The sequence below is a fragment of the Salvelinus alpinus genome, chromosome 12, assembly GCF_045679555.1.
Source record: "Salvelinus alpinus chromosome 12, SLU_Salpinus.1, whole genome shotgun sequence".
Taxonomy (NCBI): domain Eukaryota; kingdom Metazoa; phylum Chordata; class Actinopteri; order Salmoniformes; family Salmonidae; genus Salvelinus; species Salvelinus alpinus.
In genome coordinates, this window is record NC_092097.1 from 27,942,242 (window position 1) to 28,230,599 (window position 288,358).

At 43.7% G+C, this 288,358-nt stretch overlaps 11 protein-coding genes and 3 long non-coding RNA genes across 26 annotated transcripts in view; 9 read left to right on the forward strand and 5 right to left on the reverse strand.

Moving 5' to 3' along the window:
- Positions 1–1,046: 1,046 nt before the first annotated feature.
- Positions 1,047–4,880, forward strand: LOC139536585 (photoreceptor ankyrin repeat protein-like). The gene is made up of 4 exons (XM_071337229.1): positions 1,047–1,325; positions 1,556–1,685; positions 2,434–2,574; positions 3,956–4,880. The coding sequence occupies exons 1-4, from the start codon at positions 1,047–1,049 to the stop codon at positions 4,777–4,779; spliced, it is 1,374 nt and encodes a 457-aa protein (XP_071193330.1). The 3' UTR covers positions 4,780–4,880.
- Positions 4,881–11,629: 6,749 nt separating this feature from the next.
- LOC139536583 (activin receptor type-1B-like) lies at positions 11,630–52,476 on the forward strand. Its single transcript, XM_071337228.1, has 9 exons — positions 11,630–11,806; positions 42,683–42,928; positions 44,324–44,590; positions 44,814–45,044; positions 45,201–45,368; positions 45,817–45,973; positions 46,127–46,251; positions 47,241–47,371; positions 47,877–52,476. Exons 1-9 carry the CDS (start codon positions 11,719–11,721, stop codon positions 48,000–48,002), a joined length of 1,539 nt encoding a protein of 512 aa, XP_071193329.1. The 5' UTR covers positions 11,630–11,718; the 3' UTR covers positions 48,003–52,476.
- A 652-nt stretch (positions 52,477–53,128) lies between these two features.
- LOC139536587 (5'-AMP-activated protein kinase subunit gamma-1-like) lies at positions 53,129–59,310 on the reverse strand. Of its 2 annotated transcripts, none has more exons than XM_071337235.1 (13): positions 58,989–59,310; positions 57,773–57,824; positions 57,365–57,465; positions 57,181–57,262; positions 57,001–57,059; positions 56,721–56,766; positions 56,569–56,623; positions 56,301–56,427; positions 55,867–56,032; positions 55,717–55,754; positions 55,138–55,284; positions 54,835–54,940; positions 53,129–54,651 (listed from the first exon to the last, which is right to left on the reverse strand). In XM_071337235.1, exons 1-12 carry the CDS (start codon positions 58,995–58,997, stop codon positions 54,836–54,838), a joined length of 987 nt encoding a protein of 328 aa, XP_071193336.1. In that variant the 5' UTR covers positions 58,998–59,310; the 3' UTR covers positions 53,129–54,651; position 54,835. The 2 variants fall into 2 exon arrangements, with proteins under 2 accessions (XP_071193336.1, XP_071193337.1); XM_071337236.1 differs by lacking the exon at positions 58,989–59,310 and adding an exon at positions 58,579–58,960.
- Positions 59,311–60,871: 1,561 nt separating this feature from the next.
- Positions 60,872–69,559, reverse strand: LOC139536588 (GTP-binding protein Rheb-like). The gene is made up of 8 exons (XM_071337237.1): positions 69,137–69,559; positions 68,571–68,642; positions 68,288–68,355; positions 67,978–68,060; positions 67,777–67,833; positions 67,615–67,662; positions 67,290–67,371; positions 60,872–67,177 (listed from the first exon to the last, which is right to left on the reverse strand). Exons 1-8 carry the CDS (start codon positions 69,186–69,188, stop codon positions 67,085–67,087), a joined length of 555 nt encoding a protein of 184 aa, XP_071193338.1. The 5' UTR covers positions 69,189–69,559; the 3' UTR covers positions 60,872–67,084.
- Positions 69,560–72,039: 2,480 nt separating this feature from the next.
- LOC139536589 (uncharacterized) lies at positions 72,040–82,703 on the reverse strand. Of its 2 annotated transcripts, none has more exons than XR_011667333.1 (4): positions 81,771–82,703; positions 79,843–79,960; positions 79,403–79,463; positions 72,040–76,037 (listed from the first exon to the last, which is right to left on the reverse strand). It is a non-coding gene; the product is annotated as an uncharacterized lncRNA (long non-coding RNA). The 2 variants fall into 2 exon arrangements; XR_011667332.1 differs by lacking the exon at positions 72,040–76,037 and adding an exon at positions 77,874–79,306.
- Positions 82,704–123,823: 41,120 nt separating this feature from the next.
- Positions 123,824–134,596, forward strand: LOC139536591 (zinc finger protein Eos-like). 6 transcript variants are annotated; one of them, XM_071337238.1, is made up of 8 exons: positions 123,824–123,993; positions 128,313–128,364; positions 128,511–128,609; positions 128,787–129,050; positions 129,243–129,410; positions 129,561–129,710; positions 129,851–129,982; positions 130,176–134,596. In XM_071337238.1, exons 1-8 carry the CDS (start codon positions 123,961–123,963, stop codon positions 130,988–130,990), a joined length of 1,713 nt encoding a protein of 570 aa, XP_071193339.1. In that variant the 5' UTR covers positions 123,824–123,960; the 3' UTR covers positions 130,991–134,596. The 6 variants fall into 6 exon arrangements, with proteins under 6 accessions (XP_071193339.1, XP_071193340.1, XP_071193344.1 ...); XM_071337239.1 differs by having other exon boundaries at positions 129,854–129,982; XM_071337242.1 differs by lacking the exon at positions 123,824–123,993 and adding an exon at positions 126,895–127,128 and having other exon boundaries at positions 128,461–128,609.
- Positions 134,597–140,094: 5,498 nt separating this feature from the next.
- On the forward strand, positions 140,095–147,570 carry ccdc65 (coiled-coil domain containing 65). Of its 2 annotated transcripts, none has more exons than XM_071337245.1 (9): positions 140,095–141,490; positions 141,774–142,006; positions 142,139–142,306; positions 142,564–142,733; positions 143,475–143,613; positions 144,428–144,625; positions 146,440–146,658; positions 146,822–146,974; positions 147,058–147,570. In XM_071337245.1, exons 2-9 carry the CDS (start codon positions 141,860–141,862, stop codon positions 147,349–147,351), a joined length of 1,488 nt encoding a protein of 495 aa, XP_071193346.1. In that variant the 5' UTR covers positions 140,095–141,490; positions 141,774–141,859; the 3' UTR covers positions 147,352–147,570. The 2 variants fall into 2 exon arrangements, with proteins under 2 accessions (XP_071193346.1, XP_071193347.1); XM_071337246.1 differs by having other exon boundaries at positions 141,799–142,006.
- Positions 147,556–150,767, reverse strand: LOC139536594 (peptidyl-prolyl cis-trans isomerase FKBP11-like). The gene is made up of 6 exons (XM_071337247.1): positions 150,069–150,767; positions 149,790–149,852; positions 148,709–148,799; positions 148,294–148,327; positions 147,982–148,052; positions 147,556–147,817 (listed from the first exon to the last, which is right to left on the reverse strand). The coding sequence occupies exons 1-6, from the start codon at positions 150,180–150,182 to the stop codon at positions 147,615–147,617; spliced, it is 576 nt and encodes a 191-aa protein (XP_071193348.1). The 5' UTR covers positions 150,183–150,767; the 3' UTR covers positions 147,556–147,614.
- Positions 150,768–154,182: 3,415 nt separating this feature from the next.
- LOC139536595 (uncharacterized) lies at positions 154,183–165,003 on the forward strand. Its single transcript, XR_011667335.1, has 4 exons — positions 154,183–155,076; positions 159,961–160,123; positions 160,400–160,510; positions 164,017–165,003. It is a non-coding gene; the product is annotated as an uncharacterized lncRNA (long non-coding RNA).
- A 6,786-nt stretch (positions 165,004–171,789) lies between these two features.
- LOC139536597 (receptor tyrosine-protein kinase erbB-3-like) lies at positions 171,790–211,590 on the forward strand. Of its 5 annotated transcripts, none has more exons than XR_011667336.1 (28): positions 171,791–172,365; positions 179,884–180,038; positions 183,125–183,311; positions 183,757–183,882; positions 184,742–184,804; positions 184,946–185,064; positions 185,207–185,348; positions 185,572–185,685; positions 185,878–185,995; positions 190,823–190,896; positions 191,054–191,144; positions 193,527–193,744; positions 193,872–194,004; positions 194,126–194,219; positions 194,506–194,660; positions 194,832–194,885; positions 195,029–195,170; positions 195,322–195,441; positions 195,611–195,709; positions 196,448–196,633; positions 198,458–198,613; positions 198,885–198,960; positions 199,100–199,246; positions 206,871–206,968; positions 207,206–207,373; positions 207,569–207,628; positions 209,404–209,558; positions 209,842–209,976. XR_011667336.1 is itself a non-coding variant. In XM_071337248.1 (28 exons), exons 1-28 carry the CDS (start codon positions 172,287–172,289, stop codon positions 210,729–210,731), a joined length of 4,341 nt encoding a protein of 1,446 aa, XP_071193349.1. In that variant the 5' UTR covers positions 171,794–172,286; the 3' UTR covers positions 210,732–211,590. The 5 variants fall into 5 exon arrangements, 4 of the variants coding, with proteins under 4 accessions (XP_071193352.1, XP_071193351.1, XP_071193349.1 ...); XM_071337248.1 differs by having other exon boundaries at positions 171,794–172,365; positions 209,282–209,558; positions 209,842–211,590; XM_071337249.1 differs by having other exon boundaries at positions 171,795–172,365; positions 198,458–198,607; positions 209,282–209,558; positions 209,842–211,590.
- A 25-nt stretch (positions 211,591–211,615) lies between these two features.
- Positions 211,616–221,864, forward strand: LOC139536598 (proliferation-associated protein 2G4-like). Its single transcript, XM_071337253.1, has 12 exons — positions 211,616–212,866; positions 215,083–215,211; positions 215,630–215,735; positions 216,803–216,872; positions 216,960–217,116; positions 217,284–217,362; positions 217,751–217,829; positions 217,966–218,099; positions 219,887–219,981; positions 220,070–220,197; positions 220,430–220,483; positions 220,566–221,864. The coding sequence occupies exons 1-12, from the start codon at positions 212,782–212,784 to the stop codon at positions 220,629–220,631; spliced, it is 1,182 nt and encodes a 393-aa protein (XP_071193354.1). The 5' UTR covers positions 211,616–212,781; the 3' UTR covers positions 220,632–221,864.
- A 1,037-nt stretch (positions 221,865–222,901) lies between these two features.
- LOC139536599 (uncharacterized) lies at positions 222,902–224,457 on the forward strand. The gene is made up of 4 exons (XR_011667337.1): positions 222,902–222,985; positions 223,088–223,114; positions 223,776–223,798; positions 224,122–224,457. It is a non-coding gene; the product is annotated as an uncharacterized lncRNA (long non-coding RNA).
- A 14,486-nt stretch (positions 224,458–238,943) lies between these two features.
- On the reverse strand, positions 238,944–241,293 carry LOC139535823 (vasopressin V2 receptor-like). Its single transcript, XM_071335652.1, has 2 exons — positions 240,400–241,293; positions 238,944–240,244 (listed from the first exon to the last, which is right to left on the reverse strand). Exons 1-2 carry the CDS (start codon positions 241,262–241,264, stop codon positions 240,036–240,038), a joined length of 1,074 nt encoding a protein of 357 aa, XP_071191753.1. The 5' UTR covers positions 241,265–241,293; the 3' UTR covers positions 238,944–240,035.
- Positions 241,294–286,671: 45,378 nt separating this feature from the next.
- ccdc174 (coiled-coil domain containing 174) overlaps positions 286,672–288,358 on the forward strand; it is a 3,852-nt gene continuing 2,165 nt past the window's right edge. Inside the window, exons 1-6 of the mRNA XM_071335654.1 lie at positions 286,672–286,865; positions 287,239–287,340; positions 287,458–287,558; positions 287,691–287,749; positions 287,888–288,035; positions 288,172–288,267. Of these exons, the coding sequence (XP_071191755.1) occupies positions 286,824–286,865; positions 287,239–287,340; positions 287,458–287,558; positions 287,691–287,749; positions 287,888–288,035; positions 288,172–288,267 (548 nt within the window). The 5' untranslated portion in view covers positions 286,672–286,823. The remainder of the gene's footprint in view (positions 286,866–287,238; positions 287,341–287,457; positions 287,559–287,690; positions 287,750–287,887; positions 288,036–288,171; positions 288,268–288,358) is intronic.

The following is a 288,358-nucleotide window of genomic DNA, read 5'->3' on the forward strand; positions in this document are numbered from 1 at the left end:
ACGCTCAACTGCATTTCAGTCTGTGCTCCGGACATCAAAGACGATGTAGAACAAATCCTCAAGCTGATATTATTGATGTTTCCATGTTTTGCAAATAGAGTGCCTTTAATCTTGCATAAGAGGCTTTGTAACCCCAGGGACTCTGTTGATGTGTTTTACATCAGCATCTCTGAAACACCTGTCTCCCTGGGTGACACTCTATCCTCAGTGGTCCTCTGTCTATCTATTGGTTTCTCAACCCTCCATTTGTTCTTTAACAGTGTGGCACCCTGATGTGGTTGAAACACTTGTGAGAAATTGGCACAACTGTACAATTAGTGTGAGGATACATGTATCTGTGATGCATCAGTAATACGTATATCCAACAACTCAACATCTCTGAGGCTTATCCTCGTAAGCGAAAAACAACAAGAGACGTTTCAATGGTCAAGATGCGAGGATGGCCTCGTACTGGTGTGGCTGGATTTAAAGCCCAAACACGAGCCGCTGAAGTCCCACATGTGACTCTATTTCTTCTTAGTGTGAATTTAGCGTTGTGTTCAGAAGGGCTTTCAGATGCTAATCCAGTTATTCAACACTGAAGGCACGTTGAGTTCGCTCAGCCACAACCGTTCTGTTGCCATACACAGAGATTAAACAGGCAATCTAGGACAACAACAAACCGGTCATCCCCCCACTAATTTGGTAGACAGCTGAGGGATAGGGCTGGAGAAGTGTAACCACTCTCAAAGAGATAAACCATCATTATCCCTGATGGAGAATTATGTTGCGTTACCTCCAGTCAAACTGTCAATCATATCAGAGAAATGTGTTGTTGATCTATAGATCATTCTAATGACCCATTGAATGGCTCTGTGGTTTTGCCTCAACTTCAATGCTAACACAATCAACAGACTGGTCTGACCACTGGTTTATTTCCCTAGAGATCTCTAGGTGTGTGCCCATGCCAGACTGCGTTTTAGTCTCTGATGTTTGACCCCTCTTGTTCTGTTTCTCAAAGCTCCAGTTGTGATGTAGGCTGAGGGTCCAGTTCCATCTCTTCCAAGATGGCTGCTGTGAAGCACTCTGTGTCTGAGGACCCCCTTCTGGGCAAAGGCCCTGACAAGGACGCCTCAGAGGTGTCTTTGTCAGGGAGTGTGTTAGACTCCGGGAGTGTTCTCTCAGATGACTCAGTGCTTCCAGACTACGAGCAGGAAGGTGATTCACAGGGTACTGCCAACACGCTGTATGATGCGTGCACTCGGAATGACCCCCTGGCGCTCCAAAAGGTTCTGGAGAGAGGGGTTACAAAAGAGGAGGTCATGGCGGTAGACCACAACGGCTGGGTATGGGTCTCTCTTGCTATTTCAGATTTGGGATAGCTTTTGGGGGTGTATGATCCAGCGAGTCCTGAGGGTTACTAGTTCAAATACCAGGAGCATCATGCCCCCTGTATGAAGACACAGAATGCTTCAATCAAGTCATGTAAAATTGTTGTTGGACTTAATTGCAGCCTTGACTCTGACGCAGTCAGATTTTTTCTTCATCAGTCTAATCCACATTTTGTACCCAACAGACTGGACTGATGGTGGCGTGCTATAAGGGGTTTTTGGACATTGTGCAATCTCTTTACCACTGTCCCTACCTGGACATAAATCACCAGGACAACGATGGCAACACAGCACTGATGATCGCTGCACAAGCAGGTGAGCCACTCTCACCAGACCTATTACTAAATACTACACAGTGAAACCTCATTAACACATCTCTAGGTTGCATCCCAAATGGCACCTATTACCTTTATAGAGTACAACCAAAGATTTTTATAACTAATCCATGATATACCAGAGCCTGTCGTTTCCAACGGGAGAAAATTAATCATAGTGGGCAGAACAAGCAAGGTGGTGGGCCGAGCCAAGCACAAGCTAGTGAGATCCTATTGGCACGTTGTAGTATTTATTTGAATATTTCCGTTGGGGAACGTATACCCTGTGAAGTATGCGTGTGCAATAACACATTTTGCCCTTGCACTCCTTTTAAACAACTACATTTAAAAAAAACTTTGACAAAGGCTAAAGTCTACAAAACACAGTCCACTCTGTTTGTTACAGATTATAGTTTTGGAAAGAGAAAATTGTATAGAGATCAAATGTTTAATCGATGAGAAAATTAGCAGAATGTCGGCCAAAACCCATATCACTCCATCTTCTCCCACTGCCGGCCACTGGGCTTCCTCTCCTCACCATATTTGGTAGTGAGTGGGAACGCCAACCAGATTTTTCACATTCAAACATCCAGTGAAATATCTGGCTCATTGTTCTATCTGTGCTACTTACTACTTCAAAAGTAGTGCACTATATAGGAAATAATGGTGACATTTGTGACAGGCCTTTAGTATTTTTGATGGCACCTCATGATACCCTGAACCCATTCTCACCCTGTATCCTTCTCCAGGTCACACCATTACAGTGACCTACATCCTAAACTACTACCCCGGGGCAGACACAGAGATCCGGGATTGCCGTGGCTTCACCGCACTCATTAAAGCTGCCATGCAGGGCCGAGATGATGTGGTGTGTTCCCTCGTCATGGCCGGTGAGTGAGAGGCCACCTCCACTTCAACGCTACTATACACCCTACTGTAGTTGTCAGAGCTGCTAGGAGAACTGGGTGGATGAAGTCAAGCGCAGAGAGCAGGTTTCAAGAACGTGGATTTATTTTTCCAATACACAGGGAAAATGATCATGCCCTAAAACACACGGGCGCATGAAAAGATGAGTCCAAAAACACCGGACTAAACTGTTCCGAGAAAATAACAAAATCCACATACAAATCCAACACCAACATAACAGAATACAAGCCCGCACAACAGCCAGCGGGCTACCTGCCCTTAAATAGCCTACCCACCAAACTAAACTCAAAACAGGTGCACCCAATCAGTCCAAACTAACAGAAACAAAAATAAAAGAATCGATGGCAGCTAGTAGGCCGGTGACGACGACCGCCGAGCGCCGCAGGAACAGGAAGAGGCACCATCCTCGGCGGGATTCGTGACAGTAGTCATAAGAAAATATCTTAGAAATGTTTAGATAACCTGAGAAATTGATGTTACAAGTATAAAAACATAATTCTGACCCCAATTTACCTGCGTATACTTCATTGTAATTTTGTGCAGTTCACAGTGGCACATAGCTCACATGTATTATCAGACACACAACAGTGTGACCGCTGACATTAAATGAATTAAATTACTTTAGAGATTCCAAAGGTTATACTTCTAAACAGAAGTAAGGCCCAGAGAGGGGGAGAGGAGGAAGAGATAGTTATACACACAGAATTCTGGGATTAGCCTATGCTTTTCTCCCAGGCAGCAATGTTGCTGACTCAGTCAATTGGCAATTATAAAATCTCTGTTCTATTTGGGGTTGAGCATGAACCCACTAATTGAAGAGCTAAGGGTATAGGAAGTGTGTAGTAATGTGGTTGGGATGGATGTACCTGTGGTGTGTCTGCCAATGTTTGCAGTCAACTTTCTCTGGTTGAGAGCATGTGTTAGTGACGGCTGCCAGGTTTAAGGGATCAATTTGGGGGCACACTCTGGTGTAATCTTTGTCTTGGCTGCCAGGAGATTAGCCAAGTTTATTTACTCCAGATATTTTGTCCTCTTTTCACAAGATCAGTAGTATCCACTGGTGTCACAGTCACTCATTTGTCAATATACTAAAAGAGTTGAGGAAAACATGCTCAGCTAACTGAAGCCTTTCCCCCATCACATTAAAGATAATTAATTCTCCCCTCTATCCATCATAAACCAAGAAGCATCTATGTTTTCTTATTCATGTACACATGATTATCATTATGGTGCTATAATATAGATCAATATGCAATGGAATGTGAATGAAAGTGTTTCAATGGAGAAATATTATGACCTGAAAGCTATTTAATTTTTTTCCCTTCACTGCTATTTCTCTTCCAGGTGCAGACCTAAATGCAATAGACACCAGGAAGCAGAAGTGTGTGCGGGACTGGGCACTAAAGACGGGCCGCTACGAGACCTTGAGCCGCCTCCGCCGCCTCAACCTGCGGCCTAGAGCCGAGCAGTTTACTGAGAGTTACGTCCCCGAGTGGCCAGAACTGAAAGTGCTGGTGGCCAAAGCCACAGCCAACAAGAGCGCCGGCCAGATGATCACCCAGCGCATCAGGTCCACCTTCAGCTTCAACTTTCCCCAAGACCCCCAGAACAACGGGGTCTTGGACAATATGGTGCGTATCACCACCAGCATCCACAGCCCTTTGGTGGCCACCGCCTGCCGGCCGCTATGCCCCACCAGCCCCCCTGAGGTGGGGAAGAGGCGCTTGGCCGTGCCTGAGCTGATGAAGAAGCACTCAGAGAAGAAGCTGGAGGAGAGCTCTGTGTGCCACAGCAACGGCTCCGTCTCCTCCATCATTCCACACATCCACTCGGCCGAGACCATCGCCACGTCCTGCTGTGTGGACACAGTGCGCAGGGGCAGCATTGTCTCTATAGCCTCCACCGGGGTGCGCGCCTTCATGCCCAGGAACATGGCCCACAGGAACAGTGTGTTCCCTTCCGGCTGCATCCCCAAGATCCAGATAGTGAAATCTGGAGAGCCCACGCCTAAGAAGGAAAAAAAGAAGAAGGGGCACAAGGGTCACCTGGAGCTGCCCATATGGAAGTACAAAGCAGAGAAGCAAGAGAAGAAGGAGAAGAAGAAGGCAGAGAAAGAAAAAGAGAAGGCCAAGAAGGAAAAGGAAAGGAAAAAGAAGAGAGAGAAGTAGTGAGATGTCTAAAGCTGCCAATTTATTTCGATGCCACACATTTCCAATAACTTCCAATATATTTTTCCTGGAGTTATATTCCAAACATCTGAATTATGAAGTACTGCTCAAATTACTCAAAGGTCTGGACTCGGTTTTATGGCCAATGCAGTAAAATGGATTCTTTAAAGGCCATCATATTCATAATGCTTTGTAAATATTTTTATTTTTTTACATTTTACAGGACTAGTAAAGGCCCAGTGCACTACGTTTGTGAAATTTTTATAACTAAATGTATTCAAGTGTTTACCAGCATTTGCAACTTGAGTCTGATAATTATCTGTATAAAACAGTTAATCTGATAATACTTCTGGAATATACAGGAAAGTATTCAGAATAATACTTCTGGAATATACAGGAAAGCATTCAGACCTCTTGACTTTTTGACATTTTTGTTATGTTACAGCCTTATTCTAAAATGTTTATTTTATTTTATTATCCTCAGCAATCTACACACAATACCCCATAATGACAAAGCGAAAACAGGCTTTTAGAAATGTTTGCACATTCATTAAATATAAAAAACAGAAATACCTTATTTACATAAGTATTCAGACCCTTTGCTATGAGACTCCAAATTGAGCTCAGGTGCATCCTGTTTCCATTGATCATCCTTGATATGTTTCTTCAACTTGATTTGAGTCCACTTGTGGTAAATTCAATTGATTGGAAAGGCACACAACTGTCTTTATAAGGTCCCACCAATTGCTTTGGCATTATGGGGTACTGTATGTAGATCGATGAGGATTTATAAAAATACGTAACAAAATGTGGAAAAAGTCAAGGGGTCTGAATACTTTCCGAATGCACTCTATATATATACTGTATATATGTGTGTGTTGGTGACTTTATTGTGTAAATAAACCATTGTGAAAGATGCCTGTTTATGATGTCATTTGATTCTGTGTGTCACGCCCTGGCCTTAGTATTCTTTGTTTTCTTTATTATTTTAGTTAGGTCAGGGTGTGACATGGGGTTAGGTTTGTGTTTTTGTATTGTCTTGGGTGGTTTGGAGTGTCTAGGGGGATTTGTTAGAGTGTATGGGTTTGTGTTGAGTGGATGTGTCTAGAATAGTCTATGGTTTAGTGTATGTGTCTAGTATAGTCTATGGTTGAGTGTAGGTGTTTAGAAAAGTCTATGGCTGCCTGATTTGGTTCTCAATCAGAGACAGCTGGTCATAGTTGTCTCTGATTGGGAGCCATATTTAAGGGAGCCATAGGCTTTAGGTATTTGTGGGAAATTGTCTATGTAGAACGTTTGTAGCCTGTATGTATGTGCACAACGTTATTTAGCTTCACGGTCGTTTTGTTAGTTTGTATAGTGTTTTGTGTCGTGTTCATCTTCGTGGTGTTAATAAAAGGAAGATGGCTTATTTTCCAAATGCTGCGTTTTGGTCCGTCTCTCAACCATACGATCGTGACAGAATTTCCCACCAAAGGACCAAGCAGCGTGTGAAACGGCAACAGGACCCACCTACACAGGATTTCTGGAGATGGGAGGACGAATTGGATGGAAAGGGACCTTGGGCTCAACCTGGAGAATATCGCCGTCCCAAAGCTGAGCTGGAGGCAGCGAAAGCAGAGAGGCGGCGATATGAGGAGGCAGCACGGAGGCAAGGCTGGAAGCCCGTGAGTACTACCCCAAAATTTCTTGGGGGGGGAGGCTAGGAGGTAGTGGGCCGAGGGCAGGTAGGAGACCTGCGCCCACTTCCCAGGCTAACCGTGGAGAGCGGGAGTACGGGCAGACACCGTGTTACGCAGTAGAGCGCACGGTGTCTCCTGTACGTGTGCATAGCCCAGTGCGGGTTATTCCACCTCCCCGCACTGGTAGGGCTAGATTGAGCATTGAGCCAAGTGCCATGAAGCCGGCTCTACCTATCTGGCCACCAGTACATCTCCTCGTGCCGGCTTACATGGCACCAGCCTTACGCATGGTGTCCCCGGTTCGCCTACATAGCCCGGTGCGGGTTATTCCACCTCCCCGCACTGGTCGGGCGACGGGGAGCATTCAACCAGGTAAGGTTGGGCAGGCTCAATGCTCAAGGGAGCCAGTACGCCTGCACGGTCCGGTATTTCCGGCGCCACCTCCCCGCCCCAGTCCTGTTCCACCAGTGCCTACACCACGCACCAGGCTTCCAGTGTGTCTCCAGAGCCCTGTTCCTCCTCCACGCACTCGTCCAATGGTGCGTGTCTCCAGCCCATTACCACCAGTGCCTACACCACGCACCAAGCCTCCTGTGTGTTCCCAGAGTCCTGTGCGTCCTGTTGCTGCTCCCCGCACTAGCCCTGAGATGCATGTCCCCAGCCCGGTACCACCAGTTCCGGCACCACGCACTAGGCCTAATGTGCGTTTCCAGGGTCCAGTATGCCCTGTTCCTGCTCCCCGCACTAGCCCTGAGATGCGTGTCCCCAGCCCGGTACCACCAGTTCCAGCACCACGCACCAGGCCTACAGTGCGCCTCAGCCGGCCAGAGCCATCCGTCTCTCCAGCGCCATCTGAGCCATCCGTCTCCCCAGCGCCATCTGAGCCATCCGTCTCCCCAGCGCCATCTGAGCCATCCGTCTCCCCAGCGCCATCTGAGCCATCCGTCTCCCCAGCGCCATCTGAGCCATCCGTCTCCCCAGCGCCATCTGAGCCATCCGTCTCCCCAGCGCCAATAGAGCCGCCCGTCTGTCCCGAGCCGTCAGAGCCGCCCGTCAGTCAGGAGCCGCCAGAGCCGCCAACCAGACAGGATCTGCCGGATCTGCCGGAGCCGCCAACCAGACAGGATCTGCCGGAGCCGCCAACCAGACAGGATCTGCCGGAGCCGCCAACCAGACAGGATCTGCCAGAGCCGCCAACCAGACAGGATCTGCCAGAGCCGCCAACCAGACAGGATCTGCCAGAGCCGCCAACCAGACAGGATCTGCCAGGGCCGCCAACCAGACAGGATCTGCCAGGGCCGCCAACCAGATATGAGCAGCCAGATCCGTCAGCCAGCCATGAGCAGCCAGATCCGTCAGCCAGCCATGAGCAGCCAGATCCGTCAGCCAGCCATGAGCAGCCAGATCCGTCAGCCAGCCATGAGCAGCCAGATCCGTCAGCCAGCCATGAGCAGCCAGATCCGTCAGCCAGCCATGAGCAGCCAGATCCGTCAGCCAGCCATGAGCAGCCAGATCCGTCAGCCAGCCATGAGCAGCCAGATCCGTCAGCCAGCCATGAGCAGCCAGATCCGTCAGCCAGCCAGGAGCCGTCCAGCCAGGATCCGCCAGAGCCGTCCAGCCAGGATCCGCCAGAGCCGGCCAGCCAGGATCAGCCCTTCAGTCCGGAGCTGCCGTACCTCAGTCCGGAGCTGCCCCTTATCCTGGGGCTGCCCCTTATCCTGGTGCTGTCCCTTAGTCCGGTACTGTCCCTTAGTCCGGTACTGTCCCTTATCCCGGTGCTGCCCCTTAGTCCGGTGCTGCCCCTTAGTCCGGTGCTGCCTCTTAGTCTGGTACTGCCCCTTATTCCAGTGGGGCTAAGAAAGCGGGTAGTGACTATGGTGGGGTGGGGACCACGACCAGTGCCGGAGCCGCCGCCGTGGACGGAAGCCCACCCAGACCCTCCCCTAGACTGTGTGCTGGTGCGCCCGGAGTTCGCACCTTAAGGGGGGGGTTATGTCACGCCCTGGCCTTAGTATTCTTTGTTTTCTTTATTATTTTAGTTAGGTCAGGGTGTGACATGGGGTTAGGTTTGTGTTTTTGTATTGTCTTGGGTGGTTTGGAGTGTCTAGGGGGATTTGTTAGAGTGTATGGGTTTGTGTTGAGTGGATGTGTCTAGTATAGTCTATGGTTGAGTGTAGGTGTTTAGAAAAGTCTATGGCTGCCTGATTTGGTTCTCAATCAGAGACAGCTGGTCATAGTTGTCTCTGATTGGGAGCCATATTTAAGGGAGCCATAGGCTTTAGGTATTTGTGGGAAATTGTCTATGTAGAACGTTTGTAGCCTGTATGTATGTGCACAACGTCATTTAGCTTCACGGTCGTTTTGTTGTTTTGTTAGTTTGTATAGTGTTTTGTGTCGTGTTCATCTTCGTGGTGTTAATAAAAGGAAGATGGCTTATTTTCCAAATGCTGCGTTTTGGTCCGTCTCTCAACCATACGATCGTGACACTGTGCTGTTTACCGTGGTCCTAAAATGGAGGGCTGAGGCTATTTTAAGATTTAGGAGTCAGGACTGAGTTGTGTAAATCAAGTCTGCAAACGGATTACCATTTTAAAGGTAGACTCAGCGAAATTATGTTGAGATGAGAGAGATGCAAGACTTCGCTCTCACACAGTCACATACAGTAGTATCATTGCATGTGCATGGGTTCGCTTCACGCTGTTCACAGCGTGGTAGCCAGGGGACCAAAACAGATGAGAACTTGAGCCTCACACTTCAACGCTCTTAGTTGATGCGGAAATTGACCCACTATGCTGTTTACTTTCTCAATCTATGTCATATCGCTGAGTCTACCTTTAAAATAGTAATCCTCTGACATGAAGTCAAGGGTATAATGGGAAGTTAGTTATGGCCATGCCATCACTAGGTAGATTTTTTTTTAACCATTTGAATGATGTATGAGCCAGATACAAGCATGCAATGGTGCAAAGTTGGCACCTGCTATTTTCAGAAGTAAAAAGAACTTGACAGACTTCACTTGGGCTACACTTTACCCCCAAATCTGCCACCAGAGGGCGACCTTGTTTCTCTTTTTTCATTCCTCACGGCTTTACTAAAGACTGTCGACGCAGTCTTGACTGGAAATATTACAATCAAGGTAAAATGATCAAAGTACAGTAAGTGAATGCAACTACAAGACAGCATCGATTTAAAAATGCTACTTTTAAGATCATAGTGTAATACGCAAAACGAATGAGCTCTAGCTAAGCTAATCAAAATGGAAATGTATTTGACATGACTTATTGGTCACACTTACAAAAATTATACAACAAAAGAATACTAATGCAAAAAAAAGACATTGGTTCTTAGGATTGTACTTCACCTTAATCCACATTTTGACCCCCCAAAAATAATGTATTTGTGTCCCACACTCCTATCCATCAGATAATGTGTCTTACAGTTTGTCAGTATATGGTTGAAGGCAGTGTTTCCTCTCCTCACTTCTCTCTATGTAAGCTATGTGTAGGCCTGTCGGGGTATGGTTGTAAATATCTGTATGTGTGGGAGTCAGTGAACTTCAGAGAGATAATACCCCTTCAAAGCCTCTGCCTGTCTGGTCAGTCTGGCAACCTAGGGCGTGGTGGGGGTTGACGGGGGGCCAGAGTATTTGTTAGATTTAGGGGGATTAGGCGTTGCCATAATGTGCAGACCAATCCCCCTATAAAGGTAGAGGACACTAGATTATGGTCTGGAGCTAATTCAAAGGAGTTCAACCTTTATGCAAATACTTACAAATGGAAATAGGCATAGTTCGTATAATATTCATGACTTTAATTTATGTAACCAAAGATATTACAAAGTTTATTTCGGGTAAATGTCTGCTCTTTTAGTTCTTTGAATGCTGGACAAATGGAGAGTTACAGAGGAAAAGAGAGCTTCTATTTATTTATTTTTACGAAAGAGAGATCATGAGTGCTTCACTGGATTCGGTATCTAGATGGTAATCATGAGTAATTAAATCAACTCGTGTTGTATGCACACATCTCGTATTATCGGTTCCAGGAGGAATGTTGGGAGTATACATGTACTGTAGCAAGACAGAGTTGCATTGCTTTGAACACTACACTCCCACTGGTACACACTGTGTGAATCAATGTTGTTTTAACGTAATTTCAATTACATTACGTTGAACCAACATGGAATAGATGTTGAATTGACGTCTGTGCCCAGTGGGCTGTTCCTTATGACTGCACTAAATAATACTGGATGCTTACTATGATGTGCAAAACTATTCTTGAATGTGTTCAGCACAATATGTGCAATTGTGCGTGCGTGCGTGTGTGTGTGTGTGTGTGTGTGTGTGTGTGTCTGTCTGTGAAAGAGAGCAACAGAGAGAGAGATACAATAAACTGGATCAAACTAGCTCCCTCCATATGTGACATACATGAGCAGGACCACACCCTCTTCTACTGTGAACACATAAATCAATCCAAGGTGGAGCTGAGTGGAAAGACAGTATTAGGTAACTCTGATGCCTCTACAATGTAACACAACACAATGACAATGGAGGGATTACTGTACTGTGTCCAGCCTAAAGGCACATTTCGGTGTCTAGGAGGGAGGGACACGGCTCTCTCAAAAAGATGGAGTTGATTTCTGTGTCCTCCTTTTTAGATGTATGGTGTCAATTTCAATGCATACACACTGTTCATTTTTCAGAAGTTCAGTAGCATAGTCTGATAAAGTGGGGCGGTGGTATGGGTATTCTTATTGGGGCAGCTTTACTGGGGTGGCAGGTAGCCTAGTGGTTAGAGCATTGGGCCAGTAACTGAAAGGTTGCTGGATTGAATCCCTGAGCTGACAAGGTAAAAATTCATTTTTGTAAATAAGAATTTGTTCTTAGCTGACTTGCCTAGTTAAATTTAAAAAATATTATAGAGATCATGTTCTATGTGGGTGGTACATACGATGTTAAAGGCCTGTTCAATATTTAAACCACCTGGGTATATAATCACATTATCATATTACATTATTTGAAATTAAAGTTTATATTTTAAGCCTTGACCAGACGTTACATTGTGCTTTCTAATCTTATCTAGTTTATTTTATCGCCCTACTTAAAAATAACACCTAGTTAGCCATTCCTCTCCTTTAAATTCTCCACACCCCTTTAAGGCGTCTGTCTGCTGGCTGGCTGGAGCTGTGTGTCCAATGATGTATATTTAAATCGTTGGTTGTGTCTCGCACTGCTGTCAATACCACACCACCCAACATATTAATGCAATGCAATGGGAATATAACGATCATGGCTAAGAAACAAATGTTGTTAACGCTTCTCGTCCTGGGCTTATTCAGAAGTTATGATGGTGAGTATAATGTTTTATTCCGCCTGTGTGTATTTATTTACTTGGTTTGTGCGACTGGGGCTGACATCGCTTGGCACAACAACATGGCGCACGTAATGTTATTTGGTATCAAGCAAGCCGAGTTAGCAAATTGGACCTGATTCTTTTAAAATATTTTTTTTACAGGTAGTTAATTGTTTAAATAGAGCAGAAATAAATTAAGAGAAGCAGCTACCTACCCTTCTTGACTGCGTTGTTTAAAGATGCTTCATAACTAGCTATCTACTTGAGAATATCACAACGCCAGCTAGGTCTCTGGCCAGCTAGTAGCTAATTGTCTGCTACGATCACGTTAGTAAGTTAACATCTCAGAGAGCACATTTTTAGGATTTGGTAAGAACAGTCAAGGTTAGCTATCTACCAAGGATCTTCCACCATTCCTTGACACCCATCACAATAATCAAATAGCAGCAGTTTGAGTCATCTGATCAAAGTTAAATTAATGCATTTGCTGTATTCTCAAAAGCTAATATGGAAATATTTGTTTTCTTTATAGTAAACGACCACATAATATTACATATCATATTATCAGCTTCATGCTCAGATTCATACAGGTATGATAGCCTTATTCCTAAATGTGAGTTTGTTTTTGTCATAATTTTCAGTGAGAAAATATTTGCTTATCTGCTTTTTAACAGTTTCTGATAGTGTGTAGACTATGCTCTGCACACATTGTAACGAGTGCTTTTTAAAGTGAAGCTCTCAATAAGCTTTTGCTGAAACTACAACACAATGAAGGACTGAGACTGACCTATTTAGCTTTCAAGAGCTGCTGTACATTGCAAAATGAGTCATTGTGTGGTGTTCTACCCATCAGCCTGAATAGGCTTACACTGTAGCTATCATTATTGGATACAATATTTAATTTATAAAGGAGGAAATTGGATGTTAAACAGAGAGGTTGAGGGACGTACCTTACAGTAGTCAGGGCAGTGTGTGTGTGGCAGAGATAGAGAGCGATGTTATGTAAATCTGACGGTCAAACCTTAGAGGTTGTCAGGGCCAGTGGCAGAACGTGAGAGAATGGGTTCATGCACCTCGTTCAGTTGAAGTCTGGGTCGCTTTGGTGTCAGAAATGAGGGCAGTGATGGAGTTAGGCAGAAAGAGGCGACCTCCATCTTGTAGGCTACCCAGGGGCAGGTCCACTGCTGCTACACCCCCACCCTCTGCATGAACATGAACCTCATCTGATGGAGCAGATCAATGGAGGACTGGACTGATATAACTGTAATGCAGCAAGAAGCTGCTTTTTTCACTCACTCAACGAACTGTTCAACAATGAGCAAACAGAACAACCCCCCTCAGCCTCAGTTCCTCCTCTCCCTGGCCTTTAGTGCTTTTCAAGGTCTATAAACAGTCTGTCCCTCCTGATAAAGCCCCTAATTGTGCACTCATGTTTGAATAACATGGATGATATGGTTTGGCTCTACTGTCGTTGGGTGCTTTTCTTCAGCATTGTCTTATCAAAACAGTGTAAACACAGATTGCATGTATACAGGCCTTTTACATTTAATCTGGGCACGGCAGGGGGCTCTGTTGTATCCATGTTTTGAGATTTTTTTTTTAAAGCCCAAAAAGTTGGATAATGGTGATTTTTCCAGCTTGTTATCTAATCTGCCAGACTGAAGGGTGTTAAAAGCCTGAACAAAAAAATCACAGCTTTTCTTTGCAACTGACTCATTGTGAAAGTTTGAGCCTGTTTCAACCTTTAAGTCCTGTTTCTGTAGGCCTATTTGATTGCTGTTCTCCAGTTTTGTGACTTTAGGCAACTTTGAAGGGGGTGGGGGCCACAAAAAACTGAACTCATCATGAGGGGCCGCAGCTGCTCGCGGGTCTGCACTACCCACATCCGCCTTCTATCTGTTGAGTTTAGGAAGATTTGCGTTGACGAAAAAGGTGTGTTGAATTTGAACTTAACTCATTATGACATTATACTGAAAAAACTTGAACAATAAATAGTTTGCGTAACTGTGACATGAGAATCTGGTAATTAACATGATTATGACATATTGAGTCATAAAGTGACCTGAATGGCACAACACTACATTTGGTAGTTTTAATTATGACAGACAATTGGAATACCACAACATCATAACCCAGTGATATCATAAACATCACAGCGTGCCTGTCAGGCTACATCAATGTACAAAACAATGTTCAGTTTGCCTCTTTTCTCCTTCTCTCTACCCTTCCTCTTTCCCCTCCCCCACTCCCTTCACACAGCCCTGTCACCAAACAATACCTGTACTGTGCTTGACTTCAGTAACACACCAAACACCTGCTTTAAACACCACTATGGCCCAAGGGTTGTTCCACTTCAAAGCACAAAAAATAGGATTTCGAAACCCACCATCTCAGATTGTTCTGACATATTTTCTGTAGTTAGAAGCAGATGAGATTAGTATTCCTGCAGCATTATTTTGTTGAAATTTTATTTGATCTCTGAGAAATTAACTTCACTAGGGTAGGGGGCAGCATTGGGAATTTTGGATGAAAAGCGTGACCAAATTAAACTGCCTGCTACTCAGCCATAAAAGCTAGAATATGCATATAATTAGTATATTTGGATAGAAAACACTCAAGTTTCTAAAACTGTTTGAATGATGTCTGTGAGTAAAATATTGCAGGCAAAAACCTGAGAAAAAATCCAACCAGGAAGTGGGAAATCTGAGGTTTGTAGATTTTCAACTCTTTGCCTATCGAATACACAGTGTCTATGGGGTCATATTGCACTTCCTAAGGCTTCCACTAGATGTCAACAGTCTTTATAACCTTGTTTGAGGCTTCTACTGTGAAGTGGGGGTGAATGAGAGGGGATTGAGTCAGAGGTCTGCCAGAGAGCCACGAGCTGGCCAAGCGCGTTCACGTGATAGTTAGCTTGCGTTCCATTGCATTTCTACAGACAAAGGATTTCTCCGGATGGAACATTATTGAAGATTTATGTTAAAAGCATCCTAAAGATTGATTCTATACATCGTTTGACATGTTTCTACGGACTGTAACGGAACTTTTTGACTTTTCGTCTGCACCTAGTGATCGCGCCTCATGAATTTTGATTACTGGGCTAAACGTGCGAACAAAAAGGAGGTATTTGGACATAAATGATGGACATTATCAAACAAAACAAACATTTATTGTGGAACTGGGATTCCTGGGAGTGCATTCTGATGAACATCATCAAAGGTAAGTGAATATTTATAATGCTATTTCTGACTTCTGTTGACTACACAACATGGCGGATATCTGTTTGGGTTGTGTTGGTCTCTGAGCGCTGTACTCAGATTATTGCAGGTGTGCTTTTTCCGTAAAGTTTTTTTGGAATCTGACACAGCGGTTGCATTAAGGAGAAGTGGATCTAAAATTCCATGCATAACAGTTGTATCTTTTAGCAATGTTTATGAGTATTTCTGTAAATTGATGTGGCTCTCTGCAAAATCACCGGATGTTTTGGAACTACTGAACATAACGCGCCAATGTAAACTCAGATTTTTGGATATAAATATGAACTTTACCGAACAAAACATACATGTATTGTGTAACATGAAGTCCTATGAGTGTCATCTGATGAAGATCATCAAAGGTTAGTGATTTAATTTGATCTCTATTTCTGCTTTTTGTGACTCCTCTCTTTGGCTGGAAAAATGGCTGTGTTTTTCTGTGACTTGGCTCTGACCTAACATAATCATTTGGTGTGCTTTCGTCGTAAAGCCTTTTTGAAATCGGACACTGTGGCTGGATTTACAACAAGTGTATCTTTAAAATGGTGTAAAATACTTGTATGTTTGAGGAATTTTAATTATGGGATTTCTGTTTTGAATTTGGCGCCCTGCAGTTTCACTGGCTGTTGACGAGGTGGGACGCTACCGTCCCACATACCCTAGTGAGGTTAAGCTAATTGATTGCTCCCTCATTGGCCATCTTTTTATTATGATTCATATAATATTCAATAAATACAGTACAAAACCTCTGATTTGGACCCCCCCCCCCAAAAAAAATATAAAAATATATTAGTGACAGATTTTCATGCAAATATAAAAATCGGAAAGATATGTTTCCATCAACTTGACTTGTTGTGGATTAAATGCTGTGTGTGATGACGTAGTGCACATAAATTCCCGCAACAATTAAAATAAAAAATTCAAGTTAAATGGGTTTCCATCGCATTTTCAACTCTACAGATGGTTTTGTTACAAACTGGTTAGTAAGTAAGACATAAGGATTCCCCGCACACACCATTTCAATCCCAAACCAGCAACGAGTATACAGTATCAAATAAAGTTTAAAAATCTAATCAATCACAAGGTAACACAAGAAATGTACATAACAATAACGAGGCTATATACAGGGGGTACCGGTGCCTAGTCAATGTGCGGGGATACAGGTTAATCGAGGGAATTTGTAAAATGACTATGCATAGATAATAAACAGCGAGTAGCAGCAGTGTAAAAAAAAAGTAAAAAACAATGTAAATAATCCGGTGGCCATTTGATTAGTTGTAGAAGCTGTTAAGAGTAGATTAGGAGTAGAAGCTGTTAAGGAGGCTTTTGGTCCTAGACTTGGTGCTCTGGTACCGCTTGCCGTGCAGTCTATGACTTTGGTGACTGGAGTCGTTGATAATTCTTTTGAGTCCTTCCTCTGACACCGCCTAGTATATGGTCATGGATGTCAGGAAGCTTGGCCCCAGTGATGTACTGGCTGTACGCACTACCCTCTTTTTGAGGATCTGAGGACCCGTGCCAAATCCTTTCAGTCTCCTGAGGGGGAAAATGTTTTGTCGTGCCCTCTTCGCGATTTTATTGGTGTGTTTGGACCATGATATTTTGTTGATATGGACCACCAAGGAACTTAACTCTCGACCCGCTCCACTACAGCCCTGTCGATGTTAATGGGGGCCTGTTCGGCTCTCCTTTTCCTATAGTCCACAATCAGGTCCTTTGTCTTGTCACGTTGAGATAGTTTGTTGTCCTGGCACCACACTGCCAGGTCTCTAACGACCTCCCTATAGGCTGTTTCATCGTTGTCGGTGATCAGGCCTACCACTGTTCTGTTGTCAGCAAACTTAATGATGGTGTTGGAGTCATGCTTGGCCACTAATCATGCACCCCTGAGGGGCCTCAGTGTTGAGGATCAGCGTGGCAGATGTGTTGTTGCCTACTCTTACCACCATGCCAAATCTTTTCAGTCTCCTGAGGGGGAAAAGGTTTTGTCGTGCCCTCTTCACGACTGTCTTGGTATGTTTGGACCATGATAGTTTGGTGATGTGGACTAGAGGTCGACCGATTTAATCGGAATGGCCGATTTAATCAGGGCCGATTTCAAGTTTTTATAACAATCGGAAATCTTTTTTTAAATTTTTTTACACCTTTTATTTAACTAGGCAAGTCAGTTAAGAACACACTTATTTTCAATGACGGCCTAGGAACGGTGGGTTAACTGCCTCGTTCAGGGCAGAACGACAGATTTTTACCTTGTCAGCTCGGGGATTCAATCTTGCAACCTTACGGTTAACTAGTCCAACGCTCTAACCACCTGCCTTACATTGCACTCCACGAGGAGCCTGCCGGTTACGAGAATGCAGTAAGAAGCCAAGGTAAGTTGCTAGCTAGCATTAAACTTATCTTATAAAAAACAATCAATCAATCATAATCACTAGTTAACTACACATGGTTGATGATATTACTAGTTTATCTAGCGTGTCCTGCGTTGCATATAATCGATGCGGTGCGCATTTGCGAAAAATGACTTTCGTTGTTCCAACGTGTACATCAATGCCTTTCTTAAAATCAATACACAAGTATATATTTTTAAACCTGCATATTTAGTTAATATTGCCTGCAAACATGAATTTCTTTTAACTAGGGATATTGTGTTACTTCTCTTGCGTTCATTGCACGCAGAGTCAGGGTATATGCAACAGTTTGGTCCGCCTGGCTCGTTGCGAACTAATTTGCCAGAATTTTACGTAATTATGACATAACATTGAAGGTTGTGCAATGTAACAGGAATATTCAGACTTTAGATAAAATACGGAACTGTTCCGTATTTCACTGAAAGAATAAACATTTTGTTTTCAAAATTATAGTTTCCGGATTCGACCATAGTAATGACCAAAGGCTCATTTCTGTGTGTTATTATGTTATAATTAGGTCTATGATTTGATATTTGATAGAGCAGTCTGAGCGATGGTAGGCAGCAGCAGGCTCATACGCATTCATTCAAACAGCACTTTCGTGTGTTTTGCCAGCAGCTCTTCGCAATGCTTCAAGCATTGCGCTGTTTATGACTTCAAGCCTATCAACTCCCGAGATTAGGCTGGTGTAACCGATATGAAATGGTTAGCGGGGTGCGCGCTAATAGCGTTTCAATCGGTGACGTCACTCGCTCTGAGACTTGGAGTAGTTGTTCCCCTTGCTCTGCAAGGGCCGCGGCTTTTGTGGAACGATGGGTAACGATTTGTCGAGGGCGGCTGTTGTCGATGTGTTCCTGGTTCGAGCCCAGATAGGGGCGAGGAGAGGAATGGAAGCTATACTGTTACACTGGCAATACTAAAGTGCCTATAAGAACATCCAATAGTCAAAGGTATATGAAATACAAATGGTATAGAGAAAGAGAGTCCTATTTATGACATAACATTGAAGGTTGTGCAACAACCTAAAACTTCTTACCTGGGAATATTGAAGACCCATGTTAAAAGGAACCACCAGCTTTCATATGTTCTCATGTTCTGAGCAAGGAACTCAAACGTTAGCTTTTTTACATGGCACATATTTCACTTTTACTTCTCCAACACTTTGTTTTTGCATTATTTAAACCAAATTGAACATGTTTCATTATTTATTTGAGGCTAAATTGATTTTATTGATGAATTATATTAAGTTAAAATAAGTGTTCATTCAGTATTGTTGTAATTGTCATTATTACAAATAACTAAAAATAATTGGCCGATTTTTATTTTTTAAATATTTTTTTATTTTTTATTTTTTTAAATCGGAATCGGCTTTTTGGTCCTCCAATAATCGGTATCGGCTTTTTTTGGTCCTCCAATAATCGGTATCGGCGTTGAAAAATCATAATCGGTCGACCTCTAATGTGGACACCAAAGAACTTGAAACTCGACCCACTCCACTACAGCCATGTCAATGTTAATGGGGGCCTGTTCCGCCTGCGTTTTCCTGTAGTCCACGGTCGTCTCCTTTCTGTGACTCACATTGAGGGAGAGGTTGTTGTCCTGGCACCACACTGCCAGTTCTCTGACCTCCTCCCTATAGGCCGTCTCATCGTTGTCGGTGATCAGGCCTACCACTGTTGTGTCGTCAGAACTTAATGATGGTGTTGGAATCGTGTTTGGCAACGCAGTCCCCTCCTGTATTCCCTGTTCACCCACGACTAAGTACACACCCCTGTGTTAAGGATCAGTGTGGCAGACCTGTTGTTGCCTACTCTTACCACCTTCGGGCGGCCCATCAGGAAGTCCAGGATCCAGTTGCAGAGGGAGGTGTTTAGTCCCAGAGTCCTTAGCTTAGTGATGAGCTTCGTGGGCACTATGGTGTTGAACGCTGAGCTGTAGTCAATGAACAGCATTCTCTCACAGGTGTTCCTTTTGTCCAGGTGAGAAAGGGCAGTGTGGAGTGCGATTGAGATTGCGTCATTTGTGGATCTGTTGGGGCGGTATGCGAATTGGAGTGGGTCTAGGGTGTCCAGGAGGATGCTGTTGATGTGAGCCATGACCAGCCTTTCAAAGCACTTCATGGCTACCGATGTGAGTGCCACAGGGCGGTAATCATTTAGGCAGGTTACCTTCACTTCCTTGGGCACAGGGACTATTGTGGTCTGTTTGAAACATGTAGGTGTTACAGACTCGGTCAGGGAGAGGTTGAAAATGTCAAGTGAAGACACTTGCCAGTTGGTCCGCGCATGCTTTGGGTACACATCCTGCTAATCCGTCTGGTCCAGCGGCTTTGTGAATGTTGACCTGTTTAAAGCTTTTGTTCACATCGACTACCGAGAGCGTTATCACACAGTCATCCAGAACAGCTGGTGCTCTCGTGCATGCTTCAGTGTTGCTTGCCTCGACGCGAGCACAAAAGGCATTTAGCTTGTCTGGTAGGCTCCCATCAATGGCATCTTGCATTTGGATTTCCCTTTGTAATCCGTAGTAGTTTTCAGGCCCTGCCACATCCGGCTCTGACGCTCGTCTGTGTAGTAGGATTCAGTCTTAATCCTGTATTGACGCTTTGCTTGTTTGATGGTTCGTCTGAGGGCATAGCGGGATTTCCTATAAGCATCTGGATGAGTGTCCTGCTCCTTGAAAGCGGCAGCTCTAGCCTAGCTCGATGTGGATGTTGCCTGTAATCCATGGCTTCTGGTTGGGATATGTACGTACAGTCACTGTGGGGACGACGTCGTCGACGCATTTACTGATGAAGCCGATGACTGAGGTGGTGTACTCCTCAATGCCATTGGATGAAACCTGGAACATATTCCAGTCTGTGCTAGCAAAACAGTCCTGTAGTGTAGCATCTGACCACTTCCGTATTGAGTGAGTCACTGGTACTTCCTGCTTTAGTTTTTGCGTGTAAGCAGGATAGAAGAAGGATAGAATTATGGTCAGATTTGCCAAATGGAGGGCGGGGGAGAGCTCTGTGTGGAGTAAATCCACCGTGTGGATATTTTTTTTCTCTGGTTGCACATGTGACATGCTGGTAAAACTGATTTTTAAGTTTGTCTGCATTAAAGTCCCCGGCCACTAGGAGCACTGCTTCTGGGCGAGCATTTTCTTGTTTGCTTATGACCTTAAAGAGTTCGTTGAGAGCGGTCTTAGTGCCAGCTTAGTTCTGTGGTAGTAAATAGACGGCTACGAATAATAGAGATGAGAACTCTCTTGTTAGATGGTCTACAGCTTATCATAAGGTACTCTACCTCAGGTGATCAATACCTTGAGACTTCTTTAATATTAAACATCGCGCACCAGCTGTTATTGACAAATAGACACACACCCCACCCCTCTTCTTACCAGAGGTAGCGTCTCGGTTTCTGCCGGAGCATGGAAAATCCCGCCAGTTCTATATTGTCGTTCAGCCACGTCTCAGTGAAACATAATATGTTACAGTTTTTGATGTCCCGTTGGTAGGATAAGCTTAATCGTAGGTCATGAATTTTATTTTCCAATGATTGCACGTTAGCAAGAAGAACTAATGGCAATGGGAGTTTACTCGCTCGCCTATGGATTCTCAGAAGGCTGCCCGATCTGCGGCCCCTTTTCCTGCGTCTTTTCTTCACGCAAAAGGCGTGGATCTGGGCCTGTTAGAGTGAAAGCAGGATATCCTTCTCGTCGGACTCGTTAAAGGAAAACGTTTCTTCCAGTCCGCGGTGAGTAATCGCTGTTCTCATGTCCAGAAGTTATTTTCGGTCATAAGAGTCGATAGCAGCAACATTATGTACATAATAAGTTGCACAAAAAAACTAACAAAATAGCACAATTGGTTGGGAGAAAGTAAAACGTAAGCCATGTTCTTCGGCGCCATCAACCGTTCTCTGTTGTGGATGATGTTGGCTTTCGCCGACTGTTTGAGCACCGGTACACACTACGAGTCGGTGCTGTTTTTCAGATGTTGCCCTACTGGAGTTACACAGTATTGTTGAATCACATCCATGAGCTACTTGCTATGGGTGTCGCTGCTATTAGCTTCACGACTGACATTTGGGCCAGCGACGTCAGCCCCATGAGCATGCTGAGTGTGACAGCACAGTGGGTCGACAAGGATTTTGTACTGAGGAAAGCTGTATTGCATGCTCAAGAATGTGCTGGTTCTCATACCACTGCTGCCATTTTCAATTGCATTTGAGAACATGTTTGAAACTTGGAAATACGAACACACTCCTAGCGCCATTCGAACAACTGACTCGAGAAATAAGATAATCAACTGCGTCTGCAGCAGACGTGATACCCTCTGCCATTGTGTTGAAACGTGTGCTCAACAAAACTGCTGACACAAACCGTGGGGTTAACTTACAAAAGTACTTGAGGCTGTGAACAAGCAATTTGGTGGCATTCTCTCTGACCCTCTACTGTGTCGCTACCATGCTCAATGCTAGGTACAAGGGCCGCTACTTCGATGCAGACAAGAAACTTGGTTTACGTGAAATGTTACATACGCAGCTGGACAAGATAGAAACGGACACGGTGACAGTGCCCACCGAGGAAGAGGGGCCACGGACAGACGGAGCTGAAACTTCACTGCTTGACATGTATGATGAAATCCTTGTTGAGAATGAAACGACTGAACAAATTAATAATGAAACAGCAAGTAAGTGAAATAAATGGATTTTGGTTTTACTGGTAATGGGGACATGCATAAATGCCAACATAATAACTTTTTTGTGTGTGTAACCTTTATTTAATTAGGAAAGTCAGGTAAGAACAAATTCTTATTTATAATGACGGCCTACTCCGGCCAAACCCGGACGATGCTGGGCCAATTGTGCACCGCCCTATGGGACTCTCAATCACGGCCGGAAGTGATACAACCTGGATTCAAGCCAGGGACTGTAGTGACGCTTCTTGCACTGAGATGCAGTGCCTTAGACCGCTGCGTGCGTGTGTGTGTGTGTGTGTGATAACTATTGTATCGACCAAAAATGTCATATCGGTGCATCCATAGTTTAAAGGTCTTGCTTACATTGGCTACGGAGAGCATGATCACATAGTCGTCTGGAACAGCTGGTGCTCTCATGCAGTGTTTCTTGCCTCAAAGCGAGCATAAAAGGCATTTAGCTTTTCTGGTAGGCTCCCGTCACTGGGTAGCTCATGGCTGGGTTTCCCTTTGTAGTCCATAATAGTTTTCAAGCCTGCCACATCCGATGAGTGTCAGTCCGCCGGTGTAGTAGGATTCAATCTTAGTCGTGTTTTGACGCTCTGTCTGTTTGAAAGTTCGTCTGAGGGCAACGCGGGATTTCTTATAAGCGTCCGGATTAGTGTCCCGCTCCTTGAAAGCGGAAGCTCTAGCCTTTAGATTCGGTGCGGATGTTCACTGTAATCCATGGCTTCTGGTTGGGAAATGGGAGGACGTCGTTGATGCACTTATTGATGAAGCCGGTGACTGAGGTGGTATACTCCTCAATGCCATTGGATGAATCCAGGAACATATTCCGGTCTGTGCTAGCAAAACAGTCCTGTAGTATAGAATCCGCATCATCTGACCACTTCTGTATTGAGCGAGTCAATGGTACTTCATGCTTTAGTTTTTGCTTGTAAGCAGGAATCAGGAAAATAGAATTATGGTCAGATTTACCAAATGGAGGGAGAGCTTTGTATGTGTCTCTGTGTGTGGCGTAAAGGTGGTCTAGAGTGTCGTGTCTTTGGCATCATTAGAACTGAAGACTTATTTATTTACATTTATTTATCAAATAACTATGTAATTATTACCACGCGATTAAACTGATTAATCATGTAACTGTAATTAACTAGGAAGTCGGGCACCAAGGAAAATATTCAGATTATAAAGTTATAATTTTCCTAATAACTTTCAGATATTTTGATATCTGATCACTTAGTCTTCTGATTTAATGAATTATTATTTACCTCACGTTAGTCTCATTCCAAACGTCGTAAATTGTTGGTTATCTGCACGAACCCAGTCTTCACTATGAGTCATCCATACATCAATTGTCTTAAAATCATTTATTTACTAAGTAATTCACAGAAATGCATCACACAAACAAACAAAATAGATATGTTTACAAAGAAATGATAGGGGGATGGCATCGCGGGGGGATGGCAAATGATAGGGGGATGGCAAATGATAGGGGGATGGCAAACCGGCATCGCGGCTTGGTGTACAAAAGGGAAGTGGGGGTCGACTGAGAAGACAACACACAGTTGATAATTATAACAATTGAAATGCGAATCCTTTGCACATGAACCTTCACTCATTCGGGAATAATTGCAATCAATATATATATTTACGCTCAGTGTGTCGTCGGGATCTCTGTTGAAAAGTTTGTTTCTGTTGGAGTGTTTGTCCGCTCTCTTTCTGTCGTGGTTAGAATGGATAGTTCAGAGTGACATTCATTCATTCATGTCGTTATAGAATGGATGTTTCGGCGGTTGTCGGTCTTCGCGTTCAATAATATCGAATTCCTAGCTGCAGACTAGTAATTAATATCAAAGACTTGTTCTTATTCTGTCGGTATCGATAGTCTAAGAGTTTAACCACGTGGTATGGTTAAAAGATTCAGCCATCTACTCAAACCTTAGGTTTATGGTCTCTACTCAAACCTTGGCCCTCTCGTGGTAAGCTGGTCTGTAACCTTTAGCCATCTCGTAATTGAGGTAAGCTCGGTCTCCTCTCAAACCTTGGCCCTCTCGTTATCGAGGTAAGCTGGTCTGCTGATAGAAAACCCGGGTGGGGGTTTTAATCAGAAGAGCAGAAAAGGGCCTGTCCCATGATGCCCGACCATAACTGTGCTCATGGGCGGTCCTCTGATTTAGTTAAACTCCAAAGGGAATTGGAGTTTCCTTCATTAAACAGTCCAAAGTCACATTACACATTTTCACAAACAGTATCATCCTCACTCATTCATCTTATACAACAATTAGATGTAAGCCTCATAACTGAGGCTATTCTATAAACAGCGTTATGGTAATGTGGCCGTATTGTCTCATGAGTTTCACAAAATTGTACCAAACGGACCAGTTCGTCGCTGGATTCTTCTCCGATCTTTTATACCTCCTCCAGAACATAAATGTTGTTCGGACCTCAAGTGAGGTGGAAGAAATTCCTTTGTTCTCTCTATGAAAACTCACTATCTCCTCATGGCCACAGTATAGAGAGAGAATCTCCTCCAGGAATGTACGACCTCTCTCTGACCACAGCAGCCTGGTTGTAGGAGACAGAGAGAGGGGGATTGTGCTCGCTGTACCCAAAGAGGGTAACGTCATGACGAGGTTTTTTCCTCTGGTTGCACATGCGACATGCTGGTAGAAATGAGGTGAAACGGATTTAAGTTTGCCTGCATTAAAATCCCCGCCCAAATGCTTCTGGATGAGCATTTTCTTGTTTGCTTATGGCCTTATGCAACTCATTGAGTGCGGCCTTAGTGCCAGCATCGGTTTGTGGTGGTAAATAGATAGTGTGGTCTACAGCTCTGAGCAATACTCTGAGACGAGCAATACTTCGAGATTTCTTTAATAGTAGACATCGCACACCAGCAGGTATTGACAAATAGAGACACCCCCGCCCCACGTCTTACCAGACGTAGCTGCTCTGTCCTGCCGAAAACCAGCCAGCTCTATATAATCCGTGTCGTCGTTCAGCCAAGTCTTGGTGGAACATAAGATATTACAGTTTTTAATGTCCCGTTGGTAGGATATTCTTAATTGTAGATCGTCCAGTTTGTTTTCCAATGATTGCACGTTGGCCAATAATACAGAGTGTAGTGGTGGTTTACTCACTCCCAACAAATTCTCGCAAGGCACCCAGACCTCCGCCCTCTGTATTTATTTTCTTCATTCGAATGACTGGGATGAGGGCCTGGTCTCCGGGAAGCAGTATATCCTTCGCGTTGGACTCATTAAAGAAAAAATCTTAATCCAGTTCGAGGTGAGTAATCTCTGTTCTGATGTCCAGAAGCGCTTTTCGGTCATAAGAGACGGTAGCAGCAACATTGTGTACAAAATGAGCTACAGCTTCTTCTTTTTTTTAACTAACAAAACAGCAAAGTTGGTTAGGAGCCAGTAAAATGGCAGCCATCCCCTCCGGTGCTAGTTCTCTATGTTTAACAATTAGTATGGAGTGGAGTCTCAGAATATCGTTTCTTCATCCTATGTAATGCATTCCCAGTGAATCGTGTGTGTTTTTTGGGGGGAAATTAGTGATTGAAGTTGTTAGGTTTATGTCCCATTCTACATCTTGATATTACCAGGTTCTGACCGAAAATTGGTTCACCCAAATTACAAAATTATATATTGGTTTCCTTACCCTGTAAGAAGTCTATGGACAAGGTATGACAGCAACCCATGCTTTGGTTTTGTTTACCTGACCAGTGTTTCAAACGCTAACTTATTTTTGGCACAAGTACAATGCACCTAAACAGTTGAAGTTGAAAGTTTACATACACTTAGGTTGGAGTCATTAAAGGCTAATTGACATAATTTGAGTCAATTGGAGGTGTACCTGTGGATGTATTTCAAGGCCTACCTTCACTCAGTGCCTCTTTGCTTGACATCATGGGAAAATCAAAAGAAATCAGCCATGACCCCAGATTTCTTTTGTTGACCTCAACAAGTCTGGTTCTTCCTTGGGAGCAATTTCCAAATGCCTGAAGGTACCACGTTCATCTGTACAAACAATAGTATGCAAGTATAAACACCATGGGACCACACAGGCGTCATACCGCTCAGGAAGGAAACGCGTTCTGTCTCCTAGAGATGAATGTACTTTGGTGCGAAAAGTGCAAATCAATCCCAGAACAACAGCTAAGGACCTTGTGAAGATGCTGGAGGAAACGGGTACAAAGGTATCTATATCCACAGTAAAACAAGTCCTATATCGACATAACCTGGAAGGCCGCTCAGCAAGGAAGAAGCCACTGCTCCAAAACCACCATAAAAAAGCCAGACTACGGTTTGCATCTGCACCTGGGGACAAAGATCGTACTTTTTGGAGAAATGTCCTCTGGTCTGATGAAACAAAAATAGAACTGTTTGTCCATAATGACCATCGTTATGTTTGGGGAGGCCTGCAAGCCGAAGAACACCATCCCAACCGTGAAGCACGGGGGTGGCAGCATCATGTTGTGGGGGTGCTTTGCTGCAGGAGGGATTGGTGCACTTCACAAAATAGATGGCATCATGAGGCAGGAAAATAATGTGGATATATTGAAACAACATGTCAGGAAGTTAAAGCTTGGTTGCAAATGGGTCTTCCAAATGGACAATGACCCCAAGCATACTTCCAAAGTTGTGGCAAAATGGCTTAAGGACAACAAAGTCAAGGTATTGGAGTGGCCATCACAAAGCCCTGACCTCAATCCTATAGAACATTTGTGGGCAGAACTGAAATAGCGTGTGCGAGCAAGGAGGCCTACAAACCTGAATCAGTTACGCCAGCTCTGTCAGGAGGGACGGGCCAAAATTCACCCAACTTATTGTGGGAAGCTTGTGGAAGGCTACCCAAAACATTTGAACCAAGTTAAACAATTTAAAGGCAATGCTACCAAATACTAATTGAGTGTATGTAAACTTCTGACCCATTGGGGATGTGATGAAAGAAAGAAATAAAAGCTGAAATAAATCATTCTCTCTACTATTATTCTGACATTTCACTTTCTTAAAATAAAGTGGTGATCTTAAGACAGTGAATTTTTACTAGGATTAAATGTCAGGAATTGTGAAACTGAGTTGAAATGTATTTGCCTAAGGTGTATGTAAACTTCCGACTTCAACTGTATATTAGCATTTTCACGCTTCATGTTCAAATCATCTGGAAGTATTATAAACATTTTGTGGAACTCAAGATGATTTGGATCACCCCCCCGAAGTAGATGAGAATAGTCCCTATACTCTCACAGCCTAGTAGCTGTAACTGACAGACCCAAACAGGCATATTTGTGTGTTAATATCTATACCACACCAAATAAAAGCCTCCAAATTACTTTGCTTAACCACTCAAGCCCAGGAGAAACTCTAAACCACAGCTGTACCTTGTTTCAAGGTTGGGGGGTGAGAAGGTTCCTTCACTTCAGGGCTCTTTTGAAAATATGAAAAATCCCTGGCCTTTACAACTCGGCATGTACATCCTTGTTGATAAAGAGCATCAGAGTAAACAAGCTTAAAGACAAACAGGGAATTGTTTGTGAAACGGTATGATTGAGATGTTTAAAGAAGAGGTTACACTGAGAGTGACCAACTCTCGTTCCCTGGGTTTGTGATACGTGGAAAGGGAAGTATTTTAGACTGAGGATGAGCTGGACTGTGTAGTAAGATTAAGCACAGTTCATGGGATCTACAAAACAGGCACGTAATTATATTGAGAGAGAGGCTAATGCTATAAGCATTTTACAAATGCATATCTTTTACCAAATGAGTCATTCAGTAAGTTGAGGGGAAAACAGACCTCTTTATCTAATTTCTATCAACTGCATTATCTACTCTTCTTCTGTAGTCGCTCATTGATTTTTCAATGTTTTTTTTCAATGTTTTTTTTCTCTGTCTCAAATTGACACGCTGCATCCTGTCTCCAAGGACTCCCGTGTCAAGGCTCTGAGTATCTGAGGCCAGTCTCCCATGGGCACTATAACCAGGGGGGGAAATCAAATCAAGTACTCACAAGTTTGGGCTGCCTGCCTGTTATGTATCTGGTTTTACTGTCTGTATTAAAAAAATGGGAACTATTTTGAACAGACCTCGCTCTGGCCTTGATTGATCAAAGTATGTTGACATGGAAACATATATTTTGTTCCAGCATAACCTACATGTTCTTCTCACCGATCAAATTAGCATGTTTTCTGATGCTGCAGTTTCTCAGGCTTGCAGTTTTCTCTCTTGCTTCCCAATCATTCTTCAACCAAACACTGACCCAACATGGCAAATGGCCATTCCATCACATGAATGTTAACATGCCTCCCCACATTCTCACGGACTAAGTACCATGCGAGGAACACACTGCGTGCTTATCTGAGATCACTGCACCTATGTTTAGAAAGCCAACTAGAATCAGAAGACTGAGCACAGATACAATAACAGGAGCATGTGCACACACACACATCCTCTGTATCGATCCGAGTGGGATAGTCGGGGAGGGGGAGGATAGGGTGAGTAGAGTGTGTTTTCTGTGTGGTGGCGTCTGGGTGTCTTAATCAGTTGTTCCCTGTCTGGGTGCTGCCTGCCTCGCCTGGTGCTCTTTCCTCCCTCCTCGTCTAGAGTATCAGCACTTAACTACACTACCTACAGCAAGTAATAATCCCCTTTCATTTCTCACTACTTTAGCCATTCATGTTTTTGAAGCCTTATATTTTCAGGGTTCTAGTTACACTTTCAATTAGGCTTCTATCAACATTAAGCTTATTCAGTTTTTTGGGGTCTCAACTTATTGTTGCAAGTTAGAATAGTAGAATACACAAGGTGCAATTTTTTAAATGGGGTCGTGCATCAGCAGATTTTCTCAATTAGCCCATGTCAAAAATGTTGGGAGTTAGTTTAGCAGCCAGCTATCTAAACTTGTTATCATTTGTCGAATTACTGGCCGGGGGGGGGGGGGGGGACTTTTCTCTCCACCCTATGGCAAAATGTGTAGAATTGCAATAAACTTTCTTTTAAACTGTGACATTTTCTCTACAGCCATTGCAAAAAATTTACTCTAAAACAAGGGGGGGGGGGGGTGTGGGGCACAAATGTTTTGCTCACTGTGTGGATGTGGGTCTGCAGACCCGGGAGCAACTGCGGCCCCTCTATGCACAAGGACTACCTTTTTAACTATTTTGTTGTGACAAAACGGCACCGAGTGGCCTTTTATTGTCCCCAGCACAAGGTGCACCTGTGTAATGATCATACTGTTTAATCAGCTTCTTGATATGCCACGTCAGGTGGATGGATTATATTCCCCCGGTAGATATATTTTAAAACTTTTCCATTTGTTTGACCAGAAATTAAAGCCTTTGCTTATGCCCCAAAAAATATATACAGTGCCTTCGGAAAGTATTCAGACCCCTTGACTTTTTCCACATTTTGTTACGTTACTGCCTTATTCTGAAATTGATTAAATAAAACAATTTCCTCAGCAATCTACACACAATACCCCATAACGACAAAGCAAAAACAGGTTTTTAGAATTTTTTGCAAATGTATAAAAATAAAAAAAAACATGCCTTATTTACATGAGTATTCATACCCTTTGCTATGTGAAATTGAGCTCAGGTGCATCCTGTTTCCATTGATCATCCTTGATGTTTCTAAAACTTGATTGGAGTCCACCTGTGGTGATTGGACATGATTTCAAAAGGCACACACTTGCCTATATAAGGTCCCTTAGTTGACAGTGCATGTCAGAGCAAAAACCAAGCAATGAGGTCGAAGGAATTGTCCATAGAGCTCCAAGACAGATTGTATTGTGGCACAGATCTGGGGAAGGGTACCAAAACATTTCTGCAGCATTGAAGGTCCCCAAGAATACAGTGGCCTCCATCAGTCTTAAATGGAAGAAGTTTGGAACCACCAATACTCTTCCTAGAGCTGGCGGCCCAGCCAAACTGAGCAATTGTGGGGAAAAGGGTCTTGGTCAGGGAGGTGACCAAGAACCCCATGGTCCCCATGACGGAGTTCTCAAGTTCCTCTGTGGAGATGAGAGAACCTTCCAGAAAGACAACCATCTCTACAGCGCTCCACCAATCAGGCCTTTTATGGTGTAGTGGCCAGACAGAAGCCACTCTTCAGTAAAAGGCACATGACCGCCCGCTTGGAGTTTGCCAAAAGGCACCTAAAGGACTCTCAGACCATGAGAAACAAGATTGAACTCTTTGGCCTGAATGCCAAGTGAACGGTGAAGCATGGGGGTGGCGGCATCATGTTGTGGGGATGTTTTTCAGTGGCAGGGACTGAACGGAGCAAAGCACAGGGAGATCCTTGATGAAAACCTGCTCAGGACCTCAGACTGGGGCGAAGGTTCACCTTCCAACAGGACTGCGACCCTAAGCACACAGCCAAGACAACGCAGGAGTAGCTTCGGGACAAGTCCCGGACTTGAACCCGATCTAACATCTCTGGAGAGACTTAAAAATAGCTGTGCAGCAACACTCCCCATCCAACCTGACAGATAAGAATGGGAGAAACTCTCCAAATACAGGTGTGCCAAGCTTGTAGCGTCATACCCAAAAAGACTCAAAGGCTGTAATCGCCACCAAGGGTGCTTCAACAAAGTACTGAGTAAAGGGTCTGAATACTTGAGATTTAGGGGGGGAAACAATTTAATATATTTTCGAATAGGGCTGTAACATAAAGTCAAGGTATCTGAAGACTTTCCGAAATATGCCTTTTTATTTTGAGAAATTATAGGATCTTAGCTTTCGTTTGACATCCAATTTGACATGTTCCTATGAACTTCACTTGGTCATGCAAATGGATCCTTTCACACCGTGTTAGCCTCGGTGCCCCAATAAATTTCAATTATTCCAAATTTTACTTTGGCAGTCACCGTCTAGACTGAGTAATGACGGCCACAGCTGCTCACGAGTCAACCCCGTCCTCTGTACAAACCACTACTACAACCCCATCCCCTTCCCAAAAACCCACCAAAGCCTACCTCCCATAAAAACGTAATTGCTGCTGGGGATTAAAAAACCTTGAATGCTACTGTGGCACCCCTCAAACCCCTCCCCCCTTCTCTGCCCTTAATTCCCCCCTACCATCTCCTCTAGGTTGGGGCTAATCCCAAACCTCCACAACCGACAGCAATCTCCCCGAAATGTAGGAGTTCCCCCTTTTAGTACTGCCCCACCCCCACCACTACATCCTGGGTTCACTCCCCTACCCCCAATGATCTCAGTCTGGGTTGGTCAAATTCCCTGTAATTGCCAGACAAAGGACCAGTATGATGTCACAAGATGAAGGATTATGAAATTGTATGGGCAAAGTCCATTTTTGACTACAGTAACACTGTCAGTAGAGCACCACTATTTAAAAGCAAGCTGTCAGCATTAAACACATCGACCTTTTGTCTTTTGAACTTCACTTCCCCCATGTGTTTACATTTTTATAGAGCCTGTATGTTCAGAGTATCAAATGACCAAGGTGTCTTTGAGCTTTCTGTTGATGTCTGCATGTGCAAGAATTTGTAAAATTGCTTGTCATTCAAAATAGAGCCCGACAATAACTAATGAAATTACAGTTAATGAAAATGTATGCTTAATCCAGTATAAACTCATATAATTTATTACTCGAGACTAATTCTACAGCACAACGGCAGAGTCATGTCTTAAGTGTAAAATTAACAATGACCCTGTAATCCTTGCCTTCTGGGAATGCTATAAAGTCCAAAAGTCATGGGCGGAGTTAGAAAGTTGTCTGGTGCTTTATCTAAAAGTTGCTTTATTGTCTAAATGTTGAACATGCGTGGGCAACGGAGAGAAACAAAATGGTGCAGTTTGAGGCCATGTGGCTGAGAGTGATGCGGAGACTGGAGATGTGAGCAGGTGGGTCTGGGCAAGGGTGATGTTGTGGATGTATGTTTGTATGCATCTGTTTGTTGTTTTGTATGTTTTTTTATTGTACAAAATATAATCTTATCAAATAAAATAGAGCCCAACCGATTTATTATCTGCTGATATTATCCTTTTAGGATATACTTTATCCGCGTTTAGGTTAATCCACCGAAAAGGACCGATGTAAAATGTGAAGAAAACGCTCAAAAAAGCTGTTCTTTATAGAATTTGACTTTTTTATTGTTCAATTTCATTATTATGTCTTGAAGAGGGCGCTGGCACTCTTTACATGGCTATTCGCCTATCTTGCCTTGGCGCGCTACAGCAAGACTGGACACCCAACGTAACTACACCAGTCGGAGAGGAGAGTGACGAACTATGGTGAGTGTTCAGTAAATATAAGCTTGCCAGCTCAAAGTGCCAAAAATGTGCACTGACCATATACTGTTCCGTGAAGTGTCATAGTAGGGTGTAAAGCAATTGCCGTGCTAAGAAACCTCAACCTGCCAAATCTGGTTTGTTATATGTGCTCATTGCGAGAAAAAAAATTCAGAGACACTGAAAAAACACAGAAGTTTACAAAGTAGCACTTCATTGCTACATTTTGATGTATGGGTTGTCATTTCTCAGGCCAGGGACTGGCCCAAATTCATGTTTTGGCACCCCATTTCCATGACGAGCACTAGCCAGCTAGCTAGTTGTGTGGAGGTACTTGACGCCGTTCACTCAGGCAATGCTTGAAGGCGAGAGGCAGCGTTGTGCCAGCAGCAAATTTTGTGATTTTGATTATTATTATTATTTTCAAGTGACAACTACCAGAAATCAGTGGCTACAACCCTACAATTGATGAAAACATAGCTAAGTACATGTATGTTGATGTCCAGCTGGCTAGCATGAGGCAGCTTATTCTTCAGAGCCTAGGTAAATGTTTTGCTGGAATCTCCTAACCTTTTTAGGGCACAAATGCAAATCTTGCCTAATCAATTAGAAGTATTATATCTAGCAATCTATCTGTATTTTGCCTACTGTATTTAATTATCCATTTCCATAAATCATGTTTCATTAATAATGTGTACACATGTAGTATTTATCAAATTTTGGAATACACTGAATGACAATAAGCAAACAGCAATGCTCTCATTTTGTAAAAACTACAAGTTAATAATAATGCAAAATAGTTGTACTTTACTTTTTCGCCCCAATTTCATGATATCCAATTGGTAGTTACGGTCTTGTCCCATCGCTGCAGCTCCCGTACGGACTCGTGAGATGCGAAGGTCTAGAGCCATGCATCCTCCGAAACACGACCCCCCCCCCAAGAACACAAGCAATTTGTAGGCTCACCTGAAACTGAGACGCAACAATGCCTACGGAGAGACACAGGGACAAATGCACAGAGAATAAGTTCTTCCCCAGCAACACTGCAGCTCACCCTGCTACAAATATTTGACAAAACACAGAAATGGAGGGGCCTTCAGATCCTAAGGCAAAAAAACATGAACAAAAGGTGAAGGAGATGATAGCCATAGACGTCCAACCATTCAACGTGGTTGAAGGTGTTTGATTTCGGGGGCTGCTGACTGAAGCAGAACCCAGATGCACTCTAAAGTCAAATATATTTTATCACACAGAAAAGCTGATTCAAGTACATAGCAAGGTAGTGGAGAAGATTAAAACTAGTTCTGTCCATTTGAAAATGATGGCGACAGTATAGCATTCACAACAGATTTCTGGTTGGAGTCCACAGAAGCTCTGAGTTTAACTGTTCACTTCAAGGACTGAAACACAGTCCAGGTAGTCTTTAATGTCAAAGCCATGACCAGATCCCACACAGGAGAATACATCGGCAACCTCTTCCTTTAGATGTTACAGGTGTGGGCTATTGACGTTGAGACTGATACTGGTGCTACACGACAGTGGCGCAAACATGGTAAAGGGATGCGGCTAGTGGAGATGCCAGACCTCAGTTGAAGTGCACACACACTGCAACTTGTTGTACATGATGGCCTGGAGTCAGAGGGTTGTAGGTTGTCACCCACTTCGGACACTCCATCCCAGCCATGCAGAGACTCGAAGGCATTCAGGAGGAGTATGGTCTACCAGACCACACAATTCTGCAGGTGTGACCTACTAGAAGGAACTCCCCTTTGCACATGCTCCAATGCATGCAGGAGCAAAAGAACCATAGCAGTCTACTCTGAGGACTACAGTAATTTTGCATTCTGCAGCGATACGCCATCCCATCTTGTTTGCGCTTAGTGGGACTATAATTTGTTTTTCAACAGGACACTGACCCAACACACCTCCAGGCTGTGTAAGGGCTATTTGACCAAGAAGGCGAGTGACAGTGCTGCATCAGATGACCTGGCCTCCACAATCACCTGACCTCAACCCTATTGAGATGGTTTGGGATGAGTTGGACTGCAGAGTGAAGGAAAAGCAGCCAACAAGTGCTCAGCATATGTGGGAACTCCTTCAAGACTGTTGGAAAAGCATTCCAGATGAAGCTGGTTGACAGAATGCTAAGTGTGCAAAGCTGTCATCATATCCAAGATGGTGTAGCAGTGGGGATGTCTGTTTTGATTGTCTTGTCCCGTCCCTTGTATATATCGTTTTTCTTCATACATATATATATATATTTATATATATATATATATACATACATACATACATACAGTGGGGAGAACAAGTATTTGAAACACTGACGATTTTGCAGGTTTTCCTACTTACAAAGCATGTAGAGGTCTGTAATTTTTATCATAGGTACACTTCAAAAATCCAGATAATCACATTGTATGATTTTTAAGTAATTAATTTGCATTTTATTGCATGACATAAGTATTTGATACATCAGAAAAGCAGAACTTAATATTTGGTACAGAAACCTTTGTTTGCAATTACAGAGATCATACGTTTCCTGTAGTTCTTGACCAGGTTTGCACACACTGCAGCAGGGATTTTGGCCCACTCCTCCATACAGACCTTCTCCAGATCCTTCAGGTTTCGGGGCTGTCACTGGGCAATACGGACTTTCAGCTCCCTCCAAAGATTTTCTATTGGGTTCAGGTCTGGAGACTGGCTAGGCCACTCCAGGACCTTGAGATGCTTCCTACGGAGCCACTCCTTAGTTGCCCTGGCTGTGTGTTTCGGGTCGTTGTCATTTTGGAAGACCCAGCCACGACCCATCTTCAATGCTCTTACTGAGGGAAGGAGGTTGTTGGCCAAGATCTCGCGATACATGGCCCCATCCATCCTCCCCTCAATACGGTGCAGTCGTCCTGTCCCCTTTGCAGAAAAGCATCCCCAAAGAATGATGTTTCCACCTCCATGCTTCACGGTTGGGATGGTGTTTTTGGGGTTGTACTCATCCTTCTTCTTCCTCCAAACACGGCGAGTGGAGTTTAGACCAAAAAGCTCTATTTTTGTCTCATCAGACCACATGACCTTCTCCCATTCCTCCTCTGGATCATCCAGATGGTCATTGGCAAACTTCAGACGGGCCTGGACATGTGCTGGCTTGAGCAGGGGGACCTTGCGTGCGCTGCAGGATTTTAATCCATGACGGCGTAGTGTGTTACTAATGGTTTACTTTGAGACTGGTCTGTGAGAGCCGGAATTCTTACTGGTTGGTAGGTGATCAAATATTTATGTCATGCAATAAAATGCAAATTAATTACTTAAAAATCGTACAATGTGATTTTCTGGATTTTTGTTTTAGATTCCGTCTCTCACAGTTGAATTGTACCTATGATAAAAATTACAGACCTCTACATGCTTGTAAGTAGGAAACACTGCCGATTTTGCAGGTTATCAAATACTTGTTCTCCCCGTGTGTGTGTGTGTGTGTGTGTGTGTGTGTGTGTGTGTGTGTGTGTGTGTGTGTGTGTGTGTGTGTGTGTGTGTGTGTGTGTGTGTGTGTGTGTGTGTGTGTGTGTGTGTGTGTGTGTGTGTGTGTGTGTGTGTGTGTGTGTGTGTGTGTGTGTGTGTGTGTGTGTGTATATACTGCTCAAATAAATAAAGGGAACACTTAAACAACACAATGTAACTCCAAGTCAATCACACTTCTGTGAAATCAAACTGTCCACTTAGGAAGCAACACTGATTGACAATAAATTTCACATGCTGTTGTGCAAATGGAATAGACAACAGGTGGAAATTATAGGCAATTAGCAAGACACCCCCAATAAAGGAGTGGTTCTGCAGGTGGTGACCACAGACCACTTCTCAGTTCCTATGCTTCCTGGCTGATGTTTTGGTCACTTTTGAATGCTGGCGGTGCTTTCACTCTAGTGGTAGCATGAGACGGAGTCTACAACCCACACAAGTGGCTCAGGTAGTGCAGCTCATCCAGGATGGCACATCAATGCGAGCTGTGGCAAGAAGGTTTGCTGTGTCTGTCAGCGTAGTGTCCAGAGCATGGAGGCGCTACCAGGAGACAGGCCAGTACATCAGGAGACGTGGAGGAGGCCGTAGGAGGGCAACAACCCAGCAGCAGGACCGCTACCTCCGCCTTTGTGCAAGGAGGAGCAGGAGGAGCACTGCCAGAGCCCTGCAAAATGACCTCCAGCAGGTCACAAATGTGCATGTGTCTGTTCAAACGGTCAGAAACAGACTCCATGAGGGTGGTATGAGGGCCCGACGTCCACAGGTGTGGGTTGTGCTTACAGCCCAACACCGTGCAGGACGTTTGGCATTTGCCAGAGAACACCAAGATTGGCAAATTCGCCACTGGTGCCCTGTGCTCTTCACAGATGAAAGCTGGTTCACACTGAGCACATGTGACAGACGTGACAGTCTGGAGACGCCGTGGAGAACGTTCTGCTGCCTGCAACATCCTCCAGCATGACCGGTTTGGCGGTGGGTCAGTCATGGTATGGGGTGGCATTTCTTTGGGGGGCCGCACAGCCCTCCATGTGCTCGCCAGAGGTAGCCTGACTGCCATTAGGTACCGAGATGAGATCCTCAGACCCCTTGTGAGACCATATGCTGGTGCGGTTGGCCCTGGGTTCCTCCTAATGCAAGACAATGCTAGACCTCATGTGGCTGGAGTGTGTCAGCAGTTCCTGCAAGAGAAAGGCATTGATGCTATGGACTGGCCCGCCCGTTCCCCAGACCTGAATCCAATTGAGCACATCTGGGACATCATGTCTCGCTCCATCCACCAACGCCACGTTGCACCACAGACTGTCCAGGAGTTGGTGGATGCTTTAGTCCAGGTCTGGGAGGAGATCCCTCAGGAGACCATCCGCCACCTCATCAGGAGCATGCCCAGGCATTGTAGGGAGGTCATACAGGCACGTGGAGGCCACACACACTACTGATCCTCATTTTGACTTGTTCTAAGGACATTACATCAAAGTTGGATCAGCCTGTAGTGTGGTTTTCCACTTTAATTTTGAGTGTGACTCCAAATCCAGACCTCCATGGGTTGATAAACTTGATTTACATTGATAATTTGTGTGATTTTGTTGTCAGCACATTCAACTATGTAAAGAAAAAAGTATTTAATAATATTTCATTCATTCAGATCTAGGATGTGTTATTTTAGTGTTCCCTTTATTTTTTTGAGCAGTGTATGTGTGTGTATATATGTATATATATATATATCTCATTTTCCAGCTACGGACGGAACATACTCTCCTGCAACCCGCCTCACCCAATGTGGTATGGATCTGCTATTTACACACATTTGAACCAGAACCCCCTTCTTCAGAAGCTAGCCAGCTAACTAGCTACTAACTAGTAGTCCGTTAGCCACTGCTAGCGGTCATCACCGTTAACGCGGACTGGCAGCCTCTGCCCGGGCAAGTTCTGCCAGCCTGCACAGCGCGATATCTATCCAGACCATATCGGACTGCTTTTCTCTACCATTTCTCTGGATTCCTACCGCAAGCTCTGCACCTTTACTCCGGATCATCGCAGCTAGCTAGCTGCTATCCGAGTGGCTACTCCTGTCTAACGTCTCTGTCCCGAAGCAAGCAGCAGTTAGCCTGGAGCTAGCCCCGAACTAGGCCCATCTCCCGGCTAGCAGAAGAGATTCCATCAAGCATTCCCTGGGCTTCAATTACCTCTTTTGCCAATTGGCCTGAACCCTTTGCTACCAACACGGAGCCCCGACGATCCATCACGACTGGTATGCAGACCTAACCGTCCAAGGGGGTTTCAGACTCTGCGACGTCCCCCTGAGGCCCATCTGCTAGCCCCGGCATGCTAGCTGTCTGAATTGCCGTGCCTCCAGCTCGCCTAGCTATTCACTGGACCCTATGATCACTCGGCTACATATGCCTCTCCCTAATGTCAATATGCCTCGTCTATTGCTGTTTTGGTGAGTCATTTTGGTCTTATTTCACTGTAGAGCCTACAGCACTGCTCAATATGCCTTAGCTAGCCCTTCTGTTCCACCCCCCACACATGCGGTGACCGCACCTGGCTTGAATGATGCCTCTAGAGACAAAACCTCTCATCGTCACTCATTGCCTAGGCCTACCTCCACTGTACTCACATCCTACCATACCCTTGTCTGTACATTATGCCTTGAATCTATTCTTCCGCACCCAGAAACCTGCTCCTTTTACTCTCCGTTCCAAACGCACTAGACGACCAGTTCTTTTAGCCTTTAGCCGTACTCTTATCCTACTCCTCCTTTGTTTTTCTGGTGTTAGAGGTTAACCTGGATGTCCTAGCCGTGTCTGAATCCTGGCTTAGGAAGGCCACCAAAAATCCAGAAATTTCCATCCCAAACTATAAAATTTTCCGACAAGATAGAACTGTCAAACGGGGAGGAGTTAGCCTGCAGAGTTCTGTCATACTATCCAGGTCTGTGCCCAAACAATTCGAGCTTCTAATTTAAAAATCCACCTTTCTAGAACAAGTTGCTCACTTTTGCCACTTATTATAGACCCCCCTCGGCCCCCAGTTGTGCCCTGGACACCATATGTGAATTGATTGCCCCCCATCTATCTTCAGAGTTCGTACTGTTAGGTGACCTAAACTGGGACATGCTTAACACCCAGGCCGTCCTACAATCTAAGCTAGATGCCCTCAATCTAACACAATCATTAAGGATCTCCTTCATCCAAATCCAGACAGCTGATGTTCTGAAAGAACTGCAAAATCTGGATCCCTACAAATCAGCTAGGCTAGACAATCTGGACCCTCTCTCTTCCTAAAATGATCTGCCGCAATTGTTGCAACCCCTATTACTAGCCTATTCAACCTCTCTTTTGTATCGTCTGAGATCCCCAAAGATTGTAAAGCTGCCGTGGTCATCCCCCTCTTCAAAGGGGGAGACACTCTAGACCCAAACTGTTATAGACCTATATCCACCTTCTAAAATCTTCGAAAGCCAAGTTAATAAACAGATCACCGACCATTTCGAATCCCACCGTACCTTCTCCACTATGCAATCTGGTTTCCGAGCTGGTCATGGGTGCACCTCAGCCACGCTCAAGGTCCTAAACGATATTATAACCTCCATCGATAAGAGACATTACTGTGCAGCCGTATTCATCGACCTGGCTAAGGCTTTCGACTGTCAATCACAACATTCTTATTGGCAGACTCAACAGCCTTGGTTTCTCAAATGACTGCCTCGCCTGGTTCACCAACTACTTCTCTGACAGAGTTCAGTGTGTCAAATCGGATGGCCTGCTGTCCGGACCTCTGGCAGTCTCTATGTGGGTGCCACAAGGTTCAATTCTCGGGCTGATTCTTTTCTCTGTATATATCAATGATGTCACTCATGCTGCAGGTGATTCTCAGATCCACCTCTACACAGACGACACCATTCTGTATACATCTGGCCCTTCTTTGGACACTGCTAACAAACCTCCAAACGAGCTTCAACGCCATACAGCACACCTTCCGTGGCCTCCAACTGCTTTTAAATGCTAGTAAAACTTAAGTGCATGCTCTTCAACATATTGCTGCCTGCCCGACTAGCATCACTACTCTGGATGGTTCTGACTTAGAATATGTGGACAACTACAAATTCCTAGGTTTCTGGTTAGACTGTAAACTCTCCCTCGACTCACTTTAAGCAATCCAAAATTAAATCTAGAATTGGCTTCCTATTTTGCAACAAAGCCTCCTTCACTCATGCCGCCAAACATACCCTCATAAAACTGACTATCCTACCGATCCTTGACTTCGGCGATGTCATTTACAAAATAGCATCCAGTTTGCTGAGTAAAGTATCACAGTGCCATCCATTTTAGCGGATATATATATTTTGATTTGGTTAACACTTTGGTTACAACATGGTTTCATATGTGTTGTTTCATAGTTTTGATGTCTTCTCTATTATTCTACCATATAGTAAGACATTAAGAAAAACCCTTGAATGAGTGTCAACTTGACTGGTACTGTACATACATACATACATACATACATACATACATACATACATACATACATACATACATACATACATACATACAGTACCAGTCAAGTTGACACACCTGGACTTTTTCCACATTTTGTTGTTACACCCTGAATTTAAATTGGATTGAGATGTTGTGATCTACACACTATCCCATAATGTCAAAGGGGAATTTTGTTTTTAGAATTTTTTACAAAACTGAAATGTCTTGAGTCAAGTATTCAACACCTTTGTAATGGCAAGCCTAAATAAGTATGGGAGTAAAAAATGTAGTCTGTGGCCAATAATGGTTGTTCAACAACAAAGACCAGGGAGTTTGCCCAATACCTCACAAAGAAGGGCACCTATTGATAGACGAGTAAAAAAAATATACTGGCACTGAATATCCCTTTGAGCATGGTGAAATTATTCCAAAACATGCATCCTGTTTGCAATAAGACACTAAAGTAATACTGCAAAAAAAAATGTGGCAAAGGAATAAACTTTTTGTCCTAAACACAACACGTCACTTAGTACCACTCTTCATACAGTATTTTCAAGCGTGGTGGCTGCATCATGTTATGGGTATGCTCGTCATCGACAAGGACTGGGGAGGTATTTAGGATTAAAAGAAATGTAGCCTGATAGAGCTAAGCACAGACAAAGTCCTAGAGGAAAACCTGGTTCTGTCTACTGTCCAACAGACAATGGGAGACAAATTCACCTTTCAGCAGAACAAAAGCCTAAAACACAAGACCAAATATACACTGGAGTTGCTTACCAAGACTACATTGAATGTTCCTAAGGGTCCTAGTTACAGTTTTGACTTAAATCGGCATGAAAATCTACGGCAAGACTTGAAAATGGCTGTCTAGCAATGATCAACAACCAACTTGACAGAGCTTGAAGAATTAATAAAAATAATAATGTGCAAATCATGTACTATCCAGGTATGCAAACCTCTTAGACTTATCCAAAAACACATATTGACTCAGTGGGTTGAATACTTATCTAATCAAGATGCACTGAGTGTACAAAACATTACGAACACCTGCCCTATCCATAACCTAAACTGACCAAGTGAAAGCTATGACCCCTTATTGATGTCACTTGTTAAATCCACTTTAAATCAGTATAGATGAAGGGGAGGAGACGGGTTAAAGAACGATTTTTAAAGCCTTGAGACAATTAGGACATGGATTGTGTATGTGTGTCATTGAGGGTTAAAAGGGCAAGACAAAGGATTTGAGTGCCTTTGAACGGGGTATGGTAGTAGCTTTGAGTGTGTCAAGAACTGCACTGCTGTTGGGTTTTTCACACTCGAGTTCCCTGTGTGTATCAAGAATGGTCCACCACCCAAATGACATCCAGCCAACTTGACAACTGTGGGAAGCATTGGAGTCAACATGGGTCAGCATCCCTGTGGAACGCTTTTAACACCTTGTAGAGTCCATGGCTCGACGAATTGAGGCTGTTCTGAGGGCAAAAGGGGGTGCAGCTCAATATTATTTTTACGCTATTAGAGGACCCCAAAAAAAGAACTCTTACACGGCCTGCCCAAATGGGCTCGGGAGAGGCACAGTTTGAGTCATGCGTCCTCCGAAACATGACCCGCCAAGCCATGCTCCTTAACACCCGCACTTGGTGTCGGAGGAAACACTGTTCAACTGATGACCGAAGTCAGTCTGCAGGCACCCGGTCTGCCGCAATAGCGCTATGAGCCAGGTAAAGCCCCCTCCCGTAACCCGAACGACGCTGGGCCAACTGTGCACTGCCCTATGGGACACCCGGTCACAGCCTGTTGTGACAGAACCTGGGATCGAACACGGGTCTGTAGTGACGCCTCAAGCACTGAAATGCAGTGCCTTAGACCGCTACACCACTCGGGAGGCCCCTCCATCCAAGAATATAAATGGCAGAGACATATAAAATGGCCACAATTGTTTCGTGGCCCGCCACCGAACGTGTCTTGAAGATGTCGTGCATTTTGATTTACAGTTGATACACTGTTTCTGGGATGAACCACCTCTGTAGGGTAGGGGTGTTACGCTGTCGTGGTGTTTTTTCATTTGGAGGAAAAATGTAATGAACACACCGTTAATCTGTTTGTCTGTAGTCCTATGCTTGGTGGCACTGCTACTGTCTTTGAGAGCCCTCTGCTGGATATGAACTTGCATCTCATACAGTGGAGGAGTGAAAAAATGTCACTTATGTGTCAATGCCGGACACAACTTCATAAGCAATTACAAAATATTGAAATACTCTCTGTCTCTCTCTGTTTGCAGCTTTGTGGTGTAACTGTACCACGGCCCAGTGTCAGAAGACTGGCTCCCAGTGTGAGACGGATGGGGCCTGCATGGCCTCCACGTCCTTCATCGACGGCCAAGAGCAGCACATTCGTATCTGCATCACCCGGGATAAGCTGGTACCCCCGGGCCAGCCCTTCTACTGCCTGAGTGCTGAGGGCCTCCTCAACACACACTGCTGCTACACTAACTACTGCAACAGCCTCAACCTCAAAGTTCCCTCTGGTGAGCTCCACACATTCCACAGGGATAGGCTATCTGCTGCCATAGAAGACATGGGTCTGAAACATAGTTCACAGAGTTGCGTTTGGGTTATGTTTACTCATTAAATATATACAAAAATATAAATGCAACATGTAAAGTGTTGGTCCCATATTTCATGAGCTGAAATAAAAGACCCCAAAAATGTTCCACATGCACAAACAGCTTATTTCTCTAAAATGTTGTGCACAAATTTGTTTACATCCCCGTTAGTGAGCATTTCTCCTTTGCCAATATAATCCATCCACCTGACAAGTGTGGTATATCAAGAAGCTGACTAAACAGCATGATCATTACACAGGTGCAACTTGTGCTGGGGACAATAACATTTCCCTAGTACAATGTGCAGTTTTGTTGCAGAACACAATGCCACAGATGTCCCAAGTTTTGAGGGAGCATGCAATTGGCATGCTGACTGCAGGAATGTCCACCAGAGCTGTTGCCAGAGAATAAGCCGCCTACAATGTAGTTTTAGAGAATTTGGCAGTACATCCAACCAGCCTCACAACCGCAGACCACGTGTAACCACGCCTGCCCAGGACCTCCACATCTGGCTTCTTCACCTGCGGGATGGTCTGAGAACAGCCACCCGGATAATTTGGGAAACTGAGTTTGCACAACCAAATAATTTCTACACAGACTGTCAGAAACCGTCTCAGGGAAGCTCATCTGCGTGCTCGTTGTCCTCAACACGGTCTTGTATGGCGACAACTAACACAATTGCATTTTATTGATGACAATTTGAATGCACAGATGCCGTGACGAGATCATGAGGGCCATTGTCCTGCCATTCATCTGCCGCCATCACCTCATGTTTCAGCATGATAATGCACAGCCATCACCCATGTCACAAGGATCTGCACACAATTCCTGGAAGCTGAAAATGTCCCAGTTCTTCCATGGCCTGCATAATCACCAGACATGTCATCCATTGTTTGGGATGCTCTGTATCGATGTGTACGACGTCGTGTTCCAGCAACTTCGCACTGCCATTGAAGCGGAGTGTGACAACATTTCACAGGCCACAATCAACAGCCTGATAAACTCCATACGAAGGAGATGTATCGTGCTGCATGAGGTAAATGGTGGTCACAACAAATACTGACTGGTTTTCTGATCCACACTGCTAGCTTTTTTTATGCATCTGTTGGTCACAGATACTTATCTGTATTCCCAGTCATATGAAATCCATAGATTAGGGCCTAATGAATTTATTTAAATTGACTGATTTCCTTATATGAACTGTAACTCAGTAAAATCTTTGAAATTGTAATGTGTTGCGTTTTTATATTTTTGTTCAGTGTAAATTAAATGTGAAATATGTATTTATTCTCATTGTCTCTCTTCCCTCTTTCTCAGTGACGTTGCGGCCGGGCCTGGTGGGCGGCTTTGGCCCTGATGGTACATGGGGTCCAGTGGAGCTGGTGGCAGTGGTCGCAGGGCCCGTCTGCCTGCTGTGTGTGCTGCTAATCATGGCTGTGTTCCTGTTCCAGTACCACCAGAGGGCCTACAGCCACAGGCAGAGGTTGGAGGTGGAGGACCCCTCCTGTGACCACCTCTACATGGCCAAGGACAAGACCCTGCAGGACCTCATCTATGACATGTCCACCTCTGGATCAGGATCCGGTCAGTACAGCACAGCTGAGGCTCTCTAGGGGTCAGATCTATCTCAATAAATGTGTGACTGTAGCTGTAATGATGTCTTCCATAGATAAAGAAGACCCATAGGGGGAAATGTGGTTGATATTAGGCAATGTGATTCGTTGTCTGACCGTATATTCCTCTCTCTTTTTGCCTTGTCTCTGTGTCCCGTATGTCTCGGTCCTCTCCCTCCTCTGTCTCTGTGCAGGCCTCCCTCTGTTTGTCCAGCGGACGGTAGCCAGGACCATCGTGCTGCAGGAGATCATAGGGAAGGGGCGTTTCGGAGAGGTATGGCGGGGCCGCTGGCGAGGAGGAGACGTGGCAGTGAAGATCTTCTCGTCCAGAGAGGAGCGCTCCTGGTTCCGGGAGGCTGAGATCTACCAGACTGTCATGCTGCGCCACGAGAACATCCTGGGATTCATCGCCGCGGACAACAAAGGTAAACACTGGCTGTCGTCGTGTGACATCACATAAAAAATATTCCCCTTCGAAGAGCACTTCTTGTAGCTTTCTGGTGTTCGGGTCAGTTTTTTCGTATTAGCTGGTGTAGGGTCTAACAATTGGTCTCTAAACTTAGTCTCTCTGTTTCTCATAGATAATGGCACATGGACCCAGCTATGGCTGGTGTCAGACTACCACGAGTACGGCTCTCTGTTTGACTACCTGAACCGCTACTCTGTGACCATCGAGGGCATGATCAAACTGGCACTGTCGGCTGCCAGCGGCCTGGCACACCTGCACATGGAGATCCTGGGCACGCAGGGTGAGTGTGTGAGTGTGTTGTACTTGTGCCCATGTGCAAACTGGATTGCATGTTGCTGTATGTGTCAATTCTTCTGGGCTCTTCAATTTGTTCCCTACTCAACCTTTTCCTGGCCTGTGCAAACAGTGAATGTAGGCCATGCTTCCTAGCTGATAGGAAACTCCCGTTCAGGGTTATTGATCTGCCTAGTTTTTGATTTGCATAGCAGCCCCTCTAAAGTAAAGCATCTATTGATAGTTCAGTTATTAACATCATTCAACATTTTTGAAATGTTGTTGACTGTCATTGGAAGCCAGTGGTATACTGCAGATAACCATGATCAATGTTTGATTTAAATGAATTGGAAATCATAAAACACCTGTTTCACACGAACATGTTACATAAGTTCCATTGATTGCCAGGAATGCAGTAATTGTCAGGTAGTCTAACTCTCTCTGCCTTCCTCTAGGTAAGCCTGGTATTGCCCACCGGGACCTCAAGTCTAAGAACATCCTGGTGAAGAAGAACAGTACATGTGCCATCGCTGACCTTGGGCTGGCAGTGCGCCACGAGTCCACCACCGACACCATAGACATCGCTCCCAACCAGAGAGTGGGCACCAAGAGGTACAAACACACACACACAATCAACCTTAAGAAGTACTTGATTTCTCAACTTCACCTACTGACCCCCCCCCCCCTCTCCCACATCCCACAACACATACCACCACCTATCCGGGATATAGACCAGCTTACAAAGACCTATTTTCTCTGTGTCAGGTACATGGCCCCTGAGGTTCTGGATGAGAGCATCAACATGAGGCACTTTGATTCGTTTAAGTGTGCAGACATCTACGCTCTGGGCCTGGTGTACTGGGAGATCACACGCCGCTGCAACGCTGGAGGTCAGACAGGCTCCTCCTCAGCACACTCTGGCTGGGTTCCAACTGGCACCCTATTGGCTATATCAGGGATCATCAACTAGATTCAGCCTCGGGACAATTTCTTTTCTTGAGCGGATGGTCAGAGGGCCGGAACATAATTACAAATAATTTGTAGACTGCAAATTGACCCAAGAAGCCCAAAGAGATAATATTTGATTAAAACATCATATTTGCAAACCTTCCTTATATTTGTATACAATCACATACACTGAATGTACAAAACATGACATAGACTGACCAGGTGAATCCACGTGAAAGCTATGATCCCTTATTGATTTAACTTGTTAAATCCACATCAATCAGTGTAGATGACGGGGAGGAGACCGGTTAAATATATATATATTTTTTAACTTAAGACAATTGAGACATGGGTTGTGTATGTGTGCCATTCAGAGGGTGAATGTGCAAGACAAAAGATTTGAGTGCCTTTGAACAGGGTATGGTAGTAGGTGACAGACGCACCGGTTTGTGTAAAGAACTGCAACACTGATGGGTTTTTCACACTCAACAGTTTCCTGTGTGTATCAAGAATGGTCCACCACCCGAAGGACATCCAGACAACTTGACACAGGTGTGGGGTCAACATGGGGGGCTGTTCTTAATGTTTTGTACACTCTGTGTTTATCTCTATGCGTGGGAATACTTTGGAACCAATTTCCAAAATTAAAATAACTTGAAGCTGATTTGCTGGTGTTTTCAGTCTTTTATGTCCAACAATAAAAAATACAAAAACTTGGGACCAGATAAAATCACCTGTGCGCCGAATTCGGCACGCCAGTTGGGAACCCTGCCCTATTTATTGCCCATCGGACTCCCTATAGTAGTGCACGATATAGGGAAAAGGGTGTCATTTGCGATGCATACAGTATCTCTATCTCAATGTAGTTAAACGTTTAATTCATCATCAATTAGAAACTGGGCCTTACCTGACCTTTGACCTCTGTCCCTAGGTATCCATGAGGAGTACCAGCTGCCCTACTATGATCTGGTGCCCTCTGACCCCTCCATAGAGGAGATGAGGAAGGTGGTGTGTGACCAGAAACTACGGCCCAACGTGCCCAACTGGTGGCAGAGCTACGAGGTAGGGGCGGACACATGTAGATAGATATGCATGCTCTTTTAAGGTCAATCAAACAATCCTATTATGATAGCACAGCAGTCGCTCACTAATATGAAAGTGTCACTGGTTTCTTATAAGTATTACATTGTATACTTGTGTATTTTAAATGAAGTATGTTCATTAGCCGGGCTTGTTCTCTGGGGATGCATTGGTGGTTTTGATAAGCTTGTTTAGCCCTGTGCATATCTGCACCATATTTGCATGTATGACTTTATCTAATCTAATTTTCTTCACGTTCGCTCAATCCTACTTTATCCCAGAGCTCTAGATAACACACTACATTACCCCAGAACTTTAGATAACACTTTACATTATCCCTGAGCTTTAAGATAACACTATACGTTATCTCCGAGTCTTAGTTGACACTCTACATTATCACAGAGCTTTAGATAACAGTCTACATTATCCCAGAGCTTTAAGATAACTCTACTTTATCTCTCCTTTTCCTCCCTCCCCCTCCCCCCAGGCCCTGCGTGTAATGGGGAAGATCATGAGGGAGTGTTGGTACGCCAATGGAGCCGCCCGCCTCACCGCCCTGCGCATCAAGAAGACCCTGTCCCAGCTGAGTGTCCAGGAGGACATCAAAGTCTGAGATGGTTCTGTCCCAAAAACCTGAGGAGAGCGCTAGGGACCCTGTCCCGCACTAAAGTATACTGAGAGAGAAAGAGCGGGGGACAGTGTCTTTTCCAATGAACGCACAAGCTAACAAAAGAAAAGAATGCAATGACAAAAGCAAAATGTAAAAAGAACACTATATAAAAACTTTCCTGCCAGTCTTTTTAAAGCCACCACTGTTTGAGTTGTGACAAGCCCTACCTCGCCTATTCAGCCAAAACTACTGACAACCCCTGTCCTTCCCTGTCCCCAACCTACCCCACCCTTCTGTCCCTGCAGCCCCCTTCCCCGTTCTGTTCCTACTAAAATGGCTGCCAACGCAATTACTGCTACTACTACTACTACTACTACTGACAATGCCCATGTTAATCTCAATGGCAGGATATATACAACTGTGTATTTATTAACAGAATGTGTAATTTAATTCTAAACTTTTTTTTTTTTTACTTTCCCCAAAGACTTATCAAAGGACACTAATGGTTTTACCCTATACATTAATTTATTTTTGTTCTGTTTGTCTTTATACTGTATTCATGCCATGTTGACTCGATATTGGGAGAGGTCTAGCTGTTTTCTTTGTCAGGGAGTATATAAGGGGAAGGTAAAGTCTTTCTATGAATGCTGTGTAGGGGTCATTCCACCAATTCAGTGCCTTTTGAGATATCTAACTTGGTGGGGGAAAAAACGTTTGATTTCACCTCATTTTTACATTCTGTCATAAAGAGCACATGTTCAACTTAATAAAAAAACATGTTTTCCCATCTCGAGGTTAAATCAAATTAAAAAAAAAAAAAAGACTAGTATGTGCCTAATTAAGTAAAGTATATAGGTTGACTAACAGTGTAGACGATTTCTTCTTAAATCAGCCATGAATCCACTTGTGACAGGGGAAATGGAAGCTTATTGTGTGCAACAGGGAGGGGCAATTGAATGCAAGCTTCACAACAACTAAAATATTTTTAAAGATTTTAGCCTGTCTATCTATGAGTAACATGGTTGATGGGTTATACTTGACCCACTCAGTTTTCCACCACAAAACACCAGAAAATGGCCAGAAAGAGTAGAACCTGCTCACTTGCTTTTACACTAGGATTTGACTATTAGATGTTCGGAGTTCCACCATATTAAAACGAGAGTTCAGTTCACGTAACAGGGTTTTTTCTCCTTAAAATGAATCATCACATTTTAAAATATATAATAATCTTCAGAAATGACTTTGTCAAAGCAAAAAATTAAATAGGGCTTTGCAATTATGGTGAAAACTTGGAACAATATTGAGGTTAAAAACCTCTACGGGATCGGTGTCCCTATACCGGGACGGTTGAGCTAACATGCGCTAATGTGATTAGCATAACGTTGTAAGTAACAGTAAACTTTCCAGGACATAGACATGTCTTATATAGGCAGAACGTTTAAATTCTTGTTAATCTAACTGCACTGTCCAATTTACAGTAGCTATTAGAGTAAAAAAATACCATGCTATTGTTTGAGGAGAGTGCACAACAAAAAACTTATCACAGCAACTGTTTTGATACATTCACCTCCGAAGATAAATAAGGTACTTACATTCAGTAATCTTGCTCTGATTTGTCATCCTGAGGGTCCCAGAGATAAAATGTAGGAGCTGGGTTCTACAGTTTGAACCCCTACTGTCTCTGCTCCACACCCACCCCGCCCGGCCATCTAGATCTAAAATTATCTAAAATTAGTGTATAACCTAATGATCCATCATGTATTACATTCCTGGGAGTGTGTAAACTTAAATGTTGTATTACCATATAATTTTTGTATGTTCTCTATAGTTATCTACTTGAAAATGTATCAATTGACCAGTTTGGCACATTTGGGCAAACTTGATACAAAATATTGTCCAGTATTGCTATGCTTCACTGGATCAATCTGAAACGTTGCACACACACTGCTAAATTGCACCTAAACTGCCATATTATATTATGGCCTTTCTCTTGCATTTCAAAGATGGAGAAAAACATTTTTGAAATCGCATGTTCTTTTGTTTGTATTATCTTATACCATATCTAATGTTTTATTCTCCTACACTAATTTCACATTTCCACAAACTTCAAAGTTTTTCCTTTCAAAAGGTATCAAGTATATGCATATCATTGCTTCAGGTCCTGAGCTATAGGCAGTTAGATTTGGGTATGTCATTTTAGGTGAAAATTGGAAGGGGAAAAGGGTACGATCCTTAAGTGGGTAAAAATTTTCCTGGAAGTCAGAGGGTGCATGGAGGGACAATTCAAAATGCTGGCACTTTAAGAGAAAATCTGATTGATTGAATTCTCCCTGTGGTCTATATTAAAGGGTACTTCATTGAATATAACAGTCTTTTAAAATTCAATATTGGTGCACAATTTCTATTTAAAATATCAAAGGGAAGCAAAAGGCACTCATTTGTGGAAATGATCAAGTTGTAGACGGATCTCTCTGTTGTACATATAAACTAAGAAATTGTTTTTAAAATCGATCAGGACCAAGTCTTCCTCATTTATCGGGTCATGTTATCTATCATTTATGGTAGCAGTGGACTGTGAGTCACTGAGAGATCAGCTTACATAGGTTCTTTAAGTCTATGTTTCCCATTACTACATCCATTGTTGTAATGGAACTCCTATTGCCCACTTAGAGGCAGGAATGGTCCATACAAACACCTGGCTCTATGGTATTTCATGACGATGGACTGTATTGTAGCCATTTTGTAAACACTCACATCAATTGCTGTTATGATTATTTAATTTTTTTATCACAATACCTCCATGTATGTTTCCCCTCATGTTATATTCTCCCTGACTGAGTATTATCACTGTACATACAATAACTTTTTTAGGTGTGACTATATATGACCCTTTTTTTATTTGAGTTTCCATTGATATTTTAATAATGTTTTGGAATGTTTGCCAACAGTTACACTGGTTACTGGTCTTGGATGGGAGACAATTGGAGAGGCTTATATGTGCTGTCAATCATCCACTGATAAACCAATGGAATATCTACAAAGCAACACTACTGTACACTGAGTCATTGAAAGCACATACTGAGTCCCTCCTATTTGATGCCTCCCATTACTATAGAACAGTATTTGATTTTTAGTCTATTCCACTCCATATTCATAAATTATACCCCACCTACATTACCTCTTTGATATGCAAATTGTAAATAGTTTGTATGATGGATGATGATTGATCTGTCAATTCTTGTTTTCACCATGTATTCTGTTTTCAGGAAAATAATATGTACTGTTAAATTTGTCGCTTTATTTTTTGTTGAGTACAAACTCAAAAGGTACTGCTGACGTGAAGTCTCCTTCCTTGTGTTCTTAATCCTGCCAGTTTATTGTTAGTTCCTAGAAAAGGCTCTGCAGGGCCAATGTGTGCACTACTCACTCTACGGTACCTCAACCAAACTGTTCTCAACACCCCTCACTGTTTTACTGCAGATCACACCAGTGACAACAGAGGGTGTTTATAATATATTAAGCATTTTAATCACAGTTCTTCAGATTTGGTGATTGGTAAATACCTCTCACAGATTTCTTCAATAAGCTAAGTAACAGTGAGGAGTCCCAAGACCCTCTGTAAAGAGTGCTTATTCAGTGTGGCTGTAGCACAAGAAGATTGTCGTTAAACTTTTTGGTGGTAAAATTAATACTACTGATACTTCACAGGAAAAATGTATGGCCTGGATGCATTTATTTGATTTAATTTGTGTTAGTTTATGACCATGTCACGCTCGCCTGTACTGTATATTATTTGTTTATAGTTCTTGGGTGATGTCCAAGAGGACTTGGCGTGTGTACATGTGCATATTTTTCCTGAAGATGTGGTTGCTTATGTTTTTGGCTGTGAGTGGTAGATGGAACCTGGGTGTTGTCTGCGTACTGTTAGGTGAGTTGAGATTTTCTGTCCTTGGTTGGGGATTGATCCTATGTAAACGTCATATGGATGGGATGTGTCTCTATGGCCTTGTTTTGAGCACATACTGTTAAGGGGAATTATGACAAGATGAAATGTTGTATTGCACTATGGAGTGTTTAAGCAATAAGGCACGAGGTGTGGTATATGGCCAATAAGCTAAGGGCTGTTCTTATGCACGACGCAACGCATAGTGCCTGGATACAGCCCTTAGCCCTGGTATATTGGCAATATACCACAAACCTCCGAGGTGCCTTATTGCTATTATAAACTGGTTACCAACATAATTAGAGCAGTAAAAATAAATGTTTTGTCATACGGTCTGATATTCCACGGCTGTCAGCCAATCGGCATTCAGTGCTCGAACCACCCAGTTAATGAAGTGAGGAATGATGAGAATGCCCAGGTAAGAAATCAAAATAAGCTTTTAAAACCAAGTGAAAACCTTTTCAGGACTAGTATCCAATCATGTATATAGGTAATATTATATAGCCTATAGTAATAAATACAACTCTTTTCCTACATTGTTTGTCTTTATTTTCTCACACCAGTATGTACACCTAATGCAAAAACGGTTTATAATACTGCATTTGTGTATGCATCTTCCAATGTTTTTCAGATGCAACCTTAATGTCTTCCTACCCCTCATTCAAATCAAAAGGAAAGTTCTAGTTTAATGTCTCTATTTCCTGTAATGCTTCATCCACCGTTGCTGATTCGTGTGGTCAGCAGTCTCATTACCCTGACTTAGGGCTAGATTGTACCAGATCTGCACTAGCCTACACCCGCATAGCAGTAGTTTGAGGTCGGCGGTGCAACTGCTTTAGAGCCGTCAAATCCACAAGCGACTCCCGGCATTATACCTAAAGCAGACATTTCTATATAGCCTACACTTTCTCATTTGGAAATTAACATGAGTGAGACGGGTGTGGCTTTTTGACAAGCAACTGCTCACCGATTCGAAAATTTGAACGCGCCAACGCAGTTACACCTCCAACACATCTAACGCCGGTTAATTCTTGATCTGATTAAATCTAGGCCATAGTGTTACATCACATCCTGCTCTACCCACAACCTCAGACTGACCTACACCCACTCAGTTACACATCAACCCTACTGCTTCACCAAGACAAAACACATTCAAAAGTGCATACATGTCAAAAACAACCCCATGTAAGAGAAATCATATTTATTGCTCATGCATTAAATTAGAACTTCACATGAGTAGTAGAAAAAAGACGGCATTTACATACTTGTACGCGTCTTATTCATACCAAAAGTCAATTTTGAAAAGTAAAATGTTAAATGTACTGACTCAATGGCCCAAGGAAGTCATTTTCATACATCGAGATTGGTTTGCCCTCGGAATGTAAAAAGGAGAAAGAAAATGGTGGCAGTAATGAAAGGCTAAAATTGAATCGTATAACAAGGATGAAAGAAAATGGAATAGACACAGCAAAAAGATAATGTCTAATGCTTCACTGATATACCCCCAATACAATCATGATGGATAGCTCAGAAGCACTTAACATCCAATCAGGAGGACTAGAAAAGGCTCACAAGCAAAAGTGAACGAATCCATCATGATCAATCCACACTCACGCTACATGTTGTTGAAAACTGTCTAAAGAAATGTTGGGATTGGGAAATGAGTAAAACTTAAGGCAAAATAATTTCTCATGTAGCTCTAGAATGACTTTCAGGAACAAGGACAAGCAAGCCCTAACAGCGGCCTTATGTTATGGTTCACGGTGTAGCACTTTCTCCAGTCTTCGGAGTCAAACTGAATGCATGTCAAGACAAACAAGGACACACTTGACTAAAACCCCCCAAAAAATAATTAAGAGCACTTTAGCAACAGAAATAACCAAAATAAAAACATTGTTATATTTACATAAATAGTAATTGGTTGTGCATCAATATATAAAGGAGTAAAACTCAAAAATGACATCTTCTACAGCAGTTCCATTTCCGACAATCCAGACTTCACCTACTGTAACCAAGGCAGCGGAGTTTCCGTTGTAGATTTGTATATCTTCAAGTTCCACTGTGACATTCTTTAACCTGCGATCCATGATTGGCTGGCTAGTTGTGCTTTAGAGATACCAGACCTATAAGGATGATGGGTAAAGGAATGCTGCTCAGTTTAGGGCCAGGGTGGGAAGTTACTGACTCCTCTCTCCAGTGTATCTACAGACCAAATGGGAGAGAATAGGTGGGGAATGGATTTGTCTGAGAAGTGGCAAATTGATCCCCTTCATATAACTACACATCATTCCTGTACTGTATAGGTCCACGACCTGCATTTACAGAGGAGAGACACTAGGTTGTGTTGGGCTGCCCAGAATGGACATACAGCTCCACTCCATTGGCTACTTCTGGTCCTGCTTCTTGTTTGGGTCTTTTTGGTTGCTTGGGTTTTGGCTTGGTTTACAGTGTTCCTGTATGTCCCTTGTTACTGTACGTGTCTATATTGCTGGATTGAGAAAGTCAATGGAACTTCACATTTGTATGCAGAGAGAAAGAGATGTCCTCCTGTGTTGTAGACGTACATTTGTACATGAGGGGATGTAGAAGATTCTTATCTTTCCCTCTCTTGTGTCACTCCTCTTTCTCCTTCTTCCAGGATCCTCATTTTCTCTATCCTTCCTCATCTTTTTGGAGGAATATTTCCTTTATCACTCCCTCAAGCAGTTCCTGAAATATAAAACACCAGATTAATCTTTAGTTCAACTTGACAATTATTTAAATCCTTTAAAAATCACAAAACAATTTACAGGTAAGACATTGCCTCTCAGGAACTGAGTTGAAGCTGAATTACATTCACATTCTTTTCATTTAAATTATCAAGGTCAGTGAATAGAGAAGGTTTGTGTTTACCTTAGTCTGCTTCTTCATTAGTGAGAACCAGTGCCTGGAGGATGTCTGAGAGAGAGACTATGCCCTTCACCACCTCCTGCTCATCAACCACCACCAGCCTGTGCACCTGAGAGAGAAGATAGAGACAGAAAAACAAAACCATAAGTTACAAACTAAAAGCCAAGGCTAGATCTCAGCACCTGTGTGTATTACATTATGATTGTATGTACTACTTCTATTGACCTTGACAAACACCCAGGAAACGGTTTAAATTGTTAACCCAAACAATAATAGTGTATACACAGGTGTCTCCAGCTCTCTCACCTCTGCCTCCACCAGTCTGTTGATGATGGACTCCAGTGTGTCATGTGTGCTGCAGGTGAGCACTCCCTCAAAATACTGTGAGCGGTGCTGTAAAGCTTTGGTCACAGTCACATCCAGGTTGTTGTACATCTTCTCTGCTGCTAGGTTCTGTGTGGGGGACATTATTACTTCTCAATGCTGCTTGTGTTCGGTACTGTACTTGGATAGTAGAGATGAAAACACAGACAGACACATACTGTCATCTAGGGGTTAGTGGAGTCCAGTGCAGAATGAGCCCACCTGCTCTTGTTTCCCCAGGCTAAAGGCTAATAAACCCCAGCCAGTCTGCTGGTTGATAACAGCCCACAGGTTCTATATACTGCCTGCCCACTGGGTATGAGACCCATTGATCTAGTACAGGAGAGACTTACTTTGGTCTGCACTGAATTCTTTGCCTTACAGCACAAGGATACAGACAATTTTGGTTACGGTCTTTCTGTTTCGTCTCATTGTCGGTCTCTCATAAACAATATTTTCTACTAACCAGTGACTATTCTGTTTAAAAACCGCCCATTGGTAGCACAGCTGTCCAGTACTTACAATGACATCAAATTTGGAGTAAATGTCCACCACTCGTCCTGTGTGTGAGAGAGAGAAACATGGGTACATGAGAACTACCTACCATTTACAACAGGAGAGTGTCTGGGTCAGACATGTTTAACCAACTGTCCCCTCGTCTCCCTCACTTACCGTTGTCATCGACGACAGGCAAGGCAGACACTCTCTGGTCCACAAAGATTCCCAGTGCTGTGTAGAGGGGTGTGTCAGAACGCACCACTGCAATCTTATGGAATGTTCCGATGCCAAGCTCCTCTAGAGTCTGGCCTAAGAAGGCAGGTTTTGCCATCTCCGATATCTGGGAAGAAAATAACACACAATGTTCCACTAATGCAAGTGGCTTGAAAAACATAGAAATGAAACACGGTATATTACCTCAAAAGAATGAATAAACACTTTGGTGTGGACTTCATTAACAGGCCTACAGTTGTAACAGTGCTCTTGTCCTACCTTATCTACTGCCGAGAATGAGACATTGAGATGTCAAGGAACAGCAGATGATAAAATGTGGTAAAAGAGATGAACGGGGAGAGTGTAAGAAAGAGAGGATCACAAGAAAGACTCACAAAGAGCTTGAGGAACTTCAGGATCCTCTTGTGAGTGAGGATGTATAGGGTGTTCCCTGTCAGAGGGTCGACCACAGGCAGTCTGTGGATCTTATTCTTCAGCAGAGACGATACAGCATCATACAGACTGAAACAGGGAGGAAGCGGAAATTGATACACATTTGTGTCAGTATCAAACAGTGCCAGTAAATAACCGAATTGATCTCAAGCTGCTTGAACCAACTGTCCAGTGACAACCCTCAACATCTCGCCATGGCAGTAGACCTACCTTGCGTTAGGGGATATGCTAACGAGGGGCTTGAAGGAGTCTTGAAGGTAGACTTCTATGGTGACGGAGAACAGAATAGGCACTAGTTAATTCACTGGCGCTCCAGAAGGCTATCAGTCACTTATTATTACACAGTTAATGAATGCCCTTACCTCTCCATGTCTCTATCTTGTGCTCCTCCAGCTCATATATCTGCACCTGAAACATTAGAACAGGAGAAAGTGCTGACTAACATAACAAGGGGGGTGAGAGGCATGAAGGTCAACTGTTCAATGGACAGAAGGATGTGTGCTGCAAATCACGTGTCGTGCCTTTTCACCCTCTACCACCACTATGATTCAAAATGTGAAATTGAGATAGGGTATGCTATAAACAAGCAAACACAGAAACAGTGGACGTCGAGGGCAGGCTGAAAGCTAGGACAGGCCTTACCAAAGGAGACTTGTAGTAGCGATGGAGGATGTTGATGAAGTCTGTGATGGTCAGCATACCTGCAGTGAGAGATCAGCAGGAGAACAGGGTCACCAGAGTCCAACGGGACTCTACTCATTGTGCATCTCGAAATCTACCAAAAGCCCAGCCAGCAAAAGGTGATTCTTACTCTATTCTTACCTACAAAACACTGCTTCTTACTGTCCCAGAGTGGCGCTGCTCTCACCCCATTGGACACCAGAGCGAAAAACGCCTTCTTTACCTATGGAGATATGAACACAGTTATACACACACAAACACAAAGCAGCATCTTTGGTCCAGATTTAATTGACAGGAAGGAGTTAAAAGCAGGACATGGTCTTGCCTGCAGTGAAGTATCGAACACCACCAACTTGGAGCTGGTAGGGACCAAGTCATAGCACCGATGAGACTTCATAAACCGGGTGTAGACATTATAATCTGGGTCTGAGGAGAATGAGGAGGAATGGGAAAGGGTTCAATTTACTGCCCATTCCTTATATGCATTTACAATTGTAATATTTTTGTATGTAAAAAGAGCTGCCTCAATAGATTCCAGAATTTATCACAATGTCACACTTTCAGGATTCCTTCCAACACAAACAAAAGAATGCTTTTTAAAAACTCATGTAAAAAAGCACATTAACAATTTCTCACCATGCATAGGATTAAGATTACCTCATCATGCATAGCTATTTATCCTTTCATTGCTGTTTATTACACTATGCATTAACAGTAAAAGGTGGCTCTTTACCTCCTAGAAGTGGCTCCTTTTTACAATCCACATCATCAACAGCAAGTGGAATCTGAAAGAGAGTATAGGTTCATTGACTCATTTCCCCCAGGCAAGGCAGAATTCCAATGAAATTAAATAGCTTATGTTCTCTACAAGAACCCAAGGCTTTTTATATTCATTACCACCAATGTGTTAGTTATGGCTAATCATCGCATAGTTATATCAGGAATATAAAGTAGCCAACATACTACTGTTTGAAAATGGTTCAATGTTTGATCACTCCTCCTAAGCAGCAACAAACACTCTGCAGGGCACAGGTGCACTGCACCAACACAAATGGCATTATTTAGCCACTACTGAGGAATGGGAGTCATTGTCTGACTGTCCTTGTCACATTTAGATATAAGAACCTTTGGACAGAAAAGGTAGCCAACAAGCTTAGCTGGATCATAGCTCAGACATTAGACAGTTCATGCAGTCAATGTAACGTTAAAGGAAAAATCTGCACAAAAAAACAACTAGTATTTAGGTCATTTTCAATTAGTCCACTGTTAATACAGTCCGACAATATTTTGTTTGACAGCAGTCAACTTTTCAAGATATTGGACATTCAAGAAGCAATGTGCCACTTGCCACATCATCATATGATGCATTTTCGATCATCATGATGTAGCAAGTGTCACTTTGCTTCCTGAAAGTCTAATATCTTGAAAACTTGACTGCTGCCATGCAAAACATTGTGGGACTGTATCAACAGTGGACTAATTAAAAATATATAGTTCGAGTGGATTTTCCCTTTAACACGACAGGTAATGTTATCTCACCTAGTTTGCCACGTAGAAGACAAAGCATCTTAACCTCTCTGAAATGATAACTAGGGCTTGACAATGTCAACAACTAATGATGGCCTCCAATTTGGTATTGTAAGAGGTCATGATGTTAACTAGTACTGTGACGTTAACTAGCTAAGGTTACTGGCTGGAATGTGAACACAACAGATGCAGCAAACTAACGAGGTTAGCGAACTAGTTACGCAGGCTACCAGTAGTTATGACGCACAACCACAGATAACCAAGTTGATCTTGCTAGCTATCTGGCTTAGCCTGGGTAGCTACTTATGTATCATCTTGAATGTAGCTAGCAAACATCAAGTACTGTGATTGGCTAGCTAGGGTAGGCGAACGTTACTAGATAGCTAGTTTAGCCTTGCTGGCGGTGTAGCTAAGCTACTTACACACTCCATATTCCATGCACTGGCTCGCCCTTGCTTGATCCTGTAAGGTAGCGACGTAACCACTGTTTCTCACGACGGACTTCTTTCCGAGGTATCTACGTTAGTTGTTAAACTGGGGCTAAACGACGAGAGACAAGCATTGAAACTCCCCGGAAGCGCGAGAGATTGCCCTCTCAATTTGACTTCCGATTACGCATGACCGCGAAAAAAGTGTGAGTCCGGGTGCTTGAGAGATCCCGGCCTCAGAGTCAAAATGGGCTATTATCGTAAAAAATCATGAAAACAAAAATGAGCTTTTTGGTCTTCTTTTAAGGTTAGGGGTAGACATATGGTTAGCAGTGTGGTTAAGGTTAGGTTTCAAATCTGACTTTAAGAAGATACATTGTAGAAATGGGCGATGTTTATGAATTTGTAGGTGTGACGACCGGGTGCTGTGGTATCAAACCTGGTCTAAAAACATTATAATATCTGAACCTATGGTCTAATTTGGAGTAGGCAATTTGTTGAGAGTTAGTAGAAATACACAATTGGTGCAATTTCTTAATTTGTTTGTGCATCAGCAGTATTTCTCTTTTTATGTCAGTCACTGACAATAACCACATTTCCATCCACAGTTTTTATGGTAGTAAAGTCATACAGTATATATATAAAAAAAAAAAATTAAAGCACGACAGCTGTGATGGAAACAGTACTTTCGGGACAATTTTTTAAATGCCAAGAGATCATTTGTTCGCTGGACATGGTGGGATCTTTTTGTGTAAATGTGGAGTGGCAATGACATGGTGTGTAGTCCTCCCACTATGCCTAGGGAAATCATGCAGTTAATAGAGCCCCACAGTGAAGGTGTCATAATAGCCATAGAAACTAGCGGTCAAACATGGAAATGGTTCCAATCATTTTTTCACAATTCATTCACAATTTCCCATAGGGAGTTTTAGAAACACTTAAAATTAACGGCTGTGTTTTGTGTAGGCTTACCCTGGCGTGACTTTTTGATAACCATGTAAATGTCTCTCAGACAAGGTGATTTTTATCAATAATTCAGCTCTATTTACTCTCAGATTCGAAAACGCTAATTAGTATCAAAGTAGACATCATGCAAGACTACTAATCCTTGCAAGCTCCTGCACATCATCTCTAGCTGACACCTTTGCTAACAGGTATTGTGTCAATTTAAAACTTGCACAACACAGTTCACATAATTGTCCATTTAAAGAAATATAGCCAATTTATTCATTTATTTCTACATTTAGCTAACATTAGATCATTAATCCAGAGAGTTTGACCTTTATTCGGCAGTCTCCTCCAGATCATCATGGCATTTGTAGTTCTTTATGAAAGCCTAATTAGCATTTCATTTTGGGGGAATATATTGATTAAAAACATCACCTCCTAGAGAGATTTGCAGTTATCAAAACAACAGGCTAGGATAAGCCTACACAAAACACAGCCTTTATTTTAAGTGTTTCTAAAATCCCCTATGAAAAGTTAATGGTAAGAAAATGAGTGGAACCATTTCTTTGTTTGACCGCTAGGTTGTATGGGTATTATGACTCATACTGTTGTACTCTATTAGGCTACAGTTTAAATACGTAATGATGAACTTCACAGGCTGGTGAAAGTGCCTAGTGATCTTGATGCTCCTTTCCAATAAATAATCAAGGGTCTTATTCTGGTGACATGATGATCGATGCTTGACTGCCATTTGACAAATAAAAATATTCTCTATAAAAATTCTTATCCATAATAATCTCATCATGTACACTAGCCTACCCGCACTGTATCTGGGAGCTGTTGGCTAGAGCTTGTGCCAAGTCCAGTGTAGGTACATTTACTATTTAACACAACAGTTTATGTGACAAAACAATCAGTAGAGTTGAAAATGCGATGGAAAAACATTGATCTTCAGATTTTTATTTGGTACATGGGAAATTTTATTGAAAAAGTACATTTTGTGTGCGCTACATCATCACACACTGATTTTTATCTGCAACAAATCGTTTGTTGGAAACACCACTGGTGGGGAAATGCGCATATTTTCTTAATGCAGATTTGAGAATATTCGCATGAAAATCTGTCGCCAATTGGATGGAAGCCTAGCTACTCACTCAATTAGCCATGTCAGCTAATCATTTTTTGATTGGTAAGTTAGTCTAGCCAGCTATCTAAACTTGTACTAATCATTGCCCGAATACTGACCGGGCACGCAAGGCACGTGCCCAGGGGCCATGACCTCCAGGGGGCCCCATTGATTTTGTTAGTCACTCTCACTCAGATACCAAATTAAAATGGCATAAGTCATGGCAAAATGTGTAGAAATGCTGGAAATTCATTTTAAAACTCAGTGGCATGTATTCATGGATGCCAAGGGAAGCCAGCCCCCCCCCCTCCCCCAAACAAGAAAATAACATACAATATATTTGATCTTTCTGTTTCATAATTTTCCTTCAATTCACAAGAGACTGAATGTATCTCACCAGAATCAGCACCCCTCTGTATGTGTAGCCCATCTATCTGATGCTGTCTGGTCAAAAATAGTATGACATCGTTGCCGCCCATAGCATTAGATGCAAGGGAAGCCATCGAGCAATTGGCCTCCCTTGATAAAAAAAGTATAAAATAGCCAATCAGCATTGGGCTAAACCTAAACTGAGTGAGCCCAACTATGAATGGTCCTGGCTCACCCAAAAAAAAGTGTTAAGGGAAGCCAGTTTGGATTTGGCTTCACAGCAATCACATCACGACAAAAACCAAACGCCATTTACAGAAAAAAATTGAATTGTTGCATCTCGTTGTGTTGTTGTCCTCCGGTGGCTAGCTAGCTAACTAAAATGGTCCCTTTCTTAAATTAGCCATGGATGGAGATAGGGATTTGGACTTGTGGTTTGACTTAATTCTCCGTACTGGCCAATGATTATAACGGCACTTCTGATCTAACCATTCATACATTGTGCACCCCTTGCCTGAGAGGATGGATGTTCAATATGTAGCTAGATGTAGTAGGCTAATGTTAACTAGTGGTCTCATCACAGCCCATGAAAGGAAGTTTGGCTAGTGTGCAAGTATTTTAGCCAGGTAGCCTAGGACAACAAAAACTAAAAACATGTACTGTGTAACAGTCATACACAGTTTCGGTAACATGAAAAAGAGGAGGATGGCATTGGCGTTTCTCTATAAGTAGGGTGAATCAACATGTTTTTTCTACTTGTATGCACACACGCGCACACACAAACACACACACACAGAAATCAGTGCCATGGACAGCCACATAACAGCCACATAATGTTTAGCTTACATTGATTGAACTAAATCATTTTGGGTATATTTTAGTGGTACTGTATTAGACTAAGCAGAGGTGATTTGATGATGTTGAAATGTTACAGTTGAAATGGTGTAGTAATAGTGGAGGCAGCTTGTTTTCTTTGACTTGCGGTAGCCTAACTCTCCGTGGTTCTAAATTAATAGTTATTTAGTAGTCTGAAAATGTTGGAAACATTAACTTGCTTGATAATTCTGTAGGTCATGTAACTTTTTTTACACACAATATACTTTGTGGACTTCACTGGACAGATGTTGCTCTCCGGTTCTGTGATGAAACACAGGTGTGGTTGAATTTATTCTGCCACTGTGTCTTCTTATTGTCTCGGCTTTAGGCTTATATACACTATATATGCAAAAGTATGTGGACACCCCTTCAAATTAGTGGATTCGGCTATTTCAGCCACAGCCGTTGCTGACAGGTGTATAAAATCGAGCACATAACCATGCAATCTCCATAGACAAACATTGAAAGTAGAACGGCCTTGCTGGCCTCCCGAGTGGTGCAGCAGTTTAAGGCACTGCATCGCAATGCTTGAGGCGTCACTACAGACCAATCCCAGGCTGTTTCACAGCTGGCCGTGACCGGGAGACCCATGAGGCGTCGTCCAGGCTAGGAGAGGATTTGGCCGGGATTTCCTTGTCCCATCGCGCTCTAGCGACTCCTTGTGGCAGGCCGGGCGCCTGCAAGCTGACTTCGGTCGCCAGCTGGGCGGTGTTTCCTCCGACACATTGGTGGGGTTGGCTTCCGGGTTCAGCGAGCAATGTGTCAAGAAGCAGTGCTGCTTGAAAGGGTCGTGTTTCGGGGGACACGTGGCTCTCGACCTTCACCTCTCCCGAGTCCATAGGGGAGACAAGACTGGATATCACTAAATTGGGGAGAAAAAGGGTTAAACAAAATCAAATTTAATCAAGAATGGCCTTACTGAAGCGCTCAGTGACTTTCAACGTGGCTGCATCATAGGATGCCACGTTTCCAACAAGTCAGTTTGTAACATTTCTGCTCTGCTAGAGCTGCCCCGGTCAACTGTAGGTGCTGTTATTGGGAAGTGGAAACGTCTAGGAGCAACAACGGCTCCAACAACGGCTCCTAGAAGTGGTAGGCCACACAAGCGCACAGAACGGTACCGCCAAATGCTGTAGCACGTTGGGCGTAAAAATCGTCTGTCCTCGGTTTTAACACTCACTACCGAGTTCACAGGCCTAAGATCACCATGCGAAATGCCAAGCGTCGGCTGGAGTGTAAGATCACCATGCGAAATGCCAAGCGTCGGCTGGAGTGGTGTAAAGCTCACCGCCATTCGACTCTGGAGCAGTGGAAATGCGCTTTCTGGAGTGATGAATCACGCTTCATCGTCTGACAGTCCGACAGGACGAATCTGGGTATGGCGGATGCCAGGAGAATGCTACCTGCCCGAATGCGTGGTACCAACTGTAAAGATTGGTGGAGGAGGAGTAATGTTCTGGGGCTATTTTTCATGGTTCGGGCTAGGCTCCTTAGTTCCAGTGAAGGGAAATCTTAACGCTACAGCATACAATAACATTCTAGACGATTCTGTGTCCAACTTTGTGGCAACAGTTTGGGGAAGGCCCTTTCCTGTTTCAGCATGACAATGCCCCCGTGCACAAAGTGAGGTCCATACAGAAATGGTCTGTCGAGAGCCCTGACCTCAACAACATCAAACACCTTTGGGATGAATTGGAACGCCGACTGTCCTACTATTGGAACGAGCCAGTCCTACTCGCCCAACATCATTGCCGACCTCACTAATGCTCTTGTGGCTGAGTGAAAGAAAGTCCCCACAGCAATGTTCCAACATCTAGTGGAAAGCCTTCCCAGAAGAGTGGAGGCTGTTATAGCAGCAAAGGGGGACCAACTCCATTTTCTTTAAATTATATATTTTTAACCTTTATTTAATTACGCAAGTCAGTTAAGAACAAATTATTATTTACAATGACAGCCTACCCTGGCCAAACCCTATGGATAGAATTGCAGGAAATTAGCTGTTAAATTGCATTTTTTTCCTTCTCTCATATTAACTTATTTTATTTTTTATTTTATTTAACCTTTACAATGACGGCCTACCCCGGCCAAACCCTAACCCGGACGATGCTGGGACAATTGTGCGCTGCCCTATGGGACTCCCAATCACAGCCGGTTGTGATATAGCCTGGAATCGAACTAGGGACGCCTTAGACCGCTGCGCCACTCGGGAGCCCAACAACTAACAGGTTATAGAGCAAAAAACGCAATTATCACAACACATAAGGGACCTCACCGGACCGATGTAACATGGCATTTTTTTCCTGGCTTGGCTTCCGCACTGATTTTACCCACACACCACTAGTGTTAAAACTGCAAAAGTGTCTCTACACCCAATGGCAAAATTGATAGAATTGCAGAAAATGTGCTGTTAAACTGCACATTTTTTTTCTCTGCCCCATAGCAAAATGTTTAGAATTGCAGGAAATGTACTTTCAAACCTACATTTTCTCTCCGCTGTCAAGACGGGGCCAGTAAAATGCTTTGCCCCCGAGGTGGGGGGAACCCCAACCAAATCTCTCTAAGGACCCCCAACAGGTTAGGGCCAGCCCTGGCTACTGGTAATGCAATTAAGAGTTAGTTTAACTGCACAAATGGATTGATTCCATAAATCAGTTGACTGCATGTGTGGGTATGGATGTGGGTACGCAGACCCACAAGCCACTGCGGCCCCTCATGATCAGTTCATATTGTTTTGTGAAAAGTCAGTAAAGACCATCAATGACGGCTTAGGCTTAGTACAGGGACAATTAAAAAATACATATGCATAATTGTAAGCATCATAATTCGGTTTTGTCAAATAAATAATTACTCATTTACTAACAGATGTCTCCAAGTGGTGTGGTATTATAGTGGCTGCATGTCTCTGTTTCAGAGGTTGAATTCAAATTCTTAGCTGCAGACAGTTATTGAGCAGCCATGACACAAATCAAATAAAAATAAAAAAAATAAAAAAGACTTTTAAAGGAGTAAAAGATTTATATATACAAAACAGTTTACAGCAATATTTCTGAGTTAACACTAACCAATGTGGGGGTATTGGTGTTCAGGTGTGTGTTGTGCACCTTGTTTTCCCCATTGGGTCAAGTCAACAGAGAAGGGAAAAAAACCTAGAGGACCTTGAGTCAGGTAGGGAAACAGGTGGGGGGGTGGGGGTAAAGCGGGGGATTGAAGGGTAAGGCACAAGACACAGCATCATCAGCTTCTCTTAGGCTGAGTTTACACAGGCAGCCCAATTCTGATCTTTTGACCAATCACATCAGATCTTTTTCAACACAAATCTGATTGGTCAGAGGACCAAGTAGTGAAAAAAAGTTTAGAATTGGGCTGCCTGCGTAAACTCAGCCTTAGACGGCATCATCAATCACCTATCAATCAATCAATCTACTACTTATTCAAAGAGAAGCACTCTATAAAAAATCTAAACAACAAATAATAGACACTAGGAGGTGGACCGTCTGGATAAATGTAAGTAATGTCAGTAAAAACCATTGGGCATCGAATTGATCTTTTGTGGACATGCAAATCATGTTATGGTGAGCACTGTGTCCGCTGGGAGTCCCCGACTCAACATAAATTCATAAGTGATAATGTGTCATAAGGCGTCCTTGCTTGGCTTGATGGAGCCCTACATCACTTCTGGAATCAAAACCCCAAAACTAAAACTAAACCAGCAGATCCTGTGGTCCCCATGAACTGGTTTACAGTCCACAGTGGTAAGGAATTATCAGTGAATGCCAACACTGAAACTCCATCTTCTTAATTATAGTATAATTATATGCAGACATTTCATTCAATATGCTGCTGAATGAACACACTTGTATTATCTCAGAATATAACTAACAACACTATCAAACCTGTGTCTAGGATCCTAGTTCTCTGGGATCAAAAGGCCACAAGTTTTTTTATACAACAGATCCATTCCATTATTTTCTAAACATCATTCAAGGGTGCCTCATCCACTGGATAATTACAGCTTAATTATTAAAGTCAGATGGTAGATCATAGTGGAAAGGAGCGAGAACCAATCTGCCAACCAGAAGAACATAAAACGGTATTCTAGAAAATACAAATTGGCATGTTTCCTAAAAGACATGATTTACAGTTCAAGAGTGAAGTGTAACCTGAAGTTGACTTGCTGAAAGTTTTACAGTGAAAAAATGTTAGCCAAGACCAATGCTACAGGAAATATATTTCTGCAATACACATCTTGTGTGAAAGAGAACTCATTCCAAGATACTGTAACCAATACATTAATCAGTTGTGAATTATAGTGACTTTCCAAACAATGACCTGAGAAAAAAAAGTCAGGCATGTTTTTTAGGCATCAAGGTCAGCCCTTATTATGTACAAGGTGAAGCTAGCCAGTGAGAGTTTGGGACACTAGCAAGTCACCGCTCCATTTGTTGATACATGGCTAGCTATTTGATTGCAATTATCAGGGAGCTGTTTTTTGTTGTGAAGTTTGGGCTTGTGGCTCTTACATTGCATTCTGTATTTTCATGAGGTTTGGTTTATGCCAACCAAACTTGATAGACTTCAGTAAAACTGACAGTGAAACTCTTGTGTGACACCTGTCATAGTTCTTTTTAGTCAGCCTTGAGTATGATTGGGTGCCTTTGTGTAAAACACTTGAATTATAAAGTGGTGCTAGGGAAGTCATGATTGGCAGGCTGGTGACGTTGTGTCTCCTGGCTTCATCCAATGAGCTTACTGCTGTCCTGGTGAGACCCTCTTACATCACGGCACACTTTTTATCCTCTGAGGGAACGTTCCCATCCGCCCTCTCCATCTCCAGAATGATCCGCTTGAATACCTCTACAGCGGTCTGCAATGCATAGAGTTGAAAGTAGAAAAACAATCAATAAATAAGTTAATGCTTTTGAATAGACACATTTTTTATGAGTAGCTCTGTCTGCAGAGAAGATATCTTTGTCTACTTCGTTTTCCTTGGCAGAAGACTCCATGAATGCTGCTCCCCATGAGTGGGCCAGCTTCTTCCCTTCCTCTGGCTTGATCACCCTGAGGGGAGGAGGGACACACTGAGCATGATGTAATGAAATCACACCTTTTTATAGGTCAGGTAGCATGAATGTACCTATATGACCACAAGGTCCAAGACCTCAAATGGAAAACCAAGGTGAAACCATATACCAGTTTTTAAAATGGGATGGTAGTGGCACGGTTCTATACATAATGTACCAGCCATGCATGTGAGTGGGAGCACCAATGCTCTCCTCCTTCATTCAGCTCAAGTAGGTTTACCTTTCCATGTGGAGATCTTTTTTATTTCCAACAAGAACAGTTGGCACCCTAAAAGAACACACATACATTTTAAAAAATGTACTTGGAAAACCGATTTTTTAAAGATACAAACAGATCATCAAAAGCATCATCACCAACCTTTTATAACTTAGGTTAACTTACTGTATTTTCCCAACCATATCTAGCAGCTTGTCATGAAGAACCTGAACAACTTCAAAACTGCAAAAAGTGAAAGACAAAAAGAGACAGGTTACCAGTGTGTATTGATGGACAGACAACTATCTATACACACAGTAGAGTCACAAGATCAGAGGGCCAGGACAAAGGATGAACTGCAAATGAAATGTACCCGTAACTACTCACCTTTTCATGGAGGTTACTGCGTAGACCAAGACATAACCATGGATGTCCATTGAATGAGACTGAGGGAAAATAGAGTACTCGTCCTGTAGAGATAAGGCGAGAAATCGGTTAAAGAGAAAACACACAAGGACAGACAAGTGCTTCTGAAAAGAATATTGTCTGTTGTTTTCCTTCATATCCCAACCATTTTAAATGTTGCATCGGCACAAATGGTCACTGATCACCAGAACCCAGAACATTTAATGTGTTATTTCAGAGAGCTGAGAAACAGAGGTAAAGAAAGAAGATGAGTAATGTAAAGCATACATACCTGACCAGCAGTATCGACCAACTGAAGATTGAAATCTTGACCGTTGACAGACACCATTTTGTTGAAGGCTGGAAAGAGTTGAAGAGGAAGTTGTCAAGCCCAGGCTATGCCACATAAGGTGAGCATGTGGTAATTTCTGGATATAGCATGATCATAAAAAGGAGCATATGTTCTGCTTTTCACCCATGCATATTATTTGACCCTCAATGACACCTTAATAGTGGCTGCAATAACTTAGAATAACAAAACTGATCCAACGAAAAAACGAAATAAAAAGACTTACTGTTTTCAATGGTAGGGTCATATGAATCTACAAACTGTCCTTCCACGAACTGTATTGTGAGAGAAGACTTTCCTGTAGAGGTAGAGAAAAAGTACGTTGTTGTGGCCGATGAGCAGCAATTTCCAAAATCATAGGAAAACAAAATGACCATTTGTTACCCGACTCTGAGCAACAGTTATACATTGTGATTGGCTGTGTTAGCTATGACTGCAGCGGTTTCACGATGAAAATATCTAGCTAGCTAGGTCTATGAGCTAACGTTAGTAACGTTTGTTGGCCGCGTTAACACATCGTGGAACTTGGCTTAAGTTGTTAGTACACAACGTTGGCATGGTGATTAGAGTAAGTAGAAGGTTATCAACTACAACGTTTATACATTAACACACTACACAATTACAGAGCTATGACATTATCTTATGTGCTTGATTCTGTTTTGGTACTAGAAGCTAGCTAGCCTTTGTTTTTATCATAGCTACGCTATTGCTAGCTAACCATCTAGCAGCAACGTTAACTATGAAAACAAAAACAAAGGCTAGCTAAGTAACTTAGCTTCTTATTTCACTCACCAACAGATCTGTACCCAATCACAGCAATCTTCCTGTATTTTGGTTGAGGCATTGTTTTAAAATAATAACGTAATATAGAATGTTGTTTTTGTATCTATGGTCGTTTTAATAAACAAACAAAAACTTTACCACCGCGTTCGTATCACGTCACGTGACAACAACAAACTTTTCAAAGCCGCTGGGCTTCGAGTTGCAACTTCAGAACTGAACTGAAGCTGATAGAACACGTATTTCGACTGATACTTGCACTATATCGGTTATCGATATAATTATGTATGGCGATAATTCGTTTGAAATATCTAAATATTAGTTTTCAGAACTTAAAACAGGAAACCAAAACGGATTATTCACAAGAGTTGCGCTTCCCGAGTAACACTGTCGGAAACTGGTAAAGCACACCGTCGTAAAACTACATACGACAGAGCTTGTTCTTCTTCTTCGATGAGGTTTAACGGCGGTTGGGATCCAGTAAATGTTGCATTACCTCCACCTACTAGACTGGAGTACAACTCCCTAATACTTTGTTTGAAGAAATAAATAAATACCCTACCATCTAACACAAAAAATATATAAATTACACTACCCTACTCCACTATTTACATCTATTTAGTTCTACCTCAGGCCAACAACTTGAAAAGAAGGGACGCCACCACTTAAGACACCCTGTTACTCTTCTGATGTGTTGTCTCGTACACCCAAATTCACACAACCTCAATTTTCTGCAACATACGTTCCATCCCTGCAGTACAGTTGATAACCATTGCTATAAATGCAAAAAATCCCATCTTACTGAAACATATCACTTGTTGGCATTTCCCTCTTTACTGGTACAGATCTACTACTCACACCACTCCTCCCAGGATCCCTCCCCCTTGACTCCTCTTCAAATCAAATCAAACTTTATTTATCACATGCGCTGAATACAATAAGTGTAGACCTTATCGTGAAATGCTTACAACAGTGCAGTCCAAGAAGAGTTAAGAAAATATTTACCAAATCATCTAAAGTGAAAAATACTAAAAAGTAACACAATAAAAAACAATAAAGAGGCTATATACAGGGGGTACCGGTACTGAGTCAGTGTGCGGGGGTACAGGTTAGTTGAGGTAATTTGTACATGTAGGTAGGGGTGAAGTGACTATGCATAGATAATAAACAGTGAGTAGCAGCAGTGTACAAAACAAATGGGGGGGTCAATGTAAATAGTCCGGTGGTCATTTTATTAATTGTTCAGCAGTCTTATGGCTTGGGGGTAGAAGCTGTTAAGTACAGCTCCGGTACAGCTTGCCGTGCGGTAGCAGAGAAAACAGTGGCTGACTTGGGTGGCTGGAGTCTCTGACAATTTATGGGCTTTCCTCTGACACCGCCTATTATATAGGTCCTCCTGGATGGCAGGAAGCTTGGCCCCAGTCATGCACTGGGCCGTATGCACTACCCTCTGTAGCACTACCCTCCTTTTTGAGGATCTGGGGACCCATGCCAAATATTTTCAGTCTCCTGAGGGGGAAAAAGTTTTGTCGTGCCCTCTTCACGACTGTCTTGGTGTGTCCTCGACTTTCTTCACTGCCTCAGCATATGACAACTTCTGAACTACTCTAACTCTGAAAACCTCAATCTGCCTCTCTCGCACGGGACATTTCTGATTGCCAGCCCCATGGGCACCACTACAATTAACACATACCACTACTTTCCCCAATGATACACATTCCTTTGTCTCATGCCCTTCTGCACACTTCTCACACCTAGGAACCTCCCTCCTACACACTGCTGCCACATGCCCATAAGCTTGACACCTGAAACAACGTAATGTATTCGGCACAAAAGCTCATACAGGATAACTTATATATCCTAATATCACTTTGTAGGAAAAACACTCAACATTAAAACTCAAAAGAACAGACATTGACTCTGTTTCACCACTCACGCCACCCTGTCTGCGTCGCACCAAACAACGAGCATCACAAACACCGGGAATCTTCCCCTTCAGTTGGTCAACTTTTACGTTTACTGCTACCCCAGTAAGCACACCTTTCAATGCCACCCTTTTCTTGAGAACAAAACAATTCACGTTTCTTGCCCCCATTCATTTAACGCGGAACGCCTTCTCCCTCTGACCAGCAGTAACACATACAATTATCACAAGACCACTTCTGGTTACCCTCACCAATTCCACAGCTCCCAACTCTGTGTTCACCCACCCTGAAACCACAAATGAATCAGCCAAAAGGCAAGGGTCCACTTTTTCCAAAAACTTCACTCCTATTGTCACAGACTCATCTTTATCCTGACCCTCGGTGCAAGCCTCAGGCTTCGAGAACTTCACCACATCTACCACCTCAGATACTTCGCCCTCATTCACTTCCATTTCTCCTCCTAATTCAGCTCACTCTGCTTACACTTTCTACCATTCTTCTTTAACAAACCATCTCCCTTTTTCTGCAATTTTTAAGACTCAAGCTCACCCTCTTCCTCCCTCTCTCTCTTCGACATAATCTGCCTCTCTTTTTTCCTCCATATTCCAAGTGTACGTCTCCTTATGATAATACTGCACTTCTCCTGACATACATCTTGTTCTTGCCTTCTCAAGGGACGCCATTTAACTGGCTGTCACAATCTCCGTACAATCAGCACAAACCCCTCGGGATGTAGCGCTCAACAGTGCATCCCACTTATAAAGCAGCTGCTTCGTCTTGATGTTCTTTATAAAAAGCTACCGCAAAGCTTTTCCATTTCAAACAAGCGCGCTCTTCCAACCACCATCCACCGTCTCGCTTCATGCGCTTGATACCCTCACGTCAGAGCTTGACATGAGGGTGCCCTATTTTGTACAACAGAGGTCACTCTCACCCTGATTTAGTTATATGCAAACGCGTGTGAGAGCAATACACATTCATATAGCAAAACACGTTCAGCAGTTTTTATTATTAAATGCTCATTGACCGTACAATATTAACATATACATAATTTTTCAGAATTAAAAAAAAATATATATATAATAATATATGCCATTTAGCAGACGCTTTTACCCAAAACGATTTACATTCACGCGTGCATACATTCTAAGTACTTGACTTGGACTGAAATAGGTGCCGGTACTCATTTTGGGTGTTGGTACTGTTTATATTTAGGTGCAGGAGCTCCACAATACGTTTGAGCTAATATTCTATAACAGGAACAGGAGCTTAAGCAGTAGAACATTTGAGGTGCCGCTACTCAGCTCTGGTGAGCTTCCGCCCAAGTCAAGCACTGGAATCTAACCCCCTATCCTGGCGTTGCAAGCGCCAGCTGTACCAATTGAGCTACAGAGGATCACACAGAGAACCTTTTATCAGTTTTAAATAGGCCTATGCTTATTTTATGGCCCAGGCCCTATCAACCATGAACGTGTACGGTGGTCCTTGTTATGTGGAAAGTGATCACTCCACAACAAAATCTAAATCTGTTAAATAGCTGCTTAAAAAGTGATGTTAGGTTGAGTACACTTATGCCATCTTTGTGTAGCCCTAGCAGCCCCTCAATTACACAATTGAAGATATAAACTATTTAAAATGATGACAGACTTATCTTTACCATACCATTTGGTACGTAGACACATAACAGATGGTGTGGGAGAAGGGATTTGTATAAAGACTAGCCTACTTTTGTGGCTCTAAAAACTTCAGGCAAACTTACAGATTGGAGTGAAACAGGGTTGCCAAATCAATATATTTTCTCAGTGGGTATGCTATGCTCAAATCAAAACAATCAGCAATGGTGTAAGAAACAAACTGAAAAAAACATGTATTGTTCCAATAGAGGAGTCCTTACGAAACTCTCTTCAGTTTAGATATTCACAGTTTTAAACAATCTTCATATACTTTTAACCAGAGTTCACATTTATAGCTAGCTAACAATCATACATCTTCGTAAAGAATACAGTTTAACAAGACATACAGACAATTGAACATGTAGTAGCTGACTGTAGCTGACTGTGACATTTGTATGATTCAGGAGAGGTTGAGGAGTGTTTTTACCCCTGTGAGACAATAACATATGAACATTCACTTGAGGTCAACATAAATCTATGGACACAAACTGATAATTTAAAAACGTAATTTACAAAATGAAAGAAACTTGGAAAAATATTGGAGAAAAATCTCCATGCATGTACACAACACGCTGCGCAAAAAATGAATGTACACTGACAGACAGATCCACGCACGCACGCACGCACGCACGCACGCACGCACGCACTCAAACACACACACAAAAAGTATTTTTCAAACACACACATCACAGTTTAACTTGGTCTTAAGTTCCAGGCCATTGTTTCCAGTGTTTGTTGCTGTTCTCTTCATAGAAGACTGTTGTCCAACTTTTCAATCCAACAATAAAATGTCCTTATTAATAGGTTGTGATACAAATATGTAAATGAAAATGATATACTAAAAAGAGTAATATAGTAGAATTGGCCATATGCATTGAAGTAGAGTTAATGTACTTTAATTACTGTTAACTGATTTACTCTTATTTTGACACCATGCAGACATCTGCTTCTTTCCTAAACATTCCATTAGAGGACAACAGTAAGAAGGGAAATTATGTTCACAAGATGACACAGCAGAATAAATAATTTGAATAATACACAAGGTAATAAGTGCAAGAGCGCAATAGGCAAAAAGGGAGAGAGAGAGATGAAAAGACAGCGATATCTAGAGAAGTACACAGAGCTGAAGTTATTGTGGATATAAGGGCACAAGGCGAGACCCAGATGCAGACACAGGAGGCAGATGGTTAGAGTCTTTGTAGTTTATTTATAATCCAAAAGGTGTAGGCAAGAGAATGGGCATGGACAGGCAAAATGCCAAAACCAGATTCTGAGTCTCTGAGTCCAAGAGGTAAAGAGTGGCAGACAGGCTCGATGTCAGGGCAGGCAGAAGGGTCAGGAAGGCGGGTACGGAGTCCAGAAAAAAAAGGCAAGGGTCATAACCGGGGAGACTAGAAAAAGAGAATAGAAAACAGGAGCACGGGAAAACACGCTGGTTGACTTGAAAACATACAAGACAAACTGGCACAGAGAGACAGGAAACACAGGGATAAATACACTGGGGAAAATAAGTGACACCTGGAGGAGGTGGAGACAGATCAGGGCGTGACAGTGGAGTTCTTTCCAGTCAAGGATCAAGATGTTTTGAGATTGGCAGACATTTTAGCAAAAGTCACCGGGGATGTCGATGAAGAGTTCATGTATTGGGAAAGACCTCGAGATGGTGTGGTGTGGGGGCTGTGCTTTGGCAAAGTGGGTGGGGTTATATCCTTCCTGTTTGGGCCTGTCCGGGGGTTTCTTCTGATGGGGCCACAGTGTCTCCTGACCCCTCCTGTCTCAGCCTCCAGTATTTATGCTGCAGTAGTTTGTGTCGGGGGGCTAGGGTCAGTTGGTTATACCTGGAGTACTTCTCCTATCTTATCCAGTGTCCTGTGTGAATTTAAGTATGCTCTCTAATTCTCTCGTTCTCTCTTTCTTTCTCTCTCTCGGAGAACCTGAGCCCTAGGACCATACGTCACGGCAAACCGGGCATGATGACTCCTTGCTGTCCCCAGTCCGCCTGGCCTCGCTGCTATTCCAGTTTCAGCTGTTCTGCCTGCGGTTATGGAACCCCTACCTGTCCCAGACCTGCTGTTTTCAACTCTTAATGATCGGCTATGAAAAGCCAACTGATATTTATTCCTGATTATTATTTGACCATGCTTGTCATTTATGAACATTTTGAAAATCTTGGCTCTCTCTAATTCTCTCTTTCTTTCTCTCTCTCGGAGGACCTGAGCCCTAGGACCATACGTCAGGACTACCAGGCATGATGACTCCTTGCTGTCCCCAGTCCACCTGGCCTTGCTGCTATTCCAGTTTCAACTGTTCTGCCTGCGGTTATGGAACCGCCACCTGTCCCAGACCTGCTATTTTCAACTCTTAATGATCGGCTATGAAAAGCCAACTGAAAATTATTCATGATTATTATTTGACCATGCTTGTCACTTATGAATATTTTGAACATCTTGGCATAGTTCTGTTATAATCTCCACCCGGCACAGCCAGAAGAGGACTGGCCACCCCTCATAGCCTGGTTCCTCTCTAGGTTTCTTCCTAGGTTTTGGCCTTTCTAGGGAGTTTTTCCTAGCCACCGTGCTTCTACACCTGCATTGCTTGCTGTTTGGGGTTTTAGGCTGGGTTTCTGTACAGCACTTTGAGATATCAGCTGATGTACGAAGGGCTATATAAAATAAACTTGATTTGATTTGATTTGACTAGATGACAACCATCTCCATACTCTATGTACTATACATGTCTATACTCTATATACTATACGTCTATACATGTCTATACTCTATATACGATACATGTCTATACTCTATATACTATACGTCTATATACTATACTCTATATACTATACATGTCTATACACGATACATGTCTATTCATGCTCCCTTTCTGTTCATTTTGCTTCCTTCACCATTGTCTTCCTCCTCTTTTTTTACAAAAAAATATTTATTTCTCACATACTCCATTATAGACCTGACAGAAGAGGAGACTGGCATTGGTCCCCTTGGTGCAGTACCTGTCTTGTACCTATACTCTGAAGTATAATCATGTCTGAGGTCCAAGTCCAGAGTTTCCTCCTCTTCTCATTTTAGTAGTAACAGGATCACCAGTCGTCCATCAGCAAACAGGTCAATCCCCTTCTCTCTTTCAAAGAGAGTTTACTACAGACAAATATTTGGGGACACTGCTCTTTGGCAAGCTCACTTTGGTAAGCCCAGGTCATTAGCTTGTTCAAGTGTCACTGAATCTTTGCGAGTCCATTAGCCAATAGGAGCCTGAGTGGGATGGTGGAGCGGGACACAGTCAATCGCGGTATATGCAGCCCTTGGAAGAGAGAGAGGACCATATTAGTGAATCAGCCGATCACAACGTGTGTAAGTGTGCGTGCGTGTGTGTGTGTGTATGTACGAGCAAGCATACGTACAGTGGGGCAAAAAAGTATTTAGTCAGCCACCAATTGTGCAAGTTCTCCCACTTAAAAATATGAGAGAGGCCTGTAATTTTCATCATAGGTAAACTTCAACTATGACAGACAAAATGAGAAAAAAAATCCAGAAAATCACATTGTAGGATTTTTAATGAATTTATTTGCAAATTATGGTGGAAAATAAGTATTTGGTCACCTACAAACAAGCAAGATTTCTGGCTCTCACAGACCTGTAACTTCTTCTTTAAGAGGCTCCTCTGTCCTCCACTCGTTACCTGTATTAATGGCATCTGTTTGAACTTGTTATCAGTATAAAAGACACCTGTCCACAACCTCAAACAGTCACACTCCAAACTCCACTATGGCCAAGACCAAAGAGCTGTCAAAGGACACCAGAAACAAAATTGTAGACCTGCACCAGGCTGGGAAGACTGAATCTGCAATAGGTAAGCAGCTTGGTTTGAAGAAATCAACTGTGGGAGCAATTATTAGGAAATGGAAGACATACAAGACCACTGATAATCTCCCTCGATCTGGGGCTCCACGCAAGATCTCACCCCGTGGGGTCAAAATGATCACAAGAACGGTGAGCAAAAATCCCAGAACCACACAGGGGGTGGTGAATGACCTGCAGAGAGCTGGGACCAAAGTAACAAAGCCTACCATCAGTAACACACTACGCCGCCAAGGACTCAAATCCTGCAGTGCCAGACGTGTCCCCCTGCTTAAGCCAGTACATGTCCAGGCCCGTCTGAAGTTTGCTAGAGAGCATTTGGACGATCCAGAAGAAGATTGGGAGAATGTCATATGGTCAGATGAAACCAAAATATAACTTTTTGGTAAAAACTCAACTCGTCGTGTTTGGAGGACAAAGAATGCTGAGTTGCATCCAAAGAACACCATACCTACTGTGAAGCATGGGGGTGGAAACATCATGCTTTGGGGCTGTTTTTCTGCAAAGGGACCAGGACGACTGATCCGTGTAAAGGAAAGAATGAATGGGGCCATGTATTGTGAGATTTTGAGTGAAAACCTCCTTCCACCAGCAATGGCATTGAAGATGAAACGTGGCTTGGTCTTTCAGCATGACAATGATCCCAAACACACCGCCCGGGCAACAAAGGAGTGGCTTCGTAAGAAGCATTTCAAGGTCCTGGAGTGGCCTAGCCAGTCTCCAGATCTCAACCCCATAGAAAATCTTTGGAGGGAGTTGAAAGTCCGTGTTGCCCAGCAACAGCCCCAAAACATCACTGCTCTAGAGGAGATCTGCATGGAGGAATGGGCCAAAATACCAGCAACAGTGTGTGAAAACCTTGTGAAGACTTACAGAAAACGTTTGACCTCTGTCATTGCCAACAAAGGGTATATAACAAAGTATTGAGATAAACTTTTGTTATTGACCAAATACTTATTTTCCACCATAATTTGCAAATAAATTCATAAAAAATCCTACAATGTGATTTTCTGGATTTTCTTTTCTCATTTTGTCTGTCATAGTTGAAGTGTACCTATGATGAAAATTACAGGCCTCTCTCATCTTTTTAAGTGGGAGAACTTGCACAATTGGTGGCTGACTAAATACTTTTTTGCCCCACTGTACATGTATGCGTAACTGTGTATGTTTGTGTGACCTCCCAAATACCAAATGCTCTGATGAGTTCCCTATGTACGGTCCATGTGAGAGTGTTGATTAGACACGCAGAGGTCAGCCCGGCAAACAGTACGTTATACAGGAAGACGAAGTTTCCCAGCCAGATATACCAACCAAAGTCTCCCAGCAGATCAAACCGGGTGATCCCTGAATCATCAAGATCATAAGGAGAAATATTCAATGATTGTTTAGAAAAAGCATCTATTCATTTTTATTTTATATGTACACTACCATTCAATAGTTTGGAGTCACTTAGAAATGTCCTTAATTTTGAAAGAAAAGCAAATTTTTGTCCATTAAAATAACATCAAAATTATCAGAAATACAGTGTAGACATTGTTAATGTTGTAAATCACTGTTGTAGCTGGAAACGGCTGTTTTTTAATGGAATATCTACATAGGCGTACAGAGGCCCATTATCAGCAACCATCACTCCTGTGTTTCAATGGCACGTTGTGTTAGCTAATCCAAGTTTATCATCTTAAAAGGCTAATTGATGATTAGAAAACCCTTTTGCAATTATGTTAGCACAGCTGAAAAGTGTTGTTCTGATTAAAGAAGCAATAAAACTGGCCTTCTTTAGACTAGTTGAGTATCTGGTGCATCGGCATTTGTGGGTTCGATTTCAGGCTCAAAATGGCCAGAAACAAAGACCTTTCTTCTGAAACTCGTCAGTCTATTCTTGTTCTGAGAAATGAAGGCTATCCATGCGAGAATTTGCCAAGAAACTGAAGATCTCGTACAACGCTGTGTACCACTCCCTTCACAGAACAGCGCAAACTGGCTCTAACCAGAATAGAAAGAGGAGTGGGAGACCCCGGTGCAAAACTGAGCAAGAGACACCAGTCTCAACGTCAACAGTGAAGAGGCGACTCCGGGATGCTGGCCCTCTAGGCAGAGTTGCAAAGAAAAAGCCATATCTCAGACTGGCCAATAAAACTAAAAGATTAAGATGGGCAAAAGAACACAGATATTGTACAGAGGAACCTAGAGGCCAGCATCCCGGAGTCGCCTCTTCACTGTTGACATTGAGACTGGTGTCTACCCCAAAGTGCTCACTCCACCCCAACTCAAGGCTATCATGGTTATTGATACCAGACTGTGTCTCTTCTCCTCCCAGAGGATCCATGATGGCTAACGATTACATACACTGACATAATGTAAACGTTATACATTACCCTCTCTCCCTCAGTGACATTGTTAGTTTCTAAGATCTCCACCCGTCTCCCCTTATCAATGTCTGCCACATGTAATCGCATCCCTGCACTCAACACATTCCAAGCTTAGTTGCACACAATATATACCTTCCTCCTATAAACCTTAACTTCTGTTGTAGAGCCTCAACCTTAGCACTCCATCAGTGACATGAATAAGTAACATTTCATATTCTCAGAACCCAACAAAAGTAACCTACCCAACCCTGGTTATGTAATGGGACTAACTAGTAAGTTTCCTGGATAAAGAGGCCTCTTCAAACTCAGCACAACTCAATGTCTCGTCAAGGTCCTCCAGCAGCTGAGGATGGAAGACGTTCAGGGACTCAGACCAGCACACACATACTGTACATACCAACACCATACACTGACATGAGTCTCACACAGACACACTCACCTTTGGTTTGACCAGTAGGCTTCCTGTGATGCTGAACATGTGTGATAATCCTAGAGGCATACTGTGGGAGACAGGGTATACATTTATATAATACACAGGTATCACAGAGAGAAACCTCACATATACACAATGCCAATGGCCTGGGATATTCATGGGTAAAAGTGTACTGTACTAACAACAGCAGCAGGACTCCAAACAAGGAAATGCAGGAGTACAGATAAGGCAGGTAATACTCCCACAGATCTGACAGACAGAACATGTAACACATTTTAGAGTAATTTAGGAATTAAACTTACATTGCAGATTTTTAGTTAACGTCAACAGACAAAATATGTGAAGAGGTGGAAGATAAAAGACAAAAATCACATAAAACTGGTTACGAAAGTCACATAACAGGGGGAGAGAACGAGAGGGGAGTAGGAGAAGAGGGGTTGTTTTACCGTAAAGACTGGCCATATTATCATCAAGTATGGCTGATGCCACTCACACCATCCCCAGTACCAGCAGGGTCAGGAGGAAGAGGACTACTGCTGTCTCATACAGACGGGCCATCACACCCTGTGTACAGAGAGTATAGAAACGTTATACCACATCTTATATACACATTTACTGTACATGATGCTTTATCACTAACCTTGTCCCAGATATGTACAGTGTGGAGAACAAGTATTTGATACACTGCTGATTTTGCAGGTTTTCCTACATACAAAGCATATAGAGGTCTGTAATTTTTTATCATAGGTACACTTCAACTGTGAGAGACGGAATCTAAAACAAAAATCCAGAAAATCACATTGTATGATTTTTAAATAATTAATTTGCATTTTATTGCATGACATAAGTATTTGATCACCTACCAACCAGTAAGAATTCCGGCTCTCACAGACCTGTTAGTTTTTCTTTAAGAAGCCCTCCTGTTCTCCACTCATTACCTGTATTAACTGCACCTGTTTGAACTCGTTACCTGTATAAAAGACACCTGTCCACACACTCAATCAAACAGACTCCAACCTCTCCACAATGGCCAAGACCAGAGAGCTGTGTAAGGACATCAGGGATAAAATTGTAGACCTGCACAAGGCTGGGATGGGCTACAGGACAATAGGCAAACAGCTTGGTGAGAAGGCAACAACTGTTGGCGCAATTATTAGAAAATGGAAGAAGTTCAAGATGACGGTCAATCACCCTCGGTCTGGGGCTCCATGCAAGATCTCACCTCGTGGGGCATCAATGATCATGAGGAAGGTGAGAGATCAGCCCAGAACTACACAGCAGGACCTGGTCAATGACCTGAAGAGAGCTGGGACCACAGTCTCAAAGAAAACCATTAGTAACACACTACGCTGTCATGGATTAAAATCCTGCAGCGCACGCAAGGTCCCCCTGCTCAAGCCAGCGCATGTCCAGGCCCGTCTGAAGTTTGCCAATGACCATCTGGATGATCCAGAGGAGGAATGGGAGAAGGTCATGTGGTCTGATGAGACAAAAATAGAGCTTTTTGGTCTAAACTCCACTCGCCGTGTTTGGAGTAAGAAGAAGGATGAGTACAACCCCAAGAACACCATCCCAACCGTGAAGCATGGAGGTGGAAACATCATTCTTTGGGGATGCTTTTCTGCAAAGGGGACAGGATGACTGCACCGTATTGAGGGGAGGATGGATGGGGCCATGTATCGCGAGATCTTGGCCAACAACCTCCTTCCCTCAGTAAGAGCATTGAAGATGGGTTGAGGCTGGGTCTTCCAGCATGACAACGCCCCAAAACACACAGCCAGGGCAACTAAGGAGTGGCTCCGTAGGAAGCATCTCAAGGTCCTGGAGTGGCCTAGCCAGTCTCCAGACCTGAACCCAATAGAAAATCTTTGGAGGGAGCTGAAAGTCCGTATTGCCCAGCGACAGCCCCGAAACCTGAAGGATCTGGAGAAGGTCTGTATGGAGGAGTGGGCCAAAATCCCTGCTGCAGTGTGTGCAAACCTGGTCAAGAACTACAGGAAACGTATGATCTCTGTAATTGCAAACAAAGGTTTCTGTACCAAATATTAAGTTCTGCTTTTCTGATGTATCAAATACTTATGTCATGCAATAAAATGCAAATTAATTACTTAAAAATCATACAATGTGATTATCTGGATTTTTGTTTTAGATTCCGTCTCTCACAGTTGAAGTGTACCTATGATAAAAATTACAGACCTCTACATGCTTTGTAAGTAGGAAAACCTGCAAAATCGTCAGTGTTTCAAATACTTGTTCTCCCCACTGTATGTGCTTTAGCCAACTCATCCCAATCATCATGGCATGACAACAATACTCAGGGGATTTGGCTCAAGCACATTTTCTAACCAGTCTTCTCTCTCACTGAAGCAGGTACATTTTTGGATCCAGCGAAGCCCTCAGACTCAGTGAAGAAGTAGGCAAAGGGCAGGAGGAAGACCAAGGAGAGGTTGGAGAAGAGGAAGACTAGATTCCACATTCCTGCATTGAGAGATGGGGACAGACAGTGTTATAGACAGTGAAAGGCTTTATCTCTCTACCTTAATTGGGGAGCACAGGCTCGAAGGGAAAGGGGATACCTAATCAGTTGCACAACTGAATGCATTCAAGTGAAATGTGTCTTCCGCTTTTAACTGGTTGGGTGGCTGCGGGTGGCTGCCTTGATCAACGTCCTCATCATTGGCGACCGGGGAGCAGTTGTTAACTGCCTTGCTCAAGTGCAGAACAGCAGATTTTTTCCCACCTTGCCGGCACTGAGATTTGAACCAGTGACCTTTTGGTTACTGGCCCAACGCTCTTAACCGCTAGGCTACCGTCTGCCTCCATAGTAATAGATGGAACGGAATAAATTGAATGGTATTGAGTAGAGGTCGACCGATTATGATTTTTCAATGCCGATACTGTCACGATCGTTAGAATGATTGGACCAAGGCGCAGCGTGAGTAGAGTTCCACATTTGTATTTAAATGAAACTCCCAGAAAACAATAAAGAAACACACGAACAAGAAAACAATAAAGAAAAAAACAAACCGTGAAGAAATGGAGTGCTCACAGGCACTACACAAAAACAAGATCCCACAAACAACAGGTGGGAAAGGCTGCCTAAATATTATCACCAATCAGAGACAACGATAGACAGCTGCCTCTGATTGGGAACCATACCAGGCCAACATAGAAAACGAAAAACTAGAATGCCCACCCTAAACACACCCTGACCTAACCAAATAGAGAAATAAAAAGGCTCTCTAAGGTCAGGGCGTGACAGATACCGATTATTGGAGGACCAAAAAATGCCGATACCGATTAATCGGCCGATTTTTATATTTATATTTGTAATAATGACAACTACAACAATACTGAATGAACAATGAACACTTATTTTAACTTAATATAATACATAAATAAAATCTATTTAGTCTCAAATAAATAATGAAACATGTTCAATTTGGTTTAAATAATGCAAATACACAGTGTTGGAGAAGAAAGTAAAAGTGCAATATGTGCCATGTAAAAAAGCTCATGTTTAAGTTCCTTGCTCAGAACATGAGAACATATGAAAGCTGGTGGTTCAATATTCCCAGTTCTTCAATATTTCCAGTTAAGAAGTTTTAGGTTGTAGTTATTATAGGAATTATGATGTGTCGACTATTTCTCTCTATACCATTTGTATTTCATATACCTTTGACTATTGGATGTTCTTATAGGCACTTTAGTATTGCCAGCCTAATCTCGGGAGTTGATAGGCTTGAAATCATAAACAGCGCTGTGATTCAAGCGTTGCTAAGAGCTTCTGGCAAACGCAGTAAAGTGCTGTTTGAATGAATGTTTACGAGCCTGCTGCTGCCTACCACCACTCAGTCAGACTGCTCTATCAAATCATAGACTTAATTATAATATAATAACCACAGAAATATGAGCCTTTGGTCAGTAATATGGTCAAATCCGGAAACTATAATTTAGAAAACAAAACGTTTATTCTTTCAGTGAAATACGGAACCGTTCCGTATTTTATCGAACAGGTGGCAACCCGAAGTCTAAATATTGCTGATACACTGCACAAGCCCAGGTAGGAGCGAGGAGAGGGACGGAAGCTATACTGTTACACTGGCAATACTAAAGTGCCTATAAGAACATCCAATAGTCAAAGGTATATCAAATACAAATCGTATAGAGAGAAATAGTCCTATAATTCCTATAACAACTACAACCTAAAACTTCTTACCTGGGAATATTGAAGACTCATGTTAAAAGGAACCTTCAGCTTTCATATGTTCTCATGTTGTCACGTTCCTGACCTGTTTTCTGTTAGTTTTTGTATGTGTTAGTTGGTCAGGACGTGAGTTTGGGTGGGCAGTCTATGTTTTGTGTTTCTATGTTGGTTTATGGGTACCTGATATGGTTCTCAATTAGAGGCAGGTGGTTTTCATCTCCTCTGATTGAGAATCATATTAAGGTAGGTGTTTTCACATTGGGTGTTGTGGGTGGTTGTTTCCTGTGTCTGTGTCTGTTGCACCATAAGGGACTGTATCGTTCGTTTGTTTGTAGTCAGTACTTGTTCGTTCGTTCTTCGTTACATGTAAGTTCGTAGTCCAGGTCTGTCTACTTCGTTTGTTGTTTTGTATTTTATTCAAGAGTTTTTCGTCTTCGTCTGTTTGTTGTAAATAAATCATATGTCGAACTACAACGCTGCATTTTGGTTCAATCCATGCTCCTCCTCGTCCGAGGAGGAGGAAGATGAAGAAGACCGTTACACATGTTCTGAGCAAGGAACTTAAACGTTAGCTTTCTTATATTGCACTTTTACTTTCTTCTCCAACACTTTGTTTTTGCATTATTTAAACCAAATTGAACATGTTTCATTATTTATTTGAGGCTAAATTGATTTTATTGATGTTTTATATTAAGTTAAAATAAGTGTTCATTCAGTAATGTTGTAATTGTCATTATTACAAATAAAATAAAAAAAATTGGCTGATTAATCGGTATCGGCTTTTTTGGTCCTCCAATAATCGGTATCGGTATCGGCGTTGAAAAATCATACTCGGTCGACCTCTAGTCTGGTATGGCAACTGCTCGGCCTCCGACTGCAACGCACTACAGAGGGTAGTAGGGCTGGGGGCGAAATGGCCTAAAGGTAATATCTCAATTTCTTTCAAATATTTGGACGATTCACAATATATATCTCGATTTCTTGTTTTTCTCTAAACAAATTAAAAAAGGCCAAGACATAATTCTTAACTGAATTATCTTTATTAATATACAAAATATATTAATTATTTGTGCAAAACAAATGAACAACACACACCCACACGTCTATTCTATTGCTTACGAATGTTTGACCACTAGCTATTTGAATATGTAATTTATGTAATAATTTTGATTGAAAATGTATTAATTTAGTTAATTAAAACAGCCTGTGGTTATTTGCTATTGGATTGGCAGAATGACACAACTACTAACGCATTAGCCTACAGCTGGTCTGAACATAACATTTTTGAATGCACTTTAATTATCAAATGTCACACTTACCGATGGTGAGGTGAAGCCTGTGCCCAAAGCACTGCAGGCGGGTCCAGTTGTTCAAGCGCAATGCTTTTATCATGTTGCTCCTGCTGTCAGTTGTCACGCACACCTGTCGGTCTTCGCTCATCTTCCACGATGCCAGAGTCTTTGAGGCCCTGGGCTTTTACTTCACCCGTATGATCATCGAGGAAGTAAGACGTCTGGAGGCAGACATTTTGCAATTTCCAGTCTTCATTTATGTAGTGGACTGTCAAACTTAGGTGTGGCTCTGACGTTCTGCTCGACCATAGATCAGCTGTGGTGGAAAAATAAGAAACACTAGCCAGCTTCTCTGCGACTCTTTCGCGGGTAGCAGTATATAATCGCGGCAGGGCTTCTTCCGTGAAATACTTGCGGCTTGGTAGCTGATATTTGTGGTCAACTGTAAATAACGGCTTTTTAAGCCTGGCTTTTCTACTGTAAAGATTGGAACCATATTGTAATGACCTGACTAGATCATAAATGAACAATTGTCCAGACAGAGGATTGAGTTTGCGAATTGACGGTTTATTAAACCAACTTTACACAGGCTACTGTTTGGCCGTAGCCCACGCCAAATAAAGGACAGATAACCCACAAGCCAATCGTGACCTTCTCTTGTGAAGCCCAGACGTATGAGAAAGAACAAAGGCTAAACCTGGTCTTAACTTCCATTGCTCCATCCCCCTGCCCAACCCCCCTCCACGCCACTCCGCCAACCGCCAGGATGCCCGGCATCAGAACATTCCAGGCATTCCCGTGATTGGCAGATAGCAGGTTGATTGACATGTCGGACCCCGCGAACACTGGGTACTGGTCAGTACAACACAACCACCTACTAGCCTAACACATAACACACAGCTGTCTGTGCGGGTTGCTACACAGCCCCCCCACCACAAAGTCCCTCGTACCCGAGGGAACAAACAAAGTCTCTGAAGCGACCCGGAGGTCTCCTTTGCCTGCGTGGCCGTGATGGTCGCAGAGTTCCCCTCTGGGAACCAGGGGATGAAGGCAGGGATATGGGGGACAAGGAAGCGGGAACGGGTAATACAGTCCGTGGCTCTGGGGAACCACGCGGTGACACAGGGGGGGAGACAGGGGGAGTGGGCTGTCTGGAGCCTTGTCTGCGGCACCTGGGGGTGGGTCCCTGGAGAATGTCATTGCCAGAGAGGGGAATTGTGGGGATTCCTGGGGTTTGGGGAGAAGAGGCCCCTCTGTATGGGGCTAACCTGTCCCGGTGCAGTGCCACCTTTCTCCCCCTGGGAGGAAGCTGCACCCGGTAAACAACCTCCCCTACCCTCTCCAGGACACTGCAGGGTCCCACCCAGTGACTGTCCAACTTGGGGCATCTGCCTTTTTTCCTTAGGGGGCTGTAGACCCAGACCAGCTCCCCAGCCACAAAGTGCCTTCCCCGGGTGTGCACGTCATAGTTCCTCTTCTGCCTCACACCTGCATTCACCAGCTGCTCTCTGGCGAAGGTGTGGGCTGTCTCCAGGCGGTCCTGGAGTCTCCGGGCATACTCCGGCCCCGGGGGAACATGAGGGCTATCCAGGGGCCGACCAAACGCCATCTCCGTAGGGGTGCGGATCTCTCTCCCTAGCATGAGGAGGGCAGGCGTGCAGGAGGTGGAGTCTTGGACAGCGGAGCGGCATGCCATGAGGACCATAGGCAGGTGCTTGTCCCAGTCACGCTGGTGTTTGGAAGAGACGATTGCCAGCTGCTGTCCAAGCGTTTTGTTGAAGCGCTCCACAAGGCCATCACTTTGAGGATGGAGAGGAGTAGTGCGGGTCTTGTGCATACCTAGCCTCTCACACATGGTGGCGAACACACAGGACTCAAAGTTTCTGCCTTGGTCGCTGTGGATGGACTTTGCAGCTCCAAACCTGCTGAACATCCCCGCTGTCAGGGCGCCGACGATGGTCTCTGCCTCCTGGTCAGGCAGAGCATAGGCCTCGGGCCATTTTGTGAAATAGTCCATGGCCGTGAGCACCCAGCGGTTTCCACTGTCTGTGGTGGGGAACGGCCCAACTACATCCACTCCCACCCTCTCCATGGGAGCCCCCACTGGGAACTGTTGGAGCTCAGCATGAGAGCGGCCTGGGGGGCCCTTTCTCGCTGTGCAGTTGTCACAGCGACGACAAAAGTCCTCCACATCCCTCTTGTGCTGCCCCCAGTAGAAGCCCTGACGGAGACGGCGCAGTGTTTTTGTGACCCCAAAGTGTCCAGTCCCCACCCCCCCATGAGTACTCTGGAGCACAGCCTCCCGCAATGCTTTTGGGACCACCACCTGCCACCTCTCCTCTCCCGTAGCTGACTCCTTCCATGCCCGCTGTAGCACGCCATCAGCCAGCCGCAGTCTCTCAAACTTTGACCCCACCCTTTAGTCGCGAGTGAGAGCGCTGTCACCTCTTCCCATGGTGGCCTCACCTGCGCCTCTACCCACTGTAGCACTGGCTGTAGGTCTGTGTCCCGTCCCTGCTGCTGCCCCCATTCAGCCACGTCGACAGTCTGCAGCTCACAGCAGACAGGCCCGCTCGCCCGACACACTGTGGCACAGACCCCCTCCTCTGCACACAGCTCTCTCTCCCGTCCCTCTCTCCGTTCACAGTGGCGGCAGCCGTCTGCAGTACAGGGCCGACGGGACTCGGCGTTGGAGTGGCGTGCCACTGCCCTGTGCACCACCGTGAAGTCATACGGCTGAAGCTCCTCCAATCAGCGTGCCACCTGCCCCTCTGGCTCTCTGAAAGACATGAGCCACTGGAGAGCAGAGTGATCAGTCCTTACAGTAAAGGGCAGACCACCCAGGTAGTACTTGAAGTGTTTGACGGAAGCCACAACAGCCAAGAGCTCCCGCCGGGTGACACAGTAGCGGCGCTCATGTTTGTCAAATGTTTTGCTGAAGTACGCCACCACTCTCTCCCCCTCTGGCCCCACCTGGGCCAGCACCCCACCCATGCCCACATTGCTCGCGTCTGTGTCCAGGATAAAGGGCAAGGTGAGGTCAGGGGGGGCAAGCACGGGGGCCTCGATCAGTGCACGTTTGAGGGTGTTGAACGCCTCCTCACACTCCACTGTCCAAGTGAAAGCCTTGTCCTTCGGCAGCAGGCGGTTCAGTGAAGCAGCAACGCTTGAGAAGCCCCGTACAAACCTCCTGTAGTACGAGGCCAGGCCCAGGAAGCTCTTCAGCTGACGCTGGTCGGTGGGGGTGGGCAAGTCTCTGAAAGCCCCTACCTTGTCCTCCATGGTGCTGATCCCCTCCTTCCCCACTCGGTGGCCCAAGAAGGACACCTCTCTCCTCGTGAAGTGGCACTTCTCGGGGTGGAGCATCAGACCTGCGGCATCCACCCTCTCCAGCACACGCCGTAGCGCCCCCAGGGCTGACTGGAAGGAGCTGCCATGGCCAAGGTTGTCATCGAGGTATACCAGACACTGCTGTCGGGGGATGCCATCCAGCACCCTGTCCATCAAACGCTCAAAAGTAGCTGGAGCGTTGCACAGGCCAAAGCACAGGACCTTGAACTGCCAGTGTCCTCTGTTAGTGGAGAACGCAGTTCTGGCTCTGGCCTCTGGGGAGAGGGGCACCTGCCAGTAGCCACTGCGGAGGTCTAGTGAGGAGAACCAGGAGGACCCCCTAACCAGGTCCAGCGACTCATCGATACGTGGTATGTGGTATGAGTCCTTCCTGGTTACCTCATTCAGCCACCTGTAGTCCGTACAGAACCTCAGCTTGCCCCCCTTCTTCAGAACCATGACGACTGGCGCCGCCCAGGGGCTGTCTGAGGGCTCAATGAAGTCTGCCCGCTGCATCTCAAACACAGCCTTGTCTGCCGCCTCCTGGCGTGCCAGCGGGATACGGCGGGGACGCATCTTGATGGGTCGAGCATCACCTGTGTCGATCTCATGCTGCACCAGATGAGTCTGACCCACCTCTTCCTCACTCAGCACAAAGCTGTCTCTGAATTCAAACAGCAACTGCCACAACCGTTCCTGCTGCTCGGGGTCAAGACCAACACAGTTCCTCCCCCATATCTCCATCACTGCAGACAGTGTCCTCTCCTCTCCCATCTGGGGTAGCTGGGCTGGGGGAGCGCGGCCCGGGCTCACAGAGGGCTGTGTCATGGAGGTAGCTGGGGGAATGTAACACACCGCCGTAGGTGACAGGGGGGCTGGGGAAAAGTCACACACAGCTGTGGGGGAGGGGGGGCAGCCATTAATCTCTGCTGCTTTAACTGTTGGAGTAAAAGGTTTGTTGGGTTGAGTGAATGTGACATTAGGGGGGGCCATGGTGACTCCCGGCCCTCCCTGGAAGCTCAGTGTGCCCCTATTTAGGTCTAACTGGCAGCCTGTGCTCCTAAGAAAGTCCAACCCCAGGATACAAGGGTCCTGCACAGCCGCCACCCACACAGGATGACGCACAGTCCTGCCCCCTACTGTCAGAGTCATTATTCCCTTCCCTTTCATGGGTGCCAGCTCACCTGTGACTGTGCGGAGCTGCACAGTTGTAGGTTCACGCTGAGTCCAACCTGGCACAATATCTGGCCTCACCAGGGTTACTGTGGACCCAGTGTCCACCAGGGCGGAGCAGGGCACCCCCTCCACAGTGACAGGGACATGACAAAAGTCCCCAACACAGGTCCGGCCCACCACAACAACAGGCTCCATCCGCTTGCCCTCGTCTGCTTCTGGGGGAAGTGGAGCCTTGCTTCCCCGTCTGTGCCGGTGGGCTCCTCCTGAAGAAGATGGTGGTTGGGATAGAAAGCCAGGGGTACGCACTACCCGGTCTATGCGGACCCCGAGCCGTTTCCCTGAGCTCTGGGGGACATGGGGCAATCTCGGCGCAGATGGCCTGGCTGGCCACAACCCCAGCAGACCCTGGGACCAGGGCGTGTGTTTTGTGCCGCCTGTAGCGACACAGCACGAATGAGTTCTGTCATTTCAGCCACCCATGCAGGCTTTTCCAGCTCCGGGCTGCTCTGCCCCCCAGCTCGCACAGAGGGTGTGTCTCCCTGCACCCCCACCAAAGCCCCAGCTGAAGCCCCAGCCCACACCAGCTCCCTCTCCAAAGCCATCTCCAAGGCTATCTGCAATGACTCAGGATGAGCCAGCTGGGTCTGTATGCGCAGCTCCGTAGGAGAGAGCGCCTGTATGAACTGGTCCCGTGCTAGCTCGCTCTGCACGGAGGGGGGCTTGTGAGCATATGCCCGCCGAGAGAGGCTCTCAATGTCATTAGCTAGCACCCGTAGAGGCTCTCCAGGCTGCCTGCGTCTATTACTCAGTTCGGAGCGCAGTAGCCCGGGCTGTACACACTGTCCATAGCGCCTCCTCAGTGCTCCCACTAAAGCACCATAATCATGTCTGTCCTCGGGGCTAATCAATATCAAACAGGCCAGAGCTTCATATGTGAGGCATAAAGCCAACTGCAGTGCCCTTTCTTCATCCGACCACCCCCTAAAATGAGCTAACAGTTCAAACTGAGCATGAAAAGCTTCCCAATCCGCCTTACCGGAATACTTTGGGGTCTTAACAGATACGGACGCAGCCGAGAACTGGGCGCCGCCATGTTTGTTTACATCCTGAGCCCCAGATTCCTCGTCCATGTCACCCCTTCGGTCCGCCCACCAGAATCCGCGCGAAACACAGTCGACGAAGGACTCATGCCCGCTTCAGCCGCCATCACTCTAACGTCCTCCCTCAAGCGGCCTCTGGGCTCCGAAACCCTGGCGATCTCCTCAGCCAGAACCTCCGACGTCCATGCACACGCACCTCCTTAGCCATAATCGTCCCCTACCTCCACCTTCACTTTCGGATTCCCTCTAAGCATTTTCAACCACCGTTCTCACCTACGGTAGCTAGCCACATAAGTCAGCTAGCTAGCTGGCTAACTTTTATCAACGTTTTTACAGAGGATTGAGTTTGCGAATTGACGGTTTATTAAACCAACTTTACACAGGCTACTGTTTGGCCGTAGCCCATGCCAAATAAAGGACAGATAACCCACAAGCCAATCGTGACCTTCTCTTGTGAAGCCCAGACGTAAGAGAGAGAACAAAGGCTAAACCTGGTCTTAACTTCCAATGCTCCATCCCCCTGCCCAACCCCCCTCCACGCCACTCCGCCAACCGCAAGGATGCCCGGCATCAGAACATTCCAGGCATTCCCGTGATTGGCAGATAGCAGGTTGATTGACATGTCGGACCCCGCGAACACTGGGTACTGGTCAGTACAACACAACCACCTACTAGCCTAACACATAACACACAGCTGTCTGTGCGGGTCGCTACAATATCTTTCGCTATGTAATAGGTCACTGCATCCGTTATCTCCTTCCACCTCAAACTTTTCTTGTCATAAGGGATTACGTTTGAAAAGGATGCGGCTATGGTAGTCTTTTAGCAGACGTTTTGGGAATCGGGCGACTGGAAGCGGCATTGCGTAGTCTCACACATTCCACCGCGTGTTGCAGGTGATTGAAGGGGTTGTTGGTTGAAGGCGTTTCGTTCTAATTGTCTTTCAACACATTTTGCACAGGACATTCGTTTGCTGAACATCAGACCTCTTAAACCCGAACCACTTCCATATTACTGAAAAAACATTGTTGCCCTTTTTGGGGATGATTTCATCCTCACGAGAGGCTGAGCTGGCTCCCTCACTTTCCATTTTGGTGGAACTTTTACCGTCGCTACACTTTCCGGCGTGGTTACGATTTGTGAAAGGTTGTCTAGGGTTGTGATGGGTGGATGACCTCTGTGCACGTGTTGTCACGCAATTGGGACATGATTCGACATTGGGCTGACAGTGAGAGGCTGCATTTGTAAAACGTTACAACATTATAACAGAACGTTGATTCTTGCGATACAGGCATTTTCCATATCGCGCTAAAACATAAACTTGAATATATCGAAAAAACTTGATATATCGCCCAGCTCTAACAGAGGGTAGTGCGTACAGCCCAATACATCACTGGGACCAAGCTTCCTGCCATCTAGGACCTCTATACCAGGCGGTGTCAGAGGAAGGCCCTAGAAATTGCCAAAGACTCCATCCACCCTAGTCATAGACTATTCTCTCTGCTACCGCACGGCAAGCGGTACTGGAGCGCCAAGTCTAGGTCCAAAAGGCTTCTTAACAGCTTCTACCACCAAGCCATAAGACTCCTGAACAGCTAACCAAATGGCTACCCAGACTGTTTGCATTGACCCCAACCCCCACCCATATTTTTACGCTGCTGTTACTCTGTTTAAATCAAATCAAATGTATTTATATAGCCCTTCTTACATCAGCTGATATCTCAAAGTGCTGTACAGAAACCCAGCCTAAAACCCCAAACAGCAAGCAATGCAGGTGTAGAAGCACGGTGGCTAGGAAAAACTCCCTAGAAAGGCCAAAACCTAGGAAGAAACCTAGAGAGGAACCAGGCTATGAGGGGTGGCCAGTCCTCTTCTGGCTGTGCCAGGTGGAGATTATAACAGAACATGGCCAAGATGTTCAAATGTTCATAAGCATGGTCAAATAACAATAACGAGGCTATATACATGGTCAAATAATAGCATGGTCAAATAATAATAATCACAGTAGTTGTCGAGGGTGCAACAAGTCAGCACCTCAGGAGTAAATGTCAGTTGGCTTTTCATAGCCGATCATTAAGAGTATCTCTACTGCTCCTGCTGTCTCTAGAGAGTTGAAAACAGCAGGTCTGGGACAGGTAGCACGTCCGGTGAACAGGTCAGGGTTCCATAGCCGCAGGGAGAACAGTTGAAACTGGAGCAGCAGCACGGCCAGGTGGACTGGGGACAGCAAGGAGTCATCATGCCAGGTAGTCCTGAGGCATTGTCCTAGGGCTCAGGTCCTCCGAGAGAGAGAAAGAAAGAGAGAAAGAGAGAATTAGAGAGAGCATACTTAAATTCACACAGGACACCGGATAAGACAGGAGAAGTACTCCAGATATAACACTGACCCTAGCCCCCCGACACATAAACTACTGCAGCATAAATACTGGAGGCTGAGACAGGAGGGGTCAGGAGACACTGTGGCTCCATCCGATGATACCCCCGGACAGGGCCAAACAGGCAGGATATAACCCCACCCACTTTGCCAAAGCACAGCCCCCACACCACTAGAGGGATAACTTCAACCACCAACTTACCATCCTGAGACAAGGCCGAGTTTATTATGTTTATTATCTATGTATAGTCACTTTACCTCTACCTACATGTACATATTACCTCAGTTACCTCGACTAACCTGTGCCCACGCACATTGACTCTGTACCGGTACCCCCAGTATTTAGCCTCGTTATTGTTATTTTATTGTTGCTCTTAAATTATTCTTATTTTATTTTTTTATTTTATTTATTGCTTACTTCAGTTTATTTAGTAAATACTTTCTTAACACTTGTTTTTTCTTAAAACGGCATTGTTGGTTAAGGACTTGTGAGTAAGCATTTCACTGCATTCGGTGACAAATACAATTTTATTTTATTTTATTTGAATTTACATCTTTTTTGGAGTCCAATAAATCTACTGACAGAAACAATGTGTTGATGTCACTGCAATTATACCAGAGTTGAGTTGTAAGTAAGAGCCAATGGACCACAATATAGTATGTACCTGTAGCAAGTACCTAATAACAACTTAATTTCCCAAACTGAAAGACAATGCCACAGTGACACAGTGCTCCCAAATAGCCAACTAAGACTTTCAGAATTTTTAATACATAATGTGTGACTAAAAGCTTCCTCTGTATAAAAGCAAGAGATCTAAAACCAGTACTTGGTCAGTACTCAGATACAAGCTGAAGAATAGTGTACTATAGCTGGACTGAAACAGGCCTAGGATTTCTGGCAGCTCAAAGAGAATGGAGTGCATGCTTGGCAGTGTGAGGATTCGTGGAGAGAGGGGTTTTCAATCCACAGACTGTAATGTGGTCTATAAGGACTTGATGGAGAGGTGGGAGTGTGGGGGAGAGGAAAAAGCCCATTTCACAATGCCTAACCAGCTAATGCCCAACACGATCATAGCCCAAACAGCTAATGCACAGCACACTAATAACCCAAACAAAAGCTCTACTCTGTATGAGAGAAAACTGCCAACAAATGACAGTTGGAGAACCATGGAGGGTTCACAGCGTAAACAAGCAGCATCTACTGAAAAATCTATGGCCTAGTTTCAGGGCTTAAAGTTGAGCCTCCCATCCCAACAAACAGAGTCATCGTGTTCAGTCACAACAAGACAGTCCTTTGTGAAGGACAAAACACCACAGGCCTTTATAGTTATTCTTCCCCTGTCCTGATTATCCTTCACGTTCCTATCTGCTGCAGTCCATGACAGACAGACAGAGCCCCACTGAGAGCACCTTCACCTGCTCTAGTCCAGAGGACTACAGTGTTCCCTGGCTCAGCTCTGATGCACACACTTCCCTATCCGTCTGTCTGTCCCCACCTACACTATATATACAAAAGTATGTGGACACCCCTTCAAATGAGTGAATTCGGCTATTTCAGCCACACCTGTTGCTGACAGGTATATAAAATTAAGCACCTAGCCATGCAATCTCCATAGACAAACATTGGCAATAGAATGGCCTTACTGAAGAGCTCAGTGACTTTCAACGTGGCATTGTCATAGGATGCCACCTTTCCAACAAGTCAGTTTGTCAAATTTATGCCCTGCTAGAGCTGCCCCGGTCAACTGTAAGTGCTGTTATTGTGAAATGGAAATGTCTAGAAGCAACAACGGCTCAGCCGCGAAGTGGTAGGCTACACAAGCTCACAGAACAGAACCGCTGAGTGCTGAAGCGCGTAAAAATCATCTGTCCTCTGTTGCAGCACTGACTACCGAGTTCCAAACAGCCTCCGGATGCAATGTCAGCACAATAACTGTTCGTCGGAAGCTTCATGAAATGGGTTTGCATGGCCGAGCAGCCGCACACAAGCCTAAGATCACCATGCGCAATTCCAAGCGTTGGCTGGAGTGGTGTAAAGCTTACCGCCATTGGACTCTGGAGCAGTGGAAACAAGTTCTCTGGAGTGATGAATCACACTTCACTTTCTGGCAGTCCAACGGACTAATCTGGGTTCGGCGGATGCCAGGAGAATGCTACCTGCCCGAATGCATAGTGCCAACTGTAAAGTTTGGTGGAGGAGGAATAATGGTCTAGGGCTGTTTTTCATGGTTCGGGCTAGGCCCTAGTTCCAGTGAAGGGAAATCTTAACGCTACAGCATACAATGACATTCTAGACAATTCTGTGCTTCCAACTTTGTGGCAACAGTTTGGGGAAGGCCCTTTCCTGTTTCAGCATGACAATGCACCCGTGCACAAAGTGAGGTCCATACAGAAATGGTTTGTCAAGATTGGTGTGGAGGAACTTGACTGGCCTGCACAGAGCCCTGACCTCAACCCCATCGAACACCTTTGGGATGAATTGAAATGCTGACTGTGAGCCAGGCCTAATCGCCCAACATACGTGCCCAACCTCAATAATGCTCTTGTGGCTGAATGGAAGCAAGTCCCTGCAGCAATGTTACAACATCTAGTGGACAGCCTTCCCAGAAGAAGGAAGGCTGTTAAAGCAGCAAAGGAGGGACCAAGTCCATATTAATGCCCAGGATTTTGGAATGAGATGTTCGACTAGCAGCTTTCCACATACTTTTGGTCATGTAGTGTATCTGTCTGTCCCCACCTGTCAATCTATCTGTCCACCTGTCATTCTGCCTTTATTTCTATATATGTTTTTCTTTGTCTTTCTGCCCTTCACATCAGAAACGTTTTCTCACTCTCTCAGTCTGGCTCTCTCCGCAGTTGTGTTATTAACACTCGGGTTAGGCTAGGCTGCCCGCCCACTAGACAAACTCAAGTCCTGTGTGCTGAAGGATTTATCCAGTTTTTCCTTTCCGTCAGTGGGATGGACACTGACGTCATAAAGACAGAACAAAAGATGTAGGTCAAGCACAAAATAAGTGGTTACTTTTTATGCCCATCATATAAAATATAAGTGGGTGTCACGTTCTGACCTTAGTTTTTTTGTATTTTCTTTGTTTTAGTATGGTCAGGGCGAGAGTTGGGTGGGTTATCTATGTTTTGTGTTTCTATGTTGGGTTTTTTGTTTGGCCTGATATGGTTCTCAATCAGAGGCAGGTGTTAGTCATTGTCTCTGATTGGGAACCATATTTAGGTAGCCTGTTTTCTGTTGTGTTTTGTGGGTGGTTGTCTTGCGTGTTTGTGTGTTCACACGGAACTGTTTCGGTTTTCTTATCTATTCACTTTGTTATTTTTGTATTGTTGTCGTGTTCAGTATTATTAAATATAATGGACACTTACCACGCTGCGCATTGGTCCGACCTTTCTTACTCCTCGTCAGAGGAGGACGAATTCCGTTACAGTGGGAGAATGGGATTATTGGTAACTATGCACATTACTTGTTAAGACTCAACAGCCTTTCAAAGGGCAAATGTTGGCCATGAAAAACAGAACAGCACCACCACTACTTGATTAAAAGGCTGCACCCTCTGTCCAGCCTAATACAGTAAGGACACAAGTGCATGGGAATAGAAACACAATTGCCCACATAGGTCTGCATACACACACAAACACACACAGAGAAGAAATACTAATTCACAGGAATGGGTGTTAGAGAGGTAGAGACAGAGGAAGGGAGTCTGGAATGACTCATCAGTGAGTCAGACAGGTAGAAGAGAGATGGAGATCTACTGTGCTAAGCAGGGTCATAGGTCACTTCTCTGTGATGCTGTAGTGATAGAGCCATTATGCCAAGATCACAGGTTGATGACTACATATAACATTTAATGCGGTTCATATACCAAACACTGGCATAACTACATTTCACACTACAGTTCATGCTACACCAAAACACTAGAAAAATGGAAACAGGTGTGACATCACGTAACTGTGAGTTGTGCACATATACCAGTGCAACAATCATCTTTACCACAAATACCCAAGTTCTCTTCATGCCTTGTTACTCCGTTTTTAGAGCTGGACGTTAGGCTACATTGAAGTTAGGCTACATTGAAGTTAGGCTACATTGAAGTTAGGCTACATTGAAGTTAGGCTACATTGAAGTTAGGCTACATTGTACATTTCAATGATGCTGAGATGTTGATGAATTTTTCAACATCTGGATAGACTAGTCCACTGAGAATTTATAACTCATTGGGTTATAAATTACATATATTATGATTATTACTATTAAGAATTTAGCACACAAATGCAATATTTATCCTGAATTACTTGGTGAACTAAATGTCTTATGTTTGTTGTTACATTGTAGACAGGTGTATATAAAAGTGGATGCTGGTACAATAGTATTGGAACGGCAAAGTGCTATTGAGAAATATGAAACACATACACAAATTCTAAAAGCAAGTTCCCTGGAATAGCCTGCACCCACACATATTATTCTTTATACATTTTATGAGATATAAACAATTGCATTTGCAACTGGCTGGTGATGACAAGTGCAGTGAGAGCGCTCCCTCAACAGGCAAGCTCTTTCCGTTTCACCGCAGTCAACGTGTAACCTACAGCTTGTACTTACTATGGTCTCTCTGACTCGGTCGTGGAAAAGCTGTTCACGGACCGACACATCTTCTGGAGCTTCCATGCTCCGACAACCATATCGCGGATTGACCGCCCTTTATGGTGCTCAAATGTATATTTTTCTGGTTCTTGTTGCTGCTTCGTCAGACAAGCGCAGCAGCTCAGCTTGTCCTTGTTCCTAGGCTGACTGATGCTATGCAATTGAGTCGTCTCGCTGCCGCTAAGCTCTTGTGGGAACAGTGCCGCTGTACAAAGCGGCGAGGGGATGCAGTTGACGCGGTGTGATGTCAGCAAAAATTGCTGGTACAAAATACATTTCATTTTTGGTTCGACATTGTTTGTTCGATGAAGATTATTCAAACAACATTCATATGATCAGCAACTTGATCATGTTCCTAATATCTTACCAGATATTTTCACATTTGATGTAATGCTCCCGAGTGGCGCTGCGGTCTAAGGCACTGCATCTCAGGGCAAGAGGCGTCTCTACAGTCCCTAGTTCGATTCCAGGCTGTATCACATCCGACCGTGATTGGGAGACCCATAGGGCAGTGCACAATTGGCACAGGGTCGCCGGGGTAGTCCGTCATTATAAGAATGTATTCTTAACACACTCGCCTAGTTAAATAAAGGTTCAATTTAAAAAAGAGCACATTTTTCACTGGCTGTCCAATGAGGCGTATTCATTATTCCAATTCTGTTTCAAAACGTTTCTTAAACGGAAGAAAACGGGATGGAACGAGGGAACTACCTGAATTCGTCCAATAGAAACTATCGGTTTGCTTCCTTTTGGTTCTTAAACGGTAAACGGTTTCGGTAATGAATACACCCTTGTTGCAAAAAACGATGAATGATAGGCTTTTTAAACTTCTTTAATTCAACCATTATTGGTTAAAATACACATAGCATACATTTGTGAACAGCCATTCACAACAACCTCAATCCGTAAACCGCAAATAAATGAGAGCTCAGCAGTGTGGTTCACATCAATGTGCTATGTAGCCTAGATATGAATAATAAATGTTATCAGTATCACCTGTAGGCTACACTACTGCTGTTGTCCTTCCCTCCAAGCTTTTATTCAAGTTGGATAACCTTTGGATCCTAGAAGTAATCATCTAGATTTTCAAAAGTATCTGTAATCTGATGACAACATATTTTATGGTAATGTCACCGACTACAGTTCGTTTTTTGTAATCCGTTACATGTAACTGATTACATGTAGGCTAAACCGTTACTCCACAACCCTGAACGCAGGACATGTTTATAAAAAGGCTGCAAGCCAAGGCTCACATGATGATGGACAATGTCATGCAACCAATCCACAGCACTCTAATGCAGCACAGAAGCTGTCCAGAAACTCCACAGAAAGGTTTAGATGGTCGTTCTTACCCACAGCCATGAGACTTTTTAATGAGTGCAATGATTATTTGAAGTATGATGCTTCTTAACAGGGCCCAACAATTACAAAAAAACTTGGCCTAACTGTAATCTTTTATGTTACAAACAGAAATATTGTAATCCAATTAGATACTTTTGAAAAACGAAATGATTACTTCCAAGAATTTTTTTAAATTCAGATAACACTCTAATCAGTTTGTTCCACCTGCGCAAGTCTGGCCACAAATCAGAGACCACTATGACCAACACTATGACAAACCAAATGTGTTTGCGGGAAAAGAGCAGGAATAAGCTTTTGTAGGCTACAGTCCAAACTACAGTGTTTCTTCCAATGGTGCGACTGCTGTCGGCATTCAAAGACTATCCAACTTGAAAAACTTTTGGCAGTAAGACTTGACAGCAGTGATGTAGTCTATACGGGCAATACCCAGTGGGCACATACACTACCGGTCAAAAGTTTTAGAACACCTACTCATTCAAGGGTTTTTCTTTATTTTTACTATTTTCTACATTGTAGAATAATAGTGAAGACATCAAACCTATGAAATAACACATATGGAATCATATAGTAACCAAATAAGTGTTCAACAAATCAAAATAGATTGTATTTTTTGAGATTCTTCAAAGTAGCCACCCTTTGCCTTGATGACAGCTTTGCACACTCTTGGCATTTTCTCAACCAGCTTCACCTGGAATGCTTTTCCAACTGTCTTGAAGGAGTTCCCAGATATGCTGAGCACTTGTTGGCGGCTTTTCCTTCACTCTGCTGTCCAACTCATCCCAAACCATCTCAATTTGGTTGAGGTTGGGGGATTGTGGAGGCCAGGTCATCTGATGCAGCACTCCGTCACTCTCCTTCTTGGTCAAGTAGCCCTTACACAGCCTGGAGGTGTGTTGGGTCATTGTCCTGTTGAAAACCAGAAGGGATGGCGTATCGCTGCAGAATGCTGTGGTAGCCATGCTGGTTAATTGTGCCTTGAATTCTAAACAGTGTCACCAGCAAAGCACCTCCACACCATAACACCTCCTCCTCCATGCTTTACGGTGGGAAATACACATGCCGAGATCATCCGATCACCCACACCGCGTCTCACAAAGACACGGCGGTTGGAACCAAAAATCTCCAATTTGGACTCCAGACCAAACGACACATTTCCAACGGTCTAATGGCCATTGCTCATGTTTCTTGACCCAAGCAAGTCTCCTCTTATTATTGGTGTCCTTTAGTAGTGGTTTCTTTGCAGCAATTCGACCACGAAGGCCTGATTCACACAGTCTCCTCTGAACAGTTAGGGTTAGGATTTTGAGATGTGTCTGTTACTTTAACTCTGTGAAGCATTTATTTGGGCTGCAATTTCTGAGGCTGGTAACTCTAATGAACTTATCCTCTGCAGCAGAGGTAACTCTGGGTCTTCCATTCCTGTGGCGGTCCTCATGAGAGCCAATTTCATCATAGCGCTTGATGGTTTTTTGCGACTGCACTTGAAAAAACTGGAGCATTGTGGCCTTGAAGAGTCATGTGATGGGTCAGATCTGCTGTGAAGTGATTCAGCACATTACAACTTCAGCAATTTGAGATTTTAAAAGAACTAGAAAAGGACATTCTTGAAGAAACTTTGTAGACTCAGCTGGCTAAAAGTTTTTCCATGGTACTAGTTTAATAATTATTTAGCAGTTTTAACTTATACAGTTGAAGTCGGAAGTTGTTAAGAGAATTATGTTCTCAATGTTCATAAACTGAACTTCAATTAACTACTCAGTCTGCAACCCAGAATTTATAAGATACTGGTTGAAATGAAAACAGACAGAGGCCCAGCCTACAATAGTCAAATGTTTATTCACGGGAGCGCTCTAAAGTCAAGAATACAAAGACATCCATTTTATAGTTGCGCACATACTTCCACACAAACAGTAGATATCCTACACACATACATACACACAAACAGTATGTCACGTTCCTGACCTATTTATGTTAGTTTGTTGTATGTGTTAGTTGGTCAGGACGTGAGTTTGGGTGGGCATTCTATGTTGTCTGTTTCTATGTTGGTTTAAGGGTTGCCTGGTATGGCTCTCAATTAGAGGCAGGTGTTTGGCGTTCCTCTAATTGAGAGTCATATTTAGGTAGGTTGTTTCACAGTGTTCGTTGTGGGTGGTTGTCGCTGTGTCTGTGTTTATTGCACCACACGGTACTGTCTCGTCTCTCGTTCGTTCTTTCCTGTTCATGAGTGCATTGTTTTTTATGTTCACCAGTTCAGGTCTGTTTAACGTCGTTTGTTGTTTTGTAGTTTATGCAAGTATAAGTTTTTGTGTTCGTCTTCGTCAGCAAATAAATCTATATGTATTCACAACCCGCTGCACCTTGGTTTAATCCCTGCTCCTCTTCGGATGAAGAGGAGGAGGAGAGTCGTTACACAGTAGGTGAGTTTTATCCTTCATGGTTCTCACCACTGTATCCCTACCCAGCCGACAGTTCCATTCCCCCCGAGATTAGAGAAACCTTGACAAGTCCTCCCTGTCCTCATAAGTTCTCAGTTCCTGCCAGGTTGGTTCAAACACAGTCTAACTGTTCTCGGTATCTTTCTTCAGCCCCCCCCCATACAAGTTCAAATCCTGAGCTACGCCTTGCTCAGGCAGTCTGTGTTTTCCCACTATACAGATACAGTGTTTAACCTAATTCTGACTAAAACTAGACACATCATCAGATTATAATTTTAGGATTCTAATCAATTTCATACAGTTATAAGGTTTCAGAGTGTAATTATTTCATCATTATCTTTCAACCATATAAATTATCAGAAGTTTACATACACCTTAGCCAAATACATTTAAACTCAGTTTTTCACAATTCCTGACATTTAATCCTGGTAAAAATTTCCCTTTCTTAGGTCAGTTAGAATCACCACTTTATTTTAAGAATGTAAAATGTCAAAATAATAGAGATGACTTATTTCAGCTTTTATTTCTTTCATCACATTCCCAGTGAGTCAGAAGTTTACATACACTCAATTAGTATTTGGTAGGATTGCCTTTAAATTGTTTAACTTGGGTCAAACGTTTTGGGTAGCCTTCCACAAGCTTCCCACAATAAGTTGGGTGAATTTTGTCCCATTCCTCCTGACAGAGCTGGTGTAACTGAGTCAGGTTTGTAGGCCTCCTTGAACGCACACGCTTTTTCAGTTCTGCCCACAAATTTTCTATCGGATTGAGGTCAGGGCTTTGTGATGGCCACTCCAATACCTTGACTTTGTTGTCCTTAAGCTATTTTGCCACAACTTTGGAAGTATGCTTGGGGTCATTGTCCATTTGGAAGACCCATTTGCCACCAAGCTTTAACTTCCTGACTGATGTCTTGAGATGTTGCTTCAATATATCCACATAATTTTCCTCCATGATGCCATCTATTTTGTGAAGTTCCTCCTGCAGCAAAGCAGCCCCACAACATGATGCTGCCACCCCCGTGCTTCACGGTTGGGATGGTGTTCTTCGGCTTGCAAGCCTCCCCCTTTTTCCTCCAAACATAACGATGGTCATTATGGCCAAACAGTTCTTTTTTTGTTTCATCAGACCAGAGGACATTTCTCCAAAAAGTAACATCTTTGTCCCCATATGCAGTTACAAACCGTAGTCTGGCTTTTTTATGGTGGTTTTAGTGCAATGGCTTCTTCCTTGCTGAGCAGCCTTTCAGGTTATGCCGATATAGTACTCGTTTTACTGTGAATATAGATACTGTTGTACCTGTTTCCTACAGCATCTTCACAAAGTCCTTTGCTGTGGTTCTGGGATTGATTTGCATTTTTCGCACCAAAGTACGTTCATCTCTAGGAGACAGAACGCGTCTCCTTCCTGAGCGGTATGACGGTGGTGTTTATACTTGAGTACTATTGTTTGTTGTTTGTACAGATGAACGTGGTACCTTCAGGCATTTGGAAATTGCTCCCAAGGATGAATCAGAAAAAAAGGCGAGTTAAAATGAAAAGATGTGCGCGACAAATGTGAATTATTAGAAGCAGTGGTATTTCAATTGGATCTACTTACACTACACTCTTAGAAAAAAGGTTTCTTTGGCTGTCCCCTTAGGACAACCCTTTTGGATTCCATGTAGAACCCTCTGTGGAAAGGGCCAAGCACTGCTGTAGAAGCCATGCATCAGGTCATTGACATGTTTCAGGAACTATAAAGACTGAGAATTCATGATTAACAATTACCTAAGGTCTTCACTAAGTTAGACTTAGCCTAGCAAGTACATTGACTATGTTTCCCTGAGCAATCTGGCAGTCAGGCAGACAGACAGAGAGAGAGAGCAATATAGACAGCAAAACAGGCTATTTAAATGTATTAGTCAGCAGGCAAGCTAGAAGATTCCTGTAAGTTAAGAGAATCAAGAATTGAAAAGGCAGTTGAGAGGTGTAATGTCAGATTGAGTGTTGAGGGGGAACAGGGATAGGCTAAATGTATCCTATTGTCAAATACAAAATGCATAAAAATACAGGCCATTTTGAGAGGTACACGTTTCAATTAGTAGGCTAGTTTACTGTCTCACACACACAATCAATGTTTCGTATATGTGTATTTATGTTCTCTCTCTCTCTCTCTCACAGCTAGCATGACAATGTTGACAATCTTTTCTATAGGTTATTGTGATCGTAATCATCATCTCTCGCCCCTCATCTCACACAGAACACACACACATAGCTAGCACGACAACGTTGACCTGACATTTTCTAAAGTTATTGTGAACATCATCTCTCTAACACACACACACACACAGAACAAACACACATTTTATATCATTAACTAAACAGATATGAAAATGTTAGCTAGCTACAACCAACGCCTACAACAGGTAAAAATTAAAACGAGAGAGAATAAAGTAGACGGCGCGTGTCAAACGTTTGATTTATGACCCTATGTCCGGATGACGCGTACATGCTCAAATATGGGCATCCGGTCAGGACATCCTAGCGGATGTTTTATTGCCCTTAGGGCTGTTGTCTATGAAGCAGGAATGTCCGGGGGGGATTGTATTGGTGGCTGACGCATTATAAATAAGACCCAGAACAACACATGCGGCCCCAGAACACTAAACAAGATTTTTAAAATAAACATGGATTTTGTGATCAGTGGCAAAGCAGTGATGACCGTAACAAAGGAAGCAGGACCGCGGCTGAAACATAGAGAAATGTCCAAGTATAAAGCAACAATATACGAAGCGCCAAAAAAGCGGTTTCTAAGTGTGTATAGAACCCAAATATCGCCCGCAACTGCACTGAAAGATCAAGTGATGATGTCTAATGGACAGCAATGGGGGTATCAGTTTGATTGCCAGGCCTGTAGAGTGAAGCTCTATACCGTAGCTGAAGGAGAAGAAAATAAAGACCAGACTTTAGGAGTGGACTACGATCTTGAAGACTGGCTGGTTTTTCGCAAGGTTGTGTGTCCCGAACTGAGAGTTATCACAAAGGGATATAGTGTGTTCACGGGCTACGAGACCCGTTGGGAAGGTACCCCTGACTCCTCAGGAAGAGTATTACGAAAGAATGGACTTCCATGTGGATGCGTGGAGTTCTATATCAGCAACGAGGAAACCCGCAACCAAAACATTCGTGATGGTGGCCTGACTGGGGATTTTAGGTTGCGCATGCTTATTCCTTTTAAAAGTTGGGATCTAATGGAATTGAACATTTTAGAGTTGTTGGATGCTCTTTTTGTACAGAGCCAACAGCGGCAGAGCATTGCTCGGCTAAGGAAGTGCATAATATATACGAATCCTGAGGATTATGATTCAAAGGAACCCCAAGAAGGGTCATCCTCAGAACGGTCAGCCCCCGAAGAAAACTAAGTACGCGGTTGCGTTAACCACGCCCTGATACCCAAAGGACAGGTTCAACAAGAAAAGGAGTGCCAATAAAGCCTCCGGTTCTTAATTTCAGCATATACCATGGATATTCATACAACATACCAGGACTCCGATACGTCATGGGGGCCAGACCCTAAGGACTCTATGCCTCGCAGCCCACCATTCTACTCCCCCCAGGCAAGACCCCCGACACCCCCTACATGTACACAGCCTGAGGATGTCTTAGATTGGGTGGTCAGTACTATTTTTGTGGACACCATCAAGACCTCTGTAGGCACACTTTTAGACGTGGGGATTGGAGAGTATATAAGAGAAAAATGCATCGGTTGTGAGATCAATCACCCCAGCCAGCGCCGTCATCCGTGCCTATACGAGCCCCCAAGATACTACTTCTTCAACCATTTTGAGGAGCTGGTGAAAAGACTGTGGTCCTGCAGGTTTATACCTTCGCTGGTCAGAGCCCTGGAGTCTATGGGTCTTGTGCCGTCTATTCCCAGAGTTTACGGGGTAACTGAGGCTTTCCTACATGAACTGAAGGAGGCAATCTACATCCACGAGAAACTCAAAGAAATCCGACACACCCTGGTGGACGACAACAAATACAGGGAAGCTGTGGTGGCTGACATGATGACTTTCTGGCTCAATAAACCGCAAGAGACCGAGTGACAATACATATTTGTTATTTAGATGTAAAGCAATGGGTAACTATATGCATACGATGTTAGAGAGAATAAATACATTTTTTCTTTTAAAGAACTTACATATGTGATTCATCAAATTATTGAAAATAAAGTGAACAATGTATCGTTCTACACAACCCATGGGCTAATGTAGAGCGTGTGCTAAAAATGGAGCAAATCATGAATCATGTAAGACATACGGGCGAGAGTCTAGTTTCTTCTCATTTCACTGCGTCCGTCTGGCAGAGAACACAAGGCTGCAGAATCACATCACATCACAAAAAAAAAAAAAAAAAGTTGGGTATTAGAGCACAATGTGGTGGAGGCATCGGGGGTTAACTTAAACCCTCATGCATGATAAATACTCCATCATTCGCGTGTACACAGGAGTGCATCATGGAACACAGCGGCTTCTACCTGACTCTCCCCAGTAATGCGTCTGCACATATATATCGTAATAACCAAAGTTCGAATTATACAACCAATTTTCCAAAGCCTATAGAGTTATCAGAGGCCTGGGAAGTAGGTCTCAGCGAGATTACATACCCCCATAGTTGGTATAATATCAAGGATAAGGACCGTGATTTTTATTGCAGAAGGATATCGGAACCTCCGAAACTTATTAAGCTTAAAAAAGGGTTCTATAGAACCGTCGACAGGATCATCCCAGAGTTGAATGAACTCCTAACCCTGAACAATATGGAAATACTCTTGATCTACAACCCTATACATAAACGTGTACAAATCTCAGGGGATGCTGATGGGGGTATAAAGACCAGCGCTAATTTGGCCTACATGTTGGGGATGGGTCCCAATAAATGGACGTATGTGAAAGATAAATTATTCCCATTCCCTGCGGATATACATGCAGGGTTTTACAACATATTTGTGTGTACCGACATCATATCCTATCAAAGGGTAGGAGACAGTTGTGTGCCCCTCCTGAGAACAGTTCATATAGAGGGAAAGGATGGTGATATAGTCACTGTTAACTACGACAAGCCACACTACGTACCTGTAAGCAAGAAATATATTGAAAACATTCTGGTTGAGCTTAAAACGAATCAGAACGAAAACATCGAATTTACTTATGGTAAACGATTGTAAAACTCCACTTTAGACCCACCAAAACCTCTCTACATATATAATATATTATTAGTATTATATATTTTTATTTTTTATAAACACAATACAAATCAATTAAAATGGTTATGGACCACAACCAACATCTCGACCCTAACCGCTATGTCTCATACTATGTTGATCAAGTGGGTAATGGGTTACTATTATGGATCCCCGACCATGTACGGTTCGGGGATAGGCGGTATATTTCGTAACCTCTTTGGGATGGTTTTACCGTTTATGAAGAGAGGCCTCAGCATAGCCAAACAACATTTCAAATCAGAGGCTAAAAATATAGTAAGTGAGGTTGTAGCCAATGCTATGACCAGAAGGGCGTCACCAGATGCCGAGCATCAAGAAGGCTCGGGGCTTATGCTGTTGTCTCGAAGACCAAAAAAGAGACCTCCGGGTATAAGGCGCAGGCCTGCCTCTAAAAGCGGAGGTTAACCGTTAAAAGAAACTCAGTAAGTCAAAGACGTGGTAAAGTGAGGAGGTCTGGACAAAAAACGTCAAAAAGAATACTCTGAAGTATTTTCTAAAAGAACAAGTGTAACAGTTTTAACTTTAGTCCATCCCCTCGCCCGACCCGGGACCCTCTGCACACAGACAACAGTCACCCACGAAGCGTCGTTACCCATCGCTCCACAAAGGCAGCGGCCCTTGCAGAGCAAGGGGAACCACTACTTCAAGGTTTCACAGCAAGTGACGTCACCGACTGAAAGGCTGCTAGCGCACACCACCGCTACCTAGCTAGCCATTTCACATCATTTACACAAGCAACATGGCTCTTTCACACCGCATGTCCTCTGAAGCTATAAAGACAGAGCTCTATCTTTTCACGGCCCCTTAACCCAATTTTCAATAGATAGGTCCAGTTATGTGGAGATAGCCCCACTCTCTGCCATTACAGACAACGGTCCTATAGAATTTTTCATACCAGGCCACGGTGACAACTATCTGGACCTCAACAACACCTTGGTGCATTTACGTCTAAAAGTGACCAAAAGAGATGGTACTAATATTGCAGACGATGCCAAAGTGAGTCTCATTAATTACCCCTTGGCCACCATCTTCTCTCAAGTGGATGTGACTTTGGGTGAACGCCTAATCAGTCAAAGCAGTGCCACATACCCTTATAGGGCCATCATGGAGTGTTTACTCAACTACTCCGAAGACACTCTCAAGACACAATTCAGCGCCGGGTTGTTTAGCAAGGATACTGCAGGAGTCTCTATGGAATCGATAGACCCTTCCACCGGTGCAAACAAAGGACTGGAGGCACGTGCTCTATGCCGAATCTCGAGAGTTTCATCTGCTAGGGCCTATACACTCTGACATTTTCTTTCAAGAACGTTTACTCTTAAATTCGGTTGATTTAAGACTAAAATTAACCAGGGCCAAGGATGAGTTTTGTCTGTCTGCCCAGGACAATGACTTTAGTTTAAAAGTGTTGGGGGCAACGCTTTTTATTAAAAACGTGTCTGTATCTCCGGCAGTTCGTCTTGGTCACTCACAGGCTTTGATGAAAGGAAATGCCCTTTACCCTCTCCAAAGAATTACCATGAAAACCTTTAGCATACCTGTGGGCAGTAGAATCTGCAGTCAAGAAAACCTTTTTCTCTGCCCTTTTCCCCGCTACATGGTTATAGGTTTGGTTGATCACGCCTCTAATACGGGCAGCTTACATAAAAAAACATTTAATTTTCAACACTTCAATGCAGAGTATGTAGCTCTCTGTCAGGACGGACGTCAGGTCCCTGCTAAGGCTTTCCAACCGCAATTTAATAACAACATATCTGTGCGAGAATTTTACAATCTATTCCTGGCTACCGGGAGGCATCTAAAAGATCTCTCTTTACCTATTGACAGAAATGATTTTGCAGAGGGTTACACATTGTATGCTTTCAATTTATTACCTGATGACACCTCAGGAAATCTGTCGGTGGTGTCCCAAGGTAACCTCAGGCTGGAAATGCGTTTCCGTACACCTTTAGCCTGTACAGTTAGCATGATTGTTTATGCATGCTCTGATTCAATCTTGGAAGTGAATGCCCGAAGACAGGTCTTAGTGGATTATTATTAAGGATCGTTGAGCAAAGACATGAATACCCAAGAGTTGGAAGGGCTTATGACCCGCTTGATTGGAAAACAATTTTGTGGAGCGGCCGGCCATGTTTATTGTCAATACCCATCCTAAACACATGCCGGGTGAACATTGGCTAGCTGTGACATTAGAAGACGAAGAAGGAAGAAAAATCTCAACTTTTTTTGATTCCTACGGCTTTCCCCCTGGTTTTTCACATTTCCCCAAATCTATTAAAGAATTTTTGACCAAAAATGGATGAAAGATATACTACAGCATCAAACAAGTGCAAGATAACCTTTCCACTACATGTGATCAACACGGTATATTCTACCTATGCCAAAGAGCCCGGGAGTTTCTTTTGAAGATGTTATGTCTCTTTATAATGATGATTTAAGAAGTAATGATAACGTTGTAGCTTGTTTTGTTAGAAAATATCAAGTGTTCAAATATGTGTCCTTTAAGACCGTGTAATCAAGGCGTATGCTCACGTCAAATGTTTCAAGAATGCCACAAATGTTAAATTGCTTAATTTTTCTAATAAAATGTATTGAATTTAATCATAGTCATTCAAAAGTAATTCAAAAGTCTAACCACCCTGAGATCGGGATTAGGAAAAGGTCCGGAGACGTTCAGGGGGGTAAATGAGTTATCATCATCCCTTTCATAGGGGGGAGGGGTTGTTGGGACATCTTTAGGGATGCTGTAGCTCGTTGAAGGTTTTTGTTTTAAAGATTGAATCTGTTGACGAAGCTTATAGTTGGGTACCACCGAGAGGGGAATGTTGAGGGTTGCCAGGGCCTTAAGAAACGGACGCCACCCGGGAGGTCTTCTGTCATCAGCAACCTTGTGGGCTGCCGTGGTACTTTTAAGCAAGTCGAGCATATGGGAACCCTTGACAACAGCGCCCTGAAGGATAAACTCTCCTTTGTCATTCCAAGTAGCGGTCCCCTTTGAGTCATATATCTTGTTCATAATGTATCTAACATTTTTCCGGTTACGTGCCGGAACATGTGTCAACATGTCATGCATAACTTTATCTTCAACAGGCATTTGACCTTCAGCAGGTAAGATCGCAGGTACAGGCATTACAGGGGCTTGGCTCTCGCTAGGCGCGTCATCTTTTAAAGGGTCCGGTAGGGAAAGCATTAAATGGTTGGTCTCTCTCTCACCTTGTTTTACCAAGGCCAAATACCTTTGCAAGAGGTTTGTGTATTTTTGGACCTTATCATAGGGGTTCAATTCTTTTCGGTTCAAAATATCCTTCATGGCCGTAACCAAATTATTTTCCGCTGTTTGTCTGATATTTTCAGGACCCTGAATTTGTTTTTTAAGTCTATCCAACTCTTGTTGAGGCACCAAGTACATTTTATTTGCCATCACACTCTGTGTTCAACCCCCACGTCTGGCAGCAATAAAGCTGGTGATGAAGGGCACAGCTATAGTTAGCAAAGGCAGAAGAAAACCCCCAGACTGTTGTATGCTATGTCTTTTCTTTTGAAGACTGGCCCTTTTATTGGCAAAGAGTTTGATCGCGGTCTTTTGTCTCATTAATTTTTTTAATTGGGTCAGGGTGAGTGGAATGCGTCCTTTGAGAAGATTCAAAGCAATCTCACATAGGGATAATATGAGATCTGAAGAACAGTGTTCCGTTCTTTAGCTGTAGCCCCAACTAGGCTTCTCAAGAGGGGCAGGTTTCTTTTTAAACGCAGAGACATAGCGGTTACATTTTAGGAATGTACGCAGCCGGCCACTCCCATGGGAACAGGCCGGTTCGGAGCCTCAGGTGTTCTGGAGTATTTGCTTTTAAATCCACGATTAAATAAGAAAATGACGCTTTAGTAGCGTCCTCATCGCTCTCCATAAAGTAGGATTTCCTTCCCGGGTACATCTGCTGAGCTAGAGTGTTAATTTGTAGTTTGTCTCTAGGGTTTTTGAACAAAACCATGTAATTGGCGTTCAAACTAATGGTCCGGCTATTTTCTTCTTGCATCTCAAGAAGGTCTTGATGTACTCTTTAAAAAGAGTGTCTGATTTCCTGGAAAAGTTCCACACTTCAAAGATTTTGGCCACACGATACCTCATCTCTAGAGCCTTAGAGAATTCAACTGTGACCCATACACCTGTCAGGGCTCTTTCTTGATCTGAGTGATCACAAGGCTTTTCCTGGTTGTTGTTTTCACTGCAGGTGCGACAAAGGCGAAAGAAAAGTTTTCCTTGAGGTTCCTTGTAAGGCAACACTGGTATAAACAAACCCCTAGGAGGGTAGACAGTTGCTTTGATCAGACCAAAATAATTTTGGGGTAAGTCAAAGTTGCGGTGAATAATTTCAGGATGCCCCATAGGATAGCATGAGGAACTCATTACATGAGGATAAAGGGATATAAAATCTACATATCCTATTGTCTCGTCGGGTTGCGCTACATACCTCAATGTCAAAGCATTGGTATGGCCTCCATACAAGACCTGTCATGGTTCCAAGGGTTCTGGTGTGTCAAAGCTGGAAAGGAAGGCTCGAACATGAGGATCAGACTTTTTGAGTGCGGTCCACTCATGCTCTGTCACGTTCTGACTTAGTTCCTTTTTTATGTCTTTATTTTAGTTTGGTCAGAGCGTGAATTGGGGTGGGCATTCTATGTTGTTTTTCTATGTTTTGTTCTTTGGTTATATTTCTATGTGTTTGGCCTAGTATGGTTCCCAATCAGAGGCAGGTGTCAGTCGTTGTCTCTGATTGGGAGCCATATTTAGGTAGCCTGTTTTTCTTTGTGTTTTGTGGGTGGTTGTTTCCTGTGTCTGTGTTTGCACCATACGGGACTGTTTTGATTTTCGTTTCGTTTTGTAGTGTTCAGTTTTACATATTAAAATGGACACTTACCACGCTGCAAATTGGTCCGATATCTCTTACTCCTCGTCAGAAGAAGAGGAAAGTCGTTACATGCTCCCACATCACATTCACTTTTAACCCGTAAGTAGCCTGTAAAGATTCCAATTTGTCTTGAAACTCTTGGTACATTTCCCCAAATGTGCCCCAGACACACATGGCCTGGGGCACAAAGCAAGATTTACAACCGTGGAAGAAACAACCGCTGTACTCAAACACGGTCTCAACATCGTCAATCTGTGTGTATCCATCTACATAAGGCCCAAACGTCTTCTCACCCCTATTCAAAGCATATTGAATGAAAATGTCTTTATCCTGGGCCAAGTACTCCAACCATTGAATGGACCCACTAGAGTATGACTTGAATTGGCGTCGTTAGTTGTCAGGCGAGGGGATAGCTATAGATGCTGTATGTAGAAAGTGTGTACGATAGGTTTTCATGCATGCCGATGCAATAGTTGTACAACTCCAGGGGTCAATGCCTACATCTTTGATTACCTCTTCTCTGAATCTGAGGCATCCTTCACGAAGTATAACTACATCGTTGTCACAGTACGACTCCATCTCTTTGTGGAAATCAAAAGTGCTGTGACATACTGTCTTGTACCATGTCATGAATCTCTCTCACTCTTTGTGAGACATCTGATCACACCCGTACATTTCGGGGCTGGGATAAGCTCCAATATAATGTAGATTCTCCTCAGATGTGAAGAAATGGAGAAACCAGCCTTTCACAGAGTTCTCAAAACCCAAGGCCTCTGGCATTTGAGCCAATCTCATGGGTAAGAAGCTTAAACTGTCAATGTATCTCTGGTTGAAGGCGGGGTCTACAAAACACAAGATTTTACTACCTTGAGCTATGACACTGGGTGCAACGCCTTGCTGTATCAAGGGGTTCAAAAGAAGGTTGGAGTCATAGGCTCTAGAATTGTGCTCTATAAACGTGAAGTTTCTGTACTGGGGTTTTCTAAAGTATTTTAGAAAGAGGAGTGCACAATTGGGCCCCTCTGCCGACCACTTATCACCCTTGAAAGTCATGGTAGATACAAAAATAGGCTAATGAACCCCAGATTGCTGATTAGTCTCAAAATCATAAAAAAACATATTTCTCTGAATGTTCATCTTCAGCCAAGGGCTGAATATAACACTCGTGTGGCACTTCTTGAACCACTTCTGCGTCTCTGCTTTTCAAAGGCTCTTCACAGATTGGGCAATGTATGATTCCACACACATGAGGTTTAGGGCTGTCTAGTTTAAGGTTGTAATTGCAATGGCATTTTGGACATTTCTTGTTAATGTCACAACTGCTTACAGATTTACAGGCCTTGGGGTGCCATGTTTCAATTTTGTGTTTTTCGTAACAGTAGGCCGAACGACATGTGCGGTGACAATCCGCACAGGGTGTTAGGTTTAAGGGCTGCATCGGACATGTTTCATCCAGACATACTGAACAGTTATAACGGAACGAGTGCCCCCACTTTCGGGTGTAGCCTTTATGGCAGGATGGACACACATACGGTGCGCCTAAAAACGCTGTGATGTTGGTAATAGCATAATAATGGTAATTTTGCACATAAAAGTACAGAATCTGAGGATGAGGTTGTGGGTTGTTTTGAAATTTCAAGAGAGCTGCATTAGCTCTACTGTGGTACAAAACCACAATCTTGATGTTCAGAAAGTTTTCAAATTTGACTGTCGGAGAATGCCACCGCATCCTGTATACCTAGACCCACGGCCGTTTGGAGCTCTCTAGCCTTGTGTAACGCCGCTAGATCTGTACATCCCGGGTTGAGTAAATGTGCTTGGCCTATTGCAAAGCATAGCTTATTACCAGGATTGTGAACGTTTATGAGGTAGGCCCTTTTATTGCTTATGATTTCTGATTGCATGAGGCTATCTAGTTTCCTTCTCTGCCCCTGCACCCTGGGGTTGACGTATTATTTGCACTACAAGCTCGAGGGTCCTATCGGCTATGACGGATAAATTTGACTGAACAAGTCGTTCCAGCAGGGCTATAAATTGTTCAAGATCTGCTTCGCCATTTGGTAAAATAAGAGATACAGTGTTTTGCATGCTATCTCCACAAATTTCCAACTGTAAAACATCACGAGGTTCGCCATAATCTCTTGCCCTGTCTAACAGTTCGTTCAGAGTATCCAATATCATCACATAAAACACCGCATCGTCAAGATTCTGATTCAGCCATGTGAAATTGAAAAACTGTCGAATCTCTGTATTGCTGAATTTATTTCGGTACACAACCCAGACACTTCTATCAAGACCATCTCCCTCCTGATTTATTAGACAATTTTCCAATTCCCAAAAAATATCTTATTGCGTTTCAGACTCTTTCGGACATGGCAGTTAATGGCAGGGTTTGTGTGGGGTCCTGTGTAGAAGATCTTATGCTCTCATTCATCTGGTTAATTAACGATATGAGTGCGTCCGGGATCTGGGATAACAGGTTTTCATCGGTCGTCCCGGACTCAGTCATATGATTAATTCATTCTATGAGTTCGGCGGGAATCTGGGATAACAGGGTTTCATCTATCGGAATTATGTCTGTTACCCCAGCCTCATTCATCTGGTTAATTAAAGCTTGGAGTTCGGGCGGTATCTGGGATAACAGGGTTCCAACTGTCTCAATTATGTCTGTTGGCTCATCCATTTGGGTAATTAATGATGTGTGTTCTTGTGGTATTCTGTTACATAGGTTTTTAGCGCCTGTATTTGCGTTTTTCAATCGGATTGCTGTTTAACAAAAGTGGCATTGTTCGATGCCAGAAGGATAGATCCTGACTGTATTGCCGCTCGAGTAAAGCCACCATTCGTTTGTGGAGCAAAACCTTTCTGGATTTTAGAGCCCTGGAAAAGGCTGTGAGAAACCTAGCTTGTTCTATTTCAGGCTCGGGTGTTTCTACAAAAGAATTGGAGGAATCAAGAAGGTTGGCCGCTTCACATAACATCAAGTCGTCTACCTCTGAAATGTAATTTAAAACTTTGAAATCATCCGGTTTCTGTGTTTTATTGGGGATGTCCTGTGCGCCGAAATCCTCCGCGTGCTCTCATTGTGTATGGTCTTATATGCCGTTATACACCGGGGAGGAGTCTGAAAGAAAATAATACATACAAAATAGGTTATCCTTTCTTGGACAGGGGTTCCGCTAGCGGAACCCCTCGACAACAATACTTTTTTGAAATATGTAACTTTCACACATTAACAAGTCCAATACAGCAAATTAAAAATAATGGAATGGAGGTCGCTATCATGTGAAATGCGAGTGACCAGGAAATGGCTCTCTGCCAGTAACCTGACTCATTCCCCTCTTATTCAGCCCCACAACACAGTAGAAGCCTCATTCAAGTTTCTAAAGAAGGTTGACATCTAGTGGAAGCCGTAGGAAGTGCAAACAGATCCATATCCTACTGTGCATTCAATAGGGACTGAGTTGAAAATTGACCAACCTCAGATATCCCACTTCCTGGTTGGATTTTTCTCAGGATTTCGCCTGCCATATGAGTTCTGTTATACTCACAGACATCATTCAAACAGTTTTAGAAACTTCAGAGTGTGTTCTATCCAATAGTAATAATAATATGCATATATTAGCATCTGGGACAGAGTAGGAGGCAGTTCACTCTGGGCACGCTATTCATCCAAAAGTGAAAATGCTGCCCCCTATCCCCAAAAAGTTATTAAACCTAAAATATATTCGATAAAAAATGTCAAATACATTTCAGATATAATACTATATATTAACAATACATAATTAAATTACCTCGGCTTTTTGACGAATCGTGGAAACCGGGGGCTCTAGACTTTTTTCACCAAGCATTCCAGATTCTGCCGGGCATGTCTCGTTGGAGTCTGAAATAACATTATTTGTCATTGTTTTAACATATTGAATCATAAAAATGTATAAATAATAATAAAATATGTATAACTAATAACATATATATATATATAATAGCTTCATACTGTGCCCATGTAGCTCCGTTTCTTGAAGCAGTAAGTTGCCGGCCCAGTAACACTTTTCGGGCTGGGATGATTCTGCGCAATGCACTTGCGCCTGAGTTGTGCGTTGCTTGTTTGGGTCTGGAATATGGAGCAAGTGGGTGGAGGTTCCCGGGAGAGTTGATGTGACGGTTATAGCCTCGGTTCTCAGTTTGTTTGAATAAACGTTCGTACAGAACGGGAGAATAGCATCTATTTCATTGTCTCCGCTGTAGTCGTTCAGAGTACATAATGCAGCCGTGATCCTTCTTTGCAGTCTGTAAACACAAAAATAGCTTTTAAATAGGGTGCACACTTTTTGTTTTTAATGTATAAATATTCTTAAGCTGGTGGACGGCAGAAGAGGAGCGCTGACCGCCACCGCAGTGAGGCCCCCGTGTTCGAGGGGGCCACTGGACGGAAAAGGGCGCCTCTGAACTGAGGGGCGCCTCTGGACTGAGGGGCGGCTTTGGCGGCTCCGGACTGACGGGCGGCTCTGGCTGCTCAGGACAGACGGGCTGCTCTGGCGGCTCAGGACAGACGGGCGGACCTGGAGGGAGGAGACGGAGAGACAGCCTGGTGCGTGGCACTGCCACAGGGCCCACCAGGCTGGGGAGACCTACAGTAGGCCTGGTGCGTGGAGGAGGCACCGGATGGACCGGGCTGTGGGGGAGCACTGGAGCTCTGGTGCGCAGCCTTGGCACCACTCCTCCAGGCTGGATGTCCACTTTAGCCCGGACCCTCCAGAGTGCAGGCACAGGTTGAACCGGGCTGTGGGTGAGCACTGGAGATCTGGTGCATACTACTCGCACCTCTCCCTTAGGCTCAATGCCTACATTCTCCGGCACGGGCGGAGCACAGGCATAGGACGCACTGCATCCTCCCAGCGCCCCGGAGACACAGCACGCAGAGCCGGCGCAGGATACCCTGGGCCGAAACGGCGTACCGGAGACCAGACACGCTGAGCCGGCACAACACGCCCTGGCTGGATGCACACTCTCGCATGGCACTTGCGGGGGGCTGGCCTATAGTGCTCTGGGCTATGAGCGCGTACTGGCGACACCGTGCGCTCCACCGCATAACACGGTGCCTGACCAGTACAAAAACATTTGGGGCTGCCTCTCGTGCCTGTCGCGCTGCCGTGCTACCTCCTCATATCGCCGCCACTCAGCTTTAGCTGCTTCCAGTTCTTCCTTGGGACGGCGATATTCCCCAGCCTGTGCCCAGGGTCCCTTGCCTTCCAGTATCTCCTCCCAAGTCCAGGAGTCCAGAACCCTCTGCTCCTGGTTACCACGCTGCTTGGTCATTTTTTGGTGGGTGATTGTGTCACGAACGTCGTAGTGAGGAGACCAAAGCGCAGCGTGATGTGAATACATCTTCTTTAATGAAACGAAGAACACTTAACAAACTAATACAAAACAACAAAACGAACGTGAAGCTAAGTATAACGATGGCAGACATGCAACATCTCATAGACAATCACCCACAAACCAAACTGGAAAATGGCAACCTAAATAGGATCCCCAATCAGAGACAACGATAAACAGCTGCCTCTGATTGGGAACCAATCTAGGCCACCATAGACCTACATAATGCCTAGACTACACACACACACCTAGACATACCCAAAACCCTAGACAAGACAAAAACACACATACCACCCTCGTCACACCCTGACCTAACCAAAATAATAAAGAAAACAAAGTAACTAAGGCCAGGGCGTGACACGGTCATTTTATGCGCCTGGTGTTTTGGGGTGACCTTTCTTTCACCGGAATAAATTACAGTTGTCCTTTACCCTCTGCTCTCTGCACCCACTACTCCTAGTCACGTAACAGGGAGATATAAGTCTCCAGCTTCAGTGTTTTTTGCAATTCGTTCCAGTCATTGGCAGCAGAGAACTGGAAGGAAAGGCGGCCAAAGGAAGTGTTGGCTTTGGGGATGACTAGTGAAATATACCTGCTGGAGCACGTGCTACGGGTAGGTGTTGCTATGGTGACCAGTGAGCTGAGAAAGCGGGGCTTTACCTAGCAAAGACTTATAGATGGCCTGGAGCCAGTGGGTTTGGCGACGAATATGTAGCGTATCATTGCTACAGTTGTAAACGTGTATATATTATTATTGTAATTTGTATTTTTTTAAATGTTTATTATTGTCTCATTCATTCCCTTTTTTGACCTGCACTGTTGGAGCTCGGAGCATAAGAATTGAATCTAATCTATTTGATTGTGGGTGTCTATACAGTGCATTCGGAAAGTATTCCCTTCTTCCACATTTTGTTACGTTCTTATTCTAAAATAGATTTTTTTGAATGTTTCATCAATCTGCCTGCCCTGACCCTGAGAAAACCATGTATCTTGGTTTTTCCCAGTTAGTCTTTAATTGTTATGTACTTGGCTGGCAGCATATTTGCTTGTATTGCAATCTAGCTCTATCAACTAAATTACAGACAGTATAGGCCTAGTCCACAGTCTTGAAGAAATTGATAGCTAAGTGTTCAACAAAAGGCCATTGTATCTAGCTTAATTTCATGTCCCCTGAAATTGCTGGGCTTGGCTCAATGAGGGCCAGTTGCACTTCAGGAATTTTCATCTACTATGCATTTCCTGGAACTGTGAATGTGTGTACAGAAGAACAACTGTGATAATTTAGAGGCTCTTCTCTACCTGTTTGTTTTTTCCCTTCAGTTAGCTGGTGTTAGAATGGATGACGACTGCAATGGCCATCCCTACATGTCAGCTATGGAGGGCAGGGCATGGACAGTCCTTTGTATTAGCTGACTTACTGACCTTATGGTTGTGACATTATTGAGATGACTGAATGGACTGTCAGTAGGCCTGTGTGGTGTGTGTGTCTGTCTGTCTGTGTGTGTGTGTGGACTGCAGGCAGCGGAGACTCTTCGAGGGAGTTTTCAGGGGCCATGGGAGGCCGCACAGTGAGCACCCCCAACAGCCAGCACACTTCCCCCAGCCGTTCTCTTAGTGGTCAGTTCCAATTAGTCAATTCCTTTGTTGTAGAAGTAGTGAACTTTATTATTCCAAAGGGAGAGTATGGTAGTTGGTTTTGTGGCTCAGATGTTTTTATTCAACTTTAGCAAGCACAGCCGTGTCTCTGCTCTTATCATATGTCCCTCTCCTGGTCTATTCACTGTCTCTCTCCAGCTAACTCCATCAAAGTGGAACTGTACAGTGATGAGGAGGTGGGCCGTGGCACAGGGCCAGAGGATGAGAAAGGGGACAAGGTGGAGGAGGGGGATTCTGAGCAGGGAGGAGAGGCAGGAGGTGGCTACAGGGAGCTGGCCAGTCCGGAGCCCATGTCACCAGGAGGTGCCATCCGGCTGCCCAATGGGAAACTCAAGTGTGACGTCTGTGGGATGATCTGCATTGGGCCCAATGTCCTCATGGTGCACAAACGCAGCCACACAGGTGACTGACCAATTAATTGAGTGATTAGTCCTTTATAAGATTAGTTTACGGAGCAGATCTGCCCCGAAACCAGGTTGAAATTGTGATTTGGGCACGTGACTGGGAGTGAAACTGATTTCAAATTACTCAAACTGGTTTGAAATTTGGTTTGTACGGGGTCGGGGTGTGTAAACTGGTATGTGCCTCCTCCAGGTGAGCGGCCATTCCAGTGCAATCAGTGTGGGGCCTCCTTTACCCAGAAGGGGAACCTGCTGCGTCACATTAAACTGCACTCAGGGGAGAAGCCCTTTAAATGTCCCTTCTGCAGCTATGCATGCCGCAGACGGGACGCTCTCACCGGCCACGTCCGCACTCACTCGGGTGAGAGGGATACACATACTGTACACACATTATCGCACACACTTGGGTGAAGAAAAGAGGGTCTGAGTTGAGCCTGTCAGTTCTTGAGCAAAGTACACACACACACATTCTGTATGTACTGTATTTACGGTATGTTGACTTTGTCCCCAGTGTCGTCTCCCACAGTGGGAAAGCCTAAGAATTGAATCTAATCTATTTGATTGTGGGTGTCTATACAGTGCATTCGGAAAGTATTCCCTTCTTCCACATTTTGTTACGTTCTTATTCTAAAATATTTTTTTTTTAATGTTTCATCAATCTACACACAATACCCCATAATGACAAAACAAAAACTATATATTTTTTTTTGTTGTTGCAAATAACAAAAAAATATATAGAAATAGCTTATTTACATAAGTATTCAGACCCTTTGCTATGAGGCGAAATTGAGCTCAGGTGCATCCTGTTTCCATTGATCATCCTTGAAATGTTTCTACAACTTGATTGGATCACGTTTTAGGGAAGACTCAGATGCAGACAGTGTCGAAGTAACAAAAGTTTATTACTAGAACAGGGACAGGAAAAACGACAGGTCAAGGGCAAGCAGAGGTCAATAATCCAAAAGGTACAGTCAAAAGGTACAGAATGGCAGGCAGTCTCAGGGTCAGGGCAGGCAGAATGGTCAAAACCGGGAAAACTAGTAAACAGGAACTATAGAAAAAGACAGGAGCAAGGGGAAAACCGCTTTTAGGCTTGACAGACAAAACGAACTGGCAACAGACAAACCGAGAACACAGGTATAAATACACTCGGGATAATGGGGAAGATGGGCGACACCTGGAGGGGGGTGGTGACAAGCACAAACACAGGTGAAACAGATCGGGGTGTGACAGATTGGAGTCCACCTGTGGTAAATTCAATTGGTTGGACATGATTTGGAAAGGCACACACCTGTCTAGATATTATGTCCCAATGTTGACAGTGCATGTCAGAGAAAAAACCAAGCCATGAGGTTGAAGGAATTGTCCTTAGAGCTCCAAGACAGAATTGTGTCGAGGCACAGATCTGGGGAAGGGTACCAAAAAATGTCTGCAGCATTGAAGTTCCCCAAGAACAAAGTTTCCTCCATCATTCTTAAATGGAAGTAGTTAGGACTCTCCCTAGAGCTGGCAGCCCGGCCAAACTGAGCAATCGGGGGAGAAGGGCCTTGGTCAGGGAGATGACCAAGAACCCGATGGTCACTCTGACAGAGCTCCAGAGTTCCTCTGTGGAGATGGGAGAACCTTCCAGAAGGACAACCATCTCTGCAGCACTCCACCAATCAGGCCTTTATGGTAGAGTGGCCAGACAGAAGCCACTCCTCAGTAAAAATCCCATGACAGCCCGCTTGGGGCAAATACAGATGTGCCAAGCTTGTAGTGTCATATCCAAGAAGACTCGAGGCTGTAATCGCTGCCAAAGGTGCTTCAACAAAGTGCTGAGCAAAGGATCTGAATACTAATGATATACATTTGCAAAAATTTCTAAAAACCTCTTTTTGCTTGGTCATTATGGGGTATTGTGTGTAGATTGATGAAGGGGGGGAAACTATTTAATCCATTTAGAATACGGCTGTAATGTAAAAAAATGTGGGAAAACACTTTCCGAATGCACTGTATGTGAGAGACTTTATAAAATGTGTTTCACCTTTATTTAACCAGGTAGGCCAGTTGAGAACAAGTTCTCATTTACAACTGCGACGTGGCCAAGATAAAGCAAAGCAGTGTGACACAAACAACACAGAGTTACACATGGAATAAACAAACGTACAGTAAATAACACAATCAAGAGTAAAGAATCAAGACGCATCAAGAGACACCAGAATGCCACATTTCAACTGATATCATGCAGTTAAATCAACGGAAACCTATTCTGATAGTTCTCAGGCTCTACATGGCCTTATTTGGATGTACCATGCAATCACATTTTCTCTTTTGGACACAGAAACACACACACACACACACACACACACACACACACACACACACACACTGTACAGCAGTAGTGTCACCCTGTGGCAGATAAGTAAACAGCCGATCTAAACTGTTTCGTATACTGTCTTTAACATTACTACCACTGCCAAAGTTCTAGTTTTAGGAATACAAATATGTGATTGAGCTTGTTTTTCACCCAGGTCAGTATAAATGTCTGAAGTCAATCTGCATTATTAGACATTATCAGTGACTGTACCCGACTCTTTCGCAGTCTTATGATTGATATTTTATCCTTCAAACGATTTTACTACACTTCTTCCCAACCACTTGATTTTCATAAATCATCCACTCATCAAAATCTTTAGGGAACAAAAATTATACTTCTAGTGGGCTGCAGCCTAAATGAAACTATCTTTGATGAATACAAGGGCAGCCTAGTTTAGTAAAAATACAACACTGGTGAAAAGGGAATTGCCAAGAGTGTGCAACAAATCATTGCATGAAAGAAAGACAGCCTACAGGGAATAAAAAACTATCATCTTTTCCTCTGAATGAAAAAACTGGACTATGTAGGTACTAGGTCCTATGTGACATTTAATGTGCAACACGTGGGTCAGTGGGGGAAGATGGCAGTCCTTAGCGGAGCCACAAACTCGATACACGACATTCTGTTGATGAGAATCCAAGGGAGTTGGATTAAACCGGTCTGTATCCCGGAAATTGTTTAGAATTTGAGGTAAATGCTGCCGGGAGATGCTGTCGCCGCAAGAGAAAACAAGCGGAGAACCAGAAAAATAAAATCACAGAATCGAGGCCTATCGTGACAGGTACGGAAGATTTTCAAAAAAAGATTTGTGTAGATGCTGTTTCTACAGACGGTTTGTTTAAATGCTTTTAATTAAGTGTGTAGCTGACGATGCCATCAGCCAGATAGGCTAGCCAACTGATAAGCTGTAGCAATAGTGAATGTTTCTGGGCGGTGGGTACCATAGCAACCGCTTAAGAAACATTATTAATATAACTAGCCAGCCAGACATGCTAAAACGTGGAATTGAGAGTAAACACTTGTATCTACAATGTTTGCAATCGATATGATTTAGCTAGGCATCATTAAGAGTCATATTTTATGTTCTTTACTATTTTGTTTTTGTTATATCGAACTGTCACTCGGTCTTTCTGACTCCGGTAACTAGCTAGCCAACGTTAGGTATCTAAAAGCAATTGGCTAGTTACCGTAGTAACGTTCGTTAACAACTTTATCAGTTGGCAGGCTGGCCAGACAGCTAGCTAGTGGTCGCTGAGCTCAGTTAGCTAGTATGTGCTAACAAACTAGCCAACTAAATGAGCCATCTGACTAACGTCAAATATCATAACTAGCTAGCTAACCCTTTCATCAGTGCTAACCAAATATCATTTTTGCTAACGTAGTGCAGGTTACAACCCCCACCAAAGTGAACAACTAGCTAGGTAACGTTAGCTAACTATGTACAGTAACATTACCAAGCACGAATATAGTCTGTTTGGTGGTTATAATAACCTGCATAACCAATGTATCTATAAAAGTAGCTAGCTTTTTAGGCTGTCACACTGTAAACAAGTAAAGTAGATAACTAGATATTTCGATACACATTGACTGAGTGTTAGTGACTTTCTTCTGTACATAAACTTAGCCAAATGTATCTTGGTTTTTCCCAGTTAGTCTTTAATTGTTATGTACTTGGCTGGTAGCATATTTGCTTGTATTGCAATCTAGCTCTATCAACTAAATTACAGACAGTATAGGCCTAGTCCACAGTCTTGAAGAAATTGATAGCTAAGTGTTCAACAAAAGGCCATTGTATCTAGCTTCATTTCATGTCCCCTGAAATTGCTGGGCTTGGCTCAATGAGGGCCAGTTGCACTTCAGGAATTTTCATCTACTATGCATTTCCTGGAACTGTGAATGTGTGTACAGAAGAACAACTGTGATAATTTAGAGGCTCTTCTCTACCTGTTTGTTTTTTCCCTTCAGTTAGCTGGTGTTAGAATGGATGACGACTGCAATGGCCATCCCTACATGTCAGGTATGGAGGGCAGGGCATGGACAGTCCTTTGTATTAGCTGACTTACTGACCTTATGGTTGTGACATTATTGAGATGACTGAATGGACTGTCAGTAGGCCTGTGTGGTGTGTGTGTCTGTCTGTCTGTGTGTGTGTGTGGACTGCAGGCAGCGGAGACTCTTCGAGGGAGTTTTCAGGGGCCATGGGAGGCCGCACAGTGAGCACCCCCAACAGCCAGCACACTTCCCCCAGCCGTTCTCTTAGTGGTCAGTTCCAATTAGTCAATTCCTTTGTTGTAGAAGTAGTGAACTTTATTATTCCAAAGGGAGAGTATGGTAGTTGGTTTTGTGGCTCAGATGTTTTTATTCAACTTTAGCAAGCACAGCCGTGTCTCTGCTCTTATCATATGTCCCTCTCCTGGTCTATTCACTGTCTCTCTCCAGCTAACTCCATCAAAGTGGAACTGTACAGTGATGAGGAGGTGGGCCGTGGCACAGGGCCAGAGGATGAGAAAGGGGACAAGGTGGAGGAGGGGGATTCTGAGCAGGGAGGAGAGGCAGGAGGTGGCTACAGGGAGCTGGCCAGTCCGGAGCCCATGTCACCAGGAGGTGCCATCCGGCTGCCCAATGGGAAACTCAAGTGTGACGTCTGTGGGATGATCTGCATTGGGCCCAATGTCCTCATGGTGCACAAACGCAGCCACACAGGTGACTGACCAATTAATTGAGTGATTAGTCCTTTATAAGATTAGTTTACGGAGCAGATCTGCCCCGAAACCAGGTTGAAATTGTGATTTGGGCACGTGACTGGGAGTGAAACTGATTTCAAATTACTCAAACTGGTTTGAAATTTGGTTTGTACGGGGTCGGGGTGTGTAAACTGGTATGTGCCTCCTCCAGGTGAGCGGCCATTCCAGTGCAATCAGTGTGGGGCCTCCTTTACCCAGAAGGGGAACCTGCTGCGTCACATTAAACTGCACTCAGGGGAGAAGCCCTTTAAATGTCCCTTCTGCAGCTATGCATGCCGCAGACGGGACGCTCTCACCGGCCACGTCCGCACTCACTCGGGTGAGAGGGATACACATACTGTACACACATTATCGCACACACTTGGGTGAAGAAAAGAGGGTCTGAGTTGAGCCTGTCAGTTCTTGAGCAAAGTACACACACACACATTCTGTATGTACTGTATTTACGGTATGTTGACTTTGTCCCCAGTGTCGTCTCCCACAGTGGGAAAGCCTAAGAATTGAATCTAATCTATTTGATTGTGGGTGTCTATACAGTGCATTCGGAAAGTATTCCCTTCTTCCACATTTTGTTACGTTCTTATTCTAAAATATATTTTTTTTAATGTTTCATCAATCTACACACAATACCCCATAATGACAAAACAAAAACTATATATATTTTTTTGTTGTTGCAAATAACAAAAAAATATATAGAAATAGCTTATTTACATAAGTATTCAGACCCTTTGCTATGAGGCGAAATTGAGCTCAGGTGCATCCTGTTTCCATTGATCATCCTTGAAATGTTTCTACAACTTGATTGGATCACGTTTTAGGGAAGACTCAGATGCAGACAGTGTCGAAGTAACAAAAGTTTATTACTAGAACAGGGACAGGAAAAACGACAGGTCAAGGGCAAGCAGAGGTCAATAATCCAAAAGGTACAGTCAAAAGGTACAGAATGGCAGGCAGTCTCAGGGTCAGGGCAGGCAGAATGGTCAAAACCGGGAAAACTAGTAAACAGGAACTATAGAAAAAGACAGGAGCAAGGGGAAAACCGCTTTTAGGCTTGACAGACAAAACGAACTGGCAACAGACAAACCGAGAACACAGGTATAAATACACTCGGGATAATGGGGAAGATGGGCGACACCTGGAGGGGGGTGGTGACAAGCACAAACACAGGTGAAACAGATCGGGGTGTGACAGATTGGAGTCCACCTGTGGTAAATTCAATTGGTTGGACATGATTTGGAAAGGCACACACCTGTCTAGATATTATGTCCCAATGTTGACAGTGCATGTCAGAGAAAAAACCAAGCCATGAGGTTGAAGGAATTGTCCTTAGAGCTCCAAGACAGAATTGTGTCGAGGCACAGATCTGGGGAAGGGTACCAAAAAATGTCTGCAGCATTGAAGTTCCCCAAGAACAAAGTTTCCTCCATCATTCTTAAATGGAAGTAGTTAGGACTCTCCCTAGAGCTGGCAGCCCGGCCAAACTGAGCAATCGGGGGAGAAGGGCCTTGGTCAGGGAGATGACCAAGAACCCGATGGTCACTCTGACAGAGCTCCAGAGTTCCTCTGTGGAGATGGGAGAACCTTCCAGAAGGACAACCATCTCTGCAGCACTCCACCAATCAGGCCTTTATGGTAGAGTGGCCAGACAGAAGCCACTCCTCAGTAAAAATCCCATGACAGCCCGCTTGGGGCAAATACAGATGTGCCAAGCTTGTAGTGTCATATCCAAGAAGACTCGAGGCTGTAATCGCTGCCAAAGGTGCTTCAACAAAGTGCTGAGCAAAGGATCTGAATACTAATGATATACATTTGCAAAAATTTCTAAAAACCTCTTTTTGCTTGGTCATTATGGGGTATTGTGTGTAGATTGATGAAGGGGGGGAAACTATTTAATCCATTTAGAATACGGCTGTAATGTAAAAAAATGTGGGAAAACACTTTCCGAATGCACTGTATGTGAGAGACTTTATAAAATGTGTTTCACCTTTATTTAACCAGGTAGGCCAGTTGAGAACAAGTTCTCATTTACAACTGCGACGTGGCCAAGATAAAGCAAAGCAGTGTGACACAAACAACACAGAGTTACACATGGAATAAACAAACGTACAGTAAATAACACAATCAAGAGTAAAGAATCAAGACGCATCAAGAGACACCAGAATGCCACATTTCAACTGATATCATGCAGTTAAATCAACGGAAACCTATTCTGATAGTTCTCAGGCTCTACATGGCCTTATTTGGATGTACCATGCAATCACATTTTCTCTTTTGGACACAGAAACACACACACACACACACACACACACACACACACACACACACTGTACAGCAGTAGTGTCACCCTGTGGCAGATAAGTAAACAGCCGATCTAAACTGTTTCGTATACTGTCTTTAACATTACTACCACTGCCAAAGTTCTAGTTTTAGGAATACAAATATGTGATTGAGCTTGTTTTTCACCCAGGTCAGTATAAATGTCTGAAGTCAATCTGCATTATTAGACATTATCAGTGACTGTACCCGACTCTTTCGCAGTCTTATGATTGATATTTTATCCTTCAAACGATTTTACTACACTTCTTCCCAACCACTTGATTTTCATAAATCATCCACTCATCAAAATCTTTAGGGAACAAAAATTATACTTCTAGTGGGCTGCAGCCTAAATGAAACTATCTTTGATGAATACAAGGGCAGCCTAGTTTAGTAAAAATACAACACTGGTGAAAAGGGAATTGCCAAGAGTGTGCAACAAATCATTGCATGAAAGAAAGACAGCCTACAGGGAATAAAAAACTATCATCTTTTCCTCTGAATGAAAAAACTGGACTATGTAGGTACTAGGTCCTATGTGACATTTAATGTGCAACACGTGGGTCAGTGGGGGAAGATGGCAGTCCTTAGCGGAGCCACAAACTCGATACACGACATTCTGTTGATGAGAATCCAAGGGAGTTGGATTAAACCGGTCTGTATCCCGGAAATTGTTTAGAATTTGAGGTAAATGCTGCCGGGAGATGCTGTCGCCGCAAGAGAAAACAAGCGGAGAACCAGAAAAATAAAATCACAGAATCGAGGCCTATCGTGACAGGTACGGAAGATTTTCAAAAAAAGATTTGTGTAGATGCTGTTTCTACAGACGGTTTGTTTAAATGGTTTTAATTAAGTGTGTAGCTGACGATGCCATCAGCCAGATAGGCTAGCCAACTGATAAGCTGTAGCAATAGTGAATGTTTCTGGGCGGTGGGTACCATAGCAACCGCTTAAGAAACATTATTAATATAACTAGCCAGCCAGACATGCTAAAACGTGGAATTGAGAGTAAACACTTGTATCTACAATGTTTGCAATCGATATGATTTAGCTAGGCATCATTAAGAGTCATATTTTATGTTCTTTACTATTTTGTTTTTGTTATATCGAACTGTCACTCGGTCTTTCTGACTCCGGTAACTAGCTAGCCAACGTTAGGTATCTAAAAGCAATTGGCTAGTTACCGTAGTAACGTTCGTTAACAACTTTATCAGTTGGCAGGCTGGCCAGACAGCTAGCTAGTGGTCGCTGAGCTCAGTTAGCTAGTATGTGCTAACAAACTAGCCAACTAAATGAGCCATCTGACTAACGTCAAATATCATAACTAGCTAGCTAACCCTTTCATCAGTGCTAACCAAATATCATTTTTGCTAACGTAGTGCAGGTTACAACCCCCACCAAAGTGAACAACTAGCTAGGTAACGTTAGCTAACTATGTACAGTAACATTACCAAGCACGAATATAGTCTGTTTGGTGGTTATAATAACCTGCATAACCAATGTATCTATAAAAGTAGCTAGCTTTTTAGGCTGTCACACTGTAAACAAGTAAAGTAGATAACTAGATATTTCGATACACATTGACTGAGTGTTAGTGACTTTCTTCTGTACATAAACTTAGCCAAATGTATCTTGGTTTTTCCCAGTTAGTCTTTAATTGTTATGTACTTGGCTGGTAGCATATTTGCTTGTATTGCAATCTAGCTCTATCAACTAAATTACAGACAGTATAGGCCTAGTCCACAGTCTTGAAGAAATTGATAGCTAAGTGTTCAACAAAAGGCCATTGTATCTAGCTTCATTTCATGTCCCCTGAAATTGCTGGGCTTGGCTCAATGAGGGCCAGTTGCACTTCAGGAATTTTCATCTACTATGCATTTCCTGGAACTGTGAATGTGTGTACAGAAGAACAACTGTGATAATTTAGAGGCTCTTCTCTACCTGTTTGTTTTTTCCCTTCAGTTAGCTGGTGTTAGAATGGATGACGACTGCAATGGCCATCCCTACATGTCAGGTATGGAGGGCAGGGCATGGACAGTCCTTTGTATTAGCTGACTTACTGACCTTATGGTTGTGACATTATTGAGATGACTGAATGGACTGTCAGTAGGCCTGTGTGGTGTGTGTGTCTGTCTGTCTGTGTGTGTGTGTGGACTGCAGGCAGCGGAGACTCTTCGAGGGAGTTTTCAGGGGCCATGGGAGGCCGCACAGTGAGCACCCCCAACAGCCAGCACACTTCCCCCAGCCGTTCTCTTAGTGGTCAGTTCCAATTAGTCAATTCCTTTGTTGTAGAAGTAGTGAACTTTATTATTCCCAAGGGAGAGTATGGTAGTTGGTTTTGTGGCTCAGATGTTTTTATTCAACTTTAGCAAGCACAGCCGTGTCTCTGCTCTCATCATATGTCCCTCTCCTGGTCTATTCACTGTCTCTCTCCAGCTAACTCCATCAAAGTGGAACTGTACAGTGATGAGGAGGTGGGCCGTGGCACAGGGCCAGAGGATGAGAAAGGGGACAAGGTGGAGGAGGGGGATTCTGAGCAGGGAGGAGAGGCAGGAGGTGGCTACAGGGAGCTGGCCAGTCCGGAGCCCATGTCACCAGGAGGTGCCATCCGGCTGCCCAATGGGAAACTCAAGTGTGACGTCTGTGGGATGATCTGCATTGGGCCCAATGTCCTCATGGTGCACAAACGCAGCCACACAGGTGACTGACCAATTAATTGAGTGATTAGTCCTTTATAAGATTAGTTTACGGAGCAGATCTGCCCCGAAACCAGGTTGAAATTGTGATTTGGGCACGTGACTGGGAGTGAAACTGATATCAAATTACTCAAACTGGTTTGAAATTTGGTTTGTACGGGGTCGGGGTGTGTAAACTGGTATGTGCCTCCTCCAGGTGAGCGGCCATTCCAGTGCAATCAGTGTGGGGCCTCCTTTACCCAGAAGGGGAACCTGCTGCGTCACATTAAGCTGCACTCAGGGGAGAAGCCCTTTAAATGTCCCTTCTGCAGCTATGCATGCCGCAGACGGGACGCTCTCACCGGCCACGTCCGCACTCACTCGGGTGAGAGGGATACACATACTGTACACACATTATCGCACACACTTGGGTGAAGAAAAGAGGGTCTGAGTTGAGCCTGTCAGTTCTTGAGCAAAGTACACACACACACATTCTGTATGTACTGTATTTACGGTATGTTGACTTTGTCCCCAGTGTCGTCTCCCACAGTGGGAAAGCCCTATAAGTGTAGTTACTGTGGACGCAGCTACAAGCAGCAGAGCACCCTGGAAGAGCACCGCGAATGCTGCCACAGCTACCTGCAGAGCCTGGAGACACAGAAGCCAGCCAGTGCTCACACTCAAGGTAGAGGCGAACAAACTCTCACACACGCACACAGAGCAACCTATAGAGCCTTGATAACTTTGACATTTAAATCACATTCATACATACACAAACACTGCATGTTACTGCTTTTATCTACGGTGTGATCATGTCTTCTATAGTAGAGGAGCTGAGGGACCTGGAGTTCATGCCTGACACCCTGCTGCAACCTTCCTCAGACAAGATTACGTTCATCGATCGGCTGGCCAACAGCATCACCAAACGCAAGAGATCCACACCACAGAAATTTGTAGGTCAGCACTTAATTGGAATGTGTAAAGGGGTGGGGTGAGCAAAGGCACCACTCACACACACACAGGTAACACAAAGGGTACAACATCATTGATGAGATCAGGTGTCTGTTTAAAAAAAAAAATAATACCTACCTTCACTAGTTTCTCTGAGTTGTGGTACAGTGTGATTCCCTGCCTTCTATCTGCCCTGCAGGACAGAAGCACATGCGCCACAGTCTAGCTGACACGCCTTACGAGCTCAGCGCCACCTTTGACAAGGACGGGGAGACACACCACGGTCTGGACCAGCCACACTACACCGTCCTGGGAGGAGGCTACCTGGGGGTGCCAGGAGCTGGTGGATCTGAAGGCCTCCGACCCATATGGCTGCCACCCCCTCACCCCTCCTGCCTGTCAGAGCTCCGGCCAGTCATCAGCTCGGCTCACACCCCCATAGCGCCGCCGAGGCTGGACTGCATGGGGGCCGGGGCTGGCCTAGGGTCCACAGGAGTGGGGGGCAGGGAGGCTGCAGAGGGTCACGAGGACCTACCTCTTGGCCGCAGCCACGCCCCTTCGCCTAGCAACGTTTGCCAGGACTCCACAGACACTGAGAGCATGCCGGACGAAGTGTTAAGCAATGTGGTGCCTGCCCTGCCTCTCCACAACAACAATCACCACCTCCACTCCAACCACCACCCACCCCCCCTACTGCACCACAGGGGTAGGGACAGACACAGCCCAAGCCACGCCAGGGAGAGGGAAGAGGATGGCAACTCTGCCATCCCCCCGGCCCCAGGCTCCCCCACCTCCAGGGAGGTGTTTCGGGTGGTGGACGGAGAGGGGCACGTGTTGCGCTCCTTCCGCTGCGAGCACTGCCGCGTGCTCTTCCTGGACCACGTCATGTTCACCATCCACATGGGCTGCCACGGCTTCCGCCAGCCCTTTGAGTGCAACATCTGTGGCCATCGCAGCCAGGACCGCTACGAGTTCTCCTCGCACATTGTCCGCGGGGAGCACCTGCTAGGGTGAGGGATGGCTGGGTGGGCCTCTGTACTTAGGTTTTGTTTGTTTTTTACTCTGAGAGAAGGGCCTACTTGGGTTTGGTCTGCATCACAATAGGGGGTAGTACGAAACTGCTTTTAGTAAATTATTTGTGCAAAGGCGTTGATACTGTTATCACATAAACCTCGACTTCAAATAGGCACATTAGGTCAATTGCATCACTTTTAAAAAAGGAAAGAGAATCCTCACCACTCTGACTGCACTTTTCAAAATGCATGAATTCTTAATGAGAAAATGCACTTTAAAATAGATTTTATTCTGAAGTAAAGGGAGTGAATGCACTTTTTTAAAATCCTCAAAGTGCCTTTCTCTGCTGTGGTCTACCTTTCCTCTCTTATCCTGGTAAAAACTGGGTGCGCAAAACAGCGATGCTACCATCTAAACAATGTGATTTATATGTGACATTGAGTTGTTTCGTCTACTGCACTTGAATCAATATTTTAACCAAGATAAGAACAGTCAGGCTTCCTTGGAATTTGTCAAAGCTCTATTTGAAAAGCACTTAACGGATCTATTCCATTCCGTAACACACCTAGTACCTGGGGGTGTGGCAGACAGTGTGGGGGTGTGGCAGATTGTGTGTAGATGGTATATATTACTGTTGGTCATTTATTTTAATAAGTTGCGGTGCAGACCAGACCCAGGATCCCAAGATAAATGTTCAGAAGAGATTTGAGGGGTTGGCCTCAATGAGGAGTGCACTTTCCAATTTCAGTTTGTGTATATGTTTGTTATTTTGGAAGTTAAGTTAAATGAGAGTTTTAGGCTTTTAGCAGTGTGCATGTCGTGGAATGGGGTGCAGTATGTTTGTTTCCTTTAATTGTTTTTGTTGCACTGAGATACCTGCTGAGATCATTTATATTGAACAATTTTATAGAAGATTACACTTATGGCCTGCACCTTCCTCTGTGCAGCATGTTGAAAGAAATAAAACGTTTTAAACTCATTCCACAAAAGAAGAGAGCCACTGCCACTATTTTGGAGTTGATGTCAACAAAGGGCAGGGAAAAGATTTTTGGCAATTTTAGGTCCTTGATATCCCACTGCTTTGTGTACTACAAAACAAACCTAAATATGATTTTTATTTACAAGTGAGACCTAAAACAATTGTATATTCATTGTGCTGTGCCTTTCATGACGTTGACCTGGGGGACATGTATTAACAGCCATGTTTTGCCAACATATATCTTTATGGATGAGAAGATGTAGTTATTTTGACAATATAACATCAAATATCCTGTCTGCCCCTGCTAAGTAGCCTGCCCATGCTGAATTCTAGATTGCCCTTCACTAGTCACTTTGATTGGCATAGTCACTCATTTCTTAAGTAGCCTAATCATGTTGATGTAAATTGTATTACATCGTCCAAAAAGGAAATAAACATGTTTAAAAAAAGCACTCGGGCATGTAAAAGATATTCAGTTGATAAGTACATGTCCACAAGATTGTTACCTGCTGCTAAGGCATAAATTAGTAGTGTGTGGTTATCCTCTGTGGTTGAGATTGAGAACGTAGTTCTTCGGAAGTGACATTGAAATGCTTATTCTTGTTCAATGATTTTCCTTTTTTCTCATTGGACTTGTTTTTATAGAGCATTAATGTTGGAAAACATTTTCCTTGGAATCATGACTCATTTAGATCCCTTTGGTCAACTTTGACTACCAAGATGTATAGTTTGTATTTTATTTTCCACAACAATGCTTTGCTCAAAGTAACTTGATGAATACGCACTTGTGAATTTAAAAAAAGCACTTACATTGAGAGATTAGGAGACTGAAGGTAAGGGGTCAGTTAGGTCCTGATTGGTTTTGGCAGTTGCCTTACTCGTTTACCTAATCTCTTGGTCTTCACAGTGAATGAACTTGGAAGCCTGTGGGGTTTATAGCTCTTAATTAGGGCCCCAGAGTTTTCTATGGTCAAGCAAAACTACTGTCCCTACTTATGACACAGATGAAGTATGACAGACTGGAAAATCTGCCGTGGGATTTCTTTTTAAAATAAATTAAACTTTACCTCAATTGCCTCTGGGGGGATTAAGGTTTGGTGAATGTTTATTTTTTTTGGTGGTTAATTTTATGTTTTGACAGCGACAGCTCTGTATCTTCACTATTTGATATTTTAATACATTTTACAAAAAAAAAAAGGAATGTGGCTTTGAAGTGGAGTACAAGAAAAGATCTTAAACTATTTCATAGCACTTACATTGTGCTGAATTACAGGGCATAGTTGCATTAATGTTAATCTGGACTGCTGTTTGCCTTGAACGGATATGTAATTACTCTTCAAAGTAGATATTTAGAATGTAAATAAAAAATTGTTTAATTATTGAACTGATGTGGAAGTTGTGCATCGTTTCACACTAATTCGAAGGGCAGGATCTCTCCAGATCTGTTGTTTCTCTTTAAAAATCGGTCTATTGTGCCTTACTCCCTGAGGTTCACTGTTTGAGGATGTTGGCTCAACATTGAGGACAGAACACTTGGTCCAGGGTCAATCTCAATAAGAAGTAACAAATGTATGTAACAGATAACAAATGTATGTAACAGATATTAGGGGGGGGGGGAACTTTAACGAGTGTTAATTATAGCTGTTTCACATCAGTCACCAATCCGACACTTAGCTACATAGACATGACCTTGTCATTCCACAAATCAGGCTGATGGCACAGCACAAAACTCTAGCTTCTGACTCATCTCACAATAGCTTCCATTTACAAATGTGCCTGTGACTTTACTCATGTGTTATGATGCAAAAACAGTTTGTTCTGTAAACCAAATGGCATGTACACAATAATGGACATTAACTGCCAAAGATCGAGGTTTGAGATGGCATGATATTACGGGTCTTTATAAGAATTCATTCTGTCTGTCCCAGAGTAGATAGATGGCTTGTTCTAACAGAGCTATATTAAAGAGCTTGTCAACTGAAATACTAGCAGAGATGTCTGGGCTTTGGTAAGTGTTAAAATGCCAATTCTGACCAATTTTAACCTAACCAGACAAGGATAATAGGACAGGATGTCTCATACTTGCCCTGGCAGTGACCAGTGCAGTTTCTCTTACATGAAATCCATTTTGACCAGAAGTTAAGCAAATCCTTGAAAAAAAGTAAAGGAGGTGATCCTGGATTTTATTCTTTGGTGTACTACACTGGATTGCCATTATGCTTTTAAAACCTGGTGCATGTGGTAACAATGTGGTCTGCTAAACCTTAAAAGTTTTCACAAAAATCTAAAGGACAAATGAGTAAAGCTTATTTTGTATTTCCCCTTAAGGCACCCCAGCTTCAGAGAAAAATATTTTGTTACTGATGTGTGCTTGTTTTTGCCCTCGTTTCAACGTTCCTTTCCTTTTCAAGGTTTCTTGATTGCACTGTGTTTGTGTTCCCTTTGACTTGACTATCTGCTCTGTTACCTTTACTCCTGCCCCTGTGAATGGTGTGGATTCGCTTTAACTGCAGAGCCTTTTTTTCATGTACCATAATGTAATTAAGTATTTGTGTATCAAGATTAAACTACTGTAAATTTTGTACTGTATTGAAGGAGAGTATTCCAAATAAATACACTTGACTGGCTGATATTTTCTACAATGATAAGACATTCATATTTATAAAGATGTATATAAATGTTTTGCAAGTGAAAATTATATTCAAATCAATCTGTTTTACATGGGCTGTGGAGGAACTCTGGGTGGGCCACCCTGTAGAAAGAGAACACATTCCATCAGAACAGTATTCCACAATCACATCATGCAATAACAGCCAACGTTAGAGGAAAAGCAAGAATGGAAATGTCAGTTTCTGTATTTGACTGAGGATTCTCTCAATCCAAGCAGATATCCCAGACATGAGGATTTGTGCAGGCCACAGGTGTCAAACTCATTCCATGGAGGGCAGTATTTGTGGGTTTTCACTCCTCCTTTGTACTTGATTGACCCATTACGGTCACTGATTATTTAGGAACTCCCCTCACCTGGTTGTCTAGGTCTTAATTGGACAAATTGAAAGGAAATAAAGAAAACTAGCACATACTCAGCCCTCCATGGAATGAGTTCAACACTCATGATCACTCAAGTTCACGCAGTAGTGCAGTTTCACATAGAGCTTGGGCAAAACAGGCTTGCCAGAAGAAAGGATGTTTGAGTATGAAGTGTAATAAACCAAGGATCTGGTGGATCTAATCAAGCAAAATACATGCTCCAGTGCCATTCAATGCTAGCATCACATGACTAGTTACCCTCAGACCATTCAACAATCTACTCACATTCAAACACGCTAGCCTCTGAGATATCCTTGACGGCAGCAGCCTCAACAATGTTCCTGATGACAAACTTTTTTTATGGCCTTGTCCTTGTGCAGCGGATGGGCTGCACATGCCCACAGCCCTTCTTGGCACGACCGCAGTTCCGTCTCTTCTTAGTCTATAAAACAAAGGCATAATGAATGTCTTGAAACATCAGCAGAGGCTCACTGTCGAGTTATTCACAAGTGTTCCTCAACTCCAGTCCTTTGTGTAGGTTCATTTCAGCCAATTAGCTACTCCCATTAGCAAGGCTCAATCAACTGATCTAAAAACGTCACAAATGCTGCGTTATTAATTATACTGAAATTACTATAGGTAGAATAATTTGTTAAGCACAAACATAAAGTGCATACAAACAACCAACCTGCGATTTCCCGACTCTTGGTCAACCAAAACAAAACCCATGTTTCAAGCAGGCTCAAGTTCAGTTTCCTCAACTTAAGCCTTATTCAGCATACAAAAAGAGAAAATGTTTATAAATGTTGCCTAAGAGTTTCCTATTAGTGCAGTGGTCTTTGCCAGAATGTGCAAGAAACTAGCTAACCAACTATCGTACATACCGTACCGGCAAATTAGCAATCTAGTTAGCTAGCTGGTCCACAGTTATACAATATTCAATTAAAAAGCCCGACTTAATGCATCAACAGTCACAGTACTGTGGAAATTATTTTTATGGCTGTTTTTTTATTAATATTAATGAGTATGTAAAACAAATAATTCAGTTGAGTTGTTATATAATGAATTGAAATGTATTTAAGTAACTTTAGACAACTTTAATTCATATTGGGAAATCGACCCTGTGAATTGCATTTGACTGGTCAGTTGATTCAGCATCTTCATGAATGATATCACCACACAGGTTACACAGGGCAGCACAGATTCAAAGTATTATGTCCATTTTAGATGAGAGGTTAATTGGCACTGTCTGAGATGATTCTAAACCGTTTGAGCCTTTGAATTACGTGTTCCACATGAACCCTCATGTTGGCTATCAATCTTGTACATGTGGTGTCCTCCACTGACAGCTGTGCGCCTCTTTTTGTGAAGGCTGGAATTGTTCATTTGACCTTCCTCTCATATACCAGATCACGGATTGTGAAGCCTCGGTCAGCCATGACCTCATCATCTGGACAGAGGTTCTCCAGGAACCTAGAATCCAACGTTATATATTTGTTGCTACATCTACCTCCATATGCTGAAGAAATTAACATCACCAGACCACAAGGTGCAATGACCACCAGGTACTTGATAGTGTTCTGGGTGTAGTAATGGTTGAATGACTCCCCCCTTGAATCCAGATTCTTGCATTCTGTAAAGCAATTTCTGAGCAGTCGATAATCGAGGTTGTTCCTTGGTAGTGGTCCTTAAAACATTGTGGCATTGTAGCACGGATGGTCTCCCTTAGCAACCATGGAATGTACTCCCTCAGACTCTCTTCCATCATGTCAATCCAATAACTAATCACTCAACTGACAATACTCTGGGAAACACCAAACTTTTCTGCTAGGTACTGCTGCAGCAAATTGAGCTTCAGCTTCATCAGAAGTTGGTCTGTCAGGTCTAATTGAAAGCTGCCTTTGTAGAAGGGTAGAAGATGTTCCACCAGGAGGGTAGAAAGGGCAGCAAGAGACAAGCCTGTATGCAGTCAACAGAGTTTTTTTTTTCACCTTTATTTAACCAGGTAGGCTAGTTGAGAACAAGTTCTCATTTACAACTGCGACCTGACCAAGATAAAGCATAGCAGTGTGAACAGACAACAACACAGAGTTACACATGGAGTAAACAATAAACAAGTCAATAACACAGTAGGAAAAAAAACAAAATGAGTCTATATACATTGTGTGCAAAAGGCATGAGGTAGGCAATAAATAGGCCATAGGAGCGAATAATTACAATTTAGCAGATTAACACTGGAGTGATAAATCTTCAGATGATCATGAGCAAGTAGAGATACTGGTGTGCAAAAGAGCAGAAAAGTAAATAAATAAAAACAGTAAGGGGATGAGGTAGGTAAATTGGGTGGGCTGTTTACAGATGGACTATGTACAGCTGCAGCGATCGGTTAGCTGCTCAGATAGCAGATGTTTAAAGTTGGTGAGGGAAATAAAAGTCTCCAACTTCAGCGATTTTTGCAATTCGTTCCAGTCACAGGCAGCAGAGAACTGGAAGGAAAGGCGGCCAAATGAGGTGTTGGCTTTTGGGATGATCAGTGAGATATACCTGCTGGAGCGTGTGCTACGGGTGGGTGTTGTTATCGTGACCAGTGAACTGAGATAAGGCGGAGCTTTACCTAGCATGGACTTATAGATGACCTGGAGCCAGTGGGTCTGGCGACGAATATGTAGCGAGGGCCAGCCGACTAGAGCATACAGGTCGCAGTGGTGGGTGGTATAAGGTGTTTAAGTAACAAAACGGATGGCACTATGATAAACTGCATCTAGTTTGCTGAGTAGAGTATTGGAAGCTATTTTGTAGATGACATCGCCGAAGTCGAGGATCGGTAGGATAGTCAGTTTTACTAGGGTGAGTTTGGCGGCGTGAGTGAAGGAGACTTTGTTGCGAAATAGAAAGCCGATTCTTGATTTGATTTTGGATTGGAGATGTTTAATATGAGTCTGGAAGGAGAGTTTACAGTCTAGCCAGACACCTAAGTATTTATAGATGTCCACATATTCTAGGTCGGAACCGTCCAGGGTGGTGATGCTAGTCGGGCGGGCGGGTGCAGGCAGCGAACGGTTGAAAAGCATGCATTTGGTTTTACTAGCGTTTAAGAGCAGTTGGAGGCCACGGAAAGAGTGTTGTATGGCATTGAAGCTCGTTTGGAGGTTGGATAGCACAGTGTCCAAGGAAGGGCCAGAGGTATACAGAATGGTGTCGTCTACGTAGAGGTGGATCAGGGAATCGCCCGCAGCAAAAGCAACATCATTGACATATACAGAGAAAAGAGTCGGCCCGAGAATTGAACCCTGTGGTACCCCCATAGAGACTGCCAGAGGACCGGACAACATGCCCTCCGATTTGACACACTGAACTCTGTCTGCAAAGTAGTTGGTGAACCAGGCAAGGCAGTCATCAGAAAAACCGAGGCTACTGAGTCTGCCGATAAGAATATGGTGATTGACAGAGTCGAAAGCCTTGGCCAGGTCGATGAAGACGGCTGCACAGTACTGTCTTTTATCGATGGCGGTTATGATATCATTTAGTACCTTGAGCGGGGCTGAGGTGCACCCGTGACCGGCTCGGAAACCGGATTGCACAGCGGAGAAGGTACGGTTGGATTCGAGATGGTCAGTGATCTGTTTATTAACTTGGCTTTCGAAGACCTTAGATAGGCAGGGCAGGATGGATATAGGTCTGTAACAGTTTGGGTCCAGGGTGTCTCCCCCTTTGAAGAGGGGGATGACCGCGGCAGCTTTCCAATCCTTGGGGATCTCAGACGATATGAAAGACAGGTTGAACAGGCTGGTAATAGGGGTTGCGACAATGGCGGCGGATAGTTTCAGAAATAGAGGGCCTAGATTGTCAAGCCCAGCTGATTTGTATGGGTCCAGGTTTTGCAGCTCTTTCAGGACATCTGCTATCTGGATTTGGGTAAAGGAGAAGCTGGGGACGCTTGGGCGAGTAGCTGCGGGGGGGGGGGGGGGGGGCTGTTGGCCGAGGTTGGAGTAGCCAGGTGGAAGGCATGGCCAGCCATTGAGAAATGCTTGTTGAAGTTTTCGATTATCATGGATTTATCGGTGGTGACCGTGTTACCTAGCCTCAGTGCAGTGGGCAGCTGGGAGGAGGTGCTCTTGTTCTCCATGGACTTTACAGTGTCCCAGAACTTTTTGGAGTTAGAGCTACAGGATGCATTTCTGCTTGAAAAAGCTAGCCTTTGCTTTCCTGACTGACTGCGTGTATTGGTTCCTGACTTCCCTGAACAGTTGCATATCGCGGGGACTATTCGATGCTATTGCAGTCCGCCACAGGATGTTTTTGTGCTGGTCGAGGGCAGTCAGGTCCGGAGTGAACCAAGGGCTATATCTGTTCTTAGTTCTGCGTTTTTTGAACGGGGCATGCTTATCTAAGATGGTGAGGAAGTTACTTTTAAAGAATGACCAGGCATCCTCAACTGACGGGATGAGGTCAATATCCTTCCAGGAAACCCGGGCCAGGTCAATTAGAAAGGCCTGCTCGCAGAAGTGTTTTAGGGAGCGTTTGACAGTGATGAGGGGTGGTCGTTTGACCGCGGACCCGTAGCGGATACAGGCCATGAGGCAGTGATCGCTGAGATCTTGATTGAAGACAGCAGAGGTGTATTTGGAGGGCAAGTTGGTCAGAGTGCTTCAAGAGTGCTTCATTGCTCAGCAGGGTTTTGTAGAGAGGTGATGCTGGGCACTGTGTCCCTGCCTCACAGGTAATGGGCTTTACATGATCACCTGAGCTGTAGTTGTGATCACTTAGAGATGGGTCTTCCCATTGGGTTTGGGCATCTCTGAAGGCATATCCATTCTTTCTATTCGTGTTGGCCATTCCCCATTTTCAATTTGGTGAAAACTTGAACCTGTTGTGTCATCTGTTAAGAAATCAGTATGGCTTGTTAAACAAGTCAATGGACAATTAATAACAAAACACCATACTGCATGGATGCTCCTAATAATATGTAATAATCATAATAATTAAGTATATCTTTTTTTTATTGAGTTGTAGAGGAAATAAATTGTGCTATTATGAGACTGCTTAGCTACAAGAGCAAGAGGGAGACACAAAATGAGAGCATGCAAACTGCTCAAGGGTTTGGCTTACCTGTCACTGATGACTGCCTGACCAACACCCGACGCGTCTTCACGAGTGGAGTATCGTAGCCAAGCCATTTTTCTGTGGATGCTCCACTGTAGGCTTATTGTCAAAGAAGTGGTAGGAGCATACAAAGGGACGTTTTGGTGGTTTCTTTAGATTAAACGCTTTGAGCCAGAGCCGCAAAGACTGTGTTTTTAGGAGGTGGATGCAGGTCGTATGGGACTCCACAGATCGATGTAGCGGTTGGTGTTCAAAACATTGCTGTTGTAAAAACTGCCTCCTTCATCCAATTGTGACAGCCTCGTAATGAACATATAATGATTGTCAGGGTGATCGATTAAGATTTTGTGCGATTCTGTCAGTGTAAAACTTTCAAGCTCTCAACGGAAAGTACCACTTTTGCATGCGCTAGCGTCACGCGAATGTTGCCGGAAATAGAAACACAATTGCAACGAACTCGCTGTGACGTTCCAGAATAAGGCGAATTCCATTTTTTTCTGCATCAGAATATAAACGAACTGGACCGGAAGCATGGGTGCCGACCGTACATTTCACAACAATGAGAGTTTTAGAAAGTTTATTCGTTTTCAAAATCATGGACAATTCAGCAAAGCACTCACCATTTTGAACAGGAGGACCTGAGGGATGGGTGCCGACCGAATTATATCTCTCTAGCAACCCTGAATGTTGTGAACGACACAGAAAGCACTCATATGTATTTGTTTTTAATATATAGTTTGCATAATTATGCTATTATCAAATAAATCAAACGTTTACTTATTTTAGTTCAACAAAATAACAATACTACTTTTCTGCGGAAGGATATATGCCATTTTTGCTAGTAATAGACGTAATTTCCATTAATCCGCAATTTACAAACATTTGTTTGTACAATCGAAGTTTCTCTGTTGATGTTACAAATTGACTGGCGCTTCGCTTCGGCATTCCAATAGTTTTCTTTCAATGCTAATTGTAAATTATTTCAATTTGCTAGTGAATAAAAGCATGCGTCTACGTTTTCCTGTCTGTCCTGGACAGCGAGAAATGTCTCCCAAGAAAGGGCACATTTGCCATTATGTTAATTCGCATTACGCTTGCTTTATTTGCATAATGCATCGTTTCTGCAACTGGGTATTGATAAACCTACTTTGCACATTATCACAAGTTACTAAATTAATTCATTTTATGATATTGTTCATTCATTGATAATGATTGCTTTGTCGATGCATAGCATTTTTCCTAGCACTTTATTTTTGGCACATTGGCGGCGCGGTATGTGCAGTCTGGCGCGCCCCCTGGGTGGGTTTAACTCCTAGAATGTTGCTAGGAGACCAAACACAAACTCATTTTGTGGAGATCCCGCTATCATATCTCTAGAATTCACACAGGTAAGACATCGCATCATGTTTGTTGTCGCAAATACAATTACGGGTTGTTTGTAAACTGCATGGACATGGCAGGCTCTGGACAAGACCATATGGCAGTGCGAAATTGCGTCATAGAATGAATGGTTAATTAGCTAGGCGGCTAGGCATTGGTCATGAGTTTTTTACTATGCGTTTGCTTGGTTATTGGACAATGACAACCAACTTGATGTTAATTAAATGTTTAGGCTGTTTTGTGTGGGTTGCTCTTTTTTTTTTTTTAAGTATGTCTGTCTTACCTCTTAAGTCTTGGCTTCCCATTCTGAATGAAGAGAGCGAAGTGGGCCGAGTGACACCAAAACAGCACCCCAGGAAGAGCTTGAGAGAGGAACCATGCCAAAGAAGGGTGCAAAAAAGGGGGGAGCAGGGAAGCAGGCAGGGATGACGGAGGAAGAGAGACTCTTGTACATGCAGCAGAGGGCCCAGGCAGAGGACGAGATGGCCAAAAGGAAGGAAGACATGCTAACTCAATTTCTCAAGGTACGTTCAAGAATGTAACCCAATGAAAAGTCACACAGCCTGATGAAACTTGTTAAGCCTATTCTATTCTCAAAATGTCCTTGCATGACCTCTAAGTACTGTCCCCATCATCTCTGCCCGTAATGCAACCAGGATAAGCTGCAGAAGGAGGAGCGCAACAGTGCAGTGAACCTGCACAAGTTGACGCAGCAGTGGCGAGCAGTTCTCCGCCAGACACGGGCAGCTGAACTGCGCAGTGACATTGCTGTGCTCAGCCAGACCTTTGAGAGGGTGCTGGACCGGAAGGACAGTGTCATCAAGGTTAGGTATTTATTTATTTCCACAAGCATCTGTGAGAGACTTCTTCTTGGTGTGTGTGAGAGACTCAGAAGGCTGCTGAGGGGAGGACGGCTCATAATAATGGCTGGAATGGAGTGGTATCAAACACATGGAAACCATGTGCTTGATGTCTTCGAAACCATTCCATGAATTCTGTTCCAGCCATTACGTCTTCCCAAATTTAGGTATCACCGGCCGCCTGTGGTGTGACAGTCTATATCTCTTTCTCTCTGCTGTAGTGTTTGGTGTGTGACCTGAGTGAGGCAGAGCAGCAGTCAGCCCAGGCCCTGCGCTCTCACCTGGAGTGTGTGGACTGTCTGCTGGCCCTGCAGAAGGGTAGGCTGGCATCCCTGGAGCAGCAGTGGAACAGCGGCCTGGAGGGACTGAGCTACGAATTCAATTCTGAGAGGTGTGTGTAAAACCTTCTCACACACACCATGACAGATAGACCTATCCGTCCAGTTCTCTAATAGACAGACAGAGACACTATACACAGTTCTGCACAACAATTAATATAACTGAATTATGCTGCACTAAACTATTTAATTGAAAAGCTTTTCTAACCTTGATGCAAGTTTGATATTTACTAGATAGTGATGCTCTGTGTTGTATGTGAATTGACAGCTGTGTGTGTGTCACAGGTGACCGGCGGCACCTTAATTGGGGAGGACGGGCTCATAGTAATGGATGTAACGGAGTAAATGGAATGGTGTGGAACACATCATTTCCATGTGTTTGATACCATTCCATTCTTTCCATTCCAGCCATTACACACCATTCCAGCCATTGTTATGAGCAGCCCTCCCCTCAGCAGCCTCCTGTTGTGTGTGTGTGTGTGTGTGTGTGTGTGTGTGTGTGTGTGTGTGTGTGTGTGTGATAGTGTGTGTGAGAGAGTGTGTATCTTAAATAATTCCACAGCACCCCCCCCAAAAAAAATTAAAACTTTGCCTTTCGTGAACTAACACTCGCACTTGACTTTTTCCTACTAGTACTGACTTTGTTGATAGCTTCTTTATTGTGGAAAATTGTACTTACTACGACTAAGATATGTGGTTGTCTCACCTAGCTGTCTTAAGATGAATGCACTAACTATAAATCACTCTGGATAAGAGTGTCTGCTAAATTACTTAAATGTGTGTGTGTTTCCCAGGGAGCAGATCCTGTCCCAGCACCAGCAGGAGTGTGCTTACCTGGAGGATGTGACCTTTGCCATGGAGCAGTTCTACATGGAGGTAGACGGGGAGGCTCGCCAGGACTACCAGAGCACCAGGGACGACATCAAGAACAGGGTAGGGTTCTGGCTCAGACAACCAGCATCAGAGTTGTTTTTCCCTCTGGTGGGCCTCTTTCATTTCCCCTCTCTCCATTTGCAGATCCTCACAATTGGTCTAGGATCATTTCTCCTCTTTAGCATGCTAGCAGATACCCATAGACTTCCAGCCATTGGGCTAATGCAAGTTAGCATTGGCTTGCAAAACTACCTCTAACTTCCTTCATACTGGACACAGACATAAAAATGGTATCCACGAGTTCATCATTTGGGGAAGTAGATAAAGGGCCTCATTGCCAAAATATCCCTTTAACCTTAATGAACCAGCTGTTAGGGGATTTTTTTTTATCGGTTATTTTACCAGGCAAGTTGACTGAGAACACATTCTCATTTACAGCAACAGGTGAGAGGAGGGGGATGAAAGAGCCAATTGTAAACTGGGGATTATTAGGTGACCGTGATGGTTTGAGGGCCAGATTGGGAATTTAGCCAGGACACCAGGGTTAACACCCCTATTCTTACAATAAGTGCCATGGGATCTTTAATGACCTCAGAGAGTCAGGACACCCGTTTAACGTCCCATCCAAAAGACGGCACCCTACACAGGGCAGTGTCCCCAATCACTGCTCTGGGGCATTGGGATACTTTTTAGACCAGAGGAAACACCACTTCCAGCAGCATCTGGTCTCCCATCCAGGGACTGACCAGGACCAACCCTGCTTAGCTTCAGAAGCAAGCCAGCAGTGGTATGCAGGGTGGTATGCTGCTGGCTATTGTGTGTTGGCTTACATTACCTGTCTGTGATCTGGGATCTCCTTTCCCTCTCCCATTAGAACATAGAGGAGAAACATGCGTTGAGGATCCAGTTAGAGGGGACGGTGGAGGGCCTGTGGCGTCAGTTCCAACAGGCCCTACGCAACTACAATGAGGCTACAGAGGACCGTCACATCGCCTTTGAGTCGTTGAGGACCCGCGACCAGCGCAGTGCCCAGGAGATCGACACGCAGATGAGGAGGCTGCAGAAGATGCAGGTCAGTGTAGGGCTACAGAGACTACTTTTCCAATGGGGGCTGATTCAGACTTAGGAAATCTATGCCTTTTTAACATGTTTTGATTGAAACACTTCTCAGTATTTGGTATTCAGACTTACAGTATGCAGGTGTGCAACAAACTCTTTAGGTGTGCCTCCAATATCCGCACTGAATACATTTAATTAAACTGCTGAAAACCCTCCCACTTGTTGGCCAACAGATTTTCTCATGGAGTTTTCATTTAATAGGGTTTTCAGTACATTTATCAAAAACCATCCCGTTAAATATAGTGTACCTTTTAATTATAATTTTCTCAAGACTCACTAGAATATATCAAGAGAACGGGTTCTGAGTATTAGAGATCATTGAAGAAAGCCAGCAAAATATGTTAATCATATTAGTTTCCATTTAGTAGATTTAAAAATCTGTTGATTATTTAGGTTTAGGAAAGTATTTATGAATCTACCTAATTAATACATTTTAAAAAATGGTTTGGAGTGCCTTTATGCACAACGTATATTGATTAATCAAAAATACATAGGTTTGGTTCATCCTGAAAGTTGCCATATTCAGTTGTTCAATCCATGAAATATTGGAAGGGGAGAAAAGTGTAATATAAATCTACCTTAATCCTCACTGATGATGGAACTGTGATGACAACAGTCCAGTTGTCGTGAACCGTGCGCCAGGCTCCAGGTTTAAACTGCCACATTTTGTCTGCGTTCCATAATGATTCAAATAGGCTACATGCCCCAAAATATTGGACAATTTGTAAATAAAAATGATTTACTTCTGCTAGCGACCCTCCGCAACAACCACATGGACAGGACAGCGTTTACAGAGGAAACAAATAAAGGTCTTCAAAATCAAACAATGGAATGATATGAAGGGAATTAACCCTAAATTGGCAGTTAAATAAATGTGTGGTTATTACTTATGGTCGCTACCAATAGAAAATTGTAGGAAACAGGAAAAGTTGGGGAATATGATTAAAACATTCTAGAGCCCACAAAGGTACAATTTGGCATGACTGTCATTCTGCTCGGCTTTGCATCTCCAAAATGTATCCTTAAACGTTATAAGGCCATACGATTTAAATTATGCATAGCGGCACAACATTTCGTACTTCACTGTGGGAAAGGGGCATAAATACCTGTCATGTTGATAAGCTTTTCAGTTTGCAGCCATATTACTGATTTCAAATGTCTCCAGCGATCATAAATTAAAATAAATCTAAAACAATTGTTATTTATATTTACAATCCCCTTATCCAAACGGATTACTCATTTACCTAGCTCTTTATCAATTTATAAATTACAGTGCGTGGAGAATGGCGTTATTACTAAGTAGATGTTTTTCCACTTGGAACCGACGGGTTACTTGACCTTATTCATGGTTTCCTCGTGAGTAAAGGTGGTGGAATTAAGTCAAGGTCAGAATAGACGAATCTGTATATACACCTCTGGCACACCTCCATTTCTGTGATCACCTCCCCAAACTAATATCTGGCGGTCACATGCGTTTCCCCATACTTAAGATCAAGGTCAAAATACGCATAGAGAAAAATGCATAAAAAGGGAATTAAGCTCCATTTACAGGCACGTAACTCGGGTCTGAATTCCTCCTATGTAGAATACAGGGTCAAGAGGACTACTCTGTGCAACAGTCTACCATATGAAAATAGAATGCTTATATTGCTCATTTGTTATGTGATTGTATTATTAACTTTATTTGAATACAGTATTCATGCATGCCCTCTGTGTATGTCAGCATGAGTGCTCATTTCCCACTGTATTTGTGTGTCTCCCCTCCAGGACTCCATCTCTGCTCTGCGCTCTAGGCTGAACTCCAGCCAGAAGGAGAGTGAGGGGGCAGCACGGGGCCTGAGGGCGGCCAGGGAGGAGGTGACCCTGCAGGCTCGCCAGCTCAAGGCCCAGCTGAGCCGTGCCCGCGCAGCCGAGAGGAACCAGCTCACCAACCTCACCGTGCACAGCAACGCCGCTGCCAAGAACCTACAGGGCATCATCACTAAGGTGCTAACGTTAATGCATGTGGACACATACAGTACGTATGATTAGCAGCCAAACATACACACGCTTTGACATGCATACATAGACAGCACACTTATGCATGTGTACTGACTGACATTCACTTCCTATGAATTCTCACACCCTGTCCTGTGATGTTGTGGATCAGGGGGAGAGGCTGCTGCGTCTGGCTGAGATGTGTCGTAAACTGGAGACAGAACATGAGAAAGTCCTGCCCTTCTACATCTCATCTCTCACTGCTGAGGAAGAGAGCCAGGAGAGAGCTAATGCTATGGAGCCTCCATCTGAGGAGCTGGCACAGGTATTGGTAGTACTGTATTATACACACACTGATCTGATCTTTGACTCCCACTTTACTTCTCATTTGTAACCCGGTGTGCTCAGGCCATGCTGGACTACCTGGTTCTGGAGCGGTTCTGGCAGCGTTATAACAAGGTTCTGCTGGAGCGGCTGTGTTTGGAACGGGAGAGAGGAGCTCTGACCCAGGAGAATCAGCAACTGCGGATCTTACTGCGCCAGTACCTGGATGGCATCTCTGTTAGCGACGAGATCCTCCGCCATCGCAACCCCCTGCTGATGGTGTCACAGCCCACCCTCGCCGTTCAACCCACTGCTGACGCCCAACGCAAGCGCCACACTGTCATTGAGGCAGCACATGTTGTGCAGCGCACGCTGTAGACACAATAACAGGCTCAGATCACACACCATCACTCCTAGATTAACTTCAAAAGGGGTTTAAGTTGTACACTGACTAGGAGTAAATAACTTCAAACTGCCAGAATGCACTCCTTCTGACAGAACTCAATTCCTTATTCTATTTGTGTGTAACTTCTTTCTACCAGGTGTCTTACAATATCCATCAAATAAAAGAGGACTATTCCATCTGATAATAACAACGTTCCCTTGTTTTTACATTTTATTATTTAAATAGTTCTGTGAGTTTATTTATTCTTGCTCTTCTTGGCCTTCTTCTTGCCTGGCCGCTGGGCATTGGCCTTGTTATAGAGGTAGAGGCCCACCATGCCCAGCAGAGTGGGAACAAGGCCCAGACATACTAGGGGGAAGACATCATTCACCATCTTCTGCCATGGGGTTGCCTGGATCAGTGACATCACCTCCACTTCAAACTCTAGAGCAGCATCAGCTAACAGGACAGAGGGAAGAAGAGTGAGAGAGGATCAACTACTGAGTTGTGTGTTGCTGTGCTCAGCCAGACCTTTGAAAAGGTGCTGGACTAGCTAGACAGTTATCAAGGTGAGATATTTATTGCCATATTTATTGTGTGTATATGCAGATGTGTTTAAGTACCTGGGATGGTGGGAGGGTATCCTCGCTTTCCATAGGCAAGGTGTGGTGGAATAGTGGTCTTGATTTTTTGTCTAGAGGACCATAAGACAGAACAAGGTTATTCTCATAGATTTATGTTATCCACTATTTGTGACATTTTACCAAAGTAATTTGAGACAGGATCTTTGACTGCTTCCCATAGTGGTAATATCTATATTTGAAACTAATTGTCCTTGCTTAGCCAAGTCATATTGAATTCCTAGTGGAAGTGGTTCTAAATGAATGTAGTCCACTTCAAAATGTTGTATTGGCAGACCGTGACCGTTTACTTACCCTTCACAAACGCCTACCAAGCTCTGTTCCAGACCTGTTGGAGATACAGTATCACAGTGAATGATGCAATAACAAACACTGCAAGTGTGAGCTATATTTGAAGGTATATTTAAACAATAAGGCACGAGGGGGTGTGGTATATGGCCAATATACCACTAAGGGCTGGATACAGCCCACATGCCACAAACCCCCCAGGTGCATTATTGTTATGAACTGGTTACCAACGTAATTAGAACAGTAAAAATAAATGTTGTCATACCCGTGGTATATGGTCTGATATACCACAGCTGTCAGGCAATCAGCACTCAGGGCTAGAACCACCCAGTTTATAATACTGTTAACTTAAGCTAGTGTTCCTGTTTTGTGTGATCAATATATTGTCTAAAACTGTCTTTTTGAATGGTTGTGATTTTACCAGGGATAACGGTCCTCTTTCCCAGCACAACAACAAGGGGGTCCCGGGACAGTGATGAGTCAATCACCTTGCCATCTGCCAGCAGTTTACCCTGTTCAGAGCATTGGAACAATATGGTAGGTGCATGTTAAGAGATTTTGCACGAGCTTGATCAGCTTGATTCTGCATCAGCTTGATTCTAATCTAAATGGAAGGTTAAGATGCATATCCCGTTCAAGTCACATTAAAATGTGAAACACTTGACAGACTGTTTAATGTTCTTTACAGGAGTGGCTGCACTGGGCACACTGGTTGAATCAATGACATCGTCGTGTCAATGAAGTCACGTGGGACCATTCTAGCCAATGAGATGGCAGACACGCCTGTGAACAACCGCACAACGGTTTTCACTAGTTAACAGCCACAGTCAAATGGCTTTATCGTAAAAATGAAAACAAAATGTGCTTTTAATTTAAGGTTAGCGGTGTGGTTAAGATTAGAAAACGCAACCTACTGCTGAAGACAGATTTTAGGCCCAGTTATGCCTCATCCTTTCTGGTTTGGTCATGTTCTCCTGCTCAGACATTGCTGAGGCATGACAGATCTTACAACGCCTGGTTAGGCATTTTACTTATCAAAACCACATGTTAAATCTGGTAATGAGCAGGAGTGCTGACGTGTTGTAGCTCCCCCATCACACTACCGAGTAGAATGTTTGGCACGCGAAAAACGTGTCCATTGCACATGGGGTAAAACACGCAATTTACTTGCCATCACAGATATGATTACAAACTAAATGTAATGCAAAACTGAAAGTTGCTTTTATTTGACAATATGATTGGCACACGAATTTCCCAGTCTTTAGTGAAAAACGAACTTGCTGCTTTACACCGTGCCACATAGGCAACATCATATCGAGTCAAATGTATCGAGGTGCAATGAATCAGCACCACTTCAATTGCAGAGAACACTTTTGACCAGATTTAATAAAAATCGACATTTGTCTCTTAAGCATGTAGGCTAGGTCTGATGTCAAACAGGGCGGTGCCTAGCCTACCTTTGAAAATGTTAGTTAGGCTATTAATTTACATGTTTTTCTTACCGTATAGTGGATTTGTAGCGTGTCTCCCATTTCTGACATTATAGAGCAAGTTTCGGGTTTCACCTTATGAAGGGGGGAAATCAAGTAATTTGCATTCCAAATAAATAAAATACATCGTTTTATTACATAAATAAGCGATACATTAACAATGTTAACAATAACAAGCTGATAGGCCTACATTGTTTCAATTTGGTCTGAATGTTGCAATGCATTGTATTCGGCTCGTGCAAGAGTCGCCACTTTCCTATCGCTGCTTTGGAGAAAATAGACAGAACTCACCAAGGTTTCCACCAATAACTCTTCCACAACATTTTGCTCGGCTTCAGTATCCTGTGCTGCAACATAAACGAAAGCAGCGAGCATGACTAGGATGACCCCAGTCTTGGCTTTCATTGTAAATCCGACCTTTTGGAAAACTACCCAACTAACTTCAGTGAAGCAAGCGCCTACGATTGACTATCGAAGGTAAAGCAGGCTAGACGCCGGTTAAGGCTGGTGTGTTGTTATATTAGGCTATGGCGATAACAGGGCAGCCGAACCGCGGACGTTGTCCTAAAACACCTGGGTCGCCGAAGTGCCCGCCTTAAACATTCCGCCAGCAACCCAGAAGTCCCTTGCTGATGGGTAACAGTGCAGTTACATTCTTTGTGTCGGTTGAGGGCAGTTGTGAGTATGATAAAAGCCCCAGCAGTTCGGATATGTCCTTTCAACCTGCCTAGGACCAGGCTACTTTCATCGCGAGTTGAAACCTCAGATCATGGGGGTTCCCATGGTTGCTGCCCGTTGTGCTGTATCTGATTCGCGCTATAGCCTATTTGCTTGTTTACTTTCCATACCTCACATAAGTCACCACCGTCTGTACTGACCTGTGTGCCAGCTGGACTCAATTACGTGTATATAAACCCTAGATTGTTAATTCTATGGTTGACCATTGAGGCTTTGAAGCCATCGGTCCGCCATATTGGCACTCCCCAGTGCAACCTGGTCTCAGAGCAAAACGTATTATATTTTACCCAAAAAATCTAGCACCTCCATTTAGTGTGATATGTTACATTACATTGACCAACCAATGTTGTAGCGGTCGTACAATATCATATGAATTGCAAGACGTATAGTATCCTACGTCTTGATCATTTAGTATGACATATTTTGTTTGATTGCTTTAGTATGATATAATACGTTTGACTGCTTTAGCATGATACGTTAGGTTAGGCATTAAGGTTAGGGCTAGGAGTTAGATTAAATGGTTAACTACCATGTTAAGTTGTTGCAATGTAGTTAAAAAGTAGTAAGTAATTGCAACGTTGCTAATTAGCTAAAATGCTATAGTTGTCTGTGATGAGATTCGAGCACGCAACCTTTGGGATGCTATATTTTCGCATTATACATCCAACCACGCTTCTTTCGTTTTTGCCTCAATTAATCTAATGTCAGACCAAACATAACACATCATACTAATTTCAGTGTCCTGGATTTACATAGACCAATGTAATGTAACCTAACATAAAGTAACAATTCATACTAAATGGAGTGGCACAGATTTTAAGAAAATATAAGCAGCCCTCCATAGGAATGAATGGAATTCTACAGTATTTAAATGAAATGTTTCAAGTACAAAAGTACATATATTAAAGCATTTTTGTTGTTGTATTGGGGATAGTAACGTTAGAAATTTCATAAAAATTATAGCTTAAGAATTTTATTTTTTGTTTATCTCACAATATAATTTTAAAATATTCATTAAGGTGTCTGTAATATAACACGTGGCAAAAACGAATTTAGACACTAATAAATGCATTTCTATAGCTTCCAAAATATTTTTTACAAGATGGAGGCACGTTGGTTTCAACACAGCACCCCATATTAGTCATCTAGTGTATTTATGAATCATTGGCTAAAATGCAGCTCTTTAAAAGAGAAGGGTGCAATTGCAGCGTTCCTGCATTGGCAGGAACCCCACTATATATAATTCTATTGGTCCATTTTTAAAATAGGACTCCCGTACACAGTCTGGAGGCGGAGGCGCTCCAGTACAGTAGGTGGCGGTAATGCACCATAAAGTTGGATGGAAACCACCAATAAACCCCACAGAAGAAAGGACAGAGGCGAGTCCAGTGTTGCCAACTTAATGATTTTGTCACTATATTTAGCGAGTATTCATACCCCTCTAGCAATATATATATATTTTTTAAATCGACTAGCGACAAATCTAGCGACTTTTTCTGGTGTTATTGGAGACTCTGACGTGAAAGCACATATCGTTCTTATTCTTCTCAACAAGCAGCGGGTGCTGCCATGGGCCCAACCCCCGTCACAAAGCACTCACAGCCGGGCCCAGTCCTCGCGCAGCAGTCCCTCCCAGCTGCAGTCAGAGCAGGAGATGTTCACCCCTCCGCATCCAGACTGCAAATGAATCGCAATCAGCCGCCGCTGGCTGATCCCGCCCTGGCTTACATTCAGGGCGGGATGTAAATGTAAAATGTTCTTTGTCTAAAATAAATCACTGCACAAAAATAAATCACTGCATTTGACTCACACAGCCTCAGTCACTTACTCACCTTGTCCACTGTGTGTGTGCCTCTCTGTGACATAAGCTAAACATCTAGCTGGCTAGCTCATCATGTCTCAGTCTAAACTGTACACTCAAAAATACAGAAAGGAGTGGGAATCAAACCCTGAATTCAAAGGCTGGTTGAAGCCATTTATTGGAGATGATACACAGGCATACTGCCTGTATTTATTGTAAGGCTGATTTCTACGCCAAACTTAGTGATGTAAAAAAAACACATGACAACTCAAAAACATACTCAAAAAGCAAAGCCTTATAACAGTTCCACCCAAAACAAGCTGCCATTGATGGTTAAAAAAATGGACTCTGCAAAAAAGGCTGAGGCCACCATGGCATTAGCTTTCGTTGAACACTGTTCCATGCTGGCATGTGATCACATTGGAGAAGCATGTAGAGCTGCTTTCTCAGACTCCACTGCTGCTACCCACTTCAAAATGCACAGGACAAAGTGCACAGAAATGATTAATGGTGTTCTAGCACCATACTTTCTGAAAAAGTTGGTCGCAGATGTGGGTGACCAGCGTTTCAGCCTCCACGATGAGTCTACGGATGTAAGTGTTTCTAAGTACCTGGGGGTTGTGATAAGGTACTTTAGTGACACCAAGCAGACAATGCTGAATCCACTGGCAAATGTTGATGTACTCAAAGGGCCAATAAGAAGCATTGCAGTACATGTCAGTTTTCAATGTGGAGGAAACTCTAAAGCACAATAAGAGCCCTGGAGAAATAGAAAAATAGCCAACCTCCTTGGCTACTCCCCTGCAGAGATAGACAAGATTGTCCAGCAATGGCATGCCATCCATCTTAGTAAATGGAATGAGACAAAAAACACTGGGCTTCTGGAGTGAGATTGGGAAGTTCAGGGATGCAGCTGATATCAACCCGTTTCAAGAACTTGCCATGGCTGCTGTGTCTGTGTTGTCCTTGCCACACTCGAATGCTGAAGTCGAGAGAGTATTCAGACAGATGAGTGTGGTAAAAAGCAAACTTAGAAATTGGATGTCCTTGCAGACCCTTAACTCCATCCTGTACATTTGATATGGACTGAAGCTGTCTGGTGAGGCTTGCTATGAGCACCAGCTGCCTGATAATGTTTTGCAGCTTTTTTGGCACATCAGCTGCTTACTCATTTAAGTCAACTCCCTCAGTTGCTGAACCTGCCGTAGAGAGCCTTGACCAAAATGACAATGACCAACTCTCTGTGAGCCAGCACAGCCTGTGTGTGTGTGTGTGTGGAGGGGGGCTGGGGATTTTTTTTTAAACCTGAATTAGGGCCAGACTAGTTTCCATAATTTTCTCACATTGCCATTGACAGTTTTTTCTATTTACTCTTTTTGGTCCATTTAAATTGTTAATGTAGATTGTATACAAAAAAATGTAAAAAATGTTATGGTTAAAAATGTTCATGTTTTACTGTGACTTGTTGTAGGCTCCTAAGTGGACCATAAAACCAAACCAAATTAAGAAAACTAAACAAAAAAATGTAATATACAATAAAAAACTAAGTAACTCCGCCAGAGTGTCTCTTTTGGGTCACTTTTGCCGGTCCCAAGCCCGGATAAAGTAGGAGGGTTGGAATTGTGACCATAAAAAAACAAGTATCGACAGAAGAAAGTTCATTTTTTGTCTTAAACATATTTAGGGTGTTTTTTACTCACTTTTTGTCTCTCCCACAACGTTATTCCTCTCCTACAGCGTCCATCACAATTACATGCATATGGCCAATTAGGCGATGACGTCATTTAGCGACTTTTAGGACCGCCAATAGCTACTTTCCTTACTGAGGAGTTGGCAACACTGCAAGGAGCTGTTAGGGTTAGTTATAAATATATTTGGTGGTAGCAAGCTGGCTAAGGTTGGGCTAAGATACAGGTAGACAGTGTTCTTCGCTCCCACCTGTCTGGGCACTGCTTTCCCGCAATTCTGTTAACGACAGCAAGGGCATGTGTTAGCGAAGGACACTGGGTGCTGGCTAGCCACACACTGGATGAATAATTTCTACGAAATTACGTTGAACCAACGTGGAATAGATGTTGCATTTGACGTCTGTGCCAAACCACCAATGTGCGGTCTTCTTGTGTAAATATTTTCTGTCTGGATTGTAATTATTTTTTTGGAATAGACAGACGTTCTGGGCTCTAAAATGTGTTTATTATGATCAAGTTCGATCCCCACTGTGAATGATTTAAAAGTTTGCTACAAATCGAGACATTAATTAAATAAATAGTGACTACTACGTTTGTAGTCATCACATGATCACGTGTTGACACAGACCAATCACCGACAGGCAGGCTACGAGGAGGCTCGCGACCTCAAGCACGCTCTTTAAACGTGCACCTACGGGGTGTGGTGTGGCTCATAGGTTGACTCTCTCAAGTAGAATGAAAACGACTACATCGACCATGATCCTTTGCTAGTTACAGCCACTTTCACCATGATCCTTAGCGTTTCTTTGGTTCCATTCTGCAATATGGCGCGGTTCAAATTCAAATACTTCCGGCTTCATGCGCCATCTGTTTTTTTTTTATACTTCCATAGGAATACGTGGATAACATCAACGCTATCACTTTCTACTGGTTTTAATGACTATGGTCTGTGCCCAGTGGGTAGGCTGCTAGGACTCGTACACAGCAGGCTGAAGGCGCGATAAGTAGCTAGCTAGCTAGGACACCGGTAGACAATGTCCTTCACCCCACTGGCGGGCACTGCTTTCCGCAGGTATGTGAACAACTCGGAGGGCAGGCGTTAGCGAAGGTCACCGTGTGCTAGCCAACCAGTAGGATTCCGGTACACTGCAGGTGGGAGGAAGGGGCGACACCCGTATCAGGGGAAATCCAGAATATCAAAAATGTCGAGGGGAGGCGTTCATACAGAGTCTTCCTACCTGGGTCTTGGATCCTCACCAATGTTGATCTGGAGGACAAGTACAAAAATAAATGTGTCAATTGAAAGGGAAGTAAGGCTGCTTGATAGCCGTGGGGTGTAGAGGTGCTGAAGATGCTGCAGCACCCCCTGGAAATAATAAGAAAACATGTTATCACTAAACAAATACACTGCTTAAAAAAATAAAGGGAACACTAAAATAACACATCCTAGATCTGAATGAATGAAATATTCTTATTAAATACTTTTTTCTTTACATAGTTGAATGTGCTGACAACAAAATCACACAAAAATTATCAATGGAAATCAAATGTATCAACCCATGGAGGTCTGGATTTGGAGTCACACTCAAAATTAAAGTGGAAAACCACACTACAGGCTGATCCAACTTTGATGTAATGTCCTTAAAACAAGTCAAAATGAGGCTCAGTAGTGTGTGTGGCCTCCACGTGCCTGAATGACCTCCCTACAACGCCTGGGCATGCTCCTGATGAGGTTGCGGATGGTCTCCTGAGGCATCTCCTCCCAGACCTGGACTAAAGCATCCGCCAACTCCTGGACAGTCTGTGGTGCAATGTGGCGTTGGTGGATGGAGCGAGACATGATGTCCCAGATGTGCTCAATTGGATTCAGGTCTGGGGAACGGGCGGGCCAGTCCATAGCATCAATGCCTTCCTCTTGCAGGAACTGCTGACACACTCCAGCCACATGAGGTCTAGCATTGTCTTGCATTAGGAGGAACCCAGGGCCAACCGCACCAGCATATGGTCTCACAAGGGGTCTGAGGATCTCATCTCGGTACCTAATGGCAGTCAGGCTACCTCTGGCGAGCACATGGAGGGCTGTGCGGCCCCCCAAAGAAATGCCACCCCACACCATGACTGACCCACCGCCAAACCGGTCATGCTGGAGGATGTTGCAGGCAGCAGAAGGTTCTCCACGGCGTCTCCAGACTCTGTCACGTCTGTCACGTGCTCAGTGTGAACCTGCTTTCATCTGTGAAGAGCACAGGGCGCCAGTGGCGAATTTGCCAATCTTGGTGTTCTCTGGCAAATGCCAAACGTCCTGCACGGTGTTGGGCTGTAAGCACAACCCCCACCTGTGGACGTTGGGCCCTCATACCACCCTCATGGAGTCTGTTTCTGACCGTTTGAGCAGACACATGCACATTTGTGGCCTGCTGGAGGTCATTTTGCAGGGCTCTGGCAGTGCTCCTCCTGCTCAAAGGCGGGGGTAGCGGTCCTGCTGCTGGGTTGTTGCCCTCCTACGGCCTCCTCCACGTCTCCTGATGTACTGGCCTGTCTACTGGTAGCGCCTCCATGCTCTGGACACTACGCTGACAGACACAGCAAACCTTCTTGCCACCGCTCGCATTGATGTGCCATCCTGGATGAGCTGCACTACCTGAGCCACTTGTGTGGGTTGTAGACTCCGTCTCATGCTACCACTAGAGTGAAAGCACCGCCAGCATTCAAAAGTGACCAAAACATCAGCCAGGAAGCATAGGAACTGAGAAGTGGTCTGTGGTCACCACCTGCAGAACCACTCCTTTATTGGGGGTGTCTTGCTAATTGCCTATAATTTCCACCTGTTGTCTATTCCATTTGCACAACAGCATGTGAAATTAATCGTCAATCAGTGTTGCTTCCTAAGTGTACAGTTTGATTTCACAGAAGTGTGATTGACTTGGAGTTACATTGTGTTGTTTAAGTGTTCCCTTTATTTTTTTGAGCAGTGTATATTATTACCGATATAGACATCTGTAGGGCGGACAAAACATTTTCCAGCATCTCCACTTTGACAAAAAAGGTAGTTGTATAATTGAGAACAGTATCTTGCAGAATTCAATAGTTGGGGCAGCAGGTAGCTTAGTGGTTAGAGTGTTGGGCCGATAACCGAAAGGTTGCTGTATTGAATACCCGAGCTGACAAGGTAAACATCTGTCGTTCTTCCCCTGAACAAGGCAGTTAACCCTTGTTTCCTGGTAGGCTGTCATTGTAAATAAGAATTTGTTCTTAACTGACTTGCCTAGTTAAATAAAGGTAAAAAATAATATATTTGTTTCTTTGATTGTCATTTTAATGGAATCCAGAAAGAACACAACCCTGTCCTCAAACATTTATATTTAAAGGTGCAAAGTCACAAACAAGACATAAACATCCACATCAAATAATATGTTTCTCTTGAACAAATAGCATGAAAAACAACCATTTTGTGCAGTATTAATTAACCATCCTTACTAACCATTTAATGTAAATTTACCAGTAACTGCAGACTTAACATCACCATGAAGAAAAACGGTGCACAATACATTAATTGAGTACATTGAGACATCAGGTGTTTTGTGATGTGATGATGTGTCTCAATTGGCCGTGCTTGAATGCTAGGGTTGTGGGTTTGATGCCCACGGGACCAGTACGAAAATGTATGAAAATGTATGCACTCACTACTGTAAACTGCTCTGGATGAGAGCAGCTACTAAAATGGAAAAGGAATGAATAGACAATTTCAGTTTTCACATATAAATAAGTTGCATTTGCAAAGTATTTCAAGAAACTGGAAAACATATATCAAGCAAGTATTTTTATATTCCACAAGTGTTATCAGATTAGCTTTATTGTACAGATAATTATCAGACTTAAGTTACAAATGCTGGTAAACACTCAAATACATTGTTTACATTTTTCACAAAAGACCAATATAGACTTCCTGCCGCTATGTGTGTGCCTATGTCTGATGTACAATTCATCACGCCTAAATAATTTGTTTTGCATTATCAGTTTGTATGCTTCAATAAGGATTTGATATATTTTGCCATTACCAGCACACCTATAAGGCATGATATGCCCATGCTTAAAGCTTTACAACCTAGTGTTTAGGGGATTGACTATTGCGAATTTCTAATCTCTTGAAAAGTAGGCTAACATGCTCGTTGCTATTTTTGCTAACAGCCAAGAAGCCACCTAGGTGTAAATGGTGTCCATCCTGAATAGGCTTGGCTATAGGCTTTATCACTCGTAGACTTGAATCATATAGGCAAAATCAGGAGGATGGATAACGTTGCTATATGAAGATAGACTACTAGGCTAATGGTGTGAAAAAGTACCCAAATGTCATACTCGAGTAAAAGTAAAGAGACTAATAGAAAATGACTCAAGTAAAAGTGAAAGTCACCCAGTACAATACTACTTGAGTAAACGTCTAAAAGTATTTGGTTTTAAATATGCTTAAGTATCAAAAGTAAATGTCATTGATAAAATATACTTAAATATCAAAATTCCATATTAAGCAAACCAGATGGCAAGTTTTTCTTGTTTTTAATTTATTTACGGATAGCCAGGGGCACACTCCAACACTCAGACAGTTTACAATCAAAGCATTTGTGTTTAGTGAATCCGCCAGATCAGAGGCACCAGGGACAGGGCCATAGAGATCCTATTCTAATTCCACATTTTATGGACAAGACATGCGACACGACAGGGCAATGACAGCCAATGCTCACTTCTCCATCTGGATAAAAAAAATGAAATACACAGCAATTATAATATAAATTCACCAATTATGCTATTCATGATGACATCAGATGTAGGGAGGGTATTAATCTAAAGACAAAGACAGTCCAAAATAAACATGCGCCTTAAGGAAAGTTGCTGGGTCATACCACGAATAAGTGCCTTTTTGCGTCCCTTTGATATTTTAAGGTGAAATTGTTTACAAATATTACATTTGAGAAGCCTGGTATATTAGATGAAGTTGTCTTTTACATAGAACACATGGACAATTCAATAAATTTGATTTTATATTAATAAAGACTTGCTAAAGTGCCAAAATTCAGCATCCTCTGTGACTTTTAGGAAGATTTTAACCCACTCAATCACAATATGTATCTATGTTTTCACTATCATTGTTAAGGCCTATTTATTTTGTTGATTTGACAAAGTCATTTCTGAAGATTTATTTATTTCATGTGATTAGTGATTCATTTTAAGGTAAAAAAAACAAAAAAAAGTTACCGCAAAATGAACTCTTGTTTTATTCCTTCTATTCCTTTTAAATCATTTTTTCAAAAAGAAACATTGAACATCTAATAGTCAAATTATAATGTTAAAGCAGGTGAGCTGGTTCTACTCCTTTGGCAGTTTTGTGATGAAAAACTGAGCGTGTAGAGTGCATAACACGTCAACTGTTACCCATAGATGTGAAGCTTCCATTCAATTGCCTCTCCCTGTGGCACACACCAAGCTTCCTTCCCCCTGTCACAGGGGGATTTATGGATGATTAAAGATGAAATAGTCAACCCTTTTGTTACCTTATTTGGCACTTACTATGGTCCTTTTTTATTTAACTTTTTTTATTAAGTTGAATATATGATCTTTATGACAGAATGTAAAAATTTGGTGAAATAAATAAAAAGAGAGCGAGACTGTCTCTAGCTGTCTGTCTCTGTGTCTTTGTGAGATAAAGCCAATTAAAGATCTTCAATGACTTGAAAAGTGGGAGTGTGTGTGTTTGTGATTTCAAATCTGCCTGGTTGGGAAAAGTGTTTTGGATTCTGATGTACTGTGTTTGATTCTGCTTTATCTTTGTCTCTATTGATCCATCAAAAAAGTGTAGTTTACTTTATCTTTCCTCCTCTGCATACACAGTACATCAACCTGATCTACATTGGTTACCCTGGTGAAAAGTTTAACATTTAATAAATGTATTTGCTTCTCTCAGCCCTCCCTCCTGAACGCCAGTCAGCCATTCGCTGGGAGCTGCCATCAAATCCTAACCCAATCCAAGAGCACTCTCAGAACCATGGGAGGAGAGGAAAGCCAAGCTGTCGCCATCATGAGGAATATTTTTGGGAATCTGCTAAAGAGTCTTATAGGGAATATTGGTATGTACTCAGACACACAGTACAGACACACAAACTCTCACACACTCCGCCTTTCTCTTGCACACAGAGGCATACATGCTAGTGGTGGATAAGAGGACACCTACATGTATTTCAATGAACGGTTTACACTGAAGTCCAAGTTCCCCACTTACTGTACCTCATCTCTGAATCGGGTGCTCTGTCAGGTGTATGGAGTATGGAATGGCCCATACTGTGCTGAATGTTAGTTTACAATAAGGCTGTAGTGTTACTACTGTAGTGTGCTCCTCCCCATAGGGTTTAATGTGGAGACAGTGGATTACAAGAACATCCGCTTCATCGTATGGGACGTGGACGGCCAGGACAAGATCCGCCCACTCTGGAGACGCTACTTCCAGAACACACAGGGTGAGCTACATTCAAACATCCATTCACTGAAATATTGTGATGACCCTTAGGTTCAACTTTGGCAATGACATTCCCCCTATGAACCTAACACTATGTGAACACCCTTCATCTCTCTCTCTCTCTCTTTCTCTTGCTTTGTCTTTCTCGCTCTCAATCCTCTCTCTCAGGTCTGATCTTGGTGGTGGATAGTAATGACAGGGAGCGAGTCAATCAATCAATCAAATTTATTTATAAAACCTTATTTATAAAATCTTCTTACATCAGCTGATGTCACAAAGTGCTGTACCGAAACCCAGCCTAAAACCCCAAACAGCAAGCAATGCAGGTGTAGAAGCACGGTGGCTAGCAAAAACTCCCTAGAAAGGCCAGAACCTAGGAAGAAACCTATGGAACCAGGCTATGAGGGGTGGCCAGTCCTCTTCTGGCTGTGCCAGGTGGAGATTATAACAGAACATGGCCAAGATGTTTAAATGTTCATAGATGACCAGCAGGGTCAAATAATAATAATCACAGTGGTTGTCGAGGGTGCAACAGGTCAGCACCTCAGGAGTAAATGTCAGTTGGTATTTCATAGCCGATCATGCAGAGTATCTCTACCGCTCCTGCTGTCTCTAGAGAGTTTAAAACAGCAGGTCTGGGACAGGTAGCACGTCCGGTGAACAGGTCAGAGTTCCATAGCCGCAGGCAGAATAGTTGAAACTGGAGCAGCAGCACGGCCAGGTGGACTGGGGACAGCGAGGAGTCATCAGGCCAGGTAGTCCTGAGGCATGGTCCTAGGGCTCAGGTCCTCCGAGAGAGAGAAAGAAAGAGAGAATTAGAGAGAGTATACTTAAATTCACACAGGACACTGGGTAAGACAGGAGAAATACTCAAGATATAACAGACTGACCCTAGCCCCCTGACACAAACTACTGCAGCATAAATACTGGAGGCTTAGACAGGACGGTCGGGAGACACGAGGACAGATGCAGAGCCTTGGTCTGACGCCATTAAAAGGTAATTTACCTGCAGTCTCAGTGCTATGATGGGGTCTAAAACTCGACTGAAGAGTTTCGTATACATTGTTTGTCTTCAGGAACGGAGTGAGTTGCTGCGCAACAGCTTTTTCAATTTTTTTTGAGATGAATGGGAGATTCGATATTGGACAATAGTTTTTTATATTTTCTGGGTCAAGGTTTGGTACACATCCAGTGGATAGAGAGACGTTTATTATGTTCAACATAGGAGGGCCAAGCATAGGAAGCAGCTCTTTCAGTAGTTTAGTTGAAATAGGGTCCAGAATGCAGCTTGAAGGTTTAGAGGCCTTGATTATTTTCATCAATGTGTCAAGAGATATAGTACTAAAAAACTTGAGTGTCTCCCTTGATCCTAGGTCCTGGCAGAGTTGTGCAGTCTCAGGATAACTGAGCTTTAGAGGAATACGCAGATTTAAAGAGGAATCCGTAATTTGCTTTCTAATGATTATGATCTTTTCCTCAAAGAAGTTCATGAATTTATCACTGCTGAAGTGAAAGCCATCCTCTCTTGGGGAATGCTGCTTTTTAGTTAGCTTTGCGACAGTATCAAAAATTTATTTGGGATTGTTCTTATTTTCCTCAATTAAGTTGGAAAAATAGGATGATCGAGCAGCAGTGAGGGCTCTTTGATACTGCACGGTACTAGTCCTTCCAAGCTAGTCGGAAGATTTCCCGTTTGGTGTAGCGCCGTTTCCGTTTCAATTTTCTGGAAGCTTGCTTCAGAGCTCGGGTATTTTCTGTATACCAGGGAGCTAGTTTCTTATGACAAATGTTTTTTGTTTTTAGGGGTGCAACTGCATCTAGGGTATTGCGCAAGGTTAAATTGAGTTCCTCAGTTAGGTGGTTAACTGATTTTTGAACTCTGACCTCCTTGGGTAGGTGGAGGGAGTCTGGAAGGGCATCTAGGAATCTTTGTGTTGTCCGAGAATTTATAGCACAACTTTTGATGATACTTGGTTGGGGTCTGAGCAGATTATTTGTTGCGATTGCAAACGTAATAAAATGGTGGTCCGATAGTCCAGGATTATGAGGATCCACAATATTTATTCCACGGGACAAAACTAGGTCCAGAGTATGACTGTGGCAGTGAGTAGGTCCGGAGACATGTTGGACAAAAACCAACTGAGTCGATGATGGCTCCGAAAGCCTTTTGGAGTGGGTCTGTGGACTTTTCCATGTGAATATTAAAGTCACCAAAAATTAGAATATTATCTGCCATGACTACAAGGTCCGATAGGAATTCAGGGAACTCCGTGAAGAACACTGAATATGGCCCAGGAGGCCTGTAAACAGTAGCTATAAAAAGTGATTGAGTAGGCTGCATAGATTTCATGGCTAGAAGCTCAAAAGACGAAAATTTCATTTTTTGTTGTAAATTGAAATTTGCTATCGTAAATGTTAGCAACACCTCCGCCTTTGCGGGATGCGCGGGGGATATGGTCACTAATGTAACCAGGAGGTGAGGCCTCATTTAACACAGTAAATTCATCAGGCTTAAGCCATGTTTCAGTCAGGCCAATTACATCAAGATTATGATCAGTGATTAGTTAATTGACTATAACTGCCTTGGAAGTGAGGGATCTAACATTAAGTAGCCCTATTTTGAGATGTGAGGTATCACAATCTCTTTCAATAATGGCAGGAATGGAGGAGGTCTTTATTCCAGTGAGATTGCTAAGGCAAACACCGCCATGTTTAGTTTTGCCCAACCTAGGTCGAGGTACAGACACGGTCTCAATTGGGATAGCTGAGCTGACTACACTGACTGTGCTAGTGGTAGACTCCACTAAGATGGCAGGCTGGCTAACAGCCTGCTGCCTGTTCTGCATCCTATCTCATTGTGGAGCTAGGGGAGTTAGAGCCCTGTCTATGTTCGTAGATAAGATGAGAGCACCTCTCCAGCTAGGATGGAGTCCGCCACTCCTCAACAGGCCAGGCTTGGTCCTGTTTGTGGGTGAGTCCCAGAAAGGGGGCCAACTATCTACAAATTCTATCTTTTGTGAGGGGCAGAAAACAGCTTTCAACCAGCGATTGAGTTGTGAGACTGCTGTAGAGCTCATCACTCCCCCTAACTGGGAGGGGGGCCAGAGACAATTACTCGATGCCGGCACATCTTTCTAGCTGATTTACACACTGAAGCGTGAATGAGGCGAGGGAGGAGCTGGTGAGGATGCTGGCAGAGTACGAGCTGAGGGACGCCGTGCTTCAAGTACCCCCCTTTGCCCATCCAAACTGTTTTACATTAAACCTAAGCTGCTGACTAACTTCTAACCTTAAGCTTTTAGCTAAATTACTATCTCCTTTACCCTAATCTTGGCACCCAGAACCGAATCAGCTACTCAATTTTGGAAAATTTTAATGAAAGATTACCTTAATCCAAACTAGAAACTTGAACTCAACCCATCAATCACCCCCTAGTCCCCATAACTCTCATGACTGTGGGGTCAACATGTCTGCTTTTGCTAACATTTTACCTTTGACCCCTGACAGAACCTTCCCAATGCCATGAACGCGGCTGAGATCACAGACAAGCTGGGCCTGCACTCCCTGCGCCACCGTAACAGGTACATCCAGGCCACATGCACCACCAGTGGGGACAGCCTCTACAAGGGACTGAACTGGCTGGCCAACCAACTGAAGAACAAGAAGTGAGAAGCGGGAGAGGTACTAGGTGAACCAGGCAGGTAGTGCTGAGCAATTAACCGAAATGTCAGTTGTTGTTTTTTTCTAACAACTAATTGACCAACCTTGGTTCAATTATTTGAATTCCATTTCATTCAGGTTTTTCCTGTGAGCTCAATGCGCACACTGCGCTGCAGTTTCTCTGGAGATAAATCAGATCTAGCCCGAACTGTGCAATATAGTAGGGAGTTGTATTTTCCAACAGGCCAATGTTCTACATAGTTTAGCGCAGAAAAAGGGATAATTAACTACAAAGACCATAATCCATTGCAGGCCTATGTGTTTCTGTTATGCCTAATATGTAAGAGACAGAAGAATGCGCAGTTGCTTCGTGAGGTATCTCTACCTGAAAATACATGACCTAAGTGATTGATAGTTGGTATTCAGCAGTCATAAAGTATGCCTTATTTACTTTGAAGAACTACTAAAATAGTGATTTTGTCAGACAGCTTTAAGCAGCAGCTCTATAGAGATGAGAGGATGACTTGGGATGAAATAATAAAGTCATCAAATAAAACAAATGTAATAACAACTGAAATATTTTATTAACGTGAAGTAATGTGATTAAATGATGGTTAATAAGTAATAAGCAGTAATGGGCAGTCACTAGCATCATGGGACTTGTATTAATTGTTTTATTCTTTGTTGTTACAGCATTCAACCCACATAATGCATAGTGCATTTCATGAAAAAAATATTTGTGATTCTTTTTTCATAATCGAACCGAAACAGAACTGACCTCAAAAAGCACTAATCTCTCAGCACTACAGGCAGGACAACACCACTGGGACTGGGGGTGGGTGGTATGATAGTGGGTGTGGGGACTGGGGAGCTTGTCAGGTTCTGAGGGGGGGAGGGGATTTTGGGTTTGGCTTGGTTGCTTTTTGTTAAGGTTAGGCCATTGTTTATTTTTTTTCAATATGCTGTGAAAGCAACAAGGAAGTGACTGCCCCATCAGCCTTGTATTTTTTTTAAAACTTTTGTATTTTTTTTAATGGTATCCAATGTGTAAATGGTAGCAATGGTCTTCAAGCGCGGAAACGATAAGGAAGCAATGCGGAAGTGGCCGTCACTTTCACAGGGTATTGAGTGGTTGGTGGTTTGTTGGATGATGAGGATTTGAGTGATTACTGACTCTCTTATTGTCATGCCCTGATTTGTTGTTTTCTGTCTGTCTGTGCCAGTTTGTCTTGTTTGTCAAGTCAACCAGCGTTTTTGTTCTCAGCTCCTGCTTTTCCCAGTCTCTCTTTTTCTCGCCCTCCTGGTTTTGACCCTTGCCTGTCCTGAATCTGAGCCTGCTTGCCTGACCACTCTGCCTGACCATGAGCCTGCCTGCCGTTCTGTACCTTTGCCCCTACTCTGGATTACCGATCTCTGCCTGACCCTGAGCCTGCCTGCCGTCCTGTACCTTTTCCCCACCACTCTGGATTATTGACCCCAGCCTGCCTTGACCTGTCGTTTGCTTGCCCCTGTTGCCGTAATAAACATTGCTACTTCAACACAGTCTGCTTTTGGGTCTTACCTGAAATGTCATACTTATGCCATATGCTCACTACTCATAGGCTACATGCATACAAACAAACAAGAATGTACACAACCAAACACACATGTCTGCTGTTCCTGTGTCTAGCTCCTGACAATGGGTGAGATGAATATTAGTATAGATACAGTATTGAAACTAAATTTGACTTAAACATGCATTCCTTAAATGGGTTTTTGAATGTTTCTGTGTCGCATTGACTTTCCATCTGTCAGTTCTTTTTGATCCAGTTGAAGTGGTTTGTCTTTCTCTTCATGTCCTCTCCTCTCTCCCTTCCTGTGGAGTAACAGAGGATTTTCTCCACTTAAACAGGGTTTTATTCACTTCACTCATACCTTGTATCGATTGTTATAAGCTTTTTGTTCCTTTCTTTTTCTTTTGTGAGCAACAGTGTTGCACTTTGTGTGGCTGTGAGTGTGTGTGTGTGTAAGTATGTATCTTTGAGAGTGTATATGTGTTGTATGAGAATGTGTGTGTGTGCTGGCATGTGTTTGATTTGCGGTGTATGTGGATTTATGCAACAAATATAACAAAACTTCTCTAATCATGACATCACATGCCAATACTTGGTTGTAATTGGCTGTCTGAAACTTCTTGTCACTGCCTCATTGGCTCACACACTCTATTCTGTTCCCTTAAGTAGTGACCTGTGTTGTGCTGTATTTGTTTGACACATAGTGATAGATTTCCATGGGCTCCTAGTAACCAGAACCAGAAGATAATGCCTTCTTTCCTGCCTTCGCTCCCTTGTAATAGGAGAAATCAGTCTGAGATAGGTCTTGTAGTTGCATGCCCTCCCATGTTTCCACTGTGATCAGGTGAATATACAGTTCCTTATGGGCATGTGGACTTTATGATTGGTCTCCTCTAACCTGCCTAATGGTGCTAGCACTGCATGGCCTAACTGCACTGATTTCGGTGTAATAGATGGTCACAATAGATAGCTGGATGCTTATATTGCCAAAAGTTAAAATGCAGCTACTCTCACACTCAAGAGTGTGTTCCATAACTGGATAAAGAGATGCATCACTGCTGAGTCTCTTTTAGCCAAGTAGTAAGATGTGTGATGTCCTGCAGTTTGACTCAGACACTTATACACGAAGATGTGCACACCTCTCCTCACTAACACAAGCTGCTACTGCCTGCCCTAGTTAGGAGTCACAAACTGCATCATATTGCTCGTACTTGAGTTCCTTTTGTCTGTGTTGAGTTGGATCAGAGGAAGACATAAGGGTCCAAGTTGATAGGTGACTGAATATGAATATGATGTTTGTTGATGTATGTATTCATGACTGTATCAATGTATTTGACATGCTCATTTAATATATTTAATTATTTGCACAGTTTGTTACTTACAAATAAGCAGGGTGAAACCATTTATCTTTGTATTTTTCAGGAGTTGTATTCTATTTGACCTGTCAGATACAGTATGTTGTTAACACCTAAAGCAAATGACAGTATAAATGGAATGCACTGAGAATATTCATCGCATTACTAGAACAATACCTGACCTCAAACCTCCCTCTGATTTTATTCTGTCAAGACTCATCAACACATCAAACAGTCTGATTTAGTTGCTTGTCCAGATGTAAGCCATTCTACCACCACTGATACCAGCAGAACTCAGAGGTTACTGTCTTTTTGGTGAGTGTTGTAATATGTAACACTATTATATCATAGACAAACCAAACAGTCCAGTATTCACATACATACAGCATCTATGTTACTTGTTTGTGTTGAATAATTTGAGTTTTGTTGCCTTATATACACTGCTCAAAAAAATAAATGGAACACTAAAATAACACATCCTAGATCTGAATGAATGAAATATTCTTATTAAATACTTTTTTCTTTACATAGTTGAATGTGCTGACAACAAAATCACACAAAAATTATCAATGGAAATGAAATGTATCAACCCATGGAGGTCTGGATTTGGAGTCACACTCAAAATTAAAGTGGAAAACCACACTACAGGCTGATCCAACTTTGATGTAATGTCCTTAAAACAAGTCAAAATGAGGCTCAGTAGTGTGTGTGGCCTCCACGTGCCTGTATGACCTCCCTACAACGCCTGGGCATGCTCCTGATGAGGTGGCAGATGGTCTCCTGAGGCATCTCCTCCCAGACCTGGACTAAAGCATCCGCCAACTCCTGGACAGTCTGTGGTGCAACGTGGCGTTGGTGGATGGAGCGAGACATGATGTCCCAGATGTGCTCAATTGGATTCAGGTCTGGGGAACGGGCGGGCCAGTCCATAGCATCAATGCCTTCCTCTTGCAGGAACTGCTGACACACTCCAGCCACATGAGGTCTAGCATTGTCTTGCATTAGGAGGAACCCAGGGCCAACCGCACCAGCATATGGTCTCACAAGGGGTCTGAGGATCTCATCTCGGTACCTAATGGCAGTCAGGCTACCTCTGGCGAGCACATGGAGGGCTGTGCGGCCCCCCAAAGAAATGCCACCCCACACCATGACTGACCCACCGCCAAACCGGTCATGCTGGAGGATGTTGCAGGCAGCAGAAGGTTCTCCACGGCGTCTCCAGACTCTGTCACGTCTGTCACGTGCTCAGTGTGAACCTGCTTTCATCTGTGAAGAGCACAGGGCGCCAGTGGCGAATTTGCCAATCTTGGTGTTCTCTGGCAAATGCCAAACGTCCTGCACGGTGTTGGGCTGTAAGCACAACCCCCACCTGTGGACGTTGGGCCCTCATACCACCCTCATGGAGTCTGTTTCTGACCGTTTGAGCAGACACATGCACATTTGTGGCCTGCTGGAGGTCATTTTGCAGGGCTCTGGCAGTGCTCCTCCTGCTCAAAGGCGGGGGTAGCGGTCCTGCTGCTGGGTTGTTGCCCTCCTACGGCCTCCTCCACGTCTCCTGATGTACTGGCCTGTCTCCTGGTAGCGCCTCCATGCTCTGGACACTACGCTGACAGACACAGCAAACCTTCTTGCCACCGCTCGCATTGATGTGCCATCCTGGATGAGCTGCACTACCTGAGCCACTTGTGTGGGTTGTAGACTCCGTCTCATGCTACCACTAGAGTGAAAGCACCGCCAGCACTCAAAAGTGACCAAAACATCAGCCAGGAAGCATAGGAACTGAGAAGTGGTCTGTGGTCACCACCTGCAGAACCACTCCTTTATTGGGGGTGTCTTGCTAATTGCCTATAATTTCCACCTGTTGTCTATTCCATTTGCACAACAGCATGTGAAATGTATTGTCAATCAGTGTTGCTTCCTAAGTGGACAGTTTGATTTCACAGAAGTGTGATTGACTTGGAGTTGCATTGTGTTGTTTAAGTGTTCCCTTTATTTTTTTGAGCAGTGTATAACCAATCTACAGTTTTTATATACCTTCTATGAAATGTTTTGTTTTTTGCTCCATAATGCAAAATTGGTCAACAAGGGGTTTCTGTCCTCTGTCTTCCTTTGGGTTCCTGTGTTTGAGGAGTGTGCTTGGTTCATTTTTAGTAGTTGGTTTTTGGTGTTAAGGGTACAAAAATGTGATGTTGTCTGTGAACATAAATTAACATAAATTATGATAATCAATGGGAAATTGATGAATTACCTAGTGACTTATTGATGAATTATCAAGTATCTGGGGTGTCATGAACACCCTACCTTGTAAAGCTGTAAAGTGATGTAATAAAACAAAGAAAAATAAACCCATTTTCTCTATGACCTGTCTCATAGGCTCTGTGTGAACGTTACTGACATGTATCTGACAGATGTGGTGTCAGATGAAACTAAAGTAGATGACATACAATCAACAATCAGAGTATTATTGGCTATAGCCCTCTATCTACACTAGATCCCAACTCCGGTTCTCCAGTACCCCCAACAGTTCACATTGTTATGGTAGCCCTGGACAAGCACAACCGATTCAACTAATCATCAGGCCCTCAATGAGTTGAATCAGGTATGTTCGTCCGGGGCAAAAATGTGTGCTGTTGGGGGTACTCAAGGACCAGAGTTGGGATCCACTGGTATAGAGTGCTCCATCACATCTCGCCTAGAGCCAGGACATAATGAATAAGCAATTTCTGTAATAAACCTGTGCATCTTTTCATGTTGGCCAGATGAGGTCAGTCTTCACCAGCACACCTCACACTGGCACACGTATTTCAAAAATGTTATTGCCATATGCCTATGAAATGTTTCATTGCCTGGCCTAACACGAAGGCAACTTTAGTCTAGCTGAATGAAGATATTGTAAAACAACCCCTACATGCTTGTGTTTAACTGTCTATCTTTGTTTATTGTATTTGACTCCATACCTCACTGTTAACCAAGATTAAACAAGAGGTCCTTTTTCGAAATTATAAGATCTTTGAGAAGATCTTCCTGGTAGAATCTCTGGCTATAGTGAGATATTTGCTATTCGTTTTTTAACATTGCATAACAGCAGTAGGTTTATGGCAATGGCACAAATAAGAACATTTTGGGGTGTTTTGGAGGGGGGGGGGGTTCTACTAAGCTAACATATGGAATTGTTTCAAGATGATCATACCATGGATCATTTAAATATATGATTTGGAATTTTAGGAACCTTTTACGTATCAAAAAAATATATTTAAAAAAAGATTTGATAAAATATTGAATAAAATATTATAGCCCATAGAAACGCATTGATTAACACATTCATAAATGGCAAAAAAACGTTTTTAAACAATCATAAGGGATAAGGTTTTTAAGTGTGTCCTATTATCTAGGAGATATAAGAAAGCTCAGGAATTTCACTTTCCAGGGCAGATGCATAAGGGTGACATTGGCGGATGTGAGACGCAGACCAATTTCTCTAGCTTAAACTAATGGATTTTGATAGGGATTTTTTTTATTATGTTCATTAGATTGACTCATGGGTGCGTCAATACACTCTTAAAGATTTAAATTAGTGCCTGTCTGTTCAATCACTGACAAACACACTCACACAGACTGGAGTTACAGGCAGAGCCAGTTTCAAGAGAGCAGTTGTTAAGCTGGCTCATCCACTCAGACAGACATGCCTGTCTCTCTCCCTCTGTGTGTGTGTATGTGTTTTTATTTGTGTGTGTGTGTGTGTGTGTGTGTGTGTGTGTGTGTGTGTGTGTGTGTGTGTGTGTGTGTGTGTGTGTGTGTGTGTGTGTGTGTGTGTGTGTGTGTGTGTGTGTGTGTGTGTGAACTAGTCATTGTTCAATCGACAACCATCATGATGACATATAGACAGTATCTTCATATGCAGGTCCTCTACTAGGATAATCATCAGTTCATCACTGTCTGTCACAGAATACCAAAATTTAAATAGTTGAATTAATTTGATGTACTGAGAAAAACAGTGTTTCAGTGACGCACACGAGAGAATGCAAGAATGTTTGACCCTCTGTGTACGGGCTTGTAGGGGTTGAGAAGTAAATTTGACCGTGGACAATGCTGTCATTCTGATAGCGCTGGTCCAGCCCCCTTCAAAGAAAGAGTGACCAGTCCACGCTACCTAGGTACAATTCCGCCATTCATGGAGAACAGCGGGTTTTGTTAGCAATGTAACTCTCAACAAGCAGACATTTAGCAATGGTGGACTTACATTAGCCCTGTGATAAGCCAGGAATACCAAACGATGTTGAGTCAATTGCGTGTAGTGTTGTTAATCATAATTAATTGGTAGGGCTACAAGAATGTCTACAATTAATTTTTTCAAATACTTTATGTATATAATTATGGAAGGATATCCAAAAGACATTACAGAAATCAGAAAGATGATACGAAAATGATTTGTATTTTTCATATTGACATGACCAATACGACTAATATAGGCGAATAAAAAAAGCATGATGAATAGGGAGCTTTATTTACTCACAAAGATGGTTCAATAATGATTAATTCGGGACACTTCGATACAAAGTGATTTTCGTAGCAGGTTAGGAGAGCAATTTCCCAACCTTAACCCCAGTCTCCTAACCTGTTATGTTAATTATCCTTGCCTGCTGCGTAAATTCTCCCAACCTGCTACGAAACAGTCACTTCAGTATAGAAGTGGGGTGAAGAGTGTTTCCTTTAAACAATTAGTATTACGTTGTAGACTTTACGCAGACAGTTGTGGAGTAGCCGACAGACGGCGCATTTGTCTCTGGTTGGTTCAACGACAGTCTCTTGTCCAATCAGTGACTACGGATGATTTTACACATCAGAGAGGTTGAAGGATTGTAAACTCTGTGCCAAACCGATATACACTCGCCCTATCTTAGCCTATATTTTTGTCAATAGGCCAACGAGTAGGCTTTTTACGTTTAGTTTTTCTGTAAATTAAAGGAATGTTTTAATCAATTCGAATCTGCTGAGTAGCCCTCTGCTGCAAAGAATGGCGACTCTTCAATCCGAATCTATTTACTTTGCCTGTTCTCTTTGAGATACAGTACATAGCAGGGGATACATGTTTACATGTACATGATTTATTTGACTAACAACTCATGAGCAGGAGGAAACCGTCGAGGGTAGTCGATATTGTACATCTCTCCCAGCTCGTAATGTTTGATAAATTGTGTCAACTGTCGGAATGAGGGGACTCCAGAAGGTGCTCGCGCTGTGCGTCGCGCTACCATGGCTCCAGCTCACCTGCGCTCAAACTCAAGAAGGTAAGTTTCGTGCCTCTATTGGGCTCGCCGTCAAATTGATTAGACTTTCTCTCAAGTCATTCCCTCTTCCCCCGACATTGCCCAAATTTCTGTTTGAAAAAACTATTATGAAAATGAGGAGTCATTTGGGAATTGGCCCAAAGTGTCTCATTCTGTGTGATACCTCATTTACGCCCCAAGAAAGTTGCCTATTATTTTGTCAATAATCCCAATGTGGTTTGTGTTTTTTTAGGAGGGACCAATCCCACAGAGTTGTGTACATAAAATAGTCAATATGGCATCACTTGTCCTCACCTAAATCGGTGCTGTGAATCTGACCGTAGAGACAAAACCAGTTTCATATGTGCTGAACCTGTTTGCTGTGCGTTAGTCGACTTAGCCGACTTTCGAAACAGTGTGCTTGTATGTGTTTGTGTCAATTGTGTCTGTGTTATCGCTTGCCATGCAAGTTGTTAAGGAAAAGCAGCTCCTCCCTATAAATGTCTAAGAATACAATGTTTACTTTCTGTTCTTCTGTGTCTTTCTCACTTTGCACCTCAAAAGTGTTCCTGGAAAATTCACCTGGTATTCATAGTGGGTCAGGTGTGAGTGTGTATTTATTGTGAGTGTGTAGCCTCCATGTCAGAGTGAGGTGTTGTGATTCGAATCACAAACAACCATGAACACTGGCTGAACTTTGCCTCTGTACTTATGTCATCCGGCTGTATGTAAATAAGGTGGTGTATTGCAGGAGGAAAACGATGTAAACAACAGGTCAGGGCGCAGGTGATCCCCATCAGGTGACAGTCAGTGGAGGATAATAGGCTGAAGTAAATAGACTCATACTGTACATGTCACACAACAGTACAAATAGATTTAATGTCGATTTTGATCAGCATCAAATCAATACTTTATTTCTTCTGCATAGCACACTATCCTTATTTCAATGTATTCTCTAGAGATCTATAACTCCTCATCAATATCTGGTAAACAATTAATTCATTGCTGGTAAATGTTGCATGGATCCATTTTTTTTTTTTACATGTTAAAAAATTGTTTATTACACAATGGACCAGAGTTGAATCTGCATGTTAGAATACTCACACTTTATTTACTGATGGACAGCTGGTCCTATATATAACAGGTTGGCTCCAGTCAAATTGAATTAAATATAATTCAATTGATGGACTGGTTGATTAATTGTCCTATATGTGACCATGAGCACTGGTCAGGTAGTGCTTTGTTGTCTTAGCCATCGGGGATGTGGCACAGAGCTCAAGATTACAAGGCCCTGTGTGCCATAAACTCATATCAGGGTTCAGAGATAACGATAACTGCCATGTCATAAAAATATACCTATCACAACACTTTCTCAGGCATCTCTGAAGCTTGGATTTTCCTCAATCTCTTCAAGCTTGTTTTCTATCACCTGGAACTGTGTATGTATGTGTGTGTGTGTGTCTGTGTGCACGTATGTTTGTCGTGTGTGTGTGTGTGTGTGTGTGTGTTGAGGGTTGACATTCCTGGCATGACTATTCTAATGATCAGATGTTTGTGACTAGCATATTTATCTGAATCATTTAATTCTTGTTACGTGACACAAATGTATTTTCAATGATTGATAATTTAGTGATTTCTGGTAAAGACCTTAATTGAATTATGATGCACACTCTTGTAGAATGTGCATTATTTTTGGTTACTAAAAAACAACCAATTTACCTGTTCCGGTTTTATATTGCAGATATTGGTGTCAGGTCTGTGAAATAGAGAGGTAGGAAAGCTGGGTTATTTCCTGTGATGGGGGAAAAACCGACACAGTTATATATCAGGATATTATTTTTGACGATATATCGCAATATTATTATTATTTTTATTATTATTTAAATGGTTCCAATATGTATTTATAGCTTTGATTTAATTTCCTTCTTTGTAATTGCACAATAACTGCCCACACAAAACAATTTGTGCCTTACAAGTAATCCTCTCAGTGTTTACTGCTTCACTAGTGGGACACCTGTTCTTATTTACGGATACGTCACAAAAAAATGTTGTCGCACCAGTTAGTGAGGCATGTACTCTAGCATGTTATTGTGTAACCCCTGAACTTTTCAATGTGAACCTCTCAGTCAACACTAGTGTTCCCTTCGCAACACAGGTAGTTGTACCCCTTACAGTGAATATTTACCATTTTCATCTATCACAAATAATACCCTGTGGGAAGAGAACAATAGTACTGTTTTTTTTCATCACTGATGCAATTTTCACCAGTATGTGGTACATTTCAACAACTCTTATTACAAAACTCAAAACAGATCATCAAAAAGGCAGTTCTTTCAAAACTGTAAGTACAACACACAAACACCAAACTTAATCAGTGTTTCATCTAGAAATACATGTTTCACATTGCAATACATGTTCATATTAAGTCATTGTCTTTTACAATGCAATGCTCATATTACTTTTGAGAACTACATAATTAAAATATATGTCTGTAAAGTACAAGCTTCTCACTGTAATCAGTGCCTGGAATCTGGTTCAGGTTATTAATCTACCTACCAGGGTGTTTACAAATACTACAGAAACAAGATCATCCACATGTATATATCACCTTTTTGCTAATACTGTAGGACTTTGTTTTAAAGCTGTATCCATACCCATTGGATACAGTGATCACAATACAGTGGCTATATCCAGGAAAGACAAAGTTCCGAAAGCTGGGCCTAAAATAGTGTATTAGAGATTATACAAAAGATTTTCCTGTGACTCTTATGTGGGTGATGTTAAAAATATTTGTTGGTCTGATGTGATTAATAAGGAGCATCCAGACGCTGCACTTGATGAATTTATAAAATGTATTTTTCCAATTATTATTAAACATGCACCTGTTAATAAAGAAACGGACTGTTAGAACTGTTAAGGCTCCATGGATTGATGAGGAATTTAAAAGCTGTATGGTTGAAAGAGATGGGGCAAAAGTAGTGGCTAATAAGTCTGGCTGTACATCTGACTGGCTGAATTACTGCAAACTGAGAAATGATGTGACTAAACTCAACAAAAATGATAATAAACTGTATTATGAAGCCAAGATCGATGATATAAAGAATGATGGAACCATTTGATGTTGCCAATTATTTTAATGATTACTTCATTGGCAAAGTGGGCAAACTTAGGCAGGAAATGCCAGCAACGAAAAGTGAGCCATCATACTCATGTATTAAAAAACAAGTAATGAAAAAAAGCATTGGAAGTTGGAATTTTGTAAAGTTAGTGTGGGAGAGGTGGAAAAATTATTGTTATCGATCAATAATGACAAACCTCCTGGCATTGACAACTTAGATGGAAAGCTACTGAAAATGGTAACTGACTCTATAGCCACTCCTTTCTGTCATATTTTTTTATCTGAGCCTAGAGGAAAGTGTTTGTCCTCCGGCCTGGAGGGAAGACCAATTCATTCCGCTACCCAAGAGTGGTAAAGCAGCATTTACTGGTTCTAACTGCAGACCTATCAGCTTGCTGCCAGCTCTTAGCAAACTGTTGGAAAAAATTGTGTTTGACCAAATACAATGCTATTTCTCTGTTAACAAATTAACAACAGACTTTCAGAATGCTTATAGAGAAGGGCACTCAACATGTACTGCACTGACACAAATGTCTGATGATTGGTTGAAAGAAATTGATAATAATAAGATTGTGGGAGGTGTCCTGTTTGATTTCAGTGCAGCCTTTGACATTATTGACCATAACCTGTTGTTGAGAAAACGTATATGTTATGGCTTTTCAACATCTGCCATATCGTGGGTTCAGAGCTATCTAATAGAACAGAGGATTTTCTTTAATGGAAGCTTCTCTAATGTCAAAAATGTAAAGTGTGGTGTACCGCAGGGCAGCTCTCTAGGCCCTCTACTCTTTTCTATTTTTACCAATGATCTGCCACTGGCAGTAAACAAAGCATGTGTGTCTATGTAAGCTGATGATTCAACCATATACGCATCAGCAACCACAGCTGATGAAGTCACTGAAACCCTTAACAAAAGGTTGCAGTCTGTTTTGGAAGGGGTGGCCATTAGTAAACTGGTCCTTAACGTCTCTAAAACTAAGAGCATTGTATTTGGTACAAATCATTCCCAAAGTTCTATAACTCAGCTGAATCTGGTAATGAATGGTGTGGCTGTTGAACAAGTTGAGAATACTAAATTACTTGGTTTTACCGTAGATTGTACCAGTACAGGAAAAAGTACAAAAATGTATCCACTCACTACTGTAAGTCTTTCTGGAGAAGAGCGTCTGCTAATGACTAAAATGTAATTGTGAACTGTCATGGTTAAAACATAGATTCAATATTTGTAAAAAATAGGGAGAGGTCTGTCTGTAATAAAGAGATGTTCTGCTTTTATGACACCACACTCCAAAAAGCAAGTCCTGCAGGCTCTAGTTTTGTTTTATCTTGATTATTGTCCAGCCGTGTGGTCGAGTGCTGCAAGGAAAGACCTAGTTAAGCTGCAGCTGCCCCAGAACAGAGCGGCATGTCTTGCTCTTCATTGTAATCAGAGGGCTAATATAAATACTATGCATGCCAGTCTCTCTTGGCTAAGAGTTGAGGAGAGACTGACTGCATCACTTCTTCTTTTTATAAGAAATATTAATGTGTTGAAAATTCCAAATTGTTTGCATAGTCAACTTACACACAGCTCTGACACACACATTTACCCCACCAGACGTGCCACCAGAGGTCTTTTCTCAGTCCGCGAATCCAGAACAAATTTGAGAAAGTGTACAGTTCTTATTGAGCTATTATTGCATGGAACTCCCTACCATCTCTTATAGCTCAATTGAACAGCAAACCTGGTTTCAAAAAACAGATAAGCAACACCTCACGGCACAACGCCTCTCCCCTATTTGACCTAGATAGCCTACATATCAATACATACACATAAACTATGTGTGCCATTTGTACATTTTTTGGTCACGTACAAAGATTAGCAGATGTTACAGCAGGTGCAGTGAAATGCTTGTTTTTCCAGCTCCTACAGTGCTGTAATACAATATCAATACAATACTCATTATATTTCATAGTAAACTTATATTTTGGATCAATGGTTGTGTGGTAAAAGATGTTTACAAACAAAATAAATGCACAATGAAAGGTTTTTAATTTAAGACTGGCTGCGTTACAAGTGTCACCAGTTTGGAGTTTGTACTGAGTTTTTAAAATTCAGCATATACTTGTGAAAATAGTACCAAAGTAATAAAAAACATACATCTCAGTGAGGCATGTGTGTGTGAATAGACCTCTAAGGTATGCGGTAATCTCTTGGTGTCCCGAGCCAAGTTTCTGTTTACCTCATCCACCGTTTACATCACTTTATAAAACGTGTTTATCTCCTCCTCCCTCTTTTCTTTCTTTTCTTCCCTTTTCTTTCCACTCCACTTTTTGAGTGTTGAAACATTGGAAACATGAATGAAAATTACAACTAAACCTAATCCAGGACTGAGTAATGTTTCTAGAGTGTTAGGCTACTGGCTATGGCAGTAATGTTTTCAAATGTGTTAGGTTACTGTGTGTGAGTTTTCTGTGAACTCTTCCACCCCTCTCCATCTCTCTCTGTCTGCCATCTGTAAATACTGAAAGTATCTCAATACCAGGGGAACTCACCTACTCAGCCCATTCAGATTCTTCACTTCTCCAGCAACCATATTTGAACATGCATGTTGCTTGCCTGTCTGTGTATTTGTTTGTGTGTGTTAATGTCAATTACTGTGATGGAACATTTTGTATGTGTGTTCTTTTTCATCTGATGACCTGGTATACATGGATTCTTCATTTCTTTGTGTTCAATTATTGTGCTTGCATACACATTAGTGTTTATGTGGTGATTGTATACTTTCGTGATTGTGTGTGCCTGGGTGTACATGTGCAGGTGCACAGGACTATTTCTCAACAGGCAATTGAACTGGTTGAGTGTCAACAGCTTTAAGCCATCTACTGATAGCAGTGACCCAGCTCAGGCTTCTCCCAGCGCTTAACCTAGGTGGGGTAGTGATAACATGGTTCTCAATGGGAAATGTACACATAAGAACATAATTACAATCTAATGGGTTCCAATGACCAAATGTGTATACATTGCACAAAGTCCATGGTCCAATTTGAGCTGAACAGAACTCCTACAGTACACTGTGCTTGACTGTAACTTGTACACCTTGGATCTAGTTGGTGATTCATTATATAAGAATTTCTGATCCTTGTTTTTTAAATGTTTATTACTCTCATGGAACCTCACAATGCGGGTTGCACATGTATGCAAATGCTGGGCTATAGCAAAAATGTGCAACCCTGTGGGTGTCCAGGACCAGGATAGAAGAGCACTGGTCTAATGTAGCACGCTGCTAAGTTAGTGTTCAGGAATGTCCCTCGACCCTCTAACAAGGTAGAGTCAGTGTGCACTGTCTGGCTCTGTGTGTGTTCACATTCCTCCAGACTAGAGTCAGCACCTGTGACCCCCCCCCTCTCTCTTTCACGAACATCCATTCACAGGGAAATATTGTGATGAGCCTTAAGAAACTATAATTTCACTCTGGACCTAACACTATTTGAACCCCCGTCCTTCGTCTTTCTTTCTCTCTCTCTCTCTCTTTCTCTCTCTCTCTCAAACACAATAAAATGTCTACTATCTCTGCTTTATGATGTCTGGGCCTGCTCATTGGACTGTTATCACACACTATGCTACTCTCTCCAGAATCACCTGCTAGCTTTTACTGATTGTTATTTCCTGTGTGAAGCGAATTAACTAGTAACATGTTAACACGCTCCTTCCTAGCTCATATCTGTGTGACTCCTCACAGTCTCCAGATTTAATGCTGAACATTTATTTCAGATAATTGTGAGAGCACAGGAACACAGCACATAGACAACATGTAAAAAGAGCAAATTAACTTGACAACATGGTCTGTTTACAGTACCTCATGTTAGTTAAAGTTCAATGTCCCATCAAACCCAACACAGTATATCTTGTTCTTAGAGACATATCTATCTGTGAATAAATAACTTATTGATATATATGGAAAAAAATTAATGGAACAGCAACAGCAACTACAATTAAAAAACACATGTTATTATCCGGAGTTAGCCTCTCTTCCTTCCTCTCTCCCTCTTTCACTTTTTCGCTCTCTCTCTTTGGACATCTGGCTAAGATTTGATTAGCAAAACAGTCTCAGTTCCAATGACATTGAAAGGGAAAAGGACTGGACTCCTACAGTCCACAATTAACAAGGCCTTGTAGGTCTGCCCCAGAGACAGTCAGTCACTGTATTATATGTAGCACTAGTCTAATGGGAATGAGAAGGGAGCGTGAACAAGTTATTTATTATTCCTAGCACTAACATGTATTAGTCATAGTCAGAGTTTGAATGTAAGTTGTGACCTGATGTGTTACATCAAAACTACACAAAATGTGTCAGTACAACAACAACAACAACATAGGCTAGAGTTAAAAATGTAAATCCTTAAAACTGAAGAACTGTTTTTACCCATCTTTCCCCCAGTGATATGCTCCGGCACCCAAAATGCACTAAGCGTGACAGGAAGTTCACAGACGCAGTACACGCTAATGAAGGAGATGTACAGTGGCTGTGAGATCGTCATGGGTAACCTGGAGATCACCATGATGGAACACTGGAGGGACTTCACCTTTCTTCAGGTGAGGGGATGAACAGGTGGATGAATGGCAACAGGTGTGTGTGTGTGTGTGTGTGTGTGTGTGTGTGTGTGTGTGTGTGTGTGTGTGTGTGTGTGTGTGTGTGTGTGTGTGTGTGTGTGTGTGTGTGTGTGTGTGTGTGTGTGTGTGTGTGTGTGTGTCTTGCATCAGGAGTATGTATCATCTACTCCAGTCAATAGAAGTCTATATATATAGTGCCAACACTAAACACACAATCAGACATGTCAGGCCACACTTCCCTCTGGGGCACAGAGAACAACACAGAGATTTTATCATTGTGTGTCTCTTGTGGATGATGTCACTGTCTCCTGTACACAATGAGTCCTCTTACATTCCCCTGTGAAACCTTTATCACTGTGGCGCGGCCATGGTAACTTAACACAAAGCCATGAAAACCAGTTAGTTATCCGTAAACAGAGCCATATACTGTATATGCTTCTGCCCGTAACTAGTTTAACTGTCATGGCACAGGTGTAGGATCTTAATTTGAGCCAGTTTAGTACAGCAGGAAAATTATCCTGCAGCAACAGGAAATGTGAAGTATTATGTGGATTATAATTAATGGAATTTTTTGTTGTTGTAGGAGTTGATACATGCAAAAGCCTTTTTAAACCTCAAATACACTACAAGTTTTACATGTCCTGCATTTCAGGAAAGTTCTCCTGCAACAGGGTGATCAAATTAAGATCCCACATCTGTACAGTAGTTAGCTAATGTTACGGCTGTCATGGTAACAATTGATGAGTGAGAGAATAAGAGGGCTGTTGTGATGTTATAGTCAAAGTTGTTGAATTTTAGAATTAAGATGTCAGGCTACCATACAGTACATGATCCGCTACATCAGGTATTCCCAAACTGGGGCAGATGCCGTCGGAGATACACCAAATAAAAATGTGATTCACATTTTTTTTTTTTATATATATAAAAATATATATATAATTCTTCACATTTTCAAACAGTACATTTATATTTTCCAACGGGGCTATACATTTGAGTGAGGTTTTTTTCTCGCCTGAATAGCCTCGTTTCACTACCAAAAATAAAATGAAACCATCTAGTGTTCAGCGAAATAACAACACAATGTCAAATACAGGTAGCCTAGTCAAATAATTAACATCCAATCACATTAACCATTACTCTCTCGCGGGAAACCTTCACTCTTGCGCAGACATTTAGAAACGAAACATGACAATTTCAAAAATAAGCCACATGAGTTTTCTGAGCAAGAATAAAGACTTTCGAGTATTAAGACATGTATAAAAGCAACCGATACCATTAATAAGAAGGGGCTAGAAGCATCTTATATGGTGAGCTACCGAGTGGCTAGGACAGGCAAGCCCCATACTATTGTGGAGGACTTAATTTTTCTTATTGCCGCAGATATGGCTGGGACAATGCTGGGGGAAAGGCCAAAAAACTATACAGACAATGCCTTCATCAAACAATACTGTTTCACGACGCATCAGTGACATGGCAGGAGATGTTTTGAAACAATTACTGCTTCGCATACAAGCCAGTGAATTATATGCGTTACAGCTGAATGATTCAATAGACGTGGCGGTCCTGGCACAGCTCCTGGTATATGTCCGTTACGTTTATGGGGGGTCGATTTAAGAAATTATACCTTGATGAAGACAGCTTGTCTGTCGAAACGTTGGGTATTTGATGAGATAATTATGTTTTCAAGGTACATAACCCAATTTAATTATATTACTCAGTCTGCAAACCAGAATTTGTAAGATCCTGGTCGAATGAAACAGACGGAGGCCCAGCTAAAATAGTCAAAAAGGTTTATTCACGGGAACGTTCTAAAGTCAAGAATACAAAACAATTCATTTTATACTGACTTCTCACGCACACACATTCACACAACAATACGCACGCACATTCACACAAATATAAGCACACACATTCACACAAACATACGCAAACACATTCACACAAACATACGCAAACACATTCACACAAACATACGCACACAATGTCCTGCTACGCACACACATTCACACTAACAGAAGGTATCCTACGAACATACCGTCTCACTACCCAGCCGACAGAGATTAGGGAGACCTTGTCCTTGAGACGTACTCCCCGTTCTCTCCCAAATCTCTAGTCAGGTCGGCACCGAGCTCAGACAGTCTGTGTTTAAAATACCATAAAGACATATTGTTTTACCCTAACTACACATTTATTGATTATGATGTTATACATTCTAATCAATTCCATACAATTATATGTTTCAGGGCGGAATATTCTAATCATTCAATTAACAGATAAATCCCATTAACATTATTAGGTTATTAAATAATTGCATCTGAGCTCCTAGAGTGTGCGGCTCTTCTTTAATTTTTAAGTGTTCTACTCCGCTAGCCAGCACCTCGCCTAAATAGGTGTGCGTTTCTTTCGCCTCTGGGTCAATTAAGGAAGACATCTTCTTCTGCAAACCACTGGAAACCAGGACAACATGAGAGGATATTTTTAAAGTACTGGACAGCTTTGTGACATCAAATGGACTTTGGTGGTCAAGATGTGTCAAGATGTGTTGGTATCTATACTGATGGTGCAAAAGCCATGACAGGGAGACATAGTGGAGTGGTAACTCGCGTGCATGACAAAAACTCACACACATTCTTATTTTTATAAATGTATCGTATAGTGTGTGTGTGGCAGGATTACAATGATGGCAAAAAACAACATTTGAGAGTGCGCTGACCCTGGTGCTAGAGGGGGTACGCAGCTGGAGGTTGAATGTTTGAAGGGGTACGGGACTATAAAAAGTTTGGGAACCACTGCGCTACATAAATGTTCTTTACTCCGCATACTAGAGGGATACTTGCATGCAGGCTTTTTTTCCCAGCCCAGTTCTAACACACCTGATTGAGCAAATCAAGGTCTTGATGTGTAGTTGATTCAATTGAATCAGGTGACAAATGCCTGCTCACACTGCAGCTCTCCAAGATCAACAATGAGGAACATATCCGTATCCTGTTTCCGTCTACAGTAACACCTTTTTCTTTCCTCTTTCTCTTTTCCTCTTTCCTTCTTCCCTGACCTCTCCTCCCCCATAGTCTATTAGAGAAGTGACGGGCTACATCCTCATAGCCATTAACCAGTTCAGCCGGCTGCCGCTGGACCAGCTCCGTGTCATAAGAGGCACCACTCTGTACGAGGATCGCTTTGCTCTGGCTGTCCTCGTCAACTACCAAAAGGACGGCCAACACGGACTGAAGGAGCTGGGCCTCACACACCTCACAGGTACACACACACACCTCACAGGTACACACACACACCTCACAGGTACACACACACACACACACACACACACACACACACAAAAATGTATTGTGATGAAGATAAGTCTTTAAGTGATACACATCATCATCATGAACAGCAACATGGTTATCATGGTCCACATGCCAACTACCATACGAACTTCAGTAGCAGGATTGGGGTCAATTCCAGTCAATCCAGGAAGTACAATGAAATTCAAATTTCTATTCCCAACTGTAGCATGAGAGATGAGGAGGCACTGTGGAGAGAGAAATACAAATTTGTGCCCGTTTTGATTTGGTTACTCACCAACGTGTTCTGGCCTGTTAAACTAATTGTGCGTCTTCCTTTGTGTGTGTGTATGTGTGTGTGTGTGTGTGTGTGTGTGTGTGTGTGTGTGTGTGTGTGTGTGTGTGTGTGTGTTCCACAGAGATACTGGAGGGAGGGGTGCAGATCATTCAGAATAAGTTCCTGAGCTACACCCCTCAGGTGAACTGGCTGGACATAGTGAAGGATGGAGACTCTGAAGTCATCATCAATGAGAACGGGCCTGAACGTGAGTATAGCAGGAGGTAGATGGTAGTACTCACAGAAATGATATGTATTCAGATTAGTGCTAGGACTGCTACCATATACACTACCGTTCAAAAGTTTGGGGTCACTTAGAAATGTCCTTGTTTTTGAAAGAAAAGCACATTTTTTGTCCATTAAAATAATTTAAAATTGATCAGAAATACAGTGTAGACATTGTTAATGTTGTAAATGACTATTGTAGCTGGAAATGGCAGATTTTTTAATGGAATATCTACATAGGCGTACAGAGGCCCATTATCAGCAACCATCACTCCTGTGTTCCAATGGCACGTTGTGTTAGCTAATCCAAGTTTATAATTTTAAAAGGCTAATTGATCGTTAGAAAACCCTTTTGCAATTATGTTAGCACAGTTGAAAACTGTTGTTATGATTAAAGAAGCAATAAAACTGTCTGTCTTTAGACTAGTTGAGTATCTGTAGCATCAGCATTTGTGGGTTCGATTACAGACTCAAAATGGCCAGAAACAATTAACTTTTTTCTGAAACTCGTCAGTCTATTCTTGTTCTGAGAAATTAAGGCTATTCCATGCGAGAAATTGCCAAGAAACTGAAGATCTGGTACAACGCTGTGTACTACTCCCTTCACAGAACAGCGCAAACTGACAGAAAGAGGAGTGGGAGACCCTGGTGCACAACTGAGCAAGAGGACATGTACATTAGAGTGTCTAGTCCTCAACTGGCAGCTTCATTAAATAGTACCCGTAAAACACCAGTCTCAATGTCAACAGTGAAGAGGCGACTCCGGGATGCTGGCCTTCTTCTTCTATGTTTTTGTGTAATGTAGCTTCTATATTTTCTAACATTTCTGACATGTTTTTCAGAGCCATGTGATGAGGCATGCGGCGGTCTATGTTGGGGGCCCAGGAATGACACCTGCCAGAGCTGTGAGTCACTTTTGACCCCTGGCTCTCATTTTCTGACAACACTAGATAGCTTCGCTCTGATGTAATGTCCTACATCCCAGCTCAGTCTGTTTGCTTGGCTCAAAGTACTCTCTATCTCTCTCTCTGCACCCCCCCCCCCAGTGACGAAGACAGTGTGTGCCCCTCAGTGTAATGGCCGCTGCTTTGGGAGGAGTCCTAGTGAGTGCTGTCATATGGAGTGTGCAGGAGGTTGCACCGGACCCCTGGACACCGACTGCTTTGTGAGTTTGCTATACACACAAACACACCGCAAAGAAGTCTTAAAAGTAGTTCTGATAGTCATTGCATAGAAATGAATGGGTTAAAACTATACTACTAAGAAATGCATACAGTATCATTTAACTGTGTATTTTCTCTATCGAGGCCTGCCGTAACTTCAACAACTCAGGCTCCTGTGTGCCCCAGTGTCCCCAGACCCTCATCTACAACAAGCACACCTTCAAATTGGAGCCCAACCCCAGCGCCAAGTACCAGTACAGTTCCATCTGTGTGGCCCAGTGCCCCAGTGAGTCCACACACAGCATGCTCTACCCACTTCCACTCACCAGTCAACTCCTGGCCATAACCATGACCATCATGTCTCACTCATTGTCCTCATTCAATCTATCAATTTTCTAGCATGGTCCAATCTTCCTGTGGATTTCCCTGTGGATTTTAATGAATTGGTTTTCTCCCTTTACCTGTCCCTCTGCCCCACTCTTTCTCTCTCACATTACATTCCTCCTCAGCTAATTTTGTGGTGGACGGGAGCTCGTGTGTGAGCAGCTGCCCTTCTTATAAGACGGAGATGGAGAAGAAAGGAGTGAAGAGGTGTGAGCCCTGTGGAGGCCTCTGTCCCAAAGGTACCCGGCTGTCCAGTGCCCACACATACACCCTTCAACTATCATTGCTTTATAGAGTCTTCTACTCCAGCAACCTGCCCTTATCACTCATGTTGTGAAACTTTGGCTTTATTCATTATTTTCTCTCTTTTCTTCTTTTCTCTTCTCCTTTCTTCTCTTCTCCTTTCTCCTCTCCTCTCCTCAAATCTCTAGCTTGTCAAGGAACAGGCACAGCCTCCAGACAGACAGTGGACTCTCAAAACATTGACAGTTTCATCAACTGCACCAAGATCCAGGGTAGCCTTCACTTCCTGGTCACCGGGATTAAAGGGTGAGTGACAGCAGCAATATTCTATCAAAATGGCATGGCCTGGGGTAGTCTAATTGCCTCTGGAGCACATGTATGATGTATTGCTACCAGCTTAGGTTCCAATCTGGCCCAATGCTTTTACAGCACTCTCCTACCTTTCAGCTCTAGCTCTTTCTATACAATAAACATACAAAATACTTAACTTTTTACTGGTACTGTATATATTTAAGTACCAGTAAATCTACTCATTCAAGGGTTTTTATTTATTTTTACTATTGTCTACATTGTAGAATAGTAGTGAAGACGTCAAAACTATGAAATAACACATATGGAATCATGTAGTAACCAAAAAAGGGTTAAACAAATCAAAATATATTTTATATTTGAGAGTCTTCTAAGTAACCACCCTTTGCCTCGATGACAGTTTTGCACACTCTTGGCATTCTCTCAACCAACTTCATGAGGTAGTCACCTGGAATGCATTTCAATTAACCTCTTGGAAATAGGGGGCACCCTTTTCACTTTTGGATAAAATGGTGCCCAAATTAAAAGGCCTCGTACTCTGTCCTAGATCATATGATATGCATATTATTATTAATATTGGATAGAAAACACTCTGAAGTTTCTAAAACTGTTTGAATTATATCTGTGAGTAAAACAGAACTCATTTGGCAGGCAAACTTCCAAACAGGAAGTGAAAATTCTGAAATGGGTCTCTGTGAAAGGCATCGCCTATTCAATTGCCTTGTATTTATGGATCTGTATGCACTTCATACGCCTTCCACTAGATGTCAACAGGCAGTAGAATGTTGAATGGGGTGTCTAGCTTGATGTGAGACCGAATGAGAGCTTTTGGAGTGACAGGTCCGCCCTATTGGCAGTATTTAGCTGCGCATCAGGGAACACCACATTGTTTTCTGCAATGCGTTAGGTATACACGACGAAATGCTCCGTCTTGTACTTTATTGGATACATATGAGAAAAACATCATAAAGATGGATTTTCAACTGAGTTTGACCAGTTTATTCGACGTTTATTGTGACTTTTGGAATTTTTCGTTCCATGCGCCAAGAGTTGATGGACATGTGCGCTCCACAATGCTAGCCAAAGTTGCTAATTCGACAGAAGAAATGTACATTCTAAAACAAAACAACGATTTATTGTGGAATTAAGACTCCTTGCACTACATTCTGATGGAAGATCATCAAAGGTAAGAGAATATTTATGATGTTATTTCGTATTTTTGTGGAATATGTTGGCTCCAACATGGCGGAGAATGGCTGGGCGCTGTCTCAGAATATTGCATGCTGTACTTTGTACTAAAGTTATTTTTTTAAATCTAACACAGCGGTTGCATTAAGAACCAGTGTATCTTTCATTTGCTGTACAACATGTATTTTTTAGCAAAGTTTATGATGAGTTTTTTGGTTAGATTACGTCCAAAATTTCTCCGGACAATTTGGTGCATTTTGGCGCCGCATTCACAATGTAAAACCACGATTTGTAGCTATAAATATGCACATTTCTGAACAAAACATAAATGTATTGTATAACATGATGTTATAAGACTGTCATCTGATGAAGTTGTTCAAAGGTTAGTGATACATTTTATCTCTATTTGTGGGTTTTGTGAAAGCTATGTTAGCGGTGGAAAAATGGCGTTGTGTGTTTGGCTATTGTGGTGAGCTGACATAAATATATATTGTGTTTTCGCTGTAAAACACTTTAAAAAATCAGAAATATTGGCTGGATTCACAAGATGTTTATCTTTCATTTGCTGTACAACATGTATTTTTCATAAATGTTTTATGATGAGTATGATGAGCCACACTGAGGGAGTCCTGCCAAAGCTGGAGTAACCTCCGGGTAGCTTCTCCCCCGGACACCGGCACCTCAAACTTTTGTCACCTCCGACCACGAATACCTCCAGACTGAGGCAGATGGCGTATTGTTACTCCCACACCACCGTGGCCCAGGCGAGTGCCCTCCCGGACACCAGCGAAATGATGTACACTATCCTCGAGCGGTCCAAGGGGAACGAAGAAGGCTGCAGCTCGAAAACGAGGGAGCACTGGCACAGAAAGTCCCAGCAGGTTCTGGAATCTCCATCGTAGGGCTCCGGGGGAGGTAAGTGGGGTTCCTGGGAAACCGGGGTGACGGCGCTGCTACCAGCCGGGTTACTTAAGGCCTGGGAGGTTACCGTTGTGGTAGGCTGCCTAGTAGGCAGCCCACGGAATTGCTCCCGCAATGCGTCCAAAGCTAGGTCGTGACATTCGGCCACGGCCTGGAACCCTTCCATCAGACCGCGAAGCAACTCCTTGTGCCTACCAATGGTGGCTCCTTGGGAGGAGATGGCATTGCGGAGCTGGTCCAAGTCTGCTGGGTCAGTCATGGCCAGTTCGTACTATAACGTTTCAGGTAAGACCCAAATGCAGACTGTGTTGAAGTAACAATGTTTATTACAGCAACATGGGCAGGCAAATGACAAGGCAGGCAGGGTTCGATAATCCAGAGTGGTGGGGCAAAGGTACAGAATGGCAGGCAGGGGCAGGAAGAGGTTGGTAATCCAGAGTAGGGGCAAAGGTACAGGATGGCAAGCAGGGTCAGGGGCAGGCAGAATAGTCAAGCAGGGGGACAGGCAAGGGTCAAAACCAGGAGGGCGAGAAAAAGAGAGACTTCGGAAAAGCAGGAGCTGAGAAAAACTCTGGTTGACTTGACAAACAAGACGAACTGGCAACAGACAAACAGAGAACACAGGTATAAATGCACAGAGGGTAATGGGGAAGATGGGCGACACCTGGAGGGGGTTGGAGACAATCACAAGGGCAGATGAAACAGATCAGGGCGTGACATATACAGCTCATTGAGTGTGGTTTTAGTGCCAGCATCAGTCTGTGGTGGTATGTAGACAGCTACAAAAAATACAGATAAACTCTCTAGGTAGATGGTGTGGTCTACAGCTTATCATGAGATACTCTACCTCAGGCGAGCAAAACCTCTAGACTTCCTTAGATATCGTGCACCAGCTGTTGTTTACAAATATGCATAGGTCCCCACCCGTGTCTTACCAGAGGCTGCTGTCTTATCCTGCCGATAGTGTATAACCTGTTATTAATGTCGTTGTTCAGCCACGACTCGGTGAAACGTAAAGATATTACAGTTTTTAATGTCCCGTTGGTAGGATATACGTGCTTTCAGTTCATCCCAATGATTTTCCAGTGATTGAACGTTGGCTAGCAGTATGGATGGCAAAGGCAGATTAGCCTGATCCTCACAAGGAACCCCGATCTCTTTCCGCGAAATCTCAGTTTCTTTCTCCAGCGAATGACGGGGATGAGGGCGTTTGGAGTATATCCTTCCCGTCCCACTCATTAAAGAAAAATTCTTCGTCCAATTCGAGGTGAGTAATCGCTGTTCTGATATCCAGAAACAATTTTTGGTCATAAGAGAAGGTAAGGTGGCAGCAACATTATGTACAAAATAATTTACAAACAACACGGGGGGAAAAATTATTGCACGGTTGGTTAAGAGCAGATAAAACGGCAGCCATCCCCTCCGGCGCAATCAGTGGCGTTGTGACAAGGTAGGGGTGGTATACAGAAGATAGCCCTATTTGGTAAAAGACCAAGTCCATGTTATGGCAAGAACAACTCAAATAAGCAAAGAAAATTTAAATTACTTTAAGACATGAAGGTCAGTCAATCCAGAAAATGTCAAGAACTTAAAGTTTCTTTAAGTGCAGTTGCAAAAACCATCAAGCGCTATGATGAAACTGGCTCTCATGAGAACCCCCACAGGAAAGGAATACCCAGAGTTACCTATGCTGCAGAGGATAAGTTCATTAGAGTTACCAGCCTCAGAAATTGCAGCCCAAATAAATGCTTCACTGAGTTCAAGTAACAGACACATCTCAACATCAACTGTTCAGAGGAGACTGCGTGAATCAGGCCTTCATGTTCAAATTGTTGCAAATAAACCAGTACTAAAAGACACCAATAAGAAGAAGAGACTTGCTTGGTCAAAGAAACACGCGCAATGGACATTAGGTGGGTGAAAATCTGAGAGACTGAGTTCAAATTTGAGGTTTTTGGTTCCAACCGCCGGGTCTTTGTGAGATGCAGAGTAGCTGAATGGATGATATCCGCATGTGTGGTTCTCACCGTGAAGCATGGAGGAGGAGGTGTGATGCTGTGTAGGTGCTTTGCTGGTGACACTGTCAGTGATTTATTTAGAATTCAAGGCACACTTAACCAGCATGGCTACCACAGCATTCTGCAGCGATATGCCATCCCATCTGGTTTGCACTTAGTGGGACTATCATTTGTATTTCAACAGGACAATGACCCAACACACCTCCAGGCTGTGTAAGGGCTATTTGACCAAGAAGGAGAGTGATGGAGTGCTGCATCAGATGACCTGGCCTCCACAATCACCCGACCTCAACCCAATTGAGATGGTTTGGGATGAGTTGGACCGCAGAGTGAAGGAAAAGCAGCCAACAAGTGCTCAGCATATGTGGGAACTCCTTCAAGAGAGAATGGTTGAGAGAATGCCAAGAGTGTGCAAAGTTGTCATTAAGGCAAAGGGTGGCTACTTTGAAAAATCTCAAATATTAAATATATTTTCATTTGTTTAACGCTTTTTTGGTTACTACATGATTCCATATGTGTTATTTCATAGTTTTGATTCTACAATGTAGAAAATAGTAAAAATAAAGAATAGTAGTAGGTGTGTCCAAACTTTTGACTGGTACTGTATACATATTCAAAATGGCACAGTAATGTCAACTTGATGTGTTCACTTTTCAATGGACCTCACTAGTTCTGTTGGATGATCTTCTATACACAGTGATCCCTACAACAACATCACAGCTTTGGACCCAGAGAAACTGAAGATCTTCAGAACTGTGAGAGAGATCACAGGTGTGTGTGTGTGTGTGTGTGTGCTTGTGTGTGTATGTGTGTGTGTGTGTGTTGAAGTTTCAAATGCATGTGCCTGTTAAGTGGCAGCAGTGTCAGTGAAATGATGTATTCGTGTTTGGAAGGTGTTCTGTGTTTTAACACCTTCTGCTGTTGCCAGACGTTCTGAGTATCCAGTCGTGGCCTGAAAATCTGACTGACCTGTCGGTGTTCTCCAACTTGGCAACCATACAAGGAAGAACCCTCTACAGGTGACCATCTATCTCTGTCTTTCTCACTCTCTGACATTAGACTTGTGTCTTTGTCTCTCTGCACTTAAGAAATATCTCTTTCACTTTCTACAGTATGTGTCCACTGAACCCATTTCCATCTCCATCTGTGCTTAACTGCATTGTAGACATGTATGCATAGACTGACCTTGTGTGTCTTGTCACCACTTTATCTCTCATCTCCTTTCACCCCATTTCTCATCCCCTGCTCTGCTCCCCTTTCTCTCGGTCTCTTCTCTCTCTCTCTCGCTCTCTCTATTCCTCTCTCTCTCTCTCTCTTTCTCTCGTTTGTTCCATCAGCGGCGGGTACTCTAGAAAGTCCAGTAGTGTGTGTGACAGTTGTTTTACTAATCTATCTGACTACTAATCTTCCTGATACTGTGTGAACTGATAAAACAACGTCATACTCAGACAATGCTAAACAAAACAAAAATCCTCTGAATTGGTTACGAGTTGTCTTGAACTGTATGAGAAGTGTCTCAGCTGGTGGTGGGTGGGGGATTTTCGTGTACGTTGAGGTATAATCCTCATGATTGTATTTTGAACTTGATCATACCTTATGACCACCAGTGGAGGTCAGTGCCGTTTAAAATGAGGGAGGACGATTTTCCTTTCATGAGTATGGTCTTATTTCTATTACAGCATACTGGATGACTCTCATTCATATTCCATTCACCCTGTTCAATGTAACAGCGATAGGTTTAGGCTACTACATGATCCTCTAATTTTCCATATACCCATCATGAGGTTGCTACAACCAAGCCTATGAATGAAAGTTCACAAGGTCCAGAGACAAATTTGAGGTGACAGACAGTGACATTCAATACCGCCTTGCACACTCTTGCCTGCATCTAGCTGATATAGGCTGTGATCATTAGTCCAACAATTCCAAACAAGATTTTCTATTGGACAAATTCAGGTGTATTTATCTCAGTTTTGTTCCGTTTGCTTACGTTTAGGAAACGTTTTCAACAGAATCGACAGAATGATTACACCCCTGATCACGCATAACAGAGTTCACTCTCATAACAGCCACATTGTATTCCTGCTCTTCCCTTCGCTTGTGGACTTCAATGCACAACAAATCAGCTGTATGCGACCAGGCGAAAAAACCTTTCCAAGCCAAACCTCTACAAACAGCCTACATCGTTGTCACCATAAGCTAGAGTAACGTCATAGTCAGCATAGCTAAAATAACTAACGTGTTAGTAAACCCGCTAAAATCATACAGTAAAGTTAGTGTACAGTCAGTAAGCAGTTACACCGGCAGGCCCTGGTGGCAATAAATTAGTAATACCAAAAGCTTAACTTGACTTGGAAGAGTTCCAGTGTTATGTTAGAAAGTCATAGCCAGCTAGCTAACATAGCATCCCTCTGTTTGAGCAGGGTGTTTCAGTAGGCTAAACTAGCTAGCTGCATTTGCTAGCTAAGTAAGTGAAACTGAAAGTGAAGAAAAATGACTATCGCTATTTCTCTCTTGCTTCTCCTTCATTTTGGAAGAAAGTAATTTGTTCAAAACTGTTCAACTATTGTCTTTCTGTCTCTACTCACCACATTTTATACACTGCAGTGCTAGCTAGCTGTAGTTTATGCTTTTAGTACTAGATTCATTCTCTGATCCTTTGATTGGATGGACAACAGGGTCAGTTCATGCTACAGTTCATGCTACAAGAGCTCTGATAGGTTTGAGGACGTCCTTCCCGGAAGTTGTCCTAATTACTGTGTAAGTCTATGGAAGGGGGAGAGAACCATGAGCCTCCTAGGTTTTGTATTGAAGTCAATGTACCCAGAGGAGGACGGAAGCTAGCTGTCCTCCGGCAACACCATGGTGCTACCCTACAGAGTGCTGTTGAGGCTACTGTTGGCCTTCTTTTCAAAATAGTGTGTTTTAATCAGTTATTTGGTGACATGTCATTGTATTTACTATAGTTTTATCTTAATAACTTTTTTAATGTTTTACATTTTAAATGTTTATGAAATTCACTGAGGAGGATGGTCCTCCCCTTCCTCCCGTGAGCAGTCTCCACTGATGACCACATTGGGTATTAGGAGTCTCTACCACAATAGCATATGAATTCTCTACATAATAACAACACACACATTTTCTGTCTACATGTAGACAATTAATTCATTTTTGGGAGCAGCAATGCCTTATGCGGGATTCATTTACGTCTCTGTCCTGACTTGATTGATGTTCCCAGCACCAATATACATTTGTACATATTTGTTTCTGAAATATCTTCCATTCCCTCCACCTTAATGGTTCTCTCTCTCTCTTGGCTCTCTCTCTTCCTGTCATCACCCTATCCCTCTACCTTGCTCCTCTTCCTCCTCCTGCGTTCTTCCCTCGTCCCTCTTCTTCAGGGGCTACGCCCTGCTGGTGATGCGTATCCCGTCACTGACCTACCTCGGGCTGCGCTCACTGCAGAGCATCAATGACGGCGGTGTCTACATCACAGGAAACAGGAAGCTATGCTACCACCACACCGTCAACTGGACACACCTCTTCAGTAGTAGCTCCCGCCCACAGCGCCACCAGAAGAACATCGACGTCAAGGACAACCGACCCCAGAGCCAATGTGGTGAGACGGGGGATAGAGGAGAGAGATTGGGTGACATCTTCAAAATCATTAAGTACATTTTTTGCGGGTACACTAGTGAATTACTAATAGTTTTTTGCATATTTTTTGTTTGTGTGTGTGTGTGTAGTTGCGGAGGGGCACATGTGTGACCCTCTGTGTTCGTCGGAGGGGTGTTGGGGTCCTGGGCCGGACCAGTGTCTATCCTGTAAGAACTACAGCCGGGGGCGAACCTGTGTCAATCAGTGCAGATTTCTCACCGGGTCAGTACTCATTCAAAACAATGCATCTTTATTATAATGTAGATTTGTCAGTATGTCTCAATGTGTGTACGTGACTATGTGTTTAACCTATTTTTCAATCTCAATCTCTGCTTTTCAACAGGAAGGGGCGTGAGTTTACAAGTCCGAAGGGCGAGTGTATGCCCTGTCACTCGGAGTGTGAGGTCCAGGAGGGACAGCCCACCTGCATAGGACTGGTATGCTCACCTCTAACATCTGCCCACAGACCTCTCTCAAAGCATCTGAAAAAGACAGTTCTATGAGCTCAGAGTGATCAGTTGAAAAGTGTCTCTCAAAGTTCTCAGGACTATCCGAAATGTAGTGCTTCACTGCCACCTTGTGGATAATATTTTGGACCACAATTACATGGATATTGTCAACTGTCTCCATCTCTCTATCCCTCTCTCCCCCTCTCTCTCTCCGCGCGCTTGCTCGCTCTCTTTCCTTCTTTCTCCCTCTCACTCTCTCACTTTCTCTCTGCAGGGAGCTAATGAGTGTGTGGTGTGTGCCAGTCTGAGGGACGGTCCTCACTGTGTGTCCTCATGCCCTGAAGGAGTGATGGGGGAGAAGGGTCTCATCTTTAAATACTCCAACCAGCAGAGACGCTGTGAGCCCTGCCACCTCAACTGCACCCAGGGGTGAGAGATGAGTTAGAGAATGAGGGAGTGTGTGTGTGTGTGTGTGTGTGTGTGTGTGTGTGTGTGTGTGTGTGTGTGTGTGTGTGTGTGTGTGTGTGTGTGTGTGTGTGTGTGTGTGTGTGTGTGTGTGTGTGTGTGTGTGTTAAATATCTCTCTGCTCTGTGTTTTCAGTTGCTCAGGCCCAGGAATTGGGGACTGTTTGGACTCCACCAGATTAACTGATGGGTGAGTGTAGTTTCTATATTTTTTTCTACCTGTCACTGACAACCTGATTTCTCCTCACTGTAAGTTTTGTTTAGTCTAGAACGTAGCATTATTCATTATTGTATATCAGGTGCTGATTGGCTGATACATGTGTCTCTTTCCAGCCAATCCATTACAGGAATTGTTTTGGGAGTTTTGGCAGCAGTTATAGTGGGCTTCTCCATCTTTGTGATGAGTGTTCTGTACCGCAGAGGTCTTGCCATCCGGCGCAAGAGAGCCATGAGGCGATACCTGGAGAGTGGAGAGGTGAGGTGGGAGGGGATGGTGTGTGTGTGTGTCTGTGAGAGAGAGTAAGAGAGCCAGAGCGAGAGAGAGAGAATTAGGATCTCTTAATAAGAGTATGTGTAGTCTATTGTCTTGATATGTGTCAATATTAATTGTGTGCATGTGTCTGTAGAGTTTTGAGCCTTTGGACCCTGGTGAGAAAGTGGTCAAAGTTCATGCCAGGATCCTGAAGGTCACTGAACTCCGTAAGATCAAGCTACTGGGCACCGGTGTGTTTGGCTCCGTCCACAAGGTGTTTACATCATCAACCGTCGCCCTCTTAAAGCCCCTATTATCATCATCACCCTGCACCTCTCTGATTTTCCCGTAGGCCTTACATGTATTGTGCTACTTACCTTACTTGTCTTCGTTTCATTGTGAGGTAACCCCTCTCCCCCTCTCCTTTCCTCCATATTTCTCAGGGCATTTGGATTCCTGAGGGAGACTCAGTGAAGATCCCTGTGGCCATAAAGACTATTCATGATCGAATGGGGCAAAATACCTTCCATGAGATCACAGAGGTAAGAAAACACTCTCACATGCCCACTCTCAAGAACCCCTGCCCCTTAAAGCATACTGACCTGATACCCACTTATCTTGACTCTTGCTACACCCCACCGACAAACATCACTGTTGCAGTTGTTAATATGTATGTTATTACCCCCCCACAGTCTATCCTCTGCCTCCACCCCAATGGACATTTATTTATTCATCACAGCTACAGTTGTTATGATGTACAGTACCAGTCAAAAGTTTGGACACACCTACTCATTCCACAAATTAACTTTTAACAAGGCACACCTGTTAATTGAAATGCATTCCAGGTGACTACTTCATGAAGCTGGTTGAGAGAATTCCAAGAGTACGCAAAGCTGTCATCAAGGCAAAGGGTGGCTACTTTGAAGAATATAAAATATATTTAGATTTTTTAACACATTTTTGGTTACTACATGATTCCATGTGTTATTTCCTAGTTTTGATGTCTTCACTATTATTCTACAATGTATAAAATAATAAAAATAAAGAAAAACCCTTGAATGAGTAGGTGTGTCCAAACTTTTGACTTGTACTGTATATAGGGCTATTTATATTGATATTGTTGTTTTTTATTACCATTTCATTATTTTATTTCACTTAGTTCTGCATGTTGGAGCTCGAGGCCTAGGATTTTCACTTTACGCTGCAATCACACCTGCAACCCTGTACATGTAACTATTAAACACTGAATCTCTGAGATTTTTTTCTGATAACCCCTGCAGCACATGATGGTGATGGGTAGCTTGGACCACCAGTATATCGTCAGGCTCTTAGGTGTCTGTCCAGGTGCTAGTCTCCAGCTGGTCACCCAGCTAAGCAATCAGGGGTCCTTACTGGAGCACATCAGGCACCACAGGGACAGCCTGGACCCACAGAGGCTGCTCAACTGGTGTGTGCAGATTGCCAAGGTGAGATACCATGTGTGTGTGTGGTTGGTTGGTTGGGTGAGTGATTATGTACATTGCCATCAGAAAGTATTCACACCACTTTACTTTTTCCATATTTTGTTGTGTTACAGCCTAATTTTTTTTACAAATTAATTAATAGTGAAAATCTGATATGTCTTGGGTAAATAAGTATTCAACCTCTTTGTTATGGCAAGCATAAAAACGTACAGGAAAAAGTTGCTTAAAAAGTCACATAAGTTGCATGGACTCACACTGTGTGCAATAATAGTGGTTAACATGATTTTTTTAATGACTACCCCATCTCTGTACGCCACACATACAATTATCTCTAAGTTCCCTCAGTCAAAGTACATTTCAACCACAGATTCAACCACAAAGAACAGGGAGGTTTTCCAATGCTTCGCAAAGAAGGGCAACAATCTTTTAAAATTAATTACGCTTTAGATGGTGTATCAATATACCCAGTCACTACAAAAATGCAGGCGTCCTTCATAACTCAGTTACCGGAGAGGAAGGAAAAATGGCTCTGGGATTTCACTATGAGGCCAATGGTGATTTTAAAACAGTTAAATGGCTGTGATAATTTTTTTACTTTTTTAAAATTTAACCTTTATTTAGCTAGGCAAGTCAGTTAAGAACAAATTCTTATTTACAATGACAGCCTATACTGGCCAAACCCGGACGACGCTGGGCCAATTGTGCGCCGCCCTTTGGGACTACCAATCACGCCAGTAACTAAGGAAGGATCAATAACATTGTAGTTACTCCACAATACTAACCTAAATGGCAGAGTGAAAAGAAGGAAGCTTGTATAAAATAAAAAATATTCCAAAACATGCATCCTGTTTGCAATAAGGTAATAAAGTAATACTGCAAAAAATGTGACAAAGAAATGAACTTTTTGTCCTGAATACAAAGCGTTATGTTTCGAGAAAATCCAACACATAATCACTGAGTACCACTCTTCATATTTTCAAGCATGGTGGTGGCTGCATCATGTTTTGAGTATTTTTCAGAGGAATAATGTATGTTAGTATTACGTGATTGCTGTATTTATTTTTTTGATAAACTAGGGACTAGGACTAGGGAGGACTAAGGAGTTATTTAGGATAAAATGAAACAGAATAGAGCTAAGCACAGGCAAAATACTAGAGTAAATCCTCGTTCAGTCTGCTATACACCAGACATTGGGTGACAAATTCACATTTCAGCAGGACAATAACCTGAAACACAAGGTCAAATATATACTGGAGTTGCTTACCAAGACAACATTGAATGTTCCTGAGTGGCCTAGTTACCGTTACTTAAATCGGATTGAAAACCAATGGCAAGACTTGAAAATGTCTGTCTAGCAATGATCAACTACCAACTTGACAGAGCTTGAAGAATGTATTTATTGCAAATATTGTACAATCCAGGTATTGAAAGCTCTTGGTCTTATCCAGAAACACTCACAGCTGTAACCGCTGCCATAGGTAATTCTAATCATTGAATTTTTCTTCCACTTTGACATTACAGAGGATTGATTGTGTGTCGATTGTTGTCAAAAGAAAGGACAATTAAATACATTTTAATCCCACTTTGTAACTTAACAACATTTGTCAAATGTCAAGTGTGTGAATACTTTCTGAAGGCACTGTATATGACAGAAGTGTATGTGATAAAGGTGTGTGTGTGTGTGTGTGTGTGTGTGTGTGTGTGTGTGTGTGTGTGTGTGTGTGTGTGTGTGTGTGTGTGTGTGTGTGTGTGTGTGTGTGTGTGTGTGTGTGTGTGTGATTGATTGATTGTGTATGTGACCGAGGTGTGTGTGCTCTCCCCTGTCAGGGTATGTACTATCTGGAGGAACACATGATGGTCCACAGAAACCTGGCAGCCCGTAACGTGCTCCTGAAGAGTGACTACATGGTCCAGATCTCTGACTACGGCATCACAGACCTGCTCTACCCCGATGACAAAAAGTACTTCTACAATGAGGTGAAAGTGTGTTGAATTCCTCGTTAGGTCACATGGAAAAACTAAACATGGATAATGTCTCAGCCTATTATTTATCTTTTGCTCAAAATTGGCTAGAAGCATCTGCTGTCATTTGTCTTAAGTGAGATGTTGACTAGCTAAATGCCCTGTTTCTATACGTGTTTTGTATTGCTGCCATGAACACTAACTAATATATGTTTTTTTCCAATGGCCACAGGCTTTGAACTTGATGTAATTCATGGTGACATAGTTCCCTGTCTTGTCTCTCTCACCACAGACGGCCATTAAATGGATGGCTCTGGAGAGCATCTTGTTCCGCAGATACACACATCAAAGTGATGTCTGGAGCTATGGTGAGTCACTGTGTGTTTGTGTGTGGGTTTCATGTGCTTTTATAGACTTTTATATCAATGGTAAGTAAGTTCAAAGTACTTGTGTGTATGTTGAGTTACTATAATTTTACAGTGTCTATTATATTTCTCCGTCTTGCAGGAGTGACAGTGTGGGAGATGATGTCATACGGGGCGGAGCCCTACTCGGCGATGCGTCCACAAGAAGTGCCAGACCTTCTGGAGAAGGGCGAGCGTCTTTCCCAGCCACCCATCTGCACCATAGATGTCTACATGGTCATGGTCAAGTGTGAGTGACCACCCTCTCTCCTTCACCCTCAATACCAATATACCTAGTTATCCCTCTACCCACTCTGCCGAAGAAACAGTGGTAACTCCCGGGTGCTGTTATCTACTGTGAGCAAGCTCCTCCAACCTGTGAACAATTTTTCTACCTCAGCCTCCCCAGAAAGGTGCAATCAATACCTGTGCTTCTTCCAAAGCAAAATTTAAAACATGAATAACACCATCCTGCCCTCTCCAGCCCCAGTAGTTGAGCTACTGAGTCCTACCCTCCCTGAGTCAAGGTTCTCCACCTTCACCACAGTCACTGCAGCTGATGTAGTCAAGCTGGTTAGGACAATGAAGCCCACCACTTGCTGACTTGACCCTATCACCACCTCCCTTGTGACGACCTGCTTACTTGCTCTGGAGCCTTTCTTCACAGAAATGATCAACAAGTTTATTACCACTGGATGTTTTCCTCAGCTCAAACTGGCCGCAGTCACACCAGTACTTAAAAAGCTTGGATCTGACCCTGACAACCTACAGAACTACAGGCCTATTTCCAACCTGCCCTTCCTGAGTAAGCTGTTTCTGGCCCACTCCAAAACCATCTGGCCACTTACAACCTACTTGAGCCCTTCCAGTTGGGTTTCAGAGCTAGACACAGCACTGAGACTGCCATGGTAATGGTCACTAATGACCTTCTCATGAATGCTGACTCTGGGGCTGCCAGCATCCTCATACTGCTGGACCTCGGTGCAGCACTCAACACGGTCAGCCACACCATCCTGCTAAACTGCATGGAGAAGCCCCTTGGCCTGTCAGACACTGTCCTGAACTTGTTCAGGTCCTATCTCACTGATCGCTACAAGTTTGTAGCCATTGGCCCTAGTAGGTCACACACAGTTGTAGTCCAACAGGGGGTGCCTCAAGTGCTAGTGCTGGTTATGTTTATTTAATTTTTACGTATTTTTGGGAGGGGAGTTGAGGTGAGGAGGACGATTATTTAAGATACTGTTTAAAGAGGTAGGGTTTCAGATATTTTTGGAAGATGGGCAGGGACTCTGTTGTCCTAGCTTCAGGGGGAAGCTGGTTCCACCATTGGGGTGCCAGGACAGAGAGGAGCTTGGAGCCGGAGCTTCCCAAGAGACCTGAGGTGGCAGAATGGAGTGCTCAGGTTGGGGTGTAGGGTTTGAGCATAACCTGAAGGTAGGAAGCGGCAGATCCTCTTGCTATTCCGTAGGCAAGTACCATGGTCTTGTAGTGGATGCGAGCTTCAACTGCAAGCCAGTGGAGTGTGTGTAGGAGTGGGGTGATATGAGAGAACTTGGGAAGGTTGAAAACCAGGCAGGCTGCAGCGTTCTGCAGGGGTTTGATGGCACAAGCGGGGAGTCCAGACAACAGTGAGTTTCAGTAGTCTAGACAGGAGAGGACAAGTGCCTTGATTAGGACCTGCGGCGCTTCCTGTGTGAGGTAGGGTCGTACTCTATGGATGTTGTAGAGCATGAACCTGCAGGAGCAGGTCAATGCTTGGCTGTTTGCAGAGAATGACAGGGGGTTGTCCAGGGTCACGCCAAGGTTCTTTGCACTGTGATGGCGACACTGTGGAGTTGTCAACCTTGATGGAGAGGTCTTTGAGCGGGGAGATCTTCCTCGGGAGGAAGAGCAGTTCCGTCTTGTTGAGATTGAGCCTGTGTGGGCCGACATCCAAGTTGAGATATCTGCCAGGCACGCAGAGATGCGTGTCGCCACCTGGGTGTCAGAAGGGGGGAAGGAGAAAATTAGTTGAGTATCATCCTCATAACAATGATAGGAGACACCATGTGAGGATATGACGGAGCCGAGTGACTTGGTGTATAGAGAGAAGAGGAGAGGGCCTAGAACCGAGCCCTGGGGGACACCTTTAGTGAGACTACGTGGTGCAGACACAGATCCTCTCCACGTCACCTTGTAGGGTAGTTCTGTGTGAGTGAGATCAGTGGACTCAATAGGCTGAGTGAATGATTAGTTGATGTCGTCAACCTTTTTCTCAAAGTGGTTGACAAAGTCGTCCGCAGAGAGAGGGGGGAGGGGGAGGGGGTAGTGGATTAAGCAGGAAGAAGAAGGTGGAAAAGAGGGTTAGAGGCAGAATCTTGAAATGTAGAGTGGCTTTAGCAGCAAATACAGAGGAAGAGAAGGTAGAGAGGAGGGAGTGAAAGGATTAGTTTAGTTTCCTCCATTTTCGCTCAGCTGCCCGCAGCCCTGTCCTGTAAACTCGCAATGAGTCACTCAGCCACGGAACAGGAGGTGAAGGCAGAGCCAGCCGGGAGGAAAGGGGACAGCGCGAGTCATAGGATGCGGAAAGGGAGGAGAGTAGGGATGAAGAGGCAGAATCAGGAGACAGGAGGGAGAAGGATTTAGCAGAATGGAGAGATTATAGGATAGAAGAGGAGAGAGTAGTTGAAAAGAGAGAGAGAGAGCGAAGATTGCGACGGCGCATGACCATCTGGGTAGGGGCTGTGGTTAGGGTTGGAGGAAAGAGAGACGAAAACAGAGTTGGAAAGAAATTAATTGAAGGCAGACGTTGGGAGGTTGAAGTCGCCAAGTACGAAGAGCGGCGAGCCATCGTCAGGAAATTAGCTTATCAAGGTGTCAAGCTCATTGAGGAACTTTCCAAGGGCACCTGGTGGGCAATGGATTACAATAATGTTAAGTTTGAGTGGACAAGTAACAGTGACATTATGGAATTCAAATGAGGAGATGGAAAATCTCCACTTAGGAGAAATGAGTAGACCTGTGACACCACCGTGATGACCAGATGCTCTCGGACTATGAGAGAAAACATAGTCAGATGATGAAAGAGCAGCTGGAGTAGCAGTGTTCTCTGGGGTGATCCATGTCTCCGCCAGTGCCAAAAAGTCAAAGGACTGAAGGGCAGCATAGGCTTTAGATTAACTCGGTCTTCATGACCGCAGATTGGCAGTTCGAAACACTGCCAGAGACCTGGAATTCCACATGGGTTGTGCACGCAGGGTACACTAAATTAGAAAGTTTTTTTTATTCATATTTTTTTTTAATTCAGCACCCCTACTTCCAATGCCCACTGCACTCCTGGTCAGCTGCCTGCAGGACATCAGGGCATGGATGCAGTTGAGCTTCCTGCAGTTAAACTGCAAAAAGACAGAGGTCGTCCTGATTGGCACTCGCACTATCATCAACAACATCAGCAGCTACAGCCTCAATATTGATGGTGTCAAGGTCCTCCCCTCCAGTCAGGTTGACAACCTGGGTGTGATATTTGACAGTCAGCTCTCGTTTGATCCCCACATCAAGAGTATGACCAAAGTTTTTAATATGTCCATTTACGGAACATTGCCAGGTGTCACGGCCGTCGTAAGAAGTAGACCAAAGCGCAACGTGGTGAGCGTACATATTCCTTTTATTTAGAAATGACGCAGACAAAAACAATAAACAATCCAAAACAACCGTGAAGTTAACTTCCCTCAAAGAAAGGAGGGAAAAGGGCTACCTAAGTATGGTTCCCAATCAGAGACAACGATAGACAGCTGTCCCTGATTGAGAACCATACCCGGCCAAAACATAGAAAAACTAAATCATAGAAAACAAAAACATAGAATCCCAGCCCAAATCACACCCTGACCAAACCAAATAGAAACATAAAAAGGCTCTCTAAGGTCAGGGCGTGACAGTACCCCCCCCCCCCCCCCAAGGTGCGGACTCCGGCCGCAAAACCTGAACCTATAGGGGAGGGTCTGGGTGGGCATCTATCCGCGGTGGCGGCTCAGGTGCGGTACGCAGACCCCGCTCCACCACTGGCTCACTCTCTGGTGCTGGGACCCTCGTTGCGGGCCCCGGACTGGACACCCTCGTTGCGGACCCCGGGACTGGGCACCCTCGTTGCGGGCCCCGGACTGGGGACCCTCGTTGCGGGCCCCGGACTGGGCACCCTTGTTGCGGGCTCCGGACAGGGCACCCTCGTTGCGGGCCCCGGACTGGAGACCGTCGCTGGAGGCTCCGGACTGGAGGCCGACGCTGGAGGCTCCGGACTGGAGGCCGTCGTGGGAGGCTCCGGACTGGGGACCCTCGTTGCGGGCCCCGGACTGGGGACCATCGCTTGGGGCTCCGGACTGGAGACCGTCTCTGGAGGCTCCGGACTGGAGAACGTTGCTGGAGGCTCCGGACTGGGGACCGTTGCTGGAGGCTTCGTGCCATGGATCATCACTGGAGGCTTCTTGCCATGGATCATCACTGGAGGCTTCTTGCCATGGATCATCACTGGAGGCTTCGTGCCATGGATCATCACTGGAGGCTTCTTGCCATGAATCATCACTGGAGGCTTCTTGCCATGGATCATCACTGGAGGCTTCGTGCCATGGATCATCACTGGAGGCTTCGTGCCATGGATCATCACTGGAATCTTCTTGCCATGGATCATCACTGGAAGCTTCTTGCCATGGATCATCACTGGAGGCTTCGTGCCATGGATCATCACTGGAGGCTTCGTGCCATGGATCATCACTGGAGGCTTCGTGCCATGGATCATCACTGGAGGCTTCATGCCATGGATCATCACTGGAGGCTTCTTGCCATGGATCATCACTGAAGGCTTCGTGCCATGGATCATCACTGGATGCTTCATGCCATGGATCATCACTGGAGGCTTCTTGCCATGGATCATCACTGGAAGCTTCTTGCCATGGATCATCACTGGAGGCTTCTTGCCATGGATCATCACTGGAGTTTGTGCCATGGATCATCACTGGAAGCTTCTTGCCATGGATCATCACTGGAAGCTTCTTGCCATGGATCATCACTGGAAGCTTCTTGCCATGGATCATCACTGGAGGCTTCGTGCCATGGATCATCACTGGAGGCTTCGTGCCATGGATCATCACTGGAGTGTGGAGACGTATGGGCAGTCTGGTACGTGGAGCTGCCACAGGGCTCACCAGGCTGGGGAGACATACAGGAGGCCTGGTTCTGACAGCAGGCACAGGACTCACCAGGCTGGGGAGAAACATTCTGGAGGCCTGGTTCTGGGGGCAGGCACAGGACTCACCAGGCTGGGGAGACATACTGGAGGCCTGGTTCTTGGCAGAGGCACCGGATACACTGGGCCATGGAGGCGCACTGGAGGTCTCGAGCGTAGAGCCTGCACAACCCGTCCTGGCTGGATGCTCACCCTAGCCCGGCAGATGCGGGGAGCTGGGATGTAGCACACCGGGCTGTAAACGCGCACTGGAGACACCGTGCGCTCCACCGCATAACACGGTGCCTGACCAGTACGATGCTCGCCACAGTAAGCACGAGGATTTGGCTCAGGTCTCCAACCTGACTCAGCCAATCCCCTTGTGTGCCTCCCCCCAATTTGTTTTGGGGGGGGGGGGGGGGCTGCCTCTCGGGCTTCCTTGCTAGCCGTGTTCCCTCGTAACGCTGGGCCCCTTTACTCACTGCCTCCGCCTTCCTCAATCCTTCCACCTGCTCCCACGGCAGGCTATCCTTTCCGGCCAGGATCTCCTCCCATGTCCAGGATCCTTTGCCGTCCAGGATGTCCTCCCATGTCCAGTCTTCCTGAAAACGCTACTCCCCCTTACCGCGCTGCTTGGTCCTTTGGTGGTGGTGAAGTTCTGTCACGGCCGTCGTAAGAAGTAGACCAAAGCGCAGCGTAGTGAGCGTACATATTCCTTTTATTTAGAAATGACGCCGACAAAAACAATAAACAATCCAAAACAACCGTGAAGTTAACTTCCCACAAAGAAAGGAGGGAAAGGGCTACCTAAGTATGGTTCCCAATCAGAGACAACGATAGACAGCTGTCCCTGATTGAGAACCGTACCCAGCCAAAACATAGAAAACTAAATCATAGAAAACAAAAACATAGAATGCACACCCCAAATCACACCGTGACCAAACCAAATAGAGACATAAAAAGGCTCTCTAAGGTCAGGGCGTGAGACCAGGTTAAAACTTATTTGTGATAGGGAGCAGCATTTTCACTTTTGGATGAATTGCGTGCCCATAGTGAACTGCCTCCTACTCTGTCCCAGATGCAAATATATGCATATTATTATTACTATTGGATATAAAACACTCTGAAGTTTCTAAAACTGTTTGAATGATGTCTGTGAGTATAACAGAACTCATATGGCAGGCAAAGACCTGAGAAATATTCCAAACAGGAAGTGAGAATTCTGAGGCTGGTCAATGTTCAACTCATCGCCTTTTCAATTCCCTGTAAGATATGGATCTGTTTGCACTTCCTACGCCTTCCACTAGATGTCAACAGTCTGTAGAACGTGGAATGAAGCCTCTGCTGTGATGTTGAGCCGGATGGGAGGTGTTTCAGTCAGTGGTCTGACAGAATGCCAGTTCCTGGTCACGCGCGTTCCAAACGATATCGTCTTGCTTTCCATAACTTCTAGAGACACAAAGGAATTCTCCGGTTGGAACGTTATTGGATAGTTATGATAACAACATCCTGAAGATTTATTTTCTACTTAGTTTGACCAGTTTATTCAACCTGTTATATAACTTTTTGAAGTTTTCGTCTGAGTTCGCCTGCATCTGCGCGAGCGTTTGGACATGTGCACTAAACATGCTAACAAAAGTAGCTACTTAGACATAAGTAATGGACATTATCGAACAAAACAACGATTTATTGTGGAACTAGGATTCCTGGGAGTGCATTCTGATGAAGATTATCAAAGGTAAGGGAATATTTATGCTGTAATTTCGTATTTCTGTTGACTCCAACATGGCGGAGAAATGTTGTTATTTTTGAGCGCCGTCTCAGATTATTGCCTGGTGTGCTTTTTACGTAAAGTTTTTTTTAAATCTGACACAGCGGTTGCATTAAGAACAAGTGTATCTTTAATTCTATGTAAAATATGTGTCTTTCATCTAAGTTTATGATGAGTATTTCTGTTATTTGACGTGGCTCTCTGCAATTTCTCCGGATATTTTGGAGGCATTTCTGAACATGGCACCAATGTAAACTGAGATTTGTGGATATAAGTATGCACATTATCGAACAAAACATAAATGTATTGTGTAACATGATGTCCTATGAGTGTCATCTGATGAAGATCATCAAAGGTTAGTGATTAATTTTATCTCTTTCTGCTTTTTGTGACTACTGCTTTTTGCTGTGGCTATGTACTGAGCTAACATAATTGTTTGGTGTGCTTTCCCCGTAAATCCTGGATTCACAACATGTGTAGCTTTAATTTGGTGTCTTTCATGTGTGATTTCATGAAAGATTGATTTTTATAGTAATATATTTAAATTTGGCGCGCTACATTTTTTCTGGCTTTTGGCCAAGTGGGATGCTACCGTCCCACATATCCCAGAGAAGTTTTAAGACCTATGCGATCACAACCTGCAGCTGAGCAACTCCTACACGCCTTCATTTCATCCCGTCTGGACTATTCTAACACCCTTTTTGTTGGCGCATCTACCAGGTGCCTAAACAGGCTACAATATGTCCAGAACTGTGCTGCACATGTCCTCACCCACGTGTCCTTAGAGTACACTGGATGTATTACATTGAAATCATTAGTTTTGATCTGAAAGTATAGTTGATAAAGAATGCACAAACAACTGGCACTTTATTTTCAATGGGACTCACGTGGCGTTATTATAATTTACAGGCTGGATGATTGACGAGAATGTCCGTCCCACCTTCAAGGAACTGGCCAATGAGTTTACCAGAATGGCCAGGGACCCACCGAGGTACCTTGTGATCAAGGTAAGACAGAATGCCATCTTTGGAAGAAATCAGTTATCAGTAGCCCTACAAATCTAAATGCTAAGAATGTGCTTTTCCACTCCCAAATGCCAGTCATTACAGTCCAAAGACTGTGCTGTTTACTTAACAGTCACACTCTTGTTCATCCAAACCAAATGTCAGCTCATGAGGATAATAATGATGTTGTTGGAGAATTTGAAGATTATGATTATGATGACTGAAGTTGCATTCCACCAGGGGGAATGCAGCCCATCAGACTCTCCCTCAGATGTATCTCACCAACGAAGCACAAAGCTGGATGACATGGAGGCGGGGCAGGAGGACCAGGATGAGGACACCACGCCCCCTCTCTACCGGTCACAGGCCAGGAGTCTCTCGAGACTTTCAGGAATGGACAGTCACAGGGTGAGGGCTCATATGAGGCATCTCTCCATATTCATACACTACACAAGGAGCCACAAGTTTTTCCGGACGATGTGACCTATCTAGGAAAACCCCTGGCCCGTATCTATGTAACATGGGCAGAAAGAACCACCTTTTGGTTACCCTGTTTTCCTCTAATCCCCATCCTGTCCTGTCCCATTTCTGTATTCCCCTCAGGGTGTTCACAGCAGTCAGACTGGATACCTGCCTATGACCCCAGGACTGGATAACCCTCAGGTCAGTCACTGGAGATGAACCATGACCATTTTGCATACAAAGATACACTACCATTCAAAAGTTTGGGGTCACATAGAAATGTCCTTGTTTTTGGAAAGAAAAGCACATTTTTTGTCCATTTAAAATAACATCAAATTGATCAGAAATACAGTGTAGACATTGTTAATGTTGTAAATGACTATTGTAGCTGGAAACGGCAGATTTTTTCATGGAATATCTACATAGGCGTACAGAGGCCCATTATCAGCAACCATCACTCCTGTGTTCCAATGGCATGTTGTGTTAGCTAATCCAAGTTTATCATTTTAAAAGGCTAATTGTTCATTAGAAAACCATTTGCAATTATGTTAGCACAACTGAAAACTGTTGTTCTGATTAAAGAAGCAAATAAAACTGTCTGTCTTTAGACTAGTTGAGTATCTGGAGCATTATCATTTGTGGGTTCGATTACAGGCTCAAAATGGCCAGAAACAAAGACCTTTCTTCTGAAACTCGTCAGTCTATTCTTGTTCTGAGAAATGAAGGCTATTCCATGTGAGAAATTGCAAAGAAACTGAAGATCTCGTACAACGCTGTGTACTACTCCCTTCACAGAACAGCGCAAACGGACTCTAACCAGAACAGAAAGAGGAGTGGGAGGCCCCGGTGCACAACTGAGCAAGAGGACAAGTACATTAGAGTGTCTAGTTTGAGAAACAGACACCTCACAAGTCCTCAACTGACAGCTTCATTAAATAGTACCCGCAAAACACCAGTCTCAATGTCAACAGTTTTTTTTTTCTTTTTTTCTTTTTTCTTTGCAACTCTGCCTAGAAGGCCAGCATCCCGGAGTCGCCTCTTCACTGTTGACATTGAGACTGGTGTTTTGCGGGTACTATTTAATGAAGCTGTCAGTTGAGGACTTGTGAGGCGTCTGTTTCTCAAACTAGACACTCTAATGTACTTGTCCTCTTGCTCAGTTGTGCACCGGGGCCTCCCACTACTCTTTCTGTTCTGGTTAGAACCAGTTGCGCTGTTCTGTGAAGGGAGTAGTACACAGCGTTGTACGAGATCTTCAGTTTCTTGGCAATTGCTCGCATGGATAGCCTTCATTTCTCAGAACAAAAATAGACTGACGAGTTTCAGAAGAAAGGTCTTTGTTTCTGGCCATTTTGAGCCTGTAATTGAACCCACAAATGATAATGCTCCAGATACTCAACTAGTCTAAAGACAGACAGTTTTATTGCTTCTTTAATCAGAACAACAGTTTTCAGCTGTGCTAACATAATTGCAAAAGGGTTTTCTAATGATCAATTAGCCTTTTAAAATTATAAACTTGGATTAGCTAACACAACGTGCCATTGGAACACAGGAGTGATGGTTGCTGATAATAGGCCTCTGTACGCCTATGTAGATATTCCATAACAAATCTGCCGTTTCCAGCTACAATAGTCATTTACAACATTAACAATGTCTACACTGTATTTCTGATCAATTTGATGTTATTTTAATGGACATTTTTTTAAATTTTCTTTCCAAAAACAAGAACATTTCTAATTGACTCCAAACTTTTGAACAGTAGTGTACATGAAAACGTGAACATGCTAACACATCTTCCACCCTATATCAATCCTATAGGATTGATCACTCATATTGCATTATACCCCTGTATAGATGGTGTGGCCGTCAGCGTCCCGCTCTCGCCTCAATTCCGCCCGCACCATGTCAGAGAGTTCTGAAGGGCGGGGCACTGTGGTAGAGCTGGAGATGAGCGAATACTTTTTATTGTCTGGCAGCATGCGGAGAAAGCGGCATCGGGAGGACAGTGCCTACATGTCCCAGAGGGACAGCATGTCAGGGGGGCCATCTGAGACCCCCTCCCCTGACACAGAGGGGGATAAGGACCAGAGTGGATACATGCTCCCCGGACTGGGTGACAGCCCAGAGAGAGGTGATATACCAGAGATAGATGACGGAAACCAACATACCACACAATATGCATAGAAACATCTATCTTTGAGTTTCTGTCTGTTGAACATATTGCATTTATGAATGTTCATTAAGCCATATAAAAAGTGTATATGGTTTTGCATGACGTGTTTGGGGATGGTTGCATGGTATTGTTATAACTCTGAGTATATGAATGTCACTATTAATTGCAAGAGTACTCAGATCATTTCAGATCTCTGGATCACCTTACTCACTCCTTTTTCTCTTGTCACTCTTCTCCACAGAGACCCTACTGTTTAGCTCCCAGGTCACCCTGCCTCGCGGGAAGACGTCCAAGGTCTCCTCATACCCATCAGGACCCTCGGAGGACCATGACAGTGCCTGTGAGGAATATGAGTACATGAACAAACAGGCGTCCATTATGTATCTCTCCCCCAGGCAGCAACCTGTACATTCCAAAGATGGCCCACAGCGGCTGAAGATGAACAAGAGGCAATGCTCTTCTGTGCCGGACACAGAGTACTCAAAGTGCATGGGGCACAGGACATCAGCTGGGGAGAACAGGGGAGGCCAAACCAAGAATGAAGAACACCAGGACTATGAATTCCCTGCTCTCAACTCTGATTCAGACAACACAGAGCAACGGGGCTCTGTTGATATGGAATACAAGTACATGGATATTCTAAGTGTTGGACCAGAGGCCAGTGAAAGACCAGACGATCCCCCAACACGAGATGTCCCGCATCCTGGAGCTACGCCTAAACAGTGGATGAGAGGTGAGAGAGAGGTGGAGGAAGAGGAGGACGACGAATACGTAGTAGAATACGTAGAAGAGGACGACTATCAATACACTAACAGGCAGCCCAAGCTGCGGCACGCTCTGCGAGGCAGGGAGGGTCTGAGGATGCAAGGAGGAGGAGAGGGAGAGGTGGATGAGTACGAGGACATGGATTCCCTGGCCGCCCCTGGAGCTGGGGACCCAGTGGAGTACGAGAATGTGCAGAGAGAAGGTGAAGGTGCAGTGGGAGGCATGGGGGGTCAGCACACAGGGATGGGGGCATTTGTAAAAGTGCGTGCAGGGGTAGGGGAGCCTAGTGGCGGAGATTGCTCCTTTGACAATCCAGACTACTGGCAGAGCAGGTTGTTCCTGAAGCTTAACGCTGTGAACACATAGGGAAGTGGACCTCCCTCACTGGCGCTGAAGAGGATAGACGCCTCTGTAGCTCTTCCATGCCAATTGAAATCAATGAAGGACCAGGGGAGGGGAGAAAGCCATCCAATATTAAAAAATATGTGTGGCATGTTTATAACTATATTTTATTTTATGTTTTTTTAACCACGTTTTCTCCCCAATTTCGTGCTATCCAATTGGTAGTTACAGTCTTGTCTCATCGCTGCAACTCCTGTACGGACTCGGGAGAGGCGAAGGTCGAGAGCTGTGCGTCCACCGAAACACAACCCAACCAAGCCACACTGCTTCTTGACACAATGCCCACTTAACCCGGAAGCCAGCCGCACCAATGTGTCGGAGGAAACACTGTGCACCTAGCGACCGTGTCAACATGCACTGCACCTGGCCCGCCACAGGAGTTGCTAGTGCGCGATGGGACAAGGACATCCCTGCCGACCATACCCTCCCCTAACCCGGACGACGCTGGGCCTATTGTGTGCCGCCTCATGGGTCTCCCGGTAAAGGCCAGCTGCGACAGAGTCTGGACTCGAACCCAGAATCTCTATGTTTGTATCTTTAATGTGTCTGTTACAGGTTTACATTGATCATGTTTTTATCCATAATAACATAAGCTTTGGGATGTTTTCTTTCTGTATTACAAGTGGAAGGCACTGTGAGTGAGGGAGGCACTAAATGAAATGGCCAGATTACAAGCTTTGTATTTGTGTTTACTTATAAGAAGAAAAATAATATTTGTACAATGTCTTTTTTCACTTGTATTTTCATGTTTTGAATATGTTAATGTTACCTTTTAGTGATATTTTTTTAGCTTTTTTAAAATAATAAAAATCTTTGAAGAATGTACATAATAGTTTTTTATCAGGGGGACATAATTCTCATTCAGTTTGTTGATACTAGATCTTTAATTCATTTATATTGTGCTGGTCTTGCTGTTTCTTCTGACAGTCCCATTTATTGGGGTAAGTGAGAAATAAATGGGCACGTTCCATGTCATCTTTATTGCAGTTGGTTTGAGCAGATTACTAGAGCTCAACACCAGAAACAACATCCATGCTTAAAAGCGCAGCATGCACTCTGGTACTGAAATCCATGCCTCAGGCTGACTGTTTCCTCACCTGGGCAGTGTGCGTGCACCTACTGTAATTTTGTCCTAGCTCTCCAGTCCAGTGCTTCTTCATTCATTTATCTTTTCAGAAACCAAATCAGTTTTTACCATATTCGAATATCGAATAAATCAGAATGTTTTCAAATGTTTAGCCTACTTGTAAGACACACATAATTGCCCCTCTCCCCTTAGGGCATCAAAATAAATGGCACAGTGCTGAAATTCCCATTTCCATGATAAACACAAACTTAACTCAAAGCAGATGATCATGTGGTATTTGTATTTTATCACATTATAAAGTAACAACTTGTCTTGACAAAGGCAGTAAGGCCCCCTGTTGGGATGGGGTTTCTCTCCGTATATCGTGCTCAGTGAGTCTGAGTGATCAGTGTTGTCTGGATTGATGATAACCACCTAATAATTTTCCGTCTATCTAAAGGACTCTTCTCCAGAACATAGACTGCTCCAGTCACCGGAGAATATGATGATTAGGATGATGATGTGTCACCCACATTTTGCACAATATTTACTACTTGAGTCAGTAGTGATTATAACCTTTCTTGGCATGTTATACTCGCAGCAAAGGTGGTGCTCCGTCACAGTGCCAATACAAAAAAAGACGACCTGGAACGCAACCCATGTTGTGGATGTAGATGAATGTGTAAAATGTAGTTTATTATGTGGTGCTACGTGTATAGGTATAGTAACTTGAAGGGGATTAAAAACTACAATCTAAACCACGAAGCTTCACTTCTCATTTTGGCGGCATGGTTGTTGGGACGTTTTTTGTTTTTACGTAGGAAGAAGGTGGGAGTATAATCTGGGATGAGGGGGCTGGGCTTTAGCAGCGGAGTGGAGTTTTGGATGTGTGTAGGTCTTGGAGCTTGACATATCGGGAAAAGTGCTGTAAAGAGAGCCGTTGTCAAGATGTCTGACAACGAAGAACAAGAACAGACCATCGCGGAGGACTTGGTTGTCACCAAGTACAAAATGGGAGGTGACATCGCCAACCGTAAGTGTCCGATCGGAATGACTTGAAATGAGGTGACCTACTCTGCATGCCATTCGTTTCGTACACACAGCCCGTAGTGACAGTGTAGTCACCATAACAGGTAGACGCAGACCAATGGCCTTGTTCGAGAGCGTCAAAACAGGGAATGTGTCATGGGTGAATTGTGACTGACTGACTGATCTACAAATAATAATGAGTCGTTATTTATGATGCAAGGTGATGTTGGAGATCATCCATTTGGCAGTCGCATGTACTGTCGAACAAGCCCAATCAATGACTAAGAAGGCACAGTCCAACAGCCATGTGCTTTGACATGCTAGTCGCAGTTTTAGAAACGTGTGGAATGGAAATGGGGCCCAGTCCTAGTTGTCTAGTAACTTGGTGCTAGCAAGGTGACTTCACGTGAACGTTATTTTGTGAACAATGTTAACGCGGTTATTTTGTCAATAACGTAGGCTAACTGTTAAATCATCTACAGTCACATCAGACATCTAACTGTCGAGTTTAGCGAGCAAGCTAGCTAACCAACCACCTTATTTGTTAGTTATCTAGATGTAGCTAGTTTGCTAGCTACTCTAAGTCATAGTTAGCTAGCTAATTCACAGTTTGGGGATAACTGCATTTATGTTTCCATGTCAACCACACAACTTGTAGCTATATGGTGTTGCCTGACTAACAGATTAATTGGAACAACAGAGTTTGATAGTTAGCCAGCTGTGTGGGTAGGTAGCTATTTAACTTTAGCAACTTGTTCCAAGTGAAGTGAAATTTAGGTCTAACGGAAATACTGTTAGCTACAGTGCCTTCAGAAAGTATTCACACCCGTTGACTTTTTCCACATGTTGGTGTTCCAGCCTATATTTTTAAAATGATTCAATTGACATGTGCCACTGATCTACACACAATACCCCACAATGTCAGTGGAATTGTGTTTTTAGAGACTTTTACAAATGTAATAAAAAATTTCAAACAAATGTTTTGAGTCAATAGTTATTCTACCCCTTTGTTATGGTAAGCCTAAATATTGAATATTTCAGGAGTAAATATTTGCTTAACAAGTCATATGTTGCATGGACTCACTGTTCAAGAAAAATTTATGATCACCCCATCTCTACCCCACACATACAATTACATGTAAGGACCCTCATTCGAGTAGTGAATTTCAAGCACACATTCAACCACAAAAAACAGGGAGGTTTTCCAATGCCTCGCAAAGAAGGGCACTTATTGGTAGATGGGTAAAAATAGCCGACACTGCATTGAGCATGTTGAAGTTATTAATTACGCTTTGGATGGTGTATCAATACACCCAGTCACTGTAAAGATACAGGGAGTCCTTCCTAACTCCATTGCCGGAGAGGAAGGAAACCGCTCAGGGATTTCACCATGAGGCCATTGATGATTTTTAAAACCGTTACAGAGTTAAATGGCTGTGATAGGAGAAAACAACTGAGGATGGATAAACAACATTGTAGTTACTCCACAATACTAACCTATGACGGTGTAGGCCATCATTGTAAATAAGAATTTGTTCTTAACTGACTTGCCTAGTTAAAGGTTACATATTTAAAAAAAATTATTAATAGGTGCTGTATGTGTGAAGTACAGAGATGAGGTAGTCATTCAAAAAGCACACTTCACACAGTGAGTGTGCACCTTATGTGACTTGTTAAACACGTTTTTTTCTTCTGAACTTATTTAGGCTTGCCATAACAAAGGGGTTGAGTAAACATTGATTGAAGACATTTTAGCTTTTCATTTTTAATTAATTTGTACAAATTTCTAAAAACATAATTCCACTTTGACTTTATGGGGTATTGTGTGTAGGCTAGTGACACACAATCTCAATTTTTTATATATTATTTTAATTCAGGCTCTAACACAACAAAATGTGGAAAAAGTCAAGGGGTAAGAATACTTTCTGAATGTTTGGCACTGGATGTTTGGCTGGTTTCCAGCTATGGATTTCAGAGACTGGCCTCAGTCCCTAGGTTATGACTCATAACCCGACATTGAAACTAGTTAAATGGCTGCTGATTCATCATGACATAATACAACCATAATGGGTAGTCTTATTCATAGAGAACGCATATGGTGTGATTGAATGTAATAATGACATCTTTGGTCTCACTTCTACACTCTAATCTTTTTGACCTCATCTGTCTGATACCGCTCCACCTTCTAGTCCCCTGACCGCCCTCTCTTCTGTTATCCAGAGGCCCTGCGTGTGGTGATTGAGGCGGCCAAGTCAGGGGTGTCTGTCGTCAACCTGTGTGAGAAGGGAGATGCCCACATCATGGTCGAGACTGGCAAGGTCTTCAGGAAGGAGAAAGACTTAAAGAAAGGTGAGGGGCTGGGATAGAGGGGAGATAAGGATGGGTGAGAAGTGCAAGAGGAATGGTGCTATTTACTGTACTGATAAGACTGTTTGCCCTGTCTCCCATAGCTGTTTATGTAGGGCAGGTGGTTCAAAGCAGTGGTTTTTCTCGTGAGTGGGTCAGTGTGTTGTCATACTGTTTCCAAATTAGAAACATCGCCTGATCAGTTCAGCCTGTGGCAGAAGTCTGCGTGTGTCCATGCCACACATTCACAATGGGCCTGAATGTGGGATGGGTCATTGAATATGCCAGTGAGATGACAGAACTATGAAGAGTAATATGGGGCAAGAATAGTGATGTAATTTGACATCAGTCAGGTCTCTCTCACAAACACTACAGATTATTTTCAATTAAAGATTTGGTGGTTCTCTCTTCCCTTTTCCAGGCATTGCCTTCCCTACCAGCGTCTCAGTCAATAACTGTGTTTGCCACTTCTCTCCCCTGAAGAGTGACCCTGACTACACACTTAAAGATGGGGACCTGGTCAAAATGTAGGAACCTCCATCTGCAGTAACGTGGCCCCCATCACTCTGTGTGTCTCCAGTACCCCTCTCGTCTGTCATCTTGTGTGCTGTGTTCTCATGCATCTGATGCTTGGCTGTTGGCTTCTATTTTCTGTTCGGTCTCGTCTCTCTGTATGTCTATGTGTGCCTTATGTCTATCTGTCATGTGGCAAACTCTAAGTAATGATTGGATTACATGTCTTGTTCATCTGGCATTGGTGTTCAATTGTCACTTTGGCCATTGCATAGTTGAACAAGCCTCTTCATTTTAGTCGTTGAATTGCCCACTTTTGTCTTCATCTCTCTGACCCTACCTTTCCTGTTTTGTGTCAATATATAAGAATGTCACTGTTTGGAATATTGTGAGTGTAATGTGTTTAAGACCCAACTAATGGTTAAATGCCAGCTTATGCTGTGGTACTGTATGGCTGTGCCATTCTTAGAATCTGAAAAGTAATCTTTTTCATTACTATAACAAAATCCTGGGTGTGTCCTTCCACCATGAATGAAATTGCTAGTGTTGCTGTCTTTGAGATACATTGAGCCCGCTGCAGTATTGTTGTAGGTGAACATGAACAAACCAGTAACAACTTACCCTCAGCATATCCTCACTCACCGTAATATAATCACACACATTCGATTCTTTCGTATTTGTCTGACCTTGTATTTTTTGTTGACGTCTTTCCCATATGATGTTTGGGAACACATTGAAATAATAATCTCATCTAGTCCTTTTACACAATTACATACAGTGCCTTCAAAATGTATTCATACTCCTTGACTTATTCCACAGTTTGTGTTACAGCCTGAATTCAAAATTGATTAAATATATTTTTTTCTCGCCTATTTACAAAGAATAGCCCATAATGACAACATGTTTTTAGAAATGTTTCCAAATTTATTGAAAATGAAATACAGAAATATCTCATTTACATAAGTATTCACACCCCTGGCAGAAAGAATTCTGAATGTCTGATGCACTTCTATTTTCCTCATGACTTCACATTTTCATCTCTCCTTTTTCCTTTCCATCTCTGCCCCCTTTATTTCTGCAGTGATCTTGGAGTCCATGTTGACGGCTTCATCTCTAATGTAGCTCATAGTTTTGTTGTGGGAGCTACTAAGGTATGTACCTTGTATGACCTTATGACTTGGTTTTTGATCCCTCATCGCAACAGGCTTAAAGTTCCCACCTCTGCCCTGTGTATGTAGGAGGCTCCAGTGACAGGGAAGAAAGCTGATGTGATCAATGCAGCTCACATGTGTGCGGAGGCAGCCCTACGCCTTGTCAAGCCTGGCAACCAGAACTCAAAGGTGACGGAGGCATGGAACAAGATTGCTCAGTCATTCAAATGCACGGCCATTGAGGGTGAGTGCCTTCACTAGTTAAATTGACTCTGGTTCATGGGTCTAAGATAGTGAATCAACAGTTTTATCTGACCTTTAACGTATGAAGTTTACTGTTGTGTGACAACAGTCAAATGTAGGGAGAAAAATGTTGCAATGTTTTTTTTTTTTGGTACCTTTCTGTTTAAGGTATGTTATCTCATCAGCTGAAGCAGCACATCATCGATGGAGAGAAAACCATCATTCAAAACCCCACAGACCAGCAAAGGTACATTAATATCCGAGCACTTGAATTTTATTTTACCTTTATTTAACTAGGCAAGTCAGTTAAGAACAAATTCTTATTTTCAATGACGGCCTAGGGAACAGTGGGTTAACTGCTTTGTTCAGGGGCAGAACGACAGATTTTTACTTTGTCAGCTCGGGATTCGATCTTGCAACCTTTCGGTTACTTGTTACTAGTCCTACACTCTAACCACTAGGCTACCTGCCGCCCCAGTCACACTTTGTAATAATTCCTGCCGCCCCAGAGAATAGTGCTTTGACAAAGTGCAATACCACAAAGACAGACAGGAGGACACTTAGACTGAATGATAACTGAAAGCTTTGAGTTGTGTGAGTTGCTCTGATTGGCTACTGTTGATGCCCGTCTGCAGGAAGGACCATGAGAAGGCGGAGTTTGAGGTGCACGAGGTCTACGCTGTGGATGTCCTGATCAGCACTGGTGAAGGGAAGGTAAGGGAGAGGGAGATGTTTATTTTTTTTGTTCACTGCCCCAATGAACTGTCCTAAGAAGCCCCTAATTCTTTTCCTTTACATTTCTTACCTGGCTAAATGTGACTGTCCAATGTTTCTATGCTCCTATACCCAGGCCAGGGATGGAGGCCAGAGGACCACAATTTACAAGAGGGACCCCAGTAAGCAGTACGGGCTGAAGATGAAGACCTCCCGCATGTTCTTCAGTGAGGTGGAGCGACGCTTCGACGCCATGCCCTTCACTCTCAGGTAGGATACCAAATGGAAGCACATTAGAAGTGTCAGAGAGATGTTATACAGTGGGGAGAACAAGTATTTGATACACTGCCGATTTTGCAGGTTTTCCTACTTACAAAGCATGTAGAGGTCTGTAATTATTATCATAGGTACACTTCAACTATGAGAGACGGAATCTAAAACAAAAATCCAGAAAATCACATTGTATGATTTTTAAGTAATTAATTTGCATTTTATTGCATGACATAAGTATTTGATACATCAGAAAAGCAGAACTTAATATTTGGTACAGAAACCTTTGTTTGCAATTACAGAGATCATACGTTTCCTGTAGTTCTTGACTAGGTTTGCACACACTGCAGCAGGGATTTTGGCCCACTCCTCCCTACAGATCTTCTCCAGATCCTTCAGGTTTCGGGGCTGTCGCTGGGCAATACGGACTTTCAGCTCCCTCCAAAGATGTTCTATTGGGTTCAGGTCTGGAGACTGGCTAGGCCACTCCAGGACCTTGAGATGCTTCTTACGGAGCCACTCCTTAGTTGCCATGGCTGTGTGCTTCGTGTCGTTGTCATGCTGGAAGACCCAGCCACGACCCATCTTCAATGCTCTTACTGAGGGAAGGAGGTTGTTGGCCAAGATCTCGCGATACATGGCCCCATCCATCCTCCCCTCAATACGGTGCAGTCGTCCTGTCCCCTTTGCAGAAAAGCATCCCCAAAGAATGATGTTTCCACCTCCATGCTTCACGGTTGGGATGGTGTTCTTGGGGTTGTACTCATACTTCTTCTTCCTCCAAACACGGCGAGTGGAGTTAGACCAAAAAGCTCTATTTTTGTCTCATCAGACCACATGACCTTCTCCCATTCCTCCTCTGGATCATCCAGATGGTCATTGGCAAACTTCAGACAGGCCTGGACATGCACTGGCTTAAGCAGGGGGACCTTGCGTGCGCTGCAGGATTTTAATCCATGACGGCGTAGTGTGTTACTAATGGTTTTCTTTGAGACTGTGGTCCCAGCTCTCTTCAGGTCATTGACCAGGTCCTGCCGTGTAGTTCTGGGCTGATCCCTCACCTTCCTCATGATCATTGATGCCCCACGAGGTGAAATCTTGCATGGAGCCCCAGACCGAGGGTGATTGACCGTCATCTTGAACTTCTTCCATTTTCTAATAATTGCGCCAACAGTTGTTTCCTTCTCACCAAGCTGCTTGCCTATTGTCCTGTAGCCCATCCCAGCCTTGTGCAGGTCTACAATTTTATCCCTGATGTCCTTACACAGCTCTCTGGTCTTGGCCATTGTGGAGAGGTTGGAATCTGTTTGATTGTGTGTGGACAGGTGTCTTTTATACAGGTAACGAGTTCAAACAGGTGCAGTTAATACAGGTAATGAGTGGAGAACAGGAGGGCTTCTTAAAGAAAAACTAACAGGTCTGTGAGAGCCGGAATTCTTACTGGTTGGTAGGTGATCAAATACTTATGTCATGCAATAAAATGCAAATTAATTATTTAAAAATCATACAATATGATTTTCTGGATTTTTGTTTTAGATTCCGTCTCTCACAGTTGAAGTGTACCTATGATAAAAATTACAGACCTCTACATGCTTTGTAAGTAGGAAAACCTGCAAAATCGGCAGTGTATCAAATACTTGTTCTCCCCACTGTAACCAACCCCATATCAAGACCATACTCTTATTTAAAAAGAAATCATCAACCATCTCTGATGCTGAGTCAGGTGCTTTGAATGTCTGTTGGAAACCTCCTCAGCTAACGGGTCTGTCCTGTTGCTCTCCTCTCAGGGCGTTTGAGGATGAGGCTAAAGCCCGCCTGGGCGTGGTCGAGTGTGCCAAACACGAGCTGCTTCAGCCTTTCAGTGTGCTCAACGAGAAGGAGGGTAAGTCTCTGCATCTGTCTTTTCCTATCCTCTGTGCTCTTTCCTTCTGTTTCGAGTTACCTGTCTCATCTCTCACTTTGTCTCTCAGGAGAGTTTGTGGCCCAGTTTAAGTTCACAGTGCTGCTGATGGCCAACGGCCCCCATAGAATCACCAGCGGACCCTTTGAGCCAGAGCTCTACAACTCAGAGCACGAAGTGCAGGACGCAGAGCTGAGGGTAAGTAAGGCTCCCAGCCCAGAGCCCCAGGCAACCTGAAAGGCTCTTCACTGCTCATATTACATTAATAACTATTCATGAACAGGGATTTGCACCTCAGAGCCTAAACTAGATAACTGTGAGATGGCATCTGAGGTTTTGACCGGTATATTTCCACACTTGCCAGCTCTGTTGTGGCTTCCATTGAAGAAATCTCATGATTAACAACAAACAATCCCTCTCTCTCCCCCAGACACTACTGCAGAGCTCAGCTAGTCGCAAAACACAGAAGAAGAAGAAAAAGAAGGTATTTGATAAGAAAAACAAATTACGTTGATACACTCTTTGCTCTCTCCATTCTTATTGGTGCCCTCCTTCCTCTCTCCTAGGCCTCCAAGACTGTGGAAACCGCTACTGGACAGCCAACTGAGGAGAGCAAAAAGGTGGCAGAGTAGATGGCTACCTGTCTTCTAACACCCTGACACATGCATACACACACACTCACACCCCTCCCAAAGAATGGAAACTTAAAAAGTGAATCTAAATCTTCCCCAACTGTTAGCTCTTTTTGACCCTCATGCCCTTTTCTAGCATATGGCCCATTTGAATAAATCTGATAGATCTCAAATCTGTTGAAAATACAATTTTGTGTCCCACATCATTCAGTTGATTCTGAATAAGAGTCACATCTGTGTAACACGTTGTTGTAAACAACATATTTGCCATTGATACTTAACTGGAATATGAGATTGGGGAAACACATTTTTGGAATATGATGGATAAATAACCTTTTGTAGCAGTGTTTTTACACCTTATCGTTAGGTGATGTAGCTACCTGACTTCAGGATGGTTGCCATCTATAGGTGAAGTTTTATAAACTTTCTAAATTAAAAAAAAAAAGTAAATAAATCAAGTTTTAATTTAATTTAAACTGGATTATATTTGTTGTAAAATAATGTTGGGTTGCCAGTCACACTTTGTAATAATTCCAAACCCTGATAAGGTGACTTGGTACTTTCATTGTACATGAAGGAGACTGAGTTAGCCCCTCAAATCTTTTGGCCTAGAATCCTATTTGGTTAAAGTGTTAGTTATTCAAACATGACAGAATTGAGCGGTTAGAGAACAGAATTCTCGCACCAACACCTGAATAGTTTATGGGAACGAACCCTGCTACATTTACTGCCAGCCCCTTATTTCCTGGTAGGGGATTTTTTTAGGAAATAGTGCGCTGTTTTTCAGTCAAACAATTTTAGAAATATGTTTTTATTTTCAACGATACCTAATTTTTATCAACCATCTACTAACATATGAAACTTTTTAGTGGAGCTTTTAAACAGTGTCTTCATTCAGAACTGCATGAAATCATATTTAATGCAAACCCATTATTCTGCTAAGTAAGATATATAATTATCTGGCAAAGCTACATTGACAACAGTTGTAGTAGAATGATTTTAGTGACAGGTAATTAGTTAGCTTAATTTTCTGTGGTAACTTTGCACACATTTTTGATGTAATTGCATACAAGTGTTTTTTTAAGCCAGCCATCAGAATAATCTCCCCATGTAGCCTAATTTGGTCAGCTCAGACATGCACAAAGAGTTCATGTAAATCAACATACAGATCCCCTGTGTTTTTGTTTTATTTTCAGAAAATGAAGAAAACATTCAATAAACTTTATGATACCAGTGCCTTGTGTTTTTATTTTTTTAAATGTAGTTTCCACTATTCTTCAATTGATGCTTTTGCTCTATGAAATTAAATGGAACACAATTCTACCATCAGAGCACAACTCATGGACTGTATAGGGCACAGATGAAAATCCTATATTATCTACAGGTCCCTGGACCTTCAGTTTCACTATGATCAGAGTTTTTCTGATTATATATCTGTAAGGAGGACCGCAGATGTTTAGTGTGGTGAAAAATAACTTGCTCACAGAGTTTTTAAACTTGTGTTTGATTTGCTTGATGAGATTCTAAAGGAAAATTACATGGATGGAAAGTTTCACATTTTTAAAGTTGTGCACAAGTACAGTAAAATGTATTTTTTTGCTTGCCTTTTCCCAACAATGCCGTAATCAATATCAGTATTACTATGAAAAATACATTAAGTCAAGTAGAAAAAAAACATGAGAAATAGAAATAAGTACACAAAGTAAGTAAGATATAGGTCAGTGACAATACCATGTTTACAATAGAGCCCCACAGTGGAGGTGTGACAATACCCATAAAATCTAACGTCAAATGGAAATTGTTCCAATCGTTTTTCCACTGTAAAATTTTCTCAGGGGATTTTAGAAACCCTTAAAATAAGGGCTGTTTCATGTAGGCTTACCCTGGCATGATGTTTTGATAGCCATGTAAATCTTTTGGACAAGGTGACTTTTATCAATATTTAAAATAAAAAAAAATCAATATATTTGTCTCTATTTACATAAAGTAAAGTGTACATAAAGTAAAGTGTGCATACAGTCAGTGCAAAACTACAAAATAAAATAGAAGGGTCAATGCAAATAGTCTGTGTGGCCATTTTGTTAGTCTTATGGCTTAAGTCTGCTCCATCTTTCTATTACAAACTGAATCCATAGTCTTACACGGTTGTAGACAAACTAAACATACCTGAGCACAGGTGCGTAATTGCAACATAAAATATTCGTTTATGTTCAACCCTTTCTGCCTACATCTCCCAGTGAGCACTGAGCTGAGCAAGGGGCAATTTAATATGACGTTTGTTTTGCGTTGGCACTATAAAGCCCCTCCCCTATCTTCGTCACATCCTCTTTCAAGTTGGTGTCCTCGCTTTAGTGGTAAGTCTTATAGTACGCTATCCCGAAACGAATCCAAACTAATCTGGAATAAATTGTTTGTATCCATTGCATCTAACAACTTTGTTATATTTTTTATTGCAGACACATCTCCACAAGATGAGAGCAAAGGTAAATTGACGAATATCAACTTAATGGCGGGTTTTTGTTTGGCTCATTGTCACTACTCGTCAGTGGCTAGCTAACGCTAGACGAACCTTTTTCTAGCTTCCTTTATTTTAGAACTTAACTGATGTACTAGTATGATAGTCTTTGTCGCAGCGTTAGCCTCGTCCATGGCGCTATATATATATAACGTTACTGAACAAAAATGTTAACGCAACAATTTCAACACATTTTGCGGAGTTCACTCAATATTATGTAGGCCCAAATCTATGGCATTCACATGACTGGACAGGGGCACTTGCCCGCCCACATGTTTGATAATGTTTAGGCTTGATATGCCACAGCTGTCAAGTGGATTATTTTGGCGAAGGAGAAATGCTAATCACGAATGTCAACAAAATGAGAGAAATTAGCTTTGAGCTTTCTTGGCTCATTTCAGCTCATGAAACGTGGGGACAAACATTACATGTTGCGTTTATTTTTGTTCTGTGTAGTTAAACAAGAACGGCCCAGTGGCACATGAAAAATACTGGCAATGTTGCTTTTGTGATGTCTTTTTGTAGACTGCAGTAATGCAACATGTTAGTGATTTCTAGTGCCATGTTTAACTTCACTGCATGTTTTGAATGTGGATTTTCACATGACAAGTTTGTTTTTTGTATTACAGTGGAGGAAGAAGCGTATGCGCAGGTAAGAATCATTCATTGCCTAAATTCATATGTTGGATATGAATGGTACAAGTTGTCATTAGCCAAACATGGTGCTCCCTTCTGTGTACAGAGCAATTGATACACTGCAAGATTGGCTGGACTTGAGTTTGACTATGAGAATCATGCTTAGCACAATTTCAGGCTCATTGAGTTCAATTCTGGGTGTACACTTTTTGTCATTTAGTACCGGTGGAGACTTAATCAGTGCAAAGTAACTGTAGGGACTTTAACAATCTCAACTGATATGGCTGAGTAGTTTGGCATGTAATGTAGTGCTGTTCACTCATTGAAACTCTTCTGTAGGCTGAAGCGTAAAAGGCGAAAGATGAGGCAGAGGTCTAAGTAGACTGGCCCATCCATTCCCTACAGCTGTGATCTCCAAGCCCCCTCTGGTGACTGAAGTCTGCAGTCCATGATGTGCCAAGAGCTGAACGTGGTAGTCTGAAGCAAACGTTGCAATGGCGTAAAGGACAGATCCCGGCTACCCAGTGTTCTACTCTGCATATGGCTGCTGGCTGACAACTACTGGAGAATGGCAAGGAAGACCTGAATTGAATCTTCAATTTTTTAAGTCTGGCCTTATACCATCTGCCCAGCTGATTTGTTGTAAAGACCATAATAAATCTTTGGTTTACTAAATACATTTCTCCCTGTTAATTTATTTGTCATGTCTTTTAAGCCACATGCACCACATGTTTTAGCCCTACAGTAAAATCCTGATGTTATGAGAACAGGCAACTCTTGAAATCCTGTTGCAGCACACTTAGGTTCAAACTATCTACAGCTGTAGAGTATGAATGCCCTTGGGTATTGATATGGTTTCAGGTTCTTGTGTTTACTTAAAGGTAGATTTTGGGGGGGGTCAAACGTCATTTAGTATTACTACGATAAATACAATGGCTTAGGGTTTAGATCAAGTAACGGAATGTCGGTTTTGGAGTTCTTATCTAGTGGACTTCGTTGCCAAACTAATGGGAACATGTCTACCACTAAACAAATTCCAAGCCCCAAAATGCATAATTCTGAGAAGATTAACTCCGTCCACTTGCTCCGTCCTCCGACAGTCGTTTTGGATGCTTACCCTGCTATAGAAAACCACAGGATATGGCCGATGTCCAGGGTGGCGGCGACAATATCGACATGGGCAATCAGCTACGACTCTTAACACCTTGCCCAAACCGGCTGCGCTATCGTGCATAAATGTATTTTGCCCCCCCGGTCTGGTCAGCATGTTACCCGGTACAAAGGTATTTTATTTGCATTGGTAGACTAGTGTACAGAAGCATACGTTGGTTAATGTAATAGGACCTTAAACGCATCTGTTTTGTATTCAAAGAAACGAGGCCATACTTGTGACAGCATAATTAACGAATTCAATCACTATCGCAGTGAAGCTAATTTATCTTCACGGATTGATTGCTTGTTTAATTAAAATATGAGATCTTGCTAGTTACATAACTGAGTAAAATGTCTCGTTAGCTACCATGCATGCTAATGTCATTTAATTCCCAGCTGCTAGTCATGTCAGTCTACTAGTAATAGCTTGCCAAACAGGTTTTCTGGTCTGTGATTATCTTCCAAATGCATCTTCATGTCCAACAGGTTATTGTCAACGCAATGACTCATGAAATTGTTTTGCAATGGGGCAATTAAAAGTGAAAGTACATATTTGCTTATGGCCACTTTGACTATTATTCTTACAGAAAATGAAGAGGATGAGATGGAGACTGAGGACCGGTACAGTGAGGATGCAGAAAAACCAAGCATTGACCCAAGTCTTCCAACTTCACATGCTGTGGGCTTCATATTTACATCTACAAACTATTGTTGTACAGCTGTATCATTGAGTATACAGTTCTTGGTTTTCTACACTGCACTAATGCTTCGGCCCCCCTCCTCCCACTACCTGGGTTCAGACATGGAGGAGTTCCATGGGCGTACGGTGCACAATGACGACAGCTGCCAGACCATCTCAGTGCTTCCATTCACAGCCGTCATGCTTATCCCTGGACAGACCCTGAAGCTGCAGCTCTTCAGACCGCAGGAGGTCAGCATGATGCGCAACATCATCCAGAGAGACCGCACCTTTGCTGTGCTCGTACACATGTATGGAGGGAGAGAATGGGAAGAATGGGCATGGGCTCTGTTTAGGGTTATCACATGTCTCAGATCATTCAGAACGCACACTGGACGCTCTGGCTGGGGAGTAGGGTTGATCAGAGCGCAGTCAAGCACCCACGCTAACTGGCTAACGTTGGCTAGCTTGCTAGCTACTTCCAGACACAAATGAGAGAACACCTCACTCTGATCATATTACTCGCCCTAGCAGAGCTGGTTAGGCTGTTTTCATGTTATCCAGAGTGTTGGTGACGGTCACTTTGCTGCTGGCAACAATTTAATTATGTTTTTATGCAGACGTTTACTGACACTGGTCATATTCAACTGGTGTTGCGTGTTCGTAAAATCATCAGTTTTTCTGCGCTCTGGCACACTCAGACGAGAGTGCTCTAAAATCGGAGTATATAGCCAGAGTGAATTTACGAACACCCCCTAAATGTGTTTTTCAATTAAGCAACACATTACAAAAATGAAGATGCTCTCTTAATGTTCAGAATGTTCCTACCTCCTTTCCAAATGCTATTTTTCTTACTTGTTTGTTCATTTGAATGCTTGTTTCCCTATCAAGGGCTGAACTATCCTCCATAAATCCCTCAGAAATCCATCCTCTTTCTCCCTCTGTTGGTTTTGTATTTGTTAATCTGTCCTAATTCTTCTTGTTTTCCTTGTTGGTTTATAGTCCCCCAATCCCATTCCTCCCTTATGTTGCCTGATGATTCAGCTGATGCGCCTTGCAAAAACCAAGTCGATCAATCTCTCAATAGCCAAACTATTTCCACAAAATAAAAATATCTTCCAATTCCTATAGATGTGCAGAACACAGTAATTTGATAAAATAACTAAACTGTTCACATATAATAAAATAATTTCACAAAAAATTGCAATTTAAGGAGAGGAGCTCTTATTTTAGTACTCATCACTTCATTCTCTACCAGAAAGTTGGTTGGTCTTCTTTGATGTCACATATGTTGATACATTGATATGTTTTCATTTATAAAGCCCTTTTACAAAAAGTCCCACTGTACCTAATATCTTTACTAAACTTTAAACATACGAGTTAACACACCCAGTCTCAGGGATGGCTAACTCCGGAAATTACTTTGGTCACTAATGAGTTAGGTAAATCAGCTTTTAGTTTTGTTACAATCTTCAAAATGTTCTTAAATGTGATGTTCTGGTGCCTCTAGGACAATTCAGAAAGCTGATTGAGGACCTTATTATTGATTCATCTGTTTGTTTTTTATGACCGTGTTTTTCTTTCTGCTTGCATTTTGTATTTATATTGATGTGTGTATTTTCTGTAATTTCTGTAATTCATGGCTCATCTGTAAAAGAGACCTTGGTCTCAGTATGACTCCCTGATAAAATACATGTAAAAAAAATCTAAAATCAAGGTGAAGTTGTGACCTATTGCAAACTAAACTTTACAAGCTCTCAGACTCTTAATATAATAAATACATAATAATAATACAGTCATGTGAAAAGTAAGTACACCCACTTGAGTGTTTTTTTTAAATATTTTATTTTTTACATATTTGGACACATGGATATTTGATTCACTGATAAAGGTAACCACATTTAACAAATCACACATTTTTTTACTTTGAAAATGTTATTCAATTAAAATAAACAGAAATGCATTTTCCTTATGCGGAAAAAGTTAGTACACCCCTACCTTTACCATCACATAAAATTGCTACAATTAGAATCAGGTGCACCAAAACAGGTGCAAATCATTAGACAATCACTAGAGAAAAACTTAGGAGGGTCCAGCCTTCCATAAAGATTAGAAACTGGTTTGGTCTTAACTATATGGGTGTGTGGTAACACATCATGCCAATATCAAAAGACCTACCCTAGGCCCTCAGAAGAAATATTATTGATGCTCATGAGTCTGGGAGGGGTTACAAATCAATTTCCAAGCAATTTGAAGTACATCATTATACTGTCCGACGGCTCATCTACAAATGGAGAAAATTCCAGACCGCTGGCAATCTATCTAGGACAAGTCATCCCACCAAATTCAGCCCAAGAACTGACTGAAAGATGCTCATAGAAGTCTCTAAGAACCCCAGGGTAACATCAAGGGATCTACTGGCCTCTCTTGCCACAATCAATGTCAAAGTGCATGAGTCAGCTGTCAGAAAGAGACCGCACAAACTTGGCCTACATGGGAGTTCAGGAAGGAAGAAAAGAATATCAAGTCACGACTGATATTTGCCAGACAACACCTGGGTGAAGACCAAAACTACTGGAACAATGTGCTCTGGACAGATGAGTCAAAGGTGGAGTTGTTTGGCCGCATTGCCAGACGCCATGTTTGGTGAAAATGGAACCCTGCCTTTGAACAGAAGAACCTCATACCAACCGTAAAGCATGGAGGCGGTGGCGTTATGGTTTGGGGCTGCTTTGCTGCCTCAGGGCCTGGCCAACTTGCAAAAATTGAGTCAACCATGAAATCTATATTGTACCAGATAATTCTTGAGGAGAATATGAGGCCATCTGTCAAAAAGCTGAAGCTTAACCGAACATGAATCTTGCAACAAGACAATGATCCAAAACACAAAATCAAAGCTACAACAGAATGTCTAAAAAATAAGAAATGGTTATGGAATGGCCGAGTCAAAGCCCAGATCTCAATCCTGTTGAAATGCTGTGGGGGGACTTGAAGCGGGCCGTGCATGCAAGAAAGCCCTCGAACATGACACAGTTGAAGCAGTACTGTAAAGATGAGTGGGCAAAAATTCCTCCCAGTCGATGTAAGAGACTGACAGACAGTTACAAGAAACGGCTACGTTAAGTTACTTCATCTAAAGGGGGCAACACCAGCTATTGAAGCTAGAGATGTACTTATTTTTTCCGCACTATGTAATTGCATTTCAGTTGATTGTTGATGAAAAAATGATTGCAACGTATAATCTTTCAGCGTCATTTGTTAAATTATATTACCTTTATCTGTCAATAGTGTTGAAGTGAAGATTACATATCCATCTGTCCAAATATGTACAAAAAAAGGCTACTTTCCAGTGGGTGTACTTACTTTTTCACGACTCTACATGCCATTTAGCAGACACTTTTATCCAAAGCAACTTAGTCATGCGTGTGTACATTTTTATGTGTGAGTGGTCCCAGGAATCAAACCCACTATCCTGCTGATGCAAATGCCATGCTCTACCAACAGAGCTAAAGAGGACTTTTTGACTGGTGATTACTTATGCAGACTCAGCACTCAGTGTGTTCCACTCAGTTAAATCCAAATCCATGTACCTTGAGGAACACAGTGACTGGGTGGCTTTTATATATTTGGTGGAAAAGTGCAAAAAATGGTGTGTGAGTGAGAGAGTAACAGGGAGGGAGGGATGAATCTGAGAGGGACAACAAACAAACTATTATGAGTCACCCAATCTCTGATACACTCCACTTCCATGACATGTGCGCTCAGAGACCACACGTGCCCATAGAACAAGATTATCAAAGTGAGTGATGAATTGAAGAAAATGGCAGCAGTTTTGAACCTTACTGTAATAGATTTTTATTAAAATGAGCAAAAATATATTTTTTTCAAAACTTTCTCGAGCAACAATTTTGCTAGGACTGTCTGGGAGTAGTCTGAGTGGGGAGGGGAAAACTAGCTGTTATTGGCAGAGGTTTGGAACTCTCTTTGTTTTTGCTCTATTAACCAATTTAATACATGGTGATATCACCATGGAAAGCCAAAAACTCGGTTCTGATTCTCCAAAGGGAAATGAGACTGATTTCTCTAAATGTACCAAAACCCTGTTCCCAGCATGTGTTAATCCAATAAGAGCGCTGGGAATGAGACGACTGTGGATCCGCTGTGTTGTGTTTGATCAAGGATTTAGTATGATGAGCTCCCTATGAGTCTTCATGCCCATCTGTCTCAGCCTCCATCCCGTTGTGTCCATTGGACCGTTGTCCCAGACACAGATTAAGCCTAGTCTTGGACTAAAAAACAATTTCAATGGGAATTCTCCATTGAGCATGTTTTTTGTCCAGGACTAGGCTTAATCTGTGTTTGAAAACTGGCTCATTAAGTGGTTACAATAGCCCACTGTTGATCCACAGCTGGCCACTTTCTTAGAAACAAATGGGAAGCATCAAGCAAGTTTTATGACATTATGGGCCATTGCGTTGGCTTTATCACTCGTTTTTGGTTATATCGCTCAGCATATGTTTTGTTATGATGAGACATTGGGAGTTACAACTGAATCAAGTTGTGCAGCACCACACCTCAAACTCCTTCAAAACAACCCAAGAGAAAAGATGGATGGCCTCTCTCTTCTTGTCTTGTTGTTTCCTCTTTCCCTACACTCAAGCAGTGTGGGTGTGTGGTAATCAATTATCTTTGTTTTCTCTCAATAGTTCCGGCATCTCTCTCCATCTTGCTGTCCTCGCTCAGCTATTTGTCCTCGTTAGTTAGCCAGTGTGTAGGAGAGCAGGTAGGCACAGAGCTAGCTACACTGTATGTTATAATAGCTCATAATGACTGTGTTGTGGAGTCTCACAATGGGTCTAAGTCACAGGTCTAATTCATCCACCTACTCTTTGCCCTGTGACGTCAACTAAGTCAGCCACTCCAGCTGGAGCTAACCACTCTGTCAGGAGTAACAGAGCACTCCAGGGCTCTCGTCTCTCACCTGGTGGCTTTGTGACTGCCTGAATGGTGCTCTTTATTGGAGCTAGTCATGATTTGGTTGGAGTGGGCGCTACAGTACATGATCAATACACGTGTATCCTGCTCATAAGGAAGAGTCATCACTCACATCATCAGAGCTGAGACCATAGGCCCTTGTTGACTGGAAAGTTTCAGTCACTCTCCCCGTGTAGCTCAGTTGGTAGAGCATGGTGCCTGCATTGCCAGGATAGTGGATTTGATTCTCGTGACCACCTATATGTAAAATGTATGCACGCATGACAAGTCCCTTTGGGTAAAAGTGTCTACTAAATGGCATATGGTATTATAAAATCTTGTACTTCTCTTTCACAAACTCTGAGGAAGTGGTGACTTGTCCTCTTCCTTCAATCACGGCACTTCTCTGCACCATCAAACAGGCAAAGCGTCAATACAGGGCTAAGATTGAATCATACTACACCGGCTTCGACGCTCGTCTTATGTGGCAGGGCTTGCAAACTATTACAGACTACAAAGGGAAGCACAGCCACGAGCTGCCAAGTGACACGAGCCTACCAGACGAGCTAAATCACTTCTATGCTCGCTTCGAGGCAAGCAACACTGAGGCATGCATGAGAGCCTCAGCTGTTCCGGACGACTGTGTGATCACGCTCTCCGTAGCCGACACATACACAAGGGTGCGTGGCTAGACGGATTACCAGGACGAGTGCTCCGGGCACATGCTGACCAACTGGCAGGTGTCTTCACTGACATTTTCAACATGACCCTGATTGAGTCTGTAATACCAACATGTTTCAAGCAGGCCACCATAGTACCTGTGCCCAAGAACACAAAGGCAACCTGCCTAGCACTCACGACCATAGCCATGAAGTGCTTTGAAAGGTTGGTAATGGCTCACATCAACAGCCTTATCCCAGAAACCCTAGACCCACTCCAATTTGCATACCGCCCAAACAGATCCACAGATGATGCAATCTCTATTGCACACTGCCCTTTCCCACCTGGACAAAAGGAACACTTATGTGAGAATGCTATTCATTGACTACAGCTCAGCGTTCAACACCATAGTACCCTCAAAGCTCATCACTAAGCTAAGGATCCTGGAACTAAACACCTCCCTCTGCAACTGGATCCTGGACTTCCTGACGGGCCGCCCCCAGGTGGTAAGGGTAGGTAGCAACACATCTGCCATGCTGATCCTCAGCACTGGAGCCCCCAGGGGTGCGTGCTCAGTCCCCACCTGTACTCCCTGTTCACCCACGACTGCATGGCCAGGCACGACTCCAACACCATAATTAAGTTTGCGGACGACACAACAGTGATCACCGACAATGACGAGACATCCTATATGGAGGAGGTCAGAGACCTGGCCGGGTGGTGCCAGAATAACAACCTATCCCTCAACATAAACAAGACTAAGGAGATTATTGTGGACTACAGGAAAAGGAGGACCGAGCACGCCCCCATTCTCATCAACGGGGCTCATCGAGCACGCCCCCATCCTATTCCCCCTCAGGAAACTAAAAAGATTTGGCATGGGTCCTGAGATCCTCAAGGTTCTACAGCTGCAACATCGAGAGCATCCTGACTGGTTGCATCACTGCCTGGTATGGCAATTGCTCGGCCTCTGACCGCAAGGCACTACAGAGGGTAGTGCGTATGGCCCAGTACATCACTGGGGCTAAACTGCCTGTCATCCAGGACCTCTACACCAGGCAGTGTCAGAGGAAGGCCCTAAAAATTGTCAAAGACCCCAGTCATAGACTGTTCTCTCTACTACCGCATGGCAAGCGGTACCGGAGTGCCAAGTCTAGGACAAAAAGGCTTCTCAACAGTTTTTACCCCCAAGCCATAAGACTCCTGAACAGGTAATCAAATGGCTACCCGGACTATTTGCATTGTGTTCCCCCCCCACCCCAACCCCTCTTTTACGCTGTTGCTACTCTGTATATCATATACATTCATGTACATACTACCCCAATTGGGCCGACTAACCAGTGCTCCCGCACATTGGCTAACCGGGCTATCTGCATTGTGTCCCACCACCCGCCAACCCCTCTTTTACGCTACTGCTACTCTCTGTTCATCATATATGCATAGTCACTTTAACCATATCTACATGTACATACTACCTCAATCAGCCTGACTAACCGATGTCTATATGTAGCCTCGCTACTTTTATAGCCTCGCTACTGTATATAGCCTCGCTACTGTATATAGTCTGTCTTTTTACTGTTGTTTTATTTCTTTACTTAACTATTTTTCACCTAATACCTTTTTTGCACTATTGGTTAGAGCCTGTAAGTAAGCATTTTACTGTCGTATTCGGCGCATGTGACAAACTTTGATTTGATCATCTGAAGCACAATTGCAGTTTATCAGTCAAGAGTCACATTTCTCCACTCAGAGAGAAGTGCACACACCCCTACTCTCAATCTATTATTTTTTTTTCGAGATTTCACTGCTTATAAGAGTGTCTGGGTAAGAGGATGTACACCCTCCGACTTCAGTTCACCAGAGAGCTCTTTTGATGAGATAACAATAAGTGTCAGTTATGGAATAACTGTAAAACCCTTACGTGTAGCTCAACTTTGATAGAGCAAAATAAACATGAAGATTGGTGTGCAAACATTTCACGATGAAGTCTATACCAGTTGTATTCGTCGCATGTGAGAAATAAAATTTGCTTTGGTTGGAGTTGGCAAGAAAATTGTGAGGCCTATACAAGCTTATGTGGAATATGTGAAGCGGTTCTGGTCCCTTGCCTGGATAATCATCCATACCCAGTACCACTGCACTGAAAAATACATGCCCACAGATCCCAGACTATTTATATACTTCAGAGGTAGTTACAGTTCATGATAAGATTCTGTCCAATCACAAGAGCCCTCTAAGTCAAGGCACGGTGGTTGCCATAGTGATCCAGACAAAAGCCACCTGTCCGTTGTTTCTATAGTGATATTGGCCTGCCGATGCCAATAATGCCAGAGTATCAGAGATAGAGTTTGTCACACCATTATCTGTTTCACCTGTTATCTGTTTATCCACCCCCCTCCAGGTGTCACCCATTTTCCCCATTATCCCCTGTGCATTTATACCTGTTTTCTGTTTGTCTGTTGCCAGTTTGTCTTGTCTCGTCAAACCTACCAGCATATCTTGAAATGTCTGCATCTGTGTCTTATCCTGAGGTCTGATAGAGTTAATGAGTCTGTCTCTAATGTGGCAGAGATGTTTTGTGTCCACAGCGTTCTGTCATTGTCAGCTACTGGTAACTGCCAAAATAAAGGAAACACTTGAGTAAATAAGGTATACAAAGTATATTGAAAGCAGGTCCTTCCACACAGGTGTGGTTCCTGAGTTAATTAAGAAATTAAAACATCCCATCATGCTTAGGGTCATGTTTATAAAGTGTCCTTGTTATTTGGAATCCTTGGGAAGTCCCTACCCCATTGAAGTTTACATTTGAAATGGTTATTGTAAGGGTTAAGGTTAGGTACAGTTTATGGTTAGGGTAGGGGTTAAGGTTAGGGTAGGGGTTAAGGTTAGGGTAGGGGATAAGGTTAGGGTTTAGGGTAGGGATGTCCCAAGGATCCCGCACTGCATAAACCTGTTAAGATAATTATGTTCTCAATGTTCATAAACTGAACTTCAATTAAACTACTCGGTCTGTTACCAAGAATCTGTAAGGTTCTTGTTGAAATGAAACAGACAGAGGCCAGTCTACAATAGTCAGAATGTTTATTTACGAGAGCTCTGCTTATCATTTCCTGTACATTGGTTTATATACCTCTCATTTCATCATAACTGTCCCTCCTCTCAGACAATGACAATATAGTTCACAAGTCTTCTCCTTCTCATACATTGCCTGCCACCTGTTATACAATCTACTACAAGCCCAAGGTCTCTCCCCTCCCTGGGTGGGGAGACTTCCTTCCCTGTTATCAGTTCCACAGTGGTTACAAGTTGTCTGCCACAGTTCCTTGCCTGCTAACAGTCCCTCTTTCTTATGGACAAACATTATTTATCATTATACAGAGACAGAGAATTCTGTTAGTTATAGTTCTACGTTAAATGTATACATAATTTAGTCATTATTCATAAAATTCATAACAAAACCGTATACAAATGCCCAGTTGTCCATTATTTTGGCTACCATGGCTAGAAGAAATCTCAGTGACTTTGAAAGAGGGGTCTCAAAAGAGCATCGGGGTTTAAAGGGTGTGTGTGTTGGTTCATCTAAAGTCCCCACAAGGATAGTAAAACAAGGAAAATTCTTCCTCGTGGGGACACGTCATGAGGACAAAGGCTATTTTAATTTAGGGGTTAGGGTTAAGGTAAGGGGTGAGTGGTTAGGTTTAGAAGTTAGGTTTTGGGTTAGGGTTATGGTTATGGTAGCGGTTAGGGGTTAGGGAAAATAGGATTTTGAATGGAAATACATTTTAGGTCCCCAAGACGGTAGAACAAAATGTTTGTGTGTGTCTCAGTCACCAGATCTCAACCTAATTGAACACTTATGGAAGATTATGGAGCGGCGCCTGAGACAGAGTTTTCCACCACCGTCAATAAAACACCCAATTATGTAATTTCTCATAGAAGAATGGTGTTGCATCCCTCCAGTAGAGTTCCAGATACTTGTAGAATCTATGCCAAGGTGCATTTAAACTGTTCTGGCTGCTCGTGGTGGCCCAACACCCTATTAAGACACTTTGTGTTGGTGTTTCCTTTGTTTTGGCAGTTACCTGTAGGTCTGTCAGGATAACTGCCTGTCCCCCTTCCCTTGCCCCCCTGGTAGCCTATAGGCTGGCTGGGTACAAAGCAAAGCCAAGTAATTTGTTTTGGAACATAGTGTTGGTACCATTACGAGTTCAGGGCAGTGGAGTGGCTTGAGGTGCGTTTGGTTTAAATATATATATGGAGATTATACAGATTGATTCTCCCTAGTCTAGTGATCATCCCTCACACACATTGCTGGAGGATACATGAATTATCCATTTCTCGTTTTCTTCCCTTTCACCCTTTTCTAATTTTAGAAACCAGCCTTTGACGAAGGGGAAAAATACGAGATTTAAAATGGTGCTTCAGGAGTTACATCAGGCCTCTTACGTTTACCTTTTATAACCTGCTTGACTGTTATGCCTGGGATTAACAGTAATTGTATCATGTTTCAAAAGGTGTGTGTGTTTATGCCTGTTTGTATGCTTAAATTCACATAAATGAGCCTTCGAGTGTTTCAATTCCGCAGAACTTCGAGGAACAATGCATCTTTGGCACTAAAGCCATGATTATAGAACGTAGCCTGATGTTGTATTTGTGTAAAAGTGACAGCTTAATATCACAGGGACAAGGGGGACCTATGGAACATTAAACTGTGTTTGTAATTATCACACCAACAAACTCAGTCTGTATTTGTGCAAGTTTCAATATTTCTTAGTCTAGATTTCCTAGATGATTAAATCATGAAATCTTGAATGTTGGCACATTTAAAGCCGGCGTACACAGGATTCCAGTTCAACCCCAGTGAAAGAGCCTCTGTGTATAAGCCTATAAATTCTGTGTCTAATTGTGAAGGCAGAATATTGAGTCCCTGGCTGGCCTAAGGCACAGACAGCATTTCTAGGGCAGAACCCCAGATTGTTTTCAGTTAACAACAACATTAACCTGTGTCTAAGGACAGCGTCAAAGAACTTGAACATCCCCTGAGTCTGTTCTTAGTCTGAGGTATAGAACTGTTAGATATGTGTGTGTGTTTGTGTCTCTCTGTGTCCATATCAGTGTGTATCTGAAGTACAGAACTATTCGATTTGTGTGTTTTTGTTTATGTGTCTTTCTTGCGTTTGTGTATGAAGTATGCTTCAAAGTAGTACATGATACAACTGAGTCGTAATGTTGCTTAGATCAGACTGAAATGAGACTGACACACACACACAAACACGCACACACAGTGGCGGTCTTACTATTAGGCAACTTAGGCAATTGCCTGGGGCTTCACATCATCCGGGGCCTCATGAAATTGGCATTCATTTTGTTTAATAATACATAATTTGAGTTGTCGTGCCTTCCACCCCCGCTTGTGGCACTCCTACGCTTGTGAGTAGGGTACTAGGGGGTAACTAGACCCCCCTAAGAACAATGTCTAATTGCTGACACAAAACAGCAACGTGTATGTGGATGAAGGTCATGTTTTGGCAAATAAAACTATGAAGGGAAATAAATGGCTACAGTTGACATTTTTTTTGTTAAAAATTGCATTTTTCTCAAGTACCGGGGTCACCCCGGTAGAAGATTATGGCATAGGGTTTCACACAAGTGTGTTAAAATCCATTTATCTGTTTTATTTAGAAATTATTTAGTAAGTAATACTTAAAAGCTAAGTCTAGTTATCTTATTTTAATAAAATATGGTGGGAGGGAATGGTGTTGCACATGTCAACATTAATATCCGCACTGTGAGGAGATTTGATGTAAAGTCCCTCTTTTTAACTCACCTGAACATTCATTTCCTTTGTTCTTTGTTGTTCCTTTTCCATGCAATACATTATGTACAAATGTACTAAATATTATTTTATTAATGCAAGATTTTGAATCGCAGCAGTCTTTAAAATTACATTCAGGAGCAAAAGGTTTTCGATAGTTGTTTTTAATTCATAAAAAAATAAAATAATTGGAATATAATAAAACTAATAACATTAAATAACACTGGAATATAACATTTTGTAACAACTTAACTCAGTGTAACATTGATGTGGCTCTTATGCTCTGCTATTGCACAATTCTAATTTGAACATAGGTCACAAATAAAGCTGTCCCCTGTAAAATTGGAGCCAACCTCCTGCACTGCTCACACTTAATCCAGTCCCCACCTGTGACTGAAAACAGGGGGAGAGATGCAAATTGAAAAGCTCTCTCTTAAAAACGTAGCTAGCTATCTAGTTATATGACATAAAATGCTGTGTAAAATAGCTTAAAGGCTATTAAGTAACATTAACTGTAAATCTATCAGTCACTAGTGGAAACATTTACAACTGCAATTAAGTTACGTTATCTTTTGAATGTATTTTACCTCAGACAACCTGGTAATAAGGTTGCTAGCTAGCACTCCTAGCAGTTTATGCTAACTAGCTAGTTGGCTAGAATAAATTAACTCTGTCAGAGTGACCATCGAGTTCTTGGTCAAATAAAATAAAATGTTATTTGTCACATACACATGGTTAGCAGATGTTAATGCGAGTGTAGAGAAATGCTTGTGCTTCTAGTTCCGACCATGCAGTAATATCTAACAAGTAATCTAACAATTTCACAACAACTACCTTATACACACAAGTGTAAAGGAATGAATACGAATATGTACATAAAAATATATGGATGAGCGATTGCCGAACGGCATAGGCAAGATTCAGTAGATGGTATAGAGTACAGTATATACATATGAGATGAGTAATGTAGGGTATGTAAACATTATATTAAGTGGCATTGTTTAAAGTGGCTAGTGATACATTTATTACATCCAATTTTTTATTATTAAAGTGGCTAGATATTTGAGTCAGTATGTTGGCAGCAGCAGACACTCAATGTTAGTGATGGCTGTTTAACAGTCTGATGGCCTTGAGATAGAAGCTGTTTTTCAGTCTCTCGGTCCCAGCTTTGATGCACCTGTACTGACCTTGCCTTCTGGATGATAGCGGGGTGAACAGGCAGTGGCTCGGGTGGTTGTTGTCCTTGATCTTTTTGGCCTTCCTGTGACATCGGGTGGTGTAGGTGTCCTGGAGGGCAGGTAGTTTGCCCCCGGTAATGCTTTGTGCAGACCTCACTACCCTCTGGAGAGCCTTACGGTTAGTGTTCGGAGCAGTTGCCGTACCAGACGGTGATACAGCCCGACAGGATGCTCTCGATTGTGCATCTGTAAAAGTTTATGAGTGTTTTTGGTGACAAGCCGAATTTCTTCAGCCTCCTGAGGTTGAAGAGGCGCTGCTGCGCCTTCTTCACCACGCTGTCTGTGTGGGTGGACCATTTCAGTTTGTCCGTGATGTGTACGCTGAGGAAATTAAAACGTTCCACCTTCTCCACTACTGTCCCGTCGATGTGGATAGGGGGGTGCTCCCTCTGCTGTTTCCTGAAGTCCACGATCATCTCCTTTGTTTTGTTGACATTGAGTGTGAGGTTATTTTCCTGACACCACAGGGGGCCCTCACCACCTCCCTGTAGGCCGTCTCGTCGTTGTTGGTAATCAAGCCTACCACTGTAGTGTCGTCTGCAAACTTGATGACGTGCCAATACCAGAGTGGGCACACTTGCTAAATAAAGTACTTTTTTTGTGAGTAAACCAACTGTAGAGTTGAAAATGTGATGGAATCCCATTTAACTTGTATTTTTTTATTCGGTACATGGCAATTTATCGGTACAAGGTCTTTTTTATCGTGCAACAAAACAAAAGCAAATTTTTTATTCTTTAATATTCATTCGCATGAAAAACTGTTGGTTGAAAACCTAGCTATTGACTTCAAAAAATGTGGTAGTTTATTTTATAATCTCTTGCATTACAAAATCATTGGTGTCTTTCTCAGTTTACAACATAGAAGATAAACATTACAGAAGACTTTCATAAATCGTTTTTTATATGTACAAAGTTAAGGTTTACCAAAAGTCTGTCTGATCTCTCTAAAGTTGGCTTGTCGGCCTGTCTTGTTAAACTACATCAAACTTGGACTGTCTCTGTGAAAACACAGCTTCTATTTTGTAAATTATTATTTCACCATGTCTCTGCCTGGCCTGACTTGCCTAGTTAAATAAAGGTTAAATAAATCAAAAAAAAAATTATAATAGCACTAAACAGCTTCTCCACTGTTTATGATGAAAGTTTGATCGTTTACAATATATTTATTAAATATAACAATAATAACAGGCAGTAAATGCATTCTATATGCCTGCTAGACAATATTTTGTCAAACAGTTTGCAGGTGTTAACATGGATTTTGTTAGATTAGATTTGGAAAATTATTCACAAAAGGTACCAAAGGAATCTATTTTCTGGACTCCACCGACATGTTGACCACACCTTGTCACAATGTCTCTCATTCCTATGTTGTCTGACAGAGGTTTTACAACCGTGATTTAGCTCCCTGTGACGCCCAGCACCAGCCTACAGCACCAACCGGCTGCCTATATCCATTAGCGGTGGTTTACCCCCCAGGATTTGGCGCGTATTTCCGCAAATACCCTACGGTGCGCTCACAATTATCCTACCCATTTCTGGCTCCATTATAGTGAGTGCTTTAATGTCCCCGCAAGATCACTTGATACATCTTGACCATGATATCGAGGGAGTAAATGGCATTGAAATAGCCCGTCATTAGAGCTGCCCTTGACTCGCCGTTGGTTACCTGATTGACTGTGCGTGCCTCTAGTCACTTGCTTCCCCACACACCGTGGGGATTTGAAAACCGTGCGCTCTATTTGGAATCGGAAATGCTTTTGAAGCTCACGTAGAGCGAGCTGACCACCGCGGCCTCGTCATTAATGGAGTCTTTCACTTCGGACGGACTCCGGCACAGCACCGTTTCCAGCTTCTTGGGCAGCTGGCCGCTGAAGAGCAGGTAGATGCAGGGGTTTGTGCAGCTGTTCAGACTCGCCAACAGCATCAGAATGGTGAACGTTGTCGCTGCAATGACAATAACACAAGATGAAAATACGCACAGGTAGACTAGCTTACCCAAAATCAGAGGGCGTGTAAACAATAAAGCACTAGGCTACATCAACAGTCATATTGTTGACTTTATTATTTAGTTATAATAAGATTGATATCCGTGTTCTTACTTTCCGTCGGCGCGTCCATGTCCCAAACAGACCAAAGCTGGACCATGAAGAACGGAGTCCAGCAGATGATGTAGACGAACACAATAACCACCGTCATCTTCACGGTCTTGATTCGTGCTTTGGACACCCCGGCCACGCTGCTGGTTCTGGAGGGCAGTGGAAAGGCCACCCCGCTTCCCCCCTCCTGATGCGTCTTTAGATAAAGGTTGACCTGGATGGCTCGACATATTTGCACCTGGCACACCACCACGGTCAAAATGGGTAGGACAAAGATGACCCGCGTGGTCCAAGTGATGTAGGTCTTCAGGCCCCAGGGCTGGAGGAAGTCCGCCCAGCAGTCGAACACCCCGGGCGCCACCTGGACCCTCGAGAAGATGAAAATCTGAGGCAGGCCGCCCACGAGGGAGATCGTCCAGGCGACGCACACTGGGATGTTCCAGCGCGCGTGCCTCCTCTGAAACTTGACCATGGGGTTGCATATAGCCTGGTAGCGGTCAATGGTCATCACCACAATCATGTAGGTGGACGCAAACATGCCCACTACCTGCAGATACTTCACCAAGCGGCACACCAGGTCTGGTCCAATGAACCTGTCCGTAATTTCCCACATGAGCTGCGGGCAAACCTGGAAAAACGCAACCACCAGGTCTGCTATGCACAGATGGAACACGAAGACACGCATCCTGGAGACCTGTTTGCGCCGCTTCCACAGAACCAGTAATAGCCCGGTGTTCAGGATAGAGGCGCTTACGAAGATAACACTGAGCAGCGCGATCTCTACTTTGGCAAGTTTCTCATCCCGGGGCGTGTCCTCAACCTCCATCATCATACTGAAGTTACCGAGACTGCTGTTTAACGGGTGCATGGTTTACTGATGGAGAGGAGGCCAGCAACTTTACGCACGAGTGGTCTTCTGCAGAGAAACAAATACAAAGATTCATACACTGATTAAATGAGAAACGTTGATATGCTATTATACTATTGTTATGATTTACCTACCATATCTGATCTTAACTTCTCAAATAACAATAAAAAGCAAGTCTGAGTGAGTAAGTTAAGTTGCGTTTAGGCTAATTAAACTTCGAAATTACAATGAATAAATGCTTATCAAATACTGACATCATCACATCTATGTCAAAACAAAATGGCCTAAATGTCCAAATAGCTCAATGATTTCAATCCAATAATTTAAAAAAAATAGGACCATAGGCTAAAGAAACGTAGGCCTATAACTTAAACAAAGACAACTTACTGATTATTCGTTTGATTGAAGTGCGCAGGATAAGTCTACTGATGAGGTGTTGCAGTGGTTTCTCTGGGTTTTATATTATTCGCATGGGAGAGGGTGGGGTGGAGTTTCAGCACCACAGTCCGGGCGTGCAGCGGCTGCCGCTTTTCATGACTAGAGAGCCCTTTCCACTCTAGCGAGAAGTCTTAAATATGATCACTTGTATAATTTTATCAAATGTAAATATTGTTTTATTTTTTAGCATAACTCGTTCGTTTTTTATTTACAGTTCGGTCAGCTAAAATCGAATTAAATCTAAGTCAAACCTATTTGTCACATAGCTACAGTTTACAGCAGGTATAAAAGGTGCAGCGAAATGATTATGTGCTATAGCTCCCTCAACAATGCAGTAGGCCTACATTAGTAAATAATAAACAATAACAACGAAAATAGTTTAAAAAATAGAAGTAGTAGAAGTAATAGAAGAGGTAGTATGCATAGTAATAATGGACTGTATTTACACTATTTGCAAATATAAAGTGGGTAGTGGAATCATTAATAGAACAGCATAGTTGACTGTGTGTGGTGTGTATGTTCTGAGTGCTGGTGTGTGTGTGTGTGTGTGTGTGTGTGTGTGTGTGTGTGTGTGTGTGTGTGTGTGTGTGTGTGTGTGTGTGTGTGTGTGTGTGTGTGTGTGTGTGTGTGTGTGTGTGTGTGTGTGTGTGTGTGTGTGTGTAAAGGATGGATGTGTCATTAGAATTCAAATAATTTCTAGCGTGTCAGGCTGCTACAGTAGGTTGTCTGTACTGTATTAGGCTAACAGATGTTTACATTGGACTGCACTAGGTATAGGCCTACTTGTTATATACAGTAAGCACCCAGTCTTTGGAAGTTGTCTCAGCCTGGAATTCAGTTTCCCTTTCCATAAAGAGCTCCATGCTTCTACATAATAATTCAGGTCTTTAGCCTATGTATAAGCTTCCTGGGAGAATGAGAACATCCCAACTTACACAGATCTGAGTGTTCCTGCAACCCTAACCCCAAACTCCAAAATTAAATGTTCCTCAAATAAGTAGGTTTCAGTAATACAAATTTACACTTTCAAAAAACAAAACTTGATACAATTATTATAATTCATAAGCCAAAGTCTGATGGTCGGTGGCATTGCTTAAAAATGAATGCTATTATATTTCTTTGAGTGCACAATTGGATATCACCAGACACGTAACGATCAAGACGTCGGTTTCTCCCATGGGAGACCACAGTTCAGACCCCGCCTGTGACAAATGCTTTGTATTTACATTGATATAATGAGTTGTCATAATTGCACAACCACAAAATGGATCAATACTGACAATAAATGCACTCATCTAATGACAATCTACCCAAATACGCTATGACCTATAGTCTCATCCTCCCTATATTGGCCTATCCAGACAGACACAAACAATCAGTCCCATCACAGGGCATGGAGATGTGCCAATGTAGCAGAACACCATTAGTGTTCCTAACAACCCCCAGATGTCCTGAAACAGTCAGTGTTGATTCCAGACAGACAGTTGACTTCAGCTGGTTAAATATGTTTTCTGTGGAGAAATTACTCTGACACTGTTGCCCTTTGGGTCCCTTCTTCTGGAGGTGACTATCACAACTATATCACACGCTAGTGTTCATGTCGAACAAATGAAAAATCAGGATAATTATATCACTAATTACTCTCACATGCCCATTGTAAATATGTTGTGATGATAGGTTCCTTATGATCTGTGAATCTGACTGATATTATAAGATTTGGTGATCAGCTCAGCCTCTGTGCCCAGCTTGTCCTCCCCTCCCTCTGACTCGCTGCACATATTCCTCTGGATCAGAATCCTTGGGAGTTACAGGTGCTCCTCTGGTCTTGTAAGACATACATCATTGGGTTTACCCACTAAAGGGGAGGCAAGGGCAAGTTCAATTCGACACAGCCTCTCCTCTCCTGGGACACAGCTCACACAGGCTTTTGGATATCCAGACTGTGTGTCTTCCATGGGGAGAGATGTGGAGAAGGTGAGATCAGAGGAGCCATATTGTCAACAGAGAGTGAGTGACCTCAATACTGGGAGTCGAACCCCAATTGGAGATAAACACTCAATACTTTCTTAGAATGCTAACACATCTCTGTGTTTTGTGCATTGTGTAAAAATCATTCAAAAGGACTGATCAGAGAGACATACCTTTGAAGTCAGTCTATTCGGTTGACTATACGAGAGAGAGAGAGAGAGAGAGAGAGAGAGAGAGACCCACATCTTTTGAATATTTTGAGGTTTTGGTGAGTGGGGGCAGCTGAATAGTGTAATAAGCCTATGTATACAGTTAGTATAGGGAATACAATAAAATCTTATAAAATTCTTATTTCTCATGTTTTCTTTATTATATACTGAACAACAATATAAACGCAATATGCAACAATTTCAAAGATTTTACTGAGTTACAGTTCATATAAGGAAATCAGTCAATTGAAATAAATAAATTAGGCCCTAATCTATGGATTTCACATAACTGGGAATACAGATATGCATCTGTTGATCACAGATACTGTACCTTAAAAAAAGTAGAGGTGTGGATCAGAAAACCAGTCTTTTGGATGTGGTGTTAACCCCGGTGTCCTGGCTAAATTCCCAATCTTTTTTATTTATTTTTTATTTTACCTTTATTTAACTAGGCAAGTCAGTTAAGAACAAATTCTTATATTCAATGACGGCCTAGGGAACAGTGGGTTAACTGCCTTGTTCAGGGGCAGAACAGACAGATTTTGACTTTGTCAGCTCCGTATCATGCTGAAACATGAGGTGATAGCGGCGGATGAATGTCATGACAATGGGCCTCAGGATCTCGTCACGGTATCTCTGTGCATTCAAATGGCCATCGATAAAATGCAATTGTGTTCATTGTCAGTAGCTTATGCCTGCCCATACCATAACCCCACCGCCACCACGGGGCACTCTGTTCACAACTGTAACGATCTGAGTGTCGGGAGGTGCGAAGTCAGACGCAGGAACAGCAGAGCTTCAATATGTTGAGTCTTTTAATACTCAACTTGCAAACACAATGTCCAACACGGACGTACTGGGTGTCACACACAACGGTCCAACGACACGATAAACAAACCCAGTCCACAATAATAACATCCACTCCCGAAATCCAAAAGCCACAATGAAACAATCCCGCACAAAGAAGCGTCCGGGCTGGCTGACTAATAAAGCCACACTAATTAACAATTAACTGAACACAGGTGATACAAATAAACACCTAAGGAGGGGGAGGAAAAAGAGTCAGTGGCAGCTAGTAGGCCGGTGACGACGACCGCCGAGCGCCACCCGAACGGGAAGGAGAGCCTGCCTCGGTTGAAGTCGTGACAGTACCCCCCCTCTGACGCGCGGCTCCCGCAGCGCGCCGACACCGGCCTCGAGGTCGACCCGGATGACGAGGCGCGGGGCGATCCGGATGGAGGCGATGGAAATCCCTTAACATAGATGGATCCAAAATGTCCTCCACCGGTACCCAGCACCTCTCCTCCGGACCGTACCCCTCCCAGTCCACGAGGTACTGCAGGCCCCTCACCCGGCGTCTCGAGTCCAGAATGGCCCGTATCGTGTACGCCGGGGACCCCTCGATGTCCAGAGGGGGGGAGGGACCTCCGGCACCTCACCGTCCTGCAGGGGACCAGCTACCACCGGCCTGAGGAGAGACACATGAAACGAGGGGTTAATACGATAATAGGAAGGGAGTTTTAATCGATAACACACCTCGTTTATTCTCCTCAGGACTTTGAAGGACCCTACACACTGCGGCCTCAGCTTCCGGCAGGGCAAGCGGAGGGGTAGGTTTCGGGTCGAGAGCCAGACCCTTTCCCCCGGTACAAACACGGGAGCCTCACTGCGGTGGCGGTCAGCGCTCCTCTTCTGCCTCCTAGTGGCTTGTTGAAGGGACTCCTGGACGGCCCTCCAGGTCTCCTTGGAGCGCTGTACCCACTCCTCCACCGCAGGAGCTTCAGTCTGGCTCGGATGCCATGGTGCCAGGACCGGCTGGTACCCCAACACACACTGAAAGGGGGACACATTAGTAGAGGAGTGGCGTAGTGAGTTCTGAGCCATCTCGGCCCAGGGAATGTATCTCGCCCACTCCCCTGGCCGGTCCTGGCAATAGGACCGCAGAAACCTACCCACCTCCTGGTTCACTCTCTCCACCTGCCCATTACTCTCGGGGTGAAAACCGGAAGTCAAGCTGACCGTGACCCCCAGACGCTCCATGAACGCCCTCCATACTCGGGACGTGAACTGGGGGCCCCGATCAGAAACGATGTCCTCCGGCACCCCGTAGTGCCGGAAGACGTGAGTGAATAAGGCTTCCGCAGTCTGTAGGGCAGTAGGGATACCGGGCAACGGGAGGAGACGGCAGGACTTAGAAAACCGATCCACAATTACCAGAACCGTAGTGTTTCCCTGAGAAGGGGGAAGATCGGTCAGGAAGTCCACGGACAGATGAGACCATGGCCGTTGTGGAACGGGGAGGGGTTGCAACTTCCCTCTAGGAAGGTGCCTAGGAGCCTTACTCTGAGCGCATACCGAACAGGAGGAGACATAAACCCTAACGTCCCGAGCTAAGGTAGGCCACCAATACCTTCCCCGAAGGCTCCCCACTGTCCTCGTCACCCCAGGGTGACCCGAGGAGGGTAGGACATGAGCCCACCGAATCAGCCGGTCCCGAACACCAAGCGGTACGTACTTACGGCCCGCCGGGCACTGAGGAGGCGCGGGTTCCGCCCGTAACGCCCGCTCGATGTCCGAGTCCACCTCCCATACCACTGGCGCTATCAGCCTCGAGGCGGGGATGATGGGAGTGGGCTCGGTGGTCCTATCCTCCGTGTCGTAAAGGCGAGACAGTGCGTCAGCCTTTACGTTTTGGGAACCGGGTCTGTAGGACAACGTGAACCTAAACCGGGTGAAAAACATGGCCCACCTTGCCTGACGCGGGTTCAGTCTCCGAGCTGCCCGAATATACTCCAGATTCTGGTGGTCGGTCCAGATGAGAAAAGGGTGCTTAGCCCCCTCAAGCCAGTGTCTCCACACCTTCAAAGCCCTGACCACCGCTAACAACTCCCGATCCCCCACATCATAGTTACGCTCCGCTGCACTGAGCTTACTAGAGAAGAAAGCGCAGGGGCGGAGTTTTGGTGGCGTACCCGAGCGCTGTGATAGCACGGCACCCACCCCAGCCTCGGACGCGTCCACCTCCACTATGAATGCTAAAGAGGGATCCGGGTGCGCCAACACGGGAGCATCCGTGAACAGAGCCTTCAACCTGTTGAAAGCTCCGTCCGCCGCCGCTGACCACCGCAACCGCACCGGGCCCCCCTTTAGCAGTGAGGTAATGGGAGCCGCTACCTGACCAAAACCCCGGATAAATCTCCGGTAGTAGTTGGCAAAACCCAAAAACCGCTGCACCTCTTTCACCGTGGTTGGAGTCGGCCAATTACGCACGGCCTTTATGCGGTCACTCTCCACCACCACCCCCGAGGTGGAAATGCGATAACCCAGGAAGGAGACGGCTTGTTTGGAGAACACACACTTCTCAGCCTTGACATATAGGTCATGCTCCAGCAGTCTGCCAAGCACTTTGCGCACCAGAGATACATGCGCGGCTTGAGTAGTTGAGTAGATCAGAATGTCATCGATATACACAACTACCCCCTGCACGTGCAGGTCCCTGAGAATGTCGTCTACAAAGGATTGGAAAACAGCTGGAGCATTCTTTAACCCATACGGCATGACGCAGTACTCATAGTGGCCCGATGTGGTACTAAATGCGGTTTTCCACTCGTCTCCTTTCCGAATACGCACCAGACTGTACGCGCTCCTGAGGTCCAGTTTTGTAAAGAACTGCGCTCCGTGAAATGATTCCACCGCCGAAGCGATGAGAGGTAGTGGGTAACTAAACCCCACTGTGATGGCATTTAGACCTCTATAATCAATACACGGACGCAAACCTCCCTCCTTCTTCTTCACAAAAAAGAAACTCGAGGAGACGGGTGAGATGGAGGGCCGAATGTACCCCTGTCCCAGAGACTCCGCGACATATGTCTCCATAGCCAACGTCTCCTCTTGGGACAAAGGGTACACGTGACTCTTGGGAAGCGCAGCGTTATCCTGGAGATCTATCGCACAATCCCTACCCGGTCGATGTGGTGGTAATTTCGTCGCTTTCTTTTTACAGAAAGCGATTGCCAAATCGGCATACTCGGGGGGAATGCGCACCGTGGAACCCTGGTCTGGACTCTCCACCGACGTGGCACCAATGGAAACTCCCAGACACCTTCCAGAACACTCCTCTGACCACCCCTGGAGAACCCCCTGTCTCCACGAAATACTGGGATTGTGCCGGGCCAACCAGGGAATACCCAGCACCACTGGAAACGCAGGCGAATCAATAATAAAGAGACTGATACGTTCCCTATGATTCCCCTGCGTCACCATGTCCAGGGGAACTGTGGCCTCCCTGACCACCCCTGACCCTAATGGTCGGCTATCTAGAGAGTGCACGGGAAAGGGAGAATCTATCGGCACGAGCGGAACGCCCAACTCTCGGGCGAGTCCGCGATCCATAAAGTTCCCAGCTGCACCTGAATCGACTAGTGCCCTATGCTGGGAAGAGGGGAAAAAAATCAAGGAAAAAAATTGAGACAAACATGTGACCGACAGGGGGTTCTGAGTGAGTTTGGTGCTGACTCACCTGGGGTGATCGAGAAGCGTTCCGCCTGACATCTCGACTCCCAGACAGACCCCCCCAGCACCGATCGGCCGTGTGTCCTCTCCGACCACAGCTGGTGCAGGGGAGGCCTCCTCCTCCGATACCCCTAGGCGCGGCCCCTCCCAACTCCATCGGGATGGGAGCCGGGGCGCTGGGTGGTGGAACGCACAGGACCCTCTCCGAACGCCCGCGGGCAGCCAGCAGATTGTCCAGTCGGAAGGACATGTCGATAAGCTCATCCAAAGACAGAGCGATGTCCCGACACGCTAGCTCCCTGCGGACGTCCTCCCGGAGACTACACCGGTAGTGGTCAATAAGGGCCCTGTGGTTCCACCCTGATCCCGCGGCCAAGGTCCGGAACTCCAGCGCGAAATCCTGTGCGCTCCTCCTCTCCTGCCTGAGATGAAATAGTCTCTCACCCGCCGCTCGGCCCTCTGGGGGGTGGTCAAACACGGCACGAAAACGACGGGTAAACTCCGGGTAGTGCTCCTTCGCTGAGTCCGGGCCATTCCAGACTGCGTTGGCCCACTCCAGAGCACGACCCGTTAGGCAGGAGACGAGGACACTCACCCTCTCCGCTCCCGAGGGAGTGGGGCGAACAGTGGCCAGGTATAGCTCCAGCTGGAGTAAGAACCCCTGACACCCTGCCGCCGCTCCATCATAATCCCTCGGGAGCGTAAGACGGAGCGCGCTGGAGCCGGGGGATGGAGAGTCCTGTGGAAGGGGAGCCGAAGGTGGAGAGAGGAGCCCACTCCTCTCCCATCGCTCCATTCTCTCCATCATCTGGTCCATGGCTGATCCGATCCGATGGAGGACGGTGGTGTGGTGGAGAACCCGTTCCTCCATCGATGGGAGAGGGTTGGCTGCTGCTCCTGCTGACTCCATTTTCGGTGCGGGATTCTGTAACGATCTGAGTGTCGGGAGGTGCGAAGTCAGACGCAGGAACAGCAGAGCTTCAATATGTTGAGTCTTTTAATACTCAACTTGCAAACACAATGTCCAACACGGACGTACTGGGTGTCACACACAACGGTCCAACGACACGATAAACAAACCCAGTCCACAATAATAACATCCACTCCCGAAATCCAAAAGCCACAATGAAACAATCCCGCACAAAGAAGCGTCCGGGCTGGCTGACTAATAAAGCCACACTAATTAACAATTAACTGAACACAGGTGATACAAATAAACACCTAAGGAGGGGGAGGAAAAAGAGTCAGTGGCAGCTAGTAGGCCGGTGACGACGACCGCCGAGCGCCACCCGAACGGGAAGGAGAGCCTGCCTCGGTTGAAGTCGTGACAACAACATTGACATCAACCACCCACACGACGCCATACACGTGGTCTGCGATTGTGAGGCCGGTTGGACGTATTGCCAAATTCTCTACAATGATGTTGGAGGCGGCTTATGGTACAGAAATTAACATTAAATTCTCTGGCAACAGCTCTGGTGGACATTCTTGCAGTCAGCATGCCAATTGCATGCTCCCTCAAAACTTGAAACATCTGTGGCATTGTGTTGTGTGACAAAACTGCACAATTTAGAGTGGCCTTTTATTGTCCTAATTTGATATTGATTACTGCACTGTTGGGTAAAGCATGCAAGTTAAACTGACTGTTGTGCATAGGACAATAAATCATGACCCCCTTTGGATACAATTTTGGGAATTTAGTTTGAGGTCTCAAGCTACTGTTGCAAGTTAGAATAGTAGAATACACAAGGTCAAGTTCAGATTTTTGGTGGCCCCCTCCCTCATCAAAATTGCCCATCCCTGGTGTAGAGTATATGACTGGGTGTATGTCTGTATGCCTGATAAGAAAAGGTGTAGACTACCTAGGTAACTCAAAAGCATGTTAATATACAGTGCTTTTTGTGGTGTAAAAGAACAGCAGGCACTGCAACGTGCTGCCGGAAGAGGTATGGTTTGATGTTGTGCTTGTAATGACAGACAAATGTCAAACCATGTTCACTACAAAAATAGGAACAAAATCGCAACAATAATATCAGAGCAATGCCAACAAGCTCCCTTCACTTCTAAAGAGGGTAATTGTACTACCACCATTTAATTAACCTAGTCCCCAGCCTCTATTGCTACAGCATAGAGACAGCTGAGAGCCGGCCGGGTTGGCGAGATAACCATTTTATTTGCATCCATCTGCACTGTCTTCTCTGTGATTAAACATAAATAGACTAATACCTTTTGCCACCATTTCAAACATTCCACTCTAGGGTAAAAATAAAATGCTGCACATTTAGAAAACAACTTTACAAGAATCACACTTTTGCATTACAATTTTACTTGAAACAGAAACTGTTTAAACATTTTTAAGGCCAGGCACCACAGGTTGAAATACATTTTTTGCATCTACCTTTACATTTTTTGATTTGTTGGTATTTTGGTCCACTACTGTTAGTATTTTCAAAAAGTACAGAATTTTAAGCAGGTTGACGTTTATTATCACAAATCTTGCCCTGGAGGCAGAACGGGGTGATTTCCGCTAGATAGGGCAGCTGCAAATTCAAAATTATCTATATCGTAAACATTTATGAAAACAAAAATGTGCTTGTTGGACTTAATTTAAGGTTAGGGTTAGGCATTAGGGTTATCAGTGTGGTTAAGGTTAGGGTTAGGTTTAAAATACGTTTTTATTACTTTTTGGCTGTGCCAGCTAGTGAGGCATGACCACTCTGCAGACCTGCCTCCAGGGAAAGATTTGTGACAATTAATGCTAAACTGCAATTTTTATAAATGGATGATAATTTAATTTCAAAGCTCACTACACAGAATTACACATTTAAAAGCCCATTTCATAGAGAATGTAACATTCTCAACTATATGTACTGTAGTTACTTACTTTGAAGAGATGGTGATTGGGTCTAAATTGAAATAGGTGTTTGACGTTTGATACTCAAAAGGAAGTATACTTGTCTTTAACTGCCATTTCCCGAAAGTCGAATGCCAATTAATTTTCCTCAGCTCCAGAAGCATCTACATTCACAACATTTTGTGTGGTTATCCTTAGATATATTCTCGAGACTTGCCCAGAGGGAATTGTTTATTATGTTAAACATTTTACAAATGTCACGCCCTGACCGTAGAGAGATTTTTTTGTCTCTATTTTGGTTTGGTCTGGGTGGGCATTCTATGTTCTTTTTTCTATGATTTGTATTTCTGTGTGTTTGGCCGGGTGTGGTTCTCAATCAGAGGCAGCTGTCTATTGTTGTCTCTGATTGAGAACCATACTTAGGTTGCCTTTTCCCACCTGTCTGTGTGGGTAGTTGTCTATGTGTTGTTGCCTGTCAGCACTAATTTTTGTATAGCTTCACGGTTCATTTGTTATTTTGTTAGTTTGTTTAGTGTTCGTTCTTTAAATAAATTAGTATGTACGCATCCCACGCTGTGCCTTGGTCTCCTCTCTTTGACGGCCGTGACAGAACTACCCACCACCAAAAGACCAAGCAGCGTGGTAAGAGGGAGCTGCGTCTTTTGGAGAGTTGGACATGGGAGGAAATCCTGGACGGCAAGGGACCCTGTGCACAGACGGGAGAATATCGCCGTCCTGAAGAGGAGCTGGAAGCAGCTAAGGCGGAGCGGCGACGCTACGAGGAGTTGGCTCAAGAGGCGTGCACGAGAGGCAGCCCCAGAATTGTTTTTTTGGGGGGGGGGCACATGGGGATTGTGGCAGTGTCAGGTTGGAGACCTGAGCCAACTCCCCGTGCTTACCGTGGCGAGCATGTGACTGGTCAGGCCCCGTGCTATGGGGTGATGCGCACGGTGTCCCCAGTGTGCACTCATAGCCCGGTGCGCTATATTCCAGCTCCTCGCATCTGCCGGGCTAGGGTGAGCATCCAGCCAGAGAGGATTGTGCCAGCCCTGCTCTCCAGACCTCCAGTACGTCTCTACGGCCCAGGATATCCTGCGCCGGCTCTGTGCACTGTATCTCCAGTGCGTCTGCACAGCCCAGTGCGTCCTGTGCCTGCGCCCCGCACGTGCAGGGCCAAAGTCATCATCCAGCCAGGACGGGTTGTGCAGGCTCTTAGCTCGAGACCTCCAGTGCGCCTCCACGGACCAGTGTATCCGGTGCCTCGGCCAAGGACCAGGCCTCCTGCATGTCTCCCCAGCCTGGTGAGTCCTGTGCCTGTGCTAAGAACTAATCCTCCTGCATGTCTCCCCAGCCTGGTGAGTCCTGTGCCTGCTCCCAGAGCCAGGCCTCCTGTGTGTCTCTCCACTCCAGTGATGATCCATGGCAAGAAGCCTCCAGTGATGATCCATGGCACGAAGCCTCCAGTGGTGATCCATGGCACGAAGCCTCCAGTGGTGATCCATGGCACGAAGCCTCCAGTGGTGATCCATGGCACGAAGCCTCCAGTGGTGATCCATGGCACGAAGCCTCAAGTGATGATCCATGGCACGAAGCCTCCAGTGATGATCCATGGCAAGAAGCCTCCAGTGATGATCAATGGCAAGAAGCCTCCAGGGGTGAGACATGGCACGAAGCCTCCAACGGGGGTCTCCAGTCCGGAGCCTCCAGAGACGGCCTCCAGCCCGGAGCCCCCAGAGACGGCCTCCAGCCCGGAGCCCCCAGAAACGGCCTCCAGCCCGGAGCCCCCAGAGACGGCCTCCAGCCCGGAGCCCCCAGAGACGGCCTCCAGCCCGGAGCCCCCAGAGACGGCCTCCAGCCCGGAGCCCCCAGAGACGGCTTCCAGCCCGGAGTCCCCAGCGTCGCCCTCCAGTCAGGAGCTTCCAGCGACGCCCCCCAGTCAGGAGCATCCAGCGGCGCCCATCAGTCCGGAGCTTCCAGAGGCGCCCTTCAGTCCGGAGCTTCCAGAGGCGCCCTTCAGTCCGGAGCCTCCAGAGACTCCCCAGTCCGGCCCCCACAACGAGGGTCCCCAGTCCGGAGCCCGCTACGAGGGTCCCCGCTCTAGAGGCGCCACCTAAGTGGACCAAGCCAGAGGTGGAGCGGGGTCTACGTCCCGCACCAGAGCCGCCACCGCGGTGAAATGCCCACCCAGACCCTCCTCTATAGGTTCAAGTTTTGCGGCCGGAGTCCGCACCTTTGGGGGGGGGGGGTACTGTCACGCCCTGACCGTAGAGAGCTTTTTATGTCTCTATTTTGGTTTGGTCAGGGTGTGATTTGGGTGGGCATTCTATGTTCTTTTTTCTATGATTTGTATTTCTGTGTGTTTGGCCGGGTGTGGTTCTCAAATAGAGGCAGCTGTCTATCGTTGTCTCTGATTGAGAACCATACTTAGGTTGCCTTTTCCCACCTGTCTGTGTGGGTAGTTGTCTATGTGTTGTTGCCTGTCAGCGCTCATTTTTGTATAGCGTCACGGTTCGTTTGTTATTTTGTTAGTTTGTTAGTTAGTTTTACTGTTCGTTATTTAAATAAATTAGTATGTACGCATCCCACGCTGCGCCTTGGTCTCCTCTCTTTGACGGCCGTGACAACAAAAATGTATTTTATGTACATGTCTTTAGTATTTGGCAGATAGAATGACAAAAAAAGTATTTAGTCACAATCTGCTCTGATTACACTCGCTCTTGGAGTGTCTTAACAAAATTATGCCGCGTTCATGTGCTAGTCGGAACTAGGAAACTCGGAAATGTGTGACTTGCTAACTGGTTGTAGTTATACACATGCCGTGTTCAACCAGTTAGCAAGTCGGAAATGTCAGAGTTTCATAGTTCTGACTAGCACTTGAACCCGGCATGAAACCAATATTTAGGCTGACTAATGCCGTGTTCACTTGCTAGTCGGAATTGGAACCTCTGAGTTAAAGGGAAAGTCAATTATTTACGTATAGCTTCCTATTGGTTGAATCTGATACTTCCCAAGTGGGAAACTCGGAATCATATTTCTATAACGAGTCAGCAAATTGGAAACTTCTTAGTTTACTATTTCTGACTAGCATGTAAACGCGGCATTAATCCAGTGTCCAGAAAATGTTATTTGCGGGACAAGCATATGCACACATTTGAGATATCACATAATTTGCATATTTTAATACAATATTTAAAAAAATGTTTAATACAAAAAAGTATTAAATTTGTATCTATATTCAACTGCCCAGTGGTGGAAAAAGTACTCAATTGTCATACACTGTGCCACTTGGGAGGCCCCTACTTAAGTACTTTACACCACTGCTCATGCCTGGCCTTAACTGAGTTCAAATGATTTATTTCCCAATAAATAAGTAACCATTAATAACTATGTAGACATCTTCTGTATAAATATTGTGTCAAAAATGTACCTTACATGTAAAATACAGAGGTGTATGCTTAGTCCCCTCCTGTACTCCCTGTTCACCCATGACTGGGTGGCCAAACACGACTCTAACACCATCATTAAATTTGCGGACGACACAACAGTGGTTTGGCCTAATCACCGACAACGATGAGACAGCCTATGGGGAGGATTTCAGAGACCTGGCAGTGTGGTTCCAGGACACCAACCTCTCACTCAATGTGAGCAAGACAAAGGAGCTGATCGTGGACTACAGGAAAAGGCGGGCCGAACAGGCCCGCATTAACATCGACGGGGCTGTAGTGGAGCTGGTCGAGAGTTTCAAGTTCCTTGGTGTCCACGTCACCAACGAACTACTGTATTTCTGTGTGTTTGGCCGGGTGTGGTTCTCAATCAGAGGCAGCTGTCTATTGTTGTCTCTGATTGAGAACCATACTTAGGTTGCCTTTTCCCACCTGTCTGTGTGGGTAGTTGTCTATGTGTTGTTGCCTGTCAGCACTAATTTTTGTATAGCTTCACGGTTCATTTGTTATTTTGTTAGTTTGTTTAGTGTTCGTTCTTTAAATAAATTAGTATGTACGCATCCCACGCTGTGCCTTGGTCTCCTCTCTTTGACGGCCGTGACAGAACTACCCACCACCAAAAGACCAAGCAGCGTGGTAAGAGGGAGCTGCGTCTTTTGGAGAGTTGGACATGGGAGGAAATCCTGGACGGCAAGGGACCCTGTGCACAGACGGGAGAATATCGCCGTCCTGAAGAGGAGCTGGAAGCAGCTAAGGCGGAGCGGCGACGCTATGAGGAGTTGGCTCAAGAGGCGTGCACGAGAGGCAGCCCCAGAATTGTTTTTGGGGGGGGGGGGGCACATGGGGATTGTGGCAGTGTCAGGTTGGAGACCTGAGCCAACTCCCCGTGCTTACCGTGGCGAGCATGTGACTGGTCAGGCCCTGTGCTATGGGGTGATGCGCACGGTGTCCCCAGTGTGCACTCATAGCCCGGTGCGCTATATTCCAGCTCCTCGCATCTGCCGGGCTAGGGTGAGCATCCAGCCAGAGAGGATTGTGCCAGCCCTGCTCTCCAGACCTCCAGTACGTCTCTACGGCCCAGGATATCCTGCGCCGGCTCTGTGCACTGTATCTCCAGTGCGTCTGCACAGCCCAGTGCGTCCTGTGCCTGCGCCCCGCACGTGCAGGGCCAAAGTCATCATCCAGCCAGGACGGGTTGTGCAGGCTCTTAGCTCGAGACCTCCAGTGCGCCTCCACGGACCAGTGTATCCGGTGCCTCGGCCAAGGACCAGGCCTCCTGCATGTCTCCCCAGCCTGGTGAGTCCTGTGCCTGTGCTAAGAACTAATCCTCCTGCATGTCTCCCCAGCCTGGTGAGTCCTGTGCCTGCTCCCAGAGCCAGGCCTCCTGTGTGTCTCTCCACTCCAGTGATGATCCATGGCAAGAAGCCTCCAGTGATGATCCATGGCACGAAGCCTCCAGTGGTGATCCATGGCACGAAGCCTCCAGTGGTGATCCATGGCACGAAGCCTCCAGTGGTGATCCATGGCACGAAGCCTCCAGTGGTGATCCATGGCACGAAGCCTCAAGTGATGATCCATGGCACGAAGCCTCCAGTGATGATCCATGGCAAGAAGCCTCCAGTGATGATCAATGGCAAGAAGCCTCCAGGGGTGAGACATGGCACGAAGCCTCCAACGGGGGTCTCCAGTCCGGAGCCTCCAGAGCCGGCCTCCAGCCCGGAGCCCCCAGAGACGGCCTCCAGCCCGGAGCCCCCAGAAACGGCCTCCAGCCCGGAGCCCCCAGAGACGGCCTCCAGCCCGGAGCCCCCAGAGACGGCCTCCAGCCCGGAGCCCCCAGAGACGGCTTCCAGCCCGGAGTCCCCAGCGTCGCCCTCCAGTCAGGAGCTTCCAGCGACGCCCCCCAGTCAGGAGCATCCAGCGGCGCCCATCAGTCCGGAGCTTCCAGAGGCGCCCTTCAGTCCGGAGCTTCCAGAGGCGCCCTTCAGTCCGGAGCCTCCAGAGACTCCCCAGTCCGGCCCCCACAACGAGGGTCCCCAGTCCGGAGCCCGCTACGAGGGTCCCCGCTCTAGAGGCGCCACCTAAGTGGACCAAGCCAGAGGTGGAGCGGGGTCTACGTCCCGCACCAGAGCCGCCACCGCGGTGAAATGCCCACCCAGACCCTCCTCTATAGGTTCAAGTTTTGCGGCCGGAGTCCGCACCTTTGGGGGGGGGGGGGTACTGTCACGCCCTGACCGTAGAGAGCTTTTTATGTCTCTATTTTGGTTTGGTCAGGGTGTGATTTGGGTGGGCATTCTATGTTCTTTTTTCTATGATTTGTATTTCTGTGTGTTTGGCCGGGTGTGGTTCTCAAATAGAGGCAGCTGTCTATCGTTGTCTCTGATTGAGAACCATACTTAGGTTGCCTTTTCCCACCTGTCTGTGTGGGTAGTTGTCTATGTGTTGTTGCCTGTCAGCGCTCATTTTTGTATAGCGTCACGGTTCGTTTGTTATTTTGTTAGTTTGTTAGTTAGTTTTACTGTTCGTTATTTAAATAAATTAGTATGTACGCATCCCACGCTGCGCCTTGGTCTCCTCTCTTTGACGGCCGTGACAACAAAAATGTATTTTATGTACATGTACACTCTCTGAGGTCATTAAAGATCCCATGGCACTTATCGTAAGAGTAGGGGTGTTAACCCCGGTGTCCTGGCTAAATTCCCAATCTGGCCCTCAACCATCACGGTCACCTAATAATCCCCAGTTTACAATTGGCTCATTCATCCCCCTCCTCTCCCCTGTAACTATTCCCCAGGTCGTTGCTGCAAATGAGAACGTGTTCTCAGTCAACTTACCTGGTAAAATAACGGTAAAAAAAATAAAATAAAAATAAAATAAATAAATAAAACATGTCTTTAGTATTTGGCAGATAGAATGACAAAAAAAGTATTTAGTCACAATCTGCTCTGATTACACTCGCTCTTGGAGTGTCTTAACAAAATTATGCCGCGTTCATGTGCTAGTCGGAACTAGGAAACTCGGAAATGTGTGACTTGCTAACTGGTTGTAGTTATACACATGCCGTGTTCAACCAGTTAGCAAGTCGGAAATGTCAGAGTTTCATAGTTCTGACTAGCACTTGAACCCGGCATGAAACCAATATTTAGGCTGACTAATGCCGTGTTCACTTGCTAGTCGGAATTGGAACCTCTGAGTTAAAGGGAAAGTCAATTATTTACGTATAGCTTCCTATTGGTTGAATCTGATACTTCCCAAGTGGGAAACTCGGAATCATATTTCTATAACGAGTCAGCAAATTGGAAACTTCTTAGTTTACTATTTCTGACTAGCATGTAAACGCGGCATTAATCCAGTGTCCAGAAAATGTTATTTGCGGGACAAGCATATGCACACATTTGAGATATCACATAATTTGCATATTTTAATACAATATTTTAAAAAATGTTTAATACAAAAAAGTATTCAATTTGTATCTATATTCAACTGCCCAGTGGTGGAAAAAGTACTCAATTGTCATACACTGTGCCACTTGGGAGGCCCCTACTTAAGTACTTTACACCACTGCTCATGCCTGGCCTTAACTGAGTTCAAATGATTTATTTCCCAATAAATAAGTAACCATTAATAACTATGTAGACATCTTCTGTATAAATATTGTGTCAAAAATGTACCTTACATGTAAAATACGTAATTGGTCAAGGTCCATTGACGGACAGAAAACGGGCCACTTAGTAGAGACTTCACTCACCTGCCCTTAACATAAAATAATGAGCTAAAATGGGAGGAACTGCCATGACAAGAAAGCAAAACAAACCTTCGTCGCCTGAATACAAGTCAAGTAAAATTACTTATAAATCTACTTTGTCTCTTGAGCATCCTACAAAGGGAAAGCCAGCCGCGAGCTGCTCAGTGACGCGAGCCTACCAGACAAGCTAAATGCCTTATAAGCTTGCTTCGAGGCAAGCAACACTGAAGCATGCATGAGAGTACCAGCTGTTCTAGACGACTGTGTGATAACGCTCTCGGTAGCAGATGTGAGTAAAACCTTTGAACAGGTCAACATTCACAAAGCCGTGGGGCCAGAAGGATTACCAGGACGTGTACTCAAAGCAAGCGCGTACCAACTGGCAAGTGTTTTCACTAACATTTTCAACTTCTCCCTGACCGAGTCTGTAATACCTACATGTTTCAAACAGACCACCATAGTCCCTGTGCCCAAGAAAGCGAAGGTAACCTGTCTAAATTATTACCACCCCGTAGCACTCACGTCGGTAGCCATGAAGTGCTTTGAAAGGCTGGTCATGGCTACCATCAACAGCATCCTCCCGGATACCCTAGACCCACTCCAATTCGCATACCGCCTCAACAGATCCACAGATGACGCAATCTCAATTGCACTCCACACTGGCCTTTCCCACCTGGACAAAAAGAACACCTATGTGAGAATGCTGTTCATTGACTACAGCTCAGCATTCAACATCATAGTGCCCACAAAGCTCATCACTAAGCTAAGGCCCCTGGACTAAACACCTCCCTCTGCAACTGGATCCTTGACTTCCTGACGGGCCGCCCCCAGGTGGTAAGGGTAGGCAACAACATGTCTGCTACGCGGATCCTCAACACGGGGGCCCCTCAGAGGTGTATGCTTAGTCCCCTCCTGTACTCCCTGTTCACCCATGACTGGGTGGCCAAACACGACTCTAACACCATCATTAAATTTGCGGACGACACAACAGTGGTTTGGCCTAATCACCGACAACGATGAGACAGCCTATGGGGAGGATTTCAGAGACCTGGCAGTGTGGTTCCAGGACACCAACCTCTCACTCAATGTGAGCAAGACAAAGGAGCTGATCGTGGACTACAGGAAAAGGCGGGCCGAACAGGCCCGCATTAACATCGACGGGGCTGTAGTGGAGCTGGTCGAGAGTTTCAAGTTCCTTGGTGTCCACGTCACCAACGAACTATCATGGTTCAACACACCAAGACAGTCGTGAAGAGGGCACGACAACACCTTTTCCCCCTCAGGAGACTGAAAAGATTTGGCATGGGTCTCCAGATCCTCAAAAAGTTCTACAGCTGCACCATCAAGAGCGTCTTGACCAGTTGCATTACCGCCTGGTATGGTAACTGCTCGGCATCTGACCGTAAGGCGCAACAGAGGGTAGTGCATATGGCCCAGTACATCACTGGGGCCAAGCTTCCTGCCATCCAGGACCTATATACTAGGCAGTGTCAGAGGAAAGCCCAAAAAATGGTCAAAGACTCCATTTACCCTATTCATAGACTGTTTTCTCCGCTACCGCACGGCAAGCGGTACCGGAGCACCAAATCTAGGACCAAAAGGCTCCATAACAGCTTCTACCTTCAAGCCATAAGACTGCTGAACAATTAATCAAATGGCCACCGGATTATTTACATTGACACCCCCCCCCTCCATTTGTTTTGTACACTGCTGCTACTCGTGGTTTATTGTCTATGCATAGTCACTTCACCCCTACCTACATGTACAAACTACCTCGACTCACCTGTACCCCCGCACATTGACTCGGTATCGGTACCCCCTGTACTATATAGCCTCGTTATTGTGTTACTTTTTATTCTTTTTTACTTTAGTTTATTTGGTTAAGATTTTCTTAACTCTTTCTTGAACTGCACTGTTGGTTAAAACTTCTTATGGCTGGGGGCAGTATTGAGTATCTTGGATGAATAAGGTGCCCAGAGTAAACTGCCTGCTACTCATGCCCAGTTGCTAATATATGCATATTATTAGTAGATTTGGATAGAAAACACTCTGACGTTTCTAAAACTGTTTGAATGATGTCTGTGAGTATAACAGAACTCATATGGCAGGCAAAAACCTGAGAAAAAATCCAACCAGGAAGTGGGAAATCTGAGGTTTGTACGTTTTCAACTCATTGCCTATCGAAGATACAGTGGGATATTGGTCATATTGCACTTCCTAAGGCTTCCACTAGATGTCAACAGTCTTTAGAACCTTGTTTGATGCTTCTACTGTGAAGAAGGGGGGAATGAGGGCTCTTTGAGTCATGGGTCTGGCAGAGTGCCATGAGCTGACCACACGCGTTCACTGAGAGAGTTAGCTTGCGTTCCATTGCATTTCTGAAGACAAAGGAATTCTCCGGTTGGAACATTATTGAAGATTTATGTTAAAAACATCCTAAAGATTGATTCTATACTTAATTTGACATGTTTCTACAAACTGTAATATGACTTTGTCTGAACTTTCGCATGGACTTGCCCGCGCATCGTGAGTTTGGATTGTGAACTGAACTCGCGAACAAAAGGGAGGTATTTGGACATAAACGATGGACTTTATGGAACAAATAAAACATTTCTTGGGGAACTGGGATTCCTGGGAGTGCATTCTGATGAAGATCATTAAAGATAAGTGAATATTTATAATGCTATTCTGACATCTGTTGACTCCACAACATGGCGGATATCTTCATGGCTTGTTTGGGCTCTGAGTGCTGTACTCAGATTATAGCATGGTGTGCTTTTTCCGTAAAGCTTTTTTGGAATCTGACACAGCGGTTGCATTAAGGAGAGGTTTATCTAAAGTTCCATGTTTAATACTTGTATCTTTTATCAATGTTTATTATGAGTATTTCTGTAAATTGATGTGGCTCTCTGCAAAATCACCGGATGTTTTGGATGCAAAACATTACTGAACATAACGCGCCAATGTAAACTGAGATTTTTGGATATAAATATGAACTTTATCGAACAAAACATACATGTATTGTGTAACATGAAGTCCTATGAGTGTCATCTGATGAAGATCATCAAAGGTTAGTGATTCATTTTATCTCTATTTCTGCTTTTTGTGACTCCTCTCTTTGGCTGGAAAAATGGCTGTGTTTTCTTTTGTTGATATGTTGTGCTTTCGTCATAAATCCTTTTTGAAATCGGACACTGTGGTGGGATTAACAACAAGTTTATCTTTAAAATGGTGTAAAATACTTGTATGTCTGAGGAATTTTAATTATGAGATTTCTGTTGTTTTGAATTTGGCGCCCTGCACTTTCACTGGCTGTTGTCATATCGATCCTGTTAACGGGATCCCAGCCATAAGAAGTTTTAAGGGCTTGTAAGTAAGCATTTCATGGTAAGGTTTATACATGTTGTATTCGGCGCACGTGACAAATAAAGTTCTGATTTGATTTGATCCTTAGGATGTTGGATCCCATGGGTCTGCTGGCTCTCTTGAGAATCATGAGATGGAGTCAGTCGGGCAGTAATGATTCCTCTGAAATTGTGCCCCACCAGGATTAAGGCCTACCTGTGGTGGCAGGTGTGGTGGTAGAGATTTCCAATGTTTGCCCTGAGAATCCTATGAGAGATGATTTTGGACCTGTATGAGTGAGGTTGCTTTGGCCGACCCATACATTATGTTGTTTCAAGCTGGGTAAAGGACGAACTGGGAACTGTTACATTCGTCAAAGTTTTGTGAACTGGAATTGTTTGTATTAATTTGGGGACAGGTCAAAACACATGAAACATTCATGGCCATTTAGCTAGCTAGCTTGCTGTTGCTAGTTACTTTGTCCTGGGAAATAAACATTGGGTTGTTATTTTACCTGAAATGCTCAAAGTCCTTTTTTCTGGATCTTTGTAGAATTTGGACCCATTTTGAGTCACACAAAATAGTGTGTTCTCTACTCCGACAATTAATCCACAGATAAAAGGGGAAACCTAGATAGTTTCCAGTAATCTCTCTTCCTTCTTCTTCAGTCTTCTTCTCATGGAGCCTGGTGTCTTCATGAGTAGCTTGAGGACCTTCCCAGCGTGCTGAACGACCTGAGCCACATCACCCAGTGTGTGGAACAGTGCCTCCTAGAGGACAGGCAGCAACCCAAGGAGGCATAAGGACAGGGGCCAAATTAATCAAGTGTCTCAGAGTAGGAGTGCTGATCTAGGATCAGGTCCCGCCGTCCTTTTAATCTTATTCATTATGATCTCAAAGGCAAAACTACATGAATACTGTATCCTTCACTATCCATTCTTTACTATCTATTGCATCTTAGCTGCTCTGTTACTGCTCATCCATATATTTTATACTTATATATTCTTATCCCATTCCTTTATTAGATTGTGTGTATTAGATTTTGTTGTGGAATTTGTTAGATATTACGTTTTGTTGTGGAATTGTTAGATATTACCTGTTAGATACTGCTGCACTGTCGGATCTAGAAGCATAAGCATTTTGTTACACTCGCAATAACATCTGCTAATCGTGTGTATGTGACCAATAAAATTTGATTCAATTTTGATTTGATTTGATCCTGGATCAGCACTCCTACTCTGAGACACTTCATGAATATGGCATGGATAGTAATATAATTATTCAGCTCAGTCATATATATATATATACTAGATATCTTTATATGGCTTTGATTCAGCTGTATTTGATGAATTCTGAATCTATACAAATAATGAGATAACAGCATGTAAAATGGTATGACTGGACACAGGTAGGTCAGGGTGAATTCAGTGCTGTAGCAACTAGTGAGGTCTTCTCCATTTATTTAGCAATTGCTTAATATGGACTTTGTAGCCTACATGTCTGTGCATTCATTGAGTCAATAATGTGTTAATAATAACAATAATAATAATACCAATTCAGTGGCCTGACTTTAGAGCAGGTTTTGCTCATCAGCTTGTTAGTCACGTTTACTGGGTTTGGAAGAGATTAAAGATGAAGTTGGGGATTTAAAGCACAACAAATTCTTAACATATGTATTATTGTGAGACAACCAATGTTGCATAAGATGAAAAGTTCCTCAAGCATAAGTGATTATATGCTTTGGTTATACTAACGACAGAGTTTAATTCTATTAAGGAAAGAGACCAATGTCATTTTTATATTCAGTTCTATGGCTGTTCCATTCATGTGTTAGGTACTGTACTATTCTATAGTGTCTATAGGTGTGTGTGTGCATTCTTTGCAACTCCACCTCTGAAGATATGAATGTGTGCTACATGTCAGTGGCTGAAATTATTTCCCCCAGCACCCGTCATGCCAGAGGAGGGAGATTGTTGGTGAGCTGTTGCTAGGTTACGAAGAAACACAATCTGTCCCTGTCTTTGTAGTTGTTGCAGAAACATGCAGGCCGGGGAGAAGAGGAAGAAAACCTGGGACCCCAGTCCCTTCAGACAACAGCAGTGAGTCCAATCATCTTTCATCTTTCTTTCACTATGGAACCATTTAACTCTTATCCCTATTCCACAGCTCATTTGCCTGACATACAGTACATGTACCAAATGTGTATAAATTGACCTACCACAGGGTTATGCAGAGTAGACACAGCTAGATTATTTAGTTTCATATGTTAGGCAAGGCTGTATTGGTTATACTTGAATACTGATTCACATACCAAAATAGTATGCAGTAGGCTGTAATGTGTTTGCATGCAAGCAATTTTATGTAGGAAGGCACTTTGTATCTCATATGGGTGAAAATGTGGAGATATTTTATGCCACCATATTTTTTGAATGTGTGAACACAATGACACACACAGCATCACAGATACAGATTGAGTGCTCTCTTTGTGGTGGATATTTATCTGCCTCTTATCTTGATTCTGGCAGACATTTGCAGATTACAACATGTTCCTCTGCCAAAGACGTCAATCAGATATAGAATAGAAGATAAACGGATTCCTGCCAGCTTTCAGTCATGTGAATTTATCCCAATAGTAAAGATTAGACTGTTAACACACTGATGCAGTTCTGGTTTACTTCAACAGCATGACATTTTGGCCCCAGGGTCACCCTGTGGTGTTTCCACACATCCACACAGACCACTGGACCAAAATGAAGACTGCGGTATGGACGTCACCAGTACTTTATATGTAGCCTAATTGATGTGCTCAAAGCAGTAATACTGGTTATGCATAGGGCCAGGTGTTTTTACTGGTAAGGTCTTGTGGTCAGGAAAATCCCCTGGCCCTACATGAATAATTGAGTAAAACTATCATATACTGTAGCTACACCCTTGAACTTTTTCACATTTTGTTACGTTACAAAGTGTGATTAAAATAGATTTAATTGTTATTTCTGGTCATTGATCTACACAAAATACTCTATAATGTCAAAGTGAAAAGAAAATTATACACAGTTTTTACTAATTAATAAAAAGTTACTAACTTAATATAGTCGTTGCATATGTATTCACCACCTTTATTTAGGCAAGAGTAAATTAGTTCAGAAGTAAAATTTGGCTTAACAAATCTCATAATAAATGATATGGACTAATAGGGGTTGCCATAATTATTTCATGAGTACCCCTGTAACGATTGTCCTCCTCCTCTTCGTCCGAAGAGGAAGAGTAGGGATTGGACCAAAGCGCAGCGTGTTGTGAAGACATAATGACGTTTATTAAAGTAAAGTCGAAACACGAAAAACACTTCAACAAACTACAAAAACAAATAAACGATGTAGACAGACCTGAACGTGAGCACTTACATAGACACGAAGAACGCACGAACAGGAACAGACTACATAAAACGAACGACAAAACGAAACAGTCCCGTGTGGAAAACATACAGACACAGGAGACAACCACCCACCACAAACAATGTGAAAACACCTACCTTAATATGGTTCTCAATCAGAGGAGATGAAAACCACCTGCCTCTAATTGAGAACCATATCAGGTCACCCATTAACCAACATAGAAACACATAACATAGAATGCCCACCCACACTCACGCCCTGACCGACTAACACATACAAAAACAACAGAAAACAGGTCAGGAACGTGACAACCCCTTCCTCTGTCGCCCATACATTCAACATCTGTAAGGTCCCTCACTCAAGTATTGAATTTCAAACATAGATTCAACTACAAAGACCAGGGAACTTTTCAAAAGACTCATAAATGGTCAAGATAATAATTATGCTGTGGATGATGTATTAAACCACCCAGATACGGGGGCGCTAGAGAGCGTGCTATGGAGTAGACGTGCATTGCTAGAGCTCCGCTCAATTTTGAAACAAATTAATATTTATCTTAACCTCTCACAACCTATAACTTCAAACAAATATGACAAAGGGAAAAGGCAACAAAAAAGGGGGCGCTAAACAAGATAATTGGAATGAGATAGACAACGAACCAATTTCAACGTCGCCGACCCACGAGGAGCTAGCTGAAGAGGCTAGCTTCCAAGAGTTCCCCACAGATCCTACTCAAAGTGACATACTGGCTGCCATAAACGCACTAAGCAAGAAGGTGGACACAAGGTTGGCTGATATCTCAAAGAGTATTGGGACTTTGGCCGAAACTGTGAAGGCAACTAAGGGAAGGGTGCACGAGGTTGAGCAGACGACAATCGATCACGAGGCCAGGCTACAGGACATAGAGAAACAGTGCGCAACGTTCAAAAATGACAACAAAACCCTGAAGGCCCGACTGGAAATGCTCGAGTCGCATTCAAGACGCCAGAACATCCGAATATGTGGGATCCAGGAGGACACTGAGAAAGGGAAACCCACTGAATTTGTCTCGGAGCTGATACCGGCATTGCTGGGGAGTGAACACTTCAAAACGGCCATCCTGATCGACCGCGCACACAGAGCACAGGCAACGAAGCCGGCCAAGGGCGGGCCACCAAGGCCATTCATTGTAAGGCTGCACTATCCCCACACCAGGGATCTCATCCTCAAGCTGGCTAGTCAAAAGTTCCCCCTTAACTACAACGGAGCCAGGGTGTCTTTCTACCCAGATCTTACCTTGGAGGTGAGGAACCAACGGAAAGAGTATGATGAGGTACGCAACAAATGCAGGGCGGCCAACATCCGATATGGATTCCTCTTCCCAGCCCGGTTTAAGGTGACAGTCGAGGGATCAACACGTACGTTTGACAACGCAAAAGAGGCCGATCTGTTCTTGACAAGCAAGCTCCCCGGCTGAGGATACAGAACGGCTGTGCCAGCAGGCTAAATGGCCAAATACAGGCCAGGAATGTGTGTGAATTGAATTTCCGGCCTATGTCTTTTCGATCAGAAGATCAGAAATTGGGACTTATATGATAGGTGAGATGTTGTGGCTAATATAGCATTGTTTGGCATGTCATGTTTTAACGCCACTCACCCCCTAACGTGAGAGTTAAGTTAAGTGTTATTTAATATTAGTTTATATGCGGAGCATCTATAGACGACGAGTTAGTTCAAGCTTTATGTCTAGACACCCTAAGGTTTGTGTGTTAGTCAAGGAGCGCTTCGTTTGGGGAAGTCACTCAGTAAAGGGACGGGTGGAGGGACGGGAGGGGGGATGGGGTCTGTGTTTTATGTTCACGTTTATTAGTACAGGTGGCATGACAAGCTCCCGCACGGCGGGACGTTTTTCTTCAGGGTTTTGTTTGACAGCAGCAATTTGCTTTAAAATAAGAAATGCCACATAGTGACCGAGCACAGAGTAGACCAGGTGGAATAAAGATAGTCAGCTGGAACTGTAATGGATTAGGGCATGTCGTGAAACGAGCTAAGGTTTTTTCTCATCTTAAATCACTGGGTGCTGACATAGTGCTTCTTCAAGAAACTCATATTAAACGCTCCGCGCAGGCCAAGCTACGAGTCGGCTGGATCGGTCAGATATACCAGTCTAACTTTGATGCAAAAGCGAGAGGGGTAGCAATCCTGATAAGGAAAAACATTCCTTTTGTTTACTCAACCTCGATTTCAGATCCTAATGGTCGGTATATTATTGTGGCTGGTACACTGAATTCAAAACCAATAACCTTGGTCAATTTATATGGACCCAACTTCGATGATCCATTATTTTTTCAAAGGGTATTTAAGGCCATACCAAATATCTCGGATACAAGTGTTATTGTTGGAGGTGACTTTAACTGTACGTTAGATCCTCTTTTAGATAAACAGCTATCAAGGTCACTTCAACAATCAAATGCCAGTGTCTGTCTAAATACATTGATGACAAACCTTAACATTGTCGATATTTGGAGACTGACGCACCCAACAGACAGGGATTATTCTTTCTTTTCATCAGTTCATAAATCATATTCCAGAATTGACTATTTTTTGTTGGACTCCAAACTAATTTCAGCAGCTGAGTCGGTTACCTATCACCCCATTCTAATTACGGACCACTCTCCTCTGTCCATGGTGCTGAAACTCGACAATATGTCGACAGGTCGGCGACCGTGGCGCTTAGACGCATACCTGTTGAAAGATGAGGCTTTTTGTCAGTATTTGAAGGAGCAGATTGCCTTTTTCCTCAGTACTAACGACACGGGGGATGTTGACGACTCCACCCTTTGGGAATCTCTAAAGGCTGTGATTAGAGGTTACATTATTTCTTATACATCAGAGAGGAAGAAACGTGCCAATACTAGGCTGAGAGAAATTGAAAGAGAGTTAGGGGAACAGGAGAACGTTTTTAGGACAAATTCCTCGTATACAGTCCTTGAGAAGATCACAAAGTTAAAGTATGAATACAATACCATCCTTTCGAAACGGGTGGGCTCTTTACTTGCTAGAACGCAACAAAGTTATTTTGAACTGGGGGACAAACCACATAAATTATTAGCAAGACAGCTAAGGCATGTACAAGCATCTAGAGCTATTCACAAAATAAAAGACAAGAAGGGTAAAATAGTAACAGATCCGCAGGACATTAATAAATGCTTTGCGCAGTTTTACTCAGAGCTATACCAATCAAAATGCGATGCTACTGATCCACAAACTATGGAACGCTTTCTCGCTGAATGTGAACTTCCTAAACTAGACAGGGGGGCAGCTGCCGCACTCGATGCAGGGATAACCTTAGATGAAATTAACACAGCGATAGCACAATTTCCAAACAGCAAGGCCCCTGGGCCCGATGGATATGTAATAGAATTCTATAAGAAGTACTGCGCTAGTCTATCTCCACTTATGCTGCGAATGTTTCAACAATCCAAAGAAAATACCAAACTCCCGCAAACACTGTATGAGGCTACAATAGCCCTGATCTTGAAAAAAGATAGAGATTCCATGGAGATGTCGTCGTATCGCCCCGTGTCGTTACTCCCCATAGAAAACAAGGTGTTGACAAAGATATTGGCAAACCGATTGAAAAAATATATTTCCGACATCATACACCCTGACCAGACAGGTTTTTATCCCGGGCCGACATATATACTACAATTTGAGACGCCTTTTCAACGTAATGTATCATGATCATAAAGTTGAGGCAGTGGTAATAGCTCTTGATGCAGAGAAGGCGTTTGATCAGATTGAGTGGAAGTATATGATGTCGGTTCTGGAGCATTTCGGATTTGGAAAGGAATTTATTAATTGGATAAGAATTATTTATGCACACCCAATGGCGTCCGTTGTGACCAATCAGGAAATGTCGCAGTCATTCCGCCTGTTCAAGGGGTGCCGACAGGGGTGCCCTATTTCGCCTGCTCTCTTCGCTATAGCCATGGAACCCCTTGCTACTCGCATTCGGGCATGTGCCGATATAGCTTCTGTTAAAATAAAAGACACACAGCACAAAATTTCCCTATATGCAGACGATGTTTTTTTGTTTTTGTCTAAGCCTAAAACTTCTATTCCACCATTACTTAACTTGATAAACACATTCGGCTCCTTCTCTGGCTACAAGATAAACTGGCAAAAAAGTGAGTTGATGCCAATATCACGGCCTGTGGATATGCAATTTCTGCAATCTACCCCGTTTAGAACAGTGAGGGACAAGTTCACAAGCCTTGGCATTGTAGTGACAAGAGACCTTGACCAGCTATTGAAAGTGAATTGGGACATGAAAATATATCAGCTTAAACAAAATATAGATTTCTGGAAAACTCTGCCTATTTCCTTGGTTGGTCGTATAAACGCTATTAAAATGGTTGTCCTACCCAGGTTTCTTTACCTCTTCCAATGTCTACCCAATTTCATACCACAAAGCTATTTTAAGAAACTGGATTCAATAGTAACTCCATTTTTATGGGATAACAAGGCAGCCAGAATTTCAAAGAAGCATTTATGCAAGTACAAGATAGAGGGGGGCTTTGGCCTTCCTCACTTCAAACTGTATTATTGGGCTGCTAATCTGAACATTGTGTCTTTCTGGAGGGAAAGTTTACCTGCGATGAGACAGAAGGATATGCCTTCATGGCTTTTGATCGAGCAGGCCTCCTGTCAACGTTCCTCACTCCCTGCACTTGTTAATAGCCCATCATATGTGAAAAAACCCACTTATGACTCCAATCCAGTCATTTGTCATACGCTTAGGATCTGGAAACAGATTAGGGATTTTCTTAACATACCCACTGTTTACATAGACAGCCCGATTAGCCTGAATCATGCTTTCCACCCTGCATTGGATGATGTGGTGTTTTCACAGTGGAGGGAGAAGGGGCTCACAACAATTGGTAATTTATACATAGATGGTCAGTTAGCTTCATTTCAACAATTACAGGCAAAGTTCAACATGCCAACAACACATTTTTTCAGATACCTCCAAATCAGGAATTTCTTAAGGACACATATCCCACAGTATGGCATTAAGCCCAATAGTCCTACATTAGATAGCTTGATACTTGTCAAACCCCATTCAAAAGGGTCGGTCTCTAGACTGTATGATGTGCTACAGGCCCACATAGAGGTATCCACAGACACCATTAAAAGGGCTTGGGAACAAGAACTTGGTTCAGAAATCTCAAATGAGGACTGGATAGAAGCTCTCAGGAATATAAACCACAGTTCAGTGAATGCCAGACACAACCTTGTACAGTTTAAGGTGATACACAGGTTACACTACTCAAAAGTAAAACTGCATAAAATATTCCCGGACACCTCACCACTGTGTGAGAGGTGCAAGCAGGATGAGGGGACGTTGACCCACTTATTCTGGACATGCCCTAAATTACATGCTTACTGGGCTCTCATTTTTGATTACTTATCTAAGGCCTTTGATAGAGTTCTAGCCCCAGACCCATTGATCGCTCTGTTTGGTACAGTTGATGGGAATAACCAGGAAGGGAAAGCTGTCTCTCTGTGTACTCTATTAGCCAAAAGGCTCATATTGCAATTTTGGAAATTGGAGACTGTACCTACCTTTGAAATGTGGTTACGGGATTTAGGGAATGTAATACATATGGAAAAGATTCGATACAACACCTCCAATAGAAGTCCATTGTTTTACAAAATATGGCAGCCGATACTGGATAAATGGTCTAGCCCCGCTTCATAACTGGGCTGACGATCTGCTGCTACTCTGTGCTGTACTCCACTCAATATTTATTTTTGGCTGAACTACACTGCTTGTAATGACTATATGCTGTCTTCTTATACATGTACCACCTAATAGGATTTTGTTTTATTTTGTGTATGTGTGAGTTAACTTTTGTTTTGTCCTCTAAACTGGCCATCCCATTCAACAGTACAATGAATGTCATTGTTTGTATTGCTGTCTTTTTTACTTTATTTTTATTGGAAAATAATAAACATATTATAAAAAATAAATAAAAAAACACCCAGATACATCAAAGATGCAGTCGTCCTTCTGAACTGAGTTGCAGGAAGGAAACTGCTTAGGGATGTCACATTGCGGCAATTGGTGATTTTAAAACAGCTACAGAGTTCAATGGTTTGATGGGAGAAAACTGAGGATGACAAGACCTTGACAGAATTTTGAATAGAATAAAGGGCAAATATTCCACAATACAGGTGTGGAAAGCTCTTATTAGACTTACCCAAGAAGATTCACAGCTCTAATCTCTTCCAAAGGTGTGTCGAACATGTGTTGACTCAGGGGAGTGAACACTTATCTAATAAGGTATACAGTGCCGTCGGGAGTAATTCTTGCCCCTTGACCTTTTCCACATTACATTACAGCCTTATTCTAAAATGGATTAAATTCATTGTTTTCCTCATCAATCTACACACAATATTCCATAATGACAAAGCGAAAACAGGTTTTTAGAAATGTTTGCAAATTTATAACATATAAAAAACAGAAATACCAAATTTACACAAGTAGTCAGACACTTTGCTATGAGACTCAAAATTGAGCTCAGGTGCATCCTGTTTCCATTGATCATCCTTGAGATGTTTCTACAACTTGATTGGAGTCCACCTGTGATAAATTGAATTAATTGGACATGATTTGGAAAGGCACATACCTGTCTATATAAGGTCCCACAGTTGACAGTACATGTCAGAGCAAAAGCCAAGCCATGAGGTCGAAGGAATTGTCCATAGAGCTCCGAGACAGGTTTGTGTCGAGGCACAGATTTGGGGAATGCTACCAAAAAATGTCTACAGCATTGAAGGTCCCCAAGAACACAGTGGCCTCCATCATTCTTAAAAGGAAGGAGATTAGAACCATCAAGACTCTTCCTAGAGCTGGCCGCTCGGCCAAACTGAGCAATCAGGGGAGAAGGGCCTTTGTCAGGGAGGTGACAAAGAACCCGATGGTCACTCTGACAGAACTCCAGAGTTCCTCTTTGGAAATGGGAGAACCATCCAGAAGGACAACCATCTCTGCAGCACTCCACCAAACAGGCCTTTATGGTTGAGTAGCTAGACGGAAGCCACTCCTCAGTAAAAGGCACATGACAGCCCACTTGGAGTTTGCCAAAAGGCACCTAAAGACTCTCAGACCATGAGAAACAAGATTCTCTGGTCTGATGAAACCAAGATTGAACTCTTTGGCCTGAGTGCCAAGAGTCACGTCTGGAGAAAATCTTGCACCATCCTTACGGTGAAGCATTGTGGTGACAGCATCATGCTGTGGGGATGTTTTTCAGTGGCAGGGATTGGGAGACTAGTCAGGATCGAGGGAAAGATGAACAGAGCAAAGTACAGAGAGATCCTTGATGAAAACCTGCTCCAAAGTACTCAGGACCTCAGACGGGCAAAGGTTCACCTTCTAACAGGACAACGACCCTAAGCACACAGCCAATACAACGCAGGAGTGGCTTCGGGACAAGTCTCTGAATGTTCTTGAGTGGCACAGCCAGAGCCTGGACTTAAACCTGATCGAACATCTTTGGAGAGACCTAAAAATAGCTGTGCAGCGACGCTCCCAATCCAACCTGACAGAGCTTGAGAGGATCTTCAGAGAAGAATGGAATAAACTCCCCAAATACAGTTGTGCCAAGCTTGTAGCATCATACTCATGAAGACTGTAATAACTGCCAAAAGTGCTTCAACAAAGTACTGAATAAAAGGTGGGCACAGACATTATACCCAAACATTATGGAACTTCCCCTTGCACAGAGTTAATAATTGGACTCATGACAAAATGTATATTAGACCAGAAAGCATGGAGCTGTTGCTACATGTTGAAATGGTTGGCAATTTAAATAGAGTCAAGAGAACGCAGGGACGAGGTCCCAACGTTGGAATGGCTTCCACTCTATAGACCAAGCAGACTAAGGCTAAATCTCTACCATAGGACAAGACCAGAGAACGTGGAGATCATCCCCACGCTGAAATGGTTAAGAAATCTACAAACTAAAGACCAATTATTCAGTCTGCAGCTGTTTAAATACTTTAGTCTGGTAAACGCATCGGATCTAAGAACAATGGTACTCTGAAAGATCTATTCTCAAGAACAATTCTGAATGGTACTCTGACGTATCCATTATAACAAGCTACAACTACGAAAGACTTTGATCTGTCAACAGACTATCCAGCAGACGGGCCGGCGATTGCAGAGAAGGACAACAAAGGCATACACTCGTAAATATGTAAATTGCATTTTCTTTTTGAATGAGCCGTTGTTCATGTTCAAAGTATTCGCATTTCCATGAGTGTAGTTATCGACTGTATGGACGTGGGTCCACTCTGAGTTTCCCGCTCTTGAGCTGCCCCCCCCTTCCTTTGTCTACCAAACTGTCGTATCGGCTTAGCCCACTAGGGACTTTTCAGTGTATCATGTCATTTACCAATGTATAACTACTGTGTGTTTTTTAATGTAATTCTGAGATTGATTAGTTAATTAGTAAATAAATAATTAAGCCAATTTGTATATCGCTGATTCATGATTTATGATGCTAGGGTTCGTGCAAGGGTTTGCGACATTCAGGAATGAGACTGATGAGGTAATACATTAATAGAAGATTTAATTTGGGAAATAGAGACTCTTTAAAAAAAATCCTGTGGTGCCCCGACTTCCTAGTTAATAAAAATTTACATGATTAATTTAATCATGTAAGGAATAATTACACATAGACCATTTATTTGATAATATAACAGTCTTCACATTTAATCATAGTCACGTTACGACAGGCTATAAACGTAACAACATTTGGAAAAAGTCAAGGGATCTGAATATTTTCAGAATGCACCGTATTAGTGCTTTTTTTATTTATTACAAATATTAGAATCTTTCTTCCACTTTGACATTTGAGTATTTTGTTGAAATCGTTGACAAAAAAATTACTATTAAGTCCAATTTAATCCCACTTTGTAAGACAATAAAATGTGAAGAAATCTAAGGTGGGTGTATACTTTCTATATCCTTTAGAATGATTTGTAAATCACATTTGGGTTCTATTCACCCAGGTACCCACGTATCTGGTCTCAATGCCAGCTGCCATGGTGAAGGGAAAAGGTAGTGTAATATTACGCCTGAGCATGAGCAAACTAAATATACATATGATAAGGTTTCTCATAACTGATCATGCAACCAATCATCAGACATAATGAAAATGTGAAATAACATTCAATAAACAAGACTTTCTTCTAAATTAAGTTAAGTAATGCTGATGGAAGTGATTGAAGTCCAAGTCTACTATTCCTCCACTCCTGATAGTGTACCTCTCATTAACACAACCAGTCCATATTGAATTAGATTTTAATTACATTAGCATCCTACTCTATTCACACACAAGCACTGGAGTCATTGTCCAGTCTCCAAAAAGTAATAGATGGGATTTTGAAGAGGACATTTTACACTGACTGTGATTATTTTTCGCCTTTCTCCTACTTTGCAGTTTGATGACATAACCCGAGAGTCCAGAGAACAGGTTTTGTGAATAGTTCTGTAAAGTTCAACATATTTTGTCTTGACCTCAAAGCCTTCTCACTAGGAGCATGGCAGTGGCTCTTTTCAAACTCACTGTGTACTGACTGTCTCTGTGCTGACAGCTGTTGATGTGCTTGCTGTATTTATCTCTTCTGCAGCTTGTAGGTTGGTGTATCTAGTCATTTGTTGACTGGTATTTCTTACAGTAGGTCTTCTTGCTAGGCCGGGTATGAGGGTCCAGTGTGTTGGTAGCTTGGTAGGTTGAAATAAGGCTCTACTGTGCTGGGGTGAGTTCCCCAAAAACATAAAGATCATCTTTTGCATGAAGAACATTGTTGGTCCCTGCCCTTGTTCCTAGATCCTCAAGTGTATGGGATGGGTCCAGCTGGTTTGCACAACCATCTATTTCCTCCCCTGACTCAAATGTCTGAGGCTTCACCTAATGATCCTAACACTTCTAAGGCACAAGGTAAATCCTCTTCAGGGTTCCTATTGTTATTAATGATCTGTTCGACATAAATAATGACGGAGATAATGACTTGATCTAACTGAGCTCGGACTGGAATTTTTCTGGGCAAATTTGCTCATGTCATGCTGTTTTGTTTGCCTCTAGGCATGTCCCATAGTACTCTGGGGGGTAACACCTCTCTCCAAAACCTGCCCCAGTACAGGAACGAGTACCACGACCGTGCCAGGAGGGGTTTCCGCTACTGGCCCATCGAGAAGAAGGCCCCTAAATGTGAGTGTCTTATAAACAGGCATTTGTCTTCTCCCCTCTTATGTCTCCCTGGTTACACAGGTTTACATAACATTCACATACACATGTGAGAGAGGGGAATGAGATCTCTCCTTAAGTCTCTTTAATTTAAGTTACCGCTGTGCAAGGTCCCTGGCCTTCTCAACCTTTACACTTTCATCTCTGTCATATTTATAAAGCTGCCACCAGGATCTGCAGAGACAAACCCTGTTAACTCCATCTCTCCCTCCGCTACACAGAGCTGACACCCATCCCTCCGTCTGATCCAGAGTTGACACCCATCCCTCTCCCTGCTACACAGAGTTGACACCCATCCCTCTCCCTGCTACACAGAGTTGACACCCATCCCTCTCCATGCTACACAGCTACACAGAGTTGACACCCATCCCTCTCCCTGCTACACAGAGTTGACACCCATCCCTCTCCCTGCTACACAGAGTTGACACCCATCCCTCCGTCTGATCCAGAGTTGACACCCATCCCTCCGTCTGATCCAGAGTTGACACCCATCCCTCTCCCTGCTACACAGAGTTGACACCCATCCTTCCCCCTGCTACACAGAGTTGACACCCATCCCTCTCCCTGCTACACAGAGTTAACATCCATCCCTCCCCCTGCTACACAGAGTTGACACCCATCCCTCCTCCTGCTACACAGAGTTGACACCCATCCCTCCATCTGATCCAGAGTTGACACCCATCCCTCTCCCTGCTACACAGAGTTGACACCCATCCTTCCCCCTGCTACACAGAGTTGACACCCATCCCTCCGTCTGATCCAGAGTTGACACCCATCCCTCCCCCTGCTACACAGAGTTGACACCCATCCCTCCCCCTGCTCCACAGAGTTGACACCCATCCCTCCCCCTGCTCCACAGAGTTGACACCCATCCCTCTTCCTGTTCCACAGAGTTGACACCCATCCCTCTCCCTGCTACACAGAGTTAACATCCATCCCTCCCCCTGCTACACAGCGTTGACACCCATCCCTCCCCCTGCTCCACAGAGTTGACACCCATCCATCCTCCTGCTCCACAGAGTTGACACCCATCCCTCCCCCTGCTCCACAGAGTTGACACCCATCCCTCCCCCTGCTACACAGAGTTAACATCCATCCCTCCCCCTGCTACACAGCGTTGACACCCATCCATCCTCCTGCTCCACAGAGTTATCTAAATGTTTCTGACTCTTATCTAAATGTTTCTGACTCGTGTAGGTTAGTAAATGAATTCTCACACATGCCAGGGTTTAACACTACAGGAAATACAGTATTACTGCCTATACCAAGTCAAAGTTTATTGGTTGTGTACACAGATTTGCAGATGTTATCGCAATCCAAAAAATGTAAAGAAAGAAATTAAGAAATATCAGAATGAGCAATGTCAGAGTCCGGAATATACATTTAAATATCAGCTAACATACAGTTTGGATGGAACTATGTCTTCTCTGACTTAACTACTTTGCATGGGATTTCATCATCAGTACAATGCTTTGTGAAGTAGTGAATATTGGTGTCTCCATAAAAGGGTTTCAGACTGAGGCCCAAAGCGATGCCTATAACAGCATGCCTGTGAGTTATGATAGAATGGATTGTCTCTTAGGAGATGATGTTGACTAGCACCCAGGCAGGTGACTGATGATGATGTAATACCTCTGCTCTAGGTCATGGACACAGCTTTGGAGCCTACAAGACCTTACTGGGATTACCAAGAGTCTGAAGGAGGAGAAGCTTTAGCTATTTTCAATGTTTGAAGTTTGATGAAACATTCTTATCTTTCATGGATTCTAGTGTAGTAGGATGTCCCATGGGGGTATCCGTACCTATGTATGACATGCGCGGACTGGGCTAGTAAACAGGCTGAAGCTAGAACCTCGTTGTTGTGCCTCCTTATTTTAGATAATACATGGTGTCAGAAGTGGTTTTAATAATCCCATAAATGTGAAGGACGTATCAAGTAAATCATACATTCAGGCCGACAGGCTGTTTCAAAGCAGGGAGGGCACAGTGTTGGAGATAAACAGCGCAGATCATTATTGTGCCAGCTAACTAGCAAGGACTAAGTTACTGCTAAGCAACATGTTGCAAGAGGAGGAAACTGGCGGGATTTCAGGGTTTGCGATTCCAAGTTCAACAGGCTCTCGCGCAAACAAGGACAGGCCAGTGGCTAGTGCTGACGAATTTCGCATTAGTCCCCTGGAGAATTTTGATTGTATGGACATTCAAAACTGCCCGAAATGTATCAGGCGCTTTGAAATGTACAGAGTAGCATTAAACGTGAAAAATGAGGCATTTCAAGTTAATACACTGATCTACTCTATGGGTGATGAAGCAGAGGATATATTAAATGCTTCACTGTTGACTGAGGAAGAGAAACTTAAAGAGGAAGAGACACAACATTCCATTTGAGAGAGCTAGGTTTAATGTGCGCAAACAGGAGCAGGGTAAAACCACCAACAGTTTTAGCACAGCTGTTCACAAGCTAGCAGAACATTGTCAGTTTGGCGCGCTCAGGGAAGAGCTGATCCGAGATCGGATTGCAATGGGAATAAGAAATATATCACTTTCTGAAAAGTTACAGTTGGATTCCCAGCTTACCTTGTCCAAAGCTGTAAACCAGGTTAGGCAGAGTGAGACAGTAAAAAGACAGCAGACGATGCTGCTCGGCAGCAGCTCCTTGCAAAGCGAAGAGAGTGAGGAAATAAATGCGTTTTCATACCGAGCTAAAACAAATGGAGGGGAACACAGAACAGAGACAGAAGTGGAGAAAACAATCACAGCCAGCAGGAGTAGCTACTTAAAGTATTTGTCGCAAATGTGGGAAATCCCCTTTCCACAGCTAGAAAGATTGCCCGGCAAAGGATGCGGAATGCAGGAAATGTCACAGGAGAGGACACTTTCAGCTGTTTGTCGATTAAAGCAAATGCATAAGGTCTCAGAGGAGTTACAGCAGGACAGCATCTTTCTGGGAGAAGTAAGGGGAAACAATGCTGGCTGGCACTCAGACATTAAACTCAATGGGGAGGTTGTGTCATTTAAACTAGACACAGGGGCAGCAGTGACAGCAATCCCAACTAGGCTGTATAGCTATAGTAGAGATGGCCCTTTGCTCTCCATAAACAAAAAATTGTACGGGCCCAGTAATAATTACCAGTGGTAGGGCACTTGGTGATTAAACTGGAGAGTAAAGACAAAAGTGCCATCCAGCCTGTCTTCGTCATTGACTCTCTGGCCAGACCGTTGCTGGGGCTGCCAGTAATTGAAGCGTTGCAACTCATTGAGAGAGTGAGCTAACTGGAGGACCCAGGTGAAGTTTTCAAAAAGAAATTCCCCAAAGTGTTTTCTGGCCTAGGAAGGATAGAAGGTGACTACAAAATCCGCCTGAAAGATGATGCTGCCCCCTATGCCCTTACCACCCTCCGCCGTGTGCCTATCCCTTTATTGGCCAGAGTAAAGGAAGAGTTGGGGAGGATGGAATAAATTGGGGTGGTGTCTAAAATAGAGAGTCCCACTGACTGGTGTGCAGGGATGGTGGTGGTCCCAAAAGCCAATGGGGACATAAGGATCTGTGTGGACATGACTCACTTGAATGAGGCACTCTGCAGAGAGAGACACATCTTACCATCAGTGGAGCAGTCAATGGCTCACAAGTCTTCACAAAGCTGGAAACCCGCTCAGGTTTCTGGCAGATACCTCTGTCATCGGAGAGTAGGGCGCTCACAACGTTTATAACACCGTTTGGCCGTTACTGTTTTAATGTTTTGCCATTTGGAATTGCTTCCGGTCCTGAGCATTTCCAAAGACGCATGTTCCAGCTGTTGGATGGGCTGAGTGGCGTCATAGTCCACGTGGACAACGTGCTTGGGTGTGGATGGGACAGAGCAGAACATGATGTAAGGCTCACAGCAGTTCTGACAAGACTCCAGGAGACTGGCCTGACACTCAATGAAAAATGCACTTTTGCACAGTCAGAGGTATTGTTCTTGGGACACAAAATCAGTGCAGCTGGAATAGAGCCGGACCCGGAGAAGATCAGCGCCATCACAGATATGCCCATCCTCCAGAATGTGGCTGAAGTCAGGACCTTCTTAGGCATGGCCACATATGTAGGTAAGTTCCTCTCACAGTTTTCAGATACAACTAAACCCCTGAGAGACTTACTAGCCAAAAAGAATGACTGGTCATGTGGTCACGTGCAACAGGTGGCGTTTGACAAAATCAAAGGAGACCTAGCCTCACAGAGAGTGCTGACCCAGTACCGTCCCCACGCTAAGACAAAGGTATCAGCAGATGCATAATCCTTTGGGCTAGGGGCGGTCCTCACACAGATGCAGGACAACATGGTGTGGCGTGCAATAGCATACATTTCCCGAAGCTTATCTGACACGGAACAAAGGTTGAGAAGGTTATTGGCCTGCAGTTTACAGCAGAGACTGAAAATGGATCTAATCCCAGCAGCTGACTGAAAACAATGGCGACGCAGAAGGGGCAGACGGAGCGGTCTTCTGGTCAGGCTTTATAAACGGGCACATTGTTCACCACTCCCAAGTATACTACTCGCCAATGTTCAGTCTCTTGACAACAAGATAGACAAAATTCAAGCAAGGGTTGCCTTCCAGAGAGACATCAGAGACTGTAACATTCTCTGTTTCACAGAAACATGGCTCTCTCGGGATATATTGTCGGAATCGGTCCAGCCACCGGGCCTCTTCTTCTCTGGGAAGAGGAAGGGCAGGGGTGTATGCTTTATGATTAACAACTCATGGTGTGATCATAACAATACACAGGAACTCAAGTCCTTTTGCTCACCCGACCTAGAATTCCTTACAATCAAATACCGGCCATTCTATCTACCAAGAGAATTCTCGTCAGTTACAGTATAGTCACAGCTGTGTACATCCCCCCTCAAGCGAACACCAAGACGGCCCTCAAGGAACTTCACTCGACTCTATGTAAACTGGAAACTTTATACCCGGAGGCTGCATTTATTGTAGCTGGGGATTTTAACAAAGCAAATTTGAGATCAATGTTACCTAAATGTTATCAGCATATCGATTGCATGACACGAAGGGCTAATACTCTCGACCACTGCTACTCCAACTTCCACGATGCATACAAAGCCCTCCCCCGCCCTCCCTTTGGCAAATCCGACCATGACGCCATTTTGCTAGTCCCGATTTATAGGCAGAAACTCAAACAGGATGTACCAGTGATGAGAACCATTCAACGCTGGTCTGACCAATCGGAAGCCACGCTCCAAGATTGTTTTGATTATGCGGACTGGAATATGTTCCAGTTTATTGTTTCCCCAGAAATCCTATTCTGAAACTCTCACTAGTCACTATACATGTTGCCAGGATTGTAAACTTCCAAGTACCATTTGTTCAGGCTTTATTTCCATCTATCATAACTGTTATGAGAAAATGTAATTATGTACATCCTCACTAGCTAGGTTTCCATCCAATTGGCAACACATCTTCATGCAAATATTCTAAAATCCACATAAAGAAAATATGTGCATTTTCCTACCAGTGGTATGTTCGAATCCCCGAGCTGATACGGTAAAAATCTGTCGTTCTGTCCCTGAACAAGGCAGTTAAACCCACTGTTCCTAGGCATTCAAGCTTTGATTATTTTATATCAGCTGTGTAAATTACATAGACTTAATCATTAGATTGTTCTCTACAATATTATATCCTTAATATACACTGCTCAAAAAAATAAAGGGAACACTTAAACAACACAATGCAACTCCAAGTCAATCACACTTCTGTGAAATCAAACTGTCCACTTAGGAAGCAACACTGATTGACAATAAATTTCACATACTGTTGTGCAAATGGAATAGACAAAAGGTGGAAATTATAGGCAATTAGCAAGACACCCCCAATAAAGGAGTGGTTCTGCAGGTGGTGACCACAGACCACTTCTCAGTTCCTATGCTTCCTGGCTGATGTTTTGGTCACTTTTGAATGCTGGCGGTGCTTTCACTCTAGTGGTAGCATGAGACGGAGTCTACAACCCACACAAGTGGCTCAGGTAGTGCAGCTCATCCAGGATGGCACATCAATGCGAGCTGTGGCAAGAAGGTTTGCTGTGTCTGTCAGCGTAGTGTCCAGAGCATGGAGGCGCTACCAGGAGACAGGCCAGTACATCAGGAGACGTGGAGGAGGCCGTAGGAGGGCAACAACCCAGCAGCAGGACCGCTACCTCCGCCTTTGTGCAAGGAGGAGCACTGCCAGAGCCCTGCAAAATGACCTCCAGCAGGCCACAAATGTGCATGTGTCTGCTCAAACGGTCAGAAACAGACTCCATGAGGGTGGTATGAGGGCCCGACGTCCACAGGTGGGGGTTGTGCTTACAGCCCAACACCGTGCAGGACGTTTGGCATTTGCCAGAGAACACCAAGATTGGCAAATTCGCCACTGGCGCACTGTGCTCTTCACAGATGAAAGCAGGTTCACACGCACATGTGACAGACGTGACAGAGTCTGGAGACGCCGTGGAGAACGTTCTGCTGCCTGCAACATCCTCCAGCATGACCGGTTTGGCGGTGGGTCAGTCATGGTGTGGGGTGGCATTTCTTTGTGGGGCCGCACAGCCCTCCATGTGCTCGCCAGAGGTAGCCTGACTGTCATTAGGTACCGAGATGAGATCCTCAGACCCCTTGTGAGACCATATGCTGGTGCGGTTGGCCCTGGGTTCCTCCTAATGCAAGACAATGCTAGACCTCATGTGGCTGGAGTGTGTCAGCAGTTCCTGCAAGAGGAAGGCATTGATGCTATGGACTGGCCCACCCGTTCCCCAGACCTGAATCCAATTGAGCACATCTGGGACATCATGTCTCGCTCCATCCACCAACGCCACGTTGCACCACAGACTGTCCAGGAGTTGGCGGATGCTTTAGTCCAGGTCTGGGAGGAGATCCCTCAGGAGACCATCCGCCACCTCATCAGGAGCATGCCCAGGCGTTGTAGGGAGGTCATACAGGCACGTGGAGGCCACACACACTACTGAGCCTCATTTTGACTTGTTCTAAGGACATTACATCAAAGTTGGATCAGCCTGTAGTGTGGTTTTCCACTTTAATTTTGAGTGTGACTCCAAATCCAGACCTCCATGGGTTGATAAATTTGATTTCCATTGATAATTTTTCTGTGATTTTGTTGTCAGTGTAACAGTATAACTTTATGGCGTCCCCTCACCCCGACCCGGGCGCGAACCAGGGACCCTCTGCACACATCAACAACGGTCGCCCACGAAACATCGTTACTCATCGCTCCACAAAGGCCGCGGCCCTTGCAGAGCAAGGGGCAACACTACTTCTAGGTTTCAGAGCAAGTGACGTAACTGATTGAAACGCTATTAGCGCGTACCCGCTAACTAGCTAGCCATTTCACATCCTTTACACTCACCCCCCTTTCAACCTCCTCCTTTTCCGCAGCAACCAGTGATCCGGGTCAACAGCATCAATGTAACAGTATAACTTTAAACCGTCCCCTCGCCCCGACACGGGTGCGAACCAGGTACCCTCTGCACACATCAACAACGGTCGCCCACGAAGCATCGTTACCCATCGCTCCACAAAGGCCGCAGCCCTTGCAGAGCAAGGGGCAACACTACTTCTAGGTTTCAGAGCAAGTGACGTAACTGATTGAAACGCTATTAGCGCGTACCCGCTAACTAGCTAGCCATTTCACATCCGTTACATCAGCACATTCAACTATGTAAAGAAAAAAGTATTTAATAAGAATATTTCATTCATTCAGATCCAGGATGTGTTATTTTAGTGTTCCCTTTATTTTTTTGAGCAGTGTATTTTTACTTGACACTGTTGATGAAATAAGACCGTTGCTAGGTTAAACTGCCCCGTCTTGGTTGTATCTCTTCCATATTTTGTGTTGTGGATGGTACCATTTGGAGGTGTTTCCGCTGGTTGGACCAATCAAAATCAACTTGATACTGTAATGAAACAGGCAGGGAGCAGGTATCGAACCCTCGACCTTCTAGCCCGAAGTCCGGCGCGCTATCGACTGTGCCGCAAAAGCATGCTCGTGCGGCAGAGTCGATTGCCGCGCTTATAAACCCAGGGTCGTTACAATATCTTCATCATTTTCACATCCAGATCCTTGGCTTTCATTGCCTATAACTGCGATCAATCTACGTTGAGAGGAGCCGTTTTTATGGCGTTTTAAAGTGAAAGACTCAGAAATACGCAATGAAAACAGGAACAGATTGTCTTCCCGGAGAGTAGATATTGAAATTCAGTCTGTTAGCTTCGTGAATAAATATATATTGAGTCCCTATTTAGTTTTGTATTCAGCGAATTTCATTTAGAAAAAGCCTATGTTTTCACTCACAAACCTGCAGCCACTAGTTAGCTTTTCAGTTGACTTTCGAAGTTAGCGCCGTTCTGCCGCAGAGCAGCGCCACAGAGTTATTTCGAGCAGTGACCACTTTTTGATCATGCATGTGATGACGTTCCATTCACTCTAAACATGCTAAATTCTCAGAGTAAGTCGTCGGTAACTTTGAACCATATATGGTAGAGACATGGGGTTTGGCCTACTGACATAATTTTCTATTGAATTGACATATTTGTATAAAACTTGAATTAATTAATACTTTTTGGGTGAACACCCTATATTATCGCATGACTCCAAATTCAGGCTACTTCGATATGATGGTTATTATATCAATATATGCGCTTGGCGTTTCCACCGCCATTTCGCACATAATTCATTTTGACAGATTAAGATCCCACCATGTCTAACAAACAAATTATCTGTCGGTATTTATACAATATTGTACCGAAACTTCCTGTTTCTAGGCCTGGTGGAAACAGCTAATTTGTCGGTAAACTTTCCAAATGTCTGCAAAACATATTACAGTTAGACAGGGTGAGATCATTTCGTGTCGGTAAAATTAATAATTCGAAAAAGGCAGTGGAAACGCATTTATGCGCAAAAATTAATATAGCCTAATAACCATCATATCGATTGGAGTCACGCAATTGACATGTTGTATGGTCCACCCTCTACTATGAGGCGTTATACGTGTCTATACCTCGATTGTAACATGTAATATTAAACTAACAACTAATAAAGCAATGCCGCAATAGAGTGATTATTGGAAGAATCCAGCTGCTCATGCATCGAGAACCGGAAGTGCCGACTGCTAGGGGAAACCTCGGGAAAGCAGGCTACAGTTTAAATAAATGAAGATGAACTTCACAGGGTGGTGAAAGTGCAAGGTGATGAGCTTGATGCTCCTTTTCAATAAATATCGTGTCTTATTCTGGTGACATAATGATCGATGCTTGGCTGCCTTTTGACAAAATGAAATAATTTAGCTATTTTGTCCATAATAATCTCATCATGTAGACTTAACCCGCACTGTATCGCTTTTGTCGGCGCACATGCCAATACCAGAATGGGCACATTCGCTATATGACACATTTTTTTTGTGACAGTAGAGTTGAAAATGAGATGAAACCCCATTTAGCTTGTATATTTTTATTTGGTACACGTGGCCTACAAGTATAGCATGTATTAACTCCTACACTAGACTGTTAAAACCATGCCTCATTAGTGCAATAATGATTAATTCATTTATTTCTCCATATAGTAACAACACTGTCTTTAAATGGAGTCTTGCAAAATGGCAGGAATATAGAGCTTCCAGATGAACTCGCAAATTGATAGATTTAGTATCAGTTTACCCTATCCAAATACATTAGGGGACGACTCAAAAACTGACCTAAGATCAGTATGTAGGGTCAGTCATACTATTCCACATTGTGCTCTTGAATTTTGTGTTCCTTGAGGAATATTTGCTTGAACTTTTTCTAACTACCAAAAGATCCAAACCAGGGACTTAATCGGCAATGTCTTTTTAACATCAAATCAGTCACGTGGATTCCCCGTTCAGCGCGCACGTGGCAGATCCACAGATGCTGCAATCTCTATTGCACTCCACACTGCCCTTTCCCACCTGGACAAAAGTTGCACCTATGTGAGAATGCTATTCATTGACTACAGCTCAGCGTTCAACACCATAGTGCCCTCAAAGCTCATCAATAAGCTAAGGACCCTGGGACTAAACACCTCCCTCTGCAACTGGATCCTGGACTTCCTGACGGGCCGCCCCCAGGTGGTAACGGTAGGTAACAACACATCCGCCACGCTGATCCTCAACACGGGCCCCTCAGGGGTGCGTGCTCAGTCCCCTCCTGTACTCCCTGTTCATTCATGACTGCAAGGCCAGGCACGACTCCAACACCATCATTAAGTTTGCCGATGACACAACAGTGGTAGGCCTGATCACCGACAACAACGAGACAGCCTATATAGGGAGGAGGTCAGAGACCTGGCCGTGTGGTGCCAGGACAACAACCTCTCCCTCAACGTGATCAAGACAAAGGAGATGATTATGGATTACAGGAAAAAGAGGACCGAGCACGCCCCCATTCTCATCGACGGGGCTGCAGTGGAGCAGGTTGAGAGCTTCAAGTTCCTTTGTATCCACATCACCAGAAAATTAACATGGTCCATGCACACCAAGACAGTCGTGAAGAGGGCACGACAAAACCTACTCCCCCTCAGGAGACTGAAAAGATTTGGCATGGGTCCTATTTCCTGAGTCTGCAATATACATATTCACTGTCCTGTGTATGGAAATATGCCAAGAACACATTATCTCAACATACCATTCTTTGTCAGCTATAATGGGCAGAATGTTGTACATCATTGTAAGCATAAAAATAGTATATTTTTGGTTACAAGATCACATTAGTAAATTAACTATCTCTGTCCATCTCTGATATACATGTGCCCCTCTATTACATAATCAACTGCATGTTCAAGAGCCTAAATCCATGATGTGATTAACCCAAAACAAATTAGGCAAACATTGAAAGCATCTAGTGGTTAGGATTCTGGGCTGCCACGGCCCGAACATGCATTTGGGTTCCCGAGTGGCGCAGCGGGCCATGGTACTGCATCTCAGTACTAGAGGCGTTACTACAGACCATAGTTTGATTCTAGGCTGTATCACAACTGGCTGTGATTGGGAGTCCCTACCCCAGCCAGGTTTGGCTGGGGTAGGCAGTCATTGTAAATAATATTTTTTTCTTAACTGACTTGCCTATTTAAATAAAGGTTAAATAAAAATAAAACATCTATAAAAGTAATAATACAAAAATATACACGCTAGGTTTCTTACTCCACACTAGTAGGTGGCAGTCTTGAGTTTACTTAGCTAGCTACATCCCCCCGAAATGATCACGTGACCCAAACAACACTCCTTCTTCGAAGTTGTGGATTGTTATTTCACTAGCTAGCTGATTGTGAGCGAATATATCGAAATCTAACAACCATGGATAAAAAGAAAAAGCAATATGCCGTGACTGCTTCATCTGTGAGTTGTTCAGAATAATTAATATTGTCACATTGTCTCTAATGTTGCTTGTCATCAGTATGTAAACCATAGCTCGCTAGTTAGTTAACGGTAGCTAGCTAGCTAGCTAGCCTAGTCAGCACCCTAACGTAGGAAGCTAGGCTACTTTCTGCTGACATCTTAGTCAGCAGGCAAACTAACCATGTTATAGTCAAAGTAAATGTAAAAATAAATAAATAAAGCATTGCCTATTGTTGTCGAGGTTCATGGGTATGCAAATGGTGACACGACTTATTGGGCTAACGTTAGTTGCTATCAGTTTAACCACTAAAATGGCGACCACACTGCTATGTTACAAATTTCAATGGACAATACATCACACTCTCATCTGCAGTTGGTTGATCTGAAAGCTGAACTCTACAGGAAACAAGAGCAATTCAAACATGAAAAATTGGGGCAAGATGCTGGAACTAGTACCAAAGCCCCCAAAATCAAGGTATGTATTGAACATTGTACTGGACAGAGACATGTAATGAACAGGATACCACACATTTTGACCAGCATATCCTAACTTTGTCCCCATAACATCCATTGTGTTCTTTTCCCTGTGTAGAAACCTAATGTATGGAGCAAACAGAATGATGGTGTTTCAGAGCGGGCACAGAAAGATGTGGAACTGGTGGCAGAGGAAGAGAACAACCTTGACAAGGCAAAGTGAGTACAAAGTGATGTACTACACACTGACAACATGTTTACTGCACCATCACTGCCTTCTATTAGGTCTTTTTTTGTAGTATAGCAAAAGTCTCATTGCTGCTTGTCTTCCATGTCTCTCTTTTCCCGCAGGCGCAAGCTAGAGGAGAAGGCTAAACTGTATGAGCAGATGACCAAAGGAGACTTTCCTGGTATAGTGTTATGTTGTTTGTGATACTGTACAAGAAATGCTGTCATATTCTGTATGTAAAGCTGACATGTGAAGGCCCTGCAAATGCCTTTTTGTCTTTCTCACATTGGAATTACTATCCTCTTTTCCAATGTGTCAGATGAGGAGACAGAGGGACTTTTTCTGGTGGATTTCACCCAGAAGATTATTGACAAGAAGAGAGAGAATCATGCCCAACGAGAGAGTGAGAGAGAGGATAGAGAGAGCTCCTCCACCATCCCACCCCCTGAGAACCCAGGCGAGGAATGGTAATGTATCTACAGCACATGAAGCCCCAAACTATTGTATGTCTCATCTATAGCAGAATCGGAGTATTGGACTGTAGATGCCATTGAGTGGTCGAGGGTTAGGAGTTAAAGTAGCCGTTTACTGATTTCTACTCAGGGTGGACTATGTAGATGCTTTGGGACGATCTCGGAGATGCATGAAGAAAGACCTACCAGGGTTCAAGAAAATGGACAAAGACTTTCAGGGAAAAAGGTATATTTTACTCTGATCAAACCTGGAAATTAATGTAAGCTTCTTTTTAGATGAAGATGTTAGTACCAATAGTGTTGTTCTGGTTATTCAT

Bases quoted from the DNA above. Each gene is read 5' to 3' on its own strand.
- LOC139536585 (XM_071337229.1), top strand. From the start codon at position 1,047: ATGGCTGCTGTGAAGCACTCTGTGTCTGAGGACCCCCTTCTGGGCAAA. The intron at 1,326-1,555 runs GTATGGGTCTCT...TGTACCCAACAG, and splicing joins CGGTAGACCACAACGGCTGG to ACTGGACTGATGGTGGCGTG. The intron at 1,686-2,433 runs GTGAGCCACTCT...ATCCTTCTCCAG, and splicing joins GATGATCGCTGCACAAGCAG to GTCACACCATTACAGTGACC.
- LOC139536583 (XM_071337228.1), top strand. From the start codon at position 11,719: ATGCAATGCAATGGGAATATAACGATCATGGCTAAGAAACAAATGTTG. The intron at 44,591-44,813 runs GTCAGTACAGCA...GTCTCTGTGCAG, and splicing joins CACCTCTGGATCAGGATCCG to GCCTCCCTCTGTTTGTCCAG. The intron at 45,974-46,126 runs GTACAAACACAC...TCTCTGTGTCAG, and splicing joins CAGAGAGTGGGCACCAAGAG to GTACATGGCCCCTGAGGTTC.
- LOC139536587 (XM_071337235.1), bottom strand. The intron at 56,428-56,568 runs GTAGGTCTACTG...TCCCTGTTTCAG, and splicing joins AGCATATCCCCTAACGCAAG to TCTGTATGATGCTGTATCGT. The intron at 55,285-55,716 runs GTAAGTACTGGA...TCCCCCACACAG, and splicing joins ACTCCAAATTTGATGTCATT to AACCTAGCAGCAGAGAAGAT.
- LOC139536588 (XM_071337237.1), bottom strand. From the start codon at position 69,188: ATGCCTCAACCAAAATACAGGAAGATTGCTGTGATTGGGTACAGATCT. The intron at 68,643-69,136 runs GTGAGTGAAATA...CTACCTCTACAG, and splicing joins GATTGGGTACAGATCTGTTG to GAAAGTCTTCTCTCACAATA. The intron at 68,356-68,570 runs GTAAGTCTTTTT...AACTCTTTCCAG, and splicing joins TGACCCTACCATTGAAAACA to CCTTCAACAAAATGGTGTCT.
- LOC139536591 (XM_071337238.1), top strand. From the start codon at position 123,961: ATGTCCTCATGGTGCACAAACGCAGCCACACAG. The intron at 129,711-129,850 runs GTAGAGGCGAAC...TGTCTTCTATAG, and splicing joins AGCCAGTGCTCACACTCAAG to TAGAGGAGCTGAGGGACCTG. The intron at 129,983-130,175 runs GTCAGCACTTAA...TCTGCCCTGCAG, and splicing joins CACACCACAGAAATTTGTAG to GACAGAAGCACATGCGCCAC.
- ccdc65 (XM_071337245.1), top strand. From the start codon at position 141,860: ATGCCAAAGAAGGGTGCAAAAAAGGGGGGAGCAGGGAAGCAGGCAGGG. The intron at 142,734-143,474 runs GTGTGTGTAAAA...TGTGTTTCCCAG, and splicing joins TACGAATTCAATTCTGAGAG to GGAGCAGATCCTGTCCCAGC. The intron at 143,614-144,427 runs GTAGGGTTCTGG...CTCTCCCATTAG, and splicing joins GGGACGACATCAAGAACAGG to AACATAGAGGAGAAACATGC.
- LOC139536594 (XM_071337247.1), bottom strand. From the start codon at position 150,182: ATGAAAGCCAAGACTGGGGTCATCCTAGTCATGCTCGCTGCTTTCGTT. The intron at 149,853-150,068 runs GTGAGTTCTGTC...CCCCTTCATAAG, and splicing joins AGTTATTGGTGGAAACCTTG to GTGAAACCCGAAACTTGCTC. The intron at 147,818-147,981 runs GTACTTAAACAC...CTGTCCTGTTAG, and splicing joins ATACCCTCCCACCATCCCAG to CTGATGCTGCTCTAGAGTTT.
- LOC139536597 (XM_071337248.1), top strand. From the start codon at position 172,287: ATGAGGGGACTCCAGAAGGTGCTCGCGCTGTGCGTCGCGCTACCATGG. The intron at 183,312-183,756 runs GTACACACACAC...TGTGTTCCACAG, and splicing joins GGGCCTCACACACCTCACAG to AGATACTGGAGGGAGGGGTG. The intron at 195,171-195,321 runs GTGAGGTGGGAG...ATGTGTCTGTAG, and splicing joins GATACCTGGAGAGTGGAGAG to AGTTTTGAGCCTTTGGACCC.
- LOC139536598 (XM_071337253.1), top strand. From the start codon at position 212,782: ATGTCTGACAACGAAGAACAAGAACAGACCATCGCGGAGGACTTGGTT. The intron at 217,117-217,283 runs GTGAGTGCCTTC...TTTCTGTTTAAG, and splicing joins CAAATGCACGGCCATTGAGG to GTATGTTATCTCATCAGCTG. The intron at 220,484-220,565 runs GTATTTGATAAG...CCTCTCTCCTAG, and splicing joins AGAAGAAGAAGAAAAAGAAG to GCCTCCAAGACTGTGGAAAC.
- LOC139535823 (XM_071335652.1), bottom strand. From the start codon at position 241,264: ATGCACCCGTTAAACAGCAGTCTCGGTAACTTCAGTATGATGATGGAG. The intron at 240,245-240,399 runs GTAAGAACACGG...TTGTCATTGCAG, and splicing joins CATGGACGCGCCGACGGAAA to CGACAACGTTCACCATTCTG.